We start from the raw sequence: 288,358 nt of genomic DNA, 5'->3' as shown, positions 1-288,358 counted from the left end.
TAGATGCTTATATTTAACTTAATTTTTCTCAACATAATAATGTCCGGATATTCATCTCCTTACAAAGCTGGAGTGTGTGATAAACGTTTACTCAGTTTTGTCAACAGAGATCCTGCAAGCCAGCCTCTCCTCTCAGGCACAAGGTCTCACTCATAGAAGCAGAGAGCTGAATTACCCGACAGGAAGCTATGTCCTTGAGAACAGCTCTGAGGTTACAGCGATTCTGTGAGTCTTGTTAGGGCACCAGCTGCTTCGCCACAGAAGGAGATCGGGATCTGTGTTGTGTTTTCTCTCCAAAAAACCACATTCTAATACCAACCTTTATTTATAAAACACAAGGTGGGCTGGAGAAATGGCTCAGCAGTTAAGGGCACTTGTTGCTCTTCCAGAGGACCTGAGTTTCATTCCCAACACCAGGTCAGGCAGCTCACAACCACCTGTAACTCCAGCTCCAAGGGATCCAGAGCCCTTTTCTGGCCCCAGTGGGCACCCATACACATGTAGTATATACACACAGACACACGTACTTACACATAAATGAGAAATATTTTAAATATATGCAAAAATATTTAAAACAATTACTACTCACCAGGTCAGAGAATAGTATATCCATTCACTCACTCACTGAACCCACTTTATCTGTGAATAAATTGTCTTATGTAGAATGAAAGGAAAGTTTCTCTGCAATGGGATCGAAATATCTCCCATATGCCATTCGTATACTTCAGTCTCAGCAGAATTACTCCACATATTGCTGTTCACAAATAGAAAATTCATCATCATGCATATTCTAATACGTTAATAGCACAAATGTAATGACTCATTCAAAAAGACTTTAGGAAATGATTGTATCTGCTTCTTAAAATTAAAAGCTCAGAGCTGGGAGGTGGCTCAGTGGCTTTTCACTTTCCTATCATGTGTTTATTCCCAAGCACCTCAAAAGAGAAGTTTTAAATGACATACTACAGATAGTTCCCAACTTAAGCAATTCTTCCAAAGGAACATTTTTATGCCAAGAGTGTAGAGCTTTGGATATTGCTACCATAGGATAGAGTACTGGGATCCATTTACTGTGTAATGCTTCGTGTGCAGTGTTACAGAACTCCATCATGTGATGCAATGTTTCAATCGGATTCTGTGCTCACACCACTATGACCGACACTCTTGGCTGGATCCACAGATACAAGCCCTTTCTCCTTTCCATCTTGATAATAGTGGAGGTAAAGATGAAACGGGTGGGAAAGCACCTATTCCATCACGGGACACTGTTTCCAGTTTGCTTCTAGTAAACACAAGCCTAGTGGATCTTTAAAGGATTGTTTGTTACCCCAAAGAAGAAAAAAAAAAAAAAAAGAGGAGAGCTTCTTCACTGCCGTGTCTCCCTTCACGTTTTAGATTCAGACGTGATGCCTGGAGCTGTGGTAACCTTCTTGTGACCAAGAGACAAGCACGTGGCCAGACATACCCGTCACAACTAACCAGCAGAAGGATGAAAAAACAGGGTCCATGGTGACATTGGAGAGCATCCAAACCCACACCAGAAACCAAAAGAACCCAGTCCTCTTTTTACATGGAACAAATGACTGTGTTAAAATAGATAGTGTGGAATTTTCCATTCCATGCAGCCCAAAGCATTCCTAAGTGAGAAAATGGCAACCTGGAAATCTAGGCTCATGTATCTGCTTCTATACTTGAACTGTGGACTGCCCTGTTCCTTCTGTTCCCTAGGCAGGGGAGGCCAAGAGTCCTATTTTCGCAACCTCTCTCTTCACATGCAGCCTAAAATCACCATTGGCCTTTATGTCAGCACAAGGCTGACGAGGGACCAAGAGAAGAATATTCCACATGAGTCCAGGAAGATTATAGCAAAAAAGTTGAAGAATTAGAGATTTCTGCCAGCATAAAATACCAAGATACTCGCCACCACAACCCCACATGACATCAAAGTTTTAAGACTATATCACTTTCCCGCCCCTCACTTTTCAACTAGTAACCCCTCTCTGTTTGATGCTTTTAATGTATTTCTCATCTTCACCTCCTCCAAGTCAGAAGCCAGCCTGTTATTTCCTCTCCCTCAGAAACAAGTGTGCAGCTTTTTAGAAATTTTCTAAGGATGTAGGCTGCCAGTCCTGCAAGGAACCAGAGGGAGAAAAGTATGTCCCCTTTAGTATAGAGTAACACAACCTTCTTATAAAGTAAGTAGGTAAATACAGGCCATTTATAAGCTACACCATTATAAATGATGCACTGTCAGAAACCCATGTGAGGTGCCACTCAAAGTGCCCTCATAAAATCTTCAGCGGGTTTTGTAACAGTCTTACTAACCTGTTCAACAAGCAAATGCTCTTCACATCAATTGCCAGTGTTTCAAAACAGGTAGAGACTGAATTCCAATAATATGAGCATAACAATAATTACATTCAAAAGCCAAAGTCTCTATCTCCTGACAACTCATTCCAAAATGTCCTGCCACCATTCGCAGGCTTGTGTGACTGCCTCCCTCTGGGTATGGGCTTTCTTCCTGAGCCACATGGCAAGGGCAACACAGTGCCTCCCAGAGAAGGTTGCAAAGACTCCCTTCTGCCTTGGTGCATTCTGCCCTTCTACGGTTAGCGCATTTTCTGAGACAAAAGCTAGCCTCCATGTCGTAAGCTGCTCTGTGGATAGACGGTCATACAAGGAAGATGACGAGATGGTCCCACTCCAGAGGTGTCCCCAGGACCCTGAGACTACGAGGCTGAGCCAGGCTCTGCTGTACTCAGCCCACAGAAACTGATATCACAGGATTGGCACTTAAGAGTACCATGTTTGGGGCTGTAGAGGTGGCTCGGAGGTTAAGAGCCCTGGCGGGGGTCCTGGTTGAATTCTCAGCGCCCGCACAGAGGCCAACAACAATCTGTAACTCCAGTTCCAGGGGACACAACCTCCTAGGGCCATGCACGCATAGTGCACAGACATACACACAGGCAAAACACCTACATCCATAATTTGAATGAAAAAATAAGTAAAAGCACTAAGTTTTGAATAAGTAAAAGCACTAAGTTTTGAATAAGTAAAAGCACTAAGTTTTGAATAAGTAAAAGCATTAAGTTTTGTAACCATTTCCCACAGCAATTGGTAACATGTACAGAAGTATGTCTAACAGTGAACAATACTTACAACGAATTAACTCAATGAAATTCAGCGACAAGGCAGCAATAAACATACAAATGAAGGACAGGCTGAAAATTCTCATGTCACTCGGCGAAAGTAAGAAAACACCAGGATCTTTTTTTTTTAATTGTTTCTGAAAGGTTCAAAAATTAAGTGCATTGTTTTTCTAATCAAGAAAAGTCATCTTCCTTGTTTTGTATTTATATTCCCAGAAAAGCAAAATACTTTTGTGAGAAAAAAATGGTGACTCTCTTTATACATCAGGAAAAAAAATTTACTAAATTACTAAGAACCAATACTTGATGCTATCAATGAAAAAAAAGAGGGAATCATGGGTGCTGTTATCAATCAGCTGGATTGTTTCTCTCTGTCTCCCCCTCCCTCTATCCCTCTGTCCTTCCCCCCCTCCTCCTCCTTCTTCTCCCCCCCCCCTCTCATTACTTAGTGAGCTGGTGGGGTGGGCCCTGCTCCAGCGGCCATTCTTTAGCTCTCTAGCTTCATCACATTCGTGGTGCTTTCTTCTGTCTACTTCAAACTCCTAATACGTGTTGAGAGAGACATTTTTTGCTTCTTCCATTATTTCCCTTCGGCATTCGCTGAACTGTATTTTAACCTTGACTAGAAGGCTGCTTGGAGTGACACCTAGTGGCGATAATAAGACCTGACAGCAGCTCCTGGCTTCCCAGCGTCAGCTAGCAGTTTCCCTTCAGGATTTAGACCACTTACCACTGCCCACACATGAACTCTAGAGAAACGGCCAGAGGAGCCCCATCATTTGCAGACAGCTGGACATCTGTCTTTCAGGGAAGTAATAAAATAGGAGGAATCTTTGACAAGGAGAAGCAACAGCATTAAATGTCTTCCAGCCAGTTTCAAGGTGCAAGCTTATCACCCAACACTTAAGTGGACACTAGAGGAGTCTGTGAATTTGAGGCTAGCCTGAGCTACATAGCTGGAATACATATTGAAATCCTTTCCCTATGCCAACCCCCACCCCCAAAGAAACCTCCACATTGACAGGTTCTAATTTCTAACCATGCTTATAGACACTCCTTTATCAGGACCTTGATGGATAGAAGCATGACTACCCAACACCAACAGATAGGGAAGCATGGACAAAGGAATTAACAGGACCCTAGAGAAAAATCCAAAGCATATTACTATTTAAAACAAAAATTGCAATATCCGAGCTTATACCCCAGAGTAATATTTGCAAAAGTCTTTCACCGTCCTCTCATTTGTAACCTTAATCAGGCCTCCTCCCTAAATGTTAAATCTACACTCAAGTCCATACTATATCCATAGCATCTCCTCATACTTAGCTATTTCTGGACAGTAAGAGGAACAAGTAATGGCAAATAGCCCAAAAGATGTTAAATCATTGTCAGAAACAAGACAAGAATTCTGGGCATGGTGGCACAGGCCTGTAACCTCAGCACTCAGGAAGCCAAAGGAGGAAGATGATGGACCCAAGGTCAGGCTATCTGGAAAGACTCCGTCTCAAGGAAAGAGGAAGAGAGAAAAGATAAGATGCTCCATCAGCCAGAAAGGAAAAGCGAGACACAACTTTAATGCCAATGCTTAGAAGTCAGAGTCAGTAGGAGTTTTATGAGTTCAGGGCCTTCCTGGTCTCCCTTGTGACTCCCAGGCTGGGCAAGGCTACACAGTGTGACTCTGTCTCAAAAATAAATAAATAGAAAGAAACCCCGAACTCCATGCTCCTCGCTCACTAAGGGGTAAATAGCTTACTTTCTCTAAGATTCCTAAGAAAACAGAAATAATTGTTTCAAAGTCCGAGTTAAGAACATTCCAAGGGCTAGAGAGATGGCTCAGCTAATAAGAGCACCAGCTGCTCCTCCAGAGTGCCAGTGTTTGATTCTTAGCACCCATATGGTGACTAACAACAGTTTGTCATTCTAGTTCCATGGAATCCAACGCCCTCCTCTGTCCCCTGAAGGCACCAGGCATATTCATGGTACACAGACATACATGAAGGGAAAACACATATACACATTTTTAAAATAAAAATTAAAAAAGAACATTTCCAAATGGGATTGTGAAATCAAGTATGATCAGGTCTTGAAAGCTCAAGACCCGTGTGGCAGTCACTTTTGCAATGCCACAAGCCCAGGAAAAAAAAAAATTAATGTTGCTTTTTCTGATTAGAGATCTTACTACAAACAGAGAACAGGTAACCCCTGAGAGAACCCGAGAGGCATCTAGCTTGCTATTTCAAGACCAGAGAACTAAGAATCTAAACCCCATCTGGGATAGACACCCCTAGAAGTCAGTGCATTCAGAAAGGAGGAGCAGCAGGGACGGAGGCAGGACAGAGATGGATCACCACTGCTTACTGGAGGGCTGACCTTGACCTAAGTGTCTGCACCTGAAAATGTGCCCAGTGCAGCTTCTCACATGATGCCCTGGGGGTGCTTGGAAGACTAAGTGAGGTAGCATATGAAGTAACATATGAGTTATTATTATACACTGTGTATATAATAACTCACTACAGTTCGCTATTGGTAGCCATTTTAAAAGAAAATCTAAGATACTCAAACTTTAAATAAATTGTTATCTTTAATTATGTTCCTTGGGGTAAGGAGCATGGGTGCATGAGTGCAGGTGCCCTCAGAGTCCAGAAGAGGGCACCAGATCTCCTAGAACTGGAGTTACAGATGGTTGTGTGCTATCCAATGTGCCTGCTGGGAAAGGACCTGGAGGCTTCTGCAGAGGTCGTATGCACTCTCAGCCACTGAGCTGTTTCTTTAGCCCCAGTAACTAAGGCTTTAACGAAACTGATTTGAAGCAGATGTCAGTCTGTATTTTTCCATTTAAGAAAGCAAATGTTGGAGCTGGAGAAATGGCTCAGCAGTTCTTGCTGCTCTTCCAGAGGACCCAGGTTCAGTTCCCAGCACCCACATCAGGTAATTCAAAGTCATCTATAATTCGAGTTCCAGGGAACCAAAGCCTCCCAAAAGTACCTGCCTATACATGATGCTTCTAAACTTACACACACACATTTAAATAAATAAATCTCAAAAAAGGGATGCAAACATTTATTTTTTTAGGTTTGGGGAAATTTTTTTTTATTTTTGTGACAGAATAAGAATAAGAGAAATGCATGTGATCACCAAGCAAAAAAATAATAATAATATTTAATATTTTTTTAACTTAAAGGAAAGAGCTGGAGCCAGAAATGGAGTCGTTTTGGTCTCTTAAAACTTGTTCCATGGAAGAGGCAGAAGAGTAAGTGTATGCCTACAGAGAACATCTCACACCAGTGTCTACACCTTGGCCTGTTATCAACGAGGACTGAAAGTCACACGATTCTATTAGCCCAGAACTATCAAGGTATTGACGATGCCGTGGAAGGCTTGTCCTTTAGTGTAAGCTGCCTAGACACGCTCTCCTGATGGAGGGGGGGGGGGCCGCGGTGTCCTCTGCATGCTTAAGTATCCTGGGAAATACTGGGGGGAGGGGGGGCGAAGGGGACCATTAAACCAATTTCACCTTAGCCAAGGACTGCATCACATGTCCGGGATCAATATGACTCATAAGACATATAGGTGGTTGATAGAGAGTAAGTTATCTTTAGTAAATTAAGGTAGGAGGAGAAGCGATTGGGGCTGGGCGGAGGCGCACTCTCCTTTGAAAGATTAAGCCAGAAACTTCTCCCATAATTTGACATATCTCCAAAAAAATGTTTTCTGCAACTGAATCTAAAATACGTTCCATTCCCGAGGGCATCATTTGTCGTGAAGCCCGGGTTAACAAATGAGGGCTGCCACCTCCAAGTCTAATTTTAAAGATTTTTTTTTTAAAGAAACCATCTCCTAATAAATACGTATGAGCTGTACATTGACGGCTTCAAAGCCCAAAATGTTGGCTAATGCTGTACGATTGTTTTTCAGTGTGTATAAAGAGAGAACCTCATTTTATTATAGACATGATCAAAGGTAATTAGGAAAATCATATATATTAACTTATAGTATTATATATGACTATATTATGCAATTATATAATGATTATACTGTGTTGTATCTTATGTGATATAGAATTTTAAGCATAAATGTAATTATATTTAATTTAAAAGGCTATTCAAGAGAACTTTGAGTTAGCTTTTAGAAAGAAAAAAAATGCTTTTGTAATTCAATCATTCCTTCAATTAGCTTGTCCAGTGAATCTGCATTTGCACTCTCTTAAAATAGAATGCTTTTATTTTTCTGGGGAAAAATACGCAAGCAAGCCTGCGTATAGATACATGCAAAGAAAAACCTTATGTTTCCTTCAAGGACCAGTATTTTAAAATACAAACAACTGGATGAAAATTCGGAATTCTTGTAAGACACGGGCTGGAAAGGTCTGCCCTGTGGAGAGAAATGCAAAGTGGATGATGTTTGCCAAAAGGTGTGTGAGGTGAATAAAGACAGGAGCGAGAATGAGGCCCTCGGGCCTGCACTCCATAGCCGCTCTGCATGAAAGAATGAAAAGCAGAATGGAAAACAGTCTGAACTCACAGGTCCCTCCTGGAGACTTAGAAACTAATCTTGGGGATGCAGGCAAAGGCCTCTTTGCTGGCTAACTCCTATTCCAGATGTTAAAAGAGAACACAACAGCTGGGTGCGGTGGCACAGCGGCGCACGCCTGTAATTCCAGCACTCCGGGAGGCAGAGGCAGGTGGATCTCTCTGAGTTCAAGGCTAGCCTGGTCTACAAAGTATGTCCAGGACACACCAAGGCTACACAGAGAAACCCTGTCTGGGGTCGGGGGAGGATACAACAAATGACAAGTAAATTTTATGTTTTATAGGGACACGAGTATGATACAAATTCCCTGACAGGCTTACAGTGCCCTCATATCCTTCCTGATTGGGTCCTAGACTCCGAGACTCCACATCACTGAGTCATTAGTGTCCATTCGACAACTTTCTTGCTTAGCAGTAAGATAAGAGCAAAAGAGCAAGTTAGACAGAGGTCAATGTCCGAGAACACCGCGGACTCTCGATTGTCCCCCTAGGGAGAGCTGTGCCTCGTGGCTGCTACTGCTGATGAAGTGAGGCAAGCAAGCCATCCCAAGAGTCGGGGAGACAGACTCTGCAGGAATTGTTCCCAAGAAGAATTACCCCAGAGAGTTATCCTCCAGGATTTATGACGGGCTATGAGAGGGGGTGGGGTAAGTCTAACAGGTTTCACTTGACTCTCAGGGGTAGGACCTTACTCTGCACATTTGCCTGGAATCAGAATTGATTTAATGGATACTTTATATTTAATACTGAGCAGAAGACACCTGGAGGTCAAGGGAAACCATGTTGGTTTAACCTCCATAGTGTACATCCGTGTGGAGCCTAGCTTACACGTATGCAGTACACAGATTTATTTAAATACCCCTGTCTCTGAGAGACCCTTTAAGGCTCCACCCCAATCTAGAGCCACCCAGAGCAAACAAGAAAGGCCTTATCTATTGTACTGCTCAGTCTTCTTGGCCTAAGGCAGAAAGAGAGACAAGAGTTGTTTGGATGAAGGAAGAAAATATTTCATAACTGTAGCAATCTGAAAGAAAAAAAAAAAAGTTATGAGGAGAAAAAAAAAATAAACAAATCCAGTCTAGAAACTGTCTTGGGAGGCTACAGAGTCCCATCTAAGAGTTTGTCATATTCCATTTGGGATGACTTTGCAGGCTTTAATTTCGAGGTATGTGGCCAGGGTCTAAGCCCCCTTTGTCATTGATAGACTTGACTGGCAGGCATGACTCTTCCCTGTCACAAAATCGGAGCAGCTCAGTAATGACTGGTACCACCTGAGTGGAAAATTCTACACACTGTCGATACAATGGGTGTCAGAAACACATTGCTTCTCATCCTAATCAGAGTAATTGTACACAGAGAACTGCCAGGGAAGGAAGCCGAGAATGCCTGCCTATAGGCAACACTGCAACTTCATTTAACATTAACAGACCAGACAGCCAATTCTATTCCTCCCTGGCACTCGCTCTGAGATCCCAACATCAAAACAGCTTCTCATTTGCAATGTATGACAATTTCCTCACATCTAAAAAGACACCGCCACAAGTCAATAGACTATAGATTGCACTTGGAAATGGGAGCGTCTTAACTAAAGCCTGCCTGCTTTCCCCAAGAGGCCAAGGGCTGCTCCCCCTCCTTTTAATAATTTGTATGTTTAGGTGTTCGGTCAATTTACTCTACACTTGTAATGTCTTATAGCCAAGACCATCAATCAGATTCAGTGTGACAAAAATATCCTGCTACAATATTACAGGTTATTAAAGGGATGATGGGAGCAGAGCTGCATGCATTTACTGGGGCCTCTTTTTTTTCTCATTTCAGAGAAACTGTCATGGGCCTAAACTGGTGATTCATCTTCTCTCCGTGCTCAACAGGTGGCTGCCAAAAGTGGACTTTGATGAGCTACTTGGATGCATCTTTTGTCTTACCAAGCACCTCCATCCCAATTCCTTTCTTCTCTACCTTTACTTTCTTACCCTGGAAATTGCACAGCTTGTTCAAAGAGCTTTGTGAAACCCCGGCTTGGATCACTCTCAGCTAGGTGCTTGGAAGACAAATGACGCTCTGGGTTGTCTCACAAGGTACATATCTCCTACCTGTAGGCTGTGTGGTCACCCAGACATTGAGGGGCTCTTATTTCAAGATTAAATCTTGGGCCACGTGAGGGGAAAAAAAAAAGTGTCCATAAAGGGAAACCTATTTTTTTTAACATTTCTAACTCTCAGGGGTTGTTTGATTGCTCGCTGTTCTTTGAGGTAAACAAACTCAAAATGACAATAACGTGATTGGCATTGCTTTGTCTTTCTGAGTTTAGAGGTGGAAGCGCAATAACATCAAAGGCCAGTGTCACGACACAGCCCCAGATAGCTATTTCCTCGCCCTTACCAGGCTTCGACAAATCAGCATGGCTCCTAACGAAAGACCTTGATTCTCTCTCTCTTTCTGTCTCTCTGTGTGTGTGTCTGTCTCTCTGTCTCTCTGTCTCTCTGTCTCTCTCTCTCTCTCTCTCTCTCTCTCTCATTGTGTTTAATTTGATTCTTAAACGTCAGCATACATAACCCACCCAAAAGGCTTAAGGTAAGGATCACTGCCGCTGTTGTACAAATGATCAAAATAACATTTTGAGGGCACAGCCATCAAGGTTAGCCAGGAAGAGGTCCAGGCTCATTCTCCCACAGCCCAGACATGAAACTTGACACATGGATGGATGGCTAGAAAGGCTGCGCTCAGCCTGTGCTTAGAAGGAAAGTAACATCACAGTGATTATGCAGGTGTGTGTTCACGTAGTTTGTTCTTTGTTTCGCTGTTGCCTTTGTATTTGAATGGGCGGTTTGGTTTCGTTGTCTTAAATTCAGGTGAAACATTTCAGTCCTGCTTCTTTCTCACTGGTCTCTAGTAGAGTTGAGCCACCACAGGCTCCCACATAAACAAATACACTATTTATGTTTCTTTTTAAATTATTAGGGGGAAAAAAAACGATAGTTCATTACAACATTATTTTTTGAGACAATGTTTCATTGTGTAGCTTTGGCTGGCCCAGCACTTGTTATAGAGACCAGGATAGACTGGAATTTATAGAGATCAGCCTGCCTCTGCCTCCCAGTTGCTGGGCTAAAAGGCATACAATACCCCGCCCTGGCTCATTCCAACATTTCTTAAGAGAGTTCCACAAGATAACTAACAATAGACTTACTGTCTATCAGAGCCCATCACCTGTGAGCTGGGCTTGTAGATACATGTATGTATATGTGGCTGGGTAGAATATAGAAATTCAGACTTAAGGGTATGAGTCTTACTTAGATAAACGCTCGTTTTTCTCTTAAAATGAATGCATTTCATTAGAAATTACAAAGGAACATTATTGTTGTTGCTAATGCTCTTCACAATAGAAGGATCATGTAACTCAATTCATCTGAAAATTTGTACCCCAAGAAATCTCCAACATATTCTCCTGATCCGTAGGGCTGGGCACTTCCAGTCTTCTTGAGATGCCCTGCTAAGACTCAGGAAACAGCAAGGGCCTCCTGTAAGACTTCCGCCTCCACCCATTTCTCTGAAATGCCTTGTGACTGTTAGAACTACCCAGACGCCAAATGAAAGAGAGTCTCAAAACAGAGGCACTCACTCATTTCATCAGGGCAAAAACAAATTCTAGTCATAGCCTTGAGCAATAATTACTTTTGTGACCTGCTCCAATTGCTTAATTTTGCAGACACAAGGTGATGCAATGAGAGAGGAGAGCGAGAAGCTGGGTATGGTAGCACACTCCTCTGAGCCCAGCGCTTGGGAGGCAAAGGCAAAAGGATCTCTGTGAGTTCAGAGCTTGCTCTACAGAGTGAGTTCCAGGACAGCAAAAGCTACATAGGAAAACCATGTCTCAAAACAAACAAACATAAAAAGAAAGAAAGAAAGAAAGAAAGAAAGAAAGAAAGAAGGAAGGAAGGAAGGAAGGAAGGAAGGAAGGAAGGAAGGAAGGAAGGAAGGAAAGAAAGAAAGAAAGAAAGAAAGAAAGAAAGAAAGAAAGAAAGAAAGAAAGAAAGAAAGAAAGAAAGAGGAAAGCATAAGACATCCAACTTTAGACTCAACAGCTGCCCTAGACTGCTCTGTGGCTTTCTTTCCCTTGGCTGAGTTCTGTCAGATCTAATTCCTTATAGTTGGATACAGGGGCAAAGATAGCACAGAAGACCCGAAGTTAAGGAGTTTTCTATCACTTGCATTAGCTATTGTAAAAGAAAATTAACATTTAGTAAATTGCATGTTCGTATTACATATGTTCCAGAAACTTTTGACATACAGTGTCAGCATACACAAATACATACATGCAAGTATGCACATGTATCTACAGAGTTCTCTCAAAGCAAAAAAAAAAAAAACAAAAACATCTGTAATTGACTTGACTGTTCTTAAGGATCACAAATAGACCTATTCTAGAAAATCCTCAATATCTGCTCTATCCTAATTTTGTCACAGTCTTACATAACATAGAATACAACTCAGTATTGCTGTTTTCTCTTAATCTGTTGTTCTTGTATTTCAAACACCCCAAGTTCATTCCATAATCGGTTCCCTTGTTGATAATTTGAAATTGAAACTACATAAGTACCAATGCTTTTTACCTAAAAACTAAGCAAAATAGTTTGAAGGGGAAACACCTATAGTTCATAGGCTTGAATGCTGGTCCCCAGTTGGGAGAACCATCTGAGGACACGGAGGGAGTCTTAGAGTGGGCGTTTCACTGGGCCTTCCCAGTTAGCTTTCTCTGCCTCACGCTTGTGAGTCAAGGCGTGAGCTGTCAGCTAGTGCTCTAGCATCCTGTCTGTCAGGCTCCCCGCCATGATGGCCGGAGACTCAACCCCCGAAAGTGCAAGCCCAGCATAAACTCTTCTACAGGTTGCCTTGCTCACCGCATCTTATCGCAGCAATAGAAACGTAACTCAAACAGCACCAGAATAGCATGTCTACATCTGGCTCTTGAGTAAGAAAGTGGGGGCCAGTGGATGGAATTAGAAGCCTCTGACCCCAGCCACAGGCTGATGAGACGCCAAGCAAAGATGCACCCATGGATTGAATGGATGAAAGAAGCAATCCATGTGGCTGCCCCTTCCACAGTGGCTTGTAAGAGATGGACATTCCCTCAACTGAGTCCGTGACATGCGCATGAAGTGAGGGTTGAGAGCCAGAAGTACACTTCTTGGGAGCCCTTGCTTGAGGTGGGATGCTCTAATATATGTGGGTGTTTTTTGTTGTTTTTTTTTTCCATTTGCCTTTGTGTCCTGTTGTTCTGAACAATGGGCCTCTGCATGGAGTCAGCAAAAGGGAGACATCTGGGAGCATGACCTTCACAAGACTACTCTCACTTCTGACACCATCACAGTTCCTGATGGTCCTAACACCAGCCTGAGTTCCCAAAATCTGCCAGAGAGCAACACAGAACTAAGAAAGCAGTACAATTTTTTAACATATTTTCCTTTTAGTTACATGTGTGTTTGGGCACCTGTGTTCAGATTTTCACAAAGGCTATTAGGGCAGCATTAGGTCCCCCAGAGCTGGAGTGACAGGCGGTTGTAAGCCATGCACTGTAGGTGCCGGGAACTAAACTCAGGTATGCTTCAAGAACAGGAAGTGCTCTTAACCTCAGAGCCATCTCTCCACTGGAGATCACTGATTCAGTCAGACTGGCAGGCAAGCTCCCAGCATCCTCCTGTCTCTGTCTCTCCTGTGCCAAGACTACAGCTTTTAATTTTATACCGGTGCTGGGATTTGAACTCAGGTCCTCCTGCTTATGTGGCAGTCACTTCACTCACTGAGCCATCTCACTAGTCCCTCAATTTGAATTTTCCAGTAGCTGTATCTAAAAAGCAAAAAGAAACAGATAGAAACAACTTTAGGGTGTGGAAAGGGGCTCAGTGGCTGAGCATTTGCGGCCATGTGGGTGGCCCTGCTTTCCATCTGCAGTACTACAACTGATTATTTTTATTTCAATAACACAATGTATATTAAAAGTAGTACCCTTCCAGGGTTCAATTTACATAAAAATTATCAATAAAGAATTTTACACCCTTGCTTCCAGACTAAGAAATCCGGTATGTGATTTAAACTCAGTACATGTCAATTCAAAAGTGAAATCCTTGAACAATATTCTGAGCTCATGAAATGTGTGGTGAAGAAGAGACCTACCGGCGATGCTGAGTGTAGTATATTCAGAGGTCTCTGAGCAGATGAAGCCGGCAGCTTTTACCTCAAAAAAACTAAGTGACATGAAATAAGACATTTAATTTTGCTCACGTTATCAAATGTGACTAATTAACGGCTCAGCCTAGAGCAGTGGTTCTCAACCTTCCTGGTGCTGTGGCCCTTTAACACAGCTCCTCACATCTGGGTGACCCCAACCATAATATTATTTGTTGCTACTTCATAACTGTAATTTGGCTACAGTTTGTGAATCATAATATAAATGACTGTGTTTTCTGATGGTCTTAGGTGACCCCCGTGAAAGGGTCTTTCAACTCCCAAGGGATTGGGACCCCCAGGCTGAGAAACACTGCTCTGGCTAGGTTGTACTCAGAACCTTATAAGATATGGCAAAGGGAAGTTTAAAGTGGCTGGGCAGTGCTGGAGAGACCGAGCAGAGTCAGTCACGCAAGGTAGATGCTAGCCCACGAGATCAGCTAGTGTTCATACGGGTGAAGTTAACTATTCAGCACCAGCTTCAAAAGTCTAAGATTGGGAAACTGGAGAGATGGCCCAGCAGTTGAGAGGGCTCTCTATAGGATAAACCTACTAAAATCTGCACATCTAAAGAAACTAATCAAGAGGGAGGATCCTGACTAAAATGCTCAACCCCCATCCCGAAAGGCAAAGAGGATGGACACCAGAAGAAGAAGAAAACAGGAAACAAGCTAGGAACCTGCCACAGAGGGCCTCTGAAAGGCTCTCTGCCCTGCAGACTATCAAAGCAGACACTGAGACTTATGGCCAACTGTTGGGCAGAGTGCATGGAATCTTATGTAAGAAGTGGGAAATAGTAAGAGCTGGAGAGGACAGAAACTCCACATGGAGAGCAACAGAACCAGAAAATTTGAACACAGGGATCTTCCCAGAGACTGATATGCCAACCAAGTACCATGCATGGAGATAACCTAGAACCCCTGCACAGATGTAGTCCATGGCAGTTTAGTGTCCAAGTGGGTTACATAGTAATGGGAAGAGGGACTGCCTCTGACATAATCTGATTGGCCTGCTCTTTGATCATCTCCCCCTAAGGGGGGAGCAGCCTTACCAGGCCACAGAAGATGACAATGCAACCACTCCTAATGAGATCTGATAGACTAAAATCAGAAGGAAGGAGAGAAGGACCTCCACTATCAGTGGACTTGGGGAGGGGCATGCGTGAAGAAGGGAGAGGGAGGGTGGGACTGGAAGAAGAGGGGGGAGGGGCTTATGGGGGGATACAAAGTGAATAAAGTGTAATTAATAAAAATAAAAAAATAAAACAAACTGATAAAATAAAAAAAAGAGGGCTAATTGCTCTTTCAGAAGACCCAAGTTCAGTGCCCAGTGCCCACATTCAGTGGCTCACTGGTGCCTTTATCCAGCTTTGGAAATTCTGTCATTGGCTCCCAGCCTCCACACAAATAAAAATTAAAATGACACACACAAATAAAAATTAAAATGACCTTTTTTTAAAAAGAAGTTTATTTTCCAGAAACCTAGAGAAAAAGAGAATAAAAGAGAGAGGGGGAAGAAAGAAAGAAAGAAAGAAAGAAAGAAAGAAAGAAAGAAAGGAAGGAAGGAAGGAAGGAAGGAAGGAAGGAAGGAAGGAAGGAAGGAAGGAAGGAAGGAAGGAAGACTGCTATTCCAACTAAGGACTATGCATGGAGATAACATAAGACCCCTGCACAGATGTAGCCCATGGCAGTTCAGTATCCAAGTGGGTTCCATTGTAGTAGGAACAGGGACTGTCTCTGACATGAACTGATTGGCCTGCTCTTTAATTACCTCCTCCTGAGGGGGAGGCAGCATTACCAGGCCACAGAAGAGGACAATGCAGCCACTCTTGATGAGACCTAATTGACTAGGATCGGAAGGAAGGAAAAGAAGTCCTCCCTTATCAGTGGACTTGGGGAGGGGCTGGCATACAGAGGGTGGAGGAAGGGAGGGATTGGGACGGGAGAAGGGAAGGAACCACGGGGGGGGGATACAAAGTGAATAAAGTATAATTAATAAAGAAATATATATATATATATATAAAAGAAGTTTATTTTCCAAAAATCTAGAGAAAAAGAGAATAAAAGAGAGAAGGGGAAGAAAGAAAGGAAGAAAGGAAGAAATCACCTCTTAAGAAAGATGGAGTCCCAGCTGCATGGCAGCAGCCTTGGGCCCACCCAGCAAGACCACGCAGCTCTGTTCCCACCAGATGGCCCCTCCTCCTGCACACCTCCAGCTAAGAGCTGATGGCCATTTCTCAAGTTGTTGATCTGGATTCCTGTCTCTCCTAATCCAAGATGTGATTAAATGAATTGCTTTCTAAATCTGTTATGCACTTTATACGTAATGTCCTCACTGTTGGGTTTGAACACAACTGCAGTAAGATACACTAATTGATTCATTTAATTTTATTTTCCATTCTTTGAGTTGAAGCCTCTGGGACCTGCTGTGTAAAGTAATATGTAAATTGGGACTTGGATCCAAGAGCTCTTGGCATTTTTTTTTTCATCTGGACTCAAGCATCACTTGGAACTACTTAAGAGAGTAATTTCAAGGAAATCGGCCTTTGCTTGTACATCTATGTGATTAAATCCTGGTGTGTACAGAAATACATGTACAAAATGCACTCAGAATCAATGTATATTAATTAGTGATGTATATCAAATTATGATTGTCTGGCCACATGATTTGTCTGGCCCTTGTGCTTAATGTAAAGTAGAATGGATTTTATAGCTCACATAACTTCCCATAGAAGGAATAAGGCCGAGAAAAGCTGCAAGACAGAAATCAGTCATCAACAACTATGCAGGAAGGGTCATACAGCTCAGTAGCAAGGCCCTTGCTAACCATGTGCCTAACCTTGGTTGCGATCCTCAGTGGGAGCAAAATATAAAGAAAGAAGTAATTTTTAAAAGACCAACAATCCATTGACTGATTTGGTCAACAAAGCCAGGACCTACTTTGAAGTACTGTTAACTTAATATCACTCTACTCAGTTCTTAATGTGGAGCAGATACCGTGCTCAGTATTTTAACTGGATTATTCTCTTAAGGATTTGGTTAGAAACCTTCAGAGACAGGCTAAAAGGATGACTCGGCAGTTATGAGCACTGGCTGCTTTTCCGGGGGACCTGAGTTCTATTTTCAGCAGCCCTCATGGCAGCTCACAACCATCTGGAACTCTAGTTCCAAGGAAAATGATGCCCTCTTCTGCCATGTGCTGCACAGACTACAGGCAGGCATACCTTCTGAGAATGCAAATGATGAGACACGGTCCTTATATTTGAAGACTTTAAAATTTACATGCTGAAGGTTGCTATCAACATGCATTGCCTGAAGAATTGAAAGAGGAAAAAAATATACCTTTTAAACTCAAAGAAATTTAGTTTTCTGTTTTGTTGTTCCCCTGCTAAAATGGGTTACCCACAATTCTAAGACATAAAGATAGAACTGAGCTGAATTTCAAATAACTCTGCTCTTGGTCCTCAGCTTGTTCCTTCCAAACAAATGTCATTTCTCTGGATTCAGAGGAGTTCGCAGGTTCCACAGTGTGAATCTAATCTCTCAGGGGTTGTCACTGTTTCTCCCTACAGTGTGGCCCACACAATAACATCCCTGGCAATTTCACTGCTCACCACAGTTAATATATTTCAGTATGATCAAACCATAGTTTACAGGAAATTGCTATACTATTGATGTCATGGATGAGGAAATCAGTACACGAGATAGCCAAGGCCTAGAAAACTGTCCTCTTGTTGAGATAGCATTAACACTGTGAGTGCTGTGACGGAGCTTTCCCAGTGGAGAAGACACATGGAGGCAGGCTAGCAGCCTCAGCAGTCAGGAAGGAGCCCCCTTGAGCTGAAATGCTATTGAGGACGTGAGGCGAGCCTCTCAACAAGCTGGGTGTGCAGCTTTAGAACCTGGCTTTGATTTTAAAGGAGAAGACATCTACACTGGCAAACTAGGGCTGGAATGAAACAGCACTGATTGGTGACTTCACAGAAACTTAATGTCTCCCTTTCAAAAACTGGAAAGATTCAAACTCCGATCAAGACCTTGGCTTGCTGTTGGCCACCCTCTTGAGTTCGTATGTTCGTATATACATTTGGAGAGGTAGTTTGCTCTCTTTTTCTACACACACACACACACACACACACACACACACACATCTCCATCCATGTCTTAGTCACTGTTCTGTTGCTGTGAAGAGACACCATGACCAAGGCAACTCTTATAAAAGAAAGCATTCAATTGGCATCCTGCTTATAGTTTCAAGAGCTTAGTCCGCTATCATCATGGTGGGAAGCATGGCAGGGTGCAAGGCACTGGAGCAGTAGCTGAGAGCCACATCCTCATCCAAAGGCCAAGAAAAAGATAACTGAGCCTAACATGGGCTTTGGAAACCTCAAAGACCACTACCCCCAGTGACATACTTCCTCTAAAAGGCCCCATCTACTCCAACAAGGCCACACCTCTTAATCCTTCTAACCTCTGGTAACTAAGCATTCAAATATATGAGCCTATGGCGGCCATTTTCATTCAAACCACCACAACATATTTATATGAATTACAACACCATCAGAATAAGGTCCAACACTTACTTACTATTTTTTATTAGGTTAAATTATCTCATTTAAGTCTAGAGTTAAATAATAGTAATGTAAAAACCATGCTTACACATCCACATTTTCACTTTTAAACTACATGTGGAAAGACAATGAATTCTCAAAGGTACTGAGGACATTAGAGGGGATTACAGTGCAGTTGTTGGAAAGCGAGAAGGTTGAGGAGATAATATTTTCCCTGAGATGTATCTTGTTTCTTTCCCACCTCAAAGGGAGGAAATGGAATAAAAATTTAACAAGTGGTCCTGGGAATTTTATAGACCTAAATGCTGGAGCTGACTCTCAAGGAGATAGGTTGAAAGACTACTGCTAAGTTCAAGCAGAAAGGAGCTTCATGGAAGATGGCTGAACTCACCAAAGAGGACCATCTTATATAGTGTGTGAATAGTCTCAACAGAGAAGTAGGCCAGTAGAAGTTATGGAAGCTGCAGTCAGAGGTCCCCAGCGCAGAACCTCTGATGAACTCATCAAAGGCCCCATGAGAAGCAATGCAAGGAAACCAGTGCACCTGCTGTGTAGAATCATCCAGTGTCTGATTCCAGTTTGCTTTTACCTGTGCTTTTTACCAATCTCAGTTACTTGTCTGTTACTGTGATAAAAAGCCACAACCCAGGAAACTTATAAAAGAAAGCATTTAATTAAGTTCCATGAGGTTAGAGTCCATGATGGTAGAGCAAAGGAATGGCAGCAGGAATAGCATGGTGCCTTCCTAGACATATGACGTCATTTCTCAAAGATGCCTATAGATGTTGTTAGTATATCAACACCTACTTCCACTACTCAGAGACATCGCTGTTATAGTAACAGAATGAAAAACCATCTCAAATCAATCCCTGTCCCTTGCTCAGGATCCCATGTAACTTCGAGCACCTCTTTCTATCTCTGCCCTCCTTCAGCTGTTTTGGCTTAACTAAGTCCATGAGACATTAACAACAGCTACCAAACAGATATTTCATAACCACTTGTGCAATGTGCTTATCCTTCCTCAAACTGTCCTTAGAACTCTGTGTCACCTTATGATTGAAAGCTAACAAGTCACCTTTCAATGGCTGTGACGAAGTACCTACACAGATTAACTGGTAAAGAAAGAGTTCTTTCTTAAGGCTACAGAGGTTTCCCTCTATGTTACTTAGCTCCTGGCTTTAAGCCTGTGGCAAGCAGCAAACCAGGGAAGGGCTGCATTTCGGAGGGAAGACTTGCTAACTACAGGAGAAAGGGTCATGGTTGCAGTACTTCCTTCAAGTGCACAATCCAATTGCTGGAGCCCACTAGCAGAGTCAAACAGTTCTTGAGTGGGGAGTGAGGATTGAAAGAAAAATTAATAAACCAACACACTACACATGGGATCTGTTCAAAAGGTCAGCCAGTAAAACTATCACACACTGGTTCATTCCAATAATCCCTTTTTATAGAGCAAAGCACCTTGATACCATGAAGGGGTTCATGCAGAAGTCAAACTTGTTTGCCTCAACCACCTGTCTGTGTGATCCTCACACAAACAAAAGAAAATGAACTTGGCCAAAACATCCTGCCTATCCCTGTCTCCAGGTGAAGGCCAGGGTGAAAACATGTTTATCTCAGAGAGCTCAGTAACTAAGAAGCATGACAAATAAGCAGCTCTCCATACCCAATGATCTAATTTTCTTCCCCTCAGTCTTTCCTACTGAGAGCCTCTACCTCCCAAAAGCAACTGCTGAACCAAGCCTTTGACACATGAGAATGTTGGGAACAAACCATATTCAAATGATTTAACATTACATCCCTGGCTCGAAAAGGCTCAAGTCCATGTCCACATGCAAACTGCATTCAGTCCATCTCTAGGAATGCCCAAGTAGTTTTGGAGTCAGTGAAAAGCTCAAATCCAAAGTCATATTATAAAAAAGGTGAACACTTATCTGTGAGCCACCACACAAACGAAAAATAGAATTACAAAATATAGTCTCCAGTCATGCTCAAAATGGAGAGATTTTAAAAAGACAAAGAATGAAACAAACCCAAGCCGGACCCAAACTATTGACTTGTATGATCCATATCTGTGATCTAGAGGCACATGGTGATGAGAACCATGGCTTGGGGAGTTCTGATTCATGTAGCCTTGCTGATTGCAGCCCACATGGCTTCTCATTAGCTGGGTCCAATTCCCATCTGTCCCTTTTCTCAGATCATCTGATATTTCTCACATCAATATGTCTAGAGTCTCCACTGCAACTTCAGCTTCACTCTCCCAACTTAACACATTGTCCTGTCTGAAGTGGAAATTTCTGGTTTCCTTGAAGACTCAGTTTTGTCACATGATATTTTGCTGCAAGCTGTGCATGTGATGTTTTGATGTAGGTTGGCTCATGAGAGGGCATGTGATGTTTTGCTAGAAGCTCTCAGGTGTGAGGGACATGATTTTGGCCAGCTGAGAACATCTGTGGTGGATTCTGAGGAGAGGAGATAGAGGCCCACACACAATGAAACATAACCTTTTGGATCAACATCACTGTGCTGATCTTTGTGCTTCAACACTTGACTTCACAGAAAGAAATGTTCCAGGGAACTTCTCCAGGCAATCCAACAGAATCTTGTGACTTTCCCTGATATTGTGTTGGGCTTTGGACTGGACTGCTGGTATCCTGATGGCTGAGTTTGATAATCCCCTAATAACCCATCAACTCTGATCAGCAGGAAGTAGATAAAAGAGGACTATTGCCCTTTTCCCTAGTAATCTCCTACCTAAGGTTGAAGAGGATTGGAAGGGAGGTAAAAGTGCTTAAGAACCCTAAATAAAGTGGGTTTGGTGAAAAATCTAAGCCTACACTTATCATCAGCAAATTGTACTAACTCTAGTTCTGCCTTTCAATGACTGTATTCCCATGCTTTCCTTTGAAAATTTGTTGGACACCTCTGCTACTTTTGAACTCTTACATTTCATGTGCTTGCAAAACCAGAATCATGCGAATGACCCTAAGGTCTACTGCCCACTGTAGACCAAACCCATTAGAACTGTAGCTACTGAAGTCTCTGTTGACCTGGACAGCTGAAAACAGGGAAAGAACCTTTGGGGAAACTATTCCCTAGGCATCCCTCCATGAAGAAGGCACTCTGTGACTCTCTGATGAAAGCAAAGTGTTTGAAATAAGTTTCTACTTCAACACTCTTTGCGTGTGTGATGCTTGGTGTCTTGCCACTTCCTCAGATGCCCCAACACAAACACAAGGTAGAATTCTGGTTGCCTGGCTAGAGTGTTTGGCATCATTTTAACGGTTCTAATGTCTTTAGCAACTACACCATCCTTGGCTAGAACTTTAAGTGTCCTTTTCTGACAAAAAAAAAACAAAAAAAAAACAAAACAAAAAAAACCACCTCAGCAATTTTCAGATCTACCTGAAATGCCCTATAAAATAGCCAGAAATACCCAAGCCACTTCCTGAACATTCTGTAGCCTTCAAATGTCTTCCACCAAACTAACTGGTCCATCCCTCTTAACCTCATCCTTCAATAAAGTCTCAAAAGATGTAAACAAATTATTTTTCAAAATGCAGCACCATGATGTTGAGTCTACTTGCAGATAAAGCTCTCGCTCCTGTCTAACCTGCATGAGCTTGACCTTTATTCCCCACATTCATACCAGCATCCTGGTTTTCTGAACTTCTAAAGAATCACTCATTAAGCTCTGCTCATAACACTCTAAGCTTTTTCTAACCCGTTTCTCCAAAAGTTTTCTTTTTTTTCCTCTCCATTAACTTATTTAATAATCACTTTATAGCCTGATCACAGCCCCCTCCCTTCTCTCCTCCCAGTCCTATCCTCCTACCCCTGTCCTCCCATTTCCTCCCTCTCCTTCTCCTCAGAAAACACGAGGTCCCCCCCCCCATGGGTACCAACTCACCCTGGCACATTAAGTCACAGCAGGACTAAGCACATCCTCTCCCACTGAGGCCAAACAAGGCAGCTCAGCTCGGGGGGAAAGGGATCCAGTGGCAGGCAACAGAGTCAGAGAGAGCCCCAATTCCAATTGTTAGGAGGCTCACAGGTTGACCATACTGCACACCTGCTACGTATGTCTAGGGGGTCTAGGTCCAGCCCTTGTATGCTCTTTGGTTCGGTGGTTAAGTCTCTGTGAGCACCCATGAGCCCAGGTTAGTTGACTCTGTAGGTCTTGTTGTGTCCTTGACCCGTATGGCTCCCTCAATCTTTCCTCCCACTCCTCCACAAAATTCCCCAAGCTCAGCCTATTATTTGGCTGTGGGTCTCTGCATATATTTCCATCAGCTGCTGTGTGAAGCCTCTCAGAAGAGGCTCCTGTCTGCAGGTATAGCAAAGTATCATTAATAGTGTCAGGGGGTGGCTGTCTACCATGGGATGGTTCTCAAGTTTGGACAGTCATTGGTTGTCTGTTCGCTCAATCTCTGCTCAAATTCATCCCACAAGCCAATTCCAGACATCTTACAATAACATTGTAAGATCTGGTCCTGAAATAACCTGACTTCTTGGTATCACTGTTCTGTGTTAGTCAGTCTTCTCTCATTGTGACAAGACACCTAAGATATATCAGCATGAAAGATGGGAATTCATTTGGGTTTATGGTTTCACCAGTTTCAGTTCCTGGTTACTTGGCTTATGATGAGATTGAACATCCCAGCAGGGGTCATGTGAAGGATAAAAGTTACTAGCCACATGGTAGCTAGGAATGGTGGAGGGATGCTGGGGTTCCAATATCTCCCTTGAGGGCATTCCCCTGCATATTCTGGTTTCCTTCCACTAGGCCCAACCTCCTAACATTTCGTCTACCTCTCAGTATTGCCACCGGCTGTTTGACAGCCAGTCCTACGTGGAGAATGCTCCATATTAAAACTGTAGCATCAAACTACCTATAGTATTAAAAAAAAAAAAAAAGTCACCTGGCCATCCCTGTCAAAACACCACACAATCCAGACACAAAACAATCCTGTTGAACAACAAGTTACCACAGATCCACAGATGCGAGCTAGAACCCCATCATAATCAGAACAGCTTCCACTCTGAGCCTGACACATAAGCATTTCTGTCCAAGCTATCAGTTTTTAGTTTGTGGCAGAGAAGGAAAACACATACACACACATACATACACACACACACACACACACACACACACACACACACAAACCCACTCTCTTAAGCAAACCCTCAAAGGATTTCTGCATGAGGATGGCATCTACAACTGATTAGCATAATGAAGAAGATAAAAGTATTTGTTTAGCAAATACTAGCGGTCAACAGCAACATGTTCGGGATCCAGTTGGCTAGTTTTCAAATCTAAGTAGATTGTTGAGGCTTGAATATATCTCTGAAAATCTTCAGGGCCAGGCCTCACAGCAGCATGCAATTGCTTATCCATTCCTAAGCATTGCTCCCGACCTTCTGAAAATGTCAATAATTCTAGACTTTGCTATAATTTTACTATAGTCATAATTTAAATGCAGTCTTAATTTCATCAAGGCATTCATGATATATTATGATAAAAAATAACCAGATGAAGTACAGATTTTCAAAAGCTAGGTTCTCAACTGAATGTCTGAGTAGAAAATTCACTTAGCTTGAAAACTGCTTCTTGGGCTGGAGAGATGGCTCAGAGATTAAGAGCACTGGCGTCTCTTCCAGAGGTCCTGAGTTCAATTCCCAGCACCCACACAGTGGCTCACAACCATCTATAATGAGATCTAGTGCCCCCTTCTGGCATGCAGGTGTACATGCAGACAGAATGTTGTATACATAATAAAGAAATTAAAAAAAAACATAGTCCTGAGAAGCTGCCTCTAATATATAGGACCCTGGGAACTGTTTTGTGTATTTGTTCAATTGCAAGTATCCAAAAGGGAATAAAACATTCAAGAGCAGATTAACTGAGCTAATTTATCGTCTCCTAATTTGCAAAACTGCTATAGTAAAGGTGGTTGTATGACTTACAACCTCAAGTTTATGCTGGTTTTTGATCCCATAGATATGGTTGTTTTCTGGCTGAACAAGGAATATGCTCTAACATCTCTGCCCATGAAGAGGTAGACTAAGAGAGACGCAGAATATTAAACACCCTCTTCTATGGGTCCCCAGGGAGCCTTCTGCTAATATTATACATTGCAACAACATTGCTGAAATGGTTTATTAATGACGTCAAAACAGAGTGAATGCCACATCTAATGATAGTCACAATAAAGGTTATTTATACTCTGCCTAACTGCCAGCTAGCTTTAGAGGCCTTACAAAGATACACTTAAACCACAGCAACGCAAAATAAAACTGGAACAAACTGCCTTCGGATATGAGAAAGAATCAGAATGATGTGTCCCAGGAAAACCGAACTGCCGACCACTGCTGAGCGAGTCTGAATTTACACATTTATATGCTTACTAATTTTTCCCCCAGATTTTGAAAGATATCCATGAATGTGCCAAGCCATCATTTTCGGTCAAAGGAAATTCTGGAGAAGGAAGAATGACACAGAAGGAGAAACCCAGATGGCAGGGTGACAGTAACTGCCCATTTGTTCACATGCAGAGTCTGTCCCAGGGCTGAACATACACTGCAGCATCCTGGTCTCCCATGCTCCTGCAGCTGAGGTTAAAATGACTAGTGAAGAATGCTTCAGACTACATAACTTACAGTAAAAACGCACATTCGTGTGGAGTCTTTATAAGAATATAGATGTGGTGATGTCAGCTCCCAAACTGGAACATGTGTGCGTATGTGTGTGCATGCACGCATACACACAAACACACACACACACACACACACACACACACACCCCTAAAATCATTTCTACGGGAAGATAACTTTTATTTAGGGGTTAGCCTTTATAAGTGAGCCCAAAACATAGTCATTTCCATTTTCTCTGATGGACTCTAATATAGAACACCCTTTTCTTTTGGGCAGAATGATGGTTGTGGAAATGCAAATTTAGATGAGCTGGGACAGAGACAATTAGTTTAAGACAGATCCAAGGAAAAGCCAAAACTTGAAAATGCAGAGACTGTGGGTAAGTGAAAAAATAAAAAATAAAAATAATCCCATTATAAAGGCTCAGGAGAGCCTCACAGAGAGATGAGCAGGGGCTTGCAATCCAGAGCTACCTCTTCACAAGCCTCATCTCTCTTCCCAATGTGTACTCAAGACACATGCCTGATAGAGTCAATTTTCATCTTAAAGATGCTTGATCATACTTGAAGGTGGTAGGTATGGGGGTGTGAGAATACACAAAAATAAATATCAAGACAGACTTTATGTACAGTGTTGTGGTTGGTAATATTTATCATTGATTTATCTTTTAGTTAACAGCAGTTATTCCTAAACCAGCTGTATCCCCAAATCACCACACAGAGACGAGGATTTAATTAGTTAACCTAGAGCACAATGCTGGCAATAGTTACTCCATCCGATGTCTCCAAGCCTGCTTAGCATTCTACCGTTCAGATTTTACACCTTATACTTGCTTTTAATCATATCTCAGGTCCAATTCATCTCTCCTCGTGGTTCCAAGTCCTGTCCTGCCAATCTCTCCTCTCCTACTCGATTCTTTCTCCTCCCCTCTGGATGTCCCACCATATTCTCTCCATTGCACAGCATTGGCTGGTTATTTAATTGAAAATACAGAGAACAAATGGTGGCTTGTTTACACAAACTTGAGACGAGTGATGCTTAGAATAAACATCACAATTCAATGTCTGGATTGAAACCAGATAGTGGGGGAGAGAAATCAGCATTTGTATGAACAAGGGTAAATTGTATACATTCCATAAAAACATTATACCAACAATATAGCATAAAATATGATTTCATATGAGGCCAAAAAAGTATCCAATTTTCATTCTGTGTGTGTGTGTGTGTTGGTTATCAATTTGACAGGATCTAGAATCCCTAGGAGACACACCTCTAGGTATATCTGTGAGGGACTGCTCCCTCTATGTGAGATCCTCCATTCAAAGAACCAAGGAGAGAGAGAGAGAGAGAGAAAGAGAGAGAGAGAGAGAGAGAGAGAGAGAGAGAGAGAGAGAGAGAGAGAGGAAGTGACCTGAGTATCAGTGCTCTCTGGTTTGCTGACTGCAGATGTCATGTGACCGGCTCCTGCTGTTGCTCCGCTCCCGGACTGACCCCTTGAACTGTGGCGGAAGTAAACACATCCTTCCAAACAATGTAGAAATTTTGTCACATCAGCAAGAAAAGGGGACAATCTCTTGTTTGAGCTGTCAAGTACCTAAGGTCCCCAGAACATTTACACACAGAAAGCACCAGGGGTCTTGTGGTAACAAGCACAGAACCCATGAGCCTAGCGGGAAAGACCCCTCTTTTCTAACTTCTTTGTCAATATCAAGGGAGTTTCTAGTGGCCAAAGTTTTGCCTACCCTTGAAGCAATCAGTGCCTAGGACTGTAGAGTACTTTCAGAGATACAGCACAGAACTGTCTCTAGAATTGTTTGTTTGTTTGTTGTTTTCTGTTTGGGGTTGGGTTTTGTTTTGTTTTGTTTTGTTTTTCAAGACAGCATTTCTCTGTGTAGCCTTGGATGTCCTGGACTTTCTTTGTAGACCAGGCTGGCCTGGAACTCACAGAAATCCACCTGCTTCTGAGTGCTGGGACTACAGGCCTGTGCCACCTGAATAAACTGCATTGAAAAAAAAAGTTTTTTAATGGTTTTATTTTGTCTTATAACAAGCTGAATCATTTGACTACTCAGCATGAGAAACATTTTAAGGATAGAAATCAACTATCATTAGGCTCTGACCCCTCAGCAACCAGAATAATACATGAACTATAGAAGGCATTTAATAAACATTTGATAAATGAGGCATTAATACTCTAAATCCTTTCTCTCCCCTCCTTCTCCACTGCTTATTAATGCCCGTCCATCCCCAACACCCACTCCTTGGCTGCACATTCACGTACTTCTCTGCGATTAAAGATGACCCTTCAGCAGCCAGCCTTGTCAACTGTGAAATCTCAAATGTTGGTACAAAAAGTTTAACAAATCTAGGGAAAAGCTCATGGGATCTCCAGTGTTGGGGAAATTCACAATGAAAGACCTAAGGGATATGTTCTCTCGGGTGTAAAAGATTAACTGCGGAGCTGTTGGTTTTATTTTATTATTTCCATTTAGCCTCTGACTTAACCTGCTCTTTTTATAGTCAATCTAAAAATTATACTTAACACAAAAACATGTACAAATTTCAAGTTTATATCACGCACTTGAGAATTTACTGCTGCGAAATATTCTCTTAGTACACTTCATGATCTCATCAGAAAGCCTGATTGAATTATGCCAAGGTAATCTCTGTCTGCCTGCTCATCAATCTACAGTCAACTGATGGCAAGCTTCATTGTGGTTGCTAAGAGACAATGTTGATTATAGAAACAGAAAAATATACAAGTTGAAATAATGCTGACATTTTTAATGTAAGACACCCCATCTAAAGAGGCCTTCTGCTCCAATTAGGATGATTTAGTGCATTCAATAACTAAAGAGCACTGTGTGTGTGTGTGTGTGTATGTGTGTGTGTGTGTATGTGTGTGTGTGTTCATTTGTACATGTGTGTGTTTGTATTTCTGCTGTAACAAAAGGACTGGAAGTCACAAGAGCCTACGTGAGACAGAATTGTATTTCTTTCTCACAAAAAAAAAAAAAATCATCAAGCGGGAGCTGGTATAATGACCCTTCAGCATCAGAGTCATCTTTTCTCAATAGTTTCATTTTTTGTAACTTCCTTGCTAAACACTGCATGTACATCACTCCCACACCTTCTCTCCCAACTCCTAATCTCTTCTTTAATTATTATTGCTGTATGCAGTGTACATTTGTAAATACATTCACAAGCATTCACCAAGCCAGTGGTAGCGGTGGTGCATGCCTTTAATCCCAGCATTCACGAGGCAGAGGCGGGCAGAGCTCTGAGTTCCAGGCCAGCCTGGTCAACAGAGTGAGTTTCAGAACAGCCAGGGCTACACAGAGAAACCCTGTCTCAAATAACCTAATCAAACCAAACTAACTAACTAGCTAACTAGCTAGCTAGCTTTTACATCCTCCTCCCTGAAACCTGAAATTACCAAACAGCAAAAGCACCTTGACTCATGATGGACAGCAGCAACCAGCTCCAGGGTCAAGGTATAGTCTAGGGCTGCTCCCTTTACACAACTCCTGAAGATTCACAAATCTTGGAAATTGGGGTTCAGATATCCCATGAAGTTTCTTTATCTTCCCTAGGTTGCACTTCCCCTCCCACCTCTCCTCTCAGTTTCTCCCTCTCATCTTTCTCCTCCATCCTCTCTTTCTCCTCAGAAAAAGGGAGGCCTCCCATGGATATCAACCCACCTTGGCATAGGGACGAGGCACATTTTCTCCTATTGTGGCTAGACAAGGCAGCCCAGTCAGGGGAAAGGGATCCAAAGGCAGGTAACAGAGTCAGAGACAGCCCTAGCTCCTGCTGTTAGGGGTGAAAACCAAGCTGCACAACTGTCACATATGTGTAGAGGGCCTCGGTCCAGCCCATGCATCCTGTTAGTTTAGACCCAACCTTCTTAATGATTTCCTATAACTAGCAATCGTATTTTATTGAAGTTGAGAGTTTGTAAACTACTTTCATAGGCTGGCAATGCATCTCAGCAGGTGAGTCCTTGCTCCTAAGTTCAATCATTAGCACCTTGAAAAAAACAACAAAGAACACACAACACACACACACACACACACACAAATGCATACACACAAACACACCTGCATGCACATACATTTGCATATAATTAGTCCAGTTAGGAGTATGCATTTATTTTGGGGGCTTCAATTCGGTTCCATCGATCAACCTATCTTTCTACGCCGATACCATGCAGTTTTATTACTATTTCTCTGTGGTACAGCTTGAGATCAGGGATGATGATATCACCAGAAGTTGTTTCATTGTACAGAATTATTTTGGCTATCCTAGGTCTTTTATTTTTCCATTTGAAGTTAATGGTTGCTCTTTCTAGGTCTGTAGAGAATTGTGTTGGAATTTTGGTGGGAATTGCATTGAATCTGTAGATGGCTTTTGGCAGGATGCCATTTTCACTATGTTAATCCTACTGACTCACAAGCAGGGGGAGATCTTTCCATCTTCTAAAATCTTCTTCAGTTTCTTTCAAAGACTTGAAGTTCTTGTCACACAGGTCTTTTACTTGCTTAGTTAGAGTTACACCAAGATATATTATTTGTTGCTACTGTAGAGGGTATTATGTCCCGAATTTCTTTTTATTCATTTGTTTCTTTGTTTATTATTTATTACAATTTATTCACTTTATATCAAGGCTGTATCCCCCTCCCTTGTCTCCTCCCAGTCTCATCCTCTCTCCCCCTTCTCTCCCTATTTCTCTCCCCTAGTCCACTGATAGGGGAGGACCTCTTCCCCTTCTATCTGACCCTAGCCAATCAGTTCTCATCAAGACTGGCTGCATTGTCTTCCTCTGTGGCCTCGAAAGGCTGCACCAGAGTGAGATGATCAAAGAGCTGGTCTGGCCACTGAGTTTATGCCAGGGACAGCTCCTGCTCCCCTTACTAGAGAACCCACTTGGAGACTGAATCAATGGTCTATCTCAGCCCTTTTGTTGTTTGTAGGCAAGGAGAGCTACTGACTTTGAGTTAATATTGTATCCAGGCTCTTTGCAGAAGGTGTTTATCAGCCATAGGATTTCTCTGGTAGAATCTTGGGGGTCACTTATGTATACTATCATATCATCTGGGAATAGTGATACTTTGTCTTCCTTTCCAATTTCTATCCTTTGATCTCCTTTACTTGTTTTATTGCTCTAGCTAGAACATCAAGAACTATATTGAAGAGATGTGGGGAGAGCGGGTAGCCTTAGCCTGTCCCTGATTTCAGTGGGAACACTTTAGATTTCTCTCCATTTAACTCGATGTTGGCTATTGGCTTGCTGTATATTGCCTTTATTGTGTTGGATTTGTGCCTTGAATCTGTGATCTCTTCAAGACTATAAACATAAAGGGATGTTGGATTTTGTCAAATGCTTTTTCAGCATCTAAGGAGATTATCATGTGTTTTTTTTTTTTTCAGTTTGTTAATATGGTGGATCACGTTGATGGATTTCCGTATATTGAACCACCCCTGCATACCTGGGATGAAGCCTACTTGGTCATAGTGGATGATATCTTTGATGTGTTCTTGTATTCTGTTTGCAAGTATTTTGTTGAGTATTTTTGCATCAATGTTCATAAGGGAGATTGGCCTGAAATTCTCTTTCTTTGTTGGGTCTTTGTGAGGTTTAGGTACCAAGGTGACTGTGGCTTCATGGAATGAGTTTGGTAGTGTTCCTTCTGTTTCTATTTTGTGGAATAGTTTGAAGAGAATTGGCATTAGCTCTTCTTTGAAGGTCTGGTAGAATTCTACGCTGAAACCATCTGGTCCTGGGCTTTTTTTAGATGGGAGACTTTTGATGAGTGCTTCTATTTCCTTAGGGGATATAGGACTATTTAATTGATTTACCTGGTCTTGATTCAGCTTTGGTAAGTGGAATCGATCAAGAAAATTGTCCATTTCATTTAGATTTTCAAATTTTGTGGCATATAGACTTTTGAAGTAAGTCCTAATGATTGTTTGGATTTCCTCAGTGTCTGTTGTTATGTCCCCCTTTTCATTTCTGATTTTGTTGATTTGGATAGTGTCTCTTTACCTGTTAGTTAGTTTGGCTAAGGGTTTGTCTATCTTGTTGATTTTCTCAAAGAACCAGCTCTTGGTTTCATTGATTCTTTGAATTGTTTTATTTGTTTCTAATGTATTGATTTCAGCCCTGAGTTTGATTATTTCCAGCCATGTACTCCTCTTTGGTGTGTCTGTTTTTTTTCCCCCTAGGGCTTTTAGGTGAGCCATTAAGTTGCTTGCATAAGATGTTTCAAATTTCTTCTTGAAGGCACTTAGTGCTATGAACTTTCCTCTTAGCACTGCTTTCATTATGACCCATAAGTTTGGGTATGTTGTGCTGTCATTTTCATTGAATTCTAGGAATACTTTAATTTCTTTCTTTATTTCTTCCCCGACTCAGCTGTCATTGAGTAGCAAGTTGTTCAGTTTCCATGTGTGTATAGGCTTTTTGTTATTTCTGTTGTCGTTGAGATCCAGCTTTAGTCCATGGTTGTCAGATAGGATACATGGGATTATTTCAGTCTTTTTGTATCTGTTGAGACTTGTTTTGTGACCAACTATATGGTCTATTTTGAAGAAGGTTCCATGAGGTGCTGAGAAGGTAAATTCTTTTGTGTTTGGGTGAAAGGTTCTGTAGATGTCTGTTAGGTCCATTTGATTCATGACTTCAGTTAGAGTCATTGTTTCTTTGTTTAACTTCCGGTTTGTTGACCTGTCCTTTGTTGAGAGTGGGGTGTTGAAGTCTCCCACTATTAATGTGTGGGGATCTATGTGTGGTTTCAGTTTTATTAATGTTTCTTTCACAAATGTGGGTTCTCCTGTATTTGGGGCATAGATGGAGAAAACAAGATATTCAATGACAAAAACAAATTCAAACAATACCTACCCACAAATCCAACATTACAGAAGATACTAGAAAGAAAAATAGAACCCAGGAAAACTTACTACATTCAGGAAAACACAGGAAACAAATAACCTCACTACAGCAAAACCAAAAGTAGCCAAGCACACAAACACATTACCATAGCCAACAGCAAAATCAAAGCATCTAACGGCCACTAGTCATTAATCTCCCTTAACATCAATGGACTCAACTCTCCAATAAAAAGACACAGACTAACAGAATGGATACGTAAACAAGACCCAACAATCCTTTGCATACAAGAAACACACCTAAGTCACAAAGATAGACATTACCTGAGAGTAATGGGCTGGAAGACGGTTTTCCAAGTAAATTGGACCCAAGAAGCAAGCAGGAGTAACCATTATTTTATCTAATAAAATAGACTTTCAACCAAATAATCAAAAGAGATGGGGAAGGTCATTTCATACTCATCAAAAGAAAACTCCACCAAGAAGACACCACAGTTCTGAACATCTATGCCCCAAATATAAGAGTACCCACATTTGTAAAGGAAACATTAATAAAACTGAAAGTTTATTTTATTAGATATTAGAATAGCTACTCCAGCTTGTTTCTTATGTCCATTTTCTTGAAAAACCTTTTTCCAGCCCTTTATTCTAAGGCAATGCCTATCATTGCTGAGGTGTGTTTCTTGCATGAAACAGAATGATGGGTCCTGTTTACCCATCTATTCTGTTAGCCTGTGTCTTTTTATTGAGGAGTTGAGGTCATTGACGTTAAGAGATATTAATGACCAGTTGTTGTTACTTCCTACTATTTTGATGGTGGTGACAGAGTGTGTATGCACACTTCTTTTTGTTTTGCAGCTGTGGGTTTATTTGTTTCCTGTGCTTTTCTGGGTGAAGTGAGCCTCCTTGGGTTGGAGTTTTCCTTCTGATATCTTCTGTAGAGCTGTGTTTGTGGCTAGCTACTGTTAAAACTTGGTTTTGTCAGGAAATATCTTGTTTTCTCCATCTATGATGATTGAAAGTTTTGCTGGGTATAGTAGTCTGGGTAGACATCTGTGCTTTCTTCGTGTCTGCATGACATCTGACCAGGCCCTTCTGGCTTTAATAGTCTCTATGGAGAAGTCAGGTATAATTCTGATAGGTTGACCTTTATAGGTTGATTTGGCCTTTTCCCCTTGAGGCTTTTAATATTTTTTCTTTGTTCTGTACATTTAATGTTTTGATTATTATGTGACAGGAGAATACTCTTTTCTGGTCCAATCTATTTGATGTTCTGCAGACTTCTTGTATGTTTATAGATACCTCATTCTTTAGTTTGGGGAAATTTTCTCCTATGATTTTTTTGAAAATTTTTTCTGGGCCTTGGAGCTGGAGTCTATTGTTTAGCATGTATATATTTAACCATTTAAACAAATTTTGTTAAGAAAAACTATCCTTTCTTCACCATGTTGCCTTTAGAACTTAGAAATAGTATCAGTTACCCATGTATGTGTGAGTCGATTTCTAAACTCTCTGTTTGATTCCATTAGTCAATATATCATTACACCAATACCACAGTTTCTTGATTAATATAACTTTACAATAAGACTGTAGATGATTTAGGATAAGCCCTTCAACCTTGTTCTTTTGCAATGGTATTGTGTCTGGTCTACTTCCTTTTTATTTCCATATAGATTTCCAAATTGACTTGTCAATTTCTACAGTATGCCTGCTGGGATTGTGTTAAATACATGGATTGATTTGGGCACAATTAATATGCTAATATAGTCTTCCAACTCATAAGCAGAGTATATATTTCCATTTAGTTATGTCTTCTTTAATTTCTCTCAGAATAATATATAATTATCAGTGTATAGGTTTTGAACATCTTTTGTAATTTTTATCTCTAGGTATGTCATATGCCTTACTCCATTTAATTGGGTATTTTTTTAAATCATCATTTTAATTTATAGGTTTTTCTTGTTCGCATCTAGAAATGTACATTAGACATGATCTGGGGAAACTACGTATAAATGGAATCTGCACAAGATAACTAAGATTCAAAATGTACAGGAACGTTGTAAGGGAAGCCCGACTATATGTGTCTCACACATTGCCCATTAGAGCCCAGGCTTACGCAGCAAAGCTATGTTGCACAGTTTTCACTGCTGACGTTATTTTAGGATGTTATGAAGTCCATAACTCAATCAACTTTTACAGGTTCACGGGGATGTGCGATCATCACCACAGTCAGCTTTGAAACATTTCCTTCCCCTCCATAAAAGATACACTCTGCCCTCCAGCCACCGTCACACTTTTCCACGACCCTAGGCACCCACCACCCTACTTTTCACCTGGATATCCCTTCCTGGGTCTCAGCTTTTTTGGTCTCCTTCGTTCACAAGTTTATTCTCCTCCCAGACAGCAAGTAACAAGTGTGACATTTCAAGCCAAATGCAGAAATAGTTTCCTGCTTTCAAAGAAGAAACTGTGTCAGGATTCTTTCTCTTTGTGCTGTTTTCTCTATTAGAATGACCTCGTTTCTGACAGCCTGGACAACTACTAAGACCAGGAGAATTGAACCTGAGTTTAAAAGAAGAGGCTACTAAAATGTTCTCCTTAAAAATTCATCTTACTTTTAAAAATTGGATTTCAAAATGATTAGTATCCAGTAAAGACATCATCTTTAAAGAGATGGAAAATAAAACCAGTGAAGCAGATTTGGCACCAAGGTGGTAAAGCAGCTTCACTGGGTCCAGGAAATGCATAAGGATATACTAAGTTCTCATGTATTCAGTTGCAGAAAAATACCAGGCTACACACTAAAGATGGTGAAATTTTATTCAATAACACTGTGGTGACAGGGATAAAACTTGAATCCAGAATTTTGCTTGCTCCCATTGTATAGAAATTGCTGAATATTTTAAAGAAATAATGAGAGACAGAGCTTAACACAGACAGGTAAATTTAAAAAAACGAACAGGTTTATTAATTGACATTTATTGGGGGAAAAAGAAACTTATCAAAACTTTGGGACAAGAAGTGGCTTTGCAGAGTAGAGCAAAGCGCTCATCAAAATCAGAACTCTGAGCCAGCGAGATGGGCCAATAGGTGAGAATGCTTGCTGCAAACCTGGCTATGGGAGCTCAGGACCCAGAATCCACATGAGAGGTTGAGCGAATTGATTACTAAAAGGTGGGCTCCTACAGCCTGGCATGCACATGCCCTCACACATACATATGTGTGTTCACGAGTATCTACACATACAAAGATAGATAGATAGATAGATAGATAGATAGATAGATAGATGATAGATAGGTAGATGGAATGACACAGGACAGAGAAACAGGCAAACTAACTGCAGCTCTTCAATTCTCTCTCCTCCTTTCCAAATCCAATCCCCAAATCTCCTCCCCAACTCTGTAGCAGACCTCCTACTTACACTCCTTGGAAGTGTAAGCAGTGCACTCTCTGTTCCCGTTCCCAGAAAACTAGGCAGATCCTGATGGAACACCCTGCCTCCTCCCTCTTGTGGCCCCCTCACCTCCCTCCACTCCTATCCCATCCCCATTCCTAAGCATCAGCTCCCAATATCTATAAACACACTGTACCCGGGACCACCAGTGGCCATACATAGCAGGATCCTAGAAGCATCTTCTACCGGGCAACACACAGTCGCTATGTTTTCCTAAGAACCAGAGAGGACAACAGAAAGCAAGGAACAAAACACACGTTCAGCAAAGACAAGACTAGACATCAGCACCTAGAATTACAAACATCCAAACCCAGATGCCTAGACACCAGTGTGAAAATGCAGTCAGTAAGAGCCAGGACAATAGGTTTTCACCAGAGCCCAGCAACCCCACTTCAGTGGCCCCTGAGGTAGATAACATAACTGAAGCACAAGACAAGGACCTTAACATAACCTTTATGAATATGGGAAAAGTTATTAAAAAGAAAACGATAAATCCCTTTTTTAAGTCTACGAAACACTAACAAACAATGGAGGAAAGTGAACAAAACAGTTCAAGACCTAAAGTGAAAATAGAACCAATACAGAAAACCCAAACTGAGGATATCCAGAAAGGCAAAATTTAGGGACTCCAATAAAAACCTCAGAGGCAAGCTTTCCCAACAAAATACAAGAGATGGAAGAAAGAATCTCAGGCATTGAATACAAGATAGATGAAATGGACATCTAGGTCAAAAAAAAAGGTAATAAAAAAATCTATGTGTACAGCATCCAGGAAATCTAGTATACTATGCAGAGACCAAAATTAAGGCTAACAAGACTAGTGGAATTGTTCGTGACAGAGAGCACTCACCATCGGGAAGGTGGAAGGCGGAAACCAGCTCCATCTTTAAGGCACAGCATTCAGCAGCTCTCTACAGTTCCCCCTTTTTGTTTTAGACGCATCAGGCAAGAGTATAGGTCTGATCTCTGATATTAGAAATAAATTGGGACTTTGTACTGATGTTCATTTAGGTGTCATCCACCCAAAGAGCATCAGACCCGACTGATACCTTTTTCTCAGAGGCAGGACCTGGGGCATCAACATTTGGCTAAGGCTGAGGATCTGGCTTGCTTCCATGTATGTGGACCTATCTGCATTGCCCACGTGGCACGCTGGGGTTGGCTACCCAGAGGCTATTTAAGCTGTGGGCTGGCTTTCCCCAGGGTCAGATGATTGTTCAAGGTTCCTGAATAAACTGCATTGAAAAAAAAAAAAAAAAAAAAAAAAGACTAGTGGAAGAAGAAACACAGGTCAAAGGCACAGAAAATATTTTCAACAAAACCATAGAAGAAAATTTTCCTACTCTGAAGAAGGACATTCCTGCAAAGGAACAAGAAGTGCAGAGAACACAAAATAGACTGAACCAAAAAGGAAATTTTCCCTTGGCACATAGTAATCAAAACACTTAATGCACAAAACAAATAAGAAATATTAAAATCTGCACAAAAAAAAAAAGATCAACTAATATATAAAGGAAGGCGCGTTTTAGTAACACCTGACTTCTTAGTGGAGAATCTGAAAGCCAGAAGGTCCTGGGTAGATGTGCTGCAGGCTCTGAGACCACAGAGTTCAGCCTAGACTACAGCAAAATATTCAACCACAACATATAGAGAAAGAAAGACATTCCAAGATAAAAACCAAACGTAAGCAATATCTATCTACAAACCTGCAGAAGGTGATAAAAGACCTAGCAGATATCTACACAAATTTCACTCAAACACAAAAGAATATACTTTCTTCTCAGCAGCTCATAGAACTTTCTTCAAAATTTACCACCTACTCAGACACTTAGCAAGTGTCAACAGATTGAAGAGAATTGAAATAACACCCTGAATCCTATCTGACTACCACAGAATAAAGCTAAATGTCAAGTACAGAAAGCTTACAAACTCACAGAAACTGAACTAACAGGCAATAGAAGCCATCCTTAAAAGTCTCCCAATAACAGCAACAAAAAGCCCAGGGCTAGATGCTTTTAACACAGAATTATACCAGACATTCAAAGAAGAGTTAATGCCAATGCTCCTCAAATAATTCAAATTATAGAAACAATGACTATTGGCCAATCTGTTTTATGAGTCACAGTTGCTCTGATTCCTAAACCACATAAAGACCCAAAAAAGAAAAAGAATTATAAACCAATTTCCCTTATGAATATAGATGCAAAAATTCTCAGTAAAATGCTTGCAAAATGAATTCAAGTACACATCAAAAAGATCACCCACCACAAAAAAAAAAAAAAAAAAAAAATGTAGGATTCATCCTGGAGATGCAGGAATGCCGAGATATATATAATCTTGGATTAACGCTAATTAAACAAGTGAAATACTTGAATGATAAAAACTTTAAGATACTGAAGAAAAAAAACCTGAAGATATCAGAAGCTGGAAAGATTTCTCATATAGCAAAAATGGTCATTCAACCAAAAGCAATCTATAGATTCAATGCAATCCCCATCAAAATTCCGACACAATTCTTTACAGATCTTGAAGGGACAATTTTTTACCTTCATATGGAAACACACTTTTGTGCCTCTGATTCTTGGCATACACCATCACAGAAACCAGACTCTTCACTCCGAAGCAGTTTAATGCAGCCCTTTGGATTCAAAAGTTCCACTCAATTAAGACCTAATGACATGGTCAGGAACAAAAATACCAATATTTCCTTTTAATGATATAGATGGAAGACTCGTGCAATATTAGTTTCTGGTAAAGAATTTCAGTTCCGAGATGATTTTCTACCTTCATGATCAATGCTGTAGAAAAGATAGACACCTAGGCTAGATGCTGGGAAAAGGTAAGTTCTAAGGTCCCTTTGAAAACAGCTCCTTTCAAGCACCTCCTCTTGAACTTTCTCTTTTAAACTCTGTGCGTTAGGAGTTATTGTTTAAGTAAATTGAGTCTTTTGTCTGCCTTGCACAGAGGCCTTCCTAGAAAATCCTTGAGTAGCGATGGAGGAGCTGTGAGCATTGCATTGAAGAAAGCCTAAAGAGCTACCTCTGAAGTGTGCAAGGTTTACAGGGTTTATAATGGTCCGGGAGTTCTGAATCCCTCTTTCACCCTGATTTTCTATTTCCCATGTTTGGTAAAAATTAAGTCATTCATTCCCAAACAAGCATCAGGTTTTATCCCTTGCTCTAGATTTTCTTTCATCAAACAGAGACTATCTCATCTAGGTCTGCACAGAGCCACAGCAAAACTAGAGAATCTACCCAACACCTACACACACACACACACACACACACATTCCAAAAATAAGAGGTTCCTTTCTTCTTCTTTTTTTTTTTTTTAGGTATAATAAATGGTATAGACCATTTTTTTTACTTTTTTTATTAATTACAGTTTATTCTTTTGTATCCCCCTGTAGCTCCCTCTTTCCTCCCCTCCCAATCTCACCCTCTCTCTCCCTTCTCCACCCATGTCCCTCCCCAAGTTCACTGATGGGGGAGGTCCTCCTCCCCTTCCTTCTGATCCTAGTCTATGAGTGGCTCCATTGTCTTCCTCTGTGGCCTGGTAAGGCTGCTTCCCCCTCAGCAGGAGGTGATCAAAGAGCAGGCCAATCAGTTCATGTCAGAGACAGTCCCTGTTCCCATTACTATGGAACCCACTTGGGCACTGAACTACCATGGACCACATCTGTGCAGGGGTTCTAGGTTGTCTCCATGAATGGTCCTTGGTTGGAGTATCAGTCTCAGAAAACATCCCTGTGCCCAGATTTTTTGGTTCTGTTTCTGTCCTTGTGGAGCTCCTGTCCTCTCCAGATCTTACTATCTCCCCCTTCTTTCATAAGATTCCATGCACTCTGCTCATAGTTTGGCTATAAGTCTCAGCGTCTGCTCTTATACTCTGGAGGGTAGAGCCTTCTTCAGAGGCCCTCTGTGGTAGATTCCTATCCTGTTCCCTGTTTTCTCCCTCTTCTGATGTCCATACTCTTTGCCTTTCTGAACAGGGATTGAGCATCTCAGCCAGAGTCCTCCCTCTTGATTAGTTTCTTTAGGTGTACAGATTTTAGTATGTTTATCTTATATTATAGATCTAATATCAACTTATGAGTGAGTATATACCATGTGTGTCTTTCTGCTTCTGAGATACCTCACTCAGGTTGATCTTTTCCAGTTCCCACCATTTGCCTGCAAATTTCATTATTTCCTTGTTTTTTTTTATTGCTGAGTAATACTCCATTGTGTAGATGTACCACAATTTCTGTATCCATTCCTCCGCTGAGGGACATCTGAGTTGTTTCCAGCTTCTGGCTATTACAAATAAAGCTGCTACAAGCATAGTTGAGCAAATGTCCTTGTTGTATACTTGAGCATCTTTTAGATATGTGCCTAGGAGTGGTATAGCTGGATCTTGAGGTAGCACTATTCCTAATTGTCTGAGAAAGCACCAAATTGATTTCTTTAAAAGGAAAAAAGGAGGGTGGAGAGAAGGAAGAAAAGAGGAAGGGAAGAGGAAAAGGTGGACAGGAGAGAAAGGAACAGGAAGGCCTGGAGCCATGCTGGGCGTGGTCTGAAGGGAGTGGAGAGGTCAGAGTCGTTTCCACCCAGCCTGCCATGCACTGCACAGTGAGTGAAAATAATCTCACTTTCGATTTCAAGGTAAGCTCCCAGAACCCCTGCTAGCCTGTGGCTGGAGGGAAACCTGGGGAAGGAAAAGGTCACAGAGACGCCTAGCCAGGAGTGTATGCAAACTAAATCAAATGTATTGTTCAAAATTTACAGTGGGTCATCTCTTCTTTTTCTTATTTCTTTTCAATATCGAATGAAGGGCTGACCAGCAAGGTCAAACTCCCCTTATTAATGAGGCATTGCTGGGGCTCTGTCCCATTAGGGCGCTCAGAACGGTGCATTTACTGCAATTTGCAGCACTTAATAGAGAAAGGTCAGAGCGGGTCACGTTCAATTTCCACTTGGCAGAGGGAGGAAAAATGGAAGCAATTCATTTGCACAAATTTGAATAATTCTTCTCCGTCTCCTTTTCTTTATCTACTTACGGATAATTCCTGCATCTTACCTCACTCACAATCATTTCAGAACTGCCAACTGCCAGATTTCTATGAAGGCTGTAATGGAGCTGACAGATTCTATGAATCCAGGTGTCAAAATAAAGCCACCAGCTCTGTCCCCCTCCCGCTGCTCACCACAGGGAATAGGAGTTGCCTCTTGTGGGCTCTTAAACTTATCATAAATGTATCAAGATTGCTGTGGGCCATGAAACAGCTGTAGACAATTAATCTTTCCACAATTCTTCGGCATAAGAATTGCTTTTCCCCCGCAAAGCAACATCTGCCGGGCCGAGGTGATTATTCACGGCCGATGGGCGCCACCATAGTTTTATGCATAGAGCCATCAGTGGCAATGAAGCAAAATTTATAGTTTTCCCTGGTTCAGTAAAAATAACATTTCAGCTGCATTAAAACATCATCCATCAGCATTGTCCCGGAGCCCGGAGCCCCGTCTCATCCACAGAAATTAAAAAGTATTCATTTTAATGCTAACTTCTGAAGCTTGCAATATCACAGTTGCCTGTGGGGTGGGGCACAGCCTGGTGGAAGACGGGAGGGAGAGATTGTTAGGAAGCACAGAGTTGCTGAGCATTCTGTGTGGTACTACCTAGCGAGGTCTCTCTGATGGCTGGACTGTGGCTTTTATTTATTTGTAACCCCTGAATGCTTCATCAAAAATCCTCCCCTCAGACTGAACAACTAAAGAAAGAAAGTTATTTCACACAAACAGTACAATTCCTTCCTGAAGGGGAAAAGCATCAAGGATGCAAGGGAACAGCCACCTTTCTCAGTGCAGTAGGCATTTTGCTTCTTTAAAAGCAATTGTTTAAACTTTTGTTTTGTGTGGTGAGACTCGCCTGGAGGATGGGCAGTCAGCCTTTGCTCTTGAACCTCACTCAGCATCATTGCAGAGGGCTTGGGGTCCCCTCTCAAAGGTGAAAGAGACATCTGTGCTTTGGATCTCAACTCTGAGAACAGGGTAAATTTGACAGCTGGGGTAGCAGTCAGTGCCAACCTGTAATTCGCAGTACGGAGGAAAGTGGGTCAGAAGTTCAAGGCTCACTTGAGATACCTGAGGCCCTCCCTTGAAAAAGCCACAAACAAAAAATAAAATAAATAAAATGAAGTGCTGTAGAGTCATGAATATTTAAACCTTGTAAAAATCAAAGAAGAGAAAGGAGCCGTGAACTCAGTGGCTCTACCCAAACCTTTATACAGTGTATGTCTCCCAAACTGAGCAATTTGCAAATAAAATACAAATGTCATGTCCACACTCACACCTGCACAATTAACTTACCCACTCTTCTAATGCTGACACTTTTTAAATGTCATGTAATTACTCTATCCAACCAACATTTACTTTAGCAATGTGTTCCCAGTCCCATGCCACATGCTACAGATGAACATAAAGACAGAGGTCCTGTTTTGGGGCAATTTATAGCACAAGAGAAGATTATATAGACAAATACCTGAAACATGGTGGTGAGCAAGGAATTAAAGTTGCATGAAAAAAAAAAGCATATGGTTCATCTGGGAAGAATGGAAGAAAGATCAGTTAAATACAGTTTACAAAAAAATAGACACTAAATGTTTTCCATCTGAGGCATTAGCAATGGTGTCATTACCCCCGGAAACATTACAGTGTGAGGTCATGAATGAATTAACTTAGAAAGTCCCCAAGACAGGTTAAGAAGTAATGAGGTAGAAGGTAAGAATTTGGCTAAGAACAACAGTCAATGATCCAATGAGGTTTTCTAAGGTGTGAGGTTCTATACTAATGGCCTCGCAGAATCAGTGTTTGTCCTTGGCATGTTTTCATCCACAAGTGAAAGCTAATCATTTTTAACTCATTGGAGATTCTCCTAATTTCACAGTCAATGAAACATGGGTTTCACTGCAAGCCTGAAGTTGAATTTCACCTAGGAGAAAGGGCAAGCTGAAGCTGCTTGTGTCAGTAAATCCCAAATCAGCAATGTGCTGATCTGCCATAGCAAGAGACCTCCGCATAGGGATGACTCCTGACCAGCCCCTCCAGGAGAGCACAGACCCTCAGAGGCGTGAGCTCACGTCATAGCAAAGGTCTCCAACAGCTTAAGTCATCCTCTTCTCTTCAGTTTCCTGATTTTAAAGAAGCATATATTTTTAGAGACTCGGTGGCCTTGTGTAAAAGAATGCCTACACTGCTCTTGAATAAACGTATCTTCATCAAGCTTAAGAGTAGTATTTTGAATGAAATATGTTGCCCATAGTCTGAGGCATGTGAGCACTGGGTACCCAGGTGATGGACAGCTTGAGAAGGCTTAGGCTACAGTCGCTGACATCACCACGCCTGCTGCCACGCTGTCTTCGCCATTGTGGACTCTAACCTTCAGGAACCATGAGGCAAAGTAAACTCTTCTTAAGTTGTCCTTGTTGTCTTACCACAGGAGCAGAAAAGTAACTAATATAGTGTGTGTGTGTGTGTGTGTGTGTGTGTGTGTGTGTGTGTGTAAATGTATGTGTGAGAGTGAATGTATGTATGCATGTATGTGTGAGTGAAGAGTATTTGTGTGTGTGTGTAGAAAGACAATTTTAAAATAAATTTTTCAAATATTTTATTTGTTTTCTTCTTTAAACATTCCATGTATTTGGGGCACAAGAGAAAGGTAAAATCCAAAGTGGGTTGAGGGGCAGAAAGGACTCTCTAGCACAAACATACTTTGTTTTCCCTGTGTTTATTGTCACAGGGACAGAACATTAAGTCTAGCTTGTTGCCCTGGTCACGTCACTGAGACTGGTGGGGGAAGTCAGTACTGTCAGCCCCACATGGTGCTAGTCAGGCCCGCCTGGTATTAGTCAGTCCCACTTTCTTTGAGGTTCTCTGTGAGTAACAGGACTTTTCTGGAGATAAAGACGTGGATGCAATTTAACAGTTTTAATGAAAACCGGAGAAAGGAAATAACCAGCAGTTCTGCACAAATTCACATTTCAGGACCCAAGATGGTCACTCTCCACAATATCAAAAAGGCCACAGCAGTAGTCCCAGAGTCACTATGGAAATTCTAAGACATCAAAGGACAATTCCCAAACATGAGGTGAGAGCAAGCATCAATATTTTAAATGAAATGAAAAATAGATCCAAGAAGTATTTAATATTGAATCCGAGAATAATTGTGGATATTCCCGAAGATTGGGAAGATGAAAGTAAGTTTTTCTTGGGATGATGGGCACTGACCAGTCTGTTCGGGAGTGTGCCATGGACCAGTGGGAGGAGCCAGGGGCTGGTTTCATGGGTTTCTCCAAAGCATGTTCTAAAACTGACCCACGCCTTTATAATCAAGATGGAGACATGTGGGCTGAAGGAGCTGCAATGTGCAGGCGCCACAGTTGGCTGAACAGTATTAATTAGCAACAGAAGGAGCCTCAGAAAGCTAGTGTGCCCAAGGACCAGGACAAGAATCATCTGTTTCTCAACACTGCTGTGGGGAAAAGTCCTATTCTCCTGCTGTTGCTGGTCTACACCGAGAAGGTCCATTAACACCCAACACTGGCAGCCTTGTAATCCTTACGTGAGCTGAGAGCTGGCTACAGGCTGTAAGTGTAGCACAATAATAAATGTACACTCTAGCTTCCATATGCAACAAACTGTACCACACAAGACAGCCTCAAGCTTAACGTTGACCTAATAAAAGCACTGCTAAAGCCAGGGGTACCCCAACAATCACATAACAATCAATAAACATGATCCTAGGCAGCATCCTTGAAATTTAGTGATGTATTATGTATTTTTTTAAATATTGAAAGTAAAGACAAACAATTGATACACAGGCAAAATTAGGTACCAAGAAAATCAGATTTCAAAACTTTTATCTTGTGCATATATGTGGTACCAGGTCGAACCTGGGCATTGAACCTAGGATTCCACAAATACCAAAGAAGTACTCTACCATTGAGCTATACATAGCACCATTCCTCAACATTATTTTTTTAAAACTGACTTTTAAAAAATTGTCCAGGATATAGGTCTGTTAGCAGGATGCATGCCTAGAATGCATGAAGCCTGTGCTCAATGCTCAGTGCCTCATAAACAAAGCAGGCATAGTAGCATGAGCCTGCAGTTTCAGCACTATGGAAGCAGACACATCAGAAATTCAAGTCCTCCTTTGCTACAAAGAAAGAGTAAGGCCAGCCTAAGCTAAGTGAGACCCTGCTTCCCTTAAAAAAAGAAAAGAAAAGAAGCCAGGCAGAGTGGCACACCCTTTTAATGCCAGCACTTGCTTGACAGAGGCTTCTAAACACAGAGGTGTAACTGAAGAGGAAAAACACTAAAGCGGAAACTTCCCTGTTGCAAGTCACCTCCTTCCAGGAACCAAAAAGTAAGAAGTCATCTTTGTATCTCCTTGGATTCATTGTCCTGGAGTAAAGAGGACATGAGGAGCAAAAGACACAAGTGAGTCTCCAAATGCCACCGTCTGTAACAAAGGGCCTCTGGTGTCTGTCAGAACTGTATGTGACCAACTAGAAGTTAGCCAGCTAAAAGCTATGAGAAGAAGAAACATCTGGTGATCCGACAACCAAGGAGTCAAATGCCTGGAACAGGAAGTGTCCTTCAATCTCACTAGAGAGAACTCAGCCAAGCGCCCTTCGGCACCCAGAACCTGCAGGACCTGCCACTCAGTCCCAGCACGAAATAATAGCCCAGCTAGAGACGGGGATAGCCCTCTCATCTGGAAGCTAGGCAGTTTCCAGGTCACTGCCACTTGTACTAGAGGAGTGACAAGCTTCAATGTTGAGTGGCCAGGTGTGCCACGGTATTCGAGTGTGTAGGTCTGAGGACCACACACAGGGTTGGTTCTGATGTGAGGATTCAACCGAGGTCATCAGTCTTAGCAGTATCCTATATCCACTGAGCCATCCCACCAAGCTCTTCTTCATTTCCTGAGAACTGTGTATTTCGTTAGCCCATATGTGGACTGGACTGTTTGATTTCATGCTGTTTCTTTTTTTCCTAATCTCTGAATACCAGAGGTAATATTCTGTCAGATAGTCAGCTTCCAAAGACTGACTTCCTACTCTAGGGTTTTGTCTCTTCATTCAAGTAACTCTTTCCTTTGCCGTGCAGGAGATATTTATTCTGTGCCATTTGTTAATTGTTTTTGTTGTTTCCAGAGCACCTGGAGCCCCTTTCGGGTGCTTGTGTTTAAAGTGTTTTCTCTGCTTTTTCCTCTAACTGGCTCAGAATTTCAAGTCTGAGATTAATGTCTATGATCCCGTTGGAGTTGGGTTTTGTACAGGGTCAGAAAGAGATTAATTTTCATTCTTCTACTTGTGGGTTATCTAATTTTTCCAACACCATTTGTTGTAGAGGCTGCCTTTTCTCCTGTGTATTTTTGGCATTTTCATAAAAAAAAAAAAATCTCAGGTTACAACCATGTGAATTTGTATCTGAATCCTGTGTTCTGTTTGGTTGATTTGTGCCATTGCTGTGATGTTGTTGTTGTTGCTGCTGTTGTTGCTGCTGCTGTTGTTGCTGCTGCTGTTGTTGCTGCTGCTGTTGTTGTTGCTGTTGCTGTTGCTGTTGCTGTTGTTATTGTTGATGTTGTTGTTGCTGTTGTTGTTGCTGCTGCTGTTGTTGCTGTTGCTGTTGTTGCTGTTGCTGTTGCTGTTGTTATTGTTGATGTTGCTGTTGTTGCTGCTGCTATGTCCCAGGTGTATAATACTCCATTATTCATTATTCACATTGTTCAAGATTGCTTTGCCTAACAAGAATCTTCTGTGCACCCATATAAATGTTAAGATTTTTTTCCTATGACAAGGGGCATAGGAATTTTGATGATGATCGCATTGAATTTGCAGATGGCTCTCAGTCAAATAACCACTTTCACTATATTGTTCTTCTGATCCATGAGCATGAGATGTCTTCCCGTCTTCTTCAGTGTCCTTCTTTGCTACTTTGAAGTTGTCATCATAGAGATGTCTCTCATCTTTGGTTATGTTTCATGAATTTTTTTTAGTTTATTGGCAACTATGAATGGGGTTGTTTCCCTGATTTCTTTCATTATTATTCATTATTGTTCATTATTGTTATCTACAAGAACCACTAATTTTGTACATTAATTTTGTATTTTGCTATTTGCTGAAAGTATTTCTCATATCTAATAATTTTTGGTGGAGTCTTTAGAGTCTTTTACATACAGAATTGCATTATTTACAAATAAGAACACTTTGGCTTCTTCCTCTTTGTTTCTTTTGTTTCCTTTTCTCGTCTTATTGCTATAGCTATGATTTTAAGCATTACGTTGAATAATAGAAGGAAAATAGACACTTGTTACTGATTTTGGCGGAGATGCTTTGAACTTTTCCCCCATTTAATATGGTGCTAGATGTAGGTTTGTTGTGCATAGCTTTCGTTGTATTGAGGTATATTCCCTCCAACTCTAATCTACTCAGACTTTTATCATGAAGGAATATTGGATTTTATCAAGGTTTTTCTGCATCTCTTTAGGTGAATATGAGATTTCTGCTTTTGAATCTGTTTTCTGTGATACATTACATTAACTGATTTACATATGTTAAATCATCCTTTCATGTTTAGAATAAAAACAACTTGATCAAGGTGGTTGATCTTTTTTATGTATTTTTTAATTCCGTTTTTCAAGCTTTAAGAATATTTGCTCTAGAACCCCCTGTTCAGATGTAGCCAAGAGCAGCTCATTCTCCATGTGGGTCCCTAGGAAGGGGAGAGGGGCTGTCTCTGACATGGGCTCTGTTGCCTGCTCCTTGATCACTTCCCCCTGGTGAGGGCAGCCTTGCCAGGCCACAAAGAAAGAGGATGAGGCTGTCCTAATGAGACTTGATATGCTAGGAAGTGATATGATATATTACTAGTTGGTAGGGGAGGAGGAGGGCCACCCCATTCTGAGAACTAGGGGAAGGGGATAGAATAGAAGAGAGAGAGAGAAGGTGGCACCAGGAGATTAGGGAGGGGGCTACAATCAGGATGTAATGTGAATAAATTTAAAAAATAAATTTAAATTTAAAAAAGTAAAAAATTTTAAAAATTATTAAAATTAAAAATGAAATAAAGGTGGACACCACCTCCACCTGGCTTTGAAATCCCAATTTTATAAATTTTGATCTTCTTTTTCTTGTAATTAGATTGGCTAAAAGTTCATCTTGTTATATGTTCAAAGAATCAATTACTAGGCTTATTGATTCCTTGTTGTGTTTTTATTTCCATTGTGTTTGTTTCTGTCCTTTCTCTGTTTTTTTTCTTTCCATCTACTGACTTGCAGTTTAGCTCATTCTTGTCTTTCCATGGTCATAAGGTGCACTGTTAAGCTGTTAGTTTCTGAGCGCTCTCATATTTCAGTGTAGGCAGCTGTAGCTACAAATGTCTCTTTTGTTGTTTTCCATACATTTAGGTATGTTGTATTTTCGTTTTCATTTGATTCAGGGAATTCATTTTGCTTTTTATTGTTTCTTTAGTGATCCATTCATTATACAAGAGTGCACTGTTCAATCTCCAAGAGTTTATATACGCCGTTGTTTACCTCTAAATCACTGTCATTGTGGTCAGGTAAAATATAAGGAGTCATTTTTGGTTTCCTATATTTAGCAAGGCTTGCTTTGTGTCCTCTCTCATATGATCTATTTTAAAGAAGGTTCTAAACACTGTGGAGAAGAATGTATGTTCTTCAGTGTTTGAATCAAAAGTTATATAGATGTCTGTTAGGTCCATTTGATTTTTTTTTTTTAAGAAAAGATAGAGATATTTATTTTATAAACTTCTCATGAGAAATTACTCTTTTTTTCCAGGAAAAATATTTTTTATTATTATTAATTACAGTTTATTCACTTTGTATCCACACTGTAGCTCCCTCCTCCCCTCCCAGACCCATCCTCCCTCTTCTCTACCCGTGTCCCTCTCCCAGTCCACTGATAAGGGAGGTCCTCTTCCCCTTCCCTCTGATCTTAGTCTATCAGGTCTCATCAGGAGTGATTGCATTGTCTCCTTCTGTGGCCTGGAAAGGCTGCTCCCCCCCTCAGGGGGGAGGTGATCAAAGAGCAGGCCAATCAGTTCATGTCAGAGATAGTCCCTGTTCCCATTACTATGAAGCCCACTTGGATACTGAACTGCCATAGGCTACCTCTGTGTAGGGGTTTCAGGCCATCTCCATGAGTGGTCCTTGGCTGGAGTATTAGTTTCAGAAAAAAAAAACCCTGTGCCCAGACTTTTTGGATCTGTTGCTGTCCTTGTGGAACTCCTGTCCTCTCCAGGTCTTACTATCTCCCACTTCTTTCATAAGATTCCCTGCACTCTGCCCAAAGTTTGGCTATGAGTCTCAGCATCTGCCTTGATACCCTGCAGGGTAGAGCCTTTCAGAAGCCCTCTGTGGTAGGCTCCTGTTCTGCATTTGATCTTTGATGCCTTTGAACTGAGCTGCTTACCTCTTTTATGTCAGAATGACCTGACTATTGGTTGAAGTGACATATTGAAATCACTTACCATTGTGATGAAATTGATTGCTGTCCTTACATTTACTAGTATTTATTTTATGAAATTAATACACCACTAAATTTTATTTATTCATAAAATAAATACATTTATTTTATGAAATTAGTACATCAGTGTTTAGGGTATATATGCTTAAAATTGTGATATCCTCCTGATGGGTTATTCCTTTAATCATTATAAAGGGAACATTTTGTCAAATATTAGAAGAGTGAGACCTGCTTGTTTCATGGCCCCATTTGCTTGGAATACCTTTTTCCTTCCCTTCATCCTAAAGTTGCATCTATCTTTGATGATGACAAATAGACAGACCCTGTTTTTCACTCCAGTGTGCTAGTCTGCATCTTTATTTATTATAATTTATTCACTTTGTATGCCAGCTCTAGCCCTTCTCTCATCCTTTCCCAATCCTACACTCCCTCCCTCTTCTCTTCCTATGCCCCTCCCCCAGTCCACTGATAGGGAAGGTCCTCTTCCCCTTCCCTCTGACCCTAGGCTATCAGGTCTCATCAGGACTGGCTGCATTGTCTTCCTCTGTGGCCTGGTAAGGTTGCTCCCCCCTCAGGGGGAGGTGATCAAAAAGCCAGCCATGAGTTCATGTCAGAGACAGCCCTTGTTCCCCTTACTAAGGAAATCCACCTGGAGACTGAGCTGCCATTGGCTACATCTGTTCAGGGGCTCTAAATTATCTCCATGAATGGTCCTTGGTTGGCATATCAGTCTCAGAAAAGACCTCTGGGCCTAGATTTTTGGTTCTGTTGCTCTCCTAGTGGAGTTCCTATCTACTCCAGGTCTTTCTATCTCCTCCTTCTTTCATAATATTCCCTGCACTCTACCCAAAGTTGGCCATGAGTCTCAGCAACTGCTTTGATACCCTGCTGGGTAGAAGCAGGGTAGGGAAAGGTGTATGCTAATTCCTGTGATTCTGTCAATTTTGTGGTGTTTGTTTTCCTATTCCTTATTCATATGTTGCTATTCTGGTTAGTATTATCCTGAGATGTGTCATCATTCTCTTCCATGGAAAAAGATTCCTTCAAGGGCTGAAGAGATGGGTCAGTGGTTAAGAGCACTGTCTGCACTTCCAGAGGTCCTGAGTCCCATTCCCAGAAAGCACATGGTAACTGCCCTCCTCTAGTATAGAGGTGTACATGCAGATAGAGCACTCATATATATTAAATAAATAGATAAATAAAATCTTCAAAAAAAACCCCAAATATTCTTTCAAGTTTCTCCTAAGAAGCCAGTTTATTGAACATAAATTCCTTCAGACTTTTTATTATGGAAGCTTTGTTGTTGTGGGGTTTTTTGTTTGTTTGTTTGTTTGTTTGTTTGTTTTCTCCTTAAGTTCTGACAATTTTCCTGTGAATTGTTGTCTCAGTTGGTAATTGCTTGTCAGATCCTGAAGTAACTTCATCCAAACTCCTCCTGGCTTTTAAGGTTTTCCTTAAGAAATCTGACATTCAATGCAGAGATGCATAGCCAAACATTAGGTGGAGCTTGGGGAATCCGGTGGAGGGGGTGGGAAGAATTATAGGAGCCAGAGAGATAGAGGACACCACAAGAACATGGACCACTACATCAACTAAGAAGGTCTCATAGCAGCTCACAGAGACTGAACTGACAATCAAGGGGCCTATATGGGTTTGAGCTAGGTCCTCTGCATATACAGTATGGTTGTGTAGGTTGGTGTTCCTGTGGGAGCAGAAGTCATCTCGACTCTTGCTTGCTCTAGGGACCCTTTTCCTTCTACTGGGCAGCCTTATTCAGCCTCAATATGAGGGCTTGTGCCTAGTTTTATTGTAACTTGTTATACTGTGCTCAGCTGAGGCCCCTGGGAGACCTGCTCTTTTCTGAAGAGAAACAAAGGAGGAGTGAATCTGAAGGAAAAGGGAGGTGGAGGACGGGGGGACTGGGAGGAGAGGAGGGAGGGGAAACTGCAGTTGGGGTGTGATATATGAGAGAAGAAAACATTTTAATAAATAAGTAAAGAAAAGATAACATGGAAGTCCTACTTCTAAAACAAAGAAAAAGGAAATCTGCTGTTATTTTGATGCAACTACTGTTAGATATGACTTGCACTTTCTCTCCTGCAGCTTTCAGTGTGTTCGTCTTTGAGCTGTAACAGGACATGGAGAGCTGCTCCTCTGGTACAGTCGCTGGACCTGGATGGGCATCTCCTTCTCTACATTTGGGAAGTTTTCTACTCTAGTTGTAGTGAAAATATTTCCTGTGCTTCTGAGATGAAATTCTCCACCTTGTCTGAAACCATGATTTGTGGAGTTAGTGTTTTCATAGTATCTTATAGATCTTAATGTTCATACTTTCTTAGTAATTTACCTTTGTTGTTGTCCACTTTATCTTCCAGCCCTGACATTCTATCTTCTCTATCTTCTCAGATATACTTTCCACAGAGCTTCCTGTTTGACTTATTATAGATCCAACTCCAGTATTTAAATTTGATTTTCCCAGAATTTTTATCTCTTTATTGATTTTCATTTCCATATCCTGAATTGACTTCTCTATTTTGTTTGGACGTTTGTTTGTATTCTCTTGGAGTCATGCAAAAATACATTTGTGCCACATTGGTTTTTTTCCTTGTATACTTAAAATTGTTCCTTTGAATTCATTGTCTTAAATTTAACATAATTCATTCTTATTGAAAGCCATTACTGTGAAATTAGTAATTTGTGGGACAGGAGTTGTGCTACCTTAGTTTGGGTGGTGTGTGTTGAAATCTGTGTTTCTGGACTTAAGTCATTGGATAGATTTTCAATCACTCTTAGTTTTTCAATGGATATGTTTTTAATAAAAATGAAGAAGCTTATAGTAGGGCTGAGGTACCATTTTTCTCTGCTATACTATTGTTTGAGGCACCAGGCTCGGTCCCCAATATTCTAATAAGAATGAAATACTGTCTGTAAAAACAATCACTATAAAAGTATAGGCATACTATGAAAATACAGCAATGTGCAAATAATAAGCAATTACTTTTTAACTCCAATTATTTCAGAAAGTAAAGGAGCCCTGACTTTACAGGTCAGTTCATAGGTGCTGATCACACATGTGGGCAGGAGTCCTTCAAGATTCCAGTTGAAAATGCTGGCCTAGAACTTGGGTTGTCCTTCTAACATTGGCCATGTAGCCTGGAACCTGTGTCTAAGACCCCCTATGGGCTGCGTTCCCACTCACTGAGTACTATAAGGAAAAGCACCAAGAGGTTTTAACCTCTGAGCCCCCTCTTTAGCCCTCAAGTATCACTTTTTTTAAAAAATCTAAAAAGATAACTATCACATAAATATAGAATGAATACATATTTATTTTAGTCATTAATGATTGAATCAGCATGAAAGATAATAAAGCTATTTCAAAGGATTTTAGAAGCTAACAGGAAGTACCACGATGGAATAAGATACTTAAGCAGTTAGTATCTTATGAAATGATAAAACCTTTGCAGCTAGCTTTCTTACCACATATAAATTACGCCCATTATTATGAAACAAAATTCTCATTCTATCAGCTTGGGATCAGTCTCATCTTTATTTGTTTTCTACAAGCTAATATCTACACTTCCAGAGTAAAACTATCCTAAGCCACAGTAAATGGTAAATCAAATAAAGATACCCACCCCCAGGAAAAGAATTGGTGCTGTGAGTTGAATTGCCTATGTCCAAAATGTGATTTTTTTTCTTGGCATCTCAGTATTAGAAATAGTAATATCTACCTACTGCTTTGTTATGAGATGTAAATAAGAAAGAATATGTAGGGGTTCTTCACCTGTGCAAAGCCTCATCCAAATGTAGCTCTTGCTAGCATTCTACGTGGTTTTCAAACGCAGTCAGACACCACTGCGTGTTCACCTGCTTGCTGCCTTCTTTCATATCCCAAACTCATCTGCTATTCAGGAAGGACCAGACTCTGGCCCCTCGTTCTTCCTCTCCATGTCCTGCATCTTATAATCTTTGAGGACCTTTCTATTTGTCTCCTTGATACCTCCCTTCCCTTTGGTAAGCCTCAACTTCAAAGCCACATCTTAGAACCTCTTTCCTAGTTACATAGTAGAATAAGCACCCCTTCACTCACCTGATCTCCAGAGACCTCCATGTTCTCAGTCCTCGCACCCTTGTCCCTGCTTTTGGTACTGGGTACCTCATTCATGCCTTGTGTATGCCAAGTATATGCTCCACTACTGAAAGAGCCTCTTCACTCGTTATTTTTTGAATGGAAGGTTTTTTTAAGTGTCCTGTTAAGTATTTATTTATGTCACTGTTCAACATATTATAGAATCTCAATAAATATTTAGTGAGATAAATGCATAGAAACAAAATCAGCTAGTCACAAGAATAGAAGTGGGAGTTAAAGGCCAGCCTCGGCTGGGTACAGTGCCATGTACTTCTAATCTCAGTATCCTAGAGGCAGGACACGTAGAGCATCGTGAGTTCCAGCACAATCTTATCTATGTAGCTAGTTCTAGGCAGTCCGGGCTGCATAGTGAAACCCTGTCATCTTTAACAAACGAAACAGGGGCAGGCCAGTGAGTAAGAGCACTGACTGCCGAGCCAGACGACTGATCCCATAAACCTACGTGGTGAAGAGAGAGAACCAACTCCCTAAAGCTGTCCTCTGTCCTTCACTCTCACACGCGCACACGCCCATGTAAATGCACACACAATAAATTATTAAGTAAATGAATAAATGTAAGTAATTTTGAATATTAAATTTAAAACCATTTTTAAGAGTCATAAGAAAAATTTTAATTGGGGAATGGAAGGGACATAAAGGAACAGCATATATATCAAACAGAAGCATAGCAAGAACCTTACAAATCATGCTCAACTCATTTTGCATACAAAGAATTTAAGGAGTGAAAGCAATTCATGAAGATTAGTGTCATAGCTGGGGTGCCAACATTGCCTGCCATGCAGGGATGCTAAAGGAAGAGAGATGGCAATGAACTGAAGTTCCTTACACAGCCAGGGTGCTGGGCTCTGAGTCACTGCTTCTCCATTTAGATTTCAAGGTGAGGCATGAGAGCTAACGGGACAATATTCTCGCTCATTGTTCCCTGGGTCCGTGCCCATTCAACCTATCATCTGAGTAAAATAATGTCTCCTGTGTGCTGTCATTCTCTGGGAGTCCTTGACTCTGCACGGCAGACTTGTGGGAAAATGGAGAGCAAGGGGTTGCTCTTCCTTGGAAGACGCAGAAGGGCTGATTTCCTTCTCTCCTCCCCCACACACATTTCAAACTCATCCATCAGATCTCGGGAAAGTACAACATTCAAACAACACGAATAAAAGCCTTTGTATTAAATTCCTGTGGGCGAAGTCTGCAGATGAAGCAGAACACTGTGATCCTAGCAAGTTAAATGGTTTGCAAATCACAATGTGCTGCAACCCTTCAGATGTGCCCGCACGTAAAATAAATCACCTAGTATTATCATAACAGTATTTAGGAAATTTGCAAGTACATCGGATGAAAGGGTTTGCCTCGGAACAATCTGCATATATATTTACATCTGTGTGAATTCATATCTTTGGTCTCCAGCCAGTAGGAAACAAGTGACTAATTTTTCATTTTACTTAGGCCATAGGAGATTGATAGGAACACCGAGCCGAGGAAGGGAGACTGGAATGTTAAGGAAGAAAAAGAGGAAGACAGAGGATACTACCACTGAGTCTCTGATATCCAGAATGAAAGACAACACAGTCAGCAGGTGGCTGATTGGTGCTGGGTCTGTGCCATGCCCTTCCGGAAGTAAGAGGGCACGCAAAGGTCATGGGACCAAGTAAAAGCTAGCTGATTAGTAACGACTGCATATGACAGACAGACCTTCCTCTCTGCGTATCTGCAGGTTCCAGTGGAAACTTGGAAGGCCATAGGAATTTGATCATCTCTGAGTTTTATTTATTTGGAGTAATCCTGCACGGATACAGAAGGAAAATACACACAGGCATATCCCGCATGTATGATCATGAGTGTTGTATATATTCCATGGATACAAAAAAATACAACTCTCACCTCAACGGGGATAAGAGATTTTCTTCATTCTGGATAACAGTTCAAGTTACCCCATAGTCCAAGATCCAAACTGATACTTGTTTCAGGACGTCTTACAGTAACAAAAGACAGTCATCAACCAAAACGCTTCTTAGATGCCTTGGTAGGAATATCAGGTAGATGAGCTAAAGTGAAGCAGGACTCTCTAGGTACAGACTTCGGATGCTCTCTGATAGCAGCCTCAGCCTTTGGTTGGTGGGGGCCGGTGGTCTGTTAACACAATGCCAACGCTCTAACCTGTGAGTCAGAAGAATGTCAGGTCGGACGCAAAGTGGAATGGCTGTTAACGGGCTAAAAATAGGTCTAGATAACTAGTGAATAGGCTCTGGACCTCCACAGCCACTGAACTTCTAGTCAGCCTTGCAGAAGGCTTATGTATAGTGTGGCTCTTCCCAGGAATTTTTGCTCCCAATACCTCCATACAAGTGTCAATCTGTATGTATAGCCATCCACATACCCATTATGACATCCATGCATGCATACATATATGTTCACACGTGTGTTTATACCTCTCTACTAGGATACACACATATATACAGGTTATTGCCAAACAAGCAAAAGCTGCCAGCAGCTTGCTCTTATTCGTACACCAATTTTCTTTCATCTTATGCCTTTACACCACCTTGTATTTTCCCACCATTAGGGCGTATTTGGAAACAATCTGCCAAGATTCAGACTTAAAAACTGGCACGACATGAGTTATAAAATGATTGACTCGAGGCTGCAGAGATCGCTCAGAGGTATAGAGCACTGGCTGTTCTCCCAAAGGTCCCGAGTTCAATTCCCAGCAACTACATGGTGGCTCACAAAATGATGGACTCTACAACCTAAATTCCCTTAAGAGTGTTTGTAGGTGTGGGGGATTTGCAGAAGCACAAAGCTGCTGGCCCACCCAGGACCAGGTCAGCTGTAGGCTCAGCTGCTGCCCCTTGCCAAGGAAGTGAGTCATCTGAGCAAGATCTCTGGTGAAAAAAAAAAACAAACAGCCGTAACACTCATGCCCTTCCACGTGCAGCCTGCGCTGCCGCTGCTCAGCCTGCCCTGCCAACCCTCCCTCCTCGCGCCACCCTCTGCTCCCATCCAGAACCACAGAGGGAAGGGAGTTCTGTGGAGTAGAGTACCAACCGAGCTACCCAACATAGTGCAGGCCTACGAATCCGCGAAGACCTTTCCACCGTGTCGCTTTTATTTTCTTTCTCTGCTGTGTCCCTGCCAGTTATGAGGGACCTCAAGGAACCATGCTGGATGCGCTGGGAAGAGTTCCCCCTATCTGGGCAATACAGACGAAGTCAATGATTTCTATTTGCAACTCCCAAATTAAATAGGGGAAAAAAATGGTTTGAGTTCATGGTGCTGTTGTACTTTATCTGAAGGTTATTTCTCTAGTAACATTAGCTATGTGTTTCTCAGACCTTGAAAATTCCAGATGCAAATCCTTCATTCTCCAGAAGCAAAGGGGGCAAAAATAGGTAGTTCAGCTCAGAGCACTGGAGACCATTTAAATCTTCCCTGTCACCCTGTAACTTAAAAACCCACCTTTTATACATATAGATATTTACTGTAACTGAACTTCATTATTGCGAAAGACATTATTTCATTTTAAATGTTGAGGTCTTGCAAATAGAGAGGACTCGAGAACGGATGACACCTTCTTTTGTCAGGCACATTAAGCTCTTATCTCTATTTGATTTTTCTAGATTGTGATGTACAAATTACCCAGAGAGTAACACTCTAAGTCTCTTCGCTGGCCTGTAAAGCCAGCAGTGATAGTGCTAAAGTTTAATCAGTCCCATAAAATGTAACTCAGAAAGTGACCCGGCGTTGCTCCTGAAGAACAGCCCCTACATTAAAAAGCACTCTCAGCGGCAGCAGGAGCAGTGTTATTGGAAGAGACAACTAATAGATATAACCGGACAGAGATGAAGAAAGGGGAGAGGGGGGAAGAAAAAGCCAAGTGGGAGAGAAGGAGACGCAGTCGTGCAGTTGAGTACACAGGTTGAATAATAAAGGGCTTTTCTATTATTATTATTATTATTATTATTATTATTATTATTATTATTATTATTTCAAGCAGAGGGTGCCGTGAATTCACAGTGCAGCCTGACCGAGCATTTCCTTCTGGCACACACCAAAGATTCCAATATGGTAATGCCTGATCAGAGGTCAACGGCAAAGTGAGATTTCAGCACTGTACCCACAAACTATGTATTAATAAACCAAAGTCTGAAGGCTCATCACACATGCCGAGAATATAACCTCGTCTTAATTCATGCACATTCACCATCTATGCACATCGGTGGTTGTTTTCTTGTTGATGTTCCTGGTTGTTTTGCTTTGAGAGGATCTCATTATGTAACCCTGGATGGCCTAAAACTCACTGTGCAGAACAGGCTAGCCTTGAATTCAGAGATCTGCCTGGCCCTGCTTTCTGAGTGCTAAGATCAAAGGTGCGCACCACTACATCTGGCTTATTTGTTCGTTTTTAATAACTTTACATGAGTAAAATCTCACCACTTGTTAGAATTGGAAAGGCAAGCTTTAGAAAGCAACATTAAACTAGGCAATGTGGCATAATCTTATAATGTGGAGGATAACGAGGTCAAGCCCAACCTGAGCTACAGAACAAATAAAACGGTGGCATTAGTCAAAACATGACCATTTAGAGGAAACAGCCCCAGCAAATGCCTAAGTATCTGCCTTTCGGCATCTAAGCGCTCCTGTGAACAACAGGATACTCATCTTCCCGCCATTTTCTAGGTATCACATCCATGCAAGCATACAGTGTCCTTTTATCCTCCAGCCCTGTACAAACACTCAAACGGGTGCCAACCTAGTCTCTCTTGGGTCATTTTACATCCCTATCAAATCTTCCCTCCCTTTATGTACATACGTTGTTGGTGCGCATGTGCGCGTCCAAGCGATGACCCCATTCAGTTCACAGAAGATACACATGGATCTTCTTGAACCATCAATCTCAGTTAAAACTTCCCCAGGAGCTCTGCTTGCAGCCACCTCTCCTCTGGCCACTTCTCGAGTGGAAGTCAGACATCGGTCCACAGGTTCTCTGTTCTCAGGGCACACATCCATGCTTTCCAAGCATCCCCATTGACAACAACACTCTATAAGCACAAGGTAAGAGGCAAGGACACTCCACCCTCCTCTGTCTAGAGCAGCGGTTCTCAACCTTCCTGATGCTGTGCCCTTTGGTACGGCTGCTCGTGTTGTGGCAACCCCCAACCATAAAATTGTTTTTGTTGCTACTTCGTAACTGTAATTTTGCTGCTGTTCTGAGTCATTATGTAAATATCTGATATTCAGGATATCTGATATGCAACCCCCATGCAAGGACTATTGAACCCCCAAGGGGATCAGTGCAACCCACAGGTTGAAAACCACTGGTCAAGATGCGGGAGGGGCGTGGAAATCACATCAACGGTTCTCCACAGATGGTATCTCGTGATCCTACCTTCTGTCTCTACCCCGGAACGCTCTTATGTTGTCAAGGTTTGACGGTGCTTAAGAATTATCCACCTAACTCTTCGCCCGATTTTGTAGGTCTTAGAAGACAGCTAGTCTTACCTCCCCAGTCTACTTCTGATAGCTACCGACCTAAACTCTTGGCTGAAGCAGACACTCTGACACAGTCTTGTACCTTTACATGGACATGCGTGTACAAAAGTGACTGTGTTCCACATTATCCATATATATAATGATCATATATATTATGTGATTATATCATATAATATATGATTGTGATCATATGATATAATATATAATTATTATATCCTATAATTATGATCATATATAACATACATGATATGATCATAATATCATAAATTATCACATATGTATATTTATGATCATTTCTTAATTAATATCCAAGTTTTACAGAATGTTTAATAAATTAGCATTCCAGCTTATCTAAACATTCTTTCTCAATATAACTGTTAAAATATAACTGTTTGGGGCTGGACAGATTGCTCAGTAGATAAGAACACTTGCTACTCTTGCAGAAGACCCACGTTCAGTTAACTCCCAGCATGCACATGGTGGCTCACAACCATCTCTAACCCCAGGACCATTGGATCCAACAGCCATGCGTGTGCAGCAGGCAAAACATTCATAATTGTAGAGTAAAACAAACTGATGAAATTTGAAAATATTTTAAAATGTAACTATTTAAATGACTCAATTCAAATGAGATAGCAGCTTAAATATACTTTTTATCTTTTTTTTTTTTTTTACTTTAGCAAACTGGGGGAAAGATTGGCAGTTCAAAGCAGAAATCAACCAGGATGAGTTAATAAGACTTTTATCCATTATATACTTCCTCTCTTATAAACTTTCATTCTTCCTTTTTCTGAGGAAAAAAAAAAAAACAAACAGTAATTGCCCAACTTTTAAGAAATCTCATCTACTGCTCCATTTTCATCCTGGAGGATAATCATTGCACTTCCTTCTTACTAAGTCAGTCCTGCCATCTCCAGCATCTTACAGTGTGGTCATTTGTGGCTTTTAATGTAAAAAGAGAGCAACTTCTTTCTCTACGCCAGGAGCAGAACAGTGAGGAAGCAGCCCGCATAATATTCTGTACAGGAATATTTTAAGGTGCCTAAAGGAAACATTCTCCAACAGTCTGTTTCTATGCGTTCAATAACCATATGCTCCTTTGTATGTGGATAATGTATGGCATAACAGATACCCACAGTAATTCCAAGAGAAGGCAATTATCGGCACAAGGGGCTTTTACTGATTAGACGCTGAATGGCTCAAACATGACCAGAACTCCAATTGGGCATTATTAAGGGTCTGCTTTGATTCCTGGGCATTTGTTACTCTGTATACAACAAGTTTCTGGAAAACATACATGCTCTCCCATGTTCAAGGGGATGCTGTATTCGTCAAGATACAAAACCAGTTTATGTTTTTAAAAAATGTTTTTTTCCTAAACTTGTTCCCATTCGAGTGTTTCTCACACACGAACTAAGAACCTTAATTCAAGCTAAATTCTCTAAGATGTGTGCAGGGCAGTAAATGTGACTCTTGTGAATGGATGAGTGAAAAATGAAGACAGCAATCTTCCAACGCAGGTGGAGAAAGGGAACTCAGAAACAAAACGGGAGGAAAACTTATTCTATCCCAGAGAGAAGAGGAAAAAAATAAATAAATCAGCCAACAATAAAAATTTCCTCAATCATTATATGAAGAAGCAATGTCTTACTTGGCTCTCACATGCTCCAGGGTAGCAGGGGTGCAGGAGATGGGGGAGATCATTAAGAGCAGAATTGTTGGGAGCCAGGCAGGAGCAGCAGCAAAGCAGTGCTAGCCATGACGAGTCTGTCCTGGAGAGGCAGAGCCCCCAGGGCTACGTGTCCTGAGGACTTCATGCTGTTAAGGAGCAGAGAGCTGCCTGTTGCCCTTGCTCTCGCCATATCCCTCACACCAGATGAGTTGTGTGAAACTCAAAGGGGGACCCCAGCCCCTTGCTAGGCAGTGGATCTGCCACTCACAATTAACTTACAATTAGCTTGATCTCTTTCCAGCATGGTTGCTGAAGCAGATTAATGATTCAGCCACCACCCTGGAAAAACTACCTACAGGTGTAGCTTGTTAGCAGTGGCTACCACCCTCAGAAAGAATTTGGAAAAACAGATTGTTTAGCAAGGTTAAGTAAAGAGGTTTTTGCTAATGACTCTGACATAAAAAAAAAATCTTAGGAAAAACAGATTGTTTAGCAAGGTTAAGTAAGGATGTTTCTGCTAAGTGGCTCTGGTGTAGAAAATCTTAGACTCTTAATAGTAAAGTAATAGTAATTTTACTCTTAATAGTAAAATCTTACACTCTTAATAGTAAAGCCAGGGACTTGTTGAGGTTGGTGAGGGAGAACAAGACCGCAATTAGCACTGGTTGGTATGACGTTCGCTGAAGCTGGGCTTCAAGGTAATTAATTACTTGTTCCCATGTTTGCCCTCAGCGCCTGTTATGATTAATAAGAATTATTAATGAATAGATACACACCTTAAAGATTTGAAGTAGAGATCACTGATCATTTTTATATAAAGGTTTGGCTTTGTGAGTCTTTTAAGAATTTTTAATAAGATTACTTCTCAAGATAATTGAGTCTCTCTTTGTAAGGGCAAACTGCAGCCTGCCAGTCAAGAAAAGCTGGCTGAGGGACAAGTAACATAGAAACAAGTAACAAGTTGCTTAGTTACAAATGTATATGGGTTCTTGGGAAGAACTTGTTTCTCATCTTTGTTTTCCACCCACAATACGTAAAACATTTTGATCATGTGAAGGTACTGAGGAACATGTTTTTCTTATGTACAGTCATTGTAACTTTTCACTTCAAGAAATGCAACCACCTTGCAATTTTTTTTGTACTGCTTGGAAGATCTTGCTGGGAGATGTAAGCTGTGGGGAAGAGAGTGAAAGTGTCTGCTCCACCCATCATGATGTATGTATGCGTTTGTACGGAAGGTGGTTGGGAACTTGCTCTTTGGAGTCTGTTCCATCGACCAACATGTATGTATGTATATGTGTGCAAGGTTGTTGGCACATTTTTCCATCCACCAAGATGCGTGTATACTTGTAAGTTTGGATTGAAGCTTGCTGTCTGGAATTTGCTCCATCCATCTAATATGTTAATATGTGAATGTGTATGCATGTATGTGTATGTGTAAATTAAAAGAAGCCTGTAAGAAAAGCTAAATGAAGAGAAGTTAAAGAGAGAGAAGACGCTTGTTGGAACCTACCTGCTGGAGTTTGTCTTACTTCATCATCAAGTGTAAGCGTGTCCAGGTGTGGGTGTGTGTGTGTGAGAGAGAGAGATCTTTTTCTCTTCTTCTTCCCTTTTCTTCTTAAACACTTGCCACAATCAGTGGAAGACCCCACTAAGAGCCAACAGCCCTAGCCCCCCACCCCCACCGCTTACATGTTAGCTGTAAGCCCCCACCAGGAAGCTATTAGCACTGGCCAGCCGCCAGCAATTAAATTCTGGCCCCTCAGTTAGCCACTAGCAGTGGAAGCCACAGTCGGTAACTACCAGTTGCGGCCCTGGAAAATTACCCTCAGGGAAAAAAAAAATCTGTTGGGCCACCAGCCAGCAGCCAAGGATCTATACCCTGACTCAGTTTCCCCCAGCTGAATATTGAAGCTGGTCTTCCACAGAGAATAAAGCTACTGATGTCTAGAAAGCTTACCTTTCCCTCAAGGTCTCATCACTACTAAGATGCCTTCGTTCAACATGTGTTTAAGCGCTGAGCCCTCAGTTAAAATAACGTGATCGTATAAAGAATGAACGTATAATTGCTGTATATTCTGTCGTCAGTGAAAGTCTTGCTGTGGTGGTAACATTAGGTCTGTACTGGGTGAGGCAAGCGAGATCAGCAGAAAGGCAGAGGCTATGGATGTAGAGGCCTTGTGAGAGGATGAAGTTGTGTGTGTTCAAGAAGCAAAGGGCATTCATTGGCTTGGAGACATTCTGTAAGGAGCTCTGTGATAAGCAGCCTCCAAGGCAGAGCTCAATGACACGGGTCCGGTCCTCTCATTTTTGTGAAGTCGTCTCTACTGGAAGTCTCCAATGGTCATCCTAGAAGAACAATAGATAACAGAATAAGAGTTCCAGGACAGTCAGGGCTTCACAGTGAAACCTGTCTTTGAAAAACAGAAACACAGAGAGAGAGAGAGAGAGAGAGAGAGAGAGAGAGAGAGAGAGAGAGAGAGGAAGAGAGAGGGAGGAGAAGGGAAGAGAAGGGAAAGGATGGAAGGGGAAAGGAAGGGATGGGAAAAAGGAAAGGGAAAGGAAAGGAAAGGAAAGGAAAGGAAAGGAAAGGAAAGGAAAGGAAAGGAAAGGAAAGGAAAGGAAAGGAAAGGAAAGGAAAGGAAAGGAAAGGAAAGGCAAAAGGATGGAGAGATGGGTCAGCAGTTAAGAGTACTGGCTCCTCTTCCAGAATGACCCAGGTTCGATTCCTAGCAGCCACATGATACCTCACAACTGTCTGTAACTCCCATTCCAGAGGATTTGACACTTCACACAGACAGACATACAAGTAAAACACCAATGTATATGAAATAAAAAGAAGACCCTAATTAAAAAAAAATTGTCACTTCACCTTGGGTGCTCTTTCTTTCTGTCATTCACTGCATAAAGCCAGCTCTCCTCTCATGAGGGCTCAAGGAAGCCTATAAAAAAGTTGATGCACCTACCAACCATGTGAGTAAACTTGGAAGCAGACTCAGCCCAGTCAAGCCCAGTGTGGCTGCAGTATGGACCAACACTTTGTGGTCCCTCAAGAAAACTCCTAGCCAAGCTGTTCCAGGATTCTTGTGAGATAATAGGGGTTTGTTACTGTAGCCCATTAATTTGTAATAATTTTATGCAACAATAACTAATATAAGTTCTAAATAATTGATGGATTCTGTGTCCTGTACTACCAAACCATCTTGGAAATTCTCTTGTATTATATGTCATTGACTCTTCATTTAAAATTCTATCATTCTAGATTGCCATTATATTGACACATATGGCTAGGCTATATATAACATTTTCAGGACTTGGAGCAAAAATACAGATGGAATCTCACATATTTATAAATATTTAAAAGTTCAGCTAGATACCTATTAAAATGTACTTCATTCTCTGTCTTGACAGATGCCCTAAGATCCTAGAAAACCAAGTTTCCAAATTTAAAACTATCAGACATTCAGGAGATTAGCACATTGTTGAAGCAAGTCCAGGCTCCCAGTCCCCAGAGCACAATTTAATGTTCAGGGAAGGAGATTGAGTCTTAGTGACAGAATTTGTTCATTCATTGGTTTTACTGTGATCAACTAATGATATAGAATCTACTTGTTTTTCTATCTGTTAAAAAAACTAGCCTTCCCAATTTTCTAGTTGTTTATAGTTTGTATAGTTCGAGTGAATGTATCAAAATGGGCACTATACAAATTATATGCTAATTTACATTTACACAAAGCTGCACTTTTTCCATGTTAGCCTGAGGCAGGACTAGCATATTAATTTAAATGGTTTCTGAGGAACAACCAGCTCTCCATTTCGTTGGCCGTAGACAGAGAGAGGGCAGAAGAGTCTTGAGAGGAAATGCATTGGTTCACAGTTGTGATGGAGGTACGGATGGCTGTAATCCCCTCACTTAATCTCGCTGGGAAATCCAGGAGACTCACAGAAAGCATCAACTCACTATGAAGTTACATGGAAAGCATGTAGATTTCCAAGAATTTTAATGTATGAATTTGGTCTTTTCTCCTGAGCAATTTAGCAGTACATTCTCAAACTATTCATCATAAACTACCTCAGTAGAAACCGCAGTTAAAAATAAACAGTCAAGAATTCAAATGTAACAACAACAAAAACATTTCCTTTCTGCTGAAAACAGCCTCTCTGATATAACCCTCCCACATATATCACATTTGAATAACTTTGTATTTCAACTTGTGGTTGTTTAATATTATTTATCTGGTCATGACAGATTATCACTGTCACTCTGAATTTCAAATTTATCATGTAATGAGATTATATGGACAACGTCAAGAGTTACTATACAATACCTTGTATATTTTTGACAATAATTCATTGATAGTTGTTTTTATAATTTGAACCCAATAATCTTTAGAACTTCTAAGTAGACACCAAAATTTTAAGAGCATCATAAATGGATTTGCGGGTGGAGAAATGGCTCAGCAGTTAAGCATAGTGGCTACTCTTCCAGATGTCCTGAGTTCAATTCCTAGCAACCATTGATGGCTCACAAACATCTATAATGTGATCAGATTGCCCTCTTCTGGCATGCAGGTATACATACAGATAGCGCACTCAAAATAAAATAGATTTGCCTTCCCAAATGTAACATAATATAGTAAGATATATTTTAATTGGGTATTGAAAATATTCACAATAGAAACCATAATATAGCATCTGAAACATCAAAATTTTATATTTTAGCCACAAAAAGATATGTATATATGTATGTATGTATGTATGATGATTATAGATGATAGATAGGTAGGTAGGTAGATAGATAGATAGATAGATAGGTAGATAGATAGATAGATAGATAGATAGATAGATAGATGTGTGTTTTTCAAAAAATCTTTGGTAGGCAAAGAAGAGAGGTAAATCTTTCTTTCAGTGGACTTAAATGACACTGCGAATAATACAACACTTATTCATTCAGCTAATTAGCAAGCAGATAAGCATAACATTTGGGGAAGACTCTAAGTACTTTGAAGTGAAAGTCGTGCCTCTCAGAGTACTTCCTGAGAGCCACCACAGGGGAAACAAGTGTCTTAACAGGTCTCAGCGAGGATGACAGTGAGAGGGGAAGTAAATAGTCAGCATTCTGGGGCAGGAGAATATTCTCTGTGAAGCAGCAACATGGAAACTGAGCCCACAAAGGCTGTAGAGATGTACTGCAATGAAACAAGGCATGTCTGGAAGTCGGACAAAGGCTAAAGAAGAAATGGAAGATTATAATTACTTGACATGCTTACCATGTGGGAAGCTAGACCTGGAGATTAAAGTAGAAAAAAAGTGCATATCACATATGAGGAGATCACACACTGCACATACACACACCTACACACACACATACACAGGTCACATATCACACCCACAGAAATAATAATTAATAGACTAATGTTTAAATTCAAAGGAATTAAAAATGTAAACTAGGGATTGAATATGCGATAAAGTAGACTCCCAAGAATACACGACACAGACAAAATGTTAACATCAGGGTAGAGAGTTCCGGTTTCTCTTGAGTCCTTCCTGAAAGCCTACCAAGGTGACCAGAGGAGTGTTTCCATACAGCTTGACAGAGTGAGTTCCAGTGGCTCCAAATAACGTCAGAGAAAAGGCCCCTGACATCAGTTAGGTGCCCTCTGAGCATAGAATACCATTTATGTGGTTGTCAGGGGAATGGCTGTAGGACTATGAAGTCACTGGACTATGTACTTTTGAGACAGGATTTTAGCATGTAGCTCAGGTTGGCCTCAAATAAACGATCCTTTTGCCTCATTCTCCTGATTTACATGTGTGTGCCACCAAAGTTAGCTAAAGTCATAACAAAGACCTTGAACGCAAGCTAAAAGCATGCTAGAATGGCAAAACTACAAAGAGGGCAATGAACAATTACAGTCAAATTAGGATGATGATTGCTTTCGAGGTTAAGGAGGCAGTTTTGACTGTACTTCTTCTAAGCAGAAGGGTAACATGACTGTGAGCCTAAGAGATGCTCTTATGGTTGAAGTTCTATTTCTTTACTGGGTAAAAGTTACATAGACACTTGCCTTATTTGGTGTGTGTGTGTGTGTGTGGGTGTGTGTGTGTGTGTGTGTTCATAACAGCTGATGTTGGTAGATATCCACTTTGGGTCCTAGAAAATGATGAAGGCATTGAAGAACTAAAAGATGAAAGAGGAAAAGTTGGGGGCTGCGCCCGGCAGTGGAAGGGAGCAAGTGTAAGGTGGAGAGATGGGAAAGAAAGAAACAGAGTGGTTTGTACGCTATAAAGAGAAGCAGAACTGGAGATGCTACAGCATGAGGAACAGCGTGATGTGAGAGGCCACCTGAGGCCATCATGATGTCCAGCCTGCCACTGAGGGCCACATCTGGGTCCATGGCCCGTATTACTACAAAAGGCTATGAAGGTGTCCATTGTCTGCAGCACAGCCTGAAGCCATGCTGAGGGCTGCACTGAGTTTCCTCTGTCCCCATCGGCCACCACACTGTAGCATCAGTGGAGATATGGGCACAGAAGAGGCAGCTCACCCTTCCTCTGGGCAGCATGGGAGAGCTGACCCTGGTTGCAAGAGCATGGGAGAGCTGGCCCTGCCCCTTGCCTGGCCAACAGGAGAGCTGGCCCTGGTGGATTGGGCACGGGAAAGCTGTCCAGCTGACCAACTCAGTACTACCCAGGCCCAGATCCAAGGCTTTTTGCTGGTCCACCGCAACATCTACCCCACCTATGAGCTTCTGGAGTGTGTGAAGGAACTGGTCCTGTAGATTCAGAGCTGCAAGATCTCCATGACTCAGGGGCAACATTAGGATATCCAAGGGACTCTAGGAGGATCTGATATTGGTGTAGCAGAATTCAGGCCTTAAGCTAGACTAGTGGACTCATTGCAATAAATATTTGCAAGTAAAGCTGTCTAGGCAAAAGGATATACTGAGTGACAAATTCCAGCTTCCAGTGCCACTACAATGATGGAACAGGAGAGGCAGGAATGGAAAGGCAGGAAAGATGGAGAAGCAAAATGGTACATGAATAGTGGAACTGGAGGCATCACAGCTGTGACAGCTGTGACAGCTGTGGCAGCTGTGACGGGCATGAGAGAAAGCTGTGGTTGATAGAGGAGCAGGTCCTTCCTCAGAGGGGTCAGTGAGATTTTTTTCTTTTTAGGGGGGTTACAAAGGTAGAGGGTGGACATGGAAAAACTGGGGAAACAGTGGGGTTGGGGCGCATGATGTAAAACTCACAGAGAATCAATTTTTAAAAAATATGTTTTTAAAAAAAGAGGATTAAGTCAGAGATCCGAAGGAAAGATGCAAGCTATCTATGGTCACACCGTCCTTCACATGCCCAGTCGTGTCTGATCTCAGAAGTGATTCAGGGCTGAGCATGATCTACCCACTTGAGGCCTGCCTTTTATCCTCGGGATGTGTCCTTAACTCTAGAAAATAAAGCCAAAAGGCTTAGAAGTTGAGCAAATGGAATCTTCTGAGATATGGGGACTATAGAGTCCTGGATGTTATGAGACGGGAAAGAGCCTTGATATAAAAAGAAACACACACACACACACACACCTTGCTTTGTAGTAGACTCATGCAGGGCTCACACCTCTAAAAAAAAAAAAAAACACCAAAATCAGCAATGCAGAAAAATAATGATTCTTTCTTCTTTCAAAGACTGTAATCTGCCTTCCAATAATTTAGATAACCACTGAAGCAAATGTATAGCCACTCTGAAAAAGGTATAGTCAGTTACTTTTCTGTCGCTGTAATAAAATACCATGACCAGAAGCAACACACGGAAGGAAGATTCTCTCCCTGGAAGGTGCTCTTACAGTCCCAGAAAGATGAAAGGTCTGCCACGTGGGCCCGGCACAGGAGGTACGGCAGCAAGAACAGCAAAGTGAGAGTTTCCACCTTCGAATGCCAGCTGGAAGAGGACGCACGCTCAGAGCCCACCTCCGGTGGCACAGTTCCTGCTGCCAAGCCACCTCTCCCCCAGCAGCGCACCAACCGGGAACCAGGTGCTCTGATATCCAAACCTATGGAGGACTTTTCTCATTCCAGCTACCACATTGCAAACACACCCTTGTGGAAGAAATGAAGATTAACTGAACAAATTATGATGAGACAACAGTGTAGAGAAACCCACTGGGCTTCTAGATACAGTGGTCACCGCACAACAACTGTAATTTAGTTATGGAAACTTTATTCAAGAAAACAAAAATACCATGAAGGATTGCATTAAATGTAGACGGAAAAAGCTCAGAACTTTACAAAGGAATTAATGAAAATCATAAAACTGAAAATAATTAAAATAATCAAAAATAGGATCTTGTTTTGGTTTTGAGACAGAGTTTCTCTGTGTAGCCCTGGCTGTCCTGGGCTAACTTTGTAGACCAGGCTGACCTCAAACTCACAGAGATCCACCTGCTTCTGCTTTCTGAGTGCTGGGATGAAAGACATTTGCCACCACACCCGGCCCCCAAAATAGGATCTTAATAGATGGGTTCATGAAGCACGATAGATTACATTAAAGATGGCACTGATGAACTACAATGAAATTACAATGAAAACTGAGGCATTAAAGGATAAGTATCACAGAAAAATTAAGAGACTTGGGGAATAACCAAATTCTTCAACATGCATAGAGTCAGTTAAAGGAAGAAAAGGTGGTGGAAAAACAATGAAGGCAACCTGACAGAACTGCCCAAAATATAATCACATCTTTAAAAAAAAAAAAATCAAACCGTCAGTAGGGGGTGGTGCATTTCTTTAATCCCAGCACTCAGGAGGCAGAGGAAGATGGATCTCTGAGTTTTAGGCCAGCCTGGTGTACAGAGCATGTTCCAGGACAGCAGGGCTACAGAGAAACTGTCTCAATAATAATAATAATAAATAAGTATAAAAATATATAAAATCAAGCCACCAGTTCAAGACTTGTTGTCTTAATCACTGTCCTACTGCTGTGAAGAGGCACCATGACCAAGGCAACTCTTAGGAAAGAAAACCATTTAAGTTTCAGACTTAATCTGTTATAATCACAGTGGCACACAGGATGCTAAAGCAGTAGCTGAGAGCTGCCTCCTCAGGTGGCAGGCAGAGAGAAACAATGGACCTGATGTAGGCTTTTTGAAACTTCTAAGCCCACTCTCAGAGGAAACACTTTCTCCAACAAGGCCACCCCTATTCCAAGCAGGCCACACCTCCTCCAACAAGACCACACCTTTTAATCCTTCTAATCCTTTTCAAACAGTTCCACTCCCCCCACCCCACCCCATGAGTAAGCATTCAAACATACAAGCCTATGGTGGCCATGCTTATTCAGACCACCACACCTCTGAAGCCCAAACTAAACAATCAGAAAGGAATCCTCACGTAGTCACTTTCTTACAAAACTACTGAAAACAAGAAGAAACACCTTAAAATTGGGCAAAGACAAAAGGCAATGGTAGAGCCATAGTTAGAGTTACACATGCCTACTTGAAAGAAACAGCACAAATGAGGAGACAGAATGTCATTTTTACACTTATGAAAGGAAATGAAATGTTAGGACTTTTCAGTCCTTTATATGATTCTCTGGGAGTGATGCTTGCTCAAGGCTGATAGGTGAAATTGATATGGCCTCATGTGCACGTGCATGCAGGGATGCAAGCCTGTGTGTACACGTGGATGTGGGAGCCAGAGGTCAGTGTCTAGTACTGCCCTCCGTCTCTCTCCAGATTGTTTTCTGAGACCAAGTCTCTCACTGAACCCAACATTTACTCACTGACTAAACTGGCTGACCAGTGAGCTCCAGGAAGCTGTCTGTCTCCATTTGCAATGCTAGGAAGATTCTAGATGTCTGTGCCTGGGCCTTCTCCCCATCCTGCATTTTTCCTTTAACAAATCTATTACTCTATAAATTAATATTCTTATATTTGTTAGAATTGCAAGCTCCTTCTGATGAACCTTTGGCAGCAATTTGTCTTTTCAATATCATTGATTACATATTACAAAATACTACTGACTTAGTGAAGCTCATTCTTTTGTAAGTCGCTTGATCACGGCATCTCTTCACAGCCATAGGAAAGTAACAAAGACAAAGAGTATGCTGCTTCTGTGTCTACGCTGTACGACCGGCCAGCTGCTCTCAAACATTTACTAAATTTTGCTATGTTGTTGGGAAATAAATCTAGAAAGGGGGTTCAAGTTTCATATCTGTAACTGGCTAAAATTTTCAAAAGGCTTTAGAAGAGAAAATTGTTTACAGTATTGACATCTAAGCAGAACGAAAACAGAATAAATAGCAAGTGTGTAGATGTCAACAGAAATTTGCTGGAAGCAAAGTAAGTTGTCAACTTCTCATGGAATGTAGGAAAATTCCTGTTTTGTAAAAATCTCATACGCATGGACTTTCGGTTAATGACTGGTTCACGGGTTTCCTTTTCCTCTTCCATCACCTTCTCCATCTTCTTTTTGTCCCTTATACAACCAAAAGTACTAGAAAGAAACAGAAGGTTCGCTGAAGATAGCGATGCTATTCTCAAGTTGGGTTCTCTCATGAAGCAAACTCTATGTTCAGAACATTTGGTAAAAATTTTATCAACACTACCTCTGACCCTCTGGTGCAACTTTGATTTCTATTCTTAAAGCTGCGCTTAACACACAGTAGGATCCCAGGAAACAGCTGTTGCACTAAATAAATCCATGGGCTATCATTAATGTCTTTTCCATAATGTGCACTGTCACTGTTTTCAGTGGGCAGTTGGTATCCGTGCAAGCAGGCACAACCCGGACCTTTCCAACTTGTTAGAACATAAAAACACCATTTTAGAACTGCTTGTCCCTGGAATCATATTTTTAAATAATTATCACTGAGAGCTCTGGTTTTGTATGTGAAAATATGTTCTCACTAAAGATTTGAATGCTATTTATTTCACACACATGCACAGGAAAGAAGTCCAGAAACTGAGAAGGCCCCTTTATCTCACTAAATTAATGCAATTAACGTAAAGCATATAGATGAGATGATTGAAGAGGAAAAGAGGTTGAGTGAGTCATTGCTTTAATGACACCAGAACCACATAATTTTATTTTTTTAATTTATTTACTTTTATTAATTACAATTTATTTTTTTAAAGCTGCTTCTTCATCTGCTGTGTTAAGACATTGAGAGAATCCACATCTGGGAGTGGAGAGACAGGGCTGTCTTGGGAAGCTGGGAATGAAATATGTACGTGGGAAGTAGAGAGAACAGGAAGATGGAAAGAATTGGGTGCTTCCAGGGACTCCAATCTTGTAACAAGCCTTGTACCAAACACATTATAGTAACTCCTAAATGTAGACAAAATGGTGATAAAAGAGTGGGCGCCTGTTCAATAAGAAGAACCCATGGAAATAGAATGAACTGTATGCTCGGATGTCAATGTATTATTTTCAACAAGTTCTCTCAACTCAGTAACACATGACTTACTTGACCTAATATTGAGAGAGCTTCCAGGATGGAAAACACCAAAGGCCTAATTATCTGGAGCCATGTCAAAAATTGTTAGAACATGGCTAGATTAAAAAAAAAAAAAAGTATCCAGGATGGCAATAGAAGCACTTCCTGAAGATACAGAACACTCTCATTCTTACTGGAAAAAAGTCAAAGGCTAACATAAATGTCACAGTCTGGATTGTAATAATAGTGACTCATCTGTCCAAAAGGACCCATCCCATCTGGTGAGTAGAGGGCTGCAAGCTATGGCCTGTGGGCTTGCTACTTCTTCTTATTAATAAAGCTTTATTGGCACAAACCCACACTCATTTGCTTAAACAATGGGACTTTCAAGCTACCATAGCAGAAATAAATCGTTGTGACAGAAATTGTGTGGCCTGAAAATCTACACTATTTCCTGTCTAACCTTTCAAAGAAATGCTTGTCAAACACTCCAAGAATGTCCATAAGTAGGCATCAAAGACATGCCACAGTAACATCACTTTACTTGCTTTATTTGTTTTATTTGTATATTTATTTGTATTCATTTCATTGGAGAAGTTGTTGGTTTGTTTGTTGGGTTTTGTCTTTGTTTTTGTTTTTGCTTTTGTTTGTTTTGGAGATGGGGGTCTCACTATGTTGTCCTTCCTGGCACGAAACTCACAGAGATCTGCCCGTCTCTGCCTCCCAAATCCTGTGATTAAAGGCCACCACCACTCAGCTTATTTTTTAATTTTTAATTATATGTGTGTGTGTGTGTTTGAGTGTAAGTTTGTACAATGCCTACAGAGGCCAGAAGAGGAGTTAGAGTTACAGGTGGTTGTAAGTCACATGACATGGGTGCTAGAAATTGAGCTCTGCTCCTAATTGCTGATCATCTCTTGAGCCCCCTGTTTCAAACAGTTTCTCATCCTAAAGTTAGAACTGGGGGTAATGTTTTTATACTTGTAAGACCAGGCCGCAAGTTTACAAATCCTAGAAAGCAGCCAGAATCAGGGGGAGCTCTGGCAAGTGCCGACATCCGGCTGCTCTCCTCAGAACAAGAGTATTACAGATGGCTGAAGGCTATACAGAGCTACCCAGTGGAGGCAGTTGAGAGCCCACCAAACACTATTTCCTTCCTAACTATAAAGCTCAGTGATAACTTCATAGGAATGATCCCTGGGTAGTCGAGGCAGGGTGCTGTGTCAATGGCCGGAATGTCTCCATCCCTCCTCTCCTATTTAGTCTCAACGACTCTGCCACCAACTGAAAATGTAGTGATGACATAAATAATAAAAAGGAAAACCAATTTTGATGTTAATCGATGGCCTGCATGGGGAGGAAATGCTCTGGAGCGTGGCCATGGTAGATGAGCCATACTCTAGTGGATGGCCTCACACCCAGCAGCGTGAGGACGGCAGTGACCAGACGGACTTGGGCGGGGGTGGGGGGGTTAACATGAAGGACTGTTGGAAGGCGATCTGGCTGAAGTTTGGGGGAAGGGTTTAGGAGGTGGATATTATCAAATTACATCTATTAAACTCTCAAAGAATCAATAAAAGATCTTTCTTAAAATGCACACAATTGCCATGTAACCCAGCAACTCAGCATTTGTCCCATTGATAAGGAAATCCTGTACAAAGATATCTATCATGGAAGCTAGAAATCACTACACATTCTTCAGGTAAGACAGAGGTACCACAAAGTATAGTACCCAACAGCGAAAAGGGGATAGATTGTGACACACACAACTATTGGAATCTTTAGAGAATCGCACTGACAGGAAGAAAAGCCAGTCCACACATGGCATTTCACATGACCACATCCTTCATGTCTGTAAACAACAAGACCAGGAGGAGACCAGTGGCCACCCCGGGTCAGAAATGGTGAGCCAGCAGAGGGGTCCTTGATGTGACAATACAATCAAGGATCTGAATTACAGTGATTGTTACACGAAGCTATGAGCATGACAACAACGACCAAGTTACACACAGAGAGACACACACACATACAGCTTTGTGTATGTTTACACCGATGTCAGTTTCCAGGTTCTGATGATATGTTTCAGTTACTTAATATATTTAATTATGTTTCAGATACTTAAGATATTAGGATACTTATAATATTGTTTGATACTGGGGTCAAAGTGCACACAGACTCCTTATCAGTTTTTTAAACTTCCTGTTTATGAACAATCATTTCAAAATAGAAAAATTATAAACAACCCCAAATAAGAAAAAATATAAACACTGCCAAATAATGCACATTTGTCTATGATATGGCAATATAGAAAATGGTCAAAAAATGTATTCCTTCTGGAAAAGGGAAGATCTAATGTGCTATACTTTATTAGGCAGATCTCCTTGATGCTTACCACTTAAATTTAAATTTACTGTTTCTTTTAGCTTATTTAACTCCAAGACCAAATTTTTTAAAATTACATATAGCCGAGCATGGTGGCACATGCCTTTAATCCCAGCACTTGGGAGGCAGAGGCAGGCAGGTCTCTGTGAGTTCAAGGCCAGCCTGGTCTACAGAGTGAGTTGTAGGACAGCCAGGGTGGTTATAGAGAGAAATTCTGTCTCGAAACAAACCACAAAAGAAAAAGAAGAGAAAATAAAAAGGAAAAGAAAGAAGAAAGATTACATGCGGGTCCCAAAATATACTTTTATATGTCACAGAAGTATGTTAAGCAGCAAATGTATACGTAATCTCCCTGTCTGTACTAAAAGGGGGTAGGAAATAGAATACAGTAATTATAGGGAGGCCTCTGGGCTAAGCCACTTACTTCAGACATAACATCAAAAAAGTTACCTTACAGATCAATTACTCACCTATAGAATTTGCATAATAATCCATACCTCAAACTGCTGTACAATTGCACGATTCAGTGAGTTAGCACATGGAGAGGGTTCCAGAAGCGCGCCTGGCACACAAGAAGCATGTGTTATGTGGTGACGATTGTTACTTCCCACTGCTGCTGACCACCTGTGGACAGGTGGGTTTCAAACCATCCCTTTACATACTGCTCATCCGACATGCCGAAGACAGAAGAGATGTGTGCTTCTTGCTGTTTCTATCCAAACCCGTTGTTCCTGTATCTTTCCCCAGCGTTTGACAGTAAGAACAAAAACAGTAATAATGATGACAGTAGCGGGTGGCACTCTACTGCATGAGGAAACTGCCTTTCCAAGAAGTAGGTGATTAAACCAAAACCATCCAGCTAGTGAGCAGTAAAATCAAAAGCCATTCTGACCTGAGACTACAGTCCAGGTTCTTGTGGACCATGCTGGAAGTGGGTGTGGCTTTATCCATCCATCCTAGACAATTCCTAGATGTACTGTTTTCCAGATAGCATGGTGGGCTTGAAAAAATAAAAGGCATGAATAATCCTTGATGTCCAGTAGTTTGAGAGTGTGTCAGCACAGATAATGGCAAAATCTGGTGAATGTCGCCTTGGTGGCATGAAATAGGTGTGCCAGAGCCCCAGGGCGACTAGCAGAGTCTGGCCCAGCCAAACAGGTTGTACATGGCACCACCCTCCAGGTGAAGAAAGAGGGAAGGATGGTCCAGGCTAAAGACACACCTGTGTAGACACTCTGGATCCCGTGGAGAGAGATTGTAATGTACGTAACAGAAGAATATGGAAGCTCATGATGGGGACAGAAATTAGACTTGGAAACACATTAAACCAAGAACTCAGCCTATAGCTGAGAGAATGAAGCAGGTTCTTAATACTATCTCAGTCTTCCAAGCCTGGATTTGGGCTTCTGTCCTCTTTAGGATGAAAAACCCGAGAGAGAATGAGACCAACCTGAAGACACACCGTTATCAGGGACACAATTAGCGAATAACTATAATGCTGTAAGCGATGGATCTCTGGATTTCTAAATACAATAGAGCACCTAAATGACCGTGAGGACTGGTGTTAAAACCTGACTCTTCACTAACCATGGTGGCAGATTCGTGTAATCTCCACACTCAGGAGGCTGTGCAGGGGGATTCTGAGTTTGAGGGCAGCCTGGGCTACATACTGAGATACTGTCTCACAAACAAATGTTAAAGTAAACTCAGAATGAGTCAACAGTCAACAGGGATAAGTATAGAGGATCCGTGTCTCTGGCTATCCGTACAGCATGTGTGTGCATGCGTGTGCGTGTGCGTGTGCCTGTGTGCATGTGCGTGTGTGTGTGTGTGTGTGTGTGTGTGTGTGTGTGTGTGTGTGTGTGATGAGGATGAACCTAGGTTGGGATTTACTGAGATGAAAAGAAATCCACTCTTAGAACCAATAGGACTTGGAGAGTATGGGTGGTGCATACTAGTCACGTGTGTCCTAGGAGAGACAGGAACATCGTGCTTCTTGGGAGCCAGAAGACAGGAGAGGCTAGGAAACCGATGAGGTGTGCTGAAGTCATCACAGACTTGAACAAGGAAACAGCACCCCTAACGCTGCTCTCCCACCCTCTCTTGCTCATCTGCAATCTGAAATCGGTGTTCCTAATGAGACCTGAATATTGTCACTGCAGTATCATCTATGGCCATTAAAAGTTATTTTCCCAAGCATGGTGCTTTTAAAATCCTGAACTGGAATGAAAGTATTGTCCCCAGTAAATTAGCTACTGACTCTTCCCTGCCCTATTTTTCCTCTCAGTGTCTCATCTGATTATTCCAAGCAGACCCATCTATTTTCCTCTTTGGCAAGCAGACAAGGAAGGAGGGATGGAAGTTATATTACGAAAAAAGTAAATGCACTGCAGTGCATACTTGAAAGCCTTTCTGTGCTAAAAGGACGGAACTTGGTCTAGGGGAGTCACAGAGTCTCAGAGGCTTAAATGCTTTCTGTCCGGGTGTGCTCTGGGAAGGGCGGGGCATCACACGCCCGGCAAAGCTGGTTAGGCAATTATATTACTGCCAGAGAGTTTTATGAGACAATATCAGAGGGGAAGTACAAGGAGGCTGTGTCAAACCACAAGCTGCAGAGGGAAGGGGGGAACAGTAGGGTTTGTAGAGCTGGGGACAAATACAGCTGGCAACGAGGAAGGCATTAGTGTAATTAATGCCTGACCTTTCCCTTCGGCTACATCCGAACGGGAGCAGAACGTCCCCTCCGGCCTCCTGGAGCTTAGCAGGTGCACAGGATCCTAGAGACAATGCCAGAGAGGAGAGAGAGCTGCTTGCTTTCCACGAGAAAAGTCAGGACCAGTCAGTAACGGGTGACATGCCATGTAACCCCTCAAATGATGTATTTCAGCCTTCCAGCGCGTCTGAAATGGCAGGTGGCAGAGCTCTGACCCCAAAAGAAAACAATTTGCACTGTTTGCACCCATGGGGGAAATCATGGAAGGTTACTTTTTCTTCACGCTTGGTGGGCACCAGTAGAGGTCACTGGGATTAGGCACATGGGAAAGAAAAATTCATCTGCCGGGCAGCTCAGCTCAAGTGGAGCCTTGGGCCCTCACAGGCTGTGGATTCTAATCCTGACACTGCTAGCTTCCCATGGGACCTTGAAAGCATGTGCTTCTCCAATTTCCCTCTTGAAGACAGAGTCCTGGACCTTATCACAACGGGGTCAGTCTCCGAAATAATAAGCCACGGTGTTTCTAAGTACAATTAAATTAGACAATTAAAATATTGTCATGTAGCCAGATGCATGTTTTACTTCAACCAAACCCTAAGAGAGTGACATATTCTTTCTAAACAATAAATAATCAAGTGGGGGTTCAATGTCACAGTCTGAGGAAACTGTGCTCAAATGCCGGGCTTTCTCTTATTCCTAATGAATTCAGAAAAATGTCTTATTGTTGTATGGTTTTGTTATTTGACCCAGGATTTCTCATAGCTCCCACATAGCCAAGGCTGTCCCTGACCTCCTGGTTGTCCCACTCCTCTCTACCTTCCAAGTTCTGGAATTTTAAGTATTCACTAATAGCCTGGCTCCAGAAAAAAATCTTGCTTATTTTTTATTTTGTGAGCAGTGTGTGTGTGGATGCCATAGTGTCCGGACAGGGTCTGGGGCCCGCATGCAGCAGTGGGTCATCTCTTTCCACCATGAGGGTTGTGGGGATCCAACCTGGGTCATCATTTTGAGGACCATCTTAGTGGTCCTCAAGAAAAAAAAAAAAGGGATGTTAGGTCCTGAAGATGCAGGCTGCTTCTCTTCTCCTGGTATGGCTTTCATTTATTTCCTGTTCATCCAGAACCCTCCATGAGAGACATTCACTGAATTCTCAAAATGCAAAGTGAACTGTAATCAGACCCAGAAAAACAAACAAAACAAAACAAAACAAAACAAAACAAAACCCAGCCACCAACCACCCCAGAACGGCAGACTCAGAGCAGCAATGCGGAATCCTGGCTGCCTGCAGGCAGGTAGAGAATCAGTCACTGCTAAATGTCTAGCTTCTGTTTCAGAAAAAAAAATTATATATATTCCAATATCTATATTGGAAAGACATCGTATGGTGGTTATGCGATATTGAATGTGCACTTACTGCCACGAAACTGGATGCTCTAAACGGCTAAAGCAGTAAACCTCAATTACACTTTATTTAAATTAATGAGCAGAGCTGAATCTATCTTTCCTCCTCTTGCCAAAGTGAGGGCCTGTGTCTCTGGGATGGCAGAGATGGGGGCCTCTTGACGCTCTGTACCCCCTCGGGAAGCTTCCTTGAGGTTCTTTATTTATCAATCTGACGTTCCGACACGAAGAACCTACTTGACTTGCGTTACTTCCAGAATAGCGAGTATTATCAATTTTTCATTAGCTCGGGTGCTCACCAACGCACTCTTCCCACAGCTGAGTAAATATTCTTCCCACATGAAACCTGATAGATGAATTGTCTTAGCTCCAAATGTATTTTCACATCAAAACCCAGACAAGTGTGACCACTTCCCACCCTAAGCTCCTCTTCTGAATGGTCTAGCATAGTTTCCCCAGCGTCCCTCACCTTAGGCATGCTCGTTCCCGAAGACAAGCTGTTATTGATGGAGATACGTCTTCCCGAGTGGGAACAATGGCTTGGCCTGGGAAGAGAAAGGTGGCCTGACTAGACAGGCAAGCAATAGCCTCAACGAAGCTGACTTCTGCCCCTGCTTCTCACTGTGTCGTAAGACCAAGGCTTGCCCTCCCAAGGTCTCTCTGTGTAAAAGGAAGAGTCAACCCTAAGAAGCTCACTGTAATTTAACACACGAATTCCTGAGGGGACGCACCGTGAAAAGGCTTTAAGTAGAGCAACAGTGTTTGGATACGTCAGGAATTCAACCACTTTGGCTGGTATCTGAGACTGATCCAGTGTCCACAGCACTCTACTTAACTTAGTAGTGTTAGAGTCACGTTGTTGAACTCGGGGCTCGCTTGGCATTGTATTGACCCGGGCGCTACTTCTATAATGGAATCCAGATGTTTGGAGTGAGGGCTCAGTGGTTAAGAGCAGGACACTTGAAGAGGATCAGGGTCTGGTTCCCAGCACCCAGGGGTGGCTCACAACCACCTGTAATGCACACACTCAGGCACACGCATTAAATAAATAAATAAATAAATAAATAAACCTCTTCCAAGAACGCCATTTAGATACTGATATATGTCAGCTTCGTAAATCCCCTTAAATTTCATCTTCGCTTGCTCACCAAGCTCACCAGTTTCCGTTCTTTAAATGTAGGAGTTTCTGTCTAGTGTCGCTCCCAGCCTTACCTTCGGTGACATCTTGAAATGGGGGAATTCAGATCGTTGCTTTCTGTGACAGCCCACCTACACACTGTGGCGAGGCCGACAACATCCTTGTCTGACTCATACCGCCAGAAACAATACTCACCCAAAACTATGATAAACAAAATGCTTCTGGACAGTGGTAAATGTCTCCTGGCAGGCACAGCCCTCCCCTCTCCCTCAAGAGCCACAGCTATGGAACCACTGGCTTCTAGCTTACAGAATGAACCTTGGCAATACTTGTGTCAGCATCTTCATTCGAAGCTTCCAAACGACCATTATCCCTCCTGGCTCCTACTTTCCAGGAGGCTTCCCTCCCTCCAGGGAATTCTCACCCACAGGTTTGTGCTACTGTGTAGCCATGCCTGTGAAACTGTGAAAAGTATCTAATTCTGTCCCTTAAAAGTTCCATCTTGCTGAAAAGACCAAGCTAGAAATACAGAAATCAAGCTTGAGGGAAAGAAGATGAAGATGACAAGGTTTAGATAAAATCAGAACTGTCTAGACACCTTCACCACAATACAAAGTGACTCTGCCGAAACCCATCCAGAAAAGTCAGAGCAGAGGGAAATAGATTGTGCAATCTCTTCAGACTCTGTCACTCACTCCACAAGCGCTGAACCCAAGCTCAGAGGACTCCAGGGCAGAGGGCACTGCCTTTGTGTCGCATCCCATATCATAGGTCCTGAGACTGTATAGAAAAATAAATTAACGATTCTTTCCAAAAGCCATTCCTGAGTCTCTGTGGCAAATCTGTCTAATTTCAGTCTGACTAGAACTGTCTCCCCGGCCCTTCATCCCTCTCCCCAACACCAGCTTCATAATCCTTGCAAAATGGTGCCGTGGTTAAAATCCTCTAAAGCCGGAGCTTCAAGAGGCTGACTGTCTGTGTCTATCTCTCACCTTCTTCACGTTTTCCAGATGCTCTCAGGAGTTTGGGGAAGCCGTTCTTTCCATCTCGCGCCAAAGAAAATACAGCATCGGAAAGAAAGCCTTTTCTCCACCCCTGCCATATAATCAGGCCTGCAAATGGGGACATTCATTTTAGGTTAAGACAGATTTACTTCCAAATAGCCGGGGCATGATCTGAGGAAGGGCAATTTTACGATGAATTAACAGCTTTATACGTTCTCTTAATTGAGCAAGTGTCTGTTGTGTTTTCCAAGGCAGAGGCCAGAAAGTAAAATCTCACTTCTTCTGTCCCCACCACCACAAGGCACTGAGAACGGGAGCTGAAGCCACGTGCTTAAGCCCAGACATGTATTGTTAAATGTGACATGCTCAATTTATCATTAGTTATGAAGTGAGAACGGATGAATACACATTCAATTTAGTTCAGCTGCTTTCTTCATTTATCACACTCTTTCACCATCCATCATCCTCCCCCACCCTCTGATTTGAACAAATAACACACTTTCATAAGTTTAATCTAATTAATCATAATTGTAAGGTAATGTTCCCTTAATGAACCATACATCTGATTTTATAAAAGTTTGTTGCAATTTTAATAAAATGTGTTCCAGATAAAAATCTGCAAATGTTCTCTTTGAAGTCAGACCACCTCATCATTTCTCTTCCTCTACCCCCCTGTGGATGTATGTACACACACACACACACACACACACACACACACAGTTTTTTCTAGGGCTGATAAAGATACAACGCCATCGAAAGCCATCAGAGCAGGTGACCCTAACAACGACCCTCTGAGAAGTGCTCGTGATTTTATGAGGGACTGTAGAAAGTTAAGAAAATTAATAGAGGAACCACAGGAGTGGGAAGGATTCCTCTCCAATGTTATTTTAAAATTAAAGCCAGACCTTGATGGTCAATAGTGTGATAAAATCTCAGTAGCGCTCGCCCAGCATGAAGCCCTGGGTTCCACACCTAGCATGTATAAATGGGTGGGGGGGGAGGAATGAGGGAGTGGGGAGTGGATGAAATTCTAGCACTCAGGAGGTGGAGACTCTTGTCAGGGTCAGGGGTTCAAGGTCATTCCCAGCTACATAACAAATTCAAAGCCAGTCTGGGCTGCAAAAAGTCTCTAAAAAAAAAAAAACTTACAAAGATAAAGAAATGAGTAAAAAGAAGCTGTCCCTTGTGGGTATTAAAGTTAGGCGACAACTCCCAGAACCTCTGTTTCTACTGAAAGGCAATAAAGAAGCTCATGAGAGAGATGGCAGGCTGCATCTGTTAAGTCTTAGCTCTTCCCTGTATCTCTGCAGAAGGAAAGCATTGTGCCTTCACTAAACCTGTGCAAGCTTTGGTTAAGGGGACAAGAGCCTCAGAGACCCCCTAAAGCCAGCAAAACCACCCCAGCCCATCCCTTCAAACCTTCACTTTAAAATGAAGTGGCCGAGCCAACGGAGGTCAGGGGTCAGGGGTCTAGCTGACGGTAGGGGGCAGTGGGACCAAAGCTGGAAGGAAGACTTCCGGCTGGCATTCTAGTGCTGTTTCCTACTGGGTCTTGCAGTCACCCTCTTCACCACAGCCACCTCCTAGGCCTGTTGGCTGTTTGGTCCACTGCCTTTCATTAGGAAGAAAAATAGAAAATTTTTAGATTTTTGATAGCTGTTGGCTATTTGATCCATTGCCTTTCACTGGGAACAAAACCGAAAAACTTAGAGCCTGTATTAATACATGGGAGCTATGGTATTGCACTTTATACGTTGTGTCCCTCTGCCACCATCAAAGAGGGGACAGGACCTCTCCCAGCCCCTCACACCCGGTGGCGAGAACTAGGCAGGCTGCAGTGCGCATGTGCTCCGGCACCTGTGTGTGTGTGTGTGTGTGTGTGTGTGTGTGTGTGTGTCTCCTCTCGCTCTCTCACTCCCCCCCCCCGCTCTCTCTCTGCTCTCTGTCAAAGGCTGCCTGCCATTGACTGACTGCTGCTCTTTACCCCTCTCTCCTGGGCTGGGGAACCATGCCCCCTTTAGAGTCTCATTACTGACACTAGGCCCGTTCACCCTAGCTCTCTCCTGTGTCCCTGACATTCTCAGGCCAGGATTTTTCTTAAATGCCCTTTCTCCATGTGACTGGAAGGACAAGACACTGGCCGAACTGAAGAATCAATTAACATACATATGAAGAATAGGACCTATTAGTCAGCCTCTCCCTGTACGGTGTAAGGGCTGAAACCACCCAGTAGTCCTGACATCAGCCTCAGCAGAAGGCTTCTCTGGCCTAACACTGATTACAAATTTCATTCATTACCTGCTGTGGAGAGGGCCCCATTAGAGATCAATGCATCAGAAATGACCACACACTCACCAGCAAAAACACGTGGCCCGGCTACTTCTTTTCTAAACGAAAACCAAATAAATCGGCTGATAATGCTCTTCTCACACGCTGGCCAGCTCGAACCTCCAGTGGGGGGGTGTGATGACAGCTCAGCCTTCAAAGAGTGGGCTTTGCAAATCCCTTAATAGGAAAACTCCACTGCCAGCAATCTGGCAGTTAATAATCAATGCAATCTCAGCTGGAGAGTTTGAGCCATTATTAGAACAGGGTATTATTGGCTAATAAAAATGATCTTATAGGATAATACTACCAGACCCAAAGAAATATTCACAACATCTTAGTTCTTTTTTTTTTTAAGCCAGACTAGAAAACAGCATTATCTCATTTTGATGTTTGTGTGGCTATATTTCCTGTCAGACTGAAGAGTAGGAATGAGAGAGTGCTCAGTGCTTAAGAGTGAGAACTGTTCTTGCAGAAAACTGGATTTCAGTTCCCAGCACCCAGAGGCAGCTCACAACTCCCTGTAATTCCAGCTCCAGGCGTTCTGATGCCTCTAGCCTCTAAGGAGGCCTGTGCTCACATGCACACACACACACATGGAATTCACTTTTAAATTATAAAAACAAATCTTAAAAAAATGGTACGTATATCAAAATGTTAGTACTATGTGTAATAACTATGGAAATAATAATTCATTTATTGTGTAAACAATAATTACTCACTTGACATCACTATGTAAGACTTGGCCTGTATTAATTTACTGTTTGTCCCTGGTGCTTCCTATGTGCCCAGAGAAGGACGCAACTCAGTAGATACATCCTGAGGGAGTGAAACTGAGAGGGGTTTTTGTTATGTTAATTTAGACTCAAGGTTCCCTACATTGACTGACCGCTCCTTTGCGACAAGAAAAGCTGCCATAAGTATATTTCCACTTCTTATCTCATCGAGAAGTCTTGACTTTGGAATGTTCTCCTAAGAAACTAATGCCTTAAAGAGCCGGTTGAAAAAAAAAAATGTATTCATCTGGGAAGTCGGTGGAAATGAGCTAAGAAACTTACATAATGCAAATCAGATATCAGCGGTGCTAGGCATGCAAGCAGGTGTCTCCCTCGCAATCAATAGCCAATTGAACAGGTGCTGTGTACCAAGCATTCTAAAGTTCCTTAGGACAGAGGGAGATGGATACAGTAAGAATAACATGAAAATAGAGCCTCTGGCTCCAAGAAAATTCCACATTTTGTTGGCAGAATGGTGCGTGTGCACCTACAAGCCCATCTGCAGCACAACGGAAATGGAACACAGCACCTGTAAGTTAAGTGCCAGGAGCAAGAATGAAACGCAATTAGCGAGGGGAGGTCAGAGGAGGCTTCAAAGACGAGCCGACACCTCGAGAAGAGCCACAGCTGAGTTTTGATAGATGGAAGAAGTGGGAGGTCTTTCCTATGTTTAACCTTGAATTAAAATAAAACTAATTCCCCATAGGCTGGCATTTAATCACCGCACAATCGAAAGGCCAAGCAGGCTCGCTAAACATTCAGGGACAGATTTTTTTTTTCTTCCCTAAGCCAGAGGGCATGCAGCAGCAACAACAAATTACGAATTTTGCCCCAGAGTCTGAGGCTTGCTGAAGCCTCCCCTGCCCGGGCCGGCTGAGGAGCAGCGACAGCTTCTGGGCATTCAATTTGCTTTCCTTCCCACCACCTGACCAGCATACTCATAGGTGATTATTTGCTTATTGTCTGCTTCTCCCAACCTGAAGGAGAGCTTTAAAAAAAAGGCCAGAGCATTTGTCTGCTCTGGCCCCATCTGTGCCCTCCACACCTGTGATGGTTGCCAGTCTATGATATCCGCTTAATCAGTCCCCATTAAATAAGTGAATGCCCTACTCTGAGTGTGGCTCATTGCAAGACATTCTACCCTGGAGAGACATCGCTACCACCCTAGCAGTCCCACAAGCCATGTAACCCCTGTAAGCACGTGGATTTGAACCAACCAATTCAGAATACTTCCCACATGGGAAATGTTTAGAGGGTCCCACATGCATTACTCTAGAAAAGATATTAGGAAGCCTGGATCAAACCCCTACAGAAACGCCATCAACCTCATGATATCTCTTCAGTCCTTCATCATGCTTTAACTTAAGCTTTGATCTATCCTTGTCCTATCTAAAATATCGTTCTAGACAATAAAGAAAATGTTCTTGTCTGAGCTTCGTGGGAGGACGTTCCCACACCTTAGTGATGTTCCTATAGCTGGAAGTGTCCCTGTGGTTCTTGCCATGGCTGTATCTCATCCTTACATCTGCGCTAAGATGGGCTTGATTACACACCAGAAAGGGCAACTATGTGACCAGAGAGCTAAAATATTGACCTAGGAGATTCCATGAAATCTCCATGAGGGGGTGGGCACTTAGAGAGTGCAGCCAACGGTTGAGTTGATGAGAGACCAGTAAGGGCTATGGCAGGCATAGCTCTTGAGATTATTTTGCTTAGCAGATGTGAGGCCCAATGTTCCTTCTCCAGCACCAGGCGATAAGGGAGTTCAAGGAAAACATTGGATACTGACGTTTTGGTGAGCTTCCTCATCAGTGAAACCACGAAGGTGCTGGAAGAGGGACCACCTAGACTCCACCTATGTGTGTCCTTTATAATGAAACCGTCATTGTAAGTGGGTTATCCTGTACACTCCTCTTGTTTAACGACTGACCCTGGAGAAACTGTGGAAACTCCTGAATTTGTAGTACGGAAGTATATGCAGCCCAGCCCTCCAATCTGGGGCTAGCATTTGAAGTGTGAGCCATCCTGACCAACACTGTTCCTTTAACCGGTTAGGTTTGCACCAGCTCTGGGTGGTCATCATAGAATTTCATTACAGTGTCAGAGTTTGGGACACAGTTACTCATCTGTAAAATGTCACATAAAATGATAGTTAAGACTCTAGTTAAATAGTGTATCGCCTCTGGACGAAAATTTACTCAAAACTCCCAAATCAACATCCTTTCCAAAAGATGATGATATATATACAGAGAGAGAGGATCATGGATTGTACAGTTAGGAAAGCCATTTTGACATTCATCACCTAATGGTACCTTTGAAGTAAGACTGCAGTTTTTCTTGTCTTTAAGATGGTACTGACAATCTGTACCCCACATACCCTAAAATGTCATTGTAAATAAGTGCCAGGGTGGTGGCACATGCCTTTAATCTGAGCACTTGGAAGGCAGAGGCAGTTGGATCTCTGAATTTGAGGCCAGCCTGGTCTACTGAGTGAGTTCTGGGACAGTCCAGGCTACACAGAGAAACTCTGTCTAGATAGATAGATAGATAGATAGATAGATAGATAGATAGATAGATAGATAGATAGATAAGGGAAGTAGACCCTCTTTAAAGTATGCACCCATTTTCAGATATGGATTGCTATGTTAATGCATCCTTAGGAATGACTGGTTTCGGTCTGCTATACAAAATAATTGTCCTATATCATATCCACTCACAAAGCCTTTTCTACTACCTGGTCAAAATTCATAGCATGTGTTAGAAGCTGGTAGAGAAGCCTGGGATTGTAATCCTGTGTGACCTTCACAGAAGACAGCTGGGAAAACTTAAGACAGAAACAATTAATAAGTGAGTCCTTGAGTATCTGTCTCCTTTGCTAGGATATTTTGATAGAATTTTCAGGGAAAACTGGAAACTGAGTTAATAACAAGGTTGTAAAATGGACAATTTTATTCTAAGATGCTAAATACAATAACATACTAAATATTCATAATTCATATGGTACATCATTATTTCATTTGACAATGAGTATACTATTTTGGTTTTCCATGATCCTCTAAGATTTGGGGTTTGTTTGTTTGTTTGTTTGTTTGTTTTTTAAGTTTGATTCTGTAGTCCAGAGATGTGACTGATTTCCCCAGGATCACGGAGCTATCAAGGGCCACCTGTAAACAGCGATTTGATCATGGACAAAAACAGCTCATATTTACTCAGGGTTTCTATGGATCCAAACCACTCAGCATTTCACGTGCTTTACATCTCCTCTTCCCCTAAGCTCTGTGAGGTCATAGTGCTGTCCAGTTGAGGATCCTGGAGATAAGGATACCACAGACTTCTTCATAGACTCACAGGTAAGAAGCGGTGGAACTGATAAGGAGCATGTGGATAATCTTCTGGGCACCATGTGAAGATTGCCCCTGTGTTGGTCAAATGCTGATTTCTGTTCTAACAGAGATCTGATTACAGGCCAGACTTTAGTATTGTCAGGCATCTCCTATCTCGATATTATGTAAACATTGATCTCCATCATCTTCTGACTGGTCAAATGAAGACCTAAATGGCCAATAGGTGGGCTGGAGAGTTAAGGTGGGACTTCTGATCCCAGTTAGAGGGTCTCAGATGGGAACAAGTGAGTAGTCCTCATGGGAACGGGATTGAAGAGGCAGGCGCCAGATCCAGACTGAAATGGCAGATAATGGCCACATGGTAGGACAGAGGCCAGGCCAGGACAGTACTGTCAGATTAGAGTAGCTGAATAGAATCTGCTCAGCTATAGTGCCTAAAGCTTATAATGAATGTAAAGCAAGGGCGGCCATGTAAAAACTTATTATGGTTCCAAAGAAGCAATAGACGAAATTCAAACTGAGAGACATTCAGACCCAGTGCTCACTCCAGCAGCAAAATGTGTACAATGATTCTCACCTTGCCAGGTTCATGTGAAGATTCTGAAGGGTACTCCAGGTGGAAGTGCCAAATTCTATGTTTGTGGCAAAATCTAAAAAGTGGGAGATAAATACGCTCTTAAAGAGCCTGGTCCTAACTCTTGAGCAGACTCTTTGCCTGACCCCAAGGGAACGGAAGAGGCTCTGAGGATCTGCTCTGGTGTAAAACACCTGCCGTGGGTTCCTGTGCTTAGCCACTCAGAACCCTGTTGGGGGCACTGTTTTAGGAAGTGGAGTCTAGGTAGAGGAAGTGGATCGTTGTGGGGAGGCCCTGAGTGCTGTAACCCAGACCTGCTTCCCTTCTCCGTCCCTTTGCTTCCTGCTCCACAAACAGGAGGACTTACAGCCACTTGCTCCAAACACTCCAGATGCCTTTTACTCTGCCCTGCTGTCCTACCATGATAGACTGTACCCTCAGACCATGAGCCAAAATAAACCCTTCCTCCCCTAATTTTTTCACAAAAAAAAAAAACAACTAATAAAGATTCTAAGGTCTGTTTATCAAAATGTCAGCAAAACCACTAAATTAGAATGTAGCAAAAATCTCCAACGAAATCTTGGGACAAACTTGACCTTTTGAGTTTAAGGATTATATGATCTAATGCCTACTTACCTAGTCTTGGTCCTGTCAACCCAGGGCATCTGGTCACCTTAACTATATAACCTCCCTTCTGAGGAAAATATTCAGAATAAAATGATGTAGGCTTCCATTGTATCTTAAAGTGAAAGAACTATTTTAAATAAAGAGTCAAAGCTCAATTTCAAGTGAGCCAACTACAATGCCTGAAAATATAGAAAACGTTCAGAACATAATCATTGAGTTGAACTGATTAATGAATGATACAGACAAAAAATGATCATCTTTTATAAATTTTGTTGTTATTTCTCCATGTATGGAAAGTAACTAGGTTTCTCTTGTGGCTAAATCACTTCTTTAGTTCCTTGACTTTAGGAAACATACCATCTGGATAAGTTCAAATTCATGGGTGTCAATGTATAAACATAAACACGTGAACTGTTTCTAAGACTTGCCCTAGTGGCTGAGGAAAATATATTGTCTTTGCTCGTGTTCCTTTCACTTCTCAGCAAGAGGTCATATTGAAAAATTATGAGTTTTATATAAACAATGTCAAATCTAATAGTCAAAGTGTTTAGCCAGAGTATTTACTTCCCCTCTTGGTGATGACAATCCAGGATTGCTCTCTGTTGCATACCTTAGCTAAGTACACTGTTTACATACGTGTTAGGTTAAGCCCTTACGAAGTTCCCAATTGTGTAGAGCAGAAGGAGAGGAACCACGTTCATATCATTCAGCCAAATACTCGGGAGTTCTGAGGGGTTAGCAATCAACTGTATGTGATATTGTCTGCACTGTTCTAAACTGCTGACTCACAGGTGGACTTTTGTCAAATACTTCTGTCCACTTTATAAAAGGCTTCCAAGCAGTGACAATGTTTCCTTCTCTTTGAAGACCATACAGCAGTGCCTCACACTGTTGAGCCAAGCAATAACCGTCCTCTGATTGAAGAATGGCTTTTCACTTATACCCATAGCATATCTCTTTATCTGTTCCCCAAAGGATAGAAAGCCTCAGTTTAGTGAATGGAACTCACTAAATAACAGTGACAAATTACATGCAAAATTGACACCGTTGTTACAAACAAAATCTTAAAAGGAAAAGATTGGCATGAAACTAAACCAGTTCAAAACCTTTTCATTATAATCAATTCAAAATTCCAAGCTATCTTTCCTCCAGAGGGTGGCCTATCAAGCATCCTTATCTGCTTTAGTGAACACACACATCAGGGTAATCACACCAGGCTATTTCCTTTCCTGACGTCCCAGTGTTGGGGCCAATCTGAACCAGCTCCCAGTTCCATAAACTGAAAGACAATGGTGGCAAGACCATTCACCCACTCTGAATTAACTCATGAAGAATTTCGGGAAAATGTTGAAAGATGATTAGATGGATTCAAAGATGCACAGGATGGATTTTAAAAGTGGATGAATGGAAAGGCAGATGCAGAGAGATTAACAGAGAGACTAACAGAAAGAAAAGAAAATGAAGAAGAGAAAGATATAATTCCTGTGTGTTGATGCCTAGAAGCACACTAGAGATTGCCTCTGCTCGGCACAAACTCTTCTTTTTATTACTTATTACAGTTTGTTCACTTTGTATCCTGGCTGTGACCCAATCCCAATCCCACCCTTCTGCCCTCTTCTTCTCCTATGCTCCTGCCCCAGTCCACTGATAGGGAAGGTCCTCCTCACCTTCCATCTGACCCTAGCTTATCAGGTCTCATCAGGAGTGGCTGCATCATCTTCCTCTGGCCTGGCAATGCTGCTCTCCCATCAAGGGGAGGTGATCAAAAAGCAGGCCACTGAGTTCATGCCAGACAGTCCCTGTTCCCCTTACTAGAGAACTCACTTGGAGACTGAGTCTATGGGCTACATCTGAGCAGGGGATTCTTCTTTTTAAAATTATAAGTATTATCTTCCTCCTTATGAAGGGTATTATATAGATTTCATAAAAATAATAAGTAGAGACGTCCATTCGCTGGGTGGAGGTGTCTATTTTAAGGCATGCTTTGACAAAATTTGATTCTGCTGAGCACACTCTGCTACAAAGAAACCGACCAAACCTTGATGATTACTAAATAAGAACATAATTAATTATTTCTTCAGCCGAATGGTCCCGAATTCTACCACAAATCAATCAGTTCTTCTAGCCTAAGAAGCTGTGACTCTATTTTAGCTCAATGAAAACAAAATCAATGAAGGCCAATTACAGCCCATCTCGTTAGAGTATGCAAATGGTATGCCATACGAACGTGCAGGGGAGGCTGGAGGTCTGGACTGCGGGCTGCTACTGGCCCCTAGCTGCCCAGCACTCACAGCACGGCCATACCTGGACTCTTCCGGCAAAGACCAAGAGAGCCTGCCTTCTTTCTTTCCTTTCTTCCCACCTTCCTTGTGTATGTCCTTGGGAGCTCCCATGAGGAAAGCATCCAACTGGATGCTGAAGGCTGTGGTCTGAGTCTGGGAGCAGGGTGTCTGCTACTCCATGCTATTGATCTTCAGTCTAGCATCATATCTCAGAAAACTCCCCCCACCTTTATCTTTCATAAGCCTACAGCCTCATTATGTGGTGCCTGGAAATTTTTAAACAAGGATAATGTATATGTCACAAAAGGCCAAGCAAGCCTCAGGGACAGGCCCAGCAAAGCCTCGGGTTGATATGCAATGAACATTAAAGGAATACAAAGTAAGGCTAAGCCACGCCCACCCCAGGGTTGCCTGGCATCCACTGCAGCCTGGCCTTGGGGCTGAAGCTCTTACCACTGGACCCTTTGGGGGTTAAGGGTAAAGGTATTGCGTCTGTATAGGGCCCTGTTGAAGTGAGAAGGCATCAAACTGGAGGAGGGGGTCCCTCAACAACTGGTTGCCAAGCACCACGTACTTATATCCCATAACTCCCTCCACCCACCCCGTTGGAATACTGCCATTTGGTATTATTTATTTACTTCTGTCTTTGAGTCTGAAATGCTCTGAGGCTGACCTCTTTTGAATTCACCATGAATGTCAGCTGAAAGTAGGACAACACCCCTCCCCCACTCTCCCACCCCTCCCCCATTCTCCCACCCCACCCCACACTCTTCCACTCCACCCCCACTTTACCACCCCACCAAGCATACTGCTGGACCTGGCTCCTGAGTGTACCAGGAGTGCATCATTTGCATGATGTATCATGATTTCAGAAAATATAAATATCAGGGGAATGTGAATCTTTAGATTCTGTGAAACAAAGTAATATTTTTCCCTGTAAATCAGTTCACATATTTTAGTTAATAAATTTCTTGTTTTAAAGAAAACTTAAAACACTGCCCTGGAAACCATATCCTTGGCATAAATAACAGAGACGTATAAATAATTGCAAAGAGAATAAAGGAGTAAATTTAAATTTTAGCTAATATAATTAATCATGGGGTATATTTTTATTTATGCCCCCTTTGTATATATATATATATATATATTATACCTATATTTTTTATGAAGTCCAAGAAATAATTTTAGTTCCATAGGCTTTGAGCCCAAACCCTACACTTGCTTAAAGGGGGGGAACTAGCCAGATACAGTGACATCCACCTACAATCCCACCTCTCAAGAGACTGAGCAGAATGATCCTGAGCTTGAATGCAACCTAAGCTACCTTGTGAGACCCTCCTTCAAAAAGAAAGGAAGGAAGGAAGAAGGAAAGAAAGAAAGAAAGAAAGAAAGAAAGAAAGAAAGAAAGAAAGAAAGAAAGGAAGGAAGGAAGGAAGGAAGGAAGAGAAAGAAAGAAAGAAAGAAAGAAAGAAAGAAAGAAAGAAAGAAAGAAAGAAAGAAAGAAGAAAAGGACCAAAGAAAGAAAGAACCAAAGAAAGGAAGGAAGGAAAGAATTTGGGGATGGAGAGATATCCCAACAGTTAAGAGCACTGCTAATCTCCAGAGGACCCAGGGTCACTTCCCATGGCCCCATCATGTGGCTCACAAGTCTATAACTCCATCCTCCTCCTGAGACTCAGCACCATCTTCTGCATTCTAAGAACCTGCACACATATATCATACACTCACATAGATAGACACATATACATAAATTAAAATAATAAAAATAAAATGGTGTGGGTCCTTTGCTTTTAGGTTTGGGGTTTTAGTTTGGAGTTTTTTTTGTGTTGTTGCTGTTGTTTGTTTGTTTGTTTGTTTGTTTGTTTTAAGACAGGGTTTCTCTGGGTAGCCCTGGCTATTCTGGAACTCACTCTGTAGACCAGGCTGGCCTCAAACTCAGAGATCTGTCTGTCTCTGTCTTCCCAGTGCTGGTGTTAGAGGGTGTGCCACCATGCTAGGCTCTCCTGCAATTTTCTTTATATCGGTATATAGCAACTCCACCATGCCCCTCTTTAGGAAACAGGATGGACCACCCACAAACCACTTCTTTTAACTGAGACACGGCTACATAGACAGAGAACATGTAAAAAGAGAAGCCACACCAGAGGGAGCTTGCTCCAGAAGCTGCTGCTCCTGTTTGAGATGGCAAAACACTGGGAAAGTTTTCAGCCAGTCTTTGGGCTTCCTGGGTATCGCTGTTGCACCATTCATCACTTCCTGGTGATTTCCTTCAACTCCGTCCCCCCTTCCAATACACAGCAAACAAAGTCCGTAACTACACTCTAAATAACAGTTGATCCCTGCCATGTGTCAGAGCGGGAGGCCTTGCCCTTTTCCTGTTGCATTCCTGTTAATACGTCTCTCACTCATGTTCCCTTTTATAAATAATAGCATTACCTATTGCTGACTCATATTCAATTTATGGTCCCCAACGCCTCAGCCAATTCTCTTAGTACCCTTGGATGTGAACCATCTGGGCCACGCTTAGATACAGGTCCCGCTTATTTAAATCAGCTGCTCCCGCCTTCTTTTGGCCTTCTCTTTCTCCTCAAGAGTGTGTTACCTGTTCCCGGCAGCCCCGTTCGCCTCATCATGCAGAGAGGTTTTTCAAAAGGCTCTGAGGGTCCTGTGACCTTCTGATTTGATGTCACGAGTAGGCCTCCTCCTCTCCTATCTAACTAAAGGACAACACTCCATTCTCTTCTTGCTCCTGATAGAAGGAAGAAAAAGAAAAAAAAAAGTGATCTGCTTCGCCTTTAGAAGTTGCATGTCATTTCCCGCTTTAGTGATCGCGACCTTCCTTCCTGGAACTTTCCGCAAATATTTGTCCTCCTCAGAGTTCCAGCTTCCCCTCGACTCTTCTCTATCCCAGAAGCGGTGTCGTTCTTTGGGTAAACCAACTCGATTCTTGCCCCTACCTTCCCAAGTTCATTAGGTGTGTGTGTGTGAGTCTGCTCCTCCCTTTGCCCTTGACAAAGGTCGGCTAATGCGCTCTGAGAACGCTCGTGATCCAGTGACGAGGAACAAAGAAAGAGCAGAGAGACGATTGCAGAAAAGCACCAGGTGTGCAGCGCTATGTGTGAACCCTAGCGTGCGCTCTGGCCGGTGGGTGCTGAGCTGTGAGGCGGAGGGTTTTATAGTCCTAGGAAGCGTTCCTCTTTGGAGAGTTACTGACGCTATGCTTCTGTGTGTAGGGAGTACATAAGTGCTCTCAGGCCGCGGTGCACCTCAGCGGTAGAGAGCCTCCCTTCACTTTGGGGACAGACCCTTTCTTGACTCTCAGCATCCGGAAGGGCATTTCGTTCAGTTCTGCTAAGGATTTGTGAGAAAACAGGCTCAGCTTTTCACACTCAGTCACTGTTAGCTTGATTTATTTTTTTTTTATCTGATTCTCCTTCATCTAAATACTACACTGACTCCCATGCTGGTATGTTTTTTTTTTAATTAAATTTATATATTTATTTATTTAGTCATTCATGCATTCATTTATTTGTGCACATGGGTGTGTGCTCCATGGCATGAGTGCGGAAGTCACACGACCACTCACAAGAATCAGTTCTCTCCTCCCAGGCGGGCACCAGGTTACAGCTCAGGTCACCAAGCTCGTCCACAAGTGCCTTCACCTACTGAGCGATCACCACTGTCCCCACCCCGGACTCCTATCCAAGTCTTACCACACCTCTGCTTTCCAAGATTTCACCACTCAACCCGGAATGACTCCCGGGGGCGTTCCAGCCCAGTCCAGTCCAGTGCCCCGGGAAGACTGGTGGACTTGTAAAAATCCGAAGAATTCCAACCCTGTGATAGAAATTCATCACAGGCATTTTGTGTTGTTCTGATGGGGAGTGTATTAGTAAGAGTTATCTAGAGGAACAGAACTTACAGAATAAACACACACACACACACACACTCACACACACTCACACACATGTGCAGGGTTTATCAGAGTGGCTTACAGGCTGTGCTCCAGCTAGTCTAACAATGGCCGTCTACCAACGGAAGATTCAAGAATCCAGCAGTTGTTCAGTCCGTGATCTTCGGTATATGGCAGAATCCCAATGAAGGGGGCTCTGACACCAGCGAGGGCATGTATTTACAAGCGAGAGCAAGCAGGCAAAAAGAGAAAAAGCTTCCTTCTTCTAGGTCCCTTCTATCAGCTGCCGCCCAGACTAAAGGTGGATCTTGCCACTTTAAATGATTTATTTAAGAACAGAATCCGTTACAGGTGTACCCAGCTCCTTGGATACAGATGTAGTCAAGTCGATGGCCAAGAACAGCCTGATGGGAGCATTGTTTGTTTGTGTGCTTATTTTAGATAGACCTCAGTATGTAAGCCAGCTCAGACACTAGGAAATCATCCTGTCTCTGTCTCCTAAGTGCTGGGATCAAGGCCTGAGCCTCCATGCCCAGACTTCCCGCTGTGCTTTCTATAAATACAAACAAAAGCAAGCACAACAGAACACAGATCCTGCCTTGCCCAATGAAACCTCTGTGGCAACGAGATTGCCTCAGCTCCTGCTCCAACCAGTCTGCCCAGCCATCCTCCACTGCTGAAGCAGGACAGCAATGTGTGAATAAAAGTCACATATCTCCGACTCTTTGCAGACACATTCGCTAAGGCTCAGCTTCCAGGCTGTGCTGTACAGAGGGGGGAGAGGCACCCCGCAGATTCAGCAAGCAGATCACGGCCCGAGTTAGTGAGGTTAGAGCCAGCATCCTGATCCGAGACAGTAGCCCCAGATGGCTGTCTCTGAGGTTGCATTGGAGGGAAGGGTTTCCACGACCCTGTGGCCGACAGCGGGGCCTGGGGCCTGCTGGTTCTTCAAGGTGCTGCCTATGCCAAGGTCACCTTGGGCTGAATTTTTGGAAGGCACTGTAGGCTCAGCTGAGGTCTGTAGCTCTGACCCTCCCACACTCACCCCTGCTGCCTTTCTCTTTGTTAAAGGACTGAAGCAGCTTTTCCCACATGCAGCTGAACATTGAAAACTCGACCCAGGACTTAACTGCCAAAACCAAGTGCCCTCTGCCTCGCCACAGACAGAGTCCTATCTAAACAAGACATGTACTTCAAGGATTCTTATTTTATGATACTTTAATGACTCCTTTAAAAGAACATAAAATTCCTTTTATGTCTCCTTGTCTCCCTCCTCCATTTTTAGTCAGCCTCCATTTCCTGGGTCATGGTAAGCTCCTTGAAGTGGACGTGTTAATGCAAGGGCAATAAAAAAACAAGACGTGCCTTGAAAATATTGGAAGAGGTCTGGGTAGGGCTGGGTGGAAGTAGGAAATTCCATTATTTTACTTTAGTACAAAATGTTTGGGTTAAAGATCTCTGGCCACTCCCATCCCCTCCCTGGGGCCAAACGTCAGAATTTGTCAGTCTATTCTTTATGAGGACGGAACACAAAGTTGTCTGGGAGAATGAAATACTTGGTTCCCCCTCTTTTTGCTTTGATGTGTTGTTTTTCACAGTGTCTCACTATGTAGACCCAGCTGGCCTCAGCTCCACAATCCTCCTGCCTCAGCTTCCCAGGTATTAGGATTATAGGTGTTCACCGCCATTCCTGGATCCTTTTTCTGCAGCTAAGCCACCTAGCCTCTTCCAGCAAATAGGGCAAGATGATGACTAACACCGGTAACACTTCCCGTTTGTTGAGAATAATGCTGCACTACTGTGATCAGGGGCGGTTTCTAAACCGGACATCACCCCGATACATTGTTTCTTTTCTGACCAGACCTAAAGAAGGACGGCATGAAACATAAAAAAGAAACAACTTAAATTTTAAAGAACAGAGAGAGTTACAGAGTAATCGTTTTGTCTCCAAAACTACTTATCCTTTCATCCCTTATTCAGTTAACACAAAGAGACCACGCCCCTCAAGGGGCTATACCCTGGGGAGGGAGAGCAGAGACTTATCAGTGTGTGGATCCCGCACAGTTCTGCAGATGATGGCCCACCATGCCCCACACTGTTATTCAAAGAGCCCTGCCAGACCCACTCTCAAGCTCTCAAAGCTCCAGACCCTCCCCCATCTCATTTTTTGGTAGGGAGGAGGGATTTCAAGGGGGAGGGGTTTTGTGTGTAGCCCTGACTATCCTGGAATGACTCTGTAGACCAGGCCAGGCTGGCCTCAAAATCACAGAGAGCCACCTGCTTCTGCCTCCCAAGTGCTGGGATTGAAGGCCTGTGCCACCGCGTTTTGTTGTAATTGTTTTCTGCCCTGTCTCCTCTCTCTCTCTCTCTCTCTCTCTCTCTCTCTCTCTCTCTTTCTTATTTTTTTAGAGGTTTTTTTTTTTAAAAAACCATTTTTCAACAATTATCCCTTTAGGTGTTTTTACGTATATGAGTGCTCTGTCATCATGTACACCTGCACACCAGAAGAGGACATCAGATCCCAATAGAGATAGTGTTAAGCCACCATGCGGGTGGGAACTGAACTCAGGACCTCTGGAGGAGCAGCCGTTGCTCTTAACCACTGAGCCATCTCTCCAGCCCCACCCCACCTGCCTTAAAGAACGCCTTTCCTCCTTCTGACCTCCCTTTTGCCTGAGTCAGCAACTCATCGCTGCTGCTTGTCAGCTGTGCGACCTCGAGCCAGCTGTTTCCACTCACTGTTCCTCGGGCCCCTCATCTTCCAAATGAGTAAAATGACCTACGGATCAAAGATGAGGTCATGACGCAAGGCTGTGGATGAGTGCTGGTCAGCAGGGAGCACTCAGTGTGCGCTATCTGGGTTGTCGTTGTTACATCATGTCTGAGTCTCACAGGGGACGAGAGAGGTGGCTCAGCCCTTCACAGTGGTGGTGCCAGGCCTGTCATTTCAGCTACTTAGGAAGTTGAAGCATGAGGACCACAAGTTGGCATTGCTTACCAACTTAAAGACCAGACCTAAAACTCTAAAGCCTAAAGGTCTAGAAGTCATTTGGTCATGAAGCACTTAACATGCATCAGGTCTGGGTTCGAGGACCAGTATCTCCCCTGGGAAAATGTAGCTCCTTTGTTCTAGTCGGGCTTCAGCTCTAAACCTACTCCAGATTCCCAAATCCTAAAGACATTATGGCTTGCTTTGACAGTCCACGCTGACTTCTAGCTCCCTGAGTCCGAAGATGTCCTTTGGTGCATTCCATTAATCTCTGAAAAAATAAGTCCCTCTGTGACAGATTGTGACACACCCCTACATCCTAATTTCAGGATGGGAGGATTTATTCCTGCAGCCCAAGGATGCCACCCTCCTACAGCGCTCAGCTCTGAGCCCCTTGGAACTGCCCCTATGACTGACATCTACGGGGCCGAAGCCTTCCCCTCTTCTCAAGGTAACCGGGATTCACTGAGTAGTTGCTGTAAGAGGGTAAGGGCTAGCCTGTGAGCTCCGACTGGGGACAACACCATAGGGACATCCCGGATGGAAGGTTCCAAGCTCCCTGGTTCACCATGGCCCGTATAACATCTTCCCAATCTCTCCCCAGCAGTCACCAAACCCCAAAGCATGCTCTAACGACCCCCACCTGCCAGGCTGAGACTCCCAGGCGACTGCAGACTGACCTATTCCCCTGGAACACATGTGTTAGGAACCCAGTCTCTGAAATTTCATGGTAGAAGTGGAAATGGGGACTAAGATGCTGCAGAACTGATTTGTAGATGTAAGTCTCAAACTTGCTCCATGTCTGTCTTCAAAGCTGCTCCAGAGGCTCTGTGCTGACCACCACCCTCCCCACCCTCCACCCTTTCAGCAGCATGGTCCAAGTTAAGTCCTGTCAGGAGAGCAGTTCTCCCTGATCCTCCCTTACTGTAGGCTTAAGAGTTTTCACCAAACCTAGTTTAGTTAGGGTTCTTAAGCACCTTTACCTCCCCTCCAATATCTATCCCCACAGAACCTTAGGTAGGAGATTAATAGGAAAAGGGGCTATAGTCCTTTTTTATCTACTTCCTGCTGTTTGGGGACGATGAATCTTAGGGGATTACCAGTTCAAAGGGCAACATGAAGTCAGCAAAAGCCACAAGGCTCAGTTGGATTGTCAGGAGAAGCTCTCTGAAATGTTTCTCTCTGCAAAATTAAGAGCCAAAGCATGAAGATCAGTGCAATGATGTTGATCTAAAAAAGTGATGTCTCACTCTGCTTGAGCCTCCATATCTCCTCTCCTCAGAGTCCACCCCCGGATGTTCTCTGCTGGCCATAGTCACACCCCTTGCACATGAGAGCTCATCAGGTGCCCTCTCACCAGCCAACCTGGGCAAAACATCACATGACACAATTCAGGCTTCAAGGAAACCAGAAATTTCCACTTGGCTTCTTGACTGCTCTAATCTAGCCAACAGCTTTGCATTTGCCCATGTCCAGATTGTAAGTTGTTCTCCCCACAGGCTTACTTAGGCCTTCATTTGGGATTGTACTCTTGAAGCCTGGCTCCTGCCTTTTATGGTTGGGTCCTTTCCCATGAGGCCTCTAGGTTCCTTATGCAGACAGACACCTGCTAGGTTGTCTGTAGCCCAGCTACAGACACGCTCACCTGCTCAAACAGCTTGACCAGTCCACTTGACTTACCTGTACTTTTTAGTGTCATTTTTCTAGAAGGAAGAGAGCATAAATACTTGCCTTTTTAGTCAAGAAGTATCTAGTTCTGACAAGTATGAATAATGTCTAGTAGCTAGAGAGATGGCTCTGTGGTTAAAAGCACTAGCTGCTCTTTCAAAGACCTGCATTTGATTCCCAGCATGCAAGGCTGCTAACAAGTAACTGTAACTCCAGCTCCAGGGGATCCAACACCCTTCTGGGGACTCCAAAGGTGCTGCACGCATGCAGTGCACAAACATGCGTGCATTCCAAAACACTGACACACGTAAAATAATAAAATTGTGAAGTTAAGAAATGATCATTTCTAAAATATTGTACAACTCTCTAAGGCCAAAAAGAATGGTCAGTGAGATGGCTCAGCAGGTAAAAGCACTTTCCAGGAAAACCCAAATACATGAGTTTTACCCTAGATTCCGTAGTAGAAGTTTAGACTCCCCAAAAGTTGTCCTCTGATATCCACACATAGGCACACATCATGTACACACAATACACACAGACACACACACAGAATACCAGATAAAATAACTAATCGAAAGAATACTTTTAGCTGCAGAATCCACCCACATGAGGGTAAACTCAGTCCGTCTGTCTCTGGACTGAGACATGTGGATAATTCATAGCGTCTTGGTAAGGAAGACGTGACAAATTTGCTCTGTGGCACTTCAAATGTCCCTCTTCTTCCTCGGGCGGTGGTGCCCTCTCCATCATCCCCAGAGATCTTGAGGAAATCAGTCTCTGCCGCTAGTTGACTTTCTGGTACAGGAAAGTCAGTGGGGAAGGCCAGAGGGAAGAGCAGCTAGTGGTGTTGACTGGGTGAACATGCTCGCCTTTAGCTCCTCCCCCTGCACGTCACTCTTCTGTGCTGTGCTAACAGCCACTGTCTGTGGCTTTTGCCCCCATGGAATGAGCAAGCTCCCTGCTTTTCCACCCTGCTCCTCAGCCTGTGAAAATGAACAGAATTGTATGTGTGTATATGTACATGTGTGTGTGTGCATGTGTATGCATGTGAGTGTGCATGTGCTTGTGTGTGAGGATATGTTGGAGCATGTATATACCCGTGCGCCTGTGTGTGCGTGTAGGTGTGTGCATGTGTGTATCCTGTTTTGTTTTGTTTTTTCTTTCTTTCTTTTTGGTTTTTCGAGACAGGGCTTCTCAGTGTAGCCTTGGCTCTCCTGGACTCGCTCTGTAGACCAGGCTGGCCTCGCAGAGATCCACCTGCCTCTGCCTCCCTGAGTGCTGAGATTACAGGCGTGCGGCACCGACCCTGGCTATGTGTGTACATGTGTGTGTACTTGTGCATATGTGTGTTTATACACCAATGGGGGAGAAGCCAAACTATAGTCCAAAGGAACTCAGCCGTTCTCCCAGAGAGCTTATTAACCCTGAATGAGTCTAAGATTGTCTTTTGCTAAAATAGATCAAATTTTGAGCCTAGGGGAGTTATCGGAAGGACGTGTTGTGCTTTGAATCTATGCACCGACTAGAAAGTGGTTCTTACAGTACACATCTAAGGATTGTCTGAGTTCGGGGAGAACCACCCTATAAACACAAAGAGAAGCACAGGTGTCACCCATCCCAGCAGCCAAACAAAAATGTAGTCATGACTACTGTGGGTCGGTGCTTTGCACCAGGCCTTGTACTAAATTGTCCACATTCTCTCCTTAATTCTGATGACCAGAAGACAGTGGGGGAACTAACTCTTGGTTTACAGATAAGAAAATAGAGGCTGAAACAATTTCCCAGACAGCTTCAGGAGAAAGCAACAGAAAGGATAGCTTCAGGAGAAAGCAAAAGAAAGGATCCCAGCCAAGGGCCTGACTCCCGTCACATCTACTGTCTGGCCGTCGGGTGCCTTCCCTACCTTCATGACTCAAGCCAAGATACACACCCTCTGGCTGGCCACTCCTTCCTCCTCTCAGTGGCCATATTTGATCCAGGAGTTTCCTGGTTAAACAGAGGATGATGCACATGAGCACCAGCCTGGCTTCTCTACAGATAGGATACTCCTCTGTCTCTTCTCACATCCAGAGTCCCACGAGTCTGGCTTGGTCAGAAGTTACAAGGATGTTCTCAGCCTCCCTCCAGCCATTGCAGGAAGGCTGCTATGTGGGAAGCTCCCAGTCATTTTCATCTTCCAAGTTCTCAGGTAAGTCCAAGACTTACCTAGAAGGCAGAGGGCACAGACTCTTTCCTTACACAATCATACCTTCTGAGACTCAGTAAACACTTGTGTATTCACAGCCACGCATCCACACACAAGGTCGCAGATGTGCAGCACATGATGGTGGTCCCATAAGATTACCTCACCTGGTGACATCATAGATATTTAAATCTCTGTAAAATTGGTCCATGACATACCTCCAGCGGTGAGATCCTGGCAGCACGGTCCTCAGCACATCGCTTCACTAAGCAGCATGGCCGTTACATAGGTGGCATTTCTGAACTTCGAGTATTCTAATGTTAGATGAGAGAGAGAGAGGAAGGGAAGGAGAGAGAAAGGAAGGGAGAGGAGAGAGAGAGGAAGAAGAGAAGGGAGGAAGGGGGAAGGAGAGGGAGAGAGAGGGAAGGAAAAGAAGGGAAAGAGAGGGAGAGGAGAAGGGAGAGTGAAGGAGAGAGGGATGAAGAGAATTTAACTACCTCTCACCTCCATCCTGAAAGCGGCCATCTCCGGTTTTAGTACCAAGCTGTACAGTGCCTCTTTGATCCCTCCTGTGTGCCTTCTCACCCTGGAGCTGTCTGCGGACTTGATTCACCAGCTATTCAGGGTAAAAAGCTCACAGACAAGAGATTTGCTCTGTGACCCTCGGTCCTTGCAGGACTTTATGTATAGTAAATACTCAAAGTAGAGTTGTTGAGTTTTGTCTTTAATCCATGTAGAAGCAAAGGCCAAATAAAACCCTGCCTCTAGAGAGACCATCTCCCCCGGGTTTCCCAGGGACGTGTCCGGTGTGGACACTGGAAGTTGTGTCCTGGGAACCTCCTTAGTGTGGGGCCAACAGGAAGTGAGCTTATGCCTCTCTTTCTATGTGAAGTCATTTAATGCACGTACATACACACACACACAACTCAAGAAAGAATAGTAATACACTAATGCATATTTCATCTTTTCCAAAACACGTGAAGTGGAAAACATGACAAATTTATAAACATTATCAGCTTGAAGACAAAATCTAAAATATCTTAGTGGGGGCTGGGGTGACAGCTCAGTCTGTAAGGCGCTTGCTGCACAGGCAAGTGGGACTGAGTTCAAACTCCAGAGCCCAAGGAACAGCTGTGAAAACACAGTGGTACCTGTGGTCTTGGTACTGGAGAGGCAGAGATGGGAGATGCCCTGTGATTTGCTGGCCAGGCAAACTAGCAAAATCTTCAAGCTCTGAGTTTGGGGGGAGACCCTGTCTCAAAAAGTAAGGATGAGAGTGATGGATGAAGACCCCTAGCTCTGGCCCCCACACACAAACACACACACAAAAATAGATAAATAGATAGATAGATAGATAGATAGATAGATAGATAGATAGATAGGATGTGTTAGTCCCAGGTCCAGTATGGTGGCTCCCTCCTGTAATCCTAGAATTTGGGGGAGCTAAAACAGCAGGGTCACCATGAACTTAAGGCCACCCCAGAATGCACAGTGACTTCCAGGGCAACATAGATACAATGTGACATCTTGTCTCAGGGAAACAACAACAAGAAAGAATTGGTGTAAAGGTATTTCTATTTGTCTTTCAAGACTCCCATTGTTGCATTGTGAGAACTGAAAGAGACAAGGAGAGGAAGGTTGAGGGAGGCAAGGAGGAAGCCAGACCCTCCGTGTTTGCCTCACCAGAGGAGAAGAACCAAACAGTACCTGTGTGATTTTAGCAGCACACTGCGCACAAGTTTTTTTTTTTTTTCTAATCAATTTTTCTTAAGAGCCAAAGGGTTAAGGAAAGGTCACAGGCCCAGTTAGAGAGCCCGAAAGCTGGGCATTATTTTTGAGGAACCGTCGTGGCTCGGTGATCAGTTCAAGACATCACAGTCATTCAAAATGATGTCTTACATGTACTGGCTGGTCTGCAAAATGAATTTACCTTTTCATTATTATTTACTGAGTGAGCCAGTATTTCATTTGTATGGATTTTATCTAGCAACTAGGGGGGGAAAAACACAGGAAATCTAATAAAAAGATGAAGCGGCCATATAATATCTGAAGTCTGTATCCAGCCTTTGGAGGTCACATTTCTGTCCTTTCGTGATGTTCATTTTAGAAAATGGAAGGGAACGCGCACATATGGAGATGGGCTGCTTCTGTATTCCAATCAAGAGCAACTTTGACCCGACAAGTGTGACGGTGCACTTATCGGGAAGGACAGCAGCAAGGTAGTGGCGGAATAAAATGACAAGCTCACAGGATGGTGGCCTTGTTGGTTGTCGTTTGAGTAATAGTGCGGACTGGCGCCTGTCTGTAGAGGCATCTCTGCTCTACCTACTCTAGAACTGGTGGGAAGACAATACAGTCAGTGTGGCTCTGTGTTATACTGCCCTTGGAGAAAGCCGGACCCTAGAAAGACAGCTCACTAGAAGGCCCCCGCTTTTTCAGGGAGAACATTACTGAGCCCCCAACACTTCCATTTCTCAGGACCCGTGGTAATGGAGAGCTTTACAGTTACACACAAAATGGGTAATGTCATTGCACTGTCCTGCCCTCTAGGACATAGCTTTTTTTTTTTTTTTAAACCTTCTAAAAGTAAAATTTTGTGTTTGGTGATTTTAAAACCTGTGCACCCCCGGAACTGAGGCCTCTTTGAATGGCCCTATGTGGTAGAGTCTTTCCATATATATGTGTGGGACATCACGGTCATGACGAAGACCCTGGAATTGATGGTAGCACATTTCTTCCGACTACCAAAATTACTGTCGCCTAAGAGTTTTTAAACTTTCTAGCAGAAAAAGGAAGTCCTCATATTCAAAAAAGTTAAGAACCGCCTGCCTGCTAGGAAAAGTATGGGCAGAGGACACAGAACCCAGAATTCATCTTTCCACAGGAGGCCCAGACTTTGTCCTACCACAGACGCTGCCTAGCTTTTGGGCTATAGGCAGGCCTCTTGTCTACTGTGTGCTTCTAGCTCCTTGGCTTTGGACAGATAAGAACAGACAGACAGAGGCTGGCTCAGAAACGTAAAGAAATGAAATGTGTTTCGTGACCTAACCTGGGACCCACGCTAGCAGTACTCACTTCTCAAGTATCAGCCCAAAAGCGTGAGGCCCCAAGTCACTAGGGGTCTCATTCTAGGCCTGCCTCTGGTTGTCAGCGCTTGGCTGTACTGTTCTTCCCTAGCTCCCCAGAAGGTGCTACAACACAGAACAGTCAAACAGTCAAATTGCTCACAGCACCCAAATCCACGCAGCCATTTCCCCCCTAGTCAACAAGGCAGCTAGGCATCTTTAAGCAGCCAGGTCCTCAGCACAGGCAGCCCTAACCCCATGGGCTCAGCAGGAGGGAGTCCACAGCCTGCCAGTCATTGAGCACTTAGAGCCTTCGGGCGCCGAGGCCAACCCGAGCCACCCCTCACCAGAGGTGGGGCAGGTGTGGGCTTGCTTCCCATACCAGCTGTTACAAAACCCCAGGCCTAGTTTACCTGCTAATGATCTGTCCCATTCAGGGTCCTTATGTGAAAGCTTAAATCCTCACCTGAGCTAAAAATCAAAACTGATGCAAAAATCAAAGGCGAAACTCTCAGGAACGCTGAACGGCGCAACACCTGACTTTTTAAAGGTAGCCCTTAGAAATTCAATGCAAACGGACGACCTGAGCCCCAGCCCTACAGATCGCCTTATCAATAGCCTTATCATTCCTGTGAAATAACATTAAAGAGGAAAAACAAAATACTGAGTGGCACTGGCTGATTAGAATTCTACATAGTGCTTATGTGCATATTAACAGAGATAAAAGATTATTTTGAATAATAAAAATGTCTTTGCATTTATTATTTTTGGTAAATCTGTTTACTTTTGGAAAGAAATTAGGGTAGGAGAGGGGAAGACTCACAAAAATTCAATATAAGCTGAAGTGAACCCATTTTAAGCAAATGACTCTGATACTATACTATAAAATGCTCCCTTAGAGGCCCCTGGCATCCTCGGAACTGACCATCCATAATTCAGTGACCATTTTATTATCTACATCCAGCGGTCTGTCCTCATCATTGATTCTGCCGTCTCCATCATCTGCGTTCTTTTCCCCGCCCAGACCATAAGTTGCGAACTGTTACAGAACCAAAACTGCATCCCCACTGGAGATGGGTACAGCCCCCGAAATGTCTAGTCAGATGGTCCCATCCATCAGGGCTGCAAAGACACAAAGGCAGTCAAGAGCAGAGACTCCCGGCGTATGTTAATGCTGACCTTCTCTCCAGCAACATGCTCTCTCCAGCTTCCACACATGTCTAATCGCTAGGGAGTTGTCTAGCTACACGAATTTTTCACATTTGTCAGCTCAATCGGCGCTCCAAATGCGCAATGCAGCACTTAGAGGCATTATGTGAATTTATTAAATTCTCTGGAGGACTTTGGGTCCATAAAGCAGTAAATTGATTACAAGGAACGGAGGCCATAATATTTTCATCAGCAACAAAAGCAGTCATGCTCCCAGATTGCCTGTGGCATGTGAAGAGAAACAACGCTTCACTCTTCTCCTGGAGACAGGAGAAGGCTCCAGGAAGCAGCCGAGAGGTGTGTCCTTTAATCTCTGCCTTTCAGCCACCGCTTGCAGGGACAGCTCACCTCTCTGAGGAAGTGCGGGCGAGGAGCAGTGGCTCTGGGCCTGTGGCGCCTCCTCAGTGAGAGGGAAGGAGTCCAGCTGCTTCCTCACTTTGCTAGTAGATAACCTACTGACCTTGCTACCAAGTGATACCAGGCTGATGGTGATGGGATATTTTCAACAGCAGACATCCCTAATGTGGTCTGATGGCCATGAACAATACCCCCTCAGAAAAAAAAAAAAAAAAAAAGGAGCCCAGGAGGCACATCCAGTGTGCTCTGTTACCAGCTTTGAAACAACTTTAAGAGCTAGGAGGGGGGCAAAACACCAATGTTCAGAAAATAAAAAATTAATAAAAAAAAGAGCTAGGAGTTCTGGCTCCTGGTGCTAAGGTGAGGAGAACAAGACTTAGCACAGGAAGTAATCCTCCCCAAATCACAGGCTTGTAAGTGTTTCTTCTGCGGCTGTACAGCAGGGTGTGCCATTTCCAGAGATCCCTGTCCTTGGGCCCCTCTTGAGGTTATTGCTGTTCATTTCTTCTCCAGCATTTGACTCTTCAGAAGGTAATTGGGAAATCCTTCTTCACTGCTGCCTGAGCAAATATCCACACTTCAAGACTTTCTGGGTAAAGAGGAAAAAGGCATCAGATGTGACATGTCACACTCTTGCTGAACCTGCTTCAGGGTGCGACTATCAAGTTCAAGTGCACAATGGAATACTACTCAGCAATTAAAAACAAGGAAGTCGTGAAATTTTCAGGCAAATGGATGGAACTAGAAAAGATCATCCTGAGTGAGTTAACCCAGAAGCAGAAAGACATTGGATATTAGACCTATAATATAGGATAATCATACTAAAATCTGTACACCTAAAGCAGCTAATCAAGAAGGAGGACCCTAGGGAAAATTCAGAAGGGCAAATGGGATAGACATTGGGGAGAAAACAGGGAATAGGATAGGAGGCTACCACAGAAGGCCTCTGAAAGACTCTACTGATCAAGGTATCATAGCCAAACTTTGGGTAGAATGCAAGGAATCTTATGAAAGAAGGGGGAGATAAAAAGATCTGGAGGGGACAGGAACTTCAGAAGGAGACCAGCAGAGCCAAAAAACCTGGGCCCTGGGGGTCCTTCAGAGACCAATACTCCAACCAAGGACCATGCATGGAGATAACCTAAACCTCTGCACAGATGTAGCCCATGGCAGCTCAGTCTCCAAGTAAGTGACCTAGTAAGGGGAACAAGGACTGTCTCTGAAATGAACTCAGTGGCTGGCTCTTTGATCACCTCCCCCTGGGTGGTGCAGTCTTGCCAGGCCACAGAGGAAGATGATGCAGCCAGTCCTGATGAGAGCTGCTAAGCTAGGGTCAGATGGAAAGGGAGGAGGCCCTCCCCTATCAGTGGACTGGGGTAAGGGTATAGAGGGAGAAGAGGGTAGGAGGTTGGGATTGGGAAGAGATGAGGGAGGGGGTTACAGCCAGGATACAAAGTGAATTAATTGTAATAAATAATACATTTTTAAAAAATGGGAAAAAGAATAATGTCTTTTAAGCTTAGGTGTGTGTCTGTGTGTGTGTATGTCTGTCTGTCTGTCTGTGTTGCATGTTGGCAAACATGTCTGTGTATGTATGCATTGTTCATGCAGGTACATGTACTCATATACATATGTTTGTGTGTATGTCTGTGTGTGTCTATGTGTGTGCATGTGAAGATGAGAGGGTCACATGGAATATATTCCTCAGTCGCTTTCCATTTGTTTTTCTAGGACAGGGCCTCCCACTAAACCTAGAGTTTAGAGATTTGATGACACTGGCTAACCAAGAAGCTCCGAGGACCCACCTGCCTCTGTCCTTAGCCTCCTCCACCCCACCCCCAAGATATACCAGGGTCACAGACACACACTAACACACCCAGCCTCCAGCCTCCGATGCTCATGCTGGCAATCCTGAACCAGGGCCTCGTGTGTATGCAGCAAGTAACTTACTACCCCAGTCGTCTTCCCAAAGGCCCCCAAAAGTAAACTTGGATGAGCATCTACAACCGCTGTGTGTTGAAGGGTTATGACGCACAACTGTGTCGGCTGCTCTTTTTCTGGTCTCCACCACACTGAACAGTCTCTGCTCTGGGGAAGATCTGCAGAGAGGACCATGGTCAGAGGGCATGCTGACTCCTCTCCCTGGCTGTGATGGAGAGAAAGCAGGGTCTCCTTGAGCCCCCCCCCATGCACCAAAAAAAGGGGGGGCTTAAAGGTTAACACAGGAGGAAGAGTTCCATGGATCCCCAGTACTTGGCTGACAGCCTGCCGTTCATGGACTCGCAATAACTGCTTGTTAGATTCAACTGAAATATTAAGAAACTCGGCCAGTCTGGGATGTAGCCCAGTTGGTAGGGTGTCGACACAGCACACACAAAGCCCTGAGTTCGACCCTGAGTACCACATTAGGCAGGCATGCTGACACACCTGTAGTCCCTGAGCTTGGGAAACAGAGGCAGAAGGATCGTAAACTCAAAGCCATCCTCAACCATGTAGAGAGCTCAATGTCCAGGCCAGCCTGGGCTACATGAGACCCCTTCAAACAGGGAGGGAGGGAGGGAGGGAGGGAGGAAGGGAGGGAGGGAGGAAAGAAGGAATAAAAAGAAAGAAGGAAGGGAAAGAAAAGAAAAAGGTGATCCATGTGTCAAGTTACAAATAGATTATTATCTACTTTTCAATATAGCAATTTAGCATTTTGCAAATGTTGTAGTTCATCTTAAAGCTAAACATTCAAGCAGCTCTTGACTTGTAGCAAAACACATCCACTGTCCATTACATGGGAACTTTGCACTGTCTGTGTCCTCTCAGAATAGTATTTCAACATCCCGGCCATACCCTGCATACAAGCACCTTGGAATTCCTCCTTCCTGTTTGTTTCTTTTCCAGTACACTCTCAGTTGAAAAGGCAACTGAATTTTTATCTGGTTTGTGCTTACGGGAAAGCTGGTTGATCTTTTCCCTTCCTTTTGATTTGCTAAAAATCCTATCGAAGTTGGCCTAACATTTTGAGAATAAAGTTGTGAACTCTTTTTAAACTCAAAAAGCGTCTGATGCCACCTACTGGCAAGATTGTTGCATTACACCATCATGTCCTCTGCCTGGAAATTCGTAAGCGGCTGAATTCTCTCCTGCTGAAAGTTTCACAAGTACACAAACAGAACTTACTGGGGAGACTTCAGATATAATATACCCCCTTTTTGGTGTAGGAGATTGATACCAAGACCTTGCTTGCTCGAGGTATGTGTTCTGCCACTAGCTACATCCACGCTACTTTCTTTTGTATTTTACCTGGGGGAAACTACTGCCCATTTCCAATTTTTTTTTTTAAGAAAATGTCTGATCTCCACCTCTGTCCTTAGACCACAACGTTGTAAACAGCAACAGTTTCCTTCAAGCCTGACACTGGCTCCAGACGGGGCTTGCTGAAGCATGTCATTCCTATTTTAAACATCTCGGAAATATCATTCCACGTTATTTTCCTTACTAAAAGCTCAAACTAGCCTTCATAATAATTGTGGAATTAAGGGTTTTGTTTCTCCACTGAATATTTACTTGTTCCTGATAAGAACATTCATTCAACAAACACTATTTCATACTGAACCGTCGGATCTTGCTTTCCCTACGGAGTTTGTAGCTTAGGAAAAATAATATGTTTTATAGAGGAAGTACATTTTACAATGGAAACTCGGAGCCATGGACCTGCAGATCTAAGGCCCCTAACTCCGTTCAGACCCGTTTGAGAACGGCCATAGTGGTATGAGGACAACCACTATTGAAATGTCACCCTCAGCGCAGAAGCCTGGAAGAATGAACATTTGCAGCCACACACACAAGGTTCCCACACTGAAGTCCTGCATTTCCCTAACTGGGGACTTTTACGTCTGTTTCAGCTAGGCTGGCAAGGACAGGGAACTGCACCCACCTCTGCTCTCTAGTGCTATGGTTACAGCGTGCAGCCATGCCTGTCTATTCACATGGGTGCTGGGGATTCAAACTCACACCTTCCTCGTTGCAAAGCACACAGTGTTGTCCAGACCCAGCATTGCCATTGATACTCCCCAAACAGCCATCAACCAACGAAGCATGACTTTGCTTTTTTTAACACACACACACACCCATGCCCTCCACTGCCAAATACTTATTCTGGGGTATAATCTAGTCAGGCTTTCTGAGTGTCCCGCCAAGGGATGCAACAATTTTTATACAAAGTTGGTTTCAAAATGTTTACTAAGTAGCATCCATCTTTCCCACAAATGTTGTGAGACAATTGATAATTAAGAACAAGGAACAAGCCAGATGTAGTGGCACACGCCTGTCATCCCAGCACTCAGGAGGCAGAGGCAGACAGATCACTGTTGAGTTGAAGGCCAGCCTGGTCTACAAAGCGAGTCTAGGACAGAAAAGGCTACACAGAGAAACCCTGTCTCAAAAATAAATAAATTAATTAATAAATAAATAAGCAAAAAAAAAGAACAAGGTATATAGATTAGACATTATCCACCATCATGTAATATTGAGGGATATTATTTTTAATATATCTTATTAATTCTTCATACATGCATGCAATGTATCTGATCATACTCACCCCACCAGAGAAACATGATTTCCATACTTAGATAAGTACGTCACACTGTATCCAATCTAAGATGTAAACTTTGTCCTGTTTTGAATCACAACTACCAGCGACCCAGGTAAGTTTGTGAAAAACAGGGCCTGCCCATTATATTTACGGGGCAAATGCCAGTTTTTCCAAAGACAGGCTTCCTCAGGGAAGAAAGCAGAGACTGAGCCACCCCGTCTCAGTGACGTGCGGGTGATACTCCTCCATAGGATTAAAGAAAATACTGTGCTGGCATTACAAGCCCAGAAAGGCGCACTTCATCCATTCTCTACCGGAGGATAAACCTGCAGCAGCAGGAAGCAGCGCCCCCATCTTACCACCAGGCAACCCTCCCGTCAACACGCCAGATCAGTAGCTCCCAACACCACGCTCCACACAATAAATTGTTTTCAAAAAATTAATTTCTGAGGTCTCAATACTCAATCCCAGGTGACATTGGTCCTCAGGGAAGGCACAGCAATCAATGGTATGAACAATGATCATTTCATCGATGTTCTGTTTGTCATTAACAGATTTTTAGCCACGTAATGCCTGCCCTGAGAGAGAGGGAACGTATTTTAGTAATTGGATCCTTGCTGTGTGACAAACTACTGCACATTTGTTTAATGCTCGCAACGTGCCGAATTCTCCTTAATTAATCAGCTGAGGAAACAGAGGCCTATAGAGATCGAGGAATTTGATAGAGGCCATTGCACTAATAAACGTGACATCAGAACTCGGCCCCTGGTCAATCTCCTGTCGAAAACCGTGCTCTATGCGCTACCAATCCATCCTTCCCAATCATTAAACTGAATGTATGCTTTAAAGATAAGTAATTCAGTTTGCTTTAAATTGCCTTAAAATTGCCAACAGGACAATGAGCTTCAAAACTAGCAGTGAATAATGCAAATTGATTTAAATATTCTCCATCATGATAAATTGGTCTTCAGGTTTCCAACCACACTCTGCTTGGTACAAAAGACCGGGGGGGGGGGGGAAGAAAGGAAGGAAGGAAGAGAATGTCCCTTTTTTGAATAAGCCATTGCTAAGTATCCTCAGATCTAAAATCAATCCTAATCATTCCCCTGAGTCTTGAGGCCCCATTTATCCCTGTTGTGTTTGTCAGCGGGGCTGCTGCTCCAGTGGCTTTGGCATTCAGTGCTCCGGCTCTGAAATGCACACACTTTTCTGTAAACGCCATGAGAGAGCATGTGTGCCGCTCTGGTGCGTTCACAGCCCCTTCTACTCAGAGCTGTAACTATATCTCAGCCCTTTAAGCACAGAGCAGCCCAGGGCACCTTGCCTGGACCTAAAGCAATACTTGCCAAGTACTTGGGACTCAAAGTAGCGACTCTTTGAAACAACAAATCAGATGAGCGGAAGTCTTGGAAGCCTTTGACCCAATAAAGCGAGACTCCTTCGGGAGCCTTTTGGGGATTTTCAAAGATATGTTACCTGAACTCAAAACACATTAATCCAAACAAATTGGCTTTATCATCATTTCTTTTTTAAAGATTTGTTTTCTCTTCTGAGTGTGAGTGTTTTGCCCGCATGGATGGATATGCACCCCACTCGTGCCCATGGGGCCTGGAGAGGATACGAGAGTAAATCTGATGCTCTGGAACTGGTTACAGGCTGTTTGCGCTGCCCTGCGGGTACTGGTCCTCTGCAAGAGCAGCCGCTTCTCTTTAACTGTGGTGCCATCCCTCCCACCCCACGATTTGGGGACCCAGAGCAGGCACCATTTTGAGGAATGCGCAGCATCTTGAAAACCTGGATTCAGGTCGAGTAGTTCAAGTCAACCTGCCTCTGAGCTGTCTCCCCGCCCCCGCCCCCGCCCCCCGGGGGTGAGGACTGGCGTTTGTGACGTCCTCAGGAAAGCAGTGGAAGTGCGAACCATTCCAAACAGCATGCCTGGGGAGAAGACTAGAGGTGGGCCTCCAGAGGGAACAAAATGGAGTGGGTTTACTCTTTAAAGTTCTCGCCTTTCCCCAGCAAATATTCCCTCCTGGCGTAACAGTCTGCCCTGTTTTCCCTACCTGAAACCAGGGGGTGAAGCCCTGGATTCCAGCGGACGGACCGCGGCGTCCTACTCCCTTAATTGCATAACTGACGCGGGACCCAGCGAGGCCAGAGTCTTTAAGTTTTTCTCTCTGTAGCTGAGTCTTAATGTGAAGAGCTATTTGCTTTGAAATTGTGGGTTTGGGCAACAGTCTCCTCTTCCCGATGCCTGAATTAAACCCGGTGGGAATAATGAGGTGGCAGGTTCCAACGGACCTTGAGTCTACCTCGATCTGCCTTCCAAGCGTCTGATTCCCACAGCAATTCCTTCGCTTCAGTGCCATCTGCTGAACCCAGTTGAAACAGGTTCCTCTTCCAACTTTTGAACTTAACCCTGGCAAGTTAAATCAAACTCAATGAAGTCGCTATGCCGGACATAAGGCCACAAGATGGCGCCAAAGCATTCTTTCCACGCCTTCCCCTGTGGAAGCGGATCGCCAAATTCTTACTGCCGCCCACACAGATACTAGGTTGAAAAACCTACATGATTCTGAACGCACTCCAGTAGTTAGAGTTGTGTCTCGTGGGGCACCATGCAGGTAACGGTTTAAAACAAACAGACGTGGGAGAGGTCAGTGCGGCCGTTTCTTTCAGGATAGTATCAGCCTGCAGTGCGTGTAGATTATCCACTAGCCTGATTAGCCTTCACCGCCAAAGAGAGTTTTATCCTAAGGCTGTTAGCTACTGCTGTATCCCAAGTCTGTGACCCTGTCTCCAGCCCAGGTTCGGTGCACCAGTGAGGCTGAGAAGTCTTCTAAAAGCTGCCTGCGGTTCCCAGTTCCAGTTCAGTGCACATAAACAACAAATATCAGCTGCTGTTTGTGCGTGAGGTTTTAATGGCCTCTTGGATAAAAAAGCCTCCTCCCACCAGAATAAACGTTTCATGCACTCTATAAAAGTATTCCTTCTAGGCTTGCTGATCTCGCTGGGAGGGAATAAGACCACTCCTATAATTTTTGAGCCAAATTTAAAGCAAGCTTTATTAAATACTAGTCAGAACAACAGACACTGGCCAGGTCCATACCTGGGATTTCCAAAGAATGGCCAAGAATTATGTTCATCCGGTGCTTATAAAGGCAAAACCGACAAGGCTATGTTACCCAATCAGGAGCAAGCATACATCCTGACATACCTCTCGCCTACACGTGACCAAGCACGTCCTGTGCGGATAAGGCAACCAATCTTGTTTACAGAAGTGAAAACACGTGGTTTGTTATCTTACGCAGACAACAGCTCCCAGCACTCTAGGAAGTTAACCGTCCTTGGGCAAAGGGGGCTTACAGGTTATAGATCTCTTAGGCACAGTAATTAAAACTTAAAACATAACTTTAGCCCTCACAGACTTCCTTTGGTAATAAAATGCCATCACATGTTACGTTCTGACCATGGCTTATAATTTTGACCATTTTACGTATGCTTCTATTTAATTGCTTTTCTCCTTCCATTTGGTTATCCAACTCTGTGAGGGAGAAACTGTTTTGTACCACCAAGTACTTAGCACTCCTTCTACCTAGTAAAGATGCTACTAAACTTAAGCCTTAGGGAATCTCTTTCTCATTTCACTGCTCTGGATTGTTGCTCGGATGTTCTGGTCTTCTTGAGACACGCTCTCACTACATAAGCCCATGCTGGTCTCGGGCTCACAAGCCTGAGCACCCTGAGTGCCAGCTTTATAGTCGCACGCCAACTTAGCAGCCATTTTCTATGGAAAACTATTCCCTCTGGGACAGAAGGCCATTTATTTTTCCAAGAAAGAGCTCTTGCATAGTCTGAGGAGGTCACAGCACATGTGTCTTGTCTGTACACTTTGGAAGAGCCACTGGGCTCCACACAGGCCATCCATGGAAGACAAAAGTTTCACAGAAGCACATGGGAAATATTGCTGGCAACATATGTAGTTAAATGACCTGTCCTTGGCACTGCCAAAAGGAAAAATAAATTCCACTATAGAAACGGAAAGTATTTTAACAATCACCTCAAAATATATTCTAAAACATGTACCCATTCATCTCTTGACTAACCGCGTACGGTCTGGTTATGTTTCTTTTGCACGAGCTGACAGCTAACTGTGAGGCCGGTGTAGAGAGAGGCATTCAATTCTAATTGAGCAAGGGCAGCAACTGGAAGTCACCCACTCTGAGTTCAAAAGAAATGTCCTCCAGTAAGTCTTACCCCGGCTCACTCCTAGATGCCTCGGCAGTATAGAAAGAGAGTCGAGCAGGGGATGAAAAGCTTTAGGCTTAACCCCCATCACCAATCTACACACTGACCTCAAGAGTGTGTGTGTGTGTGTGTGTGTGTGTGTGAAACTGTGTAGTTTTGGCATCCAGAAAAATGAAGAATTCCTTCTCTAGTTACTTACCTCAGAGTCACTGTGAAGACACTGTCATCAATTTGTGACAGTTTAAAATTTGGTGAATGCTTCATTCAATCATTACAACTTCATCTCCATTTCTGAAATAAGAAAATGAATAAAATATTAAACAAATAAGTTGCTAAATAAACAAAACCCAAGAAGTCTATGGCTTAATATCATGAAGTTTGTTTGTTTGTTTTTCTCCACTCTTGTGTGATCCAGGAGTTTCTGGTCAGTGAGTAACCTCCCTTTCTGAGGTAAAATGCAGTAGCCAGTTCCTCTGTCTGTGGCTCCTTCAGGTTTTTGGACCTTGGCCTCCAGCAAGCAGACAGGCCAAGAGGGTGGAACAAACACACCCACTTCTTCACTTCCTCCTTCTGGAAATGACCTAGATGGCTTTTCCTGGTTGAGAACCTGTCAACGGCTCCATTCAGAGGAAAAGGGACATTGGGAAATGTGGCAGCTGCCTGGGACCTGCCTCCCAGGGACAGTGCAGTCCCCTGGAGGAGACCTGGTGAGCCATCTGAGTTCTGCTGTTGGAGCTAAGTCACCCTTCAAGGCTAGGTTCTAGGAGAGGTGGGTATGAGCCTCTTACTTCTGAGTAGCCTATTGCCACAAGCTCAGAAGCTTAAAATAACACACAGTTGCTTTTTATAGAGACTTCAAGTCAGGTATCTGGGTGTGGAAAAGCTGGGTTACCCGGGGCAGACATGGTAGCTGCAGTCCAGTGTTGCCCAGCTTCAGGATTCTGGGAGGTTCAATCAAGAAAGATTCTTGGGGATTCTCAGGACCCCTGCAGCAGAAAGACAGCAAGCAGCTTTAGGACAGTGGTTCTCAGCCTTCCTAATGCTGCGACCCTTTAACACAGTTCCTCGCAAGGTGGTGACCACAACCATAAATTATTTTCACTGCTACTTCATAACTGTAATTTCACTACTGTTATGAATAGTGTTGTAGATATGTTTTTGGAGATAGAGGTTTGCCAGAGGGGTTGCAGCCCACAAGTTGAGAGCCACTGTTCTAGAGTGAGTCAGCTAGCAAGAAGAAATGGTACAGAATGCAATGCTGTGAGGGCTGGAGTTGCAGGTGTCCAGACTTAGGTCTTCATGTGCATATAACAAGCACTCTTAACCTCCGAGGTATGTCTTCCAGCCCCATGAAAGATATTGTGATGAGAGAATCCTGTAGGAGGAAGAAGAGAAGGACACAAAGTTTGAGATGTCTCTAGAGAATCCAACAGAAGAGTGAAAATGGAGAATGTAGGAGATGAGAGTCAATCAAGTAGGAGAAGCTGCTAGGAGGGACCATTGAAGAAAGACAGCGGATGTGAAAAAGCAGTAGTAAAACAGTAGAAAAAGAACTAAAACCCAGCAGTCACAATTCCATCCCTCTCCGAGGCTCTGTGAGCTCCACTTTTTTGACGTGTGAAAATGAGCATAATGATTTACGTGCAGGGTTAGAGTTTCTGGTATGCTGAATAAAAATCAGCAATTGCAATGAATTTTGTGCCAAGAAAGGATAAGAGACAGGCAATGGGGTTGGCCCAATGCCCACTGTGTGGCTTAACAGATTCTGTGACAGCAGCGGCAGATGAACCTCTCTCTTCCGGGAAACACATGCCTCTCTCGGCTTTGGGAGAAAGCCCACTACTAAGGACTAAGGAAAGAGAATCGGTCACTCCTATTTGAACTCAGCATTCGTGAAAGCACCTCCCTGCCCATCTACTAGTCTGTCCCTGTTCATGCACAACACAGCCAACCAACCGGGAGTCAGGGCTGAAAACCCTCACTCATCCATTTGGGGCCTGGTCTGGACCCCTATTGCAAGAGTTGGAAACATCTAGCCAAAACTAAAGAAAGAACACAAGGTGACCAGCAGGCAACTTGAAATTGTCAATGATGAGACAGGCAGGAAAAAGCTCTCAAATAGAAAAATGTTTCTGTCCGGACCAACAATCAGCTACAGATAGGAGTAGGACTCATGGGACCTTACCACTTGCTGCTAAACTATGAGCAATTAACATATTATGGGGTAGCGGGGAGGTGTCGGATCCAATTTGTGCACCCACCAGGTACCAGTGGATAGCTATAAATCCATAGTCAGTCACATGGGTAGTGGTGAACTCATGGAACATAGAAAAAAAAAAAAACCTGGAATATGGGGAGATGATTTGTAGGAGTGTAGAAAGGCTGGCAGCGATGAGCAGAAGGTGATAGGGGAGGAAGTGATCAGAACACATTATATCCATGGATATAATTTTTATAGAATAAATTTATTAGTAATTTTTTTCTTTAAATTGTCAGTTAAAAGAAATCACAGAGAAGGTAACAAATATAAAGGCGTGGGCATGTAGCCATCCTTGCAACTTCAGATATGGATATGCAGCATTTATTTTCTTGGTAGCATTTTAAGTTTGGCTTAGAATTTTGGCTTACTTGTGGTCTATGAACCTGAATTTTCTTTTAATGATATGACCAACTATTTGAGAAGACTACAGCAGAAAGAAATGAGCTCAATACTGGGAAATTAGTGCTTCTCAACTCCAAGACATATCCGAGAATTCACAGAGCTATTTCAGAAAAATCTGCTCTTAAAAAAAATTTTTTTTTTTTCAAATTTGGACATCACTTTAGTGAGCGGTGTGCCTTTCTTAGCCGAGACACATGATGGTGGCTCAGGACGACCTCCAGCACAGTGTTTAAAATAGCAAACCGGAATGCAGAGAGCACGGAGAACCCGAGCCAGACGTGTGCTGAAGGAGCCATGCTATAAATAGAAGGAAAAAATGAGAATGGAGGGGAAAGGTTAAAGACACAGCCAAAATGCTTCTATTTTATCCAGACCAATTCCCAGGGCACTGTGAGAAAATGGAGTCTTTCTTTCATCACTCTAAAATACACACTTCATGTATTTTTATGACTGTGTATGAATGGACACAGGTACACAGAGGCTGGAATATGATGAAACTGGCTTGTTACAGGGGTGCTGGGATCAGATTCTGGTCCTTATGACTGAGCGGTGAGTAGTTTTACCCTCTGAACCATCTCTCCAGACCCTTATTTCTTTACTCAAGGCCACCGTGGCTCATTCCTCTTGAATTCCAAGTGGGTGTGTAAAGTTGAATTCCCTCCTGGTAACAGGAATGGGTCTCCTGGCAGCCTGTCTTCTTACGTTCCTTGAAAGGAGAACCTCCAATCTCTGGGACCAAAAGGCCCTTTGAGTTTCTGTGGGTTTCTAGGTTCAGGTATGAGAAGTGGCTGTCCCATTCCAGCTCAACCATTCCAGCTCAACCACTCCGCAGCTCAGACAAACGCATGTTTGGTGATGGATGTAGGCCTGCCCCTCTGGTTACAAGCGGTTGAGTCAGCAGTGAGAAATATTCAGGGCCTCAAAATATTTATTCCTCTCTGTCAACTCTCATTTTTATAGAAATGGGGGTTGGGGGGAGAGGTAGACTTTGGAAAGTCTTGCTCCAGTCCTTACGAGTTTTCAGAGACTCGCCCTGGCTGCCTGCCCTGCGCTGTGCAGCGTGCGTGCTGAACAGCTGCTGACAGAGAAGCTGCACACCACAGCAGCTCCATGACCCTCAGAGTCTGTCCACCTTCTCTGTATCACGGGGGAGACTTCCAGAAGCAGCCAGGCACAGCTGCCTGTCTAGAGTCTAGTCTGATTCAATTAATATTTAATGTGGTGTGAGGGCTGAAGTTATGCTTTTAAGTTTTAATTACTGTGCTGCTCGGAGGGGCATCTCGGGCTCTGATTTCAGTGCCCTGCCACTGCACACTTTTTATGAATGTTGACCTATCTCCAGTACCCACGTGATGAGGAGGAACTTTCCTCAGTTATCCCTGATTGGCTAATAAAGATGTGGGAGTCTGTGACTGGGCAGAAGAGAGCAGATGGAGTTTAGGTTTCTGGGCTTGAGAGACCACCAATGGGACCAGAAGAGGTAGCAGGAGGAGAGGAAGCCGGAGAGAAAGGAGTCGCCATGGGGCAGGATGGACGATGAGCATGCGGCTGTGAGGACAGACGGATGGAGCAGAAGCTGCCCAGGAGTCATCAGATTGACAAGTGATTGGCTTTTATGTGGGTTTTAAGGGAAGTAGGATTGCAATAGCTCAGAACCTGCCCGGCATAGTGCTTACAGCTTAATAATAAATCATAGTATCTCTGTATCAATCACTGTGGAACTAGCTGCTTAAAGACAACTGCTGTCATAATAATTTCCTGCAGTCAGTGAATACATACAGAACAATTCTTTTATCACACACTTAAGAGATCTAAAAAACAAAAGCACCTCTAACCTGTGAGCCTCACTTGCCCAACGACACATAACTTCCTGGAATGGTGGGGGTCATTGCTCAAGTAAGACAACAAGCCACGTGTTGGCAATATAAACATGTTTTATTTTAATCCCAGGTGTGGATGTGGGGGCTGACTGAGATGTCCCACAGCTGCAGACTATTTACCTCGTGCCGGCTCTGAGGGGAGCTCTTTGCCAGCTGCAGATAGTTTAACTCTGAGGAGTCTGGAGACAGAATAAATGCCAGAGCCCAGGGAGTGTGGAGAGGAGAAAGAACAAGGCTGCTCCTGGTCACTGTTGTGAGACAAGAAGCTGGAGATCTCCTGAAACGAGGATTGGACTGGCTCCAAGGAACCCAGCGAACCTAACCAGCAGAAACCAGCTAAGAGAACTAACTGTGCCCCCTCTCCCACTAACCCTTTCTCTCTCCTACCTGGTGTTGGGGTGTTAGAGATTAGGATGGAGTAGGGTGAAAGAGAGATAAGGAATGTAAATGAAAGAGTTCTTTAAAAGTATGCCAACAGCCATGTGTTTTCACTTTCATAACCAACATTGGTTGCCCCAACTGCACGGAATGTGCTTGTTCATATGTGGACTAGAGGTATGTAGGCAGGAAGTATGTCAGGATGTATCCTTGCCCCTGATTGGATGAAGGCAGGAAGCACATGGCCTTGTGGGTTTTGCCTTTATAAGCTACAGAGTAATGTTATTTTCGGCCACTCTCTAGGAATCCCAGGTGTGGCCCTGGCCAGTGTCCATCGCCTGGCCAGTACTTCATAAAATCTGCTTCAAATTTGGCTCAAAAACTGTGGCAGCTGTCTTATTCTCGCCCAGTGAGAATAACACCAGCTTAATAGTTTTATATTTCCCAATAGTTACTCCAGGGGATATATTTAGATTCTTCAAATATTCAACAAATTCTCTAGTAGGTATTTTGTGTTTTCAAAGATGAAACTGGATCTCACAAGAAAGGGCGGTGGGGGAGGGGAAGCCTACAGTTTACATGTTCTTTACTCCGAGGCTGTGTTTAATCTTTGGTAGGGCTCTCAGGCTTTTTAAGGTACAGCAGAGAAGCAGTGGAGTTGAGCGAATGGACACAGGGCATTCCAAGCCCTACCCCTGGTCCACCTGAAATACTCTATTGTCTAAACCAGGTGTGGTTGTGCACACGTGAAGCCCCAGTGCTTGGGAAGGAGGTAGCAGCACCAGGACTTCAAGATCTTCCTCAGCTACATATTGCGCTAGAGGCCAGCCTCGGTGCATAAGAGCCTCTCCAAAGGCATGGAGGGAGTATCATGTTTTGGAGTTTTATGGAGGATCGCATTTTGTGGGGAAAACCTCTATGGCAAAGAAAAGGGAAAATGAGGACCAGAGGGAGAAGAGTCAAGGCACTCTTGGTACAGGAGTGTGATATTAACAGGATCTGGAATCACCTAGAAGATGACTTCTGGGGTGCCAATGGGGGAGTTTCTACATTCGGGTAGTTGAAATGGAGCTGTTCACCCTAACTGTGAGCACCATCTCTTATATTCAGTCTGTGGTCCCATACCGTGCTGGCTAGTATTGAGGTTTGAGGAAGGACCAGGAATTTCCAGCTTAACAGTTACATGATTGGGTGACATTCAGCAAGGGCAAGCTTGTTACAACATGATTGGCTGACTAACATAACTAACATTGAGTGAGCCATCTATAGACCTCGGGAATGTTAGGTATTTTCTATGCCATGAATGTTCTACTACAAAGTCAGTGGGCTGCCCAGCACAGATGCCCCATCCTGAGGTAAGATACCTTCCCATTCTTGTGGTTATCCTCAGGCTGTTCCTTGGGTAGGGAATGTTATGGCCTTGTCCCTGGAATTGATGACCTATGGCCTAGTTTCTGGGACTGATGGCATGGGGGTGGGAGGTTCAAGCCTGGTCCTCTCACTCCCTTACATTGCTTTTGTGGGTTTTTCTTTTCAATGCAATGAGAAAAGTAACTGATGCGGTAGGTAACTGATCCAGTGTATATTAATATTCAAGTGTGTGCTCTGTCCGTGTACATTACAAAGTCATCTGCTTTAGGACTATTTCCTTTGCAGCACCCTAAAGGCCTGAGCCCCCTTCTGTCTGGATTAAATGAGGGAGTGGATCTTAATAGACTTGGAAAACCTGAGGGTTCTCTGGCTTCCAATATTGATGAATAAAGAGTATCAGACTATGTTATCAGGACAACTCTCTTTTACTCTCCCCTTTTGAGAGACCAAAGGATTAAAAACCAGTGACTATTATTTTAAAGTTTAAAGCCTGAACTAAAGCTGGCCAAGTGGAGATATATCCAGCCACCTTCAGGGAAGAACTAGCCTTATGCATTCTTTTCTGCCCACTAGAGATACAATTGCTAGGAAACCGGCCCATCCCCCTAGGGAGGGACATCAGGTCATTAATGGTTTGGAGACCTTCCTATAGCCAATCTATTCAAAATGCAGCATCTCTTTTGTGTTTCAGCCAATGGATGCTTGTCAGGCAGGAATCCCCCTGCTTTGGGCTTGCTTCGAGGGACCAGACTCTTTAAATTACTCAACTAACCTGAGCACAGGGCTCTCACCACTTCGGTGGTGAGTGTGTGAGCCCAAGCTGCAACCTGTAATAAAAAGATCCTCATGTGTTTTGCAATGGACTTGACTCCTGGTGGTGATCTTTTGGGGTCCATCGATTCGGGCACAACACTTTCACCCATGTTGGTCTCATTTCCAGACAGTTACTCTCCTGGTAGCAGCAAAGCTCTCAGGACCTCTGAGCAGACGCAGAAGAACCAGGTCTCCTGCTATCCCTGTTGCTCTCTGGGAGAGAATCCACTTGCGGCTCATAGGTTGTGTTTCCTCCCTCAGACCAGAAGAAATCACCTAACCAGGCAGGCAGGGCTCATGTGGTAACACCTGTGGGAGGAAATGATACTCCCCAGCAGTGTGACAAGGCAACAAAAAGTACATGGGAGAGAAAGACAATGCTCAGCTACAGCATGACTAAAACAAGGCAGGACAGCGTGTCACGAAAACATTGCCAAGAGGAAACCTGCAAGCATGACTAAAACATTTGACAGTTTTCTGTGAACAGAGGCAATAGCTTCAAGACTGGAAGTGAAACTCTAGGGCCTAGAGCTGGACGTCTAACACCACAGAAAGTAAGAAGTCTTAACTTTAAGATGTCTGTCCACCCATGAGTAACCTGAAGAAACATAAACAATGGAAAGTGAAGGTTGGGGAAAGACATACAAGAAAGCCTTTAAATACGAAAAGAAACAGGAAGCGTTCTTGCATTTCCCTTTTCTCCTGTCCTTCCTCTTCCTTGAGCAACACAGTCCTAAAGCCATAAGTGGTGGTACGAAGGCTGTGGTAGATGAGCAAAGGTGCCAGGGTCAAAGCAGAGAAGCTCCACGGAGAAGGAGTTCCCAGGGCACCAGAGCTACAGTAAGTGGTCTGGTCGAGGACCTTGCATTGGGATAAGGACATCCTTACTGAGAAGAGCCAGTACAGAAAGGGAAATCAAGCTCAGGGTCCACACGGCAGGTTCACATAAGGTCTGATCTGCCCCTGCTGACCTGGACCCCTCATGGAAGAGGGTCCAGGATGCACAGAGACAGAGTAGAGGGAGAAAGCAGCCTAAGTGGAGGAGGGCAGCAAAGGTAATGAGATGGATGACTAATGGGTAAATATCAAGGGGAGAAAACAGAGTCCTCCCTAGAAGAACAGACAGACACAAGAAAGATAGAACAACTAGAGTGTAGCCTGCAGTGCTGGGTTGGAAATAGTTACAGGAGAGAACTTGTGCTTTTAAAAGAGATAATAGAAAAAAAAAAGGAGGGGAAAAAAGAGAACTGATGATTGAGAGATAGATGACAGAAGGATGATAGATAGATAGATAGATAGATAGATAGATAGATAGATAGATAGACAGATAATAGGTCAGTAGGTAGGTAGATACAGAACTAGACAGAAATAGAGATGCAAAGGGTGTGTGTGTACATGTATGTACATACACATATTTCCTAGCTTTGTCCAATGACAGGGTTATGAGAACAGCAGCACCCCATAAGTAGTACATACACTAGTACAAACTTTAAGGTCTAAATATCATTTTCCACAGAAAGGAACCAAATTTGTGAAGGAACAGTTAATGCGGTCAGGGACAGAGAAAGCCCAGAATAACCTCGGAACAGCTAGGACCTTATTTCAGGACAAAGAAGTTAGGGGGCCCCAGAAGTTAAACCTGAGACAAACTTTATATCAAAATAAGTAATGCTAGCAATGGCTTTTAATGTATTACATGAAGCAAGAATGAATGAACTAAAAGTTTGCACAATTGCGTACTTGAATTGTTTCAGATATCTCCTAAATGACTATTGAAGGAAGAGGAAGTCTACAGGAGGAGAGTTTAGCAGACACTACCTTCTACAGACTCATTTACGTCCCTCCTTCCCCACAACTCAAGGCTGAGGTCCTAAGCCCCAGCACTTGAAGGCACTATTTTTAGAGGCAGCAACTGTAAAATAGTTCTGGGGGTAAAATGCAGTCTTGTAAAGTCTCACTGTATGAGCTCAAGTCCTGCAGGCATGTACAGCATGCAGCTCGCATCCTGCGTTGCGCCGAAGCTAGTACTCCTTGTCAACAGTACACTCCCTTCAAGCCCTACCAAGGAGACACAGCAGTACCTGGAGCAGTTGTCGCTGGACTTACAGCAGCTTCTGAGAGGGGTCAATAATTACAAGAACCCGAAACTCCCCATGCTGCTCACGTTTAAATTTTACATGCCGAGGAAGGCCACAGAGCTGAAGCATCTTCAGTGCTTGAAAGAAGAACTTGGACCTCTGTATGATGTGCTAAATTTGGTTCAAAGCAAAAACCTTTACTTGGAAGATGCTGGGAATTTCATCAGCAATATCAGAGTAACTGTCATGAAACTAAAGAGCTCAGAAAACACACTCAAGTGCAAATTTGATGATGAGACAGTGACTGTGGTGGAATTCCTGAGCAGATGGATAGCCTTCTGTCAAAGTGCCATCTCAACAATGACTCAATAAACGCATGTCTCCTGCTTACAACACACAAGGCTTTCTATTTATTTAAATATTTCATGTTATATTTATTTTGGGATGTACAGTTCACTATCTTTTGTTACTACTAGTATTCAGACGATAAATATGGATCTTTAGAGATTCTTTTTTGTAAGCCCCAAGGACTCTAAAATGTTTTAAATTATTTATCTGAAATTATTTATTATATTGACTTGTTAAATATCATGTCTATATAGATTCATTAATAAAAATATTCAGAACTATAAAAAAAAAGTCTCATTGTAAAAGGAAATTTTATTCACTTGTTTCAGCAACTTTCTAGGAGGCTTACTGCCTCCGTCTGCTAACCTAGGCCTAGTCCTGGAAGCTTCTAGCCTCAGTACAATCTAGCCTAGGCCTAGAATGTTTTCAGCCTCTGAGATTGAGCTGGCTGGTTCAACTCAGCTGCTCTAGCTCAAACTCCTCTCCCAACTAATTTAGTCAATCAAAACGTTTTTTTCTCTTTGCCTCTGAATTGCTCTGCTTGGCTTCAAACTAACTCCAGCAATCTGCTCCAATCTTCTGGGTCCTTTTCATTTTCTGGCTTGTTCTGTCTTCAGTTGTGTCTGGCTTGTTCTCTCATTTACAAATAGAGAGAGGAAAGGGAAGCTGCTTAAGGGGCAATGTAAAGACAACAATTGAAGCAGTTGAATAAAAGTACCTTTTCCATATGGTGCCCAATGTTGGCACCACAAAAGTAACTTTTATTCTTTTACTCAGCAGTAAGTCTCAGAGGCTGAAAATATTGTAGGCCTAGATTGGATTGTAGGGAGGCACGAAGCTTCCAGGACCAGCAGACAGAGGGACTAGTGTTGCCAGAGGACAACTGAATCAAACAAATCGAGTTCCTTTTACATCTCATCCAATGTGACTTATAGGATTGTGAGAAAGGAGGTGGAGACACACAGAGCAGAGACCAGAGAAAAGCCAAGTGAGTGAGAAGGCAGCCTGTTTAAACTTTTACCTCAGACTTTTACCTCCGGCCTCCAGCACTATGAGAAATTGATTCCCAGTATCATGTTATTGTAGCACTAGACACAAGGTTGTTAATCAAATACCAGACGTGAATGCCCTCATGATGGGGCAAATGGAAGCAGGGACCACCTGAGAAGATGCAATGGGAGGGATGTGAGAGCACACCAGAGGCACCCAAGGTAAGGAAAGCACGCACCAAGTAACTAGCCTGTCATTCTCAAAACTAGCAGACTCATGAGGACTCATGAAGGTGAACGATGAGGCATTGACCCGTTTCTAAGTAAAATAATGTTCAAGCTTACAGCATCCTGAAGTGGCACAGAGCTTCGGGACTAAAAAGCTGACCCCAGGTAGGCACTGCCCAAAACCTGTTTAAATGCCCAACATGGCATCTTTACGAGGACTCTCTCTCTCCATGGAGATACAGGACCAAGTGATGTACTAGGCGAAGCTGCGTCCTCGCAACCAGTGGGTACTATTGGCGAGCCAAATTTCGGCAGAACTTTCTCCATAGGAATGGGTCCCCAAAGTCATTCCTTCTAAGGTGCTGAACCAAATTAAGGTTCTGAAGGAGCAATCCCTGAAGGTACTTTAACAAGCATGGAAAATTCTGATGAAGAAAGCCTGACAGCGCTCTATCAGTACCAGCTTTTAGCAACAGACAGACACCTGGGCTGCATGTATCAAAAACTGTTCCCAAATAATCAAGTTCCCACAATACTCAGGCTCCCACCACAGCCAGAAACACAGGAGACTCACAGCACAGGAGTGCAGCCAGAGGCTGATGCACCCTGTTCATGGTCAGCGTTTGATCCACGGATACTGTAAGATGAAAGCCTTGCAGCTTTAGCTTCCTTCAGCTACTTCCTGCCCCAGGGACACTGCGCCTTCGGTGTGGAAACTTCCTGAGCTCCCTGTGTGGATTCATGTCTTCCTATACCTCCCTTACCTTGTAAAAGTTCTTTGGCAAACTATTAATTTGCAAACAGGATAGAGATGTAGTTGGCACAGAATTTGTCTCTCATGTGTGAAGCTCTGGGTTTGGTTCCCAACTGTGCACAAAGCCAGGTGTGGTGATGAACACCTGAAATGACAGCCCTCAAGGAAAGTGGAAGAGCATCAGTTCCAGGTCAACCACCTCAGCTCAAGTTCGAGTCCAGCTAGGACTATAGACTAAGAGACCTTCTTTCTCAAAATAGCAATCATATAAAACTATCAATTGTTCTAAAGGAGCACTTTAGCTCTTAAGATAATGGACAAATCCAGATTAAAAGACAGGGAACATTTCTTTTTAAAAAAATTTACAGTTCTCTCTTTCTAGAACTTTTGTTTCTCAAAAGAACTAACCCCCCTCCTTCTGGGTGATAAAAAAAAAATTATAGAAATGCCTTCATAGACTAGCAAGTGGGGCCAGGAATGGTGGCATGTGCCTGCTCTCAGGAGGCAGATGCAGGAAGATCTCTGTGAGGCCAACTTGGTCTATATAGCAAGTCCCAGGACAGCCAGGGCCACATTGTGAGACTCTGTTTCACAAAAAAAAAAAAAAAAAAAAAAAAAAAAGAAAGAAACAAAGAAAGACTAGCAAATAAATGTAGAACACTCAAGCCAAGGACTAAAGGAAGACATTTCCAGCTTAGAAGCCAGAGCCCAGAATCACCTAGGGACAAGCCCTTGAAGATGGGATCTCAAAAAGCCACACGGCTGAGCAGAAGTGAGGTAGAACACACCCACTCCACTCACTTATGTGAACGAGGCAAAGTGGCTTGTGTCAAACTTCAGTGCTAAGTGACAGCAAAAAAATAATTCCCCCCTAAGGATTTAAAACTACTCAGCAATTAAAATTAATTTGAAGGGCTTAGAGCATAAAGTGGATTCGTCTCAAAAATATGAGGCTGATAATTCAAAACCACAAGATGGCCCTTGCTGAAGCCTTGACGCTTAAGCGGACAGATAAATGTCAGGCCAACGACAGAATTCCGTGTCTCCTGCTGACGGTCCACAGGTGCACATGTGGGCTGTAGCAGTGTGCAAACTGCAGGGCGGTACACCACCCTCTAACGAAGGGCCTGAATGTACCTACTTGGGGCCTTTGTGGCCACATGGTCACTGTGGCAAAGGGGCAGCTTTGTGGCTGCAAGAGAGGCAAACGGAGACTACGCATAGGCACATTTGTAGCTGCAAAAGTAGAGGGTAGGATCTGTCCTGTACATTTTACTAATCCCTAACTAACAGCCTGGGGAAAGAAGATAACAATTCCAAAAATAGCCGATATGAAATTTCCAACAAACCCCAGGGGGTTCTCCCTGGGAAGGGGAAATAGAATAGACTTCACAGGTGGACCGGAGGGGGGGTGGGGGGTGGGAACAGGAGGGATCGGACAGGGGTTCAGAGGGAGAACTAGGAGACGTGGCTAGAACTGGGAGGTACCTGGAGGGATATGGAAAGAGACCTAGTGGAGGAAAGACTCCCAGAAGCCTGTGAGGGCAACCTTGATTGAAGACTCCTAGTAGCTCAGATTACAGAGCCTGAACTGGCCATCTGTAACCAGTGGTGGGCCTGGGACATCAACCCAGCCACACAACCTTCAACCCACCATTTGTCCTGCCTGATGTGCTGGGTTAATAGTGACTCAGCCTGTGGGAACGGCCAACCAGTGGTTGGTCCAACTTGAGGCCCACACTTCACACTGCCTGGGTGGTCTGGACGCAGAGGCTGAACAGCCAGAAACCCGGGATAGAACCAAATACAACTGGAAAAAAAAGTCAATGAAATGATATTCTGCTCTACTCTTAGCTCGCTGCCTGGACCAGTTGCTGTCAGAGAGGTTTCATCCAGCGACTGCTCACGTAAAACCAACAGCCCGTCTTCAATTTGCAGATGTCTACAGAATAGCCCAAGTGCCACAGAGAGAGAGAGTAAAGAAAGAACAGAAAGTCACCAAGATTGTGTGACTAAGCCTGGGGCAGTCCCATTACATAGGGACCTTCCTCCTGAAGATGGTTCTCTGCACAGGCTGCACATACTACTTTTTCAGTATTCACTGCTCCACTTCTCATCCAAACCCAGGGTGTGCCATGGTATGTCAGGAACTCTTGGCATTCCTCAAACTTGCTGTCTGTAAACACAGCCTGGACAAAGTGCTAGAATGAAAAAACAAAACAAAAACAAAACAAAACAAAACAAAAAACCCCTAGCTCAAGTAATGGATCTACAGAGGCTTGGGAGCAAAAGTAGCTGCTCTTCTTCTCCATCTTCTAAAATGTCTCATGGAGTCTAGGATGGCTTCAAACTTATTTTGTAGCCAAAGATGACCCTGAACTTGTCTTGATTGAGCCATCTCTTCAGCCCCTGGCCTTGAACCTCTGATTCTCCTGTCTCAAGTTCTGCTGGGATTATACAGGTATGAACCGCCACAGAATATTTCTAAAGTGTGTACAAAGTAGTATTAGATGGGTTGGAGAGATGGCTCAGAGATTAAGAGCACTGGCTGTAGTTCCAGAGGTCCTGAGTTCAATTCCCAGCAACCCACATGGTGGCTCACAACCATCTATAATGAGATCTGGTGCCCTCTTCTGGCCTGTAGGTTTACATGCAGACAGAACACTGTATACATAAAAAGAAAAATCTTTCGGAGCTGGGGATGTGTTTCAATTGGTAGAGTACTTACCTAGCATGCATGGTGCCCTGACCTGGATTCCCAGTACCGCATATGATGATAGTAATAATAACATACAACAATAAATAGGTATGGTTGTGTAAGCCTGGAATCCCAGCTTTTGGAGGCTGGGAGGCAGAGGTAGAATAAGAAGTCCAAGTTCAGCCTTGGCTACATAGTAAATTCGAAGTCAGTCCGGGTTGCATGAGACCCTGTCTCAAAACTTTTTTCATCAAAATAATATTAGGACCAGACATGGTGGTGTACACCTGTAACCCCAATACTCAGGAGGCAGAGGCGGATTGAAGCTGGCCTAAGCCCAAAGCCAGCCCTGGTTTGCACAGTGAATGGCAGGCCAGCTAGGGCTGACTTTGCCTCAAAATAACAGCAACAACAGAGGAGAAATCCAAGGTGCATGCTCCAAATCTGAGCAGCATTAGCTTTCCAGAAATATGCCTTCCACAGCGATGCCATCCTGCAACAACTCAGAAACTAACATAGATCAAAGTCCTACAGAGTGAAAGTTCTGGCAGAGGTAGGATTCTGCTGACCAGCATCAATGATAGCCTTACTGTTCTCAGACGCTCTGGGAAAGACACATTTTTATATACGTCCAAACCCAGCAACTTCCCTGAGAACTGAAACATGGAATGACTTTATTAATTCAAGCCTTACTGAATATTAAAAAGTTAAAAAAAAAAAAGAATCAGGAACCTCTCTTTCTGAGAAAAAAAAAAATACAACAAATTGCCTGCAGAATACCCTAAGCCTGGGCCTTTGTTTATGGTGGAATTCAAGGGCCACATTCCAAATAGCTAGGCCACACGGACCAAGGCGAAAACAGCGGTGACTGTTCTGGAATGTCTTAGCTAGGGTGACTGCGCTGTGATGAAACACATGACCAAAAGCAACGAGGGGAAGGAAGGGTTTATTTTACTCAACAGTTCCATTTACCAGCTCATTATCAAGCAGTAAGGAGCCTGGAGGCAGGGGCTGACGAGAGGCCATGGAGGGTGCTGCTTACTGGCCTGCTCCCCATGACCTGCTCAGCTGCTTTCTTATAGAACCCAGGACCACCTGCCCTGGGGGGGGGGCACCCATGATGGGCTGGGCCCTCCCCCATCAATCACTAATTTAAAAAATGCCCCACAGGCTTGCCTACCATCCATTATAGAGGGATTTTCTCAGTGAGGCTCCCTTCGCTCTGATGACTCTAGTTTGTGTCCAGTTGATAGAAAACTCACTGCCACATGGTCCGCCAGAAGGAAGGCACTAGTTGTTTACAGGAAGAAGGGGGAGGAACAGAGGAAGAATGATGCAACACACTCCTTTAAAAAATATAAAATTTATTCTCTGTCAATAAGACAGTTCCCTTTCTGTACATGGTTACATTCTCACAGCAGAAATACATTGTATCAAATATCGCTCATGTTATCCCTTAAAAAAATCTCAAGGCTCAGTTTCCAAAAGGTAGTTATGCCACTTCCTGCTTAACAGGCTGGGAAAGTTTGGGACTACACTACAGTGAGGTTGAGGGTAGGGCAGAGGGAGGCAAGAGCCACACAGCTCACCCCTGCATGCTGCAGATCGTGAGATGATTATTATTATTTTCAAAGGCCCCTTCCCTTCGAAAAACTTGCTTTGTTAGAAAACTAGAATAATGACAGTCGTAACACAAAGGAGATCTTCCAGTGCTGGTCCCACTGCAGCTGGATGAAATGCATTGCGGGGGAAAAACACCAATCCTATGAGGTTCCTGGGTGAATCTGACCAGTCGGCACCATTCTCCCAACACATGAGAAAATATAATCTCCATTCCATTCCTTTCAGATCAGGTGACCACAAATTTGTCCTTTCCCCTCAAAGGAATCCTCCGTTCTTCTTTCAACCTCACAGCAGAATGTTCCCGTAATGGTGGCCGTATGGCAAATGCACTGTGCTGTGAACTCCTGCTACAACAGTGAAATCAGCAGCGAGGTGTGGGGCATAGGCCTGTAGTCCTAGCACTAGTGGACCCAGGATAATCAAGAGCTCCTGGCCAGTCTTGGCTACACAGTGAGTTTGAGGCAAGCCTGGGCTACATAAATAAGATCCTGTCTCAATAATAATAATAATAATAAAAGAGATTAAAGAGGAGACAATCAATGTACAGAGTTAGGAGTCATTTTTGAGAGTTCTCTTATTAACAAGTTCCAAACATACTCTGGAAGCACTTTTTTTTGCATACAAAGATTTCATTCGATCATCAATGACACTGTCATTTTACAAAAGGCAGTCTGTCTCCACTCAAGAATCGGCCTGACAATTCATTGAGCCAATACACAACAAAAATGTCCAAAAGGGCACCTGTAGCTTCTGCCTCTGGCACGAAGAGGTAGAGACAATCATCCAGTAGAAAAGATTAACAATAGACAAACAAGCAAAAAAAAAAAAAAAAAAAAAAAAAAACAACAATACAACGAAATGATAGTATAAAAGTTCATCTCTAAAGGCCAGTTCTCGGAAGCCAGGCCTGTCCACAGTACTTCAGTCCCGGTCCAGGCTGGGAGATCCGCTGCCCACGATCATCTTGCTGTAATTCTTCTGCTGTTCTTCCTTGAAGGTGTCCTTCACCTTTGCTCTCTTCAGACCGCCATCCCTGCAAAGGGAAAGGGACATGTGTAGGAGAGATACTCTCTGCCCGTGAAGAAACATGGCCATACGACAGTCAACGGAAGCAGAAAGAGCAGATTCCGGTCTCTGTTCTGCAAATGACCAAGGGTGTGTTCCTTTAAGCCAAGAACACTCGTGCTCCCTGACACCTGGTTAAAACTGAGAGAGATACCACCTGCATGCCATTTCTCCCCTGAAGAGGTTTTTCTGGTGCGTGGACTTGAACCCGGGGCCTTGTGCCTACTAAGGAAGCACTCCAATGCTGAGCTGCAGCCCTACCTTCCTGTGTGTTTTGTTTCAGATGTTAGAGCTTCTGTGTCCAATATTTAACCAGAAACAAAGATTATTAAAGCCAAGATGTTTCCTTAGGTTTTTCCCTCAGGAAAACCAAACACTGGTTTTTGATTTGACTTGTGGCTTGCCGAGAAAACCCATGAAGAGCTGTAACCACACCCAAGAAAGGATGGAAGTGCTATGCGTGTGTGGGTTAGAAACAGATAGAGTTCTTAAAAATAATGATCTAAATCTAACCCTATGTTATTTACATATTTACACCTTTATACCCCAAAACAGATTCAAGATAAAAACGAACAACAAAATTATAAGCTGCATTTGACCCAAAGTTAGTGCACTGTAAACAGCTCTCCTCCTCGGCCCTGAATCTTTGAACTCTCTCCAGGGCTGTGAACTGCACAGCTGTCTGGGTTACCAGGGCTTTTCTTTCCTTGGACACAAGGAACATGAAATCAGAAGAGCTGGAAAGAGAGTGGACAAGCACGGATTGCTCCCTCCCCTGGTACAGTGGGCTAGACCAGTGGTTCCCCTTCGGCAACCTTCCGGCTCCAAAATTTCCATTACAATTCACAACAGAAGCCAAATGACCGTTGTGAAGTAGCAGCTAAAATAATTGTATAGCTTCGGGTCACCATCACAGGGGGACTGTATCAAAGGCAGCATTAGGAAGGTTGAGATCCACTGTGCTAGACTGGAGCTCCTGGCGGGGGTGGGGGCTGAGAGCTTGCTTACTTTCTATTGTTACTGTTGAACTTTAGCCCAGTTAAGGCAGTTCTGACAGTGCCGAATAGTCATGGGTTACCCAGTGAACTCAATGCCACAGGGGCTGAACCTGACCTTCATACAGACACCTGCCTGAAGCCAGCACAGTGTTCAGGCTCAGAGTCAAGCCTAAAGCACAGCCTTCAACTTGAAAATGGACCAGAGTCCACTGGGGATCCGTTTTCATGAAATAAAATCAGAGGGTCTGGTCGGGTCCTCAGAAGCCTCTTCTCTCCCAAAAAGCTGCCTCTAATTATTCTTAGAGTTTATGTGAATTTTGAATAGTGAGAATAAAGGAGGAGAGGGAAGAAAGGCCTTAATTTAAGGCCATCCTGGTCTATAGATCCAGTCCCAGGCTGCCCTAAAACTCAGTATGCACCCCAGGTACACCTGGAACTTATAGGAATCCTCCTGCCTCTGTCTCTTAATACTAGGATTAGAAGTGAAGGTCACTGCTGACAAAGATGCTAAGAGGATGACTCCCTAAGCTATCTCTAAATGTTAGCTTCTCTCCCCGAGTCGGAGCCCACAAGGCCAGCCACATGCTTTTCATAATAGCTTCAGAATAGGGACACTGGGCTAGCGTGTCAGGTAAGAGGAAGCACTGGGAAAAGAGGTTTTAAGAAGAGGAAAGAGGAAGGCAGCTATACATAGGAACCTGAAGAACCGCCAAGACTGGAGCACTCTGATGCTACAGTGTTACAGCTGAACACTTGCAGAATAGATTGCACAGTGCAAAATGTTCCTCTTAGCCTGCAGGTTAGAAGAAATCAGCTCTGTCCATCAAGAAAGATGCTCGGGAAGCCATCTGGCATCCAATATCCTACTTTCATATCCCATCAATCTCCAAAGTTTGGTTAATTAGCATAATAACTTTTAAAGATGACCATTTTGCTATAAAAAGTGGTGGCCTGTCAAAAAAAGCAGTGTTTGCCAGAAACAGGCCAGGGTGGTATAAATTAACTAGTTTTAAGATAGGTGAATTGGCAAAGATATATTTTAGTGATATGCCCTACTACTGGATAAAAGAATATAAAATGCTGGCCAGCTCATCCTTGAAGATGTAGCCCCTAACTAACCCTGAGGCCCTGTGCTGCTGGCGTTCTTGGTTGCCAGTAACGCAGAAATCGAACCCGGAACATCACTGCAATCACCTCAACTGAACTCATCATAGAAAGTGTATTGAAGTATCCAAAACGTCACAGAGAATGTGGTGAACTTGCTGGACTTGAAATACAGAGCATTGGAGATGCTCAGCTTGGTCAACATGTCCCCTAAAGGAGGGGGGGGCTGCCTCTGACTCTGCTGCCTGCCTCTGGGTCACTTCCCCCTAGCTAGAGAGAGGGGGGATATGCTTAGTCCTGGTGTGAGTTGAGATGCAGGGTGGCTTGGTACCCAAGTGAGGGCCTCCCCTTCTCTGGGAGGAAGGAGAGAGGAGAATGGGGGTGGGGTGGAGATGCGACTGGGAGTAGAGGACAGAGGGGGCTGGGAACAGGATGTAAAGGGAATAAATAAATATATAAATAAATAGATGAGTGGGAGGGGGAAAAGTAGAGTCAATCTTGCCATTCCTCTTATACTACTTTTCATGATTTTATTTTTGTATGTGACTTTCAATGGGGAAAATAAAAGAAATTTATTTTTCTCAAAAAAAAAATAATAATAATAAAGGACAGCAGACTATCTGGTGAGAGCTAGCTCACAGGCGTGTAAGGCCTGACCTCCTCCTACAATGTGGGTTATACTCAACCCTCACTATTCACTGCTTTACTCCAAACATTTCTATCCGCACAAGTTTTTAAGTTGAAGCCAAACTCCCTGTGGAACAGTATTTGATAAGGAGGACTTTAGGGTATTATTAGGGTTGGAGGAGGTCAAAGGGTGGGGCCGTTATGGTGAGGTTAGTGCCCTTTTAACAAGAGACACTAGAGAGCTCGCTCCTTCCTCACTGAACAAAGAAAAGGTCCTGCGAGCCCCCGGAGAAAGCAGGCTCCAGACACACAGGAAGAGCCCTAACTGCGCTCTGGCTGGGCAGCAATCCTCGTCTCAAACCTCGCCTTTGGAAACAACACCTTCTGGTAAGACGCAAGTCCAAGGTATTGTGTTGTTATCCCAAGCTAACACACACACCTACCTCAATCTTTCTCAGACCTTCCCCCCTCCGAAGAAGTGAAAGCTACAGTTATCGATCATCAATATTTCACCTACTTCCCTTCTTCAAGTTTTCTAACACAGTTATAGTGGGAATGAAACACAGACAGCCCTGCCCCCAAGCTCCCTCCCTCTTCTTCAGCTGAAGAACTCTCATCTCACCTAAGGACATCCTCATCATTACACAGTTCCCTTTGCATCTAATGGCAACTCCATGACTTGGAGCAAACAAACACAAGCGGCTTGTGCAAGTTCCAGTATGGGCTCCTGCAGACATGGGTGTGTCCTTTTTCCAACACACCCCCCCGCCAGCCATTTTCTGCTTTCTTGGGCCATAAAATAGCCAGCACCTACTGAGGCTGCCCAAGCTTATGCCCATAATTAAGGGGGAGAGAAAAGCTTCTGCCTTACTTAAGTCTGTGTTACATCCCTTTTGCTAAGTCTGTAGCTAACCAGTATGGTTTTGTTAAACATGTATCTTTTAAAAAACGAAGATGAGCGCTGCTGAGTTCTCTCTTACCAGGGAAGTTCAGTCAGCCCTCCTTGGACAGCGATGGCGGATTTAACCCTGTTGGCAAACTGAACCGCGTCTTCTCCTTCCTGGTTGAAATGAAAAAGTTACACATCTTGGGGATGAAGCTTTTAACTACCTTAACCTGTCTCATTCTTTTTTATCTGTTTTGTATTATTAAAGGCACCCCTGAGAAACAACCCATTCGCTGAGAAAGGAGAAAGGCATGATGAGGGGGATGGAGGCGCCCAAGGTTTTAGGCAAAGGCTTTCTCCCTTTTGTCTGACTGAACAAACCACTGACCGGATATCATCTAGGAAATACCTCTCTGGTCATGGGGGGCATGTACCACACGTCACAGACGATGGCCCAGCTGGTCATTATCCGAAGCAAGTAGCTCACCAAGTTGTATTTGCTGCTGTTCCAGAATGCATCTCCAAACTGAGGGTTATACTGAGAAAAAAAAGACAAGACATTGCAGCCATGAGTCCCACACTGGCCCCTCTCATCCAAATCAATGTTTCTCAGGTGGGGAGATAAATGGGCCCATCAGATCGCAAGAGGACTTGCTACACTTGATAGAATTTTTTGTAAGAACTAAGCTGATCTCACCAATGTCTTCTATTACTGCAAACTGCTTTGCTAAAGAGAGCCCAGAGCACTACAGTAGGAGAACTGTGTCCATGACTCCAAACTTAACTAGAAGTCAGTGAAAGCAGGGATCAACCGGATCTGCCCGCCAAGACCTCCTTAGTACTAATACAACCTCCGCCACCTTGTCATGCTGCCAGCTGTCTATCTATCTCTGTATCTGAGTATCTACCTACCATCTATGCATCTGTAGATCATTTATCACCTATGTATGCATGTACTTACCATCTACCAATTGTCAATTATCTATCTAGAGAGACTGAGCACACAATGTAAAATATAAAAAGCCAACGAAGCTAAATACACACATGTTCTTCATTCTAGCGAGTTTTACATTTCTGTAACTATATCAAATAAAGTTAACAGCCAAATCTCCCCCACCCCTGCCCCGTGCTTTAAAACACCCCCGTGCTTTAAAAAGGTAACTTTACCTTTATTGCCACTGGATATATGGTTCCCCCGATTTCAAAGCTTCCCTTTTTAAACATCATCACTGAGGTATTGTTGATGCAGGTACCTGGCAGAGTGGGAGGAAGTGAGTCACTTTTTTAAAACAGGTTTTAAAAGGAATTGCTTTAAGTGTGTGTGTGTGTGTGTGTGTGTATGTGTGTGTGTGTGTTTAGAGGTCAGAAAACAACATAAGAGAATCACGCCTCTTCTTCCACCTCGTGGGTCCCAGAAATCGAATTCAGGCCATGAGGTTTGCAGGCGAGCTCCCCCACCTCCTAAACCATCTCACTGGCCCAGGAACTACTTTCCTATCATTTCAAACCTCATCAAAGCCACAGGCGCGTGACTGCCACTTTGCGAGTCAACAATTTAAAAACTTGTGGACAATTTTAACAGCGAACTTTCGCTTTGCCTTTAAACACTTAGCAACAAAGGCATTGGGGCACTTTTGCCAATTTCAATACATTCCGGGGGTAACACCTACAAAGCCACAGACCCCACTGATTAATACTATTATGGAAAAATTTCTTTATAAATCAAATAGTTCTGTGACTCATCAGAAAACGAAAGGGCACCCCCTCCCCCACGACAGGGGAGACAGCTCTGGAATGTTCCTCCGATGGTTTGCTGACGTGCTCCATGGTCTCTGTCCCTACCTTCAGGGAAGATGAGAATGGGCAATTTTTTCTTATCGGCGATGTGTTCTTTTAGTCTGTAAGGAAAAAAGAAAGGGCCTGTGAGTCAACCTTGAGAAACAATGAGATGAGAGTCCTTGTTCTTCACCCCCTGCTAGCAGGAAGGAAAAAAAAAAGCCATAAGAAAAAGAGAGATAAGAGATAAAGGGAATATGGAACTCATGCTTTCCTGTTCCCTAACTGTGAAGTGCATGGGTTTTGTTGACTGTCACCTACTTTGTTTCTGCTGGGGTCTCATTAGCTCCTGCTGGCCTTAAATACACTATGTAGCCAAGAATGAGCTCAAACTCCTGACCTTCCTGTCTCAACTTTCCAAGCACTGGAACTACAGGTGTGTGCCACCAAGCCCAGCTCTCCTAGCTACTTATAGGCAGCCGTGTGCCCTTAACATCTGCCCCTCCCCATGCACCGATACTTCCCTGTGTGCAAAATAAATGGGGATTCTGATTACGCGAGATCTGTCCAAATTATGGCCATTAAGGAAAAAGTCCTGAAACGAGTTGGGATCAACTTTCCCATGAAATCAAACACGGCCAGCCAGGTATGATGATAATCTCAGCATCCAGGAGGATGAGAAGTGAGGGTGTCACAGGTCACAGATATCGAAAGCCTGGACTACATTGAAAGGGCAAGAGCTCTCACGAGGAACACGGGACACTCCTGCAGTCTAAAAGCAGTGAGCAGAGCCCCCTCAGGGAAAGCTTTCCCTCAGCTTTGCCCCTGGTGGGTTGGTCTCCACAGAGACTCCCTCCCACCCATTCCGTAAACCTCTGCTGTAGTTTGGACGAATTCTCTGCAGCTATGTGTCCACACTTTAGCAGCCAACCTGAGGGGTGACAAAGACTTTAGGAGATGGGGCTGGAAGATATTGCTCACTGGGTGCACACCTTTGACGGGAAAACCGAGACCCTGGTCCCTCCACTCTCTCTGTTTCCCTGTCCCCATGTACCGAACAGATTTCCTCTGCCCCAAACTTTATCTGCCCAAAGTTTATCATGTAATCAGTCATTCATGAGCCTAAGCACAAGAGCCAAGGGACACACTGATTACACCGAAACCATGAGCCAAAATAAACCTTTCCTCACTGTTAAGCTGATTTCTTCCTGTGTTTTTATAGTGAAATGAAGTTACAGCAGTGATTACCACACTGGTAACTGGAGTCAATTGGCAGTGGCCATTTAGCAAAAAACAACCCAACATTTTATTCAGCAAATAAATGATCAATTACTTAACCCTCAAGGTGGTAACTAAACTTTAGAAGTCCAGTGATCATACACAAGACACAGCCAAATAAAATGTCTGAGCTTTCCAGCCTATATGTAACCATAGATCCCACTGACTGTAGAATTATTACATCATTTCCATTAATAACTCCAGACAAACCCAGCTGCAAATACAGCTTTGGGTGACTTTGTTTCTATTTTAATAAATCTTTTTTTTTCTCTTTTGGACAAATGACCCACCAATCAGCTTTTGTGTTAAAGGCCAAGGAATTGCGCTGTTTTTACCTCTTAGTCACGAGATGTCGGTCCTTTATTTCTGAGCGCTCAAACCAGATGTGTGGACAAGCCTTGACCATAGCTCTCTGGAGGAGCCCCATCAAGCCACCATGAACCTGTCCAACCTAGAAAGATCGGGAGAAACAGAAAACCATAAAGGCACAGCCACCCAAAGAAAGCTAGGGGTCTTTTCAAGGAAAGGAAGGGGGAACCAATACATTCCTCTCTAGCCAGAGAGAGGATCGGCTGCTTTCTACTGATGGACAAGTTCTAAATCTAATCAGATGATTTACAAAGCCAAAGGCAAGCCAAAATGTGCTCTTTGGCAGCACTTAAGTCACTCTTTGTTCCACTGGCTGTCCTAGAACTCTGAAAAGCAGAGATCCCTCAGCTCCATCAAGATTACAGAAATACAAGTTCCCATGCACTGAACCACAATTTTAAATGCTCCTGAATGACAAGGATTTGTTGCTGGACACCACACTCTGAATCCAGGTTCAGGACACCGTGCTTGGGAGGAGGAGTGAAGACATTTCATAGCTGTCAAGATTACATACTCAGTTACCCTCCACTCAAGTCATTTCTCTTCTAGGAATTCTGAAAGTACAACATCAATGAAATGGAAAACACGTTCTCAAAAATGTATTATCTAAGGTCCTGTTTATTACTTCAAAACACTGAAAACTACCTAAGTGTCTAAATGGATAAAAACAAACAGTAAAAAGTACTGTCAATAATGAGGTAGTGCGGGGGGGGGGGGGTGTATGAGAGAGAGAGAGAGAGAGAGTATATGTACACATATATCAAATAGAATATTGCACAGCTAAACAAAGGACCAAGCTGACCTCTGGGACACAAAAGGAGTGGTGATTTTCAGAAAACAGCATTAAATGAAAAAGGAACAAGAACAGGTAAGTGTGCTATCTTTTGAGTGAGATGAAAAAGGAAACAATACATTTGCGTTTTTTAACCCTTCAAGAAAGAAGAAAGGAAAACCGAGTGTGGTGTAGGGAACCTACAAAAAGACCAGCAGCACTCTGAGGTCTTCAGCTTCAAATATAATCAATTCTCTGTCTTCTGGAGCACAGAAGAAATGGGGTGTCATCTCCGAAACACAAAATCATAATCAACCAGTTGCTTTGGTCTACACATGTTCCCCAGAATTCTTGCACTGCAAACTCCTCAGTGCAGCAGAGAGAGGCCAAATATGAAGGGTCTGGACCACACAGCGCTGCTCAACTAAAGCCATTCTTAAAAGGGCTCTTGCTAAAGCTGGAGGGAGATGGCTCAGCAGTTAAGAGCACTTGCTGCTCTTGCAGGTCCCAGGTTCAGTTCCCAATACCGGCATGGCAGCTAACCCATGTCACCTCCAAAGCCTTCTTCTGGCTTCCCAGGGAGTTGCATACATATGATGCACAGACATACACACACACACAAAATAAAAGTGAATATCTTTACAAGGGGAGGGGGCTCTTGGGAGCAGACCTCGTCCTATTATTCCAGCCCTTCTGGTATGTAAAGGCAGGACAGGCGGAGCCTCAGCAGATGTCCTGACTTTAGAATCTTCAGCCTGAGTGAACTACCCCATCTGCAGTACTGTTAGCTGAGCACAAGATGGACCTGAGAAAGGCAGATCGGCTGCCTGGGTTTCTGCCTCCCCATCTACGATGAAATCTCAGGCCAGGCCTAGCTGCATCATCGAGAAAATCAAGTGCAGTGGATAGAAAGGGAATGTCCATATACATCAAAGACTGATATGATATTTCCAGGTCTGTGCTGGGGTGCTACTGAGGGCCGCCTTGGGTAGGCTACCAGGTGGGGTAGGAGCTGCCTAAATACTGAAATTGCATACAAAATTGTGTTTGTCTAATGCATATGCAATATGCTTTCTTTTTATTTTTCAAAGTAAATAACCATGAATTAATTCCCAACCTACAAAAAGATAAACAACCACCTCCTATCTCTTTCCCCCAAGATGACAAAAGATTCCTTAGATTCAAAGAAAGCTTAGTTCCATAAATTAATGATGCATTAAAATGTACTTGTCTAAAGGTTATATATTCTGAAGATTTTATTTCACTTATTTATTTACCTTGGTGGAGAAATTGGTGTATATGTCAGGGTTTTACTGTGTAGCCCTGACTAGCTTGGAACCTGCTATGTAGTCCAGGCTGGATTCAGACTTACAGCTGTCCTCCTGCCTACCCCTGTGTGCTAGGATTTTTTTTTTTTTTCTGGCAGTGCTGGGGGATGGATCCCGGGGCTTCAAGTATTCTACTACTGGGGCAAGTCTGGAGCCATTGAACTTAAAATTTCACACAAAGCGAAGGTGTGGCAGTAAGTGGGAATTTATGCAGAGGCTTTGTTGATCCTACAACCCATGGATGGTGAAAGCCGGTGTGCATGCTGGCGTTCCCTGCTCACTCACACATTCGCAGCACACGCCTAATCTAAAGGGCTCCCTTTCAAGGCTTTCCCAGAAAAGCCTGCAGACCACCACTATCAACCCGGAAAACTGATCAGTGAACCGACCCACCTACGGTCCACACAGCCCAACCCACAATCCACACCCCACAACTGTGAGAACAGGAGAACCCCGGAGCACTCATCCAGTCATCTGAAACACACCACCTTGGGACACAATTAACCGGTGAGCAGGAAGGGGAGCGTCGGTCAGCATCTGACATCCACTCAGCAGAGGAAGTGTCGAGACAAACTGTTAGAGTAACAGGCAACAGAAGATACGAGGGAAGCGCCAGAGGGCGGTTTTCCTTCGTGCCCAGCAAAGGGTATCCGGGGACGTGGTTTTGCTGTGGATCTTGTGGTTGTTGTAGATTTTCTGCTCTTTTCCTCTCTTTGAGGCTGTGGACAAAATCTGAGAACTGGGCTGTGGCACAAGTGTTCAGCCTTCCTTGCCAGATCCTCATTTAAAGACACAGATTACTTTTTTAATTGCACTTATCTTCCTGAAAAGAGAACTAATTGGCTGGCAGGGGGGTCTGTAAAAGTCTGAAGAGGATGACTTTAATTTTTACAGTATAATCACACACCGGCTGGGAGGTTCAAAGCAAGACGAAGTCAGCTTTACAAAGTTCTACCAAAGCGGACCTACATTTCAGTAAGGTATTTTCTCCTCCTTAGCAATTACACAAATTTCCTTGACTGTTTGTTTCTATTGTAAATATAATGCAAAGCCTATGCAGCTATGTCCCAGCTGAATTTCTAGTAAGAAACTAATAATCCAACAAACACACAGGCTTGAAGTATCAATGAGAGCTGCTCTTACCATGGCATAACATCCATCCGTTGCCAAGATTAACACATCGATGGGAGAGGTATGATTGGCGACACAGATGCCTCCCTTCTGGGGTCTGTACTGCCTGCAGTTCAAGTAACGGTAAGTAAGCACTGCACCTCAGAAAACACGGGATATTTTACAGAACCACCTGTAAAGACTCATCCTATTTAAGGCCTTCCCCCGCCCCCAAGTGTTTAGATACACAGGCCTATCTTTAACGTATTATCCCCGTGTGGTATGATGAGCTGGGTGATGGGCTATTGAGCTGGGTGATGGGCTATTGCATCCTCTTCACAATTATGATCTATGCTGATTCTCTTCACAACTTTTGATTTATGTTGATGCTCTAAGTACAGTGTGGTCTTATGTTATTGAGACAGGCTCTCTGTTTGTAGCCGAGGCTGTAGTTGAGACCGGCCTTGAACACCTGATTCTCTTGCCTCAGCCTCCCAGATGCTAGGCTTACTAGGCCACCACACACAACCAATCTAAAAGCTTTAAGGAGCCCTATGTTGATAAACACCTGGTCAAAGCACATGACAAAACATCTCCTCCTATAAACGAGACAGAAAGACTCGATCAGGGTGGGAGCAGCTTGTTCTAGAACTTCTATCATTCCGGTGCTGCCAGGCAGGTTGGCTTGAGTCTGTAATCTCAGCACTTGGGAGGCCAAGGCAAGAGGATTACAGCAAACTAGGGGCCACACGGTACTACTCAATGAGCTCCAAGACAGCCGGGGCTACGTGGCAAGGTCTTGTCTCAAAGACAGTGTTACTAATAAATAATAACAATTTCTTTAAAAAAAAAATTTAAGAGGAAAGCAATTCAAAAGCAATCATAATCATTTTAATTTAGCTGAAGACTCTGCCTAGCTACTTGTATTTTCTTATCAGGGTAAAGAGAAGAGAATGAAGTATTTTTGTCTTAAGAGCTAGGTGGAGAATTCTACAAGTGGGGAGACTAAGCCTGGGCAACAGGCTCAAGCTCTGCCATGCCCAGCACTTCCAGCAGCAGCATCTTCAAGACAGACAGGCCCAGCTCAGAGCCTGACTTTGACCCTGTATCACCCATAGCAACCAAATGTAGAGTTTCCACTGTTCATCTATCCAAAGGAACAGTAGTGCCCACCCCCCAGAAAAACCCATGAGAGGCACCCCCCACCAGGACACCATAAATGCCCAGCTATGAGCACTGCTCACTGCTGGTCCTTACATTCCTTGTGACAGCATAATGCTTTGTTATGTCTGAGACACCTGAAGAGGCAATGGGTAACATGAGGCAGACACTCACTTATTGTGATAGTGAATGGTACCAGACAGGGAGCGAACACAGATCCTGCAGCAGGTGAGATGCACCAGTTCACTCAGCCAGTTTTTGAGGCTGAAAGAAAAAGAAGCCGTTTTACTATTTTGTTCTGGCTATTCCTAAGAAGCACAATAAAAGTATCAATGGGCCGTTCACGGCAGCATCCCGTGTTCTGCTACACTGAACAGTGGTTGGATTCTTGCCGTCTCATCAGTGTGTTTGCTACTGAGGTCCCAAAGTGTACCAGGGGGATTAGATAAAATTCTAATAGGAGCCAGCTTCCACCCTGCTAGGTTACAAGAACGTTCTAACCAAGACCAGCTGAGGGCTCTTTGGTCTTGGTCTTCCAGGCTGCCAGTGTCTACAACTCTTAATCCCTCTGGGTCCCTCATTCCAACTTTCCTTTGTCCCTTCATTTCTCCTTCGAAAAAAAGAAGAAAAAAAAAAAACTGGTTCAACACTTTGAACCAAAGTATGATGAAAAAGCAATAAAGACTATGAAGTAAGAATTCTCATAAGTAGCTTAAAGCGAACCCTATGAAAGCTGGCTTTGGGGACAAAGCTAGTGAGAGAAGACAGCCCTACCTACGGCTAAGTGGGGCGAGGGGACACGTCACCTGCTGTCTGGAAGCTGCCCAACCAGTGTGGTTCCTATAATCAGCAAACTGATCCCAATGAAAGCCAGGGTAACCCTGAAACAAAAAAAAAAGAAAGGCTACTGCAAACACTTGCCGGATAATAGGACGAGAGCCTAAAGGAGGCACTCACAGACTGATCACTAGCAAAGCATGGTGCATCGATGAAGAGAGCTAGAAAATCTATCAATTCTAACACGACTCTATAGATTGTTCTATGACACATTTTGGAAGGAAGAGAAGAAGATGGAAGGTTCTAACAAATATTATATGGAGACACACACTGGTAATCTCAGCACTTGGGAGGCAAGGCAGGAGAATCAAGGCAGTAGAATGCTGGGCTACATGAGACCCTGTCTGAAAAAAAAAAAAAAAAAAAAAAAAAAACAACCACCAAATAAACAAGACAAAAACTATAAGCTTTAAATTTCTTTCCCAAAAGTCAACAGATAGTCCTGTGCAGCCTCAGGGTATGCACTCTGAGCCCCACTTTGGGAGCGTTGGGTTAAGGTTCTAGAGCAATCCTGAATTTCAGTGTTTATCACAGCTGCAACAATTCCCAAAAGACAGCCTAAGCCACAATGTTAGCACATGAAGGGACACACACACAAACAGAACTTCTTAGTGATTTGCATCTGTCTGTTCTTTTTTTTTAGATTTTTATTTATGATTTATATGACATCCTGCCTGCAAACCAGGTGTCATTCACCACCATGTGGTTGCTGGGAATTGAACTCAGGACCTTTAGAAGAATAGCGAGTATCTTTAACCCCTGAGTCATCTCTCTAGCCCCAGCTGCTTGTTCTTAAGCCATGTTTAATGCTAAAAACAAGGCTGTCCCCAGTGCCAGATCTGAAGGAGGCCAGCATCTCCCACCCTAGGCACGGAAATGAAGTATCAATTCATATACCAATGGAGGCTGGCAGGAAGCAACTTCTGGAAGTCACAGTTATGTCCAAGAAGATGCTGATGACCATCGCTGTGGCTGGTACCCGGGCCTGCTCCCTGCCATCACGATAGAGAGAGCATGGCCACATTGTCATCTCTCCATCTTGAGGCTGCATTCAAGCCGCAAATCAGAAGACCTTTCAGGTCGGGAAGCCTTTACTAAGAGCCCAGTTGCAGTGGTGGAACTGGATGGAAAAAATTCACACCACTGAATGGCCCTTTTGGTGTATTGACGCTCTCCGTGATGCTTTCTGGGATAGGTGCTGTCACCTGTCAGCCTACACATCAGAGACGAGGCCATACCTGCCTGTGGGCAGTGCTGTCTTAGCTGATGCTCTGACTCATATGAAACTAATTCTCTCATGTAGGGAGGAGGTTGAGTGCAGTTTCCTGTGTAGGCATGCACATGTGAATGTCCAAAAGCGATGGATCTCTCGGGTTATTGCTTGGCTGGCATCCATTTTAAAAACATGGTTTTTAGGACAGGGTCTCTCACTGGCCTGAAACTGGCCAAGTAGGTTAGACTGGCTGCTTGAGGCTGTAGTTCTCACCATTCTGAGCTTGGCATAAAAGGCAGGACTCCCTCTCCTAGGCAGGGTGCCCTGCTCTCTGCCTGACTTCATCTGGAGTCTTTTAGACACAGACTCCCCTAACCACCTTTGATATATGGCCTCTGACACAGCTCCCAGCTAGCTCTCCCCTCCCACAGGCCTGGGTTAATTAGGTACTGTGTCTCCATTCATAAGATAGGAGCCTGCTGTATAATGCAAATCAAGCATCCTTGAAGTGCCTAGTCCCACCCACCCACTCCAAGGGGTATATAATCTTTGTTCTCTAGAATTAAAGCTGAATTAGCCATCAGCTGTTTTGGGTCTGTGGTCTCTGTATGGTGCTCACTGCCAGCCATTCCAGGCAAGCTTCTTGTGCCCCTCCTGGCTTCTCGAGCTCCTGGGAGACAGCCCCCAAGCAGGAAGAGAACCAACCACTGGCCCAGCAAGCCCCCAAAGTCTACCTGTTTTTGCTTCTCCAACACAGAGTTCTACACACATTGGCCACCACACTCAGCTCATGTTCTGGGGGTGGAATCAGGTTCTCCTAATTACCTGGCAAACTGACTGAGCTAGCTACCCACCCCCCTCTTTGCCCTAACTTCTCTTCTGCCTCCATCCTCAAATTATTTACCACTATAAGAGCAAAAGACACACACATTCATGCACACACACACACACACACACACACACACACAAAAGCGGGGGGGGGGTTGAGTGCACATTTTTATTTGGAAGAAAAAATGTAAAAGGAATAGGCAGTTAACATGGTGGCGTTTCCTAATGGAGAACAGGTGAGATCAACCCTGTAATACTCTTCGGTAGCCATTAAACACATGATAAAAAGGAACTCTAAGCTGACGGCACCATCGAACCAGGCCAATGACTTACCTCAGGGGTAGCAGGAGGCAATAGCGTGTTAGGACACCCAGTACCCACACCATAGTGAGCTTCGGACTGATGTACTGAAAGTTGACATTGGTTCTCGTGAGGAGGTTCCATGACACGAGCTCCTCAGAAGAGAACCTCTGGGTCACTTCATCTTCCACAATGGCTTCCAATCCCTTCTTGGAGAAATAAAACACATCAGAGAGCTCGAAGTCCCTTCCTCGAAGACCAGAGAGCCCTTTTTCCATGGGTGACTCATCTCTTTGGATAATACCTTAAAAGAAAGCATCAGGACATGAGAAAACGCCATAGGAGCAAAGAGCAATTGATTGAAGGGGCAACTGCGCAGAATCCGGAAAACAAGCCTGTGTGTGACCTGAAGATGTTAGAGCAGTGACTGTGGGAAAAGGTGAAGTCACAGCATCTCCACAAGGAAGCCTCTACCCAGCACTTCATAAAAATGACAGAAAAAGAGGCTGGCTCAGTGGTAGAATGCTGGCTTCAGAGGTATAAGGTCTTGAGGTCAGTACTGCCGAACATAACTTACTAAGAAAAATACTTTTACGCTAGCACTCAGGAAGCAGAGGCAGACAGATCTCTGTGAGTTTGAGGCTAGCCTGGTCTACATGGTGAATTCCAGGCCAGCCAGAGCTACACAATGAGGCCATATCTCAAAATAAAAGCACAAGATAAATAAGCAAAGCACAACTAGGTTGATAGGAGTCAGCCTGTTAGTAAACAGATACTTTTTAATAAGTAAATACTTTTGGGTTAAATGGGTACTTTCGTGTCATGAGCAAGTCTGGCGACTTGAAGGGTACCAATGTTCTCATGCCCCTCCCTGTGTAAAGTGGGCGGACGTGAAGCTGGTTTTAAAGGTGACTCAGCAGGAAAAGACTAAGAGTTCTGCAGCAGACTCTTACGTCCTACTCTCAGGACGTGAAATGTGGGGAAGTCATTCACTGCGGTACTCTTCCCTGGCCGTAATACAGAACACCCCTGTTGATAAGGCTCTAGTATCAAGTGGAAAAGGACAGGATGTTAAACATACCTAAAGCAATGAAATTTATTTATGTAAAAACACATACACACACACACACCAAGAAGACACATGGTTCTCTGTATGCAATGGCATTAGATTTTCTTCTCCACGGAGACTATTTTCCATAAAGAAACAAGTTAAAATTTGATTTTCAAAGCCATTTACCAGAAATGGAAAGAATGGGATGTTTCTTTTTCTTTTTTTTGATTTTTTTTTTTGAAAGGATAACAGCATGGTGCCCTGCAGGAGTGTGGGGAGCCCAGGAAGTCCTGACTGAAAGTGTGTGTAGTAGATAAAGTCCCAAGTGCACAGCTACGTGAGGACCCAAGGACTGTAGCGAAGCCTTCCTGGGGTGAGGCTGAGGATGGCAAAGCCTTCTTCCAGTCCAAGTGATGGCCAGTGTGTGTACCGGAAATGGCAGCATCCTCCTCCCAAATGACTGCAACTAGAGACTGCTCAACTATAGACACTTATTACCAAGACTCCCTTCCTGCGCTGTTCGTAACAAACATCCCAAGGTTCCCACTTGTTGCCTAGCAGCTTCGCTCCATCAGAGCCAAGTTTTTGTGTGTTTGTTTGTCCATGTGTCTGTCCCTTCTTCAAAGCCCCCATCAGATCTCAAATCCCAGCTGCTCTGGGTTCTGTACACAGCAGGGAAGAAAGGAACATGACTTAAAGTTGAAAGCCAGGTCGGGTTTACGACAGGCACCAGCTCCACGCTGGGCATCTTTTATATAACGAAGAAGTAAGACATTTTGAGTTTCCCTACAGAGCTAACACTTTGGAATCTGAGAGGGTGGAGAGGAAGGGAGGGAAGGAGAGAAGGAAGAAAGGAGAGAGAGAGAATGTGTGTAGTTTTGCCTAATTGTTTTATCTAATAACTTTATAATTATAACAATAAAAAAGTTAATCAAAAATGGAACAATAAAGCAAGTTCTTAAATGCATATTGGGTTGTCTTTTTTTTTTTTTTTTTTTTGAGTTAGGTCAAATCTTTCTTGCTTTTAATTAGTGCCAGAGGATAGTCCAAGATAGTGTCCCTACCAAGTTGCCCTCTTGCTACACAGGCTCTGCAATGCCACTAGGGAAGGGCGCTCTACCCAAGTACTGGCCAATACTTAGCAGTGCAACAGTTTCATTATTTAGCAACATATAAATTTCTTAAACATCTACAAGGGGAAGAAAGTACAAGCTATCCAGTAAATCTCTGAATGAAATACACGGGGGACAGTTGATAAACCTCCTAGAAATAGCCTTTCTCAGAAAGGCCAGAAATGAGAGACTGCAACTATGAGTTGATTAAGTAACTGGTCTAAGGGAAAAGAGCCCTGTCAACACTCAGGCACCCCAGACCTGCACTCCTGATATGCAATATTCTCTGCTCCAGGACCTAGTTTGTTCCCCGCCAACTCCAATGAAATGTAACAATTCTATATATAGCTTTAGCTAAGCATCTTTCAAAAGTATGTGGAGAGTTGCGATACCACAAAATCAACAAAGAATGGATTTCTAGAATACAGTGACACACAAAATAAAAACAGCAGAAAAACGAATTCAAAGCTCAGTAAGAAAAAAGGCTAAGAACATAGCCTTTATGACTCAGTATTCTAAAACGCTGTCCAGCTTCACGATACCCAGAGAGATGTTAACTCTGCCCCAATATGGCAATTTCAAGTGCTCTGAACACGGGCACCAACAGGAATAAAATTAGTACAACTGTGCTGGAAAACAATTCAGTGCTTTGGAGCAGAATAAAACATTATTAATAAACATTATTAATAAACTAATAACATTATTAATAAACTCAGGGATCCCACCTAAGAGAAGGTCCTTTATAAAGTGCCAAATGCACAGAAAGTACGAGGATGTGTCAAACACCCAGACTCACTAGCTACCTTCATTCCGCCACTGTTTGCTTTGTTGTTCTATCTCTACGTATAAAGCTTATTCTTTTCTGGCCCACCATGTTCTTCATCTCCCAACAGACTTAAGTAGAACAAAAGTATCAAAACCAAATTGGCACTAATATGATGCTGGCGTCGAATTTTCCTTATTCAAATTTTCACAGCTGTCCCAATAATATCGTTCAAAGCAATTTTTTTCCTGACCCAAGATTCAACCCAGGCTCTTACATCACATTAACCTGTCAAATCTCTTAGCAACTTTAAAACCACTAAGCAAGCTTAATCTCTCAAGATATTATTTTATTTGTCAAGCAGAGTTCTGAGCACATACATGGCAAAACCATAACAGAAAAACATATATTTCTGTAGTATGAGAGAGCAGCTACCAGCCTATAGGTCTAATATCAATAAGCACACAGTATCTGAAGATAAATTCTATTAAGTAGGTACTAAAAGGAGTTACTACTCAAAACAGGTCGCTTCCTTCCTGAGGGACATTAACTACTGCAGGTCAAACTTATGCATCCAGTTTGCCAAATTATAAACTCCTGGTAGAAAAAAACAAAAAACAAAAAACAAAAAAACTAATGTAATCAATGCACAGTGCAAACTGTGCCAGGAATCAAATTAGAGGCTAGAAGAATAGAATATTTCTTTAGACACTAAAAAGGGCATCCAGAAGGAGAGCAAAATTTAACACACACACACTCAAAATAATTCTTACACTGTCATTCGGAAAACCAGGAGTTGGTGGAGAGATAGATGGCTCAGTGGTTAGGAACACTGGCTGCAATACTTGCGGATCTGGATTTCATATCCAGCACCTACAAACATCTATATGTAACTCCAGTTCCTGGCGATCTCATGCATTCTTCTGGCCTCTTAAGGGCGCTAGGCACACACAGTGCACAGACATATGCACGGGTAAGATACCCGTACACATAAAACAAACAATAACAGTCTTTTTTTAAAGAAAGCCTAGCTGACTTAACAGATTAATCCTGGTCTTTCAGCTCCCACACACCCCTTAAACTGTCATAGCTTGATCTTAGGAAACTTTTCTTTTAAATTTACAACTCGGCTTAAGGAAATAAAGCCATCAATATCTGAACTTTGCCCTTATACCAAATGTTCACGCTGAGCCAACATAGAGCATGCTTGGATGAAAAAAAAAAATAAGAGCTGGCTCTCAGTCTAATGCAAGAGATTAATTGCACAAGCTGCCCTATGGCCCTCTGCCTTCAGCAAGTCACTGGTACATAAATAACACGGCATGTGAAAGGCCTGTGGAAGTGGAGGCAGAAGCTAAAACCATCTTAGCCATAATTAACTCCAAATTAGCTGAGTGAACTTTCGGAATAACTGCCCAGTTATAAATCACACCAGCGTTCTTTCCCTCGGTTACACGGGGAACTTTCTAAGCATCCAATTAGGAAAGGCAGGCCTGCTGCAGCACCAAAGAGGACATGGTAATTACACACATAAGTCAGCCCTTAACCTACCAACGCTGCAAAGGTCACAAGTCCACTGTTCTGAACACACTCTCTCACTGAAACCCTGGCTCATCACGAAGCCGACTCAGTCATAAGCCTGTATCAAGAAAATAGGTGGGGCTGGGGGCACAGCTCAGTCAGCAGGGTCCCTGCCTGGCCTTCACAGGGCAGTGGGCTCCATCTTCAGCGTATAAAGGCGGAAGTGGGAGGACAGACAGATGAGTGTCCTTCCACAGGACCCGTATCAGTACCCCACACCCATTTGGTGCCTCCTACCTACTGCAGCTCCAGTCTGGTGGGGGAATCAATGCTGCCTTCTCGCCTCCTTGGGTAGTAGGCGTTAGGGTACACCGACATGCATGCAGGCAAAACATGTGTACACACAGTTAAAACTGTAATTAAAAATAATGTTTCCAAGAGTGGAAGAGGCAGCACGCACCTGCAATTGCAGCAGCTCGGGAGCGGGAGGTGGGAGAGGATAACAGCCTCAGCTGCACGGTGGGGTAAGCCTGGGTTCACAGGGACCCTGTCTCAAAACAAGCACGTCCGTGATCCCAGCACTCAGGGAGGCAGAGACAGGCGGATCTCTGCGAGTTCGAGGCCAGCCTGGTCTACAAAGCGAGTCCAGAAGAGCCAAGGCTCCACAGAGCAACCCTGTCTCAGAAAAACAAAACCAAACAAACAAAGGAGGCAAACATCCATTCTGACATTGTTCCTACCGAAATATACGGAAGTGACAAATGTACACTCCAGGGGAAGGGGGGCATGGGGACATCCTGGGAACTAGTAATGTCCCATTTCTGATCTAGAACAGTGTCTCTCAACCTTTGAGGTCAGAAGATCCTTTCACAGGGACTGCGTAAGACCATTGGAAAACACAGATATTTATAGGACAATCTGTAACAGTACCAAAACTACAGTTACGAAGTAGCCATGAAAATCATTTTGTTGGGGGGTCACCACAACATGAGGAACTGCATGAAAGGGCCACAGCATCAGGAAGGCTGAGAACCACTGCTCTAGATGAAAGATAACCAAGTTCCCTTTGGAAAATATCGTGCGTTTGTACTCTTGGACTCTCCCCTGCTGTTCTTCTATCTCATTCCCGGGCATTAAACAAATGCGGCAAGGACCCTCAGCTTGCGGCCTTGGATGCTCTCCAGGGGAACATTCCGCAAACTGGTAATGTCCCATTTCTTGATCTAGATCAGTGTTCCTGTGAGGGTCTCTCCCTACCAAAACCCAGCTTCCTTCTGACCCACAGATGTGGTTGCCTAATTTCAAACAGATAAAGAACAATTACAATGGACAGCTGTAGGTTAGAGTTGGGGAGCGTTGAGATTCAAGAATACGTGATGCCAAGGGAGTGGCAAGAGCGAGGTCCAGCTGACTTAGCTGTCGAGACCCGAACATTGGTCTCAGCTCATTCTCCTGGCTGTTCCTTGCTGTGGACCTTGACATGTGAATCACCGCACCAACGACACAGGCAAATAGCTGGATCCCAGTCCACCTTCCTATCCTTTCCCACCGTGGTCTAGCTTAGCTTGGCAAGGCTTAGGTTAGCGGGACACTCTGGCTGTGCTCGCTTCGCAGTGAGTCTTGGGGTTTCTGTTGACCACTTCGCTCTTTCCCAAATACTCTTTTTTTTTATCTGTTTTTATTGTTATAAATTTAGTTAAGTGTAACAATGGAATTTAGAGCTATACTTAATGGTTGTGTGATTTTGTTTGAGAGAGCGTCTCATATCTGGGCTGGCCTCGAATGAAGTCTCCGTGTGGCTGAGGAGGACCATGAACTTCTGATCCTCCTACCTCCAGACTGGACATGTACCACAACAGCCAGAGTACGCAGTGCTGGGAGCTGAACCCAGTGTTTTGTGTGCGAGGCCGTGTGAGTGTAGGTGCCTGTCAGTCCCCTAACGCTGAAGCCACAGGCTGCTGTGAGCTGTCTGTTGTGGGTGCTGGGTATTGACCTCTGTCCTCTGGAAAAGCAATTCTTTCTGAACTGCTGAGTCATCATCTCTCCAGCCCCAGGATGAACTGCTGAGTCATCTCTCCAGCCCTTGGACATGCTATCACTTATTTTGTAATTCCTAAACTTTCTATGCCGTTTATATTGCTTAATCTACCAATCAATTTGAGTTTTAAAAATAGTCCAACAAACCAAGTATGAGGTGGTGGTCGGCATCTATGCTCTTATCCCTGGGGCCTCAGGCAGGGAGACTGTCTCAAATCAAAACATAAGTATTTCCACAAAAGAAACCCTGAAAGAAAAGACAGTGAAACAAATGTACCAAATTCTGTTTCTGTTTTGTTTGTTATTGTCTTTCGAGACAGCATTTCTCTGTGTAGCCTCAGCTGTCCTGGAACTTTTGCTCTGTAGAGTAGACTGGCTCCCGAGTTTACAGAGATCTGCCTGCCTCCATCTCTCAAGTGCTGGGATAAAAGGCTCCAAGGTCTTTTTAGAAGCAGAGTTTCACTATGTAGCCCTGGCTGTCCTGAACTTACTCTGTAGTCTGGGCTGGCCTCGAACTCAGAGATCAGCTAACCTCTGTCTCCCAGGTACTGGGATTAAAGGCTTGTGCCACACCTTGGAGTGGGGCTCCAAGTTCTTGGTAAGTGCTTTATGTGAGTGATCAGTCCATGCTGCTGGTGAGACTGTGCAATCATTTTAGAATACCATTGGCACGTTCTAACAAAACTGAACAGTTAGTCATTTACTATAGCCAAAGGATTCACCCGAATGTCTGTACAACAACTTCTCAGCAGCTCTGTTTCTAATACGTAAAAACAGTAAAAAGAAGAATAACCCAAATGTCAACCAATATAACCACAAATAAACAAACCATCAGCGTTTGTGTGAAGGAATAAATATACCACAAAATTGCTTTTAAAAATCTGCTCTTCATACAACAGAAGAAGGAAGCCTCTAAACAGAGCTGGCAGACAAGCCGGAGAGCACGCACTACGTGGGGCTGAGAAGGCTGTGACCACATCACTGCCAATGAACCCCAAATCTTACATCTTAACCCTAAGTGCCTGATCCCTGGGTGGGCTATGAAGCCACTAACTAACAATAGCCTGCTTGAGATTAAAAACGTTCAGTATTTTCACCTCCAGGCAAGTTGATAGACATCTATCATTCTTGAGAGGAAAACGTATACAGAGAGAATTCGTGGGTGGAAGAAAGAAGGCAAGAGAAAGCACACAGCCTGTTCACCTCCTCTTCCCACTCACTCTGCTCCTCTCCTTTCCTACCTGAACTTGTTTCACCCTCTCCTATAGCAGGCTTCCAGCCTGTGTGCATCCTTTTCAGTAACTGCTTGCTTGCCTAGCAGGCCAGAGGTTCAGTTTCCAAAGGGAGAGAGAAGTACAGAAAGAGGTTGAGGGCAGGAGGAAGGGAAGGAAAAAAGGAGGAAGGGAGGAGGGAAAAAATGGGACACACACACACACACACACACCGGCACATACTTCAGCGTTCACTGCAGTGCTATCAAAGGAACATCTGCAGTAAGGCCTTCTTGCCCGAGGCTTCTCCTTGCTCAGATTCAAGTCCTTTACCCCTGGGATGGCTTCAGCCCCACCATACCTCCTCCTTCCACTTGCCCCACCCTCTCCCTATCTAATCCTGCTTCTGTGTCAGGCTCAGGATCACGAAATCCTCTCACCTGAAGAGCTGAGCTTGGCATTGGTTCAAATCCACTTAGGGCATAACCTGAACCGGAATATCCAACTTCAGCTCTTTCTATCCCAACTAGCCCCATTCATCCCACACCAAATTAGGCTAGTTACTGAGCATCCTCTGTTTCCTGAGCTCCTCCTCTCCCGACTCACACCCTTTTCCTCCCATCAGTGAGACTTATCACACCCAAGAGAATGCTGTTTCTGTGTTTGCTTTGAGGTTAGGAACCACCTGCTCCAGTCACTAGGGGAAGAGATCTTAACCAATTCTATGAGCAAAGACAAAGGAAAAAAAAAAAGTCATATCAATCTTGAAATATCATCTCAAAGTTGGAAAACTTAAATCAGGCTTGACCAAAGGAGGTAACGGACACGTGTTCTTGCGCCGAAGCTAACTGGGCATCGTGATTTGAAAGCCTGCCAGCGGCGGACGCTGATGTTGACCTTGTGGGCTGGGTCAACGTGAGCAAGATTACAAGCACTCACTGATTCAGATACGTGAGCTCAAGACCCAAGCTCATTCGGACACACGAGTCAGCAAAAAACAAGGAAGTTAACTCAGCCCCGCAACGTCACTGGGGAGGCAGAAAGAGGAACGGGTGCACAGGAAACACTTCGTAGGTGCCAACGCAAATAAAGTCACACCACATTGTGGGGGCGGGGGGAGTAGGTGTCGTGTCTTGCAAAAACTTCAATTTTGTAGTGTGTTTTTTGAGACCAGGTCTCCTACGTAGATCATGCTGGTTTTGAACTCATATAGATTTGCCTGTCTCTGACTCCCAGTTACCGGGTTGAAAGGCCCGAGCCACCAGGCCTCATAACTTGCATTACTTTACGTATTCCAGCAAGTAACCAGAATGAGTTCTAGTTACTCAGTTTCAACTTCTTATCTCTTCGAACCTCGGTCTTTCTATGACTCCCGAGTCCAAGAGATAAGTGGGAATGTACCTCAGTGGTATGATGCACAGCCTGTGCAAGGCCCTAAGTTCAATGTCACTGGCTGTAGTGGAGCACCACCATCACCTGTGACTTGAAAAATGATGTCATTTACTGCATACGCTGCACTGTGGCCAACATTAAGTTAACTTTTTAGAAAGGCCCGCTGTCTTGTTCCTTCATGATGCCCATGGTGCCCTCAACACACAGTGCCTACTTCAAGACACTGAAATACGAAGGGGCCAGAGTTTGTCACTGTTATCCTGGTGCTGCAGGGCTGACTCACTTCCCAGGGTAAGTAAGCAGGTCCAGACTCGGGTTTCAGGAGCTCAGTAGCAGTCACTTCATCCCAGAGGCTGTGGGCCTCTCTCTCTCTCTCTCATTCCACTGTCTCTCAGAAGTTACAGGTGGAAGGCTTTACTCATTCTGCTCCTGGAGGGGCCTTTCTTTTGAAAATGGAATAGTCCCAGCAGTCAGTATTCTTCTTAGCCAATAGAAGCTCAGGAGCAAACAGAACTTGGAGGGAGGCATGCTGGGAAACCTTGCATCTGACCCAGGAGAGTGAGTGACGCTCCCTCACACTGTTCTGAGGGAAGGACCCCCGCCTGAGTTCTCGTCAATCACCACACACACATCACTGAACCACAAGAAAAGGGTCTCTTTAGGCCCCAAACCACTGATCTCTCCTTTCCTTAGCCCAAGATCCTCTCTCAACACAGAAGCACACCTCGTGTACCCCACCATCCCTGTGCACAGCCTGCTTTGACCCTGGTTCCCCTTCTGGCTTTATTTATATTTTGGAGTGCTGGGGTTGGGGGGAATCTAACCAAGAACAACAGAAAGAAAGCAGAAGTGGGAAATGCCACAATCCTCTTAGAGAAAAGGAGAAAGCACTGCACATCTTTATGGCTTTCTAGACCTATGGAGCAAGAGATCCACCTTCTACAGGTGAACCCACCACTGCAAAGATAAACACAGCCCCCAGAGGAATCTTCAATTTTTCATGGAGAATTTTTACCAACGAAGACAACCAGGAACTATAAAGAAATAAGAAAGAAAGAAAGAAAGAAAGAAAGAAAGAAAGAAAGGGGACTCACGAAAAGATGGCTCAGTGGTTAAGAATGCTTGCTGCTCTTCCAGAGGATCAGAACTCAGCTCCTAGCAAGCATGTAACTCACAACTGCCTGTTAACTCCCTAATTCTTCTTTAAAATGGAAAGTTTTGTTATTTAACAGAGTTTACAATTCTCAACTTCCAATGCACTAACCTGGCCTGATTTTCTCATAATTTTTAACTAATAAGGAGATTTCCCTTACATACAATGTAATTATTTATTTTTAGTTCCAGCCAACCTTTTTGTTCCATCTTTTAGGAATAGGAGGAAAAGTTCAGTTTGCTTCCTCTAATAAGGAGTTTTAATGGGTCATCCCTCATTTTCTCCTGAATTTGACCAACAGCCATCTCAAATCTTGGTCATTTCTGTTTGGGTGTGTGTGCGTGCATACATATGGGGGGAGTGTTTTCTGTGCATGGTATGTGATGCATGACCGTACGCATGTTCATGTACCCATACTCAGGCATGCAGAGGTCGGCGTAGGATGCCAAGCGTCTCTCTCTATTGCTCACCTGTTTGCCTCTTCCTTCTGTAAACTAACACATGCTCGTGGGCAACTATTTCTCCAGTTTAGAAATGTTCTCGTCTTAATCCCAACTCATCACCACAAGCAGGCTCAACATCAATTTGCCCATCCCATGAAATGCTTAAGAACTGTCTTTCTCAGATTAATTGTATGTATATGCTTATGGAACTCAATGACACATGCCTGGCTCTCATTACCTGGCTCTCATTGGACACCCAGCATTGAAGCTAAGAATTATATAAGGACACACCCAGTGTCATCACACTGGCACGAACTAAGATTACTAAATGAGGGTCTGGCAGCCTATCATTACATGTTTGAGCCTTCAGGCTCTGGAACTAGCCTCTAGTTTTGCCTTGTTTTTCACCTGGTCCGTTTTCTCCCTCTGACATTTTGTGGCAAGCTTTTTTCTATCATGTAACCAAGCATCATCAGTAAACTCACTCGGTGTGGGTAGGTACTCTTGGCCAAGTGGCTAGAACGCCTGCCCTGGATCAACCTGCGCAACATTCCAGCTGGCCCAGGTCAGTCACCTGGCCAAGGAAATCACACCTAGAAATGTGGGCTCATTTGAAACCATGCTAAAGAGTCAGATGGAGTTAGGTTTTTCCTTTAATGAGATAGTCTTTTCCTTCCCTGAAACCCCACCCCTATAGAACACAACCCTGACATAGAGAGCTACAATGTTTCCTTTTTCCAGAAGCTTCTAATACTTTGTTTCCTTTTTCTGATACTTTGTTTCCTTGCTCAGTTTATAATGCTACCCCTCCCTGCTAGTCTGACATCCATGCTAGTTTAAACAGCTTGGTTGTTTTCCCCTTTGTTCCTCCTCTAAGCAGCTGCTGAGACTTAAAGCTTATCTGCCCTGTGGAGTTTTTTTGTTTGTTTGTTTGTTTGGTTTTGTTTAGTTTTTATAAAACTAAAAAAAAAAAAAAAAAATGCCCTCCAGCTCTCATTTGAATCCACTCTTTTTTTTTTTTTTTTTTTTTTAATAGGTAAGTAGAACACTGATGCCTTTGGGAGGAGAATCAAACCATACCCTCGGAGGCCAGAAAATCCCCTAGAACTTCAATGGAGATAGTTGTGAGCCTCCTTGTGGGTGCTGGGAATTGAACCTATGTCTTCTGGAAAAACAGCCAGTGCTCTTAACTGCTGAGCCATCTCTCTAATCTTTAAATCAATTCCTAAATTCTTTTATTAATCAGACTAGGGACCTGCAGATGGGAACCCAATTCCCCTGTTTCATCATCCTTGGGTAAATTGGGTAAAACTGAAGTCCCCTGGTCCAAAGGCTCACTGATCAAAACCGTGAAAATCTATTTTTATTTATTTTTAGTAAGTATGGAACCCAGGGCCTTTTGCATGTTAAGCACATGTTTTGCCACTTAGCTGCACTCCCAGCCCAAGACAACTTTAAATTCTATTGTTTCCTATATTGTTTAAAACCATGGTGAATTTTAAGAGCAGTCAGTAAGCTGCAGTGTACTTTCAATTATGTCAAATTGATCAATATAACCTGAGGCCATGAAGCCAAGTATGTGCCAAGACCCAGGTACTCTGTGGGTTGGTGGTGTCATCTGCAAGCTAGGACAAGGGCTGCATCAGGAAAGCCAGCTCCAAGTTAGCTAACTGAACATCTGTCTGCAGGACTGTGACACGAAGGCTCAGGCTACACCTTAGTTTAGTAACAGATCTCATCAGGAGTGGTGTCCCTAGGGTGATGGGGAATGGTTTTGTTGGTGCCATCACTTGCAATGAAGACTCAATTGCTTAATCCCAATAAATGTACCTTCTGTAGTCCTATTTTAACACGTGTTATACACCTTTCAAGAACAACCAACCACATATGCACACGCATCACATGTCACACACACACACACAGATACACACATCATATACACACCACACACATATCATACACACACATAATACACAAACATACATCACATACAAATCACACACATGTCATGCACACTTATACCACATACATGCACACTTATACCACATACACACACACATATCATACACACACACACACACACACACTTTTTGTAACACTCATTTTCTGCTGGTGTCCCTTGATTTTCAAGACTGAGATAAAATTACTGTTATAGGATAAATGGCTGTATACCCATAAAATCCACACATGGAAATCTACTCCTCAGTGTGAGGGTATTTGGAGATGGGTCATTTGGGAGCTGACTAGGTCATGAGAGCAGAGTCTCTCAGAGTGTCCCCCGGGAGGTTAGGATGTGGCAAGCATGAGAACTCAGTTCAGATTCCAGAGCTGGACAGCATGTGACTACAATCCCATCGAAGATTCCTGGAGCTCACCAGCTAGCCACACTACATGGTGATGGGTTCAATGAGAGACCCGTCTCAAAAAGTAGGATGGAGACAACTGAGGAAGTTGCTTAATGTTGACCTCTGACCTCCATTTGCAACACACACACACACACACACACACACACACACAAATAATAAAAGACCTCAGAGAAATCCCTCACCCCTTCTGCCTCTTAAGGGCACAGTGAAAAGGCTCTTGTCTAATACCCTTGAACTGAACTGAACTCTGGAGATGTAATAAATAAATTTCTGTCACTTCTAAATCGTACAAACTATCCTATTTTGTCTTATGAGCCAAAACATACTAAAACTCATGCCAAGCTAAAAGTATCAGAAAGGTATTCTTTTACTGAAAACACTAACAGAAAATTCAACTTCCTTTTCAGTCACTGCATGTTCTATGGAGGAGATCTATAACAGTCAATGATGATCATAAAGTGGGAAGCCCTTTAGCCCAAATATGAGCGTTACTTATGTGCTTTGAAGCCTGAAAGGAAGGGGTGGGCTGCAGACACTGCGAGCAGCTGTCAGTCAACACCACAGAGAGGAAAACAAGTGCTGGGAACAACAGGCAAGACTCCAATTTAACAACCCGCCTCACTACACTGTGTCTTCTTACTCTGGCTGACAGCCCACACTGTGATCTGTACATAGTTAACTCAATTAAACAAGAAACTCCACGGGCTGGAAACATCATCTATTCCCAGATGAGCCAGCAAATCAAGACAAAATGTTATGGTTTGGGGTACATCTGTAGTATCCTTAATTGTAAATTGTAAAATTTAAATATATATATATATATTTTTTCTTTTTTGAGAGACAGGGTCTTGCTATAAGTTCTGACTAACCCTGAACTCACAACGTTGAGCAAGCTGGCCTCAAACTCAGAGATCCACCTGACAGTGCTGGGATTAGACGTGTATGGTCATGCCCTGCCCAACACTTGAGAGGGGATTTTTCTATGTAGCCGTGGGTGTCCTGGAATTCTATGTAGACTAGGCTGGCCTGGAACTTGCAGAGCTCTGCCTGCCTCTTCTCGGGTCCAGCAATCTGTAAAAGTACCAGATCCTAAGATAACCCTCTCCTTGCTGCTGCTGGTTACTAGGAGTGTTTTGCAGGACACACATGAACAACCAGAAGAAAAACATGGGGCAAGGTTCAGAAGGGTCTCAAGCGTGGGCATGTCCATCCTCTGGAATGGAATGGGCCTCCCTCCCAGGGCCTGTGTGTGTTGGGCAGTCCGGGGAGCTCTTTGAACCCTGTTTGTGGAGATTTGTGGAAGCCTCATTAGATAGGCACGCTTTATTAGGCCATTAAGGTTTTTTTGTTGTTGTTTTTGTGTGGTAGTTTGAATGAGAAATGCCGCCTTCCCCCCCAAGCTCGGGCATTTGAACAGTTGGTGTCCAGTCAGTGGCATTGTTCAGGAAAGCTTATGTGGTGCCACTTTGCTGAAGGAAGTACGTCACTGGGGCTGGGCTGAGAGTTTAAAGCTTCGCCCACTTCCAGTTCCCTCTGTTGGAGGCTCCCTGTTCCTGCATGGATGCTGCCCTTGGCCATGCCCGCCCACCTCAATGGACTCTTATCCTCCTGAAACAGTGAGCCCAAATAAACTCTCTTTTCTGTAAATTGCCCTGGTCATGGTGTGGCTAATACAGTCCCTATCCCCTGGGATTGGGTTCAAGGTCATCAGCTCCATCCTGAAGCTACGCAGAGACTTCTACCACCAACCATTCCACTGGTCAGGGATTCCCAGCGTCACATACTAAATGTCAGCAAGGGGTGGGGGAGGCAAAGGAGCATTTCTTGTTAGGTCACAAAGGCAGTTAGTGACAAAGGCAGGTGACAAAGGGGGTGCTGTTTGTAGAAGGGTCACCTCAACCAGCTGGGTGAGAAGAAGTAGATGCTGACCAGGGGAACAAGAATAGTAGGGTTCTAAGGTGGGGGTGGGGCTCTGAAGAGGACAAACTGGGACTTCTTTGCAGCCCTCCTTGACTTGTTGGTGTGATCTGGATCAAGTTGCTTGAATTTCCTCTGTTTCCTCACCAGGACAGTGTGGACTAGTAAGACTTCTTTCATGTAAATAATACGCATAGTGCTGAGAATAAAGATTTCAAACAATCAATCTGTGGGGAGGGGCAGTGAACACACAGACATTCTGACCCTGATGAGCCAGAGACACGTAAGCCTCTCTCATCTCCTTTAAAGCTAAGCTTTAAAGCTAAGCTCATCCTTGGCTTAGAATGAGACCAAGACACAAACACTGCAGTCTCAGTGGGTTATGAGACAAGAGTTGGGAAGGCCTAACCTGCCACTGCCTTTCCTTAGGGAGCACGCTTCCGCTTCCTGTGTGCAGGGCTCCCGTGCCATTCACTTAGTCTTCCCTCTCCACCCACATTGTCCGGGAATCCCTCCCTTCCCCAAACCAGCCACTGGAAAGTCCTGCCGGACACAGAAACCGACCACGTTAACAATGCGTATGCCAACACCCGAATGCCCTGTTGTAATGGTGGCAGCTGACAAGCAGGTGCACACCGGAGGATCGGCACACATTCCTGGTTGCCAGGTGGCTGTCCACTACTGTTGGGCCCCAGGCAGGAATGCTGCCGAGCCTACTCCCCGCAACAAAGAAGCTCCCAGCCACCCAGTCAAAAACATCTACACTGTGGAGGCTCACAAGCCCAGCTCCCAAGCAGTGGGGTTGAACATCCATAATCTGACAACGTGAGGCAGAATAAACCTTTTCCTTTATTAAGTTGATTATCTCGGGAATTTTTGTCACAGTCCCCAGATGTCACAAACACATCTTCCAAAACCTAACTGGGTTGGCTTGCTCTGTACAACAGCTAGACAATGTCAGTATTTCATCAGTAATGTAACTCCATCAAATGCACTCTACTCCACAGACTACTGGGCTGAGGTATAGCACAATGGCACAGCACTTGGCTAACATACATGAGACCCGAGTTTGATCATTACGACCTCAGGGGGAGGGGAGGGGCGATCAGAGTATCAAAGACAACCTAATAACTTTCCCCAAATAAAGCAAACACATGACAAAGTATTATCCCACATTTCCTTTGAATTTAATAGATCATTAATGTCATCATAACCAATGTATACAGGCTACCAGCGTGGTCAGTCAAACACCTCACAGAAAGAACTTCAGAAGTCAAATTGGAAGGAAATGTTAGGCAGCCCGCATTCTCTCTGAACAACCTTTTCTCTGTCCCACATTAGCTTCACCTTAGCACTCTGTTCTGCTAAGTGCTTAGATGAGCACAGAAACTGTGGGCCTGAGGTGCAAAGCAGAAGAGAAATATAGCAGCGGGCTAAAATAACAGGAGGCTAGGTAACCCACAATCTTCCTGTCATGCCCAGAGTTGTGGAGGCCACAGGCATGCCCCGAAGCAGCCAGGGTCAGCAAAGGCCGGAAGCAGGTTCAGGGGCACGGCCAGCTGACTGTGCCCAGCTCTGTGTACAGGACTTGCCCTGTATGACTCACTCTTGGATCGGTGTCGCTTCCTCATACCGGCTGACTCTGGGTTGGAAACCATTCTAGTGTCCTGGCGTCATAACGTGCTTACATTGTGCTATCATTTACCTGCTGCAACTACAACTTGACGAGAAATCACACTTATCCAAACCGACCAATGCAAGCCTAACAGCGTGCTGGAATCGAGTCAGTACCCAGAGTGAGACCAGCCACTCTCTGGGCCACCAGGCGAGGAGGCAACACACCTTTAACCCCTGCACTCAGAAGGCAGAACAGATGGTTCTCTGAGGCCAGCCTGGTCTACACAGAGAGTTCCAAACCATCCGGGGGCTCACAGAGAAGCCCTCTCTTTATACTAGAAATAATATTCTTTTAATTCTTAGAAGTCCTGCACTATTTATAACACATTAAAATGAAAGTTATTAAGATCTCAGACCGCATTCTAGAGACCGTGGGCAGAGGGAGGAAAAGGTAACACTGAAGACATTAGATTCCTTCTCTGTCTTGCCCTTCCTCCCCAGTGTGTTTGTGGCAGGAGGGAAGGATAGAGAGTGAGGGGTAGGAATATTCCCACCAACTGAATGCGAGTAGAGCACTTACTTGAAGGGATTAACCTTCACCTATGTGTTAACAACGAAGAAAAGCCTCTAACCCCAGAGATGGGACGGGAAAATCCTTCAGCAGTCTCCATGAAGCAAGGGAAAATTGCCCACTCCTGAGCCCAATCAGTGACACGCCTCCTACAGACAGCAGAGGAAAATCAGTAAGACAGAAAAAAATTACTTTTCCATGAAGATAATATATCCCTGGGTTTACACGCAGATGGCATATATAATAAAAGCAGAGAAGAAATATGGTACAGAGGGCACGTCATATCAGGTAGAGAGACCTGATGTGTTATAAAATATATGTGCTTCATTAAATAAAAAAAAAAAAGCAGCAGAAAGAATCTGTGTGAATGTGCAGAAAATAGTTATCATCCCTCCTTAGCCTGCTTAGAGGATCTGTGCCTCCAAATGTCTTATCAGGACTGTGTAATTCAGAGGCATGTCAAAAGTCACAGCGCCCGGGGCCCGGGCCTGCCCGTGACCCTTGCCTGAGCTGGCTCCAGGCTGCCTTGTGCTTCTGTTGGCTCCAGTACAGAGACATGATGCCCCAACTGACGGAAGATTGCACCAGCCAGAGCTCAGAGCGTTTCATCACCCTCTACTGTCTGTCTAGGATTGTGACACCATTTCCCTAATGACTCCAAACCCTGGGTGGATCAACACAGCACATACCCGTAAGTCCAGGCTTCATGAGCATAGAGTCAGAAGTGGGGCAGAGGTACACAGCATGCTGCCGTGGATTAGCATGGATTAGTACAGACAAGAACACAGCACAGAGCACAGTGCTCCTCTTACGCTATCTTTCGCTGCTTCTCCTATTTCAGCATCTCACAGTGCCCTATCTAAGAGGACTGTCTTCCCCACAGACACCACATTTTGGTAAATTCAGGATCCCACACCAAGCTTAGATATCACAGATGTTCGAAAACTTCGAAAGCTTATTCTGATTTCACAGACTAGAGAACAGCCACTCTGAATTAAATACAGCAAATGTCATAGGTGCTGGCCTTACTCTAAATTATGATGTATCTTCTCCCACTCTTTCTTTCCTTTGAGGGCCTATTATAGCTCAGGCCAGTCTCAAACTCTAGTCAAGGATGACCTTGAACATCTGTTCCTTCTCCCTCCATGTCCTGGGTGCTAGGAATTACAATGTACCTCACTTCCCTTAGTTTGTGTGGTATTAGGGATCAAAGTCTGAGCTTCATGGATGCCAGGCAAGCACTCTGTTAACTAAAATCCACAGCTCCCCAACAGCAAACTGTTTCTACAATCCCTCACATACAACCCTTCAGGTAATAAATTTCTTCTTAACAAAGTACCTGGACACTTGACCAGTTTTAATCCTAAATCAGACGGGAAATGTTTTTGTACATCTTTTATTCTACTCAGAAAAAAACTGTGACTGGAAATGAAGGTTAGTCAAAACAGGTGAGAATTTAAACTCCTGTTAAAAAGTCGATGGCAGCAAGGGGGGCAGGAGTGAGAAGGAAGGGGACACTTCAGTGGTGTTCAGTAGGCCACCGGATGCAATGGAAGTGGGTGTGTGCCGTCCATGGCTGAGCAGTCCTTAAACTTAGGGCCTGTTGTTACCCTTGGTGGCGAGTCAGTACCTAGAGTGAGACCAGCCACAGTGACATGGAGGATAAAACTCTGCTCTTTGGTTAGAGACAGCAAGGCTGGATCAAATATTCCATCAGAGAAAGCAGAGGGCAGACAGGGGAAAACGCGGACAAGTTCAGACTTTTGATTAATCTAGTGGTCTGTTTCTTCCTTTTTGCTTAGTCACTACTCCAATAAACTGACTTCCTATGAATCTAGTAACTGAAATGATTATCAGAATTCTTACTCCAACTAAAACAGTTTCTTTAGGCACATAAATGAACAAGGACTGGTTTTAACTCACTTCTACCAGAAGCTAACAGGTGTCATATGTTCCAGGGGGGAAAAGAAGATTGTATCAAGTAACTGTAGGAAAGCATTACATTTAAGAAATCTTTCTCTCTTTCTCTCTCTCTCTCTCTCTCTCTCTCTCTCTCTCTCCCTCCCTCCCTCTCACTCTCTTGTTTTTCCAACTTTTTAAAGCAAGGTCTTACTAACATAGTTCAAGCTGACCTTGGATCAGCTATGTAGCCCAGGCTACCAAACATACAATTCTCCTACCTCAGCTTCCAGAGTTCCAGATTAGAGATATATCCTTCCATGCCCAGCTAACATGCTTCTGTATTCTGGGACTTTCCCAGACCTTTATCACCATATAGATCTTCTCTTCCAGAGGAAGGGACAGTATATAATTCCCTCTAGACATTTTTCCCCTGGAGAATCTGCTTTAGTTGATTGGGGACTTGGGGTGCTGGAGATTTAATTTAGAGTTTCACATACATGAAGTCTATACTCAACCAATGAGATACACCCTTTTCCCAGACAAGAGTTGGGTATTTTTTAACTTTTTGTTTTGTTTTGTTTTTGAGTCAGGGTGTCTCTGGGTAGCGTTGGCTGTCCTGGAATCCACTTTATAGAGCAGGTTGGCTTCGAACTCTAGAGCTGGAAATACAGATCGGCCTGTCTCTGCCTGCCAAGTGCTCGGATTAAAGTTACACAACCACTGCCTGACTTAACTTCTTTATTATTTATCTTAATTATTTTCCACTATGTGTCTGTATGTGGTAAGTGCACATGAGTGAGGCCAGAGGTATCCGATATCCCTAGATCTGGAGTTACAGGTGGCTATGAACCACCCAACCTGGGTCCTGGGAATGGAATCCGGGTCATGTACTTTCTCTTAACCACTGAGCCCTCTCTCCAGCCTGCATTTTTTTGTGCAGGATTCATTCAGCCTTCAGCAGTCAAAAGCATTCTAAGGAACATACTCTAAGAACCTCCTGCTAGAAGGTTCTGCTAGAACCCTGCTAGAACTTCAACTTCCGAGTTCTAACTCCAGGGCACACGGATAAGCCTCTGCTGTGGCCTACATGTAAACTGCAAGGGTTCCTGTGATAGAGGGTTGGCCCTCAGCATGCTGAAGTGCTGAGGACCTGCACAAGTGGGGCCTTGATTAAGTCTCTGGGGCATGAAGGTGCTGCCCTCGGAAGAGAGTAAGCCAGTGATTCTTCCATCTCTGTGCCAATACCTGAGTTACTGCCTGCTTCTGCCTCACACAGGGAGAGGCCTCCTCCTCCTCACCTACCACCTGGGTCCCATCATCTAGCAGGGATAGTCTGAGACCTGAGTACAGCACCCTGCCCTGCTCCTGCACCTCAGTGACAAAAAAATGAGAACAGACTGACAAACAGCCCCCACCCCACCCTCTTGAAAAATTATCCAATCTCAAAATTAAGGGGCAAATGACGTAAAGAGTTTGCCATCAAAACATACTCACAAGCAAAGACAAAGGACAAGTCAAAAACTAAGATGATAAAATAATTACCATGCCAGGCGGTGGTGGGGCACACCTTTAACCCCAGCACTTGTGAGGCAGAGGCAGGTGGATCTCTTGAGTTCAAGGCCAGCCTAGTCTACAGAGATTTCCTGGATAGTCAGGGCTACGCAGAGAAACCTCTTTTGGTCTTGGAAAAAAAACAAATGAAGAAAAAATAATTACCGATGTTTTCTACGTATCAAAATTTCCAATGTAAAGATTACAAACCTCAAACAATAATAACATATGTCTATAACAGAAGTTCTAATTGTGTAAGGCTGAATAATTAAGATGGTCATATAATCTGCAGCAACTAGAAAATGTAAGAGAGATAACAAAATCCCTCCCCCAAAACACACACACAAAACCAAGTGAACAAGTAGTGAGTAGCAAGCATTGTGGGAGATTGAACCATGTCCATGATTATATGTGAATGAGCTGAATACTCATGTTAGCTTGTAAGGGTACTGTAACAAAGTACAAATTGCCTGCCCATGCCTGTTTTAATCCCTGGCATCTTTATAGCCATGAGTACTCTTCAAATGCAACCTTTGGAAATAAAATAATACATGGAAGAACACACAGGAGCTACCACGTACTGTCCAGCCCTCCTGATATCATCTTATCAAAACTTAGCTACTATTTTATATTATGGACAAAATGATGAATAACCTGAGGCCTACAGAAGACATTGCTCTCTGCATAAACCAGCTCCAGATTGGGTGGCTCTAAACCGTTCAGTCTGAGTACATAAACAATTGCGATGAAAAGAAAGACTTACCCACAGAAGCTGAGCTTTTAAGAGCTGACTCCTTCGGGGCTCCTTTCTCGATTCGTAATGTGGCCCACTGTTCAAAACAAGAAGCATGTGTTGAAACACTTCCACAGACACATGTTAACACTGAAGCACACTTACACCGAAGTGAACTTAAGGCCAGACTCAGTCTGAATTGGGGAGATACCTCTGGGAATCTCTCATGTACACTAGTGCTGGCATGAGAGCTAAAGTTATATTTTAATTACTGTGCTCAAGAAATCTACAAAACAAAAATGCCTCTAACCTTAAGCCCCCCTTGCCCAAGGACAGACAACTTCCTGGAATGCTGGGGGCTATTGTTCAAGATTACAAGCCACGTGTTTTCACTTCTGTAAATAAGTCTGGTTGCTCCAACTGCACAGGATGTGCTTGGTCTGGAGGTATGTAGGCAGGAAGTATGTCAAGAGGTATCCTTGCCCCCGATTGGATGAAGGCAGGAAGTTTGTAGCCTTATGGGTTTTGCCTTTATAAGCACCAGACTAAAGTAATTATCAGCCATTCTTTGGGAATCCTGGGTATGGAACTGGGCAGTATTTAACAAAGTTTGTTTCAAATTCAGGTCAAAAATTGTGGTAGTGGTCTTATTCTGTCCCAGTCCTAGGCCTCTGTACGTCCCCACAGTTGTCACTGATGACGTCCTAGTAAATACGAAGTTGCTTCAGAAGACAAATGGGAAACATGTAGAGCAAGATAACAGCAGATGGCTGTTTCAAGAGCGTCGGGGTTGAGAAAGGCCAACCAACTCAGAACCCAAACCACCAAAACCAAACCAACCAAAGCAGGCCTCAACTTCCTAAATAGCCAAGAACAAAAACCAGGATCAGAACTCCCTGCATGGAGCATTCTAGGCAAGCACTTACGCTGACCCACCCCCACCTCCACCCCGCCTGCCCCTCAGCTCTGGGTCCCTGACCTTCCTGCCTCCACCTCTCCAGCACTAGGATGACAAACCACACCTGCTCCATGCAGTCCTGAAGACTGGCTCCAGAGCTTCATGCACGTGAGGCAAGCACCCCTCTTCCTACAGTTCTTATGCACTTCTCATATCATTTACCACTTGACACGCACCTTAAAATGACCACGTGGATTATTTTCAACATCGAATTTAAAGAATCTGTAGACCTGGCTGGGTGATGGTGGTGCATGCTGTCAGAGGTCAGCCTGGTCTACAGAATTAGTCCAGGTCAAAAACCAAGAAAGAAAGAAAAGAAAGAAGAAAGAGAGAAAGAAGGAATACTGCATCTGCCCCTTTTGGTTGGTTAGGTTTTGAGTTTTAAATTTAGCAACTAAGGTCTGGAGATATAGCTCAGTGATAGAATGCTTGCCTAGCACATTCAAGGTCAGAGCACAGAGATGATAGAATAGATAGATATAATAAATGATACATAAATGATAGAGATAATAGATAATAGATACTTGCATACATAAAGGTGGGAAATAGAGATACTTAGATATGTAGACACATACATAGATACATAGATAACTTTATCCTAAAAAGCAATTAAAATAATATCTAAGGTTACAATTCAGATACTGTAGTAGTAAATTAAAAATGTGTTGGGCTTTTTATTATTTATTATTTGCCCTATGATTATTGCAGTGGTATTATTTAACCTGCTATCACCAATAAGACACAGACACTTGTTAGGTCTTAAAATTGCCTTTATTACCTTAGGCTGGGCAGATATTTCTACCTATGTTATCTCAGTAACCTCACCATCCATCTCCCAGCCCCAATGCCATCTGCCTTAATCATCCCTATCTGGGCTACCTTCCATACATAATCCCAAAATACTTGCTTGTATTCTTTATCTGGGCCTTTTCATGTCATCGTTGGAGTCCTTCCTCCTGACCCACGTGGTTTCTTCTCCAAGATAACCCACCATGGAGCCCTCCTTTCCCTCTCTTCCTGTCAGTCAGTCTCCTTCCCGTGATTCTCCTGTCCTCTAAAGCCTAGGGAACCTTAGCCATGCCTATCCCATTCTGCCCTGCCCAGGTTTAGGCCATTTAATCAAGTAGGTTTACACAACAAGGATGGGTGTGCCCAGGCAGTAGCCAGCATCAATATACAAGCTTCACAACAACCCCAACAAGATACTAATGTCTTTTTTTTTTCCCAGACAGGGTTTCTTTGTGTAGCCCTGGCTGTCACAGAACTCTATGTAGACCAGGCTGGCCTCAAAATCAGAAGATTGACAGTGCCAACACTGTCCAGCCTAGACACTGAGGAGAATGGTTTTTAATAAGCCAGTCAGTCTGACCCTGTAACAGACTTCAAAAGTGGCTTCAGACTAAACAGGCCTGAATTTCTATTTCTCGGAACATGAAACTACAGTCCATGGAAACCAGATACAATAACTCAATAACCTCCCGAAAAACCAGAAACAATAACTTAGGTAAGTTCCCAGGCACTCACCAATCAAATTGAAGGTCAGTTAAAAACACTTTGTCTAGCTATTCAAAATGATACTGTGTTACCTGGGCACTCCATGAAGTCCCCCAACTTTCAGAACCAATCTTGAGTTCCCCCATATCCCCTAGATCAGCACCAGCCAATCAATGCAAAGATTACCTAGGCACACTGAGAAACCCTCTAACTGTCTTTAAATTGAGCCCGCTTGTTCACTTCAGGGCTGATATTCTATAGAATAGTAGCCCCTGCATGCTGGAAATTTCTGCAGAATAAATGTTTCTTGCCTTTGCATACTACTTGAGTCTGAGTTCTTTCTTCAGTGATTCCCAGACCTAACAGACACTAATGTCTAAATTGACTAATCTGAAAGGGAAAGAGCAAAATAAGAGGCAAAATGCACTGTGGTGATGATAACTAAATATAATCACCTGTGTAGAGGAATTTTAATTCAGAACATGGCTGCTCTGGCAAGAGATCACATCCAAAGATGTTCTAGGTCTGTGATTCAGCTGGAATACATATACACCTTTAGTTCCAGGAGACAGATCTTTGAGTTCAAGGCCAGCCTGGTATAGAGCAAGTATCAGATAAAGAAAAGCTTTATAAAGAAAAGGTCCAGGCATGTTGGTATAGCACTCAGGAGACAGAGGCAGGCAGATCTCCGAGTTCTAGTCAGTTCTGTTCAGACAGTTTGGTTGATCTAGTGAGTTGAGAGGCAGTGCAGAGGAGCTGAGTTTGTGACAGTTCAGTTCATGGGAGAGTTTGAAAGGCAGGTTGAAGAAAGGGCCTAGAACATCTTTGGATGTGATCTCTTGCCAGAGCAGCCATGTTCTGAGCTATAAAGGGTGAGTTTATTCAGCAGTAAGTCTCAGAGGCTGAAAACATCCTAGGCCTAGATTAGATTGTACTGTACGGAGGCTAGAAGCTTCCAGGACTAGGCCTAGATTAGATTGTACTGTACGGAGGCTAGAAGCTTCCAGGACTAGGCCTAGGTTAGCAGATGGAGGCAGCAAGCCTAAAATGACAAATTAGGTGAAAAAAAAAATACTTTCAAATATCTTGACAAATACTGTCAAAAAGACAGATTTATTAATATAAAAAAAAGAGACCAGAAAGGCACAGAAATATATGTTAAAGAGAGAAATTAAACACTTTTTTTTTTAATAAATAACAAAACAACTGAGCCAGGCACAGTGGCACACTCCTGTAATCCCAGCACCCAGGGAGGCAGAGGCAAGCAGATCACTGTGAGTGTGAGGCCAGCCTGGTCTACAAAGAGAGTCCAGGCTATACAGAGAAACCCTGTCTCAAAAAAAAAAAAGAAAAGAAAAAAGAAAGGAATGAAGGAAGGAAGGTAGGAAGGAAGGAAGGAAGGAAGGAAGGAAGGAAGGAAGGAAGAAGGGAAGGAGGGAGGGAGAGAGGGAGGAATGGAGGGAAGGAAAGTAAGGAAGGAAGGAAAGAAGGAAAGAAGGAAGAAAGGAAAAGAAAATAACGTAGAGAATAAATAGCCTAGAACTTACATGTGAAGGTCAAGGACTATGCCTCCACAGGACTGTGCAGCCCAGAGCCAAGTAGGAGTCTGACACCTAACTTAGAACACCTAAAAATAGAGGCCCAGTCTTTCAGCAGTCCATCTCTAGCAGTAAGACTCACACTTGATCTGGCTGCATCCTTTCTATTCTTGCTCAAGAAGGAGGCATTTAACCCTGGGCTCCTACCTTTTCTCAACTGAGGTAAAGGTTAGTGTCCATAGTTTTTCCCTAAAGCTGTGGCATCTATTATCATTTGTAAGGAAACCAAAGATAGTATAAAAGAAATTTGTGTGACAACCAATTATTATTATTCTTAGAATTCACCCTTTTATTGTGACCACCTAATTTTATGTTTTATAAAGGCACCTTAAACTAGAACAAACATTCCATAGGAAGATGTCAACATTTTTAGGAGGGAAGAGTTCAGCTATGAACCCTCTGGAATTCAAATGTTGAACAGGGCAGATTTATATTTAGAGGTAAGATCATTTAAAAATATTATTAGGTTAAAATGAAGCCCTTAAACTAAGCCCTAATTTTATCTGATGAGTGGTCTTCTAAGAAGAAATTTGGATACCCAAAGAAATACCAAGGCTAGCACTGGAGAGACGAGATGGTTCAGTGGATTCAAATATTTGCTGTGCAAGTGTGAGGACTTGAGTTCAAATCTCAAGAACCCACATATGAGCCAGATATGTTGGCTAGCGTCTGTAATCCCAGCTCTCCTACACAGAGAGATGGAGGCAGAAACGAGAATCCACAGAACTTCACTGGTTGGCTGGCTAGCTTCAGTCATGCATCGTAAGAAACACTGTCTCAAAGACCTAAGAAAGGACTGCCACCCAAGGCTGACACCTCTACATGAAACAAAGTCACCTGCAGTCACACACAAGGATGCACATGCACACGTTTGTATGGCCACAGGAAAAAAAGAAGAAAATATCAGGAGTGTGTGTGTGAAGACACAGAGACAAATGAAACCAGCCTCATGGACTCCCTGACCTGAGACTGCTGGTCTCCGGAACCCCAAGAAAGTTACTCTGTACTGTTTAGCCCGCTCAGCCTGTGATGCTTTGTCATATACAATGACATTCTTCAAATAGAAAATCACATCCCTCAAAGAGCAAGACAGATGGCAAAGAGCATTTGAGAGTGCACCAGGTTTCCCCATTTGAGAGGGCCAAGGGTCTGCCCCACAAAGACTGCTCAAGATGAACAAATTTCAAGGTTGGAGAAGCAGATCTTCAATGCCAATGGAAAGCTATAGTAGACAGCTGCTGGGGAATCCATAGCAGTCAGACAGACAGACAGCTGCTGGGGAATCTGTAGCAGACAGACAGACAGCTGTTTGGGAATCTGAGTAGACAGCTGCTTTCCAGTGTTTGCTTATGCACTACCAAAAGCGAAGAAGCATTGCAGCCAGCCTGGTGTCAGGGAGAACTTGTCTCCCAGCAGAAAGTTTACTCTCCCAGGGCCTGTTTCATCATCTCTCTAAGGAGGGTCAGTACCAAAGGTGACAGTAAATGTTAGAGAGCCAGGCAAGGCCTGTGACCGGATCTGTAAACCCAGCTACTTGGGAGACCGAAGCAGGAGGTTCATAAATTCAAGGCCTGTCTAGACCAACTCTAATCACTAAGTCTGGTGATTTAAGGCCAGCCTGCACAACTTATTGAGACCCTTTCTTAAAATACAAAGTAAAATGAGGACTGGGAAGACAGCTCAGTGGTGGAGAGACTTGCCTAGCTATCCTCTGATTGAACCCCCAGTATGGGGGTGTGGGCATGAAGGAGAGCATTAAAGGAGAGAAACTGCCTGGGGCCCACTGAGACACAAAGCAGTAGGATAGACTGCTTTTTCCTCCACACACCTCACCCTTGGTTCAGGTACCAAAGACAAAGTTTCTTTGGACCACCAGGGCAGCTCCCAACAGGCCGCCGCTTCCCTTTTACCTCGCCAGCTTCTCCACCCAAGTGAGTGAGCCCCGATCCAGAGGCAGTATGGCTCTTCTGGAGACTCTAAGTCTCTTCAGGATAATCTCAGAATGATTCTGCCTCGAGACCATGCAGACAAGAGGACCGGAAGTGCAGAAGCAGCTTTAACAACGGCTGCGGCTACACCCGCACCTGGCTGAGTCCAGAGCAAAGCTAAAAGGCATACATCTATCAAGCTTCTCGCCACTTAATTCCCAAAGTCTGAAGGGGAGAAGGGGGACTTCGCTAAAGTGTGTTTCAAGCCACATTAAAAAAAAAAATCTCTTTTCCAAGCTGTATAGATGAAGACAGCCTTGATTTTTTTTCTCTTTTTGAAAATTTCATATATGAGCACCATATTTACATCATTTTTCACTCCACCATTTTCCACTTTCCATGTCAAATTCATAGCCTTTTTCTTTTTTAATTATTAGTGATATCGATAGATGATAGATAGATAGATAGATAGATAGATAGATAGATAGATAATCTGCCTCTACGTCCCAAGTGCTGAGATTACAGGCATGTGCCATGTTACCCAGTTTATGTGGTGCTGGGAATTATACATGCCAGAAGAACACTGAGCTCCATCCTCAGCCTTCAAGCCTGATTTTAAAACAACCCAAAATCTGGGGCTGGAGAGATGGCTCAGAGGTTAACAACACTGGCTATTCTTCCAGAAAAACCCAAAAGCTCGCAAAACCACAAGGTTCTCATTCTAGACAATCAGAGCATCTAAGTTTTATGCTGTAAATATTCAAGGATTGAGTAAAGCCAGGAAACGAGATAAGGAAAATGAATAAAATCTTCTAAAAATTCAAACTCCAGGGTTTAACAAAAATAACAGCCAAAAGTGTTATCTGTAGCCAAATGAGTGCTTCTTGGCAGAGTTTAAGTCATATCGGTAGAATAAAAATCCTGGCTCCAAAGTCAAATAAAAACTTGATTCTACCTCTAACAGCTGCATGCTACTGAACTCCTGCCCTAAATTGATAAGAATAATGACAGGCCCCTGTGGAATTAAGATAAGTGAAAAGCCAGCTTTTCTTTATTGTTGTCGCTCATTATAAACAGCCTGGGCCTTCCTAGCGCACTGATTTCCAACATCAGAGGGAGCATCTCTTATACAAACCTGGTAATAGCCTCCTGGGAATGACTCTTTCAAAAGATGAAAGATCTTTGGTGGATGGAAGAGAGAGAGTAGAGAGTCAGAACATACAACGTAGGCAGGAAGAACTAACTGCCTGAGTCCGTGTTCACCCACCAAAGTGAACGTGTTAAATCTCAGTCTGGTGCAAGCAAATGATACAGCATCTGCCGTGCTGTCCCAATCTAAACTCTGCTAAAACTTAGCACCGACTGTGTGTCAAGCGCCCTCATCTCCCCTCCTAGTTTACCCCTCAGGATAATCCAACAGGATAGCACACGATCTATGCATGCAGAAACCAAGGCTGTGACAAATAACCAGCCAGAGACCAGAGCCAGAAATACGGGAGAACTTGTCCACACTTCCATTTTATTCCTCAAAAAGGGAGGGAAGGGGCCACTCCTCATTGTGCCTGTATAATCAGGAACAGTTTGCATCTCACAAGTCCCTCTTTCAGGGTTGGAAAGAGAACCCAGAGCTGAACTGGAGAGGCACTCTTCTGAGCTGCGCTCACAGCCCTTTCCCCTTCCTCCTGTCAATAATTCTATATTTTCTTTCTATTCCTGGTTTCTTTCTAATCATAAACCTAGACCATGGAAAAACAGTCCCTCCTTACTCTCACCTTAATCACTAACCTTATAATGTTGGTTGTAAGGTTATTTGGAGGACTGAGAGCAGTGAGCTCCCTGCAATGTTTAACCTACACTCCTGTTGGATAACTATGAAAACCTCACATACACGCCAGAGATTCGAACACATACATTCTGCCCATTTCTCCCCCACATGCCTCCTCACTCTCAAGTTTTACTTTTCACTTTGTATCTGAAACCATTTCCTCCAGTGTTAACTAATCTTTGGCATACACATTGCCTAGAAGAATCTTCTATACCCCTTAGATATCACTAAGGTATGTATAGGACTCTCTGATCTAAAGACTCCCTGAAATCATTCTATCCCAAATATTCAAGTCTGGTCTTCAAACAGATGGACATACTAGAGACATGTATTCATATTTAGGGATACCTTGCAACAAAGAAGGCAGCATGCAGCACATGCTCAAAAGTAATTTTGCTAGCACTTACGCAAATACGCACCCAATAAATAAGTAAATATACTAATTTTTTAAATCGGAAATATTTTAAAGTAAAAAGCAAAGCAAGAATACTTGATGCTATCTGTCACTATCATAGTGCCACATTGCAAGGAGATCCTTCCTATTCTACTTAATGATAGAAAAGCAGGAGAGGAGGGAGGGAAAGGGGTCATCCAACAATAGGATAAAGCTGTCATTATTCACATAAAATGTAATGTCTACTAGAATATCTGAGGGCATCTACAATTCAGCAGGTGGAGGTCAGAGGACAGCTTGCCATGGTCAGCCCTGTGGTCATCCAGGTGCCTCTGTCCCCACCTCCCTGAGGGCACCACCACTCTAATGTGGGTACCGGGGATCAAACTCAGGTGTCAGGCTTGGCGACAAATGCCTTCACCAGTCTCCTGATTCTCCCTGCTTTGAGATAGGATCTCACTCAAGACACAGCTCAACCTGGCCTCAAACTTATGACAGTCTTGTCTCAGCCTTCTGAGTGTTGAGATTATAGGTATGACCTCTATGTCAGACAAAAGGGAATATCAATATTTCTAACTCCATGATAGCATTTATAGGGTTTTAGCATGTATGTTTTAGCAGACCAAAAGATTGTTTCTACCTGTTAATAAATTACTTAAACTTTGTACGGAGTGATGGGTTTCATGAAGATGTTTCCATTCAGATGCATCCATGTCCTTTGACCATAATTACCACATACCTGCTTCCCTCTCCCTTTGGGTCCCCTCTCCCCCTTGATCTACTCTGACTCTAGTTTCTTTCCTTCCCCAGATAGTCTTTTCTACTTTCGTGTCATATGTGTCTATATGAAATCCCTGTATTAAAGAGAACATGTAACAATAAAAATAAATCTTAGGCCTTGTCTCAAAAATCAATAATAATAATAACAACAAAATACTTTTAAAGATTTATTTTTTATGTGTATGGGTGTTTTGCCAGCATGTATATCTGTTCACCCCATCTGTACAGTGCCTGAGGAGGATGGAAGGGAGCACTGCAAGCCCTTGGAACATGTGAGTATTGGGAATGGAGTTCAGGTCCTCTGGAAGAGCATCAGCACCCTTACCCACTGAGCCATCTCTCCAGCCCCAATAATAACAATTCTTATGGACCTTATCTTTTTAAAGATAAGGTCTTATTCTGTAATAGGCTGTCCTCAAGCTGAAAGCAATCCTCCTGCCTTAGTTTCCCTGGTGTGCTAGGATTACACATGCGGTGGTTTCAAAATAACATAAACCCACCCATGGGAGGCTCTTCAGCAGGCATCCAAACCCAATTCAACCTCCAGATTTGGGTACAGTCATTTAAAAACCCACCTATTAACAATAAAAAAAAATTAAAGCAAATACACAATGGACGATGGTTTGTGTGTATGTGTGTGTGTATGTGTGTCTATGTGAGGGGTTGTGTGTGTGTGTGTGTAAGAGAGAGAGAGAGATGTGTATGTGGGGAGTGTGGTGTGTGGCCTGTGTTTTGCTTGGTTTTACTCCTGCACATATGGAGAGAAACAGAAATCCTATCTGAAGTTTCTTTCTATCTTAAATAGCAAACTTTCAGGGACCTGTCAACCAAACTCAAAGTCAGGACCTGGCTTGGCAATCATCCCAACAAATACAGTAATTTGCCAGCTGAGAACAACAAGGCAACGCCTTCCCTCCGATTGCTTCAGCTGTCCAGAAAGATTAAAGCAAGAAGGCAGTAATAAGCACTTAGAAGGAGGTGTGTGTGTTTGATTCCCCTTATCTAGTTCTCCAAAGGACACTGTTGCCCAGGAAACCAGCTCAATCATTTCAGGAGCTAGGGCTGAAGAAGATCATCAGTTGCTTGTGGAATTACCGTTCTGAAAAAAGTCTACCCTCAGGAGGAAACTAAGACTCAGAGTACAGTGTGACCACACTGTGTAAAAGCAACAAGGAAAAAGAAGAGACTTTAAAACCTTGAAGGCTGGCAAGGAGGTACACACCTCTTAGGTCAGTGCTAGGGAGCCTGAGGCAACAGGTTCCAAAGTTCAAGGCCAGTCTGAGCTATATAGTGAGATGTCATCTTGGAAAAGAGAGTTAGGCAGACAGGGGATAAAGCATAGTTTCAAGGACTCAGCAAAGAAACAGCCACAAAGAGAAAGTCCAACAAGGATCTGGAGGAAAGCAGGCAGCAGGCAGCAAGCCTGTCCTGGGCTAGAGATCTGTATGTAAGAGTCACTCCTTTACTAAGAAGGAAGGGACAGAGCCATGTCCTATGGGAGGAGAAAAATCACAGGCCAAAAGATGCACAGCTGTAGGTGGTAACAGAGACGGTGGAGAAGCAAAGGCGGCAGACTCTAAGCAATAACTCTTCATTTAATATAAAGACACAGAGCACCCACCATACACAGGCACCTTTATAAGGGCTAAGTGTGTTGATGTATTTTCACTCTTAAAAACAACAATGTGGGAAGCTAAGCGTGATGGCTCCCGTCAGTAATACAGGACTTGGGAGGCTGAGGTAGGTGGATGTCAAGAATTTCAAAGCCAATTAGGGCTCTGGGTGAGGAGAGCCTGTGTCAAAACCAAACCAGACAAACAAAAACTGTATGCAGTGCCAGGAGGCATGGTGGCACATGCCTCTAATCCCAGCTCTCCGGAGGCAGAGGCAGGAGGATCTCTGTGAGTTGGAGGCCAGTCTGTTCTACTAAGTCCAGGAGGGCTTGGGGCTCTGTAACACAGAGAAACTTTGTCTCAAACACAAACAAGCAAAAACTGTGCAAATAGACGTTGTTACTTCTATTCTGTAGATGAGTGCAATCAAGTTCAGGAGTCATCACCTTGCCAGAGCAGATACAGAGAAACGGATGAGATTTAGGTACCAGATCTGGGTAACCCTGAACAGCCCTCAGGGCCTCTCGCCATTGAGTTTGTAACACTTAATTCAAACAAATCTTTGAACGCTGAACCTCACAGCACTTACCACCCTACCTGAAAAGGCCTTCTGAATTTTACTACAAGCCTGTATAAACTTAAGCTGAGGCCTTCCCTCCCGCCGCCTCACTCAGTTGCATCTAACACCTTTGTCTGTGGAACCTGGAAACAAACCCAAGGCCAAACTGAGGTCAGAGAAACCTTTGCGACGGTATGCCAGTGTCCCTGGTTAGATAAAAATCCCCATGACTCCACTAAAATAAAGTCAGGTTCATTTCTGGCCACCCAGCCATTGGTTTCTTATCTCGGGCACGAAGCGGAACGTGATGCCTCCGTAGTCACTGAAGGACCTCTGAAACCTGGGGCTGTAAAACCTCAGAGTGAAGTGACAGCCCGCGAGGCACAGTGGGAAATAAATCTGCTGATACAGCAAACGGCTGTCACAGAGTTATAATCTAGTGAGTAAAAAATAGTAGTTATGACAGAACCGAGGTGAACGGGTTCCTGTGAGGTGGACTGGTGTTCGTGGCTGGGATCAGCCTGGCTGTCTTTCTCGCTTCGGCAGACCAGAAACCAAAATACTCTCTCAGGTTCCCGCCCCATCCCCACACACCCCCGACCCTCTGCTCAGACAGCTCCCACAGCTCTAAGCTCAGCCCCCGCGACTCCTGGCTCCCTAGATCCCCAGGGCAACCCGAGCTCCGCCGCATCCTTCCCTGCGCTCACCTCCAGGGTTTTCACCAGGATCTTCATGTAGATCTCCGAGATGCCCAGGGACAATCCGAAGGCCGAGGGCAGCAGGATGAGGCCGACCACCAGCGTCAGCCAGGTGGACAGGACCTTCAGCGCCAGGTCTGTGCCTTCCATGTCTCGGCACGCCCTCCGGGAGAGGTCCCCAGGAGATTCGAGCGGAGTCCCGGGCGGTCCGGCCGCAGCTCGGGGAAAACACAGCGTCCCACCCGGAGCCGGGCTCGGGGGGAGTCAGCGCCGCCCTGCTCGCTCCCTTCAGCTCTGCGGAGTGGAGGGGGAGAAGGGGGCGAGAACTCTTAGAACTACTGCCACCTCCTTCCCGCCTCCTCGTGGGTCCCCGTTGTCCCCGCGGGCTAGCCCTCTACTGGAAGCCGGGGCCAAGCTCGGGGCGCAGGGCTGAGTGTCTCTCGGGAGAGCAGACCCAGCCGGCGGGGATCCAGGGGACACCCTGGTGCGGCCAGGGCGCGCGGAGGCAGCCCGGAACGCGCCCCACCCCGGGCCTGATTTTCCTCCGAGTAGCGATTGCGACAACCGGCGGTGACTCACCCAGGCCCCTGGGGCGGCGCGGATCCCTACGGGCTCCCTGTGGGCTGCGGGCTACGCGAGTAGCCGGTGGCTTTGGCGCGCCGGGGCTCCCCTTTTCTGCCCTCTGCCCTCGCCCCACCCCCCTCGCCACCCAACGGGGAGCTCCCTGGCATGACTGCGTCCCCGGGGGGCGCCGCCGCCGGGGGAGCTACGGCCCTCGGCCCCGCCTCTCCCCCCGCCCTCCGCCCTCCCAGCCAAGGTCCTTTAGGTGGCAGGCTTTCCATCACCGCTCACCGGAATGGACCGCTGACGTCTCCGGGACGCTGGGGAAGATCTCGTTTGTGGGAGCGCAACACCACCGCCTGGGGAGGGCTTGTCGGGAGGAGGAAACTGCAGAGCAAGGGGTGAGCAGGCACCCTCAGCCCTCCCGGCTCTCCTACGCCTCCTTCCCTGCGCTAGCCAGCTGCAGGCCAGGGATGGAGGGAGCCTGCTTGCTCCCTGCTCACAAGTCGCCTTAGCCACTCTGCCACCACCCCCCTGGCACGGAACAGACTCAGGAGACTGGAGTGGTGGTGTCACAGGACTAGAATTCCAGCGCTTGTGCTCGACTGGAGGATCCAGAGGAGACGGGTCTGGGCCGGGCTGAGTTCCACTAGTTAGCCTGGGGCTAACTAGCCAGAACCTTTACAAACCTTTTCTTTAGAAGGGCTGGCGGGCAGGAGGGGGAGGGGAGAGGGCGGGAAGCAGGACATCCTAAAGGCTGTTTGTCACTCCCCGGAGGAGATTCCGATCTAAGCTTCCCTTCACACGCACGCACGCACGCACGCACACGCACTGCAGAAAATGCTGCACGAGCTTCTCAGGCTTCCCCGTCCCACGCCGCTACGGTGCCAGCCCCTACTAGAACAGAACAAGAAGACCAAGCGCCTGCATTCCGCCGCAGCTGAACCAGTTTTAAGAACGAGCTTGAGAAGGGAGATTGAGAGCAGGAGAACGCAAACCGACCCCGCCCGTCCCTGGAAGGGCTCTAAACTCTTAGTAGGACCAAACTCCGGTTCACAGTTTGACAGTCGGGGGTTGGTCTTGGAACTGGAAGACGTGGGACTAGCAAAGCGGAACAGAAAGTGTCGGTGGCAGATACTGCAGAGACGCTGCGAGCGGAGGACGAAGGAAGCTCACCTTCCGAGACTGTAAAGGTTCGTCCTGTCCTCTGCGCCTCCTGCCCATCGCTGGCGCTCTCCGCGCCAGGAAGGGGGAAATAAGTGAAAAGCTTCGCCCTCCCAGTGCAGCTTCTGAGGCCGGCGACGTGGCTCATCAACAAAAGCGCCTGGTGCTAAATATGCCCATCTTTGGACACACACCCCCCTTCCCCGTGGTGTAAGGGGAGAACCGACTCATCTCCTGACCCCACGCACACAAGATAAATAAAACACAATGAAGAGATTGGTTTTGAGGAGGGTCTACCGGGCATGATGAGGAAAATGTAGACATTGGCACCAGGAGTTGAAGGCCAGCGTGGGCCATAAGAGACCCTGTCTAAGAAACACCTATGTGCAGAAATGGACATTGCTGGAAGCTGGCCGACATATCTGTGTATGCATGTGTGCTTTCTGTATTTAGTCACAAAGCAAGATTTATTAGCTCATTTAAATACTGCCCGGGTGAAATATTTAACCTCCTTTATTCCCTCCAATCACAATGACTACGGAAGGCTGAATGGTTGCTCCATGGCCCACCCTGCGGAGGAACCACACAGACAGCCCTTCTTTCTGCTTACACACTGGGGCTGAGTGAATTTATTGTTCACACACTTGGGGACAAGGTTTGGGGTCTTGTTTAGGAATGTCTTCGTGAACAAAGCGGTAACCAGAAATCAGAAAACTGCTACCACCCAAAACACGGTAATGTCGACCTCCTGGAGCTGCCTATAAGACACAGGCTCCCCTGGACAGCCTTAGGAGGACGCTCAGGGCAAGCCTAGGCCTTTGTCTTGCTTTACCTCCTCAGAATCTCCTTGCCTTCCCCTTCCTACGGTCAGGACCCCTGGGTCTAAACAGATCACCCCTAGAGTTTTTACCTTAACAAAGGCCTGAAACCTGAAATCAGGATGTTTGTAATGCACAGTCAGGCTCCCCCCAAAGCCCTAGGGGAATCTTTGCTCTCCTCTTCGAGCTTCTGCTGTTTGCAGAATTCTTCCACTGTGTTCATGTGACCTCCTTCCTAGGCAAATTCTCTACCGCTGAGCAACATCCTCAGCCTTTTCTTTCTTTAATAAAGACATTTAATCCCGGATTTAGGGCCTAATCTAATCTAAAAGATGGTTCTAAGAACCCATCATTACTTGGACCTGAATAACAGCACCACCCTTAATCCCAGCAAGGCTGGTAGATCCCTTTGAGTTCATGTCCAGCCTGGTCTACACAGTGAGTTCTAGGCCAGCCAGGGCTACATAGTAAGACCTTGACTCAAACAGATAATAATTATGGTTCACCAGACTGAGACAGAGAGGATACAGAAATTATAGGGACACAAGAAAGGAGAGGGGCCTTTTATTCCCAAGTCTGAAGTCTCTAGAACTCCAGAACAGTTAGCATCCTTTTATCTTGTCTTTCTTTCTTCTTTCTCTTTTTTTCTGCTGCTACATAGTATTGGTTCACCAGGAACTTCCCCTGTAGGCTGTCCTCAAACCCACAGAGATCCACCAGCCTTTGCCTCCTGAGTGCTAGAATTAATGACATAAGCCAATAAGCCCAACCCACAGTTAACACTTTCCTTTTTTCTATTATTTTTTAAAGACAAGGCTTCTGTTTCTAAATGAAACTATTTACATTAAAAAAAAAAAAAGGATAAGCCAGTTGTGGTGGCCCAAAGCTTTAATCCCAGCACTTGGGAGGCTGAGGCAGTCAGATATCTATGAGTTCTTGGCCAGCTGGTCTACAAAGCAAGCCCAAGACAGCCAGGGCTCTGTTACACAGAGAAACCCTGTCTCAATAATAATAATAATAATAAACAAAATAAAAACAAAAAGATAAAACTCAGCTAATTGTAAACCACTTAATATGAAAGCTGTCCAGAAGCCTGGTGGTGATGGTGCACACCTTTAATCCCCGCACTCAGGAGGCAGAGGCAGGCAGATTCTGAGTTCAAGTCCAGCATGGTCTACAGAGAAAGTTTTAGGACAGCCAAGGTTACACAGAGAATCCCTGCTCAAAAGCCAAAATCAAACAAACAAACAATGAATAAATAAATACAGGGCTGGAAAGATGGCTCAGAGGTTAAGAGCACTGTTCCTCCAAAGGTCCTGAGTTCAATTCCTAGGAACCACATGATGGCTCACAACCATCTATAATGTGATCTGGTGCCCCCTCCTGGTGTGCAGGTGTACATGCAGGCAAAATACTGTAGAAGTAATAAATAAATCTTAAAAAAACAAACAATAAACAAAAAAAGGAGGAAAGAAAAAGAAAGTTGTCTCGAAGCCTGTTTATCACCCGTTATCTGGCACATATATAGATACATAGATGTATGTACATATTTGCCGGGAGCCAAAGCTATCTACTGAAGCCAAAGTCAAAGCTATCTAGTGGAGCCAAAGCTATCTACTGAAGCCAAAGTCAATTAGTGAGTCAAAGCTATCTAGTGGAGACAAAAGGTGTTTACTAGGCCAAAGCCAAATAGTGAGCAAAGGTCATTTAGTGGAGACCTAAAGCTATTTAGTGTAAGTTATCTAGGACCCTAACTCATGGGTGATAGACTGTGAGGACATCCGTTTGTTAGAGCATCCGTGAGAAAACATCCCTATGGTATCTTGCAGGCACCCTATTTAACACATAAAGGCACTCTTCCTGTCTCCTGCAGCAGCTAATTACCTTCGCCTTTTCCTGCCTTCTCCCTATATAAATTGGGTAAAAATTTCTAATAAATAAAGCCTTGATCAGACAAACAGACTTGGCTTCCCTCCTTGCGCTTCTCGTCCCCTCCCATTCCTTCCACTCTCCTCCCTTAGGAACCCACGTTGAAGCCCCGATGGTTGGGGCACTTACTAGTGACCCTTATCAGATATATAGATATGTGCTTATGTATGTATTAATGTGCCTTTATATAGATGTACGTATATGTATGTATTAATGCACCCTTTGTTGAATATATACATGTGTGGATATGTATGTTTTAATGCTCCTTTTTTGAGACTGAGTCCCATGTGTCCCAGGCTGGCCTCAAACTCACTACATAACTAAGGATGACTTTACATTTCAAAGACTCCTACTTCTGTCTCCTGAGTGCTGGGATGAGAGGTATGTACGGTTCTGTCCAGTTCTTGTGGAGCTGAGTAGCCAAGCCAGGGCTTCACGCACACTAGGCAAGCATTCTACTAGCTAAGCTACATTTCCTAGATCCCTAGCATATACTTTATTAACCTGGAAGCCTGGGAGCCTGGGAGCCTGGAAGCATGGCTTACCAGCAGAGCACATATACAAGGCCTTGGGTTCAAATACAATAGCACAGCAGCATTCCATTTATGCATTCATTTGTCTTTTGCAGTACTAGCACTCAAACCCAGAGCCTTGCACAAGCTATAATGCTCTATCATGAATTATAGCCCAAAGATTAGAGAAGAAAGTCACTTTTATCTCCCACCACATAGATCCTTCCCTCTTTCTTTCCCTCCCTCTCTCACGTGCCTTTTGTTTGTTTTCTTAAAGTCTGTTTAGTTTTGCTTTCAGACAGGATCTTTCTATAGCCCTGGCTGTCCTGGAACCCTGTGTAGATCAGGCTATCCTAGAACTCACAGAGATCTAAAACAGTACACACCCAGATCCTCGGTTTTTTGGAAACCAGGTCTCATGTAGCTCATGCTGACCTTAGCAAGTACACAAGGCTGGACTTGAATTCCTAATCCTAGTCCCAACATAGGATTATAGTCCTGGGCCCAAACACTCAGTTCAGTTCCACAGGACATCCTAATTTGAAGAGACAACCCCTCTACTTCTCCACCTCCCACAGTCTGCAGTACCTTGAGCACATTCCAACCAGACCTTTCTCGTGTGCAACCACCACCCACCTACCACCACCCCACCCCACCTTACCCCGCCCATACAGGGTCTCTCATTCTCTAGGCCCTCTCACCACATTGCAATACTTCTGTTTGTGGCCATATTCACATCTCTCCCCTTCTTTCCCTCAAATATCTCAAGTCAAGCATCTAATACTGGATCCTATAAGTTCCTGAATATAACCATAGCAATTGAATATTCTATAACTGGAAAAAAAAAAACACAACCATACAGTGTCTGTTTAAGGGTTCATTAGATACATTGCAAATGGACCTGAGCTTAAAATCCATTGATTTCTGTAGTGAGAATTTTGAAATTTTGGTTTCTTTTAAAAAAACAAAAAACAAAAAAACACAACTATTATGAAGCTGGAACTCTGATCCACAAGCAACTCAGTCAGAATTTGTTCTTTGGAAAGGCCTCAACTCAGATTTCAGAGCTTTAACATCAGCTGTCTCAGCCTGCCCCAACAGCTGAGGACAATTTGGCTTAGAGTCACAACATTGGAGACTTCCACCATGTAATTATTCCACAAAATAACTTTGAGAGCAACATCTGGATTCGTATCTGAATCAGGAATTAGGGACTGTGATCAGGCATGACTGACACGTGAAAAATATCAGTTACGTGTGCGGGAGAATGAGGGTGAAAACGTCTTAAGGTTACGAAAAGTTTCAACAGTGTAGACCCCACGTCACCCCCAAGGAAAGGATGGGTGTTCCTCCAGGCATCCCCACAAGATGTACCCAGCCTTCTGACATCTCTGTTGAAGTGTTCTCTAGCCGTGCCTCAGCCTGTCCTTCACTGAGGGTTGTTCCAAACTCTGTACATAGATGGACTAAATAAAGATGTTTTTCTCTTACTAATAACTCTGCTTTCTATAGATACACGGCGTTTTTGCTTGTGTTGAAACCTGCTTTTGAAGACTAGGTCTTCCCAACGGAGAGCTGGGCATTTCCTGTCTCTGACTCATTCTGTCAAATCTTTCTGTGACTCCTTACTTTGTCTGTCCTAGCCGTCACTGGGATTAAAGCTGTGTACTGAAGGATTCCAGCCAGAGGGACTATAGGTGTACATTCTGGGGGTATGTCTGCATTCCAGCCGGAGCACACAGACCGAGGTCCTTGGATGTGATCCCTTAGCAGAGTAGCTATGTCGCTGGGTGAAAATTCCTATACAACCGTACATACACCAATGTAAACCACCCTCCGGTGGTTTGAGTGAGAATGTTTGTCATAGGCTTGGAAGAATCAGACTAACTTTGTAACCTATGTTTCTTTTAATTGTTAGGCCCATGTTAATTAAAGCCTCTTAGTGCTTCTCCAGAGAACCGAGGAATGTAAAAGTTCCTGACATTAGCCATCTGTGAGGGCAGAGATAAGGAAGAGAACAAGCAGAGATCTCTACTGTCACTGGCTGGTACTGGTGAGATGGGCTTTGTTTGGAAACTGGGCCAAATGGCCCCAATCCTTCTCCTGACCTTTGATCCAAAGCCTGAAACCCCTACTCCTCAGAACAGACATGGGATGAGTTAATCACCCCCCACATTTAACTGTGGATGGCAGGAAATTCCAAACTGACTTGAAGATCAGATATTTACGACAGGGCTGACTGGACCTAAGGGTGACCAGAACTAACCAATTAGTTTAAAAGTTAGACACTTCATCCAATCCTAACTTGCCAAGAAGTCAACCCCAGGAGATTCCCGCCTTGTGTCTTGTAAAAACCTAAGCTCTTTGTCTCCCGGTGCCACTCCTAGTTGACCAGCAGGGTGACCCCATTGTACAATGGTTAAGAAGAGTCTCTTGCGTTTTTGCATCGATGGATAATTAGTTTCCTGAGTTCTCTTCATACCTTCTTATATTTAGGCTCTTGCTGGGCCTAACAGGCTCATGTAATTAAAAATTTGGACCTCAGTTGTTGGTGCTGCTTGGGAAGTTCTAGGAGATGCAATAGTTCTGAAGGTCTCTCTCTCTCTCTCTCTTTCTTTCTGATTCATGCTTGTGATTTAAGATGTGAGCTCAGCTTCCTGCTAAGTACTGCTAAGCCTGGCACTTGCTGCCACTGTCTCAGCCATTTTGGACTCTAACTTCTGGAATCATGAGCCCAAATACTTTTCTACATCCAAAATTGCCTTAGTAGTGGTGTTTTGACATTGAAATATAAAAGTAACCAACAAACCCACCTCCCTTACAAAAATCAACTGTTTATAGCTCCTCAGGGAGAGATGGGGCCTTGTGAGCCCTCCCCCACCCATGATGGAATGTTGATGGGTTGCATTTTTGTGCAGCCAACCACAGCTGCTGTGTTCCTAGGAGTGACAGCCCGTCACGCCCCGAAGGCAGCATTTCACAGCGCTCCTTTCCACCTTCCAGCTCTCACACGCTTTCTACCCTTGCTTTCTCTCTTATAGCCTTTAACAAATGCTTACAGGGTGTTAGGGAATATGCTGTCTCTGTGAATTAGTGGTTGTAGAGGTTCCTCCAATAGTTTTCACAAGCACTGAGTAGTTACCTAAGTTTCCAGTACCAGGCCTGGTATCCCTTTATTAAGCGGGTCTTAATTCCACTGACACAACAGTTGGTTACCACCAAGGTAAATGTGCCACTGATATATCCATAGGGTTAGGGTCACACAGTGGTCACCGATGTGATTCAAAGGTGGCACACGCTGGGTAGGACAGCTGGTTGCCTCTCTCTTTGGGAAGCTTATATGGGCATCTTATGGCACCATAAAATCTAGTCTTCAGGGAGGGAACATTCAGGTCAGTTCTAGAAAGCCTAGGTCTTAATGGAGCCACCAGGATGTTGGAGAGGCTAGGACCATAAGATGTCTGCTGGAGGATTGGAGTGATGGTTCAGCTGTTAACAGCACTGCCTGCTCTTCCAGAGGATCTGGGTTCAATTCCCAACACCTACACGGCAGCTCAAAACTATCTGTAACTCCAGTTCCTGGGGTCCAACACCCTCACACAGACATACATTCGGGCACAACACCAACACACAGGAAATTAAGATAAATAAATAATTTTTTTTTTAAAGATGGCTACTGGAAAAACTGAAAGCACGGAGTGGAGGTGACCCTATAGGAAGGTTATACATGCTTCAGGCAGCAGAGGTGGAGGGGTCCAGACACATCTGTCACGAACCAGATGCTGGACATACTGCTGCAGAGTTTGTTGTTTTCCCTCCTGGGTTTCAACCTTACTTTGGTCTGATTGTTTGTTGCTAAGCCCTATTCTTCCCTTTTAGAGGGGAAACATTTACTCTGTGTCATCATATGTTGGAAGCATGTAACTTTCTGATGTTATAAGAGCTCACGTTTAAGACAGTACCTGAGTCCCAAAAGAGACTGTGCTTAAGCTTTTGAACACCTTTGGAACTGTGAAAGACTATGGGCACTTCTGAAGTTGGACGGAATGCTCTTTGCATTATTTCATGGGCCTATGGTGGACAAGAGATGGAAGATTATGGCTTACCTGTGATATGTTTGAATGTCAGGTTGAGTTCTTATAATAACTTGGCAGGATCTAGAATCTTGCAGGAGACAAATCCCTGGACCTGCTCCTGAAGGATTATCTAGATTAGGTAAACTGAGGTGGAAAGCCTCACACTAATGGAGCCAAGGATGAGTTTGAACTTCTGGCCCTCCTGCCTCTGCTTTCTGAGTGCTGAGATTTCAAATAAACACTGTCATTTGGGGTTTACATGTTGCTATGGATCCAACCCAGGGCACTGTGCATGCCAGGACAGCAAACTGCCCACTGAGCTACATCCTACCCCTCATACTGCTGTTCTTTGTTTGCTTTTGTGTTGTTTTTCCAGATAGGGTTTCTCTGTGCAGCCTTGGCTGTCCTAGACTCACTTTGTAGACCAGGAGGGCCTCAAACTCATAGAGATCCATATGCCTCTGCCTCCCCCAGTGCTGGGATTACAGGTATGTGCCACCACACCAGGTTCATATTGCTATTGTTAGTAAAACTTTATTTTATTTACATTTATCTATTTATTGTTTTTCCAGGCCGGGTTTCTCTATGTAGCCCTGGCTGTCCTGCAACTTGCTCTATAGACCAAGTAAAACTTGAACTCTGAGATCCACTGGCTCTGCCTCCTGAGTGCTGGGACTGAAGGCAGGCGCCACCACACCCAGCTATTTATTTACCTCTAAACCCATCAGAACTATCCCCTCCAGTTTGTTTGAGATTTACCATAAACTACTGAAGACTACCGAATTGCCTTTGGTCCCCTAGTAAATTAGGTGGCAATAACTTGCCTCTCTGGATTCCACAGGAGACACAGACATGCACTCAAATGTTCCCAGGTCCTCTGGGAGTTTTTTGCTTTAACTTTTATCAATGTAGTAACCTACAAATATTACATACTATACAGATGAGCTCGCTGAATTGTCGTGATCAGATTAAGAAAGACCCAGGGCAGTAACTAGACACACCTTTGGATGTATCTGTGAAGTCTTTCGCAGACGGGAATAATGGAAGGGAAAAGAGCCACACTGGAAGTCGGTGGCACAGTCCCTGGACTGAACAGAAAGGGAAAAAGCAGAAAGCTATCTGCTTCCTGAGCCAGGATGTCGTGGACCACACTGCCAAATACTCCTGTGGGCAGGAAGTCATCTGCTGCCATGCCTTCCCCTAAGCCGAAAGAAACTTCTTCTCATCCCTTAAATTGCTCATTTCAAATCACAGCAGCAAGAAAAGTACCAGGTACACATGCATACCACCTCGTTTGCACTCACAGCTCGGTGATGCCAAGCCAGTTCCCTAGCCTTCAAATCACTGAGCCAGTGAGTTGGACCTATTACCTGTCTGTGTCTTGCTAGAATGAGCATCTGGCAGTCTTGGCCCATTGTGGAATTAGAATTAGAATGAATGTGTAGCTTTTCTGGGGAAAAGGTTAAATTAATGTCTGCTCCCAAACTGCAAAGACACCAACAATGAAGGGAATGACTCATTCAAGCTGGTGGACAGGGCTAGAAAGATGGCTCAGAAGCACTGTCTGCTCTTCCAGAGGTCCTGAGTTCAATTCCCGGCAACTAGATGGTGGCTCACAACCATCTATGATGAACTGGTGCCCTCTTCTGACATGCAGCTAGAGCACTCATACATAAATAAATCTTCTCAAAAAAAAAAAAAAAAGATATGGTCAAGCCAGTGAGCATATGTTTACCTGTTTACCCTTTGCTGAGGGCAACAACACATAGCTACCTTGTCCTCAAATTCACTAACACCCACCAGCCTCCAACAGGCTGCAATTTCGTGTTGCCCCAAGTCTACAGGAAAGCCTGGGTTGAGGGAGACACCTAGAATTGAAGTAGTAGTGGGAACTACAGGCTCCCCACGGACAAAAACCAGTGTGTGGGAAGGTGTGCCGGCTGCTTTTATGGCTACTCGACCCAAGCTGGAGGCAATCTGAGAGGAGGGAAGCCAATTGAGAAAGACTGAGCTGCGGACAGACAAGCCTGTAAGGCATTTTCTTAATTAGCGATTGATGAGGCTTCCTTCAATGGACTGTGCTTCAGGGCGTGTGAGGCAAATAAACCCTTTTCCTTTCCAAATGCTTCTGGTCTTGTCCTGTCATGTTATTCCGTGTTGTTGTTACATGTCTTGGCAGTAATAAGCCTGAGGCAGAAGGTTGCATGTTTATGTGCACTCCATTGCCTTTAGCTGTGGTTCCGTTACTCTTGGTAAGGGCAACTTGTTTTATCGCAGCTGGACACACAGAACAGCTACGTGGTAGCTTGCTGCAAGGCACACTCACTCTAGGTAGGGTTCAGATTATTATTCTCACTACAAAAAAACGATTTACATTTGTTTCTTGTTGTAAACGGTGATTAATATTTACTATTGATCTATCTTCTGGTAAAGCTTGCTGTTAATCTTAAACAGCTGTATACCCAAATCACAACACAGACGCTGGGAATTTCTTTAGTTAACCTAGAGCACAATGCTGGGCAATAGTTACTCCCTCCTAAACCTCCAAACCCTCATAGTTTCCTAACATTTAGATTTTACCCATTATACTTGTTTGTGTGTGTGTGTGTGTGTGTGTGTGTGTGAAATATTATGTCCAGTCCATCTCCACGTAGTTCCAAGAGCTGTCCTCCAACTCTGCTCTCCTAGCTCTCTCCCAAGCTCTGCTCTCTCACCCTCTCTCCTCCCACTCCTTTCCTCCCTCTGGCTCCTCCCACTCATTTCCTGCCCTCTGGCTCCTCCCATCACTCAACATTATGTCTAGTTGCTTTATTTTGGCCTGATTACACAAAGTTGAGACAAGATGCTTAGAATAAGTATCACAATGCAATATCCTGATTGAAACCAGAGAGTGTGTGGGGTGGGGAGAAATTAGCATTTGAATGAACAAGGGTAAGGTGTATACATTTGAAAGAACATTATACCAACAGTTTCTATTTAAATCTCTTGTCTGTGTGTGCAGGTGTGTGCGCAGTGTAAATGTTGCAGGATAGTTGACAGCATTGCGAACCCCAAGGTTTGAACTGTGAAAACCTGTTTCCAGGTTTAGCCCTAGCACTCACCTTTAATCCAAGAGCTCTCTGTGCATAGGATTCAAGTAACCAGATGGCAGAAATTGAGCAGAAAGGAGGGACATTGAGAAAAGAGTATTTAAAGCAGCATGGAGAAGAAAGAGCTTTTGGCTTTTAGTTTTTACCTTTTTCCTCCTGGGCTGTCAGCTGAGCTAGCAAGCTTTGAGCTTTTGGTTTTTAGCTTTTAGGGTTTGGCTTTTTTCCTCTGGGACATGAACCGAATAGGAAGGTCAGCGGGGAAAGCAGGCCTGGGCTCTGCACACTCCTGGGGAGTGCTTTAGAAAAAAAAAAAAAAAGGAGAAGAGAAATGTCCACTTTTCTGAGTAAGAAAGTGGGCAAGCCTTGTGATGGACATTGTGACAACAGCTGCAAGGGCTGTTCTGAAAAGGGGGCTTCTGGGAAGGAAAAGTATATTACTTCAATAGGAGGAATTGTGAGACAAAATACAAACTTGTCTATTCACAACAGACCAAAGTACAAATAACAGCAAAGTGCAGCTTGGTCAATTATGAGTTTTATTGTGGTTAGTTACAGGAGAAGAAATGATTTGGACAGTTGCATCAAGGCTCACTTCTGCATGGCTGACAGCTCACAAAGCTGGGAACCTGGAGCACCCTGCACAGGCAGGGAGGGGTCTAGTCACTCTGGTGGGTTTCAGGAACTTCCTGAAGCTATTTAGAGTCGTTAGCCTTACTGCTTAAGGAACTTCCCTGCAGGATAGATGGAATGTTTCGGTTTCTGAGGAAACTGCTACACAATAAGGAGGGTGCAGTGGGGGCAAATTTTTTTTCTTCTATTTCCTTTTGGGCAGCTTAGAATGCCAGGTCTGTACCCAGAGCTAAGATGGAACTTAGAACAAAGCTGTATACCTCTGCTTCCACATATGGTAATCTAACTTTTAAGGAATGGTTTGCATCTCTAGTGTTATCAGGGAAACAGGAGGGTCCAAAATTTCAGCAGTGTAAGGCTACTTTAGCAAGTTTTTGTTGTTTTCTTTTTGGTTTTGTTTTATTTTGTTGTTTTTTTGAGACAGTGTTTCTCTGTGTAGCCTTGGCTGTCCTGAACTTGCTTTGTAGACCACACTGGCCTTGAACCCACAGAGATCTGCCTGCCTCTCTATTTTTTTGTCTGGGATTACAGGCCTGCACCACTGTGCCCGGCTTACTTTAGATGTTTTATGAAACATGTACTTGCTGGGTGGTGTGGAGCCGGTTCTGCTGAGTACCTATTTTACTTTGTGATGCCTAGCAAGATGTAGCATGGATAATAACAACCATGAGCCACTTCACAGTTTACAAAGTGTTTTTGTTTCTGTTATTTTAGGGATTCTCACCACACCCACCAGGTGCAATAGGCAGAAATAACTGCTGCCTGTTTGAAGTCAGCCTGACTCACTCTCCTAGTTAAAGGCTGGATCGAAAAATAGAGTTCAGCTAAAGCTTCAACGGCTTGTTCTATCAGGTGAAGAGAGCTTCAGCATGCAGAGTAAGACTCGAGAGGAAGGACACGCAGTCGAGACTGCAGCATCTGAAACCCAACAGCCCATTTCTCAGCCATTGGAGTGATCAGTCAGTCCAGGTCTCCACCGAGTGGGCAGTGTTATTTATTTAAAGAAATAAACCTCCCACGTGGAACCGATCTCGTGGTGTGATTTGTGAACCCGCTGTGTAATCTTCACAGGCACACGTTTCCTAACATTGGTGCATTTTGGCCAGGATAGGTCCCCTCCAGTGGGCACACCGAGCAGGGAGTGCTGGCACCCCGTTAGGGCTTCTAGAGACCTATTTTTCTCCAAATCCGCCCGAGATCTCCACTTTCTGGCTACCAGATCGCTACCGAGGCATCCAACACCAGAAGGATTGGTGAGTTTCCCTTTTGGTCAGCATAAACGTTTCTCTGGGCAAAGAGAGAGTGACCATTGAGAGTCCAGCACCTCCCCACTGCTCTTTGAGGTGGGGGAACCCCCAACAACTATCTTTACTGACTACGGTTGATCCCTATTGCTAGACCCCATCTTTATTAAGGCCTCAGTTTCCCCTGGGAGAGCTTTCTACACATGGTTCCTCTCTCTACCTGCTCTTGCAGAAAGCCCTAGTTAGGCAGAACAGTGTTCTCTCGGCTTCTGTTCCCCAGTCCCTGGCCAAAATCTGACGAGATATTGGATCAGAAGGACCCCTCTTGTTAGAGTCGCGCCTTTTTTTGGGACACTATTAAAGGCCACGTCTCTCTCGCCTCCCAATGGGGAACGCCCAGAGTACGCCGTCTGTTCCCTCAGCTTCTCCACTGGGATGTCTTCTAGAAAATTTTAAGACTTTGTGTTTACAACCACAGTTAAAAACTTCTAAACTCATACGCCTCTGTAATAAAACTTGGCCTACAAACTCTTTAGGTAAGGGTCCAAATTGGCTGATTAATGGCACGTTAAATCCCAGTCTTTTATGGGATCTTCTTAACCATTGTCAGCAAACTGGTAAATGGAAGGTCCCTTACATTCAGGCTTTCTTTCTCCTTCGCTCTAAACCTCCTCTCTGTTCCTCCTGTGCTCCTACTAAACTCCTCCTAACCATAAAACCTCAATCTAAGGAGTTCTGCCTTTGACCCAGCGGATAAAGTTCCGCCTGCTGCACCGCCACCGCCACCACCTCTGCGGCCCAACAGCACTCCGAGACGCGGAGACACACAGTGCAGGAATCGACTTTTCAGAACTTGGTAGGGAGTTTGCAAAATTTAAAATTCCCTTGGGATCCCTGGGTGCGGCCATCTTGGCTTTGGGAAAAAATGGACAGGACCTTGGGTTTCATCAGAGGCTTCCACGTGGCCTGCGCCATCTTAGAGTCCGGCAAAGAGGCCCCGTCTCCCACGCATCGTTCTCCAGCTGCCTCTCCATGCGCTCCCCCACCCCCTTTCCCAAGCGGCTTTCCCATGGTCCTTCTACTTCCAAGCTCTCTCTTCTTGATTTCTATACTCCACTATTTTCAAATGCTTTATATAATCTATATAATTTTCTCATTGGGTTTACGTTTATAAGCCTTAACCATAATTAACTGTTTATCTTGTCTTTTAGGCCAACACTAAGCCTCATTTCAAGTTGGTATGGATTTTTATAAAAATTCAAAGTTACATTTTACTATTTTATGATTTAATCCTGCTTCAAAATAAATTTTATATAATAATAAAATTTCAAAGTTACAAATATCTGTTCAAATTGAGTTGGTTTAAAATATAAGACTATTAAATTGCTTTATACTCTTCTGCTTAGGGATTCATTGTTACATACAAATTGTTTATCAATATTTTAAATTAAGATCTATTAATTTTAGAGGTATTCATTTATATTAAAACTGGGTCAATTTACTGTATCTCTGCTATCAAAAGGTTAATATAAGCTTTGTCTTGCTCTCTTAAAATGATGTTATTAATCTGTAGTATAGCCTTAGACTATTACAAGCTATAAACCTTTATATATTAAATCATACAAAAACTCTTCTGCTCTCACTTTAAAAAATTATATTCATGACTTTTAAGATTCTAACTTATCAAGGACAAAACCTAAAGTCCTAATATTTAATGGTCCAGAGATAAAGAGGGTGGAGCTATGAGTTTGCGATCATTTTTGTTTAGGTCTATCAGTTATGTTCAGTCCACTGATTAGTGCTAAATTCGAAGCTTTTTACTGTTCAATTTTAATGCAAGTGGTAGGAGCAGCAAGATTTGCTAGCCTCTCTATAAACTGTATCTGATTAAAAGGTTTGCTTTGATTTTAGTTCAGAAAGAGCAGATTTAAAGTTATGCTAACAACTGCAGTTAGTTAAGATGTTGAGCTATACCTAGTGTCTTTTTTTAGGTTTTTTAAGGTTAAGCCTAGGACGGGTAACTAAAGTTGCCTTTATAAATCTACTTAAAATATGGTTCTAGATAGCATTCTGTTTTATAGGACACAGTTTGGAGCAGATGATAAAGACAGACAAAGTAATTCAGATATGCTGGCCCTCAAGCTTGTCAGAGATCTGATGAACATGGTCTCACTGCAATTTTTGATAAACAGCTGAGGATGGTCATTGAGTCACCAAATAGGAGTTGGTAAAAAGTGAGTCGTCCCGAAGGGCTCTAAACCTAGACCTAGGTGCATTTGGAAGCTGCTGGCATTCCCGCAAGAGGTTTGCATAGCCAAAAAGTCTGTTCTGCCAGGTGACATTTTGAAATGCAGCCAAAGTGGATGCTAGTCCTGCTGCTGCAACATGCCAAAGCTGGCTGCTGGCAAACTGGCCTTTGGAAGTCAAAATGCTCCCAAGCAGGCTTGTCCTCTGTGCCCAGCCATGGAGGTTCAACCAGCACAAGAGCACAGACACTTCCAGCCTTCTAGCTCGTTGGCCTGGCGGAGGACAGATGGCTCCTTGACTTAGCAACCTCCACAGCTCTCACACAGGTCTGTTTTGACCTCAAAATGAAGCCCCATGGACATATTGCCAACTTCTGTGTTGGGAGACTTCAGGTACCTTCCCAGTTCTCTTTATGTGCAAGAGACCAGGCCTTAAGCCTAAGCAATAGAGCTGCTATTTTCAGGCCTAAACACAGTCCAGACTCAAGAAACAGGCCTAGATAAAGTCTTTTACTATCCCTTTAGCTAAAGGACAATAAATGTTCATAGCAGTTTCAACTATGTCTCATGGTAAATAACTAAATACAAAGGTCCCTCTCAAAAAACATATTTGAGAGATGTCTTAAGGTTAATAAATACAAGTTATACATATTTGAGTCTTAAAAAACATCTTAAGGTTGGCAAACGTAAGTTATACATGTATGAGAGTCTAAAAATGTGTCTTAAGGTTGGTAATGCAATTTATAAATATTTGAGGGTTCTAAAAATGTTTTAAGGTTGATAAACGCAAATTATAAAGGTTACAAGGTCTAAGGTAATCTAAGGTATCTTAAATAGGTAAAAAGGCTTAATATTTCTTCCTGTTGTTATGCTACTGTTGTATTGACTGTCCAGAGTTTTGACCTTTATCAGTAGGACTCTAATTTATTAATCTAACTCTAATACAAAAACATTCCACTATACCACTATGCCACTATTATGGTCCTAAGCTCAAGATTGTAAGCCTCCATAATGTCTGTGCTTATACTAAAGGTTAAGATCAAGTAAGTTTCCCTTTTACTTCATAAAAGGCTTTTGCCTTTTCAGAGTTCACCTTAAAAAGTACTTATGCCGTTAACACATATGTATGTCTACTGCCTTTTTCTCAATGCACAGTACAATTGTGATACTAACACGTCTAAAGTTTTATCTCCTTCTTAAAACTTAAAAGTAATTCTTGTAAGCTGCAAAAAGTCCACCTAAATCCACCTCTCAGGTCAATTGGACTCCAGGTAAGTACTACACTTATTGCCTATCTCAAAAGGTAGGACTCCTCCCTTTTCCCTGGTTTTGGGACTTCCTTTCCTGGCTACCAGACTGCTATTTACTGCATGCAACACTGACTAGATTGATGAGTTTACTCCATTTTCTCAGCATAAACGCCACTCTTGGTAGGGGAAGCTTGACCACAGAGCTCTGGCAACTTCCTACTATCTTTTGAGACGAAGGGACCCCCCTCAGCCGTAGCCTTAATTGTCTAGGTTTGACCCTCTATGCTGACTTTCATTTTAGGGCCACACTCTCCCTTGGGCGGTATGCCCCCTCTACGTGTTCCTTCCCCCCCTCACTCGCACGCTCGCTCACTTGCTTGCTCATGGGAAGGTTCCCCCTCGAACACGGTTCCTCTACTTCTCTACCCCCAATGGGAGATGCCCAGACACCCGTCCCTCCGACAGGCTGGAGAATTTCAGGTTTCTACACCTAGTGCCAGCTGGCACTAGGGCCTCTAAGTTTACATGCTTCTGTAACCAACCTCACTTCAATGACAGATCAAAAACAAAGCCTTCTTTAAATATTGCCAGTGAGGGGTAAATAAAGGTCCCCCAGGTAGACAGAGGTTCCCATGTACAAGCCTCATCGATCCAAACCTTTCAATGTATATCTACAGGATTTTCTCTCTACTCAACTTTATCTTTCACCTATATCTGTGTTTCAGTGTCCTGCCAGACACAGATGTTTCCTATAGCCACAACAGCACCAAATCAGCTGCAGGTGTTCAACTCTGACCTCACAGACTTCCAACAAGCTGGACCTGCATCTTCCCTCCCAGCCATGGATGTTCTTGCAGACCCTGGACAGCATCGAAGCAGCCTATTCTTCCTGGAGTTGGCCAACATTTCAGCCTTTTGACCTCCCTACAGCGCCCCCCAGTGTCAGCAGGAAGTAGCCAGAAGAGAATCTATGCCCGTTGTTCACTTGTTGTTAACAAAAGGCTGAAATGGTGTGCTTCAGGACCAGGACAAACGGCAGGCATTTGTGAAGACACCCAGACCACCTGCTGACCGCCTGGAACTACCTGCGCATGCCCTGGGTCACCCTATAAGAGAATTCCTGGAGCACTCTCTCTCTCTCTCTCTTCCTCTCTCTTTGACCCCCTTCTCCCTTCCCCTAATAAACCTCCCACGTGGAACCGATCTCGTGGTGTGATTTGTGAACCCGCTGTGTAATCTTCACAGGCGCAGGTTTCCTAACAGCCTTTTAAAGGGCAAGGTAACCACGCCTTCCAGGTGTGGCCGCCTGGCTGGCGACACATGATGACATAGACCTGTCTCTGAACTCCTGTCTGAGGGCTTCAAAGACAGAGCTGCCAGGGGTCAGTAAACTCCTTCCCTCTCCGTCTTGTCCCTGGTTCTTCCTCCGGAGAGTTGACTTATATTGTCTTTACAGGGATGAAGCAAGATTTGTCCAGGCTTACTCATAGCCCTGTGAAACTATTCACTTGTAAGCTTTGGTAATAAAATCATGTATAGTCTCCAATGAAGCGGTGATTTATAAAATTGGGGCTGGAGTTCAGTGGTGAAGACCTCCAGCTGCTCTTCTAGAAGACCCAGGTTTAATTCCTAACACCCACATGGCAGCTCACCGCTGTCCATCGGAACTCACGATCCAAGGGATCTGGTGCCCTCTTCTGGCCTCTAGGAGCACTGCACCAGCAGGTGGCGCACAGATCTTATTCAGAAAGTAAGAACTAGTAATAAAATAACTGATGACTCCCATAATCTTTATCCTGAAAAGTTTCAATGCTTGGCATTTCCCCAGTGCTTCTGATTAATTTCATCTACAGGGTCTAGGAACAATTTGGCTCTTTTAATTAATAATTAATTAATTAGTACTTTTTTTTTTTTCCTGTGACAGTGTTGTGAGCTTTACCCATTCCCTGAGCAGGGAGGGATTACCCAGACTATCCTGTGAACACTGGTGTGGGATTGTCTTGATTGTTAGTTCATGTGAGAGGGCTCAGCCCACTGTGGCTGGCACTGTTCCTCTAGGCAGGCCTTCCTACCATCAGCCTGCCAGCAAGCAAGCCAACCAGCAGTGTTCTCTTCAAGCGCCTGCCCTGAAGTCCTTCCGTGGAGGGCTATAATGTGCATGTGTGTATACACTCTTTCCTTCCCCAAGTTGCCTTTGCTCAGAGTGCTTTTCTGGTTTGGTTTGGTTTCCGTTTATTTTTTCCAGACAGGATTTCTCTTTGTAGCCCTGGCTGTCCTGGAATTGGATCTGTAGACCAGGCTGTCCTTGAACTCAGAGATCTGCCTGCCTCTGCATAAGCCACCACGCCTAGAGGTCAGAGTGGGTTTTTGTTTGTTTGTTTGTTTTGTTCTGTTTCATCACAGCAACCGAGGTGAAGTTAAAGCAGGTGTTCTTTTACGTATCCTCTTGCATTTGCCTCCCAAACAGCAGGGGCTGCCTAAGTTCCAACCACTCCAGCCTTATAAAAGCCACTCACACTTTTTAAGTCAGTTTACTTTTCGTGTGGGGGCCTGCTTGAGTGTCTGCACCTGGTACCCTTTGAGGCTAAAACAGGACCTGGCTGGACATTTTCATCCTCAAAACCGAGTCCTCAAACCTACTTCTAAAGTAGCTTTTGGTCAGGGTGTTTTTCTGGTTTGGTTTTGTTTCTGTTTTTTTTCTTTTTTTCAGGCATGCATACACACAAGCATCCTACATAGAGACTCAAACAAACAAACTTTTTTTTTTTTATGGAGTCTCTTAGGGCAGGGCAAAAACCACTCTTTCATAGAACGTGGGGCAACTTAGCGAAGTTCACATCTGATCTCAACCCCCAAATCTCATGTTAGTGTGAGAATTGTCAAAGAGGGGTCTTTTCTATCAAGGACTGTGAACCTTGTGTTCAGGACAAGGAGCTCAAATCTTCTTAACTTCAGTGAGCTCAGATGAGGCCCAAGAATCCTGCTTATTTGGTGTCCTAGGGAGACTCCAAAAGGCAAGATAGTTAGGAAGTGGAGGAAACAGGAGAAAGGGCTGTCCTCGTTCTCCTGGTTCTGATTTCTATCCCTTGCTTGATGGCACGCAGGAGATTTTCACACAACACTATAGGCCACTGAAGGAACTGTCCTCAACTTCTTAGTGACATCACAAACGTGACTGCCAGTGTGGCTGCTGAGCTATGATTTAGGTCCTATCTCCTTGCAACCTGTGTTTAGACAAGAATCCATTTGATCAACATCGCATCTCTCTTGTAGTGTAACCAGGGTTTTTAGAGCAAACGCAGGCCTCCAGCAGCCCTAAAAGGGCTGTTTTGTCCATCCATCCCAATATACCACTTAAAACTACATCAAGTAGGACTACAAGATACACAGCAAGAAGAGGAGGAGTTTTTCAGTGGCACAATTGGGAAGAGAAACAGAGTATTGATCCCAAGTTCATCTTCAGGGAACAGAAAGGAGATTTAGGTTTAAACAGGGGAAGAACGAGGCAAGCGGCAAGGCATGTGCATTAGCAGGCCTGGCCTAGGTGCTGTCCCCGATCCGGTTTCTCTTCCAATCCTGCTGACTGGTCTCAACAAGTCTCTTCACTTAAAGGAGAAAAGGTTGTTGTTGAGAGATGATTGGTCCTGCTGTAGGATGAGGCCTTGTCCTTATAGATAACTGTCCTTACCTGTGGTGTGGTTGAGTAGCTCTGACCTGCAAAGCTTTGCTATTCCTCAAATCCAAGGTGACTCAAGAAAAGAGAGAGAGAGAGAGAGAGAGAGAGATTTATCTCCGTGTCCTCAAAGTAAAGGAGGAGACAGATGCACAAAACAAACAATAAACAAACAAACAAAAATCCCAGCAGAAATGTCAAGCTGTCATCCTGTGTCTAGCTGCCTTCAAGAAGTCAATGCTTTGTTTACTCTGTTTCATTTTATTTGCAAGCCCTCATGATAAATCAGGGAAAGTATCTTCAAGGTCAAAATTGTGTGCAAGAGAAATTAGTTTATGAGCCTATTGTCCCCTGAATGTCTGAAATCAGTTTCAGAGTAAGTTTTTAAAGCCCCTGAGTCAAATATGCGTAGGTGCTAAGATGTGTCTCTCTCCTGAAGCCTGAGTTTGACTGTTCAGGTTTGTCTTCTCTTTCTGCTTAGCCAATAAACTCGCTAATTTTGCTTCACTCTAGTCCGTGCTGAAATTCTTCCCTGTCGGACATCAAGGACCTGGGAGACCCTCAAGACTATCACTCCCACCCTGAGGCCCTGAGGGGAATTTATCCAGGCTGCTCTACTCCAAGTGCTGAGTTTGTTCCTGTTTCCTGTGTCTGGAATGACCCTGAGAGTGATTCTGTGCATTGATCTTCTGTTGTAGTCCTCATAAAGCAGATGAAGACACTCAAGAAAGGCAGGGCCATCTCTGCAACTTCCAGGGCAAACTGAAAACACAGGGAGCCCCCTCCCCCTTAAATCACTAAAACTCTGAAGAAGACACCAGAGAATTAAAGCTGAAATGATCATGCACACAACAGATATTATATGAAAGAGGTTTATTGGATGGAGAGAGAGAAGGAGAGAAACATGATAGAGGGAGGGGAGGGAGCACCCCGACAGAGAGAGGGGAGAGAGCAGGAGACGGCAAGAGAGTGTAAGAGCAAGAAGGCAAGAAGGAGACAAGGTGGCAGGTTGGTCCTTTGATAGCCTCTGTGCAGCTGAACTGCACCTGCCAGGTGTGTCTACCTGGCGGGCGACACATGATGACATCATAGGTTACTAAGCAACCCAGAAGCGAGATGCCTAAATACTAACAAAAGCCCTTCTCAGAGCACAGCGCAGCAGAAATGGATATTCACACTGGCCACTCTGGTTGCAAGAGAGGTCTTAATGACTTGGTTTCCCTTCCAGGCATTTGGTACAATTGAGCTCAAAGCGGTACCCTCTTATTTTTGTTTCTGCACAGGGATTAACACAGTATTAGATTTCCTTCATCATGCAACCCACAAATTCATACTCACTCCTTTGCTTTCATTTCTGTGAAAGATAAAGTTACGTTTTAAGTTTTTGTTGTGGTTATTTCAGTGGTAAGGTCTAATAACATTTATTATTATGGCTATCATCACCAATAAGACACAGACACCTGCTAGATTTTATATTTGCCTCATATCTATCACCTTGGGCAGGGCAGATAATATCACCTATGATTAAAGCCCCCATCTCATCCATCTGCTTTATTCATTCCACCTCCCATCTATAATTCCATAAATACTTTCTTACCCTTTATCTGAATTGTTCCTTTCTCTCTCAGAGTCTTCCTCTCCGCCCACATGGTTCCTTTCCCCCTCACACGTCATTGCTTCCTCCTGTTCTTTCTTTCTCTCTCTCCCAAGATCCTCTCTGTCCTCCAACCCCTCAACCCCAGGCCACACCTCCCCATCCACCTTGCTCAGGTATGTCAGCATTTCATTGGTCAAATAGAGAGGAAAAGTTTACAACCTCATTTGCTTATGTGAGTGTCTGCTTGTAGCAAGCAGGCCTGGGGTGGGGGGAAGTCATTAACATAGCAAAATAGGACCAGGTCAACTCCCAACAGTTTTAATTACTGTGCTTGAGTTCTATAAAACAAACTGCCTCTAACCTGTAAACCCCACTTGCTTGAGGACAGATAACCTCCTGGAATGCTGGGGGCCATTGTTCAAGTAAGGTAACAAGCCATGTGTTTTCACTTCTGTAAACAAGCTTGGTTGCTCTAAATGCACAGGATTTGCTTGGTCACACATAGGTGGGAGATACCTAGGCAGGAACTATGTCAGGATGTATCCTTGCTCCTGATTGGCTGAAGGTGGGAATATGTAGTCCTGTGAGTTTAACCTTTATAAATCCCTGTCTAATGTAATTTACAGCCCTTTTCTGGGAATCCCAGGTATGGACCTGACCACTGTCCATCATCCTGAATAGTATTTAAGAAAGCTTTCTTCAAATTTTGCTCAAAAACTGTGGAACTGGTCTTATTCTCACCTCGTGGGATTAACATTTTCTCTTCTTGCTTTGTATAACATTTGCATTGTCACAACACAGTGATGGAATTTTCAGACAGCAATAGAGCCCAGTGAGGCTGTTCAGGACAAATTATCCCAGTTCACTGCTATGATTTTAATGATATGCCACATAGTCCAGGATATTTGAACACTTAGTTTCCAGTTGGTGGCACTGTGGGGTGGGTTTAGGAGGTGTGGTTTTGCTAGAGGAAGTGTGTCACTGAGGGCAGGTGTTGAGAGTTTAAAGACTTGTACGATTTCTAGTTTGCCCTTTCTTCATATTGCTTGAGGTTCAAGATGGTCTCAGCTTGCTAGTCCAGTCACCATTCCTGCCTGCCGCCATGCTCCCCATGTGATGGTAATGGACTCCTATCCCTCTAGAAGTGTAAGCCCAAATAAACCTTCCCTTCTCTAAGATGCCTTGGTCATCACATTTTATCACAGCACTAGAAAAGCAAGTAATGCAGGTGCTCAGTAGACATGCGACCACACCAAGTTCATCTGCTCCATGCTTAAAAAGCCAATGTTCAGGGAATGAGAGTTGGTAAAAGAAAATCAGGGTTAGCATTCTGAAAAGATGAGGGGAACTATCTCTCTCCCCAAAATTTCATATTAGGGAACTCAGGCACACGAAAACCTTTCACAAGGAAGGAAAGGAAGTGCAGAGGTCAATGAAATCTATATGTTGGGTGGGATCTTTGTCATCTACAACTCTTGTTTTTATTCCCTCTGCCTTCACAATCAGCCTTGACCTCTTATGGCTAGTTCATGTAATTCTTCAGATAAACATACTAGTTTTCTGAATATTAACTCTCACAGCAATATATATATATATTACTTATAATTGTACGTATGATGCATGTGACATGTACCAGAAATCTGTATCAATTATATACATACGTGACCCAGGTGCAACCCTCCCCTAAGAAGCTCCCACCATGCTTGGTCTCGGGCTTTTCCTGAGCATCTCTGTAACCCCGGTGCTTAAAAAATCTGCTTCATACTGTTTTCCTGAAATTCCCTAAGGGGCAAGAGACCTCTACAAGCTACCAGTGGCAACAGAATAGAGCTGTGCCTTCTTCCTTGTTGCCACCTACAAGCCAACCCCGGCTATTGTACAACAAAACCCGTCTGGTTTTGTTGCACCACTAATTCATTTCAGCAGTCTGCTATTTTGCCAACTTTCAATTATTTAAAAACCATTGCTTTTCATGATTGTGTATGTGCGCATGTGTAAAATACATGTCACCCCCCTCGTCATCCCACCTACTTTACCCACATCAAATGACACAGCACGGTAGGATTGCACTTATCCTTAAACTATCAGTATTAAAAACCTACGTAGTCTTTAAACTAGACTCCGTTCATAATTTCCTATTGCAAGCAAACAAACCAAAGAACCAAATACAGACACTGCTGGAATATTCTAGAAAAGATAACCAAACTGGTTAATGGTCTTCTCTAAATTCCAACAGCTGAAGGGCAGTGTGATACAGTTAGGAAAACCAAACGACAAATATCAGTGGTAATAAAATACTGCTAAGAAATTCTTATTTGTACAACCGTTAGCTGCCTTAAACTAAATATAGACAGCTCTCTTAGCCAAGTTGATGAAAGGAGCATCCTCCCTGGGCTAGAGCGCGCTCGCACTTGCCGCACTCCCTCCAGAGCACGCGCCAGGCTGTGCGCAGGCGCAGGTCCCGCCCCTTTAGGCTCCACCCCGCGCGCCGCCCGGCCTCCCGTCATGCGCCGCGGTAGTGTCTGTGGCGCCAGCGACGGAGGTGGCAGTGATGGAAGGCGAGAGCACGTTGGGGCTGCTGTCTGGTTTCGTGCTCGGCGCGCTCACCTTCCAGCATCTCAACACCGACTCAGACACGGTGAGCCGGGCGCGCGGCTGCCGTCTCTGCCCGCAGCTCCCGCTCGCCGTGCGGGCTCGCGGACCGGGGCGTCCTCCCCGGCTCTCATCCGGGCCCTTTTGATCTGGTCAAGCCTGGGCATGTAGGAAAGTTCCCGGCGGCCTCTGGTCCGGCGCGGGGAAGTCGGGCCGCTTTCCCTCCTCACTACCCGTCCCTGCAAGGGATTCCCGCGCCATTGCCTGCCTGTAGCGCGCGTGCGCGCCTAGTTTCGGGAGGACCGCTGGCAGCGGCAGGGAGTTGGCCGACCTGGCATTGTAAGGCCCAGCTACTTCATGTGCTATTTTCAGTTACACACACAGCTTTGCCCAGAATCAGGAGTGTAAATACACTTTTAAAGCTTTTGCCTACTTTAGAAGACACTGAGTGAAATTGAAAACAAATTTTAAGCCTGTTTTTAAAACTTTGAATTTAAAACTCACTGTAACACCTTGAGGTCCGCAAGTGGTTTCCTGTAATAGGGTACTTAGTAACATAATGAGGGAAACTGGAAACATGTAAAATGAGCTTTGAGACTGTACTAATACAGTTCAGAGAGTGCCTTACTGAACAGTGTCGATAAAGGTAGGTGAAGGTAGTGTGCCCTTTTTCTGTAAGATCTGCATTGTCTAAAGTTGCTTTCCAGCACAGTTCTATGCTAAGAATTGTACAATAAAGGTTGTGGTTGGTATGCTATATGTACATTACATCAAGTTACCTTATAGATTAACACCTAGCAAAGAACAAACAAATGACCTCTTAGGATGTGCATTGTGCTCACCTGGGCATAATAATAATAAACTGATACCGAAATTATCATGGGTCTACAAGAGGATGAGATGCACATTTAAGCATTTCATATTTTAAAAAGTGCATGTGTAATTATGGCACTTATGCTAAGGTGTTTAGTGTGAACATAAGCAGACCGCCCTTAAATATGTAGTTTATATATAGGATTAGCCCTTGTAAACTACATCTTGGCGTTGGACCCTCGTTTCTAAGACACTTAACATTAGTTTTTTGTTTACATATTAATTTTATGTTACCTGTGTTTAGCTTGCCTATTTGAATATCTGTGGACCACATATGGGCAGTGCCTATAGAGACCAGAAGAGGGCATCAGATCCTCTGGGACTGAATGAGTTAAAGATGTGGGTGCTGGGAACTGAACCTTGATCCTTTGCAAGAGCAGCCAGTGCTCTTAATTACTGAGTCATCTCTCCAGCTCCTTAGCTAAAATTTGGAGTCGTTTTCTAAATAATTGTACTTAAAGTTGACTGGTACTTTTCCTAGTTTTTAACTTTGGGAGTGTCAAAATAAAAAACACTTGCAGTGGCAGAGTTTTACCCACTTGGTTCTGTTAAAAGACTATGGGAACATTGCCTTATGGGTTTATTTGTTTGCTTGGTTGGTTGGTTATGATGAAATGGGGCAGAGCATTATTAACTAATTTTAGTGCATTTAAAAGTTCATTTTCAAGCACACTTGATCTTTAAATGCACCTAAAGGAATAATTGAATTCACTGGAATGGAAAAAAAACTGTATGCCTGTATTTTAAAAGAAAACGGGCACACAGTCGCCCCCTTGGGAAGCAGATGCTAAAACTGAATTTCAAATCTTTACTCTTCCATAATTTTTTTACACAGATTTAAATCTGAAAACACTAATCAGTTTGTTACTCCATAGCTTAGACACTTCCACCGATTCCAGAAATATGTGTAAAATCCAGGCTCTGTCTGCACATTTGGGATATTTTGTCATGGGGCTTTACCCTCTCTCCACAGCTGCCCACAGGAGTCTTGTGCTTCAAGACAAAAACTGTTCTTCTGGTCTCTTGAACAGACTTCAAGTTTTCATGCTACTGATTGTTAGGTGCTTCTAGCTCTGCCTTCCCAAATTATTACCCAGTCCTTTAAAGTCAGTTTCACTGTCTCCACACAGCCTTTCCTAGTTATCCATGTCCACTACCTGGAGCACACACTTGTATACATTGTAAAATAATGAGAAAATATGATTAGGAGACAGAACAGGAATCCTAGCCAATGTGTTTCACATACTGCTTATTTTTATTCTCATAGGAAGGTTTTCTACTTGGTGAAATGAAAGGTGAAGCCAAGAATAGCATTACTGATTCACAAATGGACAGTGTTAAAGTTGTTTATACAATTGGTGAGTCACTCAGTTCTTTATGGCTTACATGCTGAATGTAATCAGCGCAAGTAAATGCTGTTATTTTAGTTATTTTATATTTTAATTGTTGTGGGGGATATACACGTCATGCTTAACTGCTGGTGCCATTTCTCTCCTTCCATCATGTGGGTTCAAGGGATTGAACTGAATTAGTTTAGCTTGCCAGCAGGTTCCTTTCTTGCCAAACTCGTGTGTGTGTGTGTGTGTGTGTGTGTGTGTGTGCGCGCGTGTGTCTGTGTCTGTGTGTATGTTTGTGAATATATACCTTAATGTTTTTAAAGCACTACAGAAAAAAAAAATGAGTGGATGTTGGTACACACTTGTAATCCCCACAATCAGAAGGTGGAAGCAGGAGGATCACAATTCGATCCTTTATGTTTGCTTTGTCCGGGGAATATAACAACATGTAATTCCAAGAGGGACTCCGGGTTGGATTTTTAGCCCTGTGTCTCTGGGAGTCTTGGTTTCTGTTTGTCCGTTCACCTTTAAAAGAGTAAGAGTGGTTTGTCTTATGGGTGTGTATGAAGATTACAGGAGGTACTTCATAGTAAAGCTGTAGTAAATCTCCTCAGTGTGGTGGGCAAATGGTTAACATACTCATAACTAGAAATCATTTTTCTCCTAGACATTCAGAAGTATATTCCTTGCTACCGCCTTTTTAGGTAAGTAATAATATTAGTTAAAAACAAGTAAAGTGTTCATTATGAAAATTATTACTTACAAGTTCAATTATTTTAAAAACCAACAGCGTGTCTTAGTTACCACTTATACATGAAAGGAGGTTTTGTTTTATTAATACCAAAGGTGTACTAGTGCATATCAACCACATTTATGATTCATTAGTTGTATTACTTGGCTGGTCTCCACTGCCTCTGAAGAACCAGTTTACTTTGAGGATTGCTTTTTCTTTTCTTTTTGCACCCACTCCTCTCACTGCATACTATAAACTCATGAGTGACTTGTTCTTATATGTCTATAACAGTCTTTTTTCCGTCTTTTGATTTCAGCTTATTAAATGTTTCTTTTATTTGATACCCAGTTACGTACTTTGTCTAACCTATTTGCTATTGCATTTCTCTAGTGCAAGTTTGCCCTGTCAGTCTGACAGATTGTAGAAGAACTGTGGGGGCTAATGTACTGTATTTTAGTAATGTCTTAATGAGGTTGCGGTTATAGAAAAATACAAATAAAACATTTTTACCAAGCAAATAAATGCAACCATCGTATGTCATTTTAGAGACTGGTTTATGATTTATATCAGCCACACAAGAAAAATAATCACTATATGAAAAAGATTTCTTGAGGGGCTTTCTGGACCAGCAGAGGATTAAGGGACAATAAAAAGCGAACTTGTATTTCTGGATAACTACCTACTAGTTTTTACTAGGCCAATGTAGCAGTGTCTGAGCTGCAGAAACCACCAGATCCACTAATGTCTGGGCCTGTCATCTCTTAAGTTGAAGGTAAAGAGGACATGAGAGCTTTTTGGAAATACCTCTCATTCATAAATGTACTCTACACTTCATCTTCAGTTAAAACCAGGATAAGCTGAAGTTCATGGGTTAGTGGAAATGAAAGAACTAATTTAACACAGTGGTTCTCAAGCTGTGGATAGTGACCCCTCCCCCCCTTGTGGGTTGAATGATCCTTTCACAGGAGTCACCTAAGACCATTGGAAAACATTTACATTACAATTCATAACAACAGCAAAATTACAGATGTGAAAAGGCAACAAAAATAATTGTATGGTTGGAGGTCAGCACTACACAAGGAACTGTATTAGATGGTCACAGCATAGGAAGTTGAGAACCACTGACTTAATGGTACGACAAAACTAGAAGAAATGGGATTTCTTTTTAGTGGCTGTGTGTGTGGTGTTGGGGATGCAGCCTGGCCTCATGCATAGTAAGCAGCTCCTCTAAGGTATGGCCCAGCCTTAGGATATCTAACCACTTATATGATGGTGCTTCCTCTTACAAGTAATATAGGTGAATATACTTAAAATTAATCTTAAAATCATCTCTTAAAACTCCAACGTAAATAAGTGTTGATGCACAGTTCATAATTTACTGCCAGGGTTGTCAAAATAGAACCCTGTGAGCTGTTTTTATACAGCCCTTCATCTAAAAATGTTTACTATATTTTTTAGGGGTTGTGGGGAAATAAGAGGAAGAATATACTATAGACAGCAGCAATGGGTGAAACATTTGAACTGGCAGCGTACAGAGAAGCTGTACCAGCTCTGCACTATGTCGGTCCCCGACTTTTCAACTGAATACATTGATATGCTCATCTTAGAAGTCTAGGAGGTCCTTGAAAACAGAAATTGAAACCTAAAACTTAGTAACTTAAAAAATAGCCCTTAAAGCCAGGTATGATATTGCACGTCTATTCCAAGCACTCAGGGAGGCAGAGGTAGGTAGATCACTGTGAGTTCGAGGCCAGCGTGGTTTACGAAGTAAGTTCAGGACAGCCAAGACTACACAGAGAAACTCTGTCTTGGAAAAAAAAAACAAAACAAAAGACAAACAAACAAAAATTTAGCCCTTAAGTATGAATTGTTTACAACATATCCTTTTGGGGACTTAGGAGACAACACTGTATGTGGCTCAGTTTGCCCTAAAACTTCAGATTCTTCCATCTCAGACTCTCAAGTGTTAGACCATAGGCATATGCCACCACACTTGGCTTATTTTTCCATATAAAACTTTGTAAAAACTTAACATAAAGTCAATATTCTCATGCACTTATACTATTAGGCTACACTATATACTCTGAGATACTTACTACCTTAGGCAATAGGGTAAGATGCTTAGAAATGGACCATGCTACAAAAACATAGCAATAAAAATCTTCCCCCCCCCCCCCTTTTCTCCCCTGTCCTCCTTTCCTTGTCTTCAGATTGAACCAGGAATTGGGCATAGGTTTATGGACCTCTCAGGATTTCGGTCTTTATCCAAGTACAAATGTCATAGCAGATGTCCTATGAACCCAGCTACCCCTCATCCCATTAAAACATTTTTAATAGAGAATACTTTTTTTTTCCTTGTGGTGCTGAGGTTGAACTGAGAGCTTTACTAGACATTGTCTGACTAGGTTACTGGCTGTCCTTAAACTCACTCTTGTAGTGCAGGCAGGCCTTAAGCTTGAGATCTTCTTGCCTTACTTAACCTGTTTAGTAGTTGAATTTATAGGCCTCTACCACCAAGCCTAGAGTAAACACCTTGTCAGTTAGGATATAGTTGGTCAGTTTCATGTAAATAAATATTTCCAATATATACTTGAAGATTTCCAGGAAAAAAAAAACTATAAAATCCTATAATATTTCAGCTTTATAAAAAGGAGTATTATTCATCTTAATGCTGAAGAGAATGACTAAGCCCCAGGAGATGGCTCCATTGTTAAACTGCCTGCCACGCAAGAATGAAGATCTGAGCTTGCATCCCCAACATCAGTCTCCATGCATCTGTAACCCTGTCAGGGAGTGGGGCAGGGGGCGTGACAGGAAGATGCCTAGAGCTCACTGGCCACCAACTAGCCTAAACTGTGAGCTCCAGGTTCAGGGAGAGACCATGTCACAAAATAAGGTAGTGAGCAGAGAGAACAGCACCAGCCTCTGGCTTTTACGTGCCCGTGTGCCCAGTTACATAAGTGCGCACACCCATGCTCGCACACGGACTGCAGCAAGAAACTATTACGTGGAGTCTTTCCTATAGGAAGAGAAAGCAAAGCTGCAAGTAAATGCTTCAAAATTGTTTAGAATTATTCTTTCTATATATGAGATAGTCCACTTACAAAAACCACTAGACTAAACAGATTTGTCTTCCCCTCCATTCTCCCCAAATACCCAAAACATACAGCTTTTGGAGTTAGCAGTGCAGAGGTTGTCTTCTTTTTTTTTTTTTTTTTCTATTCTTCATTACTTATATATTCTATCATAAGTTATCAATTATCAGTAAGTGAACTGAATTGTGAATTGGCTATGTGAACTTTCTGGTTCTTGTATTTAATTAATATTGTTCTGTTTTAGTTTAAAAGTTGACAAAGTCATACCTGGAAGTTTTATTATTCTTTTAGTTGTTTTTGTTTTTATTATTGTTTTATTGTTGTTTTGATTCTACTATTTAAGTATTAATTTTATATTTTTTCTTTATGTATTATTGAAGTTCATATGATAGGCAAGTGGATACGCATTTTGGTTTCATAGTACAGTTAGGAGTAACTATAATTAAAATGCCAGTAAAATTATTCAAATTCCTAAGCTTACTTGAAATCTCTTTAATTTTGATTTTTATAGCTTTTATAATTCTTTAGGTGAAGTAAATGAACATGCACTGAAGAAAATTCTTTCAAATGTCAAAAAGGTATTAAGCTTTTCTTTATTAGTATAATTTACGCTATTTTGTGATGCTAAAAACAGTCCTTTTACATGAGCCTTAAGAGATATTAATGGCATTCATTAGAGCATGTAAGAAAAGACTTATTCTTTCTAGAAATTTCCCGCAGTGTTTCTCTAAAAGCAAAACCAGTCATTAAAGGTATCCATCTTAGGGCTAGAGAGAATGCTCAGTGATTAAGAGCACTGGCTGCTCTTTCAGAGGACCCAGGTTTAGTTCCCAGTGCCCACAAGGCAGCTCACAGCCAAATGTACACGAGGCCCAGGGGATACAGTGCCTTCTATCCTCAGTGGATACATGCATACACATACACATCCAAGTAGGCAAAACACTCACACATGTAAAATAAAATGGGAAAAGAAAAAGTATCCATCTTACTGTTTGTTTCCTTGACTACTAAGATTTAGACTGACTTCTCTAGTTCATTGTTTAACCACGCGTTTTCCAGTCTGATTTCTTCTAGGATGTAGTCCATTTCTGTTCTTTTCACATAGCTGAATTTACTGTTTATTTGTCTTCTGATCTCAGACAGCTGCATTTAAGTGCTGGGACTTCAGTTGTATGTCACAGAGCCTAGCTTTGCAGTTATTATTTTATATAAATGCAGAGACAGTTTCCTATACAGCATTTACATTGAAATCCTCCATGTATTTGGTGTCTAGATAAAAGCTGTTGAACATTCAGAATGTTCCCCCCACCCCAAATCTAAACTTTTTTCAAGGTATGCATTTTTGTCTTTAAGTTTTTATGTTTCTGAGAATAAAAGTAGATTTCAGGAAAAGTTTCAGTCACTTGGGATGATGACAAGTCTCTGATTTTAGAAAGTAAGTAGATTAATAGTGTTTCTTTCAGAGAGTGGTGCATATATGTAATTCCTTGTATGTAGAAAGCCAATGTGGGAGGATTTCAAGTTTGAGGCCTGCTTAGGCCACCTAGTGAGATCCTGACACCTGGAAGACCAAAAAAGAAAAAGAAAAAAAAAAGAATGCTGTGACTGTTGCTTAGGTGCTTGCATAGGGCCCTGGTTTTAGTTCCCTAGACTAAAGCAGGAGCCTGACACTGAGCTCAGTCTGTGGAAGCCATCTGGCTGAGGGAGAGAACTGAGAACAGAGAGTACTCTGTGCTGCCCTTTGACTTCCCAGTGGGCAGAGCAATCATACACATATGTGCATGTATGTGCATAAACACTTAAAAATTATATATTGGGACCAACAAGATGGCTTAGTGGGAAATGCGCCTGCTAGTAAGCCAGATGACCTAAGTTCAGTCCCTTCTACTCACATGATAGAGAGAACCGAGTCTCACAAGTTGCCCTCTGGCCACTTCCATGTCCATATGAACTCACACACACTAAATGTAGTATATTTCTTAATTTATTATTTAGGAAGTATACCTATGAGGACATTTTTCTTCAAAAAGAATATGTTTTGCGTTTGAGACATAATGTAGCTCACCACATCTTTGGACGTGCTATCCTCCTCAGGATTCCAAATGCTGAGATTATAGGTACAGGAGCCATTTCTAATTTCTTGACTTTAATGTACAAATAAATATATAGTAGTTTAATTACTGTTCAGTAATGAGAATTATTTCCAGTTTAAAAGTTTATTAGTGTTAATCATGAATTTGTTTGCATGCTATAGATTATAGAAACCTTTCAAATGATCTTAAAGTCATTTTAAACAGCTTAACATTCAACAAATCAAGTGTTTACATAGGATATGAATGTGTTTTCAAGGAATGATTCCCTAGTATGTGAAACGATAGCATTGGTATTTCTTTCATGTAAATTTTGACAAAAGATAGGGATTGCAAGATAGCAATTATTTTTTTAAGATTTATTTCTGTATTATATATATGGGTTCTTCATCTGCATCTACATGTGTATACCCGAAAAGGGCATCAGACAGTTGAGAGCTGCCATGTTGGTGCTGGGGATTGAACTCAGGACCTTGTGAAGAGCAATGAATACTCTTAACCACTGAGCCATCTTTCCAACTCCAACAAGACCAGGTGGTAATACCTTTAATCCCAGGGCAGAGGCAGAGGCAGAGGCAGAGGCAGGCAGATCTCTGAGTTCGAGGCCAGCCTGGTCTACAGGACAGCCAGGGCTATACAGAGAAACCCTGTCTTCAAAGAAAAAAAAAAAAAAGACTGTCAGGCATTTTGTTTAGTTTTGTTGTGCTTCCAGGCTCCACCTCAGTCTTGCTGCCTCAGCCTTTTGCATGCTGGAGATACTGGGTACACAGCAACTACTACCTCAAGACCATTAATTTTTCCTGTATTCTCTTCAGACTGTGGTAGGTTGGTATAAATTCCGTCGTCACTCGGATCAGATAATGACGTTTAGAGAGCAGTTGCTCCACAGAAACTTACAGACGCATCTTTCAAGCCCAGAGCTTGTTTTTCTGCTGCTAACACCAAGTATAACAACAGAAAGCTGTTCCACTCACTGCCTGGAGCACGCCTTATATAAACCTCAAAGGGGGTAAGTATTAGTCGGTTAAGCTAAGAGAAGGAACACTAGTAGCATTTTTATGGTGCTTTCTAGCTCTAAATGTCTTCATACAATGTTGCACTGGCTGGGCAAGGAACTGAAGCCCAGGCTGGAGTGACCCCTTGGATCCTTGTGTTCTGGAACTGAAGGTGTTATTGCTGTACTTACTTAAGTATGGACTGGTATAGATACAGATTCTCTGAAGACAATACTATTGACGGCCTACTTCAGTGAATGCAGGCAATTCCCTTGGGTATTATAAATTACTTTCTGCCTGAATATAAGAATTAAGTAAAGAATTAAGTACTAATTAAGATTAATTTTATTGCTTGTGGAAGATAGATACATTTCAACATAATACCTTAAACTTGAATATTACTTATCTCAAACACTTAGGACTAGACAGAAACAGATGGTTTGTTCAGATTTTGGAATATTTGCTTATACTCACTGAGATATCTTGGGACCAAGACAGACTCAAGTCTAAACAAAAAGTTCATTTATACACAATAAATATAACCTGGAGTTAATTGTTTTAACAATATTGCAGATGATTTTTATTTCATTTTGGGGATTTTTGGGTTTCTTTTGTTTTTTGAGATAGTGTAGCCCTAGGCTGGCCTTGAACCTGAAGTCCTACCCCCTGAGTCTCCCTAGTGCTAGGATTACAGATAATGGGTTATCATAAAAAACATGGAACATGTTTGTACTGACTGGTCACATGAAGGTCAGACAGGAAATTTTCCATTTGATTTGCTATGTTTCCTTGAGACTTGGCTGCAAACTGAGCTGAATAAAAAAATCAATAGATGGGCCTGGCTGGCTTTCAACTCACAATCCCTGCATTAGCCTTTCAAGAAAATTTCTGTGTGACAGTGTTCAGAACTTTGCACATTTTAAGTTATCTGGTGATGGACATTTACAATCCCAATAGGTTAGGTGGAAGCAGGAGGATTGGGAGTTTGAGATCAGTTTAGGTTACATAAACCCTTATCTCAAATTTCAAACTTTTGGGCCAGGGATGCTTAACTTGCTCTGTCCTTCTGTTGGGCTGAGCACACACAGTGCAGGGTTTACATGGGCAGGCAAGAGTAGCTCCACAGCTAAACTTCAGCTACAAGCTTCTTCTTTTTTTTTTTTTTTTTTTTTTGGTTTTCAAGGCAGGGTTTCTCTGTGTAGCCTTGACTGGCTTCAAATTCACAGAGATCTGCCTGCCTTCAAATTCACAGAGGCCTCCCTGAGTGCTAGAATTACAGGTGTATGCCACCATGCCCAGCTTTATTTTCCTCCCTCTCTCCCCCATCCTTTAAGGGTTTCAGCCAGGCCTGGTGGTGCATCCCTGTAATCCCTGTGCTTGAAACCAAGTTGAACTACCTGAGACCATGACTCAAAAACAAAACTAACAAAACTACCACCACAACAACAAATGACAAGGCTCAGCTGGTAAAGATGTTTGTTCCACAAGTCTAAAGACCTGAGTGCCATCCCCAGAGCCCTAGCTGGAAGAAAAAAACCAACTGCTGCTGATGTCCTCTGAACACTGAAATATTGTAAACATACACACTGTAATAAAAGAACAGCAACAAAGACTCGAGGTTCCACCTACATTGTCTGTCCTGGCTTTTCAAGTTGCCACTGTCTTCAGCCTCTGGGGTAGCTTTACTTCCTTACTTTTTGTGTATATGGCCAGGTGAAATAGGCACTAAAGTGTCTTCATACAGCTCCTGTGTATGTCCTGACTCTGTTTTGTTTTCTAAGACAGGGTATCTGTGCAGCCCTGGCTGTCCCAGAGCTTGCTCTGTAGACCAAGTTATCCTCAAACTCTGCCCCTTTCTGCCCTGAGTGATATCTTTTAAAAGCTCATTGCTTCAGGAGCAAGAGAGGCTCAACAGTAAAGAGCACTATCTGCTCTTCCAGAGGACCCCAGTTCAATTCCCAGCATTCATATGACAGCTCACAACTGTCTGTAAGTCCAGTCTCAGGGAAATGTGACAGTCTTTTCTAGCTTCCGAATGTACTAGTCATGCAGGCAAAACACCCATACACATAAAATAATAAAAATTAAAAACAACAACAAAACTAGTTGCTTCAACTCGGCTCATCTGGGAAAATTCCTAAATAATGGGCTAAATAAATTCCTAATGCTGTTAGGAAAGCAGCCTGCTCAGATGGCAGGTGTTGTCCTTTTATTTTAAATTCTATTTTAAACTCTCTTTCATCAGGCTTTTTCATAGAGTACCTTTGGTGGTTGCTAATCTGGGAATGTCTGATCAACTGGGTTATAAAACAGAATCTGCTTCCTGTACTTCCACTGGCTTCAGCAGAGCAGTGAACACACATAGGTAAGATTCTTATGCACAGAGGATAAACGCTAAACCAATCCTCATGTACCTGACGTATTTTCACCTCTCTATACTTCCTTTTAAACTTGTCCAGTTAAAACTGTATATTTACCTAAGAAAACCATTTTTTTACAGTTGTCAATTTTTTAATGAAGATGGATCATTAAAGGAAGTGCATAAGATAAATGAAATGTATGCTGCTATACAAGAAGAATTAAAGGTAAATTAACATGAAGCACTTAGGACCACTTCAGAGCTCACATCAATAGATTGCTATCAATTGTTTCATAGAAAAATTGACATTTTGGGGACTACAGAGATGGCTCAGTGGGTAAGAGTACTGGCTGCTGGCTTTTCCAGAGGACCTGGGTTCAATTCCCAGCACCAACGTGGCAGTTCAAACTGTCTGTAATTCCATTTCCTGGGGATCTGACACCCTCACACAAACAGACAGACAGGCAAAACACTGATGCAGACAAAATAAATAAATCAAAAGGAAAGAAAAATCGACATTTGATGGGTATAAATTGTTTTCCTTTGATTGCCCCAATGGAGACTACAACCTCTGGTGGATAGTTTAATTTTGCTTTCTTTATATCACGCCTATAATTATTTCTTTTCTTTCTTTTTTTTAATGGTCTCACTATAAGCCCTGGCTATTCTGGGACTTGCGATGTAGGCCAAGCCAGCCTTGAACTCCTAGCGATTCTCCTGTCTCTGACTCCCATATGTTGGGATTAAAGGCGTATGCTACCAGGCCCAGCCCCCATAGTCTTTTTGTCCAATGATGAAGGAAGCAGATATTTAGAAGCACAGCCATCACTACAGCATTACAGTCTGTCTTGCTGTTTCAGTGCAGGTCACCGTGTAGTAATAAGATGGAACCCAAGTGCAAGAAAGTGATTGGGCCAGTTTAAAATGAAGGGGATGAGATTGAGGACTACAGACTCTGACCCCTGAGAGATGGAGAGAACAGTTGGTCAGGAACAGCCTCAGATTGTCCCATTCCAAGAAAGCTGACCTTTCATAATCTTGATTTATAAGCCTGCTCTCACCTGACCATGGGGATGACAGGAATGTGCCATCGTGCCTGACTTCCTTGTTTTGTTTTTTTGTTTATTTGTTTTGTTTTTGAGACAGGGTTTCTTTGTGTAGCCCTGGCTATCCTGGACCTTTGTAGACCAGGCTGGCCTAAAACTCAAAGAAATTTGCCTATCTTTCCCTCCCTGAGTGCTGGGATTACAGGAATGTGCCACCATGCCTGGCATGTTTTGATTTTTGGTGTTATGACACAGGCTTTTGTGTAGCCCAGGTTGGCTTTGAACTCCCCTGTAGGTAAGGATAACCTTTAATTGCTAATCCTGACTCTACAACCTAAATCAGTTATGCATCTCAGTTCTGTTTGGAGGTGTACATGTTGGGACTTGAACTCAGGGCTCACACAAGGTAGGTAAGTGCTTTATCACTGAGTTTGATCCTCAGTCCAACATGTTTGTATTTTTTAATTTTAAAATTAATTTTATCTTATTTCTATAACCAGTGAAGTATCTGGTATATAAGTCCACAGATAAATGGAAAATTAACACATCCAAAAAGCATGTAATTATCTGCAAAGCAACATAAAATACTTATTATAGTACTCCAAAAATAATTCCAAATAAAAATAAGGTTTACATGAAAGACGTTATTTTACTTTCTGTAACACTGAGAATTTTATATTGTAAGCCTAGATTCTCATTAGTACAAAACTTGGAATTTTTTATCTGTGCCCTTATTTTATTTTGCAGAGTGTATGCCAGAAAGTTGAACAAAGTGAACGAGAAGTAGAGAAACTAATGATGGATATAAACCAATTAAAAGAAGTTAGAAAAAAACAGCAAGCGCAGATTAAAGCAGCAGGTGAGCAGCGCATGAACACAGCAGACTGTCTTTGCTATTTTCATTCTGGCTCGGTAGACAAGGCACCGCCCCACCCGATGGATGCCCTGATATACAGGGATGACAAGTAGAGGCCACTCTGGTCTGATCTTCCCAAACAGTGAACAGGGTGCTGCAGTGGCTGTGCTGTGTTTGATAAGAAAGTGAGAGACTGACTTTCTCGTGAATAGTATGGCACATACATCGGAATTCTTGATTTACCAACACAGCTAATTGTGAGAGATTTTGAGACAAACCTGTGCAAAGCTCTTTCTCATTTCCTTTAGGAGAGAAGAATGTCCAGAACAACCCCCAGGAGAACGTTCTTCTTTGTCAAGCTCTACGAACCCTTTTTCCAGAGTCGAAAGTCCTTCATTCTTGTGTTATTTCTTTGAAAAATAGACATATTTCTCAAAGCGGGTGTAACAGTAGCCACCATCTTGATGTGGTGGATAAGCTGACCTTAATGGTGGAGTACGTTTACAGCCCTGAAGCTAGTCCAGTGCCTGCAGCCCAGCTGAGTAAGCGGAAAGGTGCAGACACCCAAGGCCAGCGGCCTGGGAAGAAACCTCGGCTGCTTGAGTCAGAGAGCAGACCTGGGAGGGAGTGCTGCAGCAGCCACCCCGACAAAGCCTCCTCAGGCAGCCTAGATACAGACACAGAGATGGGGAGCACGGAAGATGATGGTGAATATCCCCGCTCTCCCACATTCTGAATCTTTTTAGATGAAATTTTTTTTCATAGACTGAGGAGGTTCAGGTCACTTGTTTCTATTTCACCCGTGGCCTACTGGAGTAATACATTGACGCTATGTTTTTACTCTGTTCAGCTGTTCATAATGCGTGGATAAGGTATTTTACTGCCCAACTATTTTTAATATGTAGGTAGGTTAATGTTCTATAAAGTATCTTAATTCTTATTTACGTTTCATATGTTGTAAATGCGTATATGCTCAGATCAGTTGCAACTGTCCTCATTTCCCAGCCTCCCACACTGTGCCTTCTGCTTCTAGTAGTTCTCCATCCCTCCTTTATGTCTCATATCTCTGTTGCTTCTCACCCCTGTAAATTGTTTTCCCACCCACCTCATTGACCCCTTTCTAATGTTTTGGCCTCTGTCTGTTCACATATAAAGTACTTTTTAAAAATACAGGGGTTTACCTGGGCACAGTGGCACATGCCTGTAATCCCAGCACTCAAAGAGGCAAAGGCAGGCAGATCTCTGTGAGTTCAAGGTCAGCATGGTCTACAAAGTGTGTCTAGGATAGCCAAGGCTACAAAGAGAAACCCTGTCTCCAAAAAAAAAAAAAGGGTTGTGTGTGTGTCTTGGGCAGTTGAATCCAGAGCCATACAAGTGGTAAGCAACTTCTCTACCACTGAGCTACCGTCCCTTTGGTATTTTGGGTTTGCCTTGTTTTTATTTTATTTTTTTGAGGGGGGGATGGGGGAGGTTGAGACAGGGTCTCTCTGTGTAGCACTGGCTGTCCTCAAACTCATAAATATCCGCCTGCCCAGCTAAGATGCTTTTATTTCAAAGCCACAACCTTTCAGCTTTCCCTCGAACTGTTGAAGGAGAGACTTAAATAGATGCATTCTTTTAACTTGCATTCTTCAAGTTGGAAAAGAGAAACTAGCCTCATTTCACAACATGGAAAACAGCCCAGAAGTTTGTAAAATTGGTCCTAGGAGTTGGCTCAATTAGCACAGGCATCTTCTATCAAGACTGGCAACCTGGTTGGATTTCTGGAATTCCTGTGGTGGAAGGAAAGAACTGACTCCCACACATAATCACTTTGACATATACATGAAGCCCTCATAAATGTAATAAAATTTGAAAGTTTGTAAAACCTTATTTTTATCTAAGTTTTTAAGATTCTTACTGAAGAGAGAGCCCAGAAATTAAGAGTGCTTGAAGCGCTTCCAGAGGACTAGAGTTGGTTTCCCAGTGTCCACATTAGGTAGTTCTAGGTGATCCAGTGTCCTTTTGTGCATTCATGTGCGCGCACACAGAAAAACATAAATAAAAATAAATCTTAAAAAAACAGACCACCCGTACAGTGATGACGGTACATTAAGGTGGACACGGTTATGCATCTGTGTGCAGTTCCCAGCTCCCTGGGGAGCTCAGGAATTGGGAAATCCGTCCCCCTCTCAGAATCAGCAAACTGTCTTCGTAGATGTACTTGTCTTTGTCATCTGTGTGTCAAGTGTACATACAGGGTTCCATCATGTTTCACTAAGCAGATGTTAACAAGTTCACTCTTCCCTTGTTCTTCCACTTGTTGCTTCCCAGAGAAGCAAGACACAAGACATAATTACATCTAGCAGTGACATGCACATTAGGGGGTTGCTATGCACTAATTATATGGGGTACTTCTGAAGTCACCTAGTACCCAGGGTGATCGGTACAAATTACTGATGATCTAACTGGTCCTGTGCACAGGGCAGGGAAAGGAGAGCCCCAGCTATCAATACATTCTACTCACATCACAAACGTCTGAAAGACTGTGACTGTGCCATCCCTTCGTGTAAGGACTACTCTATTCCTGGACCAGGATAGACTGGCCAGTATCAATCCCAGCACACATTCTGCAGAGAGAACCCTCAGTCGGGTATAGTTAACATTTACTGCTGAGAAAATGACTCCCCAAGCCCAGGAGATACCTCAGGTCAGGAAAGTGACACATAAGCGTGAGGGCTTGGGGTAAAGTGCTGCACAAGCCTGACCACCTGGTTTCACAAGTTGCTCTCAAACGCATGCCAAGCACAGTTTTGTCTGTACTTGAGCACAGTGCTATCTATGCGCATGGATTCCAACACCAAGATGCAGAGGTAAGAGGCTCCTTGGTGTTCTAGCCTAAGTGAACTCCAGATTTGGTGAGACCATCTCAAAACATAAGGTGAATGGGCCAGCAAGATGGTTCTGTGGGCTGAAACACTTGACAAGCCTGGAGACTCGTGCTGAGGGGAGAGAGCCAGTGCTTGCACATGGACCTCTGACCTCCACATGTGCCCTCATTTTGGCACAGAAAGAAATGAGTCGTTTTTGTATACAGAAAGTTGGAGATACATTGAGGAAGACCTTGATATCAACCTCTGGTTTCCAAAAAATCCTGTGCACATGTGCACACACGAACAAAAAACCAAAATGACTCCAAGCAAGTTTAACTCCACAGCCAGTCACATGGGATTAGAACAATGCCTTTTTACAACCATTCCCCTAAAACCATCTTTAAGAAGAGAATCAGGCTCAGGTCTATATAAATAGATTGTAGCAACCATGTTCCCGAAGTGAGCAATGCAACTACCATTGCAAGCGCTGTGTTCAGATAACACTCACTGGTATAGAGAGGGCATTTCTTCTCAAGTTAGTTTGGGGCAGTGTTGACATAAGCAATTACTGGTTTATTGACAGTAACTTTACAAAATTTATTCCCGGTATCTGATGTTACAAACTTTAGGGTCTTTGAGATACGCAGGATCCTTGTATGTCACTGGCATAAATCCTGTAAAGAGATAATTAAAGTTCTTGACAAAGACAATGAGCAAAATCTTAGATCAATTCCATTGTGCAGGTACACTTACCCATTTTCTGAGCTCTCTTAATGGCCTTTGTTATTTCTCTCTGTTTCTTTCCACAAAGACCTGTGCAAAGATAAGAGGTGCTTTCTTATACATCAGAAAATGTTAATGCTACATGTATAACAGTTTTTTTGTTGTTTTGTTTTGTTTTTCCTGTGAAGAACCAGCAAAGTAAATCATTTGTGGGTTCTTTGGTCTCTCATACACTCAATTCTGTTATTACAACTTAATGACAACCATGTGGCCCTACGTAAGAAGAGAAAAAAAAAAAATTTCAGTTTCAATACAACTGCCAGTTGCTGACACTTAAGTTTTAGTCTAGAGATGGTCATTTTAAAATAAATTTAGTTTTATTAATTTTTATTGAGTTCAGATGCCTACAGAAGCCAGATGTGTTGTATTCCCAGGAGCTGGATTTACAAGTGCTTACGAGATACCTGATTACAGTGCTGTGAACTTAACTCCAGTCCACTGTAAGAACAGAAGACTAAACCAAAGATACAGTTTTCCAAATTTCTGTATGTTGTTACCCTGTAGCTAAGTGTGAGTAAAGGCAATATTTCCTTGCACTACAGAAAACTCTCCCCAAAGACCTCACTTCAGTCCCTGTGGCAGCAGGTTTAATAGTGATTTGGCATGATTTGAAGACTTGCCAGTCTCCTGAAATAACAGAAACAATGTGATTCTTACGTACACGTAATTTTCTATGATAAAAAAGGTACCTGTTATGTGCCTTCCGTAAATGCATCCAGTGAATGGAGAAATAAACTGGGACAGAAGCTGTGGGTTATGTTTGGAGGAAAAAGTACTATTAGTATATTTGTTATTCAACATAGAGTGTGTAAATTTAAAAAAAATTATAAACCAAGTTAAGTCAACATTTAATACATTTCAGACAAAATAACATGAAAGGAAACACCCTGTAGCAACAAGGTATCTTTTGAAAAGTTAACATGTAGTGTATCAAAAACTTCACATGGTCAAGTAACATGAATCAGTAAACCTGTCCTGTGGCTCCCGACTCCCAGGGGCATCTAACACACTGCTGCCCATAGCCATTTACTGCAGCACTCCCAGCATGGCAGGCTATCACGTGAGCTACTTGGAGACAGACTAGGGCATTTAATTTCTTCTGGGTGTGTGTGTTTTAGATTTATTTATTAATTACACAGTGTTCTGCCTGCATGCATACCTGCATGACAAGAGGGCACCAGATCTCATTATAGATGGTGTGAGCCACCATGTGGTTCCTGTGAATTGAACTCAGGACCTTTGAAAGAACAGCCAGTGCTCTTAGCCATCTCTCCAGCTCCCTCTTATTGAATGCTTTATAACACTTTCTAGATACTAGGTACTGTGCTTAGTTCTTCCCACAATCGTCTGCTGCAATGTAGTTTTTATAATTTTCTGCATTTTCTCCATTCAAACATCTCTATCATTTTACACCACTATGTAAACAGTTAACTCTAATATTCACTTTCCCCAAATTTGTTACTTTCACTTTTGGTTTTTCCAGACAGGGTTTCTCTGTGTAGCCATGTCTGTCCTGGAACTCACTCTGTAGACCACACTGGCCTAGAACTGAGAGAGATCCACCTGCCTGTGTTTCCCCAGTGCTAGGATTAAAAGCGTGCATCACTACGGACTAGCTAAATTTGCTGCTTTTAATTTGCTTAAAGTTTAAGGAGAAATACTATTTAATGCAATAGCATATGATAGTAAACTGCAAAGGTCACAAGAAGAGCTTTTCCTGAAGCGCTCGTGTCTGTCAATGCGCAGTAAGCTACTGGGCAGAAACAGTGAAAAGGCAAAATACTAAGCCAAATAATAGTGAAATACTGAACTGAATAGACACAACACAGGAAATTATAACAAGACTTGATATCATGAAGTTGCTGAATCTGTCCTACATACAGCCTAATGACTGTGACATAACCTGAGAAAATGCAAAGAGCAGAATCCCAATCAAGTATCAGCAGTAAACTCAACGCTCACCTGTACATTCTTATAATCTACACGTTTCTCACACAAGACACACTTCTTAAGAGGCTCCTTATAGGGGTTTTCCATTAGGATTGGCTAGGATTAAAAAAAAAATAAAAGTCTCAAAATGTGTTAAGACTGAGGAAAGTTAAAAACTACAGCTACATTTATACTTGTTTTGTTTTTTGTTTTTTGAGACAGGGTTTCTCTGTGTAGTCTTGGCTGTCCTGGACTCACTTTGTAGACCAGGCTGGCCTTGAACTCACAGAGATCTGCCTGCCTCTGCCTCCCCAAGTTCTGGGATTACAAGTGTGTACCACTACACCTAGCTCCATTTCTACTTTTTTCTTTTTTTTTTTTTTTTTTAGTACAAGTGTTTTATTATGTGTCAATCTAGCTAAAGAGAGATTACCAGGTAAAAAAAATTATGCAATGGAGTATCATTTCTGAAGAAAAGGACTTCCAAGATAAGGAAGTTGATAAAGTTGTTTTGTGTGGATTGCAAAAAACAAAGCATCTAAGGCTATTTAAATTTAATTCAATTAAAATTTATTTTAAGACAATTCTTTACTATACATATAATTTTATCATTCATTTTCTTTTAGATTTATTAAAAGTATGCATATGCTAAGTTATTTACTCATCCCCAAATTTTCTGTAAGGTGTTTTTTTATTATTTCATTTTATAGATAATGCTCCATGGCTTACTACAACAATAGGTTGTTAATATCCCATTTATGGACTGCTATATAAGTCTCTGTGGGCCCTTCTGGCTTTTCTTTCCTTGCTGCTTCTGACACAGTGCCTCCCTTTAACTGTAGGAATAGTTGTCACCAGTATAGACATTTGAAACTTTTAAATATTTGGTTAGCATTCATTGTGTGAGATTACATTTGTGTACATATGTTTGTGTGGTGCAGGGATGTGTAATTATACTTTGTTCTTTTTACCTTCTGCTCTTACGCATCCTGCCTCTCCTCCTGTTGGTTCCCTTCTTCATCCCCAATAACACCTTTTTCTGCTTTTAAAATAGGATTAACTAACACAACATATGTATTCCATGACTGACCTCTTTTATACCGCTGCCCTTTCAAACTCTTTTCTCATCACAGTCCCTTTACTATGTTCCTGCTCCGTGCATTTTATTATTGTTGTTATTATTGGTTTGTTTCTTGGATAGGTTTTCACTACGTAGCCCCAGCTGTACTACAATTTGCTTTGTAGCACACAGTAGTCCCAAACTTGCCAGCCTTCTGCATCAGCCTTCCAAATGCTGAGGTTACAGGTGGTACCACCACACCCTCACACAGGGTCTTAATTCAGAAAGGGCTTTGAAATCTATAATCTTACTTGTGATACATTAGTGTGATTGTGTGCATTTTTTTCCTCTGGAGAAGATAGAGAACTTTTATTAGTCACATGACCTAAAAAAGAAGAGTACATTTCCTTTGTTCTTTTAAAGTATGATGTATGAATTAAATGACTAAGATGGATATACATTTGTTTAGACAACTTCCTTGATATTTAATAGGTCCTTAAGATTTCTTTTCTTTCTTTCTTTTTTACACTTGATTTTAGCCAAAAGACCAGAAAGTGATTTTTTGTTGTTGTTGTTGTTGTAGCCCAGGGTGGCCTCCAACTCAAAGGATCCTCTTGCCTTAGCTTCCTAAGTGTTATTTCAAAATGTGTATACCACCATTATCTAGCTTGCCTTGAATTTTCTCAGTCTAATGTATATGCAGTTGAGATACAAGCTGTATTCTTCTCAACTCTAGCTAACTACTTATATGGTGTGATGAGGGAGGTACCCTCATCCATGTCCAAACTTTAAACCCATAAAAATATGCCTACAGCTTAGAAGCAGCTGATTAAATAGGAAATGCAAAAGTTTAATTTAGATCTCTTATCAAGGTAGCATGTCAAAATTGATGAGATAAAGATAGTGACATCCCAAATTTCTGTTATCTACAATTATCCTATCTACCCAAGCTATCTTTAAAAATTCTCATATTATATTCAATATTTAGGAAGAAAAACAAATTACAGAAGCCTCTAATCTAGGCTTACCTTCAAAACCCAAGTGACTATTGTCAGTAAGTTATACTTTCCGAGTTCAAGGTAACCATTATTTGTTTTGTCCTATAGCTAAAATCCAAATATACAAAAAATTAGGCTGAGTTAGGAATTCATGGAAATGAATTAGTAATATGAATTAGCAAGAAAAATCTGGGACTGGCTAGATGTTGGTAGCTAAAGGGACTTGCTGCTCTTACTGAGGAGAGGAGTTGGAATCCCAACATCCAGTGGCTCACAACTACCTCTAATTCCAGCTTCAGGGAATCCCAAGCCCTCTTCTGGCTTCCACAGCTCCCCTCCCCAAATGTGCACACAAATAATAAAATAATGTTTTCTTTAAAAAATAAAAAGTCCTTACCAGGTCCTTATTGCTGGCTACCTGATTATACTGTGAACAACATCTTCTCCACAGCGCTGTAACTTAAGAGAAATGGCAATGACACAATTATTTTCATTCACTGAATATCTCACAAAGACACTTGATTTTCAAAAAGGCTAGATGAATCAACAGGTACGATGTAGTTCGGGGCACGGTGGTGCACTACCTTTAACCTCAGCACTTGGTAGGCAGAGGCAGGTGGATCTCTGTGAGTTCCACGACCGCCAGAGCTACATAATAGTGAGATCCTGTCTGAAAACAAACACCCCCCGCATGGCATGAAATACAGGTTTCGTATTCTTTTTACTAAGTGATAACATCCTGTTAGTTTGGGACAAAATACGGTTCGAAATGAGGGATTCCAAAGGCTTTGGATGAAGAACATCCATATATTTCCTCTCCTATAAAACTTCAAACCTTTCTTCAGTTACCAGCTTGTAATGGAAATACGTATAGAAGCAATAGAAAAGTACTGTCATTCCAAAGGGAAAATAAAAAAGATTCAAGTGCCGATAGAAAAGCACAGGAACAAACACTATAAGTTAAGAGATGACTACATCTCAAAGTCCTCTTCAGCTCTAAGAAACCAGTCTAGAGCGACTCGAGCTTCCCACCCATCTTAAACCTAGCCGTATCGAAAGTCATTTTGCTAACAGCAAAGACGCCATCGACAATCGGAACCAGACTGCGGCTGCAAAGCTACGCCTGACACTTTACCCGCGTAAGTTCCGCGATCTGTGAGATAGACAACCGCTGTTGTCAAGCTCTTCCTCCCGACAGCGCTGCACACAGCAGCCATAGCTGCCATGGTTCTCCGCCTTTCCCCTTCCTTTCTTCTTCCCTAAGCGCCCCGACAGGTCCCTTCCGGTACTTTTTCCGTGTTGGCCCCGGAGACTCTTTGCAAAGGTTCCGGTGCGAACACGGCCAGGAGGTCAAGCGCGGTACCTCTGTGTTTACGCGCTCCCGGGGCCGGAAGTCACGTGGCACACAGGCTCCACTGCGAAAAGATGCAGAGCTGATGCTTGGACCCTCCCTGCTCAGGACCGCGGAGCGGCGACTCTAGCTCGCGTCTGGACCGAGGGCGGCCGGGTCGCAGGGTCGCTCGGCCCTTGTCATGGAGGACGGCGCTCCCCGCATCCGCCGGCGGGTGTCTGTCCGCAAAAGAAACCGCGGAAGCCTAGAGAGCCTCTCTGCCGCCCCCGCCCCGGCCGAGCTCCTGCCCGCGGAGGACCCGGAGGAGGAAGAGGCAACCGGGAGCCGCAGACGGAAAACCGGGAGCCCGGAGCCCGCGCAGGTACAGCCCTGCCGATTCCCCGCCGAGCCTGGTCCCGTCATCACCCAGGGCTGCGGGGCCGCCCCGCGTCCCCTGCCCCGGCCACAGCTGCGCGGGGTTGAAACCGCTTTCTTGACAGGTGCACACGCAGACCGGCTGGAAGAGTGGCCTTCTCTTGCTCTTCTCATCTTTGCTATCCTTATTCTCTCCAGCACTTGGGAGACACTGCCTTAAAGCCCCGACTTCTAAGTGGATGTGAAACCTAGACACTCCCCTCACCCCCTGTCGTAAAAACTGCTCGCGGGGCAGGTAACTGGCTTGACAGGACAGGCCAGCCCTTCGGAGTGCCTCGTTTCTACTTTACTAATAGAACTTTTTATTGATGATCCGTTACGTGCTGGTTACTTTATTAAACTAACCATATTGTCTAGTAACTGGGTCCTGGGCACTTGGGAACTAAAGTTCTAACTCATAAATATTACCTCCCAGATTACTTTTTTTTCTATTGAGTAAGCCACCCAACATGAATGCACACTCTTGTCTCAATTCCAAGTTCAGAAAAGAATTTCCTTCTAGTGTCTAGTGGTACAACCATGATGTGGTAACAGGCCAGCCTCCAGTGATTGGGCCGGAAATACCGCAGTTTTCAGGAGCATCTATTCAACTGACAACCTTAGAGATGGTTGTCTTCTCTTCCTTAATGCTTTAACACAGGCTTTCAAATCCCAAAGGCTGGGTTTGGGGCCTCAGCAGTGAGCCTGGGGCAGGCACTGGGCTCAACTTCAGCACCAATATAAATAAATAATTTTGAATTTCAGTATCACCCTTTGGGCTGAGCTGGGGATGTAGCTGAGTTGGTAGAATGCTTACTTAGCAAGCATGAGGCCCTGGATTTGATCTCAGCACCTCATAAAACCCAGCATGGTGCTACACTCAGGAGATAGAGGCAGGAAGATCAAAATTCCATAGTCTGTTATTTGAGAGCCTGTCCTAGCTCGAAAAAAAATATATATTTTTAAGCATCCTGATATCTCATAATAATCCAGCAGTACTATTTAGGCAAGTCAGTTCAACTCTCTGGGCTTGTTTCTTTTATCTGGGGATGATAATATGTATTCAGAGGATAATGTGCATGTAGTGATATATTTGTACAGTCCTTCGCTGGAGTGTTTTTTACTCTTTATGGAGATGGAATTCATTTATGTATCTTTGCTTCCAGGAAAATGACAGTGAGGAAGACATGTTTGGTGACCACGACAGCTTTACAGAAAATTCCTTTTTAGCTCAAGTTGATGACTTGGAACAGAAATACATGCAACTGCCTGAACATAGGGACCACGTTACAGACTCGGCCACCGGAGCTCTCTGTGCAGGAGACACCGGAAAGAAACTCAGTGTGAGTGCTGTAGGTGACTTGACTGCCTCTGTGACTAATGAGTGTGTACAGAGCCAGAGTGATGTGCGTGTCCCTGTTGGGCCAGAAGCTGGAAACGACCTCTTGTTTGATGTGCCTTCTTCTCAGATTTTATACTTTGAAAGTATGCAAAACTCTTCAAATGATTTGGGTGACCAGTCTACTAAGGAAAGAGTCGGAAACTCACATAAGCCATTGAATGAAGAGTTGGCCTGTAGCCGTGTAGAGCAACCTCAGCAAAATAACGACGCCTCTAACGTTAGCACTTCTTCAGAGACGAACAGGAGGAAAAGTATTAAAGACAGTCTCAAAAGTGCCATGACTGGGAATGCCAAGGCCCAAACCCCAGTGATTTCTAGGAGTAAACAGCTCAAAGAGACTCTCCTGTGTGAGGAAATCAGCATTGTTAAGAAAGCAATTGAGTCACCGTCAGATGACCTTGGCCCTTTTTATTCACTCCCCAGCAAAGTGAGAGACCTTTACGTTCAGTTGAAAGGAATCAAAAAACTATATGGTAATACGTTTTATAAAACAGAAACGAGATTTATAATTCAGATAGTATTATGGTATTAATCTAAACCAGTGGAAGCGGGTGGTTCCCTAGTTCTGTTTCTCATCTGCAATGATCAGAGTATCAGCTTGTGTTAGCCCTGCCTCCCTATCATGGACGTCTTTCCTTCCTGTGTATTGTCCTTCTCAAGTGAGAGTCTGGGCTTTGTCTCCTGCCTGCATAGTCTTCATTGCACTTACGCTCTATGCCCTCTCTTAAGTTGTAAAGAGTAAGGTATCTAAGCCCAGACATCCTTTATGCTTTTAGCTTTATGCTCGCCTCCTGACCTCACCACTGAGTGTTCATCCTTTCCCACTGTGCTTCTGACTTTCCTTCTGCTCTGAGGACCTTTTATTATTTCTTTGGAATTTAGTTGTTTCAGTTGCTTAGAATGCCTAGAATCTTAAGTGAAAGAAGTCAGTAATAGCAGTTTATCACACTTAAAGACAGCTAAGATTGAAGTGCAAAAAGACTGCAGTGATAATAATTATGTGATGTTTTTTCAAAAGTCTTGGGTCCTTGCATATATTTCAGATACACTATTTTAGACACAGGGACAGCCACTGCCTTACTAGTTGATCACTCTGTCGGCTGTCACTTCACAAATATTTCTGGAAGGCCTTTTGGGGAACTATTGAACTATTTGAACACATGGATTTTCAACTCAAAAGACAGTTAGGTTGGAGAAGTAAAATGACAGGAAAATAAAATCTAACTTTAGACAGGAAGAATCTAAGACACTAACTGGATACAGTGGTGTGTGCCTGTAATCCCAGCACTCTGAGATGCTGAGGCAGGCAGATCTCTGTGAGTATGAGGCCAGCCAGGTCTACAAAGTGAGTCCAGGACAGCTAAGGCTAAACAGAGAAACCCAGTCTCAAAATAAATGGACAAGACAGATAAATAGATAGATCTAGGACATTTTAGATGGCTCAGCAGCTGAATGCTTGTTCCCTCAGGGCCGGGATCTGGTTCCCAGCACCACATGGTGGCTTACAGCCATCTGTAACTGCAGTTCCAGAGAACCTGAGGCCCTCTTCAGACCTCTGTGGGACTAGATTATGACTCATACACATAAACAAAACATCCAAGATACTCTAAATTGAGAGGCACATGGCCTGCGAGCCAGCAGTCCAGAGCAGGAGATAGTGTGTGTACCCCTGCAGTCTTCCCCTCAGGAGGTGGAGGTCAGAAGATCAGGATTTCAAGATCATTCTCAGCTCCAGAGCAAGTTCAAGGCCGGCGTGGGCCACATGAGACCATGTTTCAACAGTGCCAAAGGAACTGTCCATTACCCTTTACATGCTAACTTTCTTTTCTCTGCCCTTTTCCTACTGGCTACTTTGCTCAGTCTGAATCTGCTGCCAGGGTGATTCCTTGAGGGCAGGAGTTCAGGGCTCTGCCTTTTTTGTTGTTGTTTTGCTTTTGGCGTGTGTAGGCATTTTCTAGTACTAGAGATTAAACCCAGGACGTTGAACGTGATAGGGTCTCTGCCACCGAACTACATTCCCAGCCTTCATGTTTTAAAACAGGAGCTCACGTAGCACAGGTTTGCCTCAAGCTCATGATCTTCCTCCATCTGTGTCCCAACTACCAGGACTATACAGGTCTGTGCCACAGTGCTCAGCGAGGACAAAAATGGAACTCAGTGTTTGACATCACTAGCACTGTACTTGGTATATTGTGCCTTATAGAATCCCCAACTGCCTCTTTTAACTCTAACATGTTACCTAAACAGTACCTTATCTATTAGAAAAAACAACAAAAACAGGATAGGGCAAAACAATTGTTTTGTAGTGTAGTTAGATCCTTTGCCAAATACGTGACAAATTAGTTGAAAACTGGCTGGCAATACCAAACGGAAGGACTTTGTTGACATTTTTAATGCTTTGGTTTATTCATGACCTGTAGATCAAACCTAAGAGCTTAAGCACACACTTTACTGCTGAGCTTAATATTTTCAAAGCAAAAAGTCCTTAAGTATTTAAAGAGTCAGTAAAAGAGAAAGTTGTTTGTGTCTATTATTCAGATAACTGTTCTCATGTCTTATTTTGGGGAGGGGTCTCACGGTAGCACTGGCTTGCCTGGAACTCTATTTTGATCAATCTGGCCTCAAATTCACAGCAATCTGCCCGTCCTTTCCCCCAAGTACTCAGGTTAAAGATCCACACCACCATTCCCAGCTTCACTTTAATTTTTAAAACGATATGTTCAAGCCCTTTAGGGTAAATTTGGAGTTTTCTTAGATTCAGTTTTTAACTTTTCTCCATGTGTTTATCTTGTGTAATTGTATGTGTGTGGGCACGTGAGTCAGAAGATGGGTCCTTGGGATCAGACTTGGGCTTAGCAACAAACGACCTTACCACTGAACCTTCTCACTGGCCCAAGATTCCCATATTAAAGCTGTGAATTACATAATTGCAAAAACGTTTAACTTTGCCACCCCACCACCACCATCCCCCCCCGTAGTACCTGTTAGACAATGATGCGGGAAACATTCTGCACGTACTGTATATACCCTCTCTCGTGTTGACGGAGAGTCCTAGAAGAAATGCTCATAGTCATTCTGCATGCCTCCATACCGCTTTCCAGAAAGGTTGTGGGGCCGGTGTTCTCACAAACTGTACAGTGGTTTCTTCTCTCTGTACTCGGCTCTGGGGTTTCTGTGTGGGCTTTTTCCCTTCCTGTTTGTTTTGCTGATCCTGTAGATTACAGTATTCCTTTGTTCTCCTGGTTTTGTAATGAAAAACTACTACTTGGGCTACAGAGAATGTTCAACAGTAAAGAACCCTCACTGCTCTTCCAGGAAACCTGGGTTCAAGTCTCAGCACCAGGGTAATATATAACTAGTCATTGACATGTGTGCACACACACGTGTGCATGCATACATGTATGTGTATGTGTGTCTGTGTACATATACATATAGGCAGACTAAACAGCCACACACACACACAAAAATACTAGTATGCGTTTTGAAGATTGTTGATACACGTTGTCCAGTTACTTATTTCCATTATTATCATCATTTTGATCCAGGGCGCCATGGAACCCCCTCTAGTTATGTAACTGAGGATAAACTTGACCCTCTGATCTCTCTGTCTACACTACCCAGGTGCTAGGCTTGCAGGCACAAGACAGTATGCCTCTTTCATGGGGTGCTGGTGATCAAACCCAGGCCTTCATACATGCTAGGTGAGCACTCTTCGAGCTGAATTATGTCCTCAACCTTTAAAGTATTCTTCAGAGCACTGGTGTTCACATACTGTTATGCTTTCATCACTAGTTTTCACATGTTACACTTTCATCAGTTATTTCTCACTGTATTGGGGGGGGTGACCCTGGGTTAGCAGTTAGTAACTGAAGCGTTTTATGATTTAAATAGTCCTTTTTAAAGATGACATTTGGACCAATCAAATACCATTAGGAACTGATGGACCATTATGGTCCACTCAGGTCCATAAGAGAGCTAATGAGATTTTTCTGGCTTTCGAAAGATCTTATGAATTATTTTTTCTTCTTCCCCCGTTCCTGCCTGAGAAGCTCTTGGATGGGTGAGGGAGGTAAGCTTGTGACTTTGTAGAACATAGGAACAGTTTAGAAGGAACACAGGTCCTTGCACTGCGCTTCTCTAGATAACGGCCCCTGTCCAGGCCACTGTGCCCTGCTGGAATTGGAGACCTGCATCCGTAACTCTTGTTGGGTGAGCCAGTTCTCCACACGCTGACAAGCTGTGCCCTCAGACTTGCTGCCTGTGCAGTCAGAGGCACATTATCCTCGGAAGAAGATTGCCACATTGAGATACTTGATTCTTCTCAGAATCAAGGATGCGGAAGGGGGAAATAATCTCTTGTGCTTTTCTTTAAATTCTACAGACTGGCAGCATACTTGTTTAACATTAAGTTCTGTGCAAAAAAGAAAAAATTTAATATATTCCTTGCCAACGAGTGGCGGAAAAACCCTTGTGGCTGAGATTTTAATGCTACAAGAACTGCTCTGCCGACAGAAAGATGTTTTAATGATCCTTCCGTACGTGGCGATTGTCCAGGAAAAGGTGTGTGTGTTTAAACAGTTGTTACTTTCTAATGACATTTGAAGATCTAAAGCTAGCATAAATGGATTAACTATTAACTGATTCATGATATTTTTAGGATGTGCAAAACTAGCACAGAGTATTTTCAAACAGTAATTGTTTGAAAATATAGTTTTGTGGGTTTTTTTTTTACTGTTGATTTGAACAGTATCTTAACTATTCCATTTATATTTAGCCAGCATTTTCAAGCAGAAACTAGCTCCTTAACTCATCAGAATGAGTCAGTTTGATGGGGTTTCTTATATAAAAGGAAACAAGTAAAATTTATTTTCATATTATATAGTTTAAAAGTTAACACATGTCAGGGTTGGAGAGATGATTAAGAGCCCTGGCTGCTCTCCCAGAAGACCTGGGTTTGGTTCCAAGCACCGTCATGGTAACTCACAACCACCTGGAACTCTAGGCCCGGGGACTCCATCGCCCTCTTTGGCTTCTGGCAGTGCATGCACACAGTTCACAGATAGACATGCAGATAGAACACCCACCCTCATATAATAATTAATTTCAAAGTTATATAGACTTGCTTTGTAAAGATCATAAACCCAGCAGTTGTTAGATAGGCGTTCCTAGGTTAGACCCACAGATGGAGGAGGTTTTCTATTAAGAGACTACCTGTGAGCACTTGTAACTCTGTCTCTTTTGTTTGTTTCTTTGTTTAACTAATGTTCTAGATTTCCAGTTTATCAAGTTTTGGTATAGAACTTGGGTTCTTTGTTGAAGAATATGCTGGAAGCAAAGGAAGATTTCCTCCAACTAAAAGGAGGGAAAAGAAATCGCTGTACATTGCTACCATTGAAAAAGGGCATAGCCTGGTGAACTCCCTGATTGAAACTGGAAGGATCAGCACGCTAGGTCTGCTTGTCGTCGATGAGGTTGGACAACATCTTGTTTATTAAACTAGCTCATTTCCCAGCTACGGTTTGGATCCTCAGTAACCCAAATTAGTTAGCATACAGAAAACACAAGCAGACACACTCCATGCTGGATAATCTTAAATTTGTTCTTACAGCAAATGTTTCTTGAATTCTGAATGTGTGTCTGCAGAGACATTTTATATGATTCTTACTGAATCCCAGATGTGTCAGGATGCTGCCCCAAATTTTGCTAACCTAAAGCACTAGTGATAGTGCATATAAGTACTAGAGTCCTCATATCCAATACATACTCATTCTGCACAAAGTAGCTGTTTTATATAGACAGTTCATGAAAACTGACTTCTTTTCTCCCCACTCTGACCTCTAAATCTCATAGTTGCACATGATTGGTGAAGGGAGCCGTGGTGCCATACTGGAGATGACCCTGGCAAAAGTCCTCTACACGAGCAGTAAGTATTGACTTCTAGTTGAGTTCCAAGCCTGACTTGTCTAGTGTAGATAAGAAGAGCTTTACGAATGCAAACCCAATTACAGTTTTACCACTTGCCTCCTTTATTAGCCTCCTCCCTTTCTGCATAAGCCCCGATATTTCTAGCACAGCCTCTCTTGGTCAGTTCTCTGCTTGGGTGTTCAGCTTCTGGTCTACCTTGTCCTCTTCCAGGCAATAACCTGAATGGACACTTCAAGACATGAGACAGGATGAATGGAGAAACATGCTAAGGCTTAGAGCTTTGTTTCACTGTGAGTGATGGTGTTCTTTAAAGATCTATGTGTAAAAGTGCTCTATCTACATGCACACCTGCACACAAGAAGAAGGCATCAGATCCCATTATGGATGGTTGTGAGCCACCATGTGGTTGCTAGAAATTGAACTCAGGACCTCTAAAAGAGCCAGTGCTCTTAACCGCTGAGCCTTCTCTCCAGCCCCTTGTTTTTGTTTTTTAAACATGGTTTCATGTAGGTCAGGCTAGCCTTGATCACCTGATCCTCCCATTTCTACCTCTCATGTTCCGGGATCCTGCATCACCATACCTGGATTTTCAAAATATATTTTTTTAGGTTGACAACATAAGAGACTTTCTACATAACAAGAAAATTTGCGACTAACTGATAGTAATTTACCACTGTAATTCTGCACTCAGGAGGCCGAGGCAGGAGGATTGATGTTACCTTTAAGCCAGCCTGGGCTACATAGTGAGCTCCAGGCCAGTCGGCACCATATGATCAGATGCTGGTGTGGCTTTAAGGAGTCTGGGGCTCACCTAGCTGTGAATGCTCTGCAGCCGTCAGATGCAGAGCCACGGTGTGTTTGTGCCTGCTGGTTTGTTTACAAGTTTCACGACGTGTCCTTTCAGGCTGCCTGAATGGTCTAATTCCTTATTTAATGTGACAGTATAAGTTTGGCTGTATTTCTGATTTCTGGCCTGGAAATTGGAAATCCGTAATGGTCTAAAACTTTTTGGGTGCTATTATAACACCGCAAATGGAAAATGTTGTTGTCCTCATCAGATGGGACACAGTCAAAACGCAGTCGCAGTAAAGCATGAAAGTTAGCTTGAGCGGTTAAGGCACACACAAAACAAGCCTTGTGTGGTCAGACTTGGGTCACGTCAAGATTCTTCTTTATTTGTATGCAGATATTCCAAAATTTGGTAAAAATCCCGAATATGAAACATTTCTGGTCTAAACATTTCAGATGACGGATTTCAACTTGTATCCTCATCCTCATCTCTTTGTTCCCAGGTTCCAGACCACTCAGGCAGAATATAGCACTGAAGTATTGCTGAAATTACTCTAGGACATAAATGGCACATTTTTCCTAATTTTTTTTTTTTTTTAGAAACAACCCAAATTATCGGCATGAGTGCAACATTAAACAACGTAGAAGACCTACAGGAGTTCCTTAAAGCTGAATATTACACCAGTCAGTTCAGACCAGTATGTACCCAAGGTTTGCACTGTATTGGTTATTATGCATCCACCCTAGAAACAGAAGCAGTGAACACAGTGTCACCTGTGAGGCCTGGTGTGTATACCACCTGCAACAGTGACTGGAGGGTGAGCCCCAGGGAACATTTATTGAATGAGTCTTCCCAGAACTCATTTTATGAGTTCAGATACTCACATCTGCGTATCTGAAGTCGGTTTTTTAATTGGGCAAGATTTCATGAGCCAAGCTGTCAACACTGAGAAGTTTACCTCGGTTCTTACTTTAGCAACAATGTGCTAAAATCAGCACAGCACGGATGATTAGCATGGCCCCCATGCAAGGATGACATGAAAATTATTTAAACACTCCATATTTTTAGTCTCACAAAGCCCCACCCCTAAATGCAGAGCTATTGCCAGTCAATGGCTGCTAAAACGGAGAATCAGTGCTGGAGAGACAGCTCCTTGGTTAAGAGCACTGACTGCTCTTCCAGAAGTCCCAGGTTCAATTTCCAGCAGCCATGTGATGGCTCACAAAGTTTTTATATACTCTGGTCCCATGGGACTCTGCCTTCTGACCTCCAGTGACACTGCACACGTGTGGTGCACACACAGAATGTAGGCAAAACATCCATGCACATAAGTAAGTGGAATAAAATAAGACAAGGAGAATCAGGCTTCTCAAGGATGAGCACCCTGATAAACCAGTTTCAAATGGTCAGACCTAAGCACTTATACATACAAGCAATGCTAAACGAACTCGTGTGTGAATGTTTGTGTGTTAGTGTGTAAATGCTTGTGTGTGTGTGCACAATAATTAAAAAGAGGTCATGAATTTGAGAAAGAAAAGAAAACAGAGGGAGAGAAGGGGTGGAAATGATTTAATACATGTGTATGTGTATGGATTCTGAAAACATCTTTTCCCTTAAAGGAAGCAAGTTTCTTAGCTAAGCTGGATGGTACAGACATGTGACCCAGCAGTCAGGAGGTTAAGGCAGGGGATCTTGAGTATTAGGCTAGCCTGTGCTACATACTGAACTCAAAGCTAGCCTGGGTTGTCTAGCGAGACCCTGTCAAGGAAAAAGCTTTTAAAATCTTTTCAAAGCACTTTTCAAGTGCTTTGGTAGCTCAGTACTTGTAAAAAATAAAGTAAGGTTTGACATGGATTATTTTTCTTTTCTTTTTCTTTTTTTTTTTTTTTTTTTTTGCTTTTGTTTTTGTTTTTGTTTTTGAGAAAAGGTCTCCTCTATCCCAGACTGGCCTGGAACTATTTGCCTAGCCAAGGATGACCTTGAACTCCTGACCCTCCTGCCTCTATTTCCCAAGTGCTGGGGTCACAATTCATCACTGTACTTGGCTTACATGCAGTTAAATTTAAACCTAACAGCAGCATTCCCGAGTGCTTGGCTGAAGTAAAAGGTGTAATTCATAGTTACGTACACAGCGTGTAATAAACATGCACTGTCTGTTTCAAGTGCCAGTATGGGTGTTCTGTGTCTAGGTATTCAGAAAACAGTTTTTGGAGGATCACGAAATAGTACCTTGAAATTTCTTGTTTTTACACTTGTACAAAATATTTAAAATTTCAGGAAATGTTTTCTGACTGTAGATGTCAAATTAAAAATCTCCTTGTTTTTGGTGCCTTTCATCCCAGGCAGAAGCAGGTGGATCTCTGAGTTTAAGGCCAGCCTACAGAGCAAGTTCCACGGCTATCCAGACAAACCCCATCTCGAAAAACCAAGGGGGAAAAAAAAAAGCATCAAGAAGCCAGTTGATACAGTCCTGGCCTTGCAAGCGAGGAGCCCTGAGTTCAGTCCCCAGAAAAGCCAGGCATGCTCCACCCTCTTATAATCCGGTGCTAAGACAAGGCCCAGCTGGCCTGGCCTCCTTGGCAGTCTTCAGGGAAGTGAGACCTATCTTACAAACTCTGTGGGCAGTGCCTGAAGAATGGCAGTGAGGTGTGGCCTCCCGTGCATGTGTGCATGTGAGCGCTCGTGCATGACACAGGGAGCTGCGAGTATGCACATACACGCCTACACACATCTCCCACCAAAAGAAAACCTGTCACAAGCCTTCTGTCTGTACGTACTTAAGTGGCATTTGAAATTAAAAGTGATGACCAGCACAGAAAGCTGTAGATTTTTTTGTTAAGAAATAATACAAAAAGAGAGAAAATGTGAGGATTACCATCTATTCCTTCATTTATTCTTTTTTTTTTTTTTTTGTCTTTTGAGACCTTCATTTATTCTTAAGTACTTGCTTACTTTTTAATCATGTGTATGTGTCTGAGTGAGTGTCTGCCATGTGTTTGTGGTGCCTGTAGAGACCAGAAAAGGGTATCACACCCCCTGGAACAGGAGTTATCGGCCGTTGGGAACTGTTGTGGGTGCTGAGAGCTGAATTCTGATCCTCTGGAGGGCAGCAGGCACTCTTAACACTGAACCATCTCTCCAGCCTCTCAGTCCTACTTCTTCCAACAAATACAAAAGTATCTGGTTTCTTTTGGAATGTATACTATTCAAATCAGAAGTAATTGCTCAAGGATATTCCTGTTACTATGTAAAGGAAAAAAGAGGCAATGGGAAATGACAGATTTGGAACTTTTAGGGTGAAGCCTGTCTACCATGTCCTAGAAAAGCTGAGGTGTTTGTGTAGCTACCCTTGTTGAAATGTTTTATATTAATTGGCTGTTTCCTTTTAACTCAAGGTCGAATTAAAAGAATACCTGAAAGTAAATGACACAATATACGAGGTAGACAGCAGAGCTGCGAATGGCGTGACTTTCTCACGTCTCCTCAGTTACAAGGTATGATAGAAACCCTTGAATGCAGGCTGCCTCCTTTGTGCCAGGTGTGCTAGGGCCCTGCAGCGGACTCGTGTGGCTTATATTTAGGGGAAAACTGGATGTGGAAGGGTGCGTGATCTGCCACTGACAACATGCTACTGATTGAATGCAGCTGCTTTCCTCTTTGTTTTGTTTGCGTTGACAGGGATCAAGCCAGGACCTCACACGCAAGGCACACACTCCCCCTGTGTCCTCGTGAATCCTAGTGTCCTAGACCCTAGTTCCAGGCTTAGCATCAGATCATACTGGAGTCCTTCCTCGGGCATGTCTTTGTGAAGAGGATCTTTTAGAGCTGCTGTGTACAGTACTGTGTGAGAACTAGAACAGGACTGTGTGTAAACTAGTAGAACCGGATGGTGTAGAGCCGACTCTAACTAGTCTGAAAGGGCAACACCACATGTCCACACGTCCTGTTACCAAGCGCTTGTGTTAGTTAAGTAGGATGCTTTTTACTCACGTGACTACTGAATTTTGAGGAAGTACTTGCTAGGTTGTTTGCACCTGTCTAATTAATGAACCAGTAAGATGTCTGTTGGCTCCGGAACTGTGAGTATTTGGAGACACATCCGTTAGATAATGTCATTCATCCAGAAACAACGAAAGAATAAGGTGTAGTCTGTAGTGGACACGTTGGTCTATAGAGGGGTTCATGTCTGCAAGCTAATGGCTTACACCTGGTTACTGAAAAGGGAAGCAGTTCTATCACAGCGTTAGAGTTTTGTGAGGTTTATTCTAAATCCATATCTTAGTTTTCAGCAAAGTAACAGGCACCAAGGAGCTGTTAGGTGACTTTCCTTTCCTTTTATGTCCTCTGTGTTCCTCCTCCCTGCCTAGTGTGACAGACTGCCATAATTCACTGTAGTTTTTCCTTTATTTCTGAAAGTGTTAGGGAATCTGATTGTATTAGTACTAGAAGTTGTTTATTCTTGTTGTATATTAACAAAAAAGAAAAAAAAAATGAAAGTCCCAACCATTTTATTTTACCAGTAAAGACTCAGGGGTCAGATGCTGGGGTGAAAACCTGCTAGCTCAGAGAGGAAGAGAAAGTACCCAGCTGACCTTCCTTCTCAGCTCAGGTCCAGATAGAAAAAAAAAAAAAAACCAAAAGACTCACTAATTCAGCTGACAGCCCAGGAGGAGAAGGCCAGAAAACTCAAGGCCAAAGGCTTATTAGCTCAAGGCCCAAACAGCCAGGGAGCTGTATAGCTAAAAGCTCAAAAAGCTCGCTCTTCTTTCCCATGCTATTTTTAATACTCTCCTACTCTTTAATCCCTGTCAGCTGGTTTCTTGCTCTGCCTCGTGACCTAGGGTTAATTTTATTAAATCCTATGTACACAAAGTTCTTGGATTAAAGATGTGTGTGTGCTAGGGCTGGGTGAACCACACCATAATCACTGGTTTACAATAAACAGAAAGTTCTTGGATTAAAGGTTTGTGATAGGGCTCAACCACACCAAACAAGAAGCAGTGTTTTATACTTCACAATTTTGGGGTTCACAATGGGATCAAATATCCTGCAACAGTTACTTACGAAGTCCTTTGACTGTTGGCAGCATCAATCCTTATTTCCCTCTGGGCCTTTATTCTGCTTTGATGAAGGTGAGCATATTATGGAGTTATTAATAACTTGAACTGTTTTCACTTCCTTAATTCTTAATTGGTTAATTCTCTTTTTAGACTAAATATGACTCCAAACAAATCTGTAACGAATAACCTAAGAAGAAAATTAAACATTTTATGTTTTATACAGTTTTCATCTTTTGTTTTATTAGTGAGATCACTGAGATGTTTAAACTCATCTTTCAGTTCACACGGGAAAATTGATGCACTTTCGTGGCTGCAGTATGCATGGCTTCTTGTTTTGCAGTATTCTGATGTCCTGAAAAAGATGGATCCGGATCACTTGGTAGCACTGGTGACAGAAGTTATTCCTAACTACTCCTGCCTGGTTTTTTGTCCCACTAAGAAGAACTGCGAAAATGTAGCAGAAATGTTGTGCAAATTTTTAAGCAAGTATGTTAATCTTTTTTAAAAAATTAACAGAGCATTATACTGTTTTATAAGGTTCTGAAGGGATTGACCTTAAAGTTTAACTGACATTCACATTAAAGTAGAAAATTCTAGAGTTACAGGACAGTGACCACCATAGAGGCTTAGATTGGAAGCTTTGGCTGAGCAGTGACCTAGGGTTCAGCTGCATCTTAGACCAGTCAACACGTCTGGGAAAGGGCCAGGCAGGCTGTGTACAGCAAGGGCAGGATAACTGCTGTCGCCACAGGTCCGAGGCCAGTCATATCTGCAGCTGAGCCTTAACCACTGTCCTTTCTTAACTTGTCTGGGCGCTAGATATAATTTCCTACAAACTTTAGAAATGTGTTGATTTGAGAGTTTGAGCTGTGTTTTGTTTGTTTGTTTCTTTGTTTGTTGTTTTTCAAGACAAAGTTTCTCTGTGTAGCCTTGGTTGTCCTGGACTCTCTTTGTAGACCAGGCTGGCCTCGCACTCATAGAGATCTGCCTGCCTCTGCCTCTCTTGAGTGCTAGAATTACAGTGTGCTACTGAGCTGGCTTTGTTGAGGTTTCTCAAGTGCTATGGTTTAGACTTTTTTTGCCATATGGTAGGTTTGCATTTTCAGAGCAGAACATTTATGCCTTAAAAACAAACCATCTCCCATAAAGCATTTCTATTATAGAAGAAGTAATCATAGCATCTAGAACAGGAATCTAAACCTGATACCATAGGAAGTATAGGAGCAAAGTTCAGGATGTCCATGAAGCTTCTGAAATTGTAGCTAAAGTATTGTGTTTATATGAATTTTTGGACTTCTCCTTAGCTTTGGTGAAGTATCCATAGAGTTCTATAATCCACAGAATGGTGTAGAGAGTATTTTCAATGGTTAATGAAGTAAGATTAATTAAAAGAATGTTTTATGGGGAGATGGCTCAGTCAGAAAACCCAGTTTGGGTCCTGGCACCCTTGTGAAAGCCAGCCATGGTGTTGCACACCTGTAATGCAGTACTGGGGAGATACAGGAGGCTCTCCAGAAGGCTCCCTGCAGCTCACTGGCCAATAGCCTTGCTGACTAGTGGGCTCCAGGGTTAGTGAGAGACTATCTCAAAAACCAAGGTGGAAAATGAGGAGACAAACATCTGATGTCAACCTTTCAGCCTGTTTGTTGAGACATGTTTACACTTCTGTCGACAATACAAACACATGCCCATGCATAGAGAATACACACAGAGAACATTTTGTATACTTATATGATAAAAGCAATACATAGCTGAAAGGATCTTTACATGATTTATTAAAAACATTGTCAGCACTTTCTATCTATAACTCAAGGGCTCGTATTCCTTTCAAAGATTTATTTTTATGTGTATGGGTGCTTTGTGTGCATGCATGTGAGCACACACAGACACACACACACACACACACACACACACACACACACACATATGACTTGAGAGCATGCCCTAGCACTGCGGTTACAGATGGTTGTGTGCTGCCGTGCGTGCTGGGAACTGAAGCCCATCCTCTAGAACAGCAGTCAGTGTTCTTAACCGCTGAGCCGTTACCCCCAGCACAGGCTAATGTGCCTAACTGACCTTTTTCCTAGGGACTATCTAAACCACAGAGAGAAAGAAAAGAGCGAAGTGATTAGAAACCTGAGGGGTGTCAGCAGTGGGAAAGTGTGTCCTGTCTTGAAGCACACCATCCCTTTCGGAGTCGCCTATCACCACAGTGGTTTAACTAGTGATGAACGCAAGCTTCTGGAAGAGGCCTACTCCACAGGTGTGCTCTGCCTTCTCACCTGCACATCCACCTTGGCAGCCGGGGTCAATCTGCCCGCGCGGAGGTAAGCTGTCGTCTTTGCTTCAATGGTGGATGACGTGAATCAAGTGCTTTTCTCTGCTGAGTGGGCTTGCTGCCTTTAACATTTTAATGATAAAATAAAGTTCCTGGTATTAGATTCCTCCCTTTTGCACCCTCAGTTGTGTGTTTGTGTCTTCAACTTGTGAGAGAGGGTCTCTGTAGCCCAGGCTGGGACCTGGAGGGGTCCTGCCTCAGCCTCCCACTTAGTGCTGGAATCAGAGACATGATTTCTGTCCTGTGATGCCAGCATCTGATTCTGCTCTGGGAAGATTTGACATGACCTGGAAAGTTCATTTAACAGATTTCCTTGAGCTGTTAGTGAACTGGTTTGTTTTGGAAAGCCAGTCTGGGGTGGAGTTCAGTGGCTAAAACCTTGCTTGACATATGTGAGGACATGTATTCAGACCACAGGGGAGGGGCTGAATAAAGCCATCTGAATGCATTAGCTTTTGTTTGTTTGTTTGCTTGCTTGCTTGTTTGTTTTGAGATAGGGTTTCTCTGTGTAGCCATGGCTGTCCTGTGTGTCCAGTCTGGACTTGAACTCACAGAGGTCTGGCTACCTCCGCCTCCCCAAGTGCTGGGATTACAGGTGTGTGCCACACCTGCTTCAGCCACCACCACCCGGCATGAATGCACTAGCTCTTTAAGGTCAGATCCTCAGTTACCTTTTCTGATATTACCAAACTCTGTAAAACTATGTAATTGACCTCTCTTTATAAATCATGGCTATGGTGGGTTTTCTAGCAAATAACTTGTTTTCACAAAATTTTTATGAATGTTAAGACGGTTGTTTTTCTTCAGTCTCAATGTCTTCAGTCTTAAGTCTCAGTCTTTTCTTCAGTCTTAAGTCTCAGTGTCATAGTCGTTAATTATGCAATCATCCCTATACTCATATGTATTTATTTATTTATGTATTTAGGACAGGTCACATGGTTAGCCCTGACTGGTCTGGAACTCACTAAGTAGACCTGACTGTCTGCCTCCCCCTACCTCCAACTTCCGGGATTAAAGCCTGCCCCACCATTCCCAGCATGGAACCAGCGTTTTGTTTCTGTGTGGATCTGTGTTTTCTCCTCTCCAAAAGCTCTGTTTTCTATCATATCATGGGGTAGAGGCGCACACATGTCACAGTGGCTATGCCAGTCAGAGGACAGCTTCTGGAGTCAGCTGGTTTTCTCATCTTCCCTGTGGGCCCTGGGGATAGTGCTCAAGTGCTCAGTCTCGGAGGCCAGGGCCTTTATCCACTGAGCCAGTCCCTCCAACAGCTCTTACACTTTCCCTTTTAACCTCAAATTTTCCTCGTGGTGAGTGATTGCACTTACTATAGTTGTTGCGTCATTCCCTCCTTTTCCCACATCTCCCACCCTGGCACCCAGCTGCTTAACATGCATTTATTTATTGAACCCTCACAATTTATTACCAACATATTATGGAATTAAAGCCTATAAAGTAATTAACTTTTCCAGCACTCGAGAGGCAGAGGCAGGCGGATCTCTGAGTTTGAGGCCAACCTGGTCTTCAGAGTGAGTTCCGGGACAGCCAGGGCAACAACAACAATGATAACAAACTTATTGACTGTTACATCAAATAACTGAGTTTCAAGGCAAGGTTGGAACCCAGGTTGCAGCCTGATGGTATAACCCCAACAGTCCCCACCTCCTTGTCTTTCTGTTGGGGCTTGGCACTTTGTGAGTGGCTCCATCTTGAGCTGTATGGTTTTCTTCATCTTAAACTAACAGTTGATAGTCGCTTCTGTATTTCATCCCTCCATCGTCTTCATTCTCTTCTCCTGTGACTTGCCAAAACTGAGGCAAAGATGTGTGGTTCAAGCTGTCAGCTCTCTTTTCCTCCAGTTTTACCTTCCATATAAAAATCAGGTTCTTTAGTGGGCTGGGAAGAACTACAATGCAGAGCGTTTGCCTAGCACCCAGAAAGCCCAGTTCAAACCCCAGCACCACCATCCCAAAATCCTTTTTTTCTTTTAGACTTTAAGTGAATTTTAAATTTTCAAGAATTCTGTTATGCTTCTTGTAGCCGTCTTTTTTTACACAGTGGATATGATTCCCTCTGGAATTTTCTGTGGATACTATTTAAATTTTTCCAACATTCTTTACTATTCCTTATTTTATTTGTTCTGTTTAGTCATTCTGTGTGTTCTCATTACTTTTCTTTTATGTTTGTTTTCTTCAAGCATTTGTTAATCTAGACAGTCTGTTGAGATTTATAAATAAAGAAGTTGATAATGTAGGCAAAATGATAGATTCTTCATTTTCATTTGGAGAGGAAAGCTGGCTACAGACTTGTTTATACCTGAGCAGGACTGAAATTGCTGGTTTTATAGAATAAAGCCATTGAAATCTACAGTGCTTTATAGTTAGAGACAGCATGGATGGTAGCATACGGCAGTGGTACGTGGCCCAGTTCTTCAGTTCTGGGGTGTGAAATCAAGATGCTATATAAAGACCTGTGCTACCAACTGATCACAGGCCTCCCAACTACAGAGACTTGAGTTCAGGTGGTAGTTCTGGCATTTACTGATTTTGTGGTTTAAAGTAAGCCACTACTGAATTTCAGCTAATTTCTTCATAAGAATAGAAAATAAGGACATTGCTAAGCATTTTGTAAGAATTACAGATAATGCATGTAAGAACCTAGGACATTGAAGATCCATTATAAATGCAGTTTTATTTAAAGTTAAAATGTCATTACATTTAATAACAAAAAATAGAATTGAGTTGAAAAAGTAGTGTTATGATCTATAGAGAACCACTTTTGATTTTATACCTTCCATAGAGTCATCTTGAGAGCTCCCTATGTGGCTAAAGAATTCTTAAAGAGGAATCAGTATAAGCAGATGATTGGCAGGGCTGGCCGTGCCGGGATAGACGCTGCCGGGGAGAGTATTCTCCTACTGCAAGAAAAAGACAAGCAACAGGTACTGCTCGCTCTGACCAGGCTTGCGGGGGGTCACCTCGTAAACTAATTACCAGTGTCCTTAAGTGAGATCTTCTCCCACATGATAAGACTTAGAGTAGTTAAAATATATTTATATTTCAGACAGTGAAAAATGTTTTCTACTTATTTTATAGACCATCTGTTAATTCTTGCTCTTCGGGACTTTTGCAATACGGTTTTGTTTTGGCTGTGGAGGAGTTCAGGGCTTCCAGAAATCTTAGAGTGTAAGGCCTTTATGTGGAACACGGTTTATCTTTAAATAGCACAAAATAAAATACTGCTTTAACTTTTATAGGTCCTGGAACTAATAAACGGACCACTAGAAAACTGCTACAGCCATCTTGTTGAGGAATGTACGAAGGGAATCCAGAGCTTGCTTCTCTCTTTAATTGGCTTAAAGGTATTTTTAAAGATCTTCTTAAGTAGGATGACTATTATTTGAGATAATAGGTGGATTACAAAATATTTTAAAAAGCTAACTTTTAATGTAATGTGAAAAAGAACAGTTTCTGACATAAAATATGGGAATTGGAAAGATGGCTCAGCAAATAAGAGCATGCTACTTTACCAGAGGACCTGGGTTCAATTCCCAGCACCTATATGTCTGTTCACAATTGTCTATAACTCTACTTCCAGGGGATCTGACACCCTCACAGAGACATACATGCAGGCAAAATACCAATGTACTTAAAATAAAAATACTTTTTTTTTTTTTAACTTTTTTTTTTTTAACTTTTTTTTTTTTTTCAAGACAAGGTTTCTCCATGTAGCCTTGGCTGATCTGAAATTGCTTTATAGACTAGGCTGGCCTCAAACACACAGAGATCTTGCTGCCTTCCACCTCCTGGAGTGCGGGGATCACAAGTGTGTGCCAGCTATAAATTGTTTTTTTTTTTTAAAGACTCAAATTGGGTCTTTTTTAATTCTTCAGTTAGAGGAAATGTAAGAAATCAGATAATAATTAATACCTACCCAAAGTTATTTTTGTTATTTAGTTATTTTACCCAAAGTACAGTGGAGGCGTGCGACAGTGGCTCCAGATATATAACAGCCATCACCCGTGCTCACATTAAAAGTAATGTGTGCCTGTCATCCTATGGTACAGTACAGCCCCCTCCATGCTGGGCGGCTCTAGCAAGCCCCAGCTCTACAAACATGGAGGGCTGCAGCTGATGCTCTGCAGAGGAGAAAGGTACCACCTGTGAGGCTCCGTAGCCTAGATGCAGCAAGTGCACTGTTACTTAGAATGCGTTCAACTTATGATGGGTTCACCAACGTGTAAACAGCCTTTATCAAGTATGAATAATAATGAGCCAGGTGGTGGTGGTGCATGTTTTAATCCCAGCACTTGGGAGGCAGAAAGAGGTGAAACTTGGAGTTTGAGGCCAACCTGGTCCACAGAGCAAGTTCCAGGACAGCTGGGGCTACACAGAGAAACCCTGTCTCGGGGAGGAAAAAAAAAAAAAAAGGAAAAAAAAAAGCTAATGAATTTTTTTTAGACTTATTCTTGAGTTAATTAAATTTTGTCCTTGTGCCCAAGTACAGTTAGCTACTAAATAGTAAAAGCCAGAGTTTAAATTTAGCTTTTTCTAAGTTTGAAACCATTGTTCTTAGCTCATCATTTAATTTAGCCTGTCCTCATTAGTATGAACATGGAAGTAAAAGTGTTGAAAAAGAACTATCACAAGCTTTGGTGCCTTGCAGATGAGTGCTAATTGTCATTATAGTATCACCTGCCACTTCAGAACCATGAAAGTCTAAAGAAAGAAAAAGAATTAAATGCTGTGAGGTTGAAGGAGAGATCCAGATTAGATACAGAAGGAAGAGATAAGCCATTCTAGGTATTTAGAGTAGAGTGCAAGAAAAAGAAAACAAAAGCTTAATGTGGCATGGGTACAGTCGGCAGGCTGGACGCTGTAGCTGGGGAGGGGCCGTGACGTGGGTACAATCTGCAGGCTGGACACTGTAACGCTGAAGAAGGGTACTGAAGAGTGGAAGGTTGGATGGAAAAAGTTACCCCAAACCATATGGTGTTGACTGGGGCAACAGGAAGGAATGCGTAACCATCAGAGTTGTAACAGTCGTCATACAGACTCTGTAAGAACTTGGCTCTGATACCAACCAAGACTTGTGACTCACACAATGTGATGTCAGAGCAAAGAGGACAGAGGTGAGCATCCCCAGAGACAAAGGATGATGGGAAGAGAAGGAACTCCAGGAAAAGGGTGTGACAGTTACCCACAGGATTCAGTGAGTCCCTGATGACTTACCACAGCTTTGTTTAGGCACCTGCCAAACACTCTTTATCCTCGATCTTGAGAGCCCTGAAGAGGCACGGCTCACGGTTCTGTGTGTTGACCATTGGGTCCCAGTGCCTTACACTGTGCTTAGCATGTGGTTAGCACTCAATAAATACTTAACAAACTTGACTCTGGACTTGCCGAAAGATAGACAGTTTAAGTCATGGCCAAGCTTTCCAGAGAGGAGTGGAAAGATGACTTGAGGACAAGTCAAGCTCCTACTCTGCATGGCCTTCTGCCACGTCAGCTGTAATCAGTCAGGAAAGAAGCTGGGAAAACAACACTGGTTATGTGCTATTACTGTGTTAGCCAGACACTTTTCAGAAGAGTTGGTTTGGGCTTCCGGTTGGGTCTGTAGTGGCAGGGAGAGCACGCAGCAGGTGGTAGACGTGGCTGCTGGAAGCTGAATGCTCCCATTTCAAACTGCAGGCAGGAAGCAGAGGGCTCAGAATGGGGATGGGTGTGGCATTTAAACCTTCCAAGCCCATTCCAGAGGTAGACTTCCTCCACCCAAACAGCAGGACCAACCAGAAACCAAGTATTCAAAAGCCCGAGACTGTGGGGACATCATTCAAACCACCACAGAGGCTTAGGGACTTCAATGATCCACAAACCGAATAGCAACTCTAGAATATCTTATAAGTGCCTGTGAGCTTGATTGAATATTAAGAATGATTGTTAATAAAGGGAAAGACAGAAGCAATACAAAAATGAATGCTCCATAATATTTTTATTATCCCTTATATTGGTTTAATATAAAATGACTACTTTAAGATTCCCACTGAAGTATCATCAAAATTGTTAGAAAAGGTATTGAGCAATCATATTTTAATATAATATGCTGATTTGGGTGAAGTTGGCTAATAAAAGTGTGTTCTAATTCAGAGTGAGTTTTACATCTGAATACCAAGTGCAGGGTAATAGGATCAGTGCTGTAAGTTGTAAATAGTGAGCAGGATGGGAGGAGTGCCAGGACAGGAGAAGGAGTGGGAACCCAGCACAGAGGGAGGGGGAGACTGCTAGGTCACCCTCCGCCAAAGCCTTGCCCGATGCTGCCTGATTCTTCCAGCTTTGTTTTCCATATCCTTTATATTTTCAATGCAGGTTTTAGAGCTGAAAGCCTGCTTCCATGGGTATGTAAAAGTGAATGAAGAGAAGATTCCAAAAGGAGTAGGAATGGAATTGGGGGAATCGGCTGGGGAGGCTGAAAGCACAGTTTTGCAAATAATACAAAAACCAAAAAGCTGGGCACGGTGGCACATGCCTGTGATCCCACACTCCGGGAAACAGAGGCAGGCAGGTGTCTGTGAGTTCAAGGCCAGCCTGGTTTACGAAGTGAGTCCAGGACAGCCAGGGCTACACAGAGAAACCCTGTCTCAAAAACAAACAACAACAAAAAACCCAAACAGTATTTTGGGGCTGGAGGATGGCTCAGGGGTTGAGAGCCAATACTGTTTTTGCAGAGGACCCAAATTCAGTTCCCATACCCCACATCAGGTGATTTATAACCACCTGTAACTCTCGCTCCAGGGGGTCCAACACCTCCGCCCACACACCTGTCCTGATGTGCACACACCTCAGCACACAGGCATCAAACTAAAACAGCAGCATAGGAGCCAGTGTGGGCAACAAGGCTTTAATCCCAGCTCCTAGAAGGCAGAGGCAGGCAGATCTCTGAGTTCGAGGCCAGCTTGGCCTACAAAGTAAGTCCAGGATAGCAAAGGCTGCACAGAGAAACCCTGTCTCGACAAGCGTGAACATGGTAGCTGTCTTTTCCCTTCAGTTCCTTTTTCGTTCTTGTTAATTTTTAGTTGTGTTGATTTTGTGCTAATTTTTTTCTTCAGAAAGCTTCTAGAATATGAAAGTGAATGATCTTGTTCCTTGAACTAAGGAAAATGTTCTGATGATGTCCTAAATTTTTTCAGATTGCAACAAGTCTTGGTGACATATATCAGTTTATGAATGGTACATTTTTTGGTGTTCAGCAAAAGATTTTATTGAAAGAAAAAAGTCTCTGGGAAATAACTATTGACGCACTTCGACACCTGACAGAGAAGGGACTTGTACAGAAAGACAGCCGTGGTGATCCTGAGGAGTTACAGTGCTGTTTCCGTATTACAAAACTGGGCCAAGCTTCTTTCAAGGGTAAATTTACAGAAATCTCAGTATTTGCTTAGGAAATGTATTGGAAACATAAAAATTATTTTGTTTCTTTAAATTGAATTTGTGGTTTCATAGTAGAAGCATTACTTTTATAAGGTACTTTAGCTTTTGAAAATTGAAAATGGTGGTTTTTTGTTTGTTTGTTTGTTTGTTTGTTTGTTTGGTTTGGTTTGGTTTTGGTTTTGGTTTTTCTAGACTGGGTTTCCCAGTGTAGCCCTGGCTGTTCTAGAACTCTCTCTGTAAACCAGGCTGGCCTCCAACTTACAAAGCCACATGCCTCTGCTTCCTAAATGCTGGAATTAAAGGCCTGTGCCACCACACCTGGTGAAAATACTTTTAATTGTAAGTAATTACATAAGTATGTAGAGAAGATGCCCATGCTTCCTTCCCTCTGCCCCCGCCCCTTCTGTCAGCAACACACAGCTCAGTCTCCTGCCAAGAATAACCTTTCTGTATATTTACTTCAGTTTATGGTACTTGCTATAAACAGGTTTAAGCTTTTGTTTTAAACAAGTAATACCGGTTGTTCTGGAACTTGCTTTTTTGCTTATTATACAGATTGTATCTGAACAAAGAATTTATTTATTTATTCATTTATTTTGGCTTTTCAAGACAGGGTTTCTCTGTGTAGCCTCGGTTATCCTGGAGGAATTTGTTTTTTGTGTTTGTTGGTTGGTTGGTTGGTTGGTTGGTTGGTTTGTTGGTTTTTTCGAGACAAGGGTTTTCTGTGTAGCCTTGGCTGTCCAGGACTCACTTCATAGACCAGGCTGGCATCAGACTTACAGAGATTTGCCTGCCTCTGTCTCCCTGAGTGCTAGGATTACAGGCGTGCACCACTGAGCCTTGCTAAGAATTTATTTCTTAATGAGTAGGTTGTAATTTACTTATTGAAAAGTAACATATCTGCTCTTTAAAAAAAAAAAAATTCTTAGGAAGATGACTCATTCAGTAAAGTGAGTAAGTAAAATCATAAGGACTGACTTGAGTTTAAATTTCTATCACCCACGGCAGGCATGTGTGGGTCTGTGATCCCAACAGAATGGCTAGGTTGGAGCTTTCTGACCAACCTAGCCAGTGATCTCTTGGTTCAGTGAGAGAGTCTGCCAAAAAAAGTAAGGTGGGCAATGACTGAAGACCCTTCCTTCATCTCTGGCCTCTGTCCTCCAGCACACATGCACATACACGCAGGCACACGCGCACACACACATACCCACACACACAAAGAAACCTATCCTAAGAACTCAGGATTATGTTATCAGAAGTCCATATTCCCGTCCCATTCCACTCCTCAGGAACTCCCAGAGTTCCCAGTTCAGTACATACTCTTCCAAACACATTCATTCACCACATAACATGTCAGGCAACATTGGCCACATCACAGGGGTTCAAAAAGATCACATCACCTAATGGTGGTGCTAGCCAGCTCTTCAGTGTGTATACAGGGGCAGTGTGTCCCAGGCAGGTAGCACCTGGCTGTGTTTTCCTGCATAGATACATACATGTGTATTCCTGTGCATCATTCAGTTCTTAATAGAAGCAAGCTGATGTGTAAAATACCGTGAACCCCAGGCCTCACACGCCACTGGGCTACATCTCCAGCTCTCTCTCTCTTTGTGTCTGGCTTTCACTGAGTTGACCAGGATAGCTAGCTGGTCCACTGCAGTCCAGGCAGTAGCTGAACTTGCAGTCCTCCTGCCCTGGCCTCCGAGTGGCCAAGCGCACATGTGGGCCTACCCTAAGGGCCCCGGCCCATGCTCCTTTGTTTGTTTGTTTGTTTGTTTGTTTTGTTGTTTTTTTGAGACAGGATTTCTCTCTGCAGTCCTGGCTGTCGTGGACTCACTTTGTAGGCCAGGCTGTCTTCAAACTCAGAGAGATCTGCCTCTGCCCCTCTGCCCCTGCCTCTGCCCCTCTGCCCCTGCCCCTCTGCCCCTGCCCCTCTGCCCCTGCCCCTCCCCCCCACCCCTGCCCCAGTTGTACTTTATTGCCTCTTAAAATAAACTTAAAGTAAACTCTGAAAGGTTAATTACATTTGCTCAAATTCAAACTAATACAAACTGGGTTTTGGTACTGGGTCTCATGCAGGTCCGTCCGGCCTCGGGTTGCTGTGTAGCTATGGCTGGGATAAACATGTACGCCATACGTGGCTGAGAGTATACCGATCACCTCCTGAATGTGTGCTGATGTGTTTCTTTAGGAGCCATTGATTTGGCCTACTGTGACACTCTGTATAGAGACTTGAAGAAAGGTCTTGAAGGACTTGTACTGGAAAGCCTCCTCCATCTAGTCTACCTAACAACGCCCTATGACCTGGTTCCTCAGTCTGAGCCTGACTGGATGGTGTACTTCAGGCAGGTGAGAAAATGGGATTTTTCAGCTTAAACTACTTTGGACTTCGTCAAGTGGTCTGTTGAAGCATTTGGGATTGGGCCTTCAGAGTTTCTCTTCGTTCAGACTACTGTTTATTGTGCAAAACTATTGGTCTTATGCTGTTCACACGCGTGTATATATGTCTTCCAGGTTTTATAAAGTATTTGTTTGTGTGTACACGCGTGTGGAGTCAGGTCGACCTCGGGTGCCACACGTTCCTCAGGAGCCTTCCATCGTGTTTTCTGAGTCAGGATCTCACTGGGACCTAGAGCTCACCACCTAGTCTAGGCTCACTGCCTGTCTCCAACCTGGGCTCTGGGATTAGAGGCACAGCACCACCGCACCTGGCTTTGAACTCAGGTCCTCATGCTTGTACAGCGAGCACTTTACTAAGTGAGCCATCTCCAAGCCCACGAAGAGCATTTATTTTATAGCCAGTGACACAGTGGAGCCAGCACTGTGTGTAATAAAACCTGTTGGCAGAGTAACGTATTAGGCTGTCTTCCTGTGAACTCTGGTTGAAGGGATACACAGGATTACATCAGGCAGAAACAGTGGCTGGCTTTCCCTAACCCCCCACAGTTTTAAAGATTAACCCCAAAGCCTTGTGTATAGAAAGTGTGTGTTCTACCTTGGGACCAGACCCTCAAGCCTCTAGTCTACAGCTTTTTTATCTCAGGAAGTTAATTTCTGTAGTTCCGTGTTTAAGGCCTTACATGTTTTTGAAGTGGTTCTCTGTGACACGGCTGTTTTCAGACCCTTCCCGCTCATCTTTTTCCTCTTGCAGCTCACTGTACTATTAAACATAGTCACAGTTCGTAAAAAGCACTCGTGGCCGTGTTTCCGCACAGGTCATGTGCTACCTAGTGATGGAGGTGTGTTCTGAGAGATCAGTAAGGCAAGTTCATGAGAGTGTGCTTACCCAGCGAGGCAGCTGGGCCACCACTAGGCCACGTAACTATGGGACCACAGTCATGTGTGTTTATATAGCAAGACAGCGGCGCCACCAGTGGGCCATGTAACTCTATGGGACCACTGTCATGTGTGTGCTTACACAGCAAGGCAGCTGGGCCATCACTGGGCCACGTAACTTTGGAACCACTATCATTTGTAGTCTGGGGTTGACACAACATTTTTCTGCTTATGATGATACTTTATCAAGTATTTTACTTATTTACTATTTTTATGTATATGAGTACTCCATGTGCGTGTACACCTGCACACCAGAGAAGGCATCAGATCGCATTCTATAGGTGGCTGTGAGCCACCATGTGGTTGCCGGGAATTGAACTCAGGACCTCTGGAAGAGCAGTGCTTTTAATCACTTAATCTCTCCGGCCCCTCCATAAAGTATTTTATCTTCCTTCTGATCCTATATATTTAGAACTTGTAATACTTAAAAATGTTGCAGTTTTTTCTTGTCCATTAGAATTATGAAAATGTGACCTCAGAATTAATACTGGATTTGGCTCACATGACAGACTTTTAAAGCTACAATTTTATTTTTTCCTTATGTTTATTCCTTTTCTGTGTAGTTTGGTCAACTCAGTCCAGCAGAGCAAAATGTGGCCACTCTCCTTGGAGTCTCCGAAAGCTTTATTGGGAAAAGAGCATCCGGGCAAGCCATTAGAAAGGTGCCGTATCTTTCTCGTTTTCTAACTAATAAATTCACTCAACAAACATGGCATTGCATCATTTCCTTTATTGACTTGATCTTTTTGTTTCCCAGCTCTCAGGAGGTAGAGGTAGGTAGAGCTCTGTGAGTTCAAGGCCAGCCTGATCTACATAGTGAGTTCCAGGCAAGCCAGAGTTACACAGTGAGACCCTCTTTAAAAACCAACCAACCAACCAACAACAACAAAAAAATCCACATTAATCTGTTAGGCTTGTATTATAAAATATTTGCACAATATCACATAACTGTGTAATAAGTTCAATTTGAAGTGAATGTTTTTATAATAGATTTTATACAGACAGGTTATTATATGTAGCTTATATGAGTTTGTGTGTGTAGTGCTGATAAAACACAGATACTTGCACGGCCTAGGTGAGCATTCTCCCACTAAGCCTCCATCCCCTAAAGAAGCCAGTCTGCTTTCCAGAAACTCTGTATGAGCTGTCCTGCTCAGTGTTCCAGATTCCGCACTGGACGGGCCTGCGTGTTGATGTTGTTGTAATTCAGTGCTCTCAGAAAGCTTCCCAATGCAGTGGGCAGGCAGGCAGGCAGGCAGATTTCTGTGAGGCCAGCCCAGTCTACGTAGTGAGACCCTGTAAAAAAAAAAAAAAAAAATTCCCAACTTAATCCTTGCAGTGTATAAAGCATTTTAGAAGATAAGAGTGGATAAGATTCTTTTGTCTTGAACCCTGCATTTTACTTCTTAAAATTCAGTTAATGTGACAAGAGAAGGTAGCAGGGGTGTGATCATGATACCTGATATACATGTGAACATGTCATAATAAAATCCACTATTTGTATAACAACAAATAATAAAAAGAATAATAAAAACAGAAAGGTAATGTAGATCAGATCAGTAGATGCTGATAATTTGATATAATTAAGCAGTTGTTAATTATAAAGCAAATAGTAAAATCCTCATGTCTTGGGACAAATAAAACTCAGTCTAATGCCTACAAATAACTCTAGTCATCATCCAGTTTCCTTAAGCTGTCGTTGCTATTCAACACACTCGTCCTCTTTAAATTTTCATTGTTATTCCAACTCTTACTAAACCTTAATTCTTACCCGCCATTTCCTACATACAGTTCTAATTCTGAATATTGACGATGGCTTTCCATCTGCTCAGTACTGGCTGCTGCAGCTGGGCCTGCAGGGCAGCGGCCTAAATTAAGGCTTAATGATTTTCGGATTGGGCCTTTTACTTTAGAACTCACTATGTCTAATTTTCAAAATGCTGAATACAAATATTTCCTTAAAACTTCTTATATTAACCTCTAAAATATAAGGTAAAAACAAAAACATACTAAAATGACACCACATTTTAAAATTTGAATCTAGAATTCAATTTTGTTACATTTTGATAGTCAGTGTTTGTTAAGTGATAATTAAATATTTGATAATTTATTTTCTAGTTTCGTCTTTTAGACATAATACTATTTCACATTCTAAAGAAAATGGTGTTTACTTTAAAATATAGTGTATTTCTCCATATTGAAAAAGAAGCGTGGACTGTCAGAACAGCTCGGTGGAAATGCTCTTGCTGCATGGTCCTCACAACCCACTAAAGCCTCGGCTGTCCTGGGACATGCACGCGCACGCACACACGTGCACGCACGCACACATGCATATACACACACATATGCGCACACAAACACACCCTGTACAACAGAAACACGGAGCTTCCACAACATGGAAGAGACAACCACTCCCAAAAGCTGTCCTCTGACTTCCCCATGTGCACATGCGCACATGCACATGCAATCATATGCACACACAGTCAGACACACACATACAATTGAAAAAAAGAACCCTCCAACCCACACCTACTCCTTTAAAACTTTGGCGTCTCCTAACTTCAGTGTGGGTGTGGGTACGTGCACACACATGATGCGTATGTGCTGGTGCCATGGCACGCTGTGGAGGTGCAGGAACGAGTTTGTGAGTTGGCTCGCTCTCCCTGCCTGTAGACGGGTCCCAGCGCCGCGCTCAGGTGGTCAGCCTTGCACAGAAAGCCTTCAGCGTGCACCGCACCAGCCTCTACCCCCCACTGCTGCCATTTCTTGCAAAAGCTTGGAATTGTCATTAAGCTATGTACCCCGCCATGTAATAATTCTATCATTTTCCTGGCTTTGGGATTACATCCTAAGCAAAGCCTACATTAACCCAATTTATAGTTAATGGTAAAAGCACATTAAAGATGGCAAATTAATAAGCCATCTTCGCCCTACCCAGTGTTCAATACTTTTTTTTCAACTTAATGCTTTTAAGAGGATGGTCCATTATATCCATGCTAACCTATAACTCAGAATCTCCTGATGTGTAGCCTTTATCTCACTATCTTTTCTATGTCTTAGGTATGTTTCATTTCACACAGGGGCTCGCTCTGTGACTCAGGTCTTGATACACCCCCCTCAGCCTCTGGGTGCTAGGGGTATAGGCATGCTCACCATCATGCCCACCTAATGTTGTCTTTTATAACTTCCTCTTTCAAGTCCGTCTGTGACATTCTCTCTTAAGTTTACTTGACACTGGTGGTGAGAATCTTTGCACAAGAAATAAGGTCACTAGCACCACAGGCCAAAGCAGAAACACAGAACAGAAACTGCCAGCTGCAGGAAGCCTTTTCCTGAAAAGCTTGGGAAACTGTGACTGTGACAACCATGGGGAAACCGCGGCATATTTCTTTGCAGTTGATAGTGTAGACAAGCCTACCAGTTAGCTGCATGTGTTTGTCTGACTTCCGGTCCCAGGCAAAAGCAGTTTATGGGCAGCCCAGTCAGTTTGGAGGCCGGATCTGTGGGAGGCAAGAAGTGTTTGGTTTACCCTGTGAGAGTCTGAACTTTTTTCTGGTGATAACTCAGTACCGTGTGTGCAGTATGAATGCAGTGACGCTCTTCTAAAGTGACGTCCTCCCTAAAGATAGGTTCTGTAGATTAACAGGAAAACAAGCTCAGGATGAGCACGGAGGTCTCCAGGGTGTTACCCACATCCGCACCCAGCCTTCTGGGTATAAAACAGCTTCTGCATGTCTTCCCTCCGTGTTCAGTGTTCCTGGTCCCTGGTACTTATCTGTGGGCCTCCCACATTCCTGCCTCCCTCCCTATGCTCATCTCTAACGCCGCCTGAGCGACTTAAGCAGAAACCTGCAGGCCTCAGCTCAGTGAGCATATGTGAGCCCTGGCTGTGTTCCTCACAGTTCAGGAGGCTGGACCCGGAAGCCAAGGCAGCACTGGCCTCTTGAGTAGGCCTCGAGGAAAAGCCTCTGTGCCCTCCTAATTGCCCTCAGGAGGAGCAGCTCCTTGGCTCACAGGTGCATCTCTGACCCGAGCCTTGCTCAGTGGTCCTGAACTAAGCACATCTGCAGAGGTCCTTGGCACAGCTCTGGCTGCCGGGTGCTGGGGCATGAGCCTGCAGGTCCACCTTCCTCCCCAGAGCAGGAAGTGTTCCTTACATTGGAAATGATTTGCCGTATCTCCTTCTGTGACTGGGAGGATGAGAGCTGGCGGACTGGGCGTGCGAGCGCAACAGCCTCTGTGAGCGCCGTCTGTCCTTGCTAACCTGCAGTCCAATTGCAGTCACTGTGCCTTTTGTGTCTCCGTAGAAGGTGGACAAGGGCATCGTCAACAGGCTCTATCTGTCCTTCATCCTCTACTCCTTGCTGAAGGAGACCAGCATTTGGAGTGTGTCTGAGAAGTTCAATTTGCCCCGAGGATACGTTCAGAATCTACTTACAGGAGCCGCCTCCTTCTCATCGTGCGTGCTGCATTTCTGTGAGGTAATCAGTCACCTGCGGGACACTAGTCCTCCCACGTCAACGGCTGTTAAACTCTGAAGAGGTTGCCAGCCTTTTCTGTCTGCCAAGCCACTGTGTTGTGTCAAAGCACCCACACTCATTTAAAGCCTTTCTTCGTTTCTCCTGTTTACACGAGGACTGTGTGCAAGCTTAGGAAATGATGCAGAAATTACTGAATCAACTAAAAAGCTTCAGTAGAAAGTGCAGAGCAAGCCTGTTCTCAGGACCAGTGCCAACAGCTCCAGGCTGTCCCTTACAACCTGTGGCTTCTGTGCGGTGACCCAGGAGTGATGAGGGCCTCGCTAAGTTACCCGAGTCCATCAGCGGCTGTGTGACCGCTCTGTCCCATGTCTTCTGGACAGCCACAGTGACGTACACATTTACTTCTGTCAGGCTGACAGGCTACATCAAACTGTGTGTGTACATTTTAATATTTATAAACAAGCTTTGTTGGGGGGGGTTAGGTTTTTCAAAACAGGGTTTCTCTGTAGCCCTGGCTGTCGTGGACTCGCTTTGTAGACCATGCTGGCCATGAACTCAGAGATCCGCCTGCCTCTGCCTCCCGAATGCGGGGTTTACAGGCATGTGCCACCACAACCCATCTTGCCAAGGTTTTAACTTCAATTTTCTTTTTTTCCTAACTTAAACCTCCTTAGTCTGTGCTTGTGAGTAATTAACTGCACTATATGTGCTAATGAAGGGCAATTAGTGTATTTTTAATCTTTAACCCTGCTCTTTCTAAGGAAGCCATGTAAGTGGTGTGAAATAGTAGGGCAGCTGCGTTAGTGAAGACGACTTCTCACTACAGTCAACAGTGGAAACCTAGCGAAGGCTGAACCCTGTGTCGCTAGAAGGCCGCCCACACCGCAGCCTGGCGTTGGTTGTTGGTTCTGCTGGGGTCTTCACGCCTCCGCTAGTGCGGCACTTGCTCCCCAGTGGCTTCAGGGTGCTGTTCCATGCTCTTACACTGATACCCAAGGCCGAGAAAGGGGCTTTAAAAGCTAACTCTTCAGACTATGTTTATTTAGCATACGATTGCAGTATTCCAGACTGAGCATTCGGCGGTGTGAATGAGAGAGGAGAGGTGTGGGCGCACACTTGTGCGCCTGTGCATGTGTGAGCGTATGAGTGTACTTGTCACAGTGCACCTGGAGGTCAGGTCAACATCAGAGGTGTCTTTCTCAATTGCTTTCCCGTCTTACTTTTGGAGCTCACCGTTTGGCCACACAGCCATGCACAGACACACAGTGCTGGGGTTACGGACGTGTGCCACTGCAGCGGGCCTTTATGTGGGTGCTGGGGGCCTGACCTCAGGGACTCACGCGTGTGCAGCATGCGCTGTGCTGAGAGCCAGCTCCCCAGCCCTCACGCATATGTCTCCAAAAGATAAACGGATATGATAACCTCCACGCCATGTTTAATGCTCTTGATTCGTATTTCCCTGTTTTCATTAGCTTAGAAAATGTCTTGCTGAATATTATGTTGCATTTGAATCTTTCCTTATTTAATACTTTGTCTCTGGGATAATTCCCAGAGGTAAAAGCTGTTTGTAGCCACTTTACAAACAAAACTGTATGTCCACTTCCTGTAATTTTGAGAGAAATAGTGTAGTTTTGTTTTTAATTTTCAATCTTTTTTTCCCTCTAAAAACTAGCTCACCAAGCCCCATAGGTGCCCAACCGTACTTCCTGGTAACCATACGTGGAATCATCCTCTCCCCTGGCTACATCCTAGCTTCAGAAAAAACGTAGAAGTGACTTACCCAGATTAACATGTCATACATTTTTGTTTCCTCAGGAGCTGGACGAATTCTGGGTTTACAGAGCCCTTCTGGTAGAACTTACCAAGAAACTGACATACTGCGTGAAGGCAGAGCTAATCCCACTCATGGAAGTGACGGGGGTCTTAGAGGTCAGTCTCACCCTGCTGCCCTGACTGAGGTCACGTGCCAACAGGAAACTCAGGATGAGTCGCTTCGTGAAGTGTTAGTGCAGGGTAGCCCATAAAGCGTGCTGCTGCTGCAGGGTCTGTGAAGGAACAGACCGGATCGAAGCAGTCTGTGTACACAGGGGCCCTGGTAGGCTGGCTTACAGTGGTAGCCCATCAGTGGCAGTCTCACACTGGAGAGGGCTGTGGGTCCCCGCGGCTGATGCCCAGCAGTCCCAGTCTGCTGCTGAAAGCCTGGGCATTCCCAGAGAGCTGCTCATCTTCACGTTGAACGCCAAAGAAGCCGAGTCTGAGAATCAGCAAGGACTGGTGGCAGCAGCAGCAACAGCAGCAGAGTAGACGCACCCAACAATGGCAAGCAAAGAAGGGCAGGCAGAAGACCCCTGCTTTTCCCTCAGACCTCTTCCCACCACCCCCCTCCTTTTTTTTTCCAGACACAGTTTCTCCCAGCCCTGGCTATCTTGGAACTCACTCTGTAGATTAGGCTGGCCTCAAACTCAGACATCCACCTGCCTCTGCCTCCCAAGTGCTGGGAGTAAAGGTGTGGGCCACCACCGCCCAGCTTCCCTTAGACCTCTTTGATCTGGGCTGCTGCCAGACAGTGCTGCCTACTCTGGCTCTCAGCTGATCCCAAATCAGGTCACCCATAAAATGATGCCCTGGCCTCTCAGAAAGTCATTGCTAATTGAGAAACAATACGGTGAAAGATCTCAGCTATAGAAAGTCAGCCTCTGCCCTCCCCCAAGAATGTGCATCCCACCTCTTAGCCAGAGACCCTCCTTATTTCTTCACAGAATGTAATGAATGTAATGAAGAATTACCTTCTGTCAGTTTGTACCCCGTGCAGTGATGACTGGATGGCAGGAAGGTCATTTACATTCTGTCAGACAGTGGGAAGAAAGGCTCCTCGGGTGGTCGTCAGCCTTCTGTTATCAGTGAGCCATCAGCTTCAGTCCACTCTTTCTTCAGTCTTTTATTCTGCTTAGGAAGCACATACATGCCCACTGTAGAGAGTGAGTACTTGAAGGGCACCGGGCTAGAAGCTGAAGACAGGAGGCACGGCTGCTCTCCCGAGTGCCTGGCTGGGTTCCATTCCTGATTTTAGCACACCAGCTGACTTGTGAAGCATGGAAAGCGACCTTCAGTCAGATTAGAGCCTCCCAAACCATCCTTACATTCTGCAGTTTTCTCATGGAGCTATAGCTTCATATTTCCATTATTATCTTCATCTATTCCTGTTAGCTGCATGTTGCATTTTTAAGTAATCCCAAATACTCATAATATTTTTTTCTTTAATACCTTAGGGTCGAGCAAAGCAGTTATACAATGCAGGTTATAAAAGTATCATGCATTTAGCCAACGCCAACCCAGAAGTGCTGGTGAGGACAATCGATCATCTGTCCAGACGGCAGGCCAAGCAGATCGTTTCCTCGGCAAAGGTGAGCAAGCTTTGAAGGTAGCCACAGCGTCGTGTCCGTATGCTTAGTTACCAGTGCAAAGCATTGGGCACCATGTCATAGTTTATGGTCCCAAAACCACGTACTCACATTTAAGAATGCCAGCTGCTCTTCCGGAGAACTGCTGGCTGGATTCCCAGCACGCACTTGGTAACTTGTGACACTTTGTAGCTACCTCTAGGGCATCCGATGGCCTCTTCTGATCTGTAAGGGTGCCCAGACATGCATGCTGCAAACATCCATACTTATAAGCAAAACAAACCCCATGACCTCAGGATTCATAGGTACACACACTGTACCTGTCCTTGACATGGGGTTGCTGAGAAAAGGACAGAGCGAGACACCCTAAAAATTCACACTTGTTTCAAGGCTTTATTGAAACCTGAGGACCCAGTAGTCACTCCACTCTCCCCCACAGCCTCCTAACGGAGGTCCTTTCCTCAGTGTGCCTACCATCCAGTCTTAATGCTTGAAAAGTCCCTCACGGATGACGCCACTGTCAGAGTCCTCTCAGTGTGCTGAAATTTTACCTCTTAAATTTTTTACCATCGCATTTGGCGCATTGCCCTTTGGAGCCAGTTTTTCAAACTTTTGAAGCAGGAGTTTCTCTCTTCTGTGTTAGGTTCTGTAGCTTCAGGCTATCCACTGTCTTCGTTCCCTTTTCAAGGTTGCCACTGCACTTCTGTCTGTGTGAATAAAGCCATTCGTTACACAGGAATCTGGGATTATGTCCTTCTTGGTCACAGCTACGTAAATTGTTTGGCTTTTAAAAACTTCATTCTTACATTATTGTGCTGGCCAGTCTTATGTAAGCTTGACACACAAACTAGAGTTATCTGAAAGGAGAGAACCTTAATCCAGAAAAGGCCTTTGTAAGATCTGGCTGTAGCACATTTTCTTAATTAGTGATTTTGCGGGGAGGGCCCAGCAGGTGTTGGGTGGAGCCATCCCTGGGCTGGTGTCCTGGGTTCTATAAGAAGGCAGCTGAGCAAGCCACGGGGAGCAAGTCAGTAAGCAGCACCCTCCGTGGCCTCTGCGTCAGCTCCTGCCTCCAGGTTCCTGCCCTGTGTGAGTTCCTGTCCTGACTTTCTTAAGTTGTGAGTAGCAATATGGAAGCGTAAGCCAAATAAACCCTTTCCTCCCCACCTTGCTTTTTGGTCATGGTGTTTTGTCACAGCAATAGAAACCCTAAGACAAGTATTGGCATACATGAGGCAGGATTGTGGAATATAAATAAGCTTCTTCCTCAGTGTTCCGAGTGGTGCTGACATGTGAGCATTGTTAGTTGATCGATATAGTGATCCTGTGAAGCAGACAGTGAGGGTGTTTACACATGCAGCCTCCACAGTGGACAGACCCTGTACACCAGGTGTTTGTGGATGCGTAGGGTTCTAACCCTGCAGGCCTCTCCTGCTCTAGCACCTAGCACAGAGCCAGGACTGAGGACCAGACTGCACTGTGGGAACCGTTGTATCTCCAGGGGTGGAGTCCTGCCTTAAGTGCTCATCTCTTCACAGAGAAAGGCTTCTGTTCTGCCCTCAGGGAGTCTGGATCTCAGTCTCTTCCACTTTCCAGCCAACTTATGCTAACTGATACACTGACAGACGTTAAAGATTGCTGGTCGTCCATGTTCTAATGATACTAACTTCTAGATTTTGTATTGTTGCTAATCTGTGTAGGGGTTTTTGTTGTTGTTGTTGTTTTTGTTTGTTGTTTTCAAGAAAAAGTCTCACTGTGCAGCTCTGGCTGGCCTCTAATTCAGAGATTTACCTGCTTCTGTCTCCTGAGTGCTGGGAATAAAGGCGTGCGCCACCAGTCCTGGTTTTTGATCTATGGTTTTTAGAGGATATGATGGCATATTTGTCGGTTACCATTATTGGAAGGTCCACTGTATATTTTTATTCCTTTTATATGGTGCTATGCTCTTATCTAATTAAAGAGCATTCTCTTTTTCATTTTCACTTTGTTTTATAAGATTTCCACTTACGAAGTTTCTCTGCACTTATTATAAACAGTATTGCAAGTTTTTGTTGTTTTGCTCTCTAGACAAAGCCCACCTACAGCTAACCCCAGCATCCTCTAATGTTTAGAAAAAAGAAAAAGTCAAAGTCTTCTAAATGCCATTCTATTTTGCTTTTTGAGTCGCTGGCTTAGGCTGGACTTGAAACTGAGAGAGCCCTGCCTCTCCCTCCTGCTGCGAGAACGAAAGGCGCCCACATACACATAGTGCTTGGGAGTACTTCCATCCCCGTGTGTGTTTTTAAATTAACCATATTTCCAGGCACGGCAGCATGCGCATTCAGGACCTTAAGGCAGGAAGATCACAGATTTGTGGCAGCCTAGACTACATAGTGAAGCCCTATCTCAAAAAGTATAGGAATGGGGGCTGGAGAGCTGGCTCAGTGGTTAGAGCCCTGGCTGCTCTTTTAGAGGACCCTGGTTCGGTTCCCAGCACCCACGTGGCAGCTCCCAACGGTCTATAATCCAGTCCAGGGGATCCAACCAGCTCTTCTGGTCTCCAGGGAGACATGCATTCAGACAAAACACCATAAACATTAATTAATTAACTAGTTAAAACAAAAACTACAGGAGGGAAAAATGACAGACGGGAGGGGGAGCAGGTGGAGGGAGGCTGACAGATCAGATCATGTTTACCTTAGAAGCTTTAGTAAAACTTTTTTTTTCTGCAATACTGATGGGCTTTTAAAAGCACACTAAGTTATGAGAACAGTATATATATATATTTACATATAACTGTTTCCAGACCTAATTAAATATATATGTAAAGGATAACAGTTTCAAGACCTAATTAAATTTTTGCAAAATTCTCTGAAATTTTATAGATTATAAATAAAGTTTTAAGTGCCTGAGTCTTGTGTGAAGCAAATCTTTGAGTGTAGGAAGCTCCTTTATTGTTGGTACACTGAACGCTGTGATCAGCTAAAATGGTTTTTAACAGAAAGCCTCGGCTTCGTTTCCTGAAATCGCTTGTTCTTAAGTGGCCGTTTTTCAGTCACACTATTTTAGTTGTAACGTTAGATACTGATGTCTCAGAACGCAGGTGTTTAGCAGATACAGAAATGTTGGCAGCTCTCTAACCAAGTACATTTGGCCTCACAACTGGGTCTTTATTGCAGATGCTGCTGCAGGAGAAGGCGGAGGCTCTGCAAGAAGAAGCACAGGAATTACTGAGCTTGCCTCCAGACCTCCCTGGGCTGGGGGATCCCAACACCGAAGAGGCCGGAAGCCATGCTGGGGAGGCCACTCCGTGACAGGGCATTTGCCTAAAATGCCTGAAGGCCCTGTGTGAGATCCTCAGTACCTCCAAGAAAGAAGAAAAAGCTGACAGGGTTATAAGTTAGCAGGGAGGTGAGCACCTGTAATCCAGCACTTGGAGGGAGAGTTAGGGAAATTGAGTGTTAAAAGTCACCTTCAACTGCATAGAGAGTTGGAGGCCGGCTACGTGAGGCCCTGTCTCAAAAAAAAAAGCAAATGTATGTTTTCAAATTTGATTTATTTATTATATATATATATATTATTATTGAAATTTTCCTCTATAAATGAATTATATTTTAATTATATATTACAAACTGTGGATGAACTTTTTAAAACAAATTTTATTGCTTCTTTGTAAATTTCACATCATGCACCGCAATCCCACTCATCTCCCTGCTCCCTTGTATCCACCCTCCATCCTTGCAACCTCCCCCACCACAGAGGGAAAAAAATCACGTTGAGGAAGCTGTAGTGTGTCACAGTGTGTCCCACAGTACACCCTTTTGTCCATACTTCTGTGCTTGCAAACGTTCAAGGCCTCTGGCTTCTGCTACTCTATCGATACTGGAACCTCACTGGGACTCCTCCCAGGAATCCTGTTGTTGCCCTGTGTCATGGAGATCCTGTGGATTTGGATCTGTGGGACTGGCCTCTTTAGGCACTCCAGAAGTTCATCGATGGGGTAGATGTTAGGGTGGGCCAATTGAAAGCACCGGATCTGAGCCTGAGAGGTATCTGAGCTGGTCAGGCTGCCAGCTCTCCTGCACGCGTACCATCGGGGCAAGCTCTACTTCCCTGCATTGGCTGGCCCATCCAGTGCCACTGCCAGCAAGGGGCAGAGCCAGCTCTCCTGCTCTCATGCCCTTGGGGCTGGTTCATCTGTGCTACCCAGACGAGGTGCGGGCCTGCTCTCCCAAGTCCTGCAGCAGGTGAGGGGCTGGGCCAGTTCTGCTCTCATGACTACAGTGGGGCCGCCATTCCTGCCCACTACAGGTGGCAAGGGTAAAGGTGAGAATAGGGGATCTTTCCACTGATACCACCACACAGCGGACAAAAGACAGGGCAGTTCTCTTCCCTCCATAGGTGGCAAGGGAGTGGGGCATCTGTCCCTTGCCCATGTCACAGCATGGTAGACAAGTAGCAGGACCATTCATGTTCATGCATGTCCTGGCCATGCTCTACCATGCTGCCCAGGCTAAGTGCAGAGCCCACATGCTGCTCCTGGTGAGGGACAGGGACAGTCTCCTGTTCTCATGACCCCTGAGCCAGGTCTCCTACCTGCCGCAAGTGGTGAAGCATGAGGAGGGGAGCAAACTACCTCTCATACATGCCACCACACAGAGATGAGGGGCAGGGCCAGATCTCCCACGCTCATATCTTTGTGGCCAGCTTATGTGCAGGACCCACTCTCCTGAGTACAGCAGCTGGCTATGGGTGGGGTCAGCTTTCCCACAGTGCTCAGGCAAGAGTTGGGACCAGTTCTGCAAAGCCCTCAGATATCAACCTGTCACCGGGCAGAGACATCTGCCTAACCTTTGGTGGCAACAGACCCCTGCTGCTGCTGCAGGGTCATGGACCCAGGTATGACCCCCAGAGGCATCCCAAGCCAAGATCCCACTGTGGTCCCAGATGGCATCACCGGCTACTCACATCAGGCTGTTCCTCACTACCCTCAAGTCTCCAGTTCATTGTGCCCATGTCCTGTTTCTTCTTCCATCTCTCCATCACTTTCTTGCTTCTCTGAGTAGCACCCAGGTCTCTGAGTATCTGAGGTTGTCTCAGGAGTGCTGTGCCCTGCTTGTGCATTACAGCACCGGGCAGGGGTCATCTTGGGCATGGTCTGTACTCCCAGGCCTGCATAGTGCTGGTTTCGTCATTGGCTCAGGCTCACTTTTTTTTCAGGGAATGTTAGGCTACTAATCATTCAGGTGTTCACAGGTCAGAACCCTGAGCAGAGACACAGCCCCTCTCTCTGCCTCTACTGATGCCAAGCCACACCTGTACTGCCTGTAGGGGCATGGACAAACTTTTAGAAAGCGCCCTGGATGATTAAATCTTCCAGTTCTTTAATTCCTGTGCATTGTCTTCCTACTCAAAAATCTTCCTCAGCATAGCTCGATCTAGCTTTTTGGAGCTGTCTTCCGTTTTCTTACGCATGCTCTGGTGCTGAATTGTAAACGCAGCTTCCTCTGTCATTTCTCTCATCAAATTAGACCAGACTTTACCAGAACTTGCCTTGTGATTTCCGTACCCTGTATGTTCTAACTGGCTCATGTTATTACTACTATATGCAAATGTTAACATACTTCTAGTGCCAACTCAAAACATTCAAATCCTGTCCCTACGAAGTTTTTCCATACTTGTCCACGTAAGCCCCACAGGGTGCTCCCCACTCTCAGCATTGCGGGATCCTGTTTTCTTTCTTTGCTGCTACTGTTAAGAGCCTTTTCAGTAATCATGTTTGTATGTCACCCGGCATCACCGCAGTTCACAGAGTAAGAATGTCTGCGGGGAAGAGCCAGGTAAACAATTTGGAGAATCTATCTTTTTAATTGTATAAACTTTATTATTTAAAAAGAAACTTGCAAATGACTGGGGAAAAAAAAAAACAGAACACAAACACCAAAATTAACCAGAAATAATACTTCCTGGGAATCTTTCTAAATGCACTTTTCCTTGATGAGAATTGTAGTGAGAGTAACCAGCCTGGGGCAGCAAGGGCACTTGGGAGTCCAAAGTGCTGCCAGAGCAGAGGCCCATGCTTCAGTTTCCAGCACCAACGTGGCGACTAACAGCCATCTCTAACTCCTACCCCAGGGGATCTGAGCCCCCGTCTGGTCTCCAGGGACACTGTAGACACCTGCAGACACCTGCAGGCAAAACACATGCACATAAGATAAAAATAAAGGTTAAGAGTTGTTTTAGCAGCCCAGCCCAGGATAGGGAAGACGGAGCTCAGCAACATTACAAGCCCAGGACTGGTCTGGGCAAGTTCTGATCACCGGGGGACTTCCACTGGAGAGCTCAGGGGGGCTCACAGCCACCTTTGGTGTCCTGACACCAAATGATGATGCTACACTCACCAACATGGTACTTACTGTGTGCCAGAAACTGCTGCTTATGCAAAGTAACCAACAGTCATCCCAGAGCTGTAAGGCAGCTGCTGCTATTCTCATTGTGTATGAGTAAACTGAAAAGGTAAAGGCGCCTTGTACAAGGCCATACAGTGTTAATTGCTAAACAGACATCCAGATCCGTGTAGTCCCAGTCTGGTGTGCAAGGCGCCTTGTACAAGGCCATACAGTGTTAATTGCTAAACAGAAATCCAGATCCGTGTAGTCCCAGTCTGGTGTGCAAGGCGCCTTGTACAAGGCCATACAGTGTTAATTGCTAAACAGAAATCCAGATCCGTGTAGTCCCAGTCTGGTGTGCAAGGCGCCTTGTACAAGGCCATACAGTGTTAATTGCTAAACAGAAATCCAGATCCATGTAGTCCCAGTCTGGTGTCCGTGCACTTACAATATTACTGAAAGGACCAGTATTGGCGCAAGACAAGTTCTTAGCACAGAGGAGATTTATTTGCCCCAGAGGGACAAAAGACTGTCTTTGAATAGAGAAGAGACAGACATGGCCCATAGAAAAATGGTGGTTTAATATGGGGAAAGGGGGAAACCCCACGTTACGATGAGTTGGTTTGTTTTGACTGGACATGTTAAGTAGGTGACCCAAAGGGGGTTTCTGATTGCTAGACTTCAATACTTTGATAGCTGGACCACCTTGGTAGTCAGCCTCAGGAGGAAGGAGAGAAGGAACAGACCTTGGTGGCTAGCTTTGGGAATGTAATCTACAGTTTTTAGCAAGGCCTGTCAGAGCCATGTCTACCAAGCTGGGGCCTACTAGAGCCTCTTCAGTTGTTTTGGTGGCCCTGTCCGTGTTTTCCCTCCCAAGAGTTTCCTTCCTCTTGCTTTGTGACTTTTCCTGGGGAGATGCAACACACATACCTACTAAACCCAAAGAGGGAGACCAAAGTGAACCAAAGAGTTTTACTGGGGTTTACTTAAAAGAGCAGAAAGGACTGAAAGACAGCTGCACCACCAAAGCCCACCCCAGCATGGTGACAGCTCACAAAGCTGAGAACCTGGAGCTCACTGCACAGCCCGCAGGCAGCTCCGCTGTTGGAGTGTCCCAGGTGACTCAGTTGATCTAAGCCCTTCTAGGCAACTGTGTGGGTCTCAGAGTCTTTGCAGCTTGGCTGAGCTTTATTGCTTCCCAGGCGAGGGAGGAGCCTAGTGAATCTGATCAGTTTCAGAGACTTCCTGAAGCTACTTTGAGTTATCTTCTGTCTTAAGGATGGTCTCTGGGAGACGGAATGTTTCAATCTCAGAGAAACTGCTGCACAACATCCCTAGCCTTGACTTTACTCCTAGCCTTGCATCCCATTATTCGTGTTCTGCTACACCCACGCCAGTGTCACCACAGTAGCATAAGCTACAGGGCGGGGGATATGATTTCTCTGGAAATAAGCCCCCTGGAAGGTCCCTGGCAAACTCATCCCACTTGGAAAAGAGACGTGTTCTGAGATTTCTACGCTTCTTCAGTTGTGGCTCTGGGACTGGAATAATGAATTCTTTGATCTTTCTCTGTGACACCTGAAACAGCACAACTAACTTTATAAAGAAATTTATTATTAGTAGCTTGTTAAAGGCTTTAATAAAAATAATAAGTTTAAGAAAGGCAATGGATTAGATTTAGTATTAATAGTCATTAAGAATAGTGAAAAAAATAATAGGCTCCTTCTTAAGAAATAATAGCATGAGAGGTGCAGCTGGCAGGAGTTTCCCCCTCCCTTCAGTGCCTTGTTCCTAGAGAAGATCATAAATCTTAAGCAGGACATATGGGAGGATGGTTAACAAAGGTGTAGTTAGATTTTGATATAGAGAGGGACTTTGGCAGGCATCTGACTTAGCTCCTGACTTTCCTCTTCATTGGTTAGCAATAATGAAACTATATTTGAGGTTTCTTTTCCTTTGTTTGCTCTGATCAAAAAGTTTTTAGGCCAAGATTACTTGTGGGTACTGCTTTATGTTTGACTGCATTTTGAGTTAAAATGTAAACTTTGTATTCTTGGTAAAAGTCTGAATGTTCTGGGAAGCATGCCAATTTTAAGGTGCCTTTTGTGAAATCATTATAAAAATACTAGCTTGATTTCAGTAAAGTTGCAGCAGAGTCAAAACCATCAAGGTGTCTCTGTCTGTCAATTCTTCACCGAAACCGTGTCTGCCTGTCCAAAGCCTTGTTCTCCCGCGGACGACGGGAGCCTGACTGGGCCGGTCCGTAGCAGTGTTCCATATCTTTTTTTATTTATTTTTATTTTTTTTTTATTTTTTTAATTAATTTTTTTTTTTTTTTGCAGTGTTCCATCTCTAAATTTCTTTACACATATCAAAGTCTGACATCCTAATGGCTTGGGAGAAGCTTGGGCATCACTGCACATACCGTTTATTACAGCCAGACATGATAAAACAGCAGCTGGCTTGTCTGCTGGCCGCTTTGAAGAGCTTCTGGTAGCTGCTCATTGTGGGCCAGTCCCTCTTCAGTTTTGCTACATCTAGAAACCCCAACTTTATCTACTTAGTTTTCCCAATTAAGAAAGGTTCTGACTGCTAGCCAATCAATAAGAGGGAGATTTATAATTCAAAATTAGTTTACGAATTTAAAATGAGAGGTGGGGTGAAGAGGAGGGCTCCTTCACAGTGGCTAGAACAGCTGTATCTACAGTGCAGAGCAGCACCACCACCCCACGCCACCCCAGTGTTGTCAAGGCTACAGCAGATGCCGGATCTCCTCAATGTCTCAAAGGCTGTGTTGAAGGTTTGGCGCACAGGTTGAAAGGGTTAGGCTAACTTTGTAACCTATATGTCTTCTAAAGCCTATAGTTTTGAGTTTTAGGTCCAGGTTAAGCTAAAGCCTCTTAGTACCTTTCCAGAGAGTGAAGGAATGTGACCCTATCTGTGAGGACAGATATAAAAAAGGCAAGCAAGCAATGACCTTCATTCAGCAAAAGAAGGACAAGACCCTTGTCTTTGAGATAGCATTTCTTAGCAACGAACCTAGACTTCTTCTGAGTAGCTTTTGACCTCCAGCCAAAAGTCTGTAGCCCCTAATCTTCAAGGATGAGCTAACCACCCCCACCTTAAATTGCAGCTGCATCCACACTTGGCAGGACTGGCCAAGCTTGAGCACCCAAGACTAACCAATTATCTTACTTTATAGCTTCCTCATCCAATCCTAAATTGCCAAAACTGCAACTTCAAATCTCCCACAATTTTTCTTTTAAAAACCTAAAGGCCTTTGTCTCCCGGTGCCACTCTTTGCTGACCGGCAGGGGAGACCCCATTGTGCAATGGTTAATAAACCTCTTGCTTTTGCAACGAGTCTTGATCTGGGGGAGTTTCTGAGAAGGGCACGATCTTGAACTCCTGAGCTGTGAGACCCCAGGTCTTACAAGGTGACTAAGGAACTATTGGCAAGTCATGGAACCTTTTGGCAGTGGTACCTGTAAGATGTGAGTTGAGACACTGGAGATGTGCCCGTCATGGGGCTGTGAATCCCTGACTCCTCTGACATGCTCCCACCATGACATCCTGTGCCACCAAGCACACAAAGCCAAGAGAGCATGGCCTGGATAGCTATGAGCTGAAATAAGCCTTTCGTTTTTAAGTCGGTTTATTTCAGGTATTTGTTACAGTAATGAAAACTGATCAGCATGGGCACTAGCTTGTAGAGATATTAAAAATGTGAAGGAAATAAAGCAATTTAATTCTAGAAACGAACAGAAAATTACATCAGCAGGGAACAATAGACCCGAATGCATTTAGGAGTTTATAACAAGCGTGGTTTCGCTTTCATGTGATAGAAATCCAAATAGAACCAATCTACTGACCAGATCCTGGAACTAGGCAGCAGCAGACTCGCCTGAGTGCCGTTAGAGCCAGAGCTGCCCCGCAGTCAGTGCGTGGTCCCTGCTTGCAGCTTTCCCGTGGCAGGCAGCTCTTTGGCTTCATTCGTAGCTTCAAGATCAGAGCGCTGCATGATGAGCACCCATATATTGTTCCACGGCTTACCAGTAGTTCCCTGCTGCCAAACCCCTGGGTGAGTTCTTGCTGGTCCAGCACGCGGCCCACGGCCATGTGCCAACACTCTGCCAGGGTCCGAGTTTGGGTTTCTCAGAAGAAGGCAAGGATCGTGGGCTGCAGATAGGGGAAATGACAGAACTGTGACGCTTCATGCGGGAGGGTTAAAAAAGCAGGTAAGTCAGTCAATGGTGCTAGAACAAAGACTGCCTCGGGATTACAGATCCAGATCGGGAGATTTTATAGGTCACCCCCAGCTGTGAAAAATGTATGAATATGCTTTCCATTCGTATCCGATCAAAAGCCTAAAACTGCAAGCAGTTCCAAAATGCTGTCCAGTGTCCTTTTCGGGTTTTTTTTCCACATCATTTTTATGTCTACAAGTGTTTTGTCTGCGTGTATGCAAGCATACCGTGCATGCAAGTCAGGAAACGGGCACCATATACCCTGAACTGGAGTTGTAAACCACCATGCGGGTGCTGGGAGCACAAGCTTCATCCTCTGCGAGAACAATTGTTCTTAACTGCCAAGCCAACTCTCTAGCCCCTCGGGGTTTCTTCTGATTGCTTTTGTGGGTTTTGTTACTGCTGCAGAGGTGGTGCTCACACCATGGTGTGTGTGTGTGTGTGTGTGTGTGTGTGTGTGTGTGTGTGTGTAGGTCAGAAGACAACTCACTGGAGTCTTCCACCTTTGCTGGGGTCTGGAATGGAACTCCGGTCAGCAGGCTTGGGCAGCGAATGGTTCTAACTCAACAGTCCAGGTTATCTTCTTATTTTTTCCTAGGTGTCAGCCAAACTTGCCCATCTCTAGGCTAACAAACCCCACTGAGCTCTTTCTAATGTCCAAGATTCTTTTGCCTTACACTATGAGTTTAAACAAACTTAACCTATTGTGCCACACCCAACTTGTGGCCAAGCGTACTTTTTTCAATAGGCATCACTGAAGGACGTCTGCCATTATGCTTCCAGTTTTGAGAGCATGCTCACACGAGCACCACTGTGGTCTCTGATGTCCATCCCATTATGACAGGAGCATCACCAAGGGCACAGGGCTCCTGGGCTTGGTTTTCTTCGACATCTTCCAGTAACATGAAATTATACTGACAAATATGTGTTTCCTCTCATTACTTTCCCTGACTAGGAGGGACCACAAGCCTGTACTGACTGAGCGCTGGCCATGTGCTACCACCATACTAAACACTGAGTGAAATCATCAAGATGATTCCTTCCTGTGGACATCTGAGGATTTATCTTTTAGTCTGTCACAAATGGATTAAAAAAAAAAAAAATCAGTGGCTTATCCAGAAGCCCAGAACACTTGTTTTTTGACCCAGTCTCACTGTGTTGCTCTGACTTGTGTAGGACTTGCTGGGTAGACAAGGGTGGGTTCAAACTCAAAGAGCTCCACCTGACTCTGCCTCCCAAGTGCTGGGATTAAAGGCGTGCTCTACCATGCCAGGTCATTTTGGCTTTTATTTTTCTTTAATAGCTTTCTAATCTCTCTCTCTCTCTCTCTCTCTCTCTCTCTCTCTCTCTCTCTCTCTCTCTGTGTGTGTGTGTGTGTGTGTGTGTGTGTACAGATGCAGATGCCACAGCATGTGTATAGAGGTCAGATGACAACTTTCAGAAGTCAGTCTACAACTCTTTAAATAGGGCAACAGCCAGGACCCACATTCACACTCATAATTGTTTTTCTTGTTGTTCAGTGTTGTTTGGTTGGTTGGTTGGGTTGGTTGGTTGGTTGGTTGGTTGGTTGGTTGGTTGGTTGGTTTGAGACAGACTCTCAGAGCACTCACACTTATCTTGAACTCAACTATGTAACCATGTTTGGCCTTCGATTGCTGATCCTTCTGCTTCTACCTCCTAAGTGTTGGGAGTAGAGATACGAGTCGAAATGCCCAGTAATACTTAGTTCTTGATGGTAGTTGCCTCTGGGGTGGTTTCAGTGAGAATGACCCTTATCAGCTCATATGTTTGAATACTTGTCCCCAGTTGCTGGAACTGTTTGGGAAGGATTGGGAGGTGTGGCCTTGTTAGAGGAGGTGTGTCACTGGGGGCAGGCTTTGGTTTCAAGAGACTGGCCATTCCCAGTGTGCCTTCTCTGCCTTTGGTCAGCGGTTGAGATGTGAGCCATCAGCTGTTGCTCAGCTGGGCTTCACTCCACCATCTTGGACTCTAACCCTTTCAAACCATAAGCCAAATTAAAATTTTCTCTTACAAGTTGCCTTAGTCCTGGTGTTTTATCACAGCAATAGAAAAGTAGTTAAGACATTGCCCTACAAGTATTTGGATGAAGTAGATCAAGGGGCAGGCTGAGCACGGATGTGTGCTCTTTCACACACACAGAGCTATGTTAGCTATTCATGGAGCTAGGATCAGAAAGGTCAGATTCTCTGGGCATGGAAGCAGAGGCAGAAAAATCGTTTTGAGTTCAAGGGCAGCCAGGGCTACATGGTGACTTCCAGGAAAGCCAGAGTTACATGATGGTGAGAACCTGTCTCAAAACAAAACAGAACAAAAAGAAGAAAATCAGATATTTAATATACGCAATGTAAAATAGAAATATGTCCATTTCTAGAATCTGATACTGGCTTTGCATCTGAAGCCCTCTCCACTCTCAGTAATGTAGAAAATGTCCAGGCAAAAGCAAGGTTTAGTCAAATTATTATCTTTCTTCCATTTTTAACCTTTTTTCATTTTCTCCTCCCCCAACTCCTACACATCCAACTTTATGTTTTCTCTCTCTTTCAAAAAAAAAAAAAAAAAAACACATACAAATGAAAATCAAAACAAATAGACAAAAGTCCAATAAGACCAAAAAAGGGTCCATAAGTAAGTAAACAAACAAACAAACAAACAAACAGACAGACAATTAGCAGATTTGTTTTCTGTTGGCCAATACTTCTGGGCATGGAGCCTAGCTTGGAGTGTGGTTGCTATACACAGTGACACTCAGTTGGAGGAACAGATTTTCCTTTTGCCTTCAGGTGTCAGTTTCTGATAGCTTCTTGGTTAGGGGTGGCACCCAATTTTCGATTTCTCCTCTCAGTCCTGGGACCCCATTCGGCTTAGACCTGTACAGGTCTTGTGCATGCTGCCATAGTCTCAGTGAGTTCATATATACATCAGTCCTGTTATGTCTGGAAAACACCATCTTAGTTAGGGTTACTCTTGTTGTGATTAAACACCAAGACCAAAAGCAATTTGGGGAGGAAAAGGTTTATTTGTCTTACGTATCTCAATACACAGTCCAGTGAGGAAAACCCAAAGCAGGACTTCAAATCATGTGGGCACCTGAAGGCAGGAGCTGATGCAGGGGCCAGGTAGGGGTGCTGTGAACTGGCTTGCTCCTCGGGGCTTGCTCAGCCTTCTTCCTTATTAAAACTCAGGACCAACAGCCTAACATTGTACACTCACAATGGGCTGGGCCCTCCCATACTAATCAATGATTAAGAAAATGCCCCACAGGCTTGCCAACAGCTCAGCCTTACTGTGGCATTTTCTCAATAGAAAGTTCCCTCTTCTCAGATGACTCTATCCTATGCCAAGCTGACATAAAACTAGCGGGCACACTGTCTCCCTGGAGTTATCCAGCACATCTGGCTCTTGAAGTCTCTCTGCCTCATCTTCCACATAGATCCCTGAGCCTTCAGGGGAGAGATTTGATGAAACTATCTCATTTGACACTGAGGGAGGAAGGAGGAAGGTGAAGAGGAAGAGGTGGAGAAAACAGAAGCCACAGGAGCCATTATAACATCAAGTACTGGAGGTTTTGCGGTTAGATGTATTTCTCTATGATTACATAAAATGGGGGGAAATCAAGGCAATAAACACTCTATAAAAAGTACAATAACATACTAGTTTGAGTGTATACGCTGGTAAGCATTTTGAAGACTATAATAAAAGTCTACAGTCTGCCCTAGAATTGATGAAGAGATTCAACATAATTTTGCTGAAATTTGTCAAGGTCCCTTGGAACCTCAATGAAAATAGTTTAAGGCACCTTACAAACACAAATAGTCACAATATAGTTAGCCTGATTCTAGGCACAGCATAAAACAAAAGAGGCGGGCTATCTTGTCATTTCTTTTAGATGCAGTGAAGCACAAATACATGAACCGTGAGCTATGGTATAAACAAAGTAAGTGAGGATATGGAAAATAAATTCTTTGTGTGCCGGAGCGAGTGAAGTGGGAGGCAGAGTGTTTGAAAAGGAACTGTGAAAGAGATGGCCCGTGAAATAGATGCTAAAAGTACAGGAGGACTTGGCACATTTGTGACAAATCAAGAGAAAGGCGCTTGGAGGAGAGAGCGAGCGTGGGTGTGCTCCCAGCTGAGGTCCGTAGAAGGGTCAACGAGCCACACCATCTGTAGATTGGCATTCTTAAACAGTCACGAGAAGCCCAAGGGGTACCAGGTTTGTGCTGAGCCAACCCTGCTCTTTCATCTGGTATCCCCCGGGATCTATGAGAGGCCTTTGTGAAACACCTGAGAGAGATGATGCACGTGACCACAGACTGGCAGAACAATATGGAGAGTAAGTTCATAACCTCAGCCTTCTTAGATCTGGGGTCTGCCTAAATGTATCCACGCTTCAGGGGTTAACACTGGACACTAGCCAAAGCACTGCATAGGAACCATAGGGTTGATTGTGTGCTAATCCATTGTAAGGGATAATAAAAGCAGGTCTCCGGTCACCTTCCATGTGTGCAGGCGACCAAGGGAGTTGGGTGGGGTTAGGTGGAGGCTTGGCCACAGCCTGATATGCTAATCGGTGTTTGCTTGGAGCAGAAGCAAACGTGTCCGACCCTTTTGACAAGAGGCAACTAAGCAAGTTAGAGCCAGATGCTGGCAGCTGAGAGCAGGAGTTAGTTCTCTGTGTCTTAGATCCTAAAAGCTACAAACAATGGTGGGGGGGGGGGAGAAAGAGAAAGAGAGGTTACAGCCACAAGCTTTCTAAAGGAACCATCCTGGGGTTTATCTGTCACCAGGGTTAGCTGGAACGGAATCCCGGCAAAGCACTGCATTTTCGCCACACAGGCACTTTTAAGAGGAGCCTGGTCTATCTAGAAGTTCAGGCTTGAGGCATTAGAAACTGTGTTGTCTTTTAGTGAACGGGCACAAAATCATTCATCACTTTTAGAGCTACAGTCCCAAGTTTCATCAAGGGAGTCTTTGCTATCTTCCAATCTGAGTGGCAACCATTGTTAGGATCACTTTTTAAGATGATGTCATTAAAATAAAAAAAAACTTTTGAAAAAGATGACATCACTGAGACCGATGTTTTGTTTTGTTTTTTCCTTCTCTCTGTCATAAGCCTGGGTATCTAACTTAATGTCTGCTCTTCTCTCTTATACAATCACAGAGAAATTGGGTGAGTACTTGGCAGTTATTCTAGCAGCTAACACAGCTCTTTGGTTCCACTTCTGAGAGTTCTACAGCAGCCTTCAAAAACTGGCGACCTTGAAAGGCTTCCTCTGCCCAATCGCTTGGGTTTGAGCAGGTGCAGTTTAGAATGACCTCAAGAGGGGCTAAACTTTTATAGGCAACAGGCTGTGTTTAGCCTGGGCAAACTCACTAAATCAAAATTAAATGTTAATGATGGCAGTGTCTGTGCCACTCCACTTCGGAAACTGAAACACAGAGAAACGAGGCTCTAACAGCTGTCACTGCCCTCCCCTGAGCCTGGGCTGGTAGGATTTCCACCAACACCTAGTAATCTCCGGGCTGTGTGAAAACTCTCCCCTGGCACGATGTTGGACTGGTGGAGTCGTTCTTCAGAGGCTGAAGGCCCTTGGGAGAAGAACAGCAGCAGGCATTGATAGACATAGAAAACGGACATAAAAAGCAGAACATCCTGTGCCCCAGTCCCTCCCAGGCAGCTGCTGAAGCTGCCCTGCAACTACTGTGACTGCCACCTGCTTCCTGGACAGCCAGCCCCCGCCCCCACCCCAGGCCTATCGCGTGTGCTTTGGTTGTCTTTCCCTATAAGAACATCCCAACGTTGTGCAAAACATCCTTGTCAGTTCAACACTGAGAGATGCTCGCCCCTCACTTATTCTGAATGCATCATTGCAGGCTATGGGTCCTTACGGACTCACGGTTCCAGTCACAAATAGTGGCTGGTTGGATTCCAGAGTCTGATTCTGGCCACTGAGAAAGCTGAGGCCACAGAAACGCATTCTAGGTTTCCACTCTTCAGAAGAGGACTTCAGAGGTGTCAGCTGAGTGAGGAGTGTGGGTCCCAGCCTTGGGAACAGCCCTGGATCTTCTGTGTGGCTGTTCTACCTTTGACTCAAGGGGTCTTGAGAATGATTTAAAAAGAAAAGAAAAAAAGGAGGAGAGGGAGGAGGAAGAGGAGGGAAAGAGGAGAAGGTGGGGAGGAGAAGAAGGGGAAGAGGAGAAGGAGGGAAAGAGGAAGAGGTGGGGAGGAGGAGAAGGGGAAGAGGAGGAGGAGGAGGAAGAGAGGAGGTGGTGGGGAGGAGGAGAAGGGGAAGAGGAGGAGGAGGGAAAGAGGAGGAGGTGGGGAGGAGGAGAAGGGGAAGAGGAGGAGGAGGTGGGAAGGAGAAGGGGAAGAGGAGGAGGAGGGAAAGAGGAGGAGAAGGGGAGGAGGAGAAGGGGAAGAGGAGGAGGAAGCAGCAGCAGCTGTTCTTGCCCTTCGGGTGTGCCATCAGGTGAGGTAGCCGAGTAGAGCCAGGAGAGAACAGCGGGTCTGCTCTTTGTGGGTGGGCACTGACCCCTTCACCGGGGTACCTATAAAAGGCGTGTGGAAGAACTGTCACGTGACTACTAAAAAAGAAATGGACTAGACATGGTAGCCTGCAAGGTTGAGGTTAGCTCCATCTACATTGTAAGTTCCAGGCCAGCCAGGCTCCATAGTGAGACCCTGTCTAAAACAGAAACATAAACTTTACTGGCTGGAAAGATGGTTCAGTGGTTAAGGACTTACAGAGGACCCAGGTTCAGTTCCAACCCACTCATGTCCAGAGGCTCACAGCTGCCCAGCACTCCAGCTCCAGGGGACCCAGTGTCCTCTTGTGGCCTGTATGGGACCCCTCACTCATGTGTACATAACCACACACGGACACACAATTAATAATAAATCCTTGTTTAAAAAGAGAGCTACATACGCTGTTAGCTCTCAGATCAGAAGCTGGATCAAAAGGAAGATTAAGAGTTAAAATGGCAGTTGGACGCACTGAGGAAGATGAATAAGAGGCTGTAGTCAGGTAGGAGATAACCAAGCTTAGACAGGTGAGAGGCAAGCTGAGCTCTGGGCCAGTGATAGCCACCTGCTGTTCATGGTGTTTTTGAAGAGCCTTCCGTCAGGCATGTGAGTGCAGTAAAAAGTAACTAATACAGACGGTGTAATGGTTTGAATAAAAACAACTCCAGAAAGCTGGTTGTGGTCATGCCTGTCCATGGGATCTGCTGCAGGGGACGGTCACAAGTTCAAGGCCAGCCTGCGCTACACTGTGGGCTGGTAAGATAGCTCCACAGGTGAAGTAACCGCTACCAAGGCTGACAACCAGACTGGTCCCCAGGACCCACCTCGTAGAAGGAGAGGCCCCTGGTAACTTGTCCTACGTCTTCCTCACAAATTTCTTGGCCTTTACACACATGCACTCAAAGCACACACACAAACGCATACATACATACATACATACATACATACATACGTACATACTGTGCTGGTTTGAAAGAAAATGGCCTCCATAGGCCCACAGGAAATGGCAGTATTGGAAGGTGCGGCCTTGTTGGAGGAAGTGTGTCACTGGCAGCAGACTTTGAGGCTCAGAAACTCAAGCCAGGCCTAGTGTGTCTCTTCCTGCTGTCTGCAGATTTGTACGTAGAACTCTCAGCTCCTTCTCCAGCGCCATGTCTGCCTTCATGCTGCCGTGCTTTCCTGCCATGATGGTAATGGATTAAACTTCTGAACTGTAAGCCAACACCAATTAAACGTTTTCTTATAAGAGTTGCCGTGGTCATGGTGTCTCTTCAGAGCAACAGAAACCTTAACTAAGACACACACACACACACACACACACACACACACACACGATGTAATTTAAATGACTTTTAAAACCCTTGGACACAGGAAATCCAATGGCTTTTTCCCTCCCTTGGAAATCACTCCCTTTCATGGGAGTTTTCTTCCCATTTCTTTAAATCTTTCAAGTTCCCTCAGTCTCTCACTGTTCTGTAACAAGCCTTAATAAGGTCTGTTTGCTCTTTGCATACTCCCATGAGTCTGTGTCATTAGCATCATTGGTGTGAGATAATAAACCAGGAACTACTGTCCCATTGTTCTTTGATGAGCATGCGTACCCAGCACCTTAGGGCCTTGAGTCACGCACAGCTGAACTGTGGAAGGTTCTGCCACTTTCAAAAACCCTGCACTGGGGCTGGAGAGACGGCTCAGCAGTGAAGAGCGCTGGCTGCTCCTCCAGGGAACCGTGGTTCAGTTCCAGCACCCATCTAGCAGCTCACAACTGCCAGCGACTCAAGTTCCAGGGAATTCCACGCCCTCTTCTAAACACGGCATACATATGGAACATGGACAGACATGGAGGCCAGACACCCATAGCCATAAATAACGATAAATAAAATACCAAGATTAAAAAAAAAAAAAGAATCATTCTAAACCTGATTTTTATGACGTTCACAGATGGCTTATGCAAATAGGTCAGTTCCGAACATTGGCTTCAATGACCTGTATTAGCAGTGGCTCCAGCCTTGGATCCAGGGATCAAGTTTTGTTCCTAAGATACCTACTCATTGTTCATCTGTTCTTTGTCTTTTGGTTGGTTGAAGGGTTTTTGTTTTTGTTTTTGTTTTTGTTTTCATTTTTGAGACAGGGTCTTGATAAATAGTCATTGTGGTGGAGGTTTTGGTTTCTATAAAACCCAGTTATGTTATCTTTTTGTTTTAATCCCAAGTGTGGGATATGGGGCTGCTTTTAATTTGGAAGCTAGGGAGGGGCGTGGTCTTTTCCAGTGGCAGGTAGTTTAATTCTGAGGACTCAGAGAGGATATAAATACCAAAGCTCAGGAAGAGGACACACTGAGAGAGAGAGGGAGAGAAGCTCCAAGGGACGAGGGACGCTCTGAGAAGGAAGAAGGCTGCTGCTGCATTTGCTGCTGCTGGTTTAGATATCCTGACAACTGAGACTGGTATTTCCCCAAAGAACCTGAAGACCCTAAACAGCCGAAGTAGCTAAAGAGAGCAGAGAGCGTTGCATCCTTTCCCCCTAACCTTCTTTCTACCTAATGTTGGAGGTTGGTGGAATCGAGGTAGAGGAATAAGAAACCAAAATAAAATAGAGTCAAAAAGTAGCACCTACAAGTACTGGCTGACCTGCAACTCACCATGTAGACCAGGCTGGCTTTGAACTCACAGCTTTACTTACCTCTGCCTTCTAAAAGCAGGGATTAAAGGTGTGTACCACCAGGCTCTGCTGCCTTTTTTTTTTTAAGGTTTTTGTTGTTGGTTTGGTTTGGTTGAGGTTTATTTTTGTTGTTTTTTGTTTGTGGGTTTGTTCTGTTTTCTTTTTTTTTTTTTTTTTTCACTATGACTAATTTCAAACCCAGGGCCCCATGCTGCTAGGCAAACATGCTATTGGTTGAGGTACATGCCCAGCCTAACTATTTTTTTAAGACTTATTTTTCTTTTAATTGTGTGTTTTGTGTGTGTGTGTGTGTGTGTGTGTGTGTCAAGGGGGAGGAGGGGGGCAGCATGTGTATGTGGGTGCAGATGCCACGTCCATACAGTTGGAACTCATTTGTCCTGTTCGGCTTTCTTTTGCGTTGTTTTTATGGTGGCAAAGTAACATTCTGCAGACTTTCATATATCCTCAGAAGAGAACCATAAAAAAAGACTCACCCTTCCCCTCTTTTCATGGTTTCTGCAAGAGCAGAGAACATTAATGGACAAGGCCTGGGAAATCAGACAACTCCAGAAGCCTGGTGGTTGGGGTCATGCTTCAGTCCAGATAATGACACCATCCCAAATGTCTGTGTTGGACATGCTAAGCAAGGTGATGTAAAGGAAATGTTGAGGGGTTTGTTTGTTAATTTTTGTCTTTGTTTTTTTGTTTTGTTTTGTTTGTGAGACAAGGTTTCTCTGTGTAGCCCTAGCTGTTTTGGACTCACTTTCTAGACCACGCTGGCCTTGAACTCACCGAGATCCTCCAGCCTCTGCCTCCTGTGTGCTGGGAGCAAAAGCGTGTGCCACCAGGCCCAGCTAAATGTTGAGACAGTAAGAGCAGTTCAGAATGGAGGTCCTTCTGATCCTGCCTTTCTCTTCCCTCCACAAGCTAGGAGAAGCTCTCCAGAGTTCCCTTCTCTGCATTAAGGCCAGGCTGCAAAGAGAACATACTGCCTCCCCCCACCCCCACCCCCAGACCATTCTCCTCCACAAAGTAATGTCTGTCCCTTAAACTCATTCAGATTCCACAGGGAGCCATTTTGCAAGCTCTGCCTCTGACAGGCGTTCACTCACCTGGTCATGACTCATGGCCCCTCACAGTGTCCACACACACACACACACACCTCTTTGCACTCCCCTGGAGAGAACAGAGTTACAAACTCATGAGTCAACATGTGCTGGAGTTTTCACTCCGTGTGATTGCCTTTGTGCAAATTAAAAAAAAAAAAAAGTGTATGATCCTTTCTCTGAGTAATCTTTGTCATTTCGCTACAGGGGAGAGCACCCTACAGGCAAATCTGAGGGAAAAAAGAAATCAAGGTTACGTTTGAGGCAGGAGAGGAATCTGTCTGCAGGGCTGGTCTGTACGAGGTCTTCCATGTCTTCCGTGAAGAGCCACATGAAGGGCGTGTGTGGCCAGATACTCCTACAACACACCTCAGTCAGGCAGGGCTGGGGTAGCATTTCAGGCGTACTGGAGCCCAAGCAGTCTTTGTGTTTTGATCGTAGTCACCTGCATTCCTCGGCAGAGGGTGGGTGCCCCCCACAGAGGGGAAGGAGGGAGAGAGAGAGAGACTGACACAGATCTGGACAGACGGCCTCACTAGGTAGTCCTCAGGTTTTAGGGGTTTTTAGATTTATTTTATTGTCTCTCTCTCTGTCTCTGCCTCTTTCTCTCTGTCTCTCTCTCTCTCTGTCTCTCTGTCTCTCTCTCTCTCTCTGTGTGTGTGTGTGTATTTATGTACACATGGCGTAAGTGCCCTCAGAAGCCATGGTGTTGGATCCTCCGGAACTGGAGTGAGAGGCAGTTGTGAGCTACTCACGCAGGTGCTGGGAACTTGAACTCTGGGAAAGCTGCATGCTCTTTTAACTGTTGAGATCTCTCCAGGCCTACCCCTCACTTCTGACCATATCCCTCTGGTTCATTCTCTTTTCTCTTTAACTGTCTACTCTTCATCAAACCCCTGCACAAAAGTGTACATTTAACCCTGTTTCTTTGAGGTTTCATTTCTAAAAAGTCTCATGTCCAATAAAGCTTTGCTCAAATAACCCATCACGCTTTTCTCTTGTTAATTGTTGTTGTTGTTGTTGTTTGTTGGTCTGTCTTAGGAGTGTCAGCCAGGGACATTGTGACAGTGAAGGGAAAGATACTTCTCCCTTACATCTTTCTACTGTCGAATAGTTTGCCTCTTCAGTGGTCCCCAAAGACCTGTGTTAAAGTCTTAGTCTGCAGTGTGGTGCTATTAGGAAGTAACGGAGCTTTTAGGAAGTGGGGGTGTTTGGACAATCGAAGGTATGTCCTTAAAGGAAATCTTAGAACTCGGGTCCTTTCATCATTCTCTCTTTGGCTTTCCAGCCTTGAGATGAGCAATTTTACCGTACAATGTGATCCCACCACGAAGGGATGCTGTGTGATGGGACTCAAAGGAATGGGACCAATCAATCATTGAAGACCCCAACTCTCCAAAAACATGAATGAAAACAAACCACAGCTCGGTACAGCAGAGTATGTCTGCAACACCAGCTGCTCAGGAGGAGGAGGCCGGAATACTACAAGTTCCAGGCCAGCCTCAACTGCAAAGCAAGGCCTCCCATCTCAATGAATAAGAGAGGAAAAGACAGGTTGCCACGCTGGAGAAATGAGCGAAACAGTATATTCCTAGCATGGGGGGGACAGCAGGCTCAGGAGAAGCACTGACCTACACGCCTCTTGTCGTTCTGAGCCGATTGTCTCAGTCACTTACTACAGTTTCGGAAGGCGAACACGACCCATTTTAAAAAGTAAAATAAAATCTTTCATTTTTTCATTCACAGGAGCTTCGCTTAATAAAATAATTCCCACAGCCACAAAAAGGAGCGATTAACTGTCCGGCTGCACAGCAAGTCAAGAAAGATGAGCTCCAGGTGGGGAGGCAAAGGTTGACCCTTTGCAGAGACTGCGGAACCCCCAAGGGAAGATCCGCCTTTCTTTTTGCTTACACCTAGCCGGAGAACAGGGCTCCTGACTGCCCATCAGCGCTTACGCAGCAGCGGCAAATATGGACTGAAGGCATCAGAAGACAAAGAATACCAGCTAACGGGAGCGACCCAGAAGATAGAAGAAGACATTGCCTATCTTACAACTTTAATGTCTTTCATCATTTATTTAATGTTATTGTAAAAGGAGAGCTTTACTATGATGAAGGGGGAAAAAAATCACCCATTAAAAATTTAGACAGAGAACATTTAAAAATGTCCCCATCCAGAAATAATCCAATATGCAGTCATTTGGTGTTTGTTTCAAACATCCACATTTTTACAGCGCACTTGACTGTGCTCCGAGTTATTGGTCCAGCATGAGGGACTGAGGTCCCTGTGGCATCCATCTGTGGCTTAGAGTGCAGCAGTTGCCAGAAGTTTATGAGAGCAACAATGTCACACCTCCTGGGTGACATTCTCCATGTTCAGATAATGACGGTCCGGGATGGTGTTTGTACATAGCGGAGCTGGGGTGCAGAAGTGAACAAGGCACAAGAGAGGGAACCTCTGCCTCAGTGGGAAAAACAAAGGTGGGTGGCTCCCGAGGCCTGACACCTGAGGTTGATCTGTGACCCTCACAGTGTGCATGTGCTTGCACACACACATACAAACACAGACACACACAAGAACATGCATGCATGTGCACACATATACACACATATATAAACACACACTCACACACACAGGAGAACGTGTTGGATTGGGCCAGGCTGGTCAGATATGTTCAGGACAGGTGCCAAAGTTGTTTACCCCAAGCTACAGGCCAGTCAGCTCCCCTTTGTGTAAGCTAACCAATCTGAAGCGAGGGGTCACAGACCTATCTCAGGTGTGCTTGTTTGAATAGGAATGATGGGGGGGGCACCAGGGTCAGAGATTTGAATATTGGTCACCAGGGAGTGGCACTGCTTGAGGAGGCTTAGGAGGTGTGGCCTTGTTGGAGGAAGTGCATCACTGAGGAGTGGACTTTGAGGTTTCCAAAAGCACAAGAGGGCGAAGGGTCTCACCCTCTTCCTGCTGATCCAGATGTAGAACTCTCAGCTCCTTTTCCAGCACCATGTCCCCCTGCAAGCTGCCATGCTTCCCGCCATGATGATAATGGACTAAACCTGACCCAATTAGATGTTTTTCTTTATATGGGTTGCCTTGGTGTCTCTTGACAGCAACAGAATGCTACCTAAGACATCAGGCCACAGGAAAACCACCTGAAGTTCTCCTGAGGGAAATGGATTTCAGTTTCCAGATCCCCTTCCCATGGGGGCTCTCTCTTTCTTTCTCTCTCTCTCTCTCTGTGTGTCTTGGGTGTGTGTAGGGGCAGGGTGGATGTATGCACATGCGCACAACTTCACTTTTCATGAAATTATGTCTGAGATTTGAGATTTTTCCATGCCTTTTAATTCTTTTATAGTTGAAGAAAATGAACCTAATCAAGACCCCAAGTAACAATATTTTTGTGATTCCTCTTAAAAACTACATGCTGAGCATGTACCAGGCCTTGGGTTCATCCTATCCTAAACACACAAGCACACACATGCTCATGTGTGCACAAGTGGGGAGCATGTCACACACAAAGACAGAGGCAAATATAGGAAGGGTGGGTCTATAATCCAAGATGGCCTCCCTGACACTTTGACTCTGGTCTTCCAGGCACTGGAATCATAAAGAATAAAGTTTCATTGTTTTGAGCCATGCCGTTCAAAGGACTTGCTAATAGCGGTTCTAGGAAACAGCGCGTCAGCATTGCCTGTGGGAGGTGCTAGTGTCGGCTTCTTCACACTGCTCTTTCCCTTCTGAGTCTTGGGAAGCTCTGCAGTCTTGACACCCTTGCATCTCTCCAACCTTTCGTCCAAGGTGAAAGAGGAGTAAATTGTGTCTGTTGAGTTGGGAGTAACAATTATTAAAATGTAACGTTAACTTTGTATCCCAGCTCTGTCTTCTCCCGGTGCTCTCAGAGTTTTCAGCTCCGCCAGGCTGTGTGGTGGGTTCTGGAGAAGCGGAACCTGGGATCTGAGGCCTGGAGAGTGCACCCATCTTCTTGTAACCCTCCTTTATGATGTATCCACCCACTGGTGTATTTTTAAACTGCCTTGGTTTACAGCTTCACTCTCCTGATACTGTAAACTTCACGAAGCTGCTTCAAACCTGGGCTAGCCTGGCTCCCCGTTTCCAGGGCTGTGGTCACTCAAATTTGACTCCAAAATAAATTATCTCTTTGTAAGAAGCATTAAATATAAGTATTTTTAATCAAATATTATAAAAATCGTGTCTATGACAAGAAATTGAAATTTTATCTTCCTCTCCCTTGTAAGACTTTTATGTAATTTTTTAAATCCTTCCCACCTACCCAGTAAAACCTTTGTTTACGAGAGGGCCAGCTACATTCTCAGTTAAAGGGGCTCACCCCTCCCTGCTTTATTTCCTTTGCACTGATTCTTTTAAAAAACTATTGGAAACTGTGAGGTAGGCCCAGCCAATGGGAAAAAAACACAGCCAACCACCTGTGTTTGAATAAAAACCAGTGACTTCCTGTCTCTGTGGGTTCGCCCTTCCAAGTGTGCCCACTTGCTCAGGAATAAAGTTTTGTGGTGTTGAGACATTTCGGCTGAGTGGTGGTCTCTCTTTTGTGACCCCAAACTTATTTCTAATCCCTTTGTTGTGATTGCTGGGGCTGTCTTTGCAAAAGAGGTGACAGTGAGTTTCTTCCTGAAACATGAAAGGAACCTACAGACACCCACTGCGCTTGTCATTAGTATTATGGGCTGTTGCTTGTTTCTAAAGAAAGTGTTTCTTTTAAAATCAATTATGAACATAGATTGGTGTTTTGCCTTCATGTATGTCTGTCTGTGTGAGGGCGTTGGATCCCCTGGAGCTGGAGTTACAAACAGTTGTAAGTTACCATGCGGTTGCTGGGAACTGACCTCTGGAGGAGCAGCCAGTGCTCTTAACCCCTGAGCCATCTCTTCAGGCCCAAAGAAAGTGTTTTTTATTGTGCCAAAAATCAGTGAAGCTGAAGCATCAAAATTAATGTTAAATTTGTAACTTCTATCCACAGGCAACAAGCCAAAATCAGCTTTCTACTCTTCTTCCTCTTCTTTATTACTGTTTTTTTGTTTGCTTTGTTTTGTTTTTTGAGATAGGATCTGTCCTCAAACTTCTATGGCCAAGAAGGGCTTGAACTTCTGCCTTCTGCCTTCACCCTGTCCTGCTGAGATTACAGGGATGTGTCCCGTTCTGGGCTTGTGTTGGCCTTATTCAGACAGAAACGTGTGCCAGCTCCCATCCAGATCTGGTGAATTGTGGTGATAGGGTTCTGTGGTGAGGTTATCTTTAGAGCAACAGATGACTAGCAGATTGGACGATCCCACCCCTGACTGTGGCACTTTCTTTGTGACAACGCGGGCTCTGCAGCTGCTGCTAGCGGATGGGCGTGGCAGAGTGCCACACAGCTGCTACCGTGATCCCCGTGCAAGAGTAGCAGAGGCAGGAAAACCAAAATCCCTACTTTAAGGCTGGGCGTGATGGTGCATGCCTTTAACTCCTTGGGAAGCAGAGGCAGAAGGATCTCTGTGAGTTCTTCGCAGCCCGCCAGGGAGACGCTGTAAGACCCTGTCTTAACAACAGCAGCAAAACTCTTACGTTGCTGATAGCAAGGTAGATGCGCGCATATCTCTGCTGTTTTCTTCCCGCGTGGCTGATTACCCTCCTACCTCCTTGTCTGTACAATGAGGTTAATGGTGAATGAATGGAAAAAAGAAAGAGAAGGAGGAGGACACGACCACTCCTAAAGTATGGAGATTCTCAATGCAGATATAAGAGAGAAAGCGGGCAGAGGAAAGAGTTTAGGCTGAGCATGGCTGGACCATGAGACGGGGTGGCTAGGTGCGGGTGGAGATCAAAGAGACAGAGCAGCCAACCAAGAGATAAGACTGGAGCCAAGCGGGACCAGGGCTGCCAAAACGGCTGAGTCCTATAGGGACCTGCAGGGAGGAAGGGAAGCAGAAGCCCAGCCCCTGGGAGG

At 43.7% G+C, this 288,358-nt stretch overlaps 5 protein-coding genes, 1 non-coding gene and 1 pseudogene across 15 annotated transcripts; 4 read left to right on the top strand and 3 right to left on the bottom strand.

The window, feature by feature from the left end:
• Positions 1-122,395: 122,395 nt before the first annotated feature.
• LOC110560079 (interleukin-2-like) lies at positions 122,396-124,137 on the top strand. The gene is made up of 2 exons (XM_021655800.2): positions 122,396-122,462; positions 123,377-124,137. The coding sequence occupies exon 2, from the start codon at positions 123,584-123,586 to the stop codon at positions 124,070-124,072; it is 489 nt and encodes a 162-aa protein (XP_021511475.2). The 5' UTR covers positions 122,396-122,462; positions 123,377-123,583; the 3' UTR covers positions 124,073-124,137.
• Positions 124,138-130,064: 5,927 nt separating this feature from the next.
• On the bottom strand, positions 130,065-180,537 carry Gpat3 (glycerol-3-phosphate acyltransferase 3). Of its 5 annotated transcripts, none has more exons than XM_060381024.1 (13): positions 180,430-180,537; positions 179,189-179,473; positions 167,363-167,429; positions 146,026-146,296; positions 143,621-143,695; positions 142,989-143,078; positions 141,687-141,780; positions 138,410-138,525; positions 136,863-136,918; positions 136,188-136,273; positions 135,430-135,558; positions 135,115-135,194; positions 130,065-131,373 (listed from the first exon to the last, which is right to left on the bottom strand). In XM_060381024.1, exons 2-13 carry the CDS (start codon positions 179,327-179,329, stop codon positions 131,262-131,264), a joined length of 1,317 nt encoding a protein of 438 aa, XP_060237007.1. In that variant the 5' UTR covers positions 179,330-179,473; positions 180,430-180,537; the 3' UTR covers positions 130,065-131,261. The 5 variants fall into 5 exon arrangements, with proteins under 5 accessions (XP_060237007.1, XP_021511478.2, XP_021511477.2 ...); XM_021655803.2 differs by lacking the exon at positions 180,430-180,537 and adding an exon at positions 180,032-180,394; XM_021655802.2 differs by lacking the exon at positions 180,430-180,537 and adding an exon at positions 179,759-179,937.
• Positions 180,538-204,464: 23,927 nt separating this feature from the next.
• On the top strand, positions 204,465-219,816 carry Abraxas1 (abraxas 1, BRCA1 A complex subunit). Its single transcript, XM_021646078.2, has 9 exons — positions 204,465-204,606; positions 206,701-206,791; positions 207,438-207,474; positions 211,110-211,176; positions 213,504-213,697; positions 215,929-216,048; positions 216,184-216,268; positions 217,836-217,947; positions 218,253-219,816. The coding sequence occupies exons 1-9, from the start codon at positions 204,520-204,522 to the stop codon at positions 218,678-218,680; spliced, it is 1,221 nt and encodes a 406-aa protein (XP_021501753.1). The 5' UTR covers positions 204,465-204,519; the 3' UTR covers positions 218,681-219,816.
• Positions 219,817-221,348: 1,532 nt separating this feature from the next.
• Mrps18c (mitochondrial ribosomal protein S18C) lies at positions 221,349-226,867 on the bottom strand. The gene is made up of 6 exons (XM_021646108.2): positions 226,702-226,867; positions 225,964-226,025; positions 223,542-223,625; positions 222,269-222,326; positions 221,550-221,609; positions 221,349-221,470 (listed from the first exon to the last, which is right to left on the bottom strand). The coding sequence occupies exons 1-6, from the start codon at positions 226,790-226,792 to the stop codon at positions 221,394-221,396; spliced, it is 432 nt and encodes a 143-aa protein (XP_021501783.1). The 5' UTR covers positions 226,793-226,867; the 3' UTR covers positions 221,349-221,393.
• A 23-nt stretch (positions 226,868-226,890) lies between these two features.
• Positions 226,891-265,106, top strand: Helq (helicase, POLQ like). Of its 6 annotated transcripts, XM_021646106.2 has the most exons (18): positions 226,899-227,278; positions 228,477-229,185; positions 233,094-233,272; positions 233,983-234,183; positions 234,563-234,635; positions 236,027-236,124; positions 238,823-238,921; positions 240,828-240,973; positions 242,575-242,814; positions 245,625-245,766; positions 246,082-246,186; positions 250,012-250,231; positions 252,444-252,601; positions 254,152-254,250; positions 257,896-258,069; positions 259,885-259,998; positions 261,339-261,473; positions 264,629-265,106. In XM_021646106.2, the coding sequence occupies exons 1-18, from the start codon at positions 227,099-227,101 to the stop codon at positions 264,761-264,763; spliced, it is 3,207 nt and encodes a 1,068-aa protein (XP_021501781.2). In that variant the 5' UTR covers positions 226,899-227,098; the 3' UTR covers positions 264,764-265,106. The 6 variants fall into 6 exon arrangements, 2 of the variants coding, with proteins under 2 accessions (XP_060237006.1, XP_021501781.2); XR_009590982.1 differs by lacking the exons at positions 250,012-250,231; positions 257,896-258,069; positions 259,885-259,998; positions 261,339-261,473; positions 264,629-265,106 and having other exon boundaries at positions 226,895-227,278; XR_009590983.1 differs by lacking the exons at positions 240,828-240,973; positions 242,575-242,814; positions 245,625-245,766; ... (6 more) ...; positions 261,339-261,473; positions 264,629-265,106 and adding an exon at positions 237,770-238,196 and having other exon boundaries at positions 226,891-227,278.
• On the top strand, positions 236,392-236,493 carry LOC132653287 (U6 spliceosomal RNA). Its single transcript, XR_009591063.1, has one exon. It is a non-coding gene; the product is annotated as a U6 spliceosomal RNA (small nuclear RNA).
• A 1,565-nt stretch (positions 265,107-266,671) lies between the features above and the next one.
• LOC132653375 (small nucleolar RNA SNORA17) lies at positions 266,672-266,787 on the bottom strand (annotated as a pseudogene).
• Positions 266,788-288,358: the final 21,571 nt, after the last annotated feature.

This window comes from Meriones unguiculatus, chromosome 3 (assembly GCF_030254825.1).
Source record: "Meriones unguiculatus strain TT.TT164.6M chromosome 3, Bangor_MerUng_6.1, whole genome shotgun sequence".
Classification (NCBI taxonomy): Eukaryota; Metazoa; Chordata; class Mammalia; order Rodentia; family Muridae; genus Meriones; species Meriones unguiculatus.
Note: the sequence above shows the minus strand (reverse complement) of the source record. Positions and strands in the feature narration are given on the sequence as shown.

Coding starts and splice junctions, on each gene's coding strand:
- LOC110560079 (XM_021655800.2), top strand. CDS start 123,584: ATGAGCTCAAGTCCTGCAGGCATGTACAGCATGCAGCTCGCATCCTGC.
- Mrps18c (XM_021646108.2), bottom strand. CDS start 226,792: ATGGCAGCTATGGCTGCTGTGTGCAGCGCTGTCGGGAGGAAGAGCTTG. Junction 223,626..225,963: donor TAGCCAGCAATAAGGACCTG/GTAAGGACTTTT, acceptor TTTTAATCCTAG/CCAATCCTAATGGAAAACCC. Junction 222,327..223,541: donor TAGATTATAAGAATGTACAG/GTGAGCGTTGAG, acceptor CATAACCCACAG/CTTCTGTCCCAGTTTATTTC.
- Abraxas1 (XM_021646078.2), top strand. CDS start 204,520: ATGGAAGGCGAGAGCACGTTGGGGCTGCTGTCTGGTTTCGTGCTCGGC. Junction 216,269..217,835: donor CTATACAAGAAGAATTAAAG/GTAAATTAACAT, acceptor TTTATTTTGCAG/AGTGTATGCCAGAAAGTTGA. Junction 217,948..218,252: donor AGCGCAGATTAAAGCAGCAG/GTGAGCAGCGCA, acceptor CATTTCCTTTAG/GAGAGAAGAATGTCCAGAAC.
- Gpat3 (XM_060381024.1), bottom strand. CDS start 179,329: ATGGAAGGCACAGACCTGGCGCTGAAGGTCCTGTCCACCTGGCTGACG. Junction 146,297..167,362: donor TAAAAGCTCAGCTTCTGTGG/GTAAGTCTTTCT, acceptor CTTTCTTTTAAG/GTATTATCCAAAGAGATGAG. Junction 138,526..141,686: donor CGGATGGATGTTATGCCATG/GTAAGAGCAGCT, acceptor CGATCTTTCTAG/GTTGGACAGGTTCATGGTGG.
- Helq (XM_021646106.2), top strand. CDS start 227,099: ATGGAGGACGGCGCTCCCCGCATCCGCCGGCGGGTGTCTGTCCGCAAA. Junction 250,232..252,443: donor GGGCCAAGCTTCTTTCAAGG/GTAAATTTACAG, acceptor GTGTTTCTTTAG/GAGCCATTGATTTGGCCTAC. Junction 254,251..257,895: donor CCGGGCAAGCCATTAGAAAG/GTGCCGTATCTT, acceptor GTGTCTCCGTAG/AAGGTGGACAAGGGCATCGT.